We start from the raw sequence: 252,540 nt of genomic DNA, 5'->3' as shown, positions 1-252,540 counted from the left end.
CCTCCTCATCACTATGAGCTGAATAAAGAGCATGAAATCCACTCTTGACTCTGAGTATATTTCAAGAAGGATGGATTTTGGGAGGTTCTTTGTGGACAGGATAAGTTTAAATAGAAAGAAGGAAGTGGGAAAGAGAGGATTTTTTCATATAGGTAGGTAAGAGGAGGTGACTATCTGTCACATACCCAGCTATGGGTTTTTCCTCCATGCATCTGGGTGGAATCTGCTGGAAACAGAACTCTGGCCTGCATAGACCAATTTTTATATTACGTTCATGGGAAGATGAAGACTTCCTCTGTATATCCTGAATTGCTTCTCTTTGGTTAAACAGCTTCTTGCCTTCCTTTTCATTAATATTTTGCAGAAAGCTTATGGCTAACTACAGCAGCTATTTGTGAATGGAAAACCATAAGATAGTCTGATTGGATTTAAAACCACTAAAATTGCTTATGCAAGTCACTCACTGAAAACCCGTTGTTGGAATTCTTGATACACATTACTAGCCCCAGGTCAGGCATGAATTGCAAGTGTTCAAAATGTTTCCACAATACAGAGTTTGACTTAGGGCTATTTAAGTGTCAAGCATTCCATCCAGAACCATTTGCAGACACAAGGGGTGTCTGAATGTCATGTAGGCACTTGCTTTCTACAGCCACCAACAAGTATTCTGCAACAAGGCCTCAGTAATGTACAAAAGAATTATGTTCCAGTATCCAAGGATATACAGTTAGTACTTAAATAAATAGTAAAAAAAAAATATTGAAAGGAAAGTAAAATAAAAGATGAGCAGCTGTTATGGTGGACAAAGAGGATATGAACCAGAGTGCTAATGATTTTTATTCAGAAGTAAGCCCCAGTAAGTTCTTTAGAGTTTATTCTTAGTGTGTGTAATCTTAAACCACTGTTTATTAAAGTATTGTTTATTTAATTATCTGAACACTTCCTAGTGGCACAATTGTAGCCTGTTATCTTCCTACAAACCGTGATCAGACACCATGGTTTATTGTTTGCTTACAAACTTTGGTTTGTTTTAACTATAGTTGACATTAGAATCGTAGAATCTTAGAATTGGAAGGAACCTCAGGGGTCATCTAGTCCAACCCCCTGCTATGCAGGAATCTAAGCTAAAGTGTCCATGGCTGATGGCCATCCAACCTCTGCTTAAAAACCTCCAAGGTAGGCAAGTCCACCACCTCTCATGGGAGTCTGTTCCACTGCTGAACAGCTACTGTCAGAAAGATTTTTCGAATGTTTAATCGGAATCTCCTTGAAGACATTGGTTCAAGTCCTACCTTCCAGAGCAGGAGAAAACAAGCATGCTCCCTCCTCCATATGATAGCCCTTAATATATTTGAAGATGGCTATCGTATCTTCTCTCAGTCTCCTCTTTTCCAGGCTAAACATACCCAGCTCCTTCAAGAGCTCCTCATAAGTCTGTTTCCAGACCCTTGATCATCTTGGTTGCCCTCCTCTGCACACATTCCAGCTTGTCAACATCCTTCTTAAATTGTGGTGCCCAGAATTGGACACAGGATTCCAAGTGTGGTCTGACCAAGGCAGAATAGAGTGAAATTCATTTTGTTAGCTTGCTTGTTCTTCCTCTTCCTTCGGACATAGCAGAAGAAACCTTTTCTTTATTATTTTTAACCTCTCTTGCAAGCCTGAGCTCATTCTGAGCTTTAGCCAGCCTGACTTTCCCCCTGCAACTGTTGGCTACTCATGTATACTCCTCCTTTGTGATTTCCCCTTTCTTCCATTTCTTATACAGTGCTACCTCTGGTTAAGAACCTAATTCGTTCCGGAGGTCCGTTCTTAACCTGAAACTGTTCTTAACCTAAAGCACCACTTTAGCTAAAGGGGCCTCCTGCTGCTGCCGCACCGCCGGAGCACGATTTCTGTTCTCATCCTGAAGCAAAGTTCTTAACCCGAGGTACTATTTTTGGGTTAGCAGAGTCTGTAACCTGAAGCGTCTGTAACCTGAGGTACCACTGTACATGCCCTTCTTTACTCTCAGCTCATCTGTGATCTCCTTATGCAGCCACACTGGTTTTCTCAACTGCCTCCCACATTTCTTTCTTGTTGGTTTGGTCTGCATTTGGGCCTTCAGTATTTCTCCTTTTAGAAACTCCCATCCTTATTGGACTCCCTTCTCATTGAGTATTTCTGACCAGTTCTGACCTTCAGGTTTTAAAAATTGGCCTTCTTAAAGTCCAGAGTGTGTGTCTGACTACACACAGTTTTCCCTTGCCTCTGTATCCTGAAACCCACGTGAACCCGGGTCCCCATTCTTGAACCTGGTTTCGCCACCCTGCTGAAGTCACTCGCCAGGCCACATGGCGTGAGGCAAAAGCGGCTGGGAAACAAAACTGTTTCCAGCCTAAGCTGTTTGCTTTTGAACTTTTCCTGAAGAAGACCTCACTCCAAACGCTGCCTGGCAACAGGCTCTTTTCCTTGCCCCCCTCCTCCAGGAGAAGCCCTCCCTAGCCAGGCAGACAGGTTTGCTTTGCGGCTGCTGGACTGTGAGGTGAGGAAAGTTTAAAGAGACCGCTGTCCACTCTGCCCAGCTCTAAAGGGATAAATAGGAAAGTAGGAACATACCACGGAAAAGGACACAATGACAGTCAAAGGCGCCTTTCTTAAAATTGTTTATGTACAGTGGTACCTCGGGTTAAGTACTTAATTTGTTCCAGAGGTCCGTTCTTAACCTGAAACTGTTCTTAACCTAAAGCACCACTTTAGCTAATGGGGCCTCCTGCTGCCACCACGCCGCCGGAGCACGATTTCTGTTCTCATCCTGAAGCAAAGTTCTTAACCCGAGGTACTATTTCTGGGTTAGCGGAGTCTGTAACCTAAAGCGTATGTAACCCGAGGTACCGCTGTAATGGGATAGCTTCTCAGAGGGACAGAATTAAGACTGCCGTAGTTTATACATTTAAAGCTGCTAAGGTTTCAAAAGTTCACACTTCTGTGGGTAACACTGTGAAATCCTAGAGGGGTAAGAAACAGCTCAATCAACAGTAAAGCCTGACCAATAAAAACAAAGCCTGTTGCTTCAGCTTGCATCTTTAGGGTAATAGTTTTGTTCAGTTACCTAGAGAACAATTAATGCAGTGCCTGGAAGTCTCACTCTCTTGGCTGACCTTGGTAACCTGGGGTGAATATGTGCATTAAGTAGTTGTTTAAGATGTGGTCTTTCAGTACTAGCGGTTCAGAGGTATTCCTTTAAAAATTCGCCATTCAAGCGCACTTCCACAAAGCTATGGCATGCATCATGATGTGCAGTTATCACCCTCCATGGCCAATGACCACACCCAAACCAAAATGATCAAGGCAAGTCCCAGCTTTGAGGAAAGCTGGTGCCATTTTGGACATGTGATTTAAAAAAGGCATCTGAAGGCCTTTTAGGGAAGTTTTTAGTGTTTGATGTTGTATTGTGTTTTTACTATTTTTGTTGGGAGCCGCCCAGAGCGGCTGGGGCAACCCAGTCAGATGGGCAGCATATAAATAAATTATTATTATTATTATTAAGTTTAGAGAAAAGGTGTGTAAGCTGTGAAGCTGCCTATGAGAGGCACATGGCATAGAGAGCTTCCTTAATTGAAAAGCAAACCACCTTCTGGAATGCATTGTGGAGGCAATATGCAGCGGTGGAGCATATGCCCACACTGCCCAGGGTGGGCACGCTCCTAAGGGGGGCGTGGCGCAGAGGGTGCCCTCCCAGGCACGGGATAGCTACTCAGGTGCCTGGAGCGGTGTGCACACCCTGCAGCCAGGGATGGAGCAAGCTGCCCACGGGGGCGGAGTGAGCAGCCCATGGCGGACATTTGGCATACCACCCGCCCGTGACTCCCAAGCTTCCCCCAAGCTGTCAAAACAAAGAGGGAAGGGGAGAATGCCGACGGCAAAGTGGCACAGCTCCCCCCCCCTTACCCCGACAGCTCGGGGTAGGCTTGGGAGTCGCGGGCAGGCGGCACACTGAATGTCACCCCCCTCAGTGAAGGCACCTGGGGCAGTCTGCCCCCCCGCCCGCCCCTTTCCTACACCCCTGGAAATATGTGCATGTCTCCTACAACAATTGTGTCAGCCTAGGAACTGTGTAGCACAGCAATATATGCAAGACAGGTCAGTGCTTTCATCCACAACCACCTCCACCTCTTCTACAAAATTACAGTGGGATCCTCCCACTGCTATTAATCTCCTTGAAAACTCTGAAGAGGAGCAAGTGGGGCAAGGGGGAAATGCCCCACAGGCATAGGGATAAGATATGAATTATTGGAGCTAGCTTTGTTATTGTTCAGAATTACAAGTTGATATTAAAACACATTGCTCGGTATAGTTTAAAACAGAGAAACATTTCTGTCTGTCTAGCCCAGGACTGTTTGAAAGGTATGTTAAAGGATCTGATCTACCAGAAATGGTAGCCCCTGTTCTCTGATGCTAGTTATGTATGTGTGTTTGCTTATTTGGAGCATTTATTCTCCCTCACCCCAGAAAAATCTGTGGATGCCCATGAAACAAGTCATGGCTCGCTTGCCCATGGGATAATGTGTAGTTAATTCATGGTTTGTTAAACAAACTATTGCTTAGTGTTACATGGGAACCCGACTACCAAGTGTGTATAAGGCTTATATAAAATTGCTTTTATATAAAATCAATAACAGACATGAGAACAGAATGTTTTATTTTTAATGATAATGCATTAAACAGAAATATTATTTTGAAGTGTTAAAAATGGGAAGGGAAGGAAAAGCATAATTAGTTTTATCTTTTACATGCAGCTCCACGTTCTTTTGCATTTAGATTGCACACACATGACCACAGTCCAAAAGCCCCTTTAAAATCAGTTGCCATAATAATAATATAATAATAATAATTTATTATTTGTACCCCGCCCATCTGGCTGGGTTTCCCCAGCCACTCTGGGCGGCTTCCAACAGAGATGAAAAATACACTAAAGCATAATTAACTCTGTAGTGGACTGTGATCATTATATTAAGACAACTGGAGTACTCTTAGAATAATTTTTCAATTACAAATTAAAGGATAGCTCCAACATGATATTCTTTTGTTAAGGATTTGGTTCAGTTTTATCCAATTTATTGAAGGGCATTTCCGATCTCAGTATTGCTGACAAAGAACTTCAGATAAGGCACTGAGCTTTAAACCTTCATTCCAACAGAACAGACGTCATCTTGCGTCATGAAATGACCTCAGACTTTCACAGTAGCTGTAGCTATGAGTTGGAGTTATCATTACAAATTCATTTGTGATTGCTATGTCAGCTAATTGCTACAAAGAATGAAGTTAGTCAAGCAGTATAGATTGCGGTTATTCTCACATTTTTGAAATGTGTTCCTCGGCTATTTAAATCTATTCACACAGTAATTTATAATTCTCTTTTCAGGTGTCACAGTTTCCTAGACTAATTTGCTTTTATTGGGGACAAATAGGAGGAAATAATAGAACCAGTGTTCCTGTTGGAATACAAAGGAAATTAACATCAACTCTGACTTCTAATTTGTGTGACAGCCAAAGAGTGCTAAGAAATATTTACTTAGACGATTTCTACCTTATGGGAAAGCCAAGGACTCACAGCAGAAACAAAAACTCTTTAACAGTGGCAGAGATTATGACTCAGTGGTTTAGTCCTGGCTTTTCGTTAGGTTTATCCACAAACGTGTGTCATGAATTCAACATTCATAAGTGCTATTGTCAGTTTTACTCAGAGGTGGTATGGCAGTGCAGAAGGAATTCTCCTCCACCCTTGGATCCTCACAGTGTCATCCGAGAGAGATTTTCTCGGTGGTCTGGGGTCTCTTGCAGTCTGGCTCATCTGTGGATATCAGTGAGCGCACTGTGAAATGTTTGCAAGACATTTTTGAGGATAAAATCTGCCATAATTTGGATGCCCTTTCAGGGTCAGGTCAGCCTGTCGAGTATCACTAAACCTAAATGTCATGAAATGGGGCTTTAAAAGCAGCAAGATGTGAGCGCATAGGGAAACTGCACATGTTGTCGTGCGAATGAAGATCACACCCTGGCTGCACAGGTCTTATTTTTCCGTAGGGAAGTTCCTGACACACATTCAGCTACCAAGGCCCTTGTTCACAGAGCAGGCAGGATCCGAGTGAATTAAGTCGATTTGTGCATATTGCCTCTGTTGTGCTTCCTCATGGTAATTCTATAGTGCAGTGACTTCATCCAGTTTCTCTCCTTGTTCGTTTTGTTATCTGAATTTCCCCTCTTGCACATGCTTCCCTCTCTCCCCCTCCCTCTCCCTTGAAAAGTAAGACGCTTGGAGTCTTGGAGTCTGAAGCTTTGTTGTGTAGTCACTGGCTATTGAGACACTACAGATAGCATCTTTTCAATATCACCAAGTGAGCGATCCTTGCATGCCGTGTTTTGTGAGCATCAAATGAGCTTTAATAAATCTAACGATTAATACAGGGGAGTGGGGAGCCTACAGGAGTCCCCTGTGAGCAGGGTGCAGCAGTGTAGCTAGGGATCACTCTATGTGCCCAATTTTTTTTCTGTATCTGAACAGCACAGTGAGTCTTTTTTCAGCCTATTTCTCAGTTTCCACTGAGTCTATCTCACAGTGGCTTTTGGTTTTTGGGGTTGTTGTTTTTTTAACATACTGATGTTATTAATCTATTTCAATTAGACTGGCCAAATTTAGATAAAGCTCATTTTCTCAGTGGAACCCTGTGTGCACGAAAACCGGGATTAAGGATCACAAACCAACAGAGAATGGGAAAATCCTGGAGAGAGAGAGAGCCGGCAAGCTGCAGTTGGAGGGAAGCCAAGGTCTCAGATAAGAGATGCTTCATTGATTGAGTGAGTGCATTCATACTGATGGAGGAAGGGGGGAGCAGGGGAGCAGCGAGCTCTTGAGAAACAGTATTTTGAACAAGCTCTCAGTCTTGCTATCTAGCGGTGGATATTACAGCCACCACAATGGAGAACAGATTTCACAATCCTGCCCAGTGTCTTTACACTAGTGATATACTGAATGCCACCGGGCCAAACGGAGAGGCTTTGTCAAGGCCTTCTTTTTTGGGAAGTCTGCAAGAACAAGCCTGGAAATGTTCTTCTCCCATAATAGGATGTTGCTGTTGGCAGCACAGCAAAAGTGACAAGGCAGGACTCAGAGTTGCTAATAAAGTGGGGGAAAGTTAAAAAGAAGTGACAAATCAGGATTGGATTGTGGCAGCTCTTAAGCAAACATGGGGGTTTTTTTAGGTACTGTTTTCACACATCCAGATCTCTAACCCATTTACTGGTGTATATATACACACTCACATGTATGATGATAATGATAACAATAATGTCCAAGAATCGGAGGTTGTGCTGGGTACTTGTATCCCATTGTATGATTGCTTTTTTTGCTGCTTTAACATGCATTTTTCTTCACAGTTTAATTAATTGTACTGTTTTATTGTTGTAATTTTATTTTTACTGCTATAATTTGAATTTTTTTAGTTTGGGTTGTAAGCTTTTTTGTTTTGTTTTTGTTTTAGCAAAAGAGGGTGGGATAAAATCATTCAGTAGGGAATTTCATCCACCAGCTCCTATGGTAGTTCCTGCTTGCCATTTGCATTCTGCCTTGCTATGGAAGTCTACTCTCTTTCAGAATGTAAAAACAGATTTGCAGTACCTAATTTCATTTGACAGCTATTGAAAGATGTGCCAGTTTCTATTGGAGATGGCTAACTACTACTGATAGCGCTGGCTTCTTTTTGCTTCTTTTAAGAACAAGGTCCACCCAAGTGCCTGAAACTTGCTCAGCCTCAGCTTTTGGGGTGGGAACTGTCCTGTGCTGGAGAAAACTTTTAACCGGTTTTGAAGCATAGCTTCTTACCATTTTCAGAAAGAACTTGCAGTTCTTTCTTATTTTTAAGAATAACTTTCTCAATGTACTTTTAAATCCCCTTTTGTATACAATGTGTGTGGCTTTCGGCAATGCTGCTCACTAGCGCTTTTTCCCCCCTAAACAAAATGTTTAGGGGTACTCTCATTTTGACTCAAGAAAATTGCCATTTTGTAGTTCAAATCGGGAAAAATAAATACAGTAAATGGACAAAAGTACAAAGATTCACAAAATTTTGGAGTGTGCGTACCTCTGCGTACCCCCCCCCCTGAAAAAAAACACTGCTGGCTTACATACTTGTAAAGATCTGAGCAGAGTAGCTCTTTGCTTTCACTAGGCAGTTTCTAAAATAGGCATGTGGAACCAGTACCAGAAAAAAGGAACAATTGCAACAATTATGTACTGTTTCATTGATTGATTATTAAAACAATTGAAGCTACATTACTCTGTTCGGCGTCTTATTTTATTTATGAGTTTTATAGAGTTTTTAAAGGGCCAAGGAAAGCTTCTAGATGAATCATAACTGACACTCTGAATATTTTTTTCTATTTATTTTACACTGCAATCTAACATCCTTCTGCCAAGGCGATTGGTAGCTTTCCTAAGCAGAGAATCTCCTCTTATGGACACAATAGGACATACGGTATTACCGTATTTTTCGCTCTATAACACGCACCCAACCATAACACGCATGTAGTTTTTAGAGGAGGAAAATCCGTAGGCATGCCACCCGTAGGCAGTGGCGTAGCGTGGGTTGTCAGCACCCGGGGCAAGGCAAGTAATTTGTGCCCCCTAACCCTGGATTTGCGCCCCCTAACCCTACCCCTAACCCTAACCCCCAGATGTTGCGCCCGGTGCGGCCGGCCCCCCCTGCATCCCCCACGCCACGCTACGCCACTGCCCGTAGGCATTCCCTCCATAACACGCACAGACATTTCCCCTTTCTAGGAGGAAAAAAGTGAGTGTTATGGTGCAAAAAATACGGTACTTCCCACAGGCATCTGGTTGGCCACTGTGATGCTGGATTAGAGAGGCCATTGGCCTGATCCAACAGACTCCTTTTACGTTCATACTTTTGTCCCAGACTTCAAAGAATGTGATGTAGATTAATATGTTCTCTGCTCTAGGACTCAGTACAGTAGAAAAATTGTCAGTACTTGCATGGTCTCCATACATTTCACTACATGAACCGCTATGACATGGGTGAAGAACCTGTAGGCTTCTAGATGTGATTGGACTCCATAAGCCCCAGCCAACATGGCCTGTGGTTAGGGATAATGGTAGACTAGCAACATCTGGAGGGCCGCAGCCCCCCAATGTCATATACTGAAACTATAAGATATTGAGCTTTGCTCGAGTTACAGGGGAGCAACTCATTTTTTAGTTGGGTACAGAAGGTATGATTGGCCTCCTAACTCTAGTCAGGAGCCCCACATTGACCTCATCTGGATTTCTCCACTGTGTGTCTCTCTGTGCTGGACTAAAGAGAGCAGTCTGGTCTTCTGCATCACTATCCCAACCCACCTATGTGATGTCCCCTAGGCCGACCTTTAAAGCCCTAAACAGCCTCGGCCCAGTATATCTGAAGGAGCGTCTCCACCCCCATCGTTCAGCCCGGACACTGAGGTCCAGCTCTGAGGGCCTTCTGGCAGTTCCCTCACTGCGAGAAGTGAGGTTACAGGGAACCAGGCAGAGGGCCTTCTTGGTAGGAGCGCCTGCCCTGTGGAATGCCCTCCCATCAGATGTCAAGGAAATAAGCAACTATCTTACTTTTAAAAGACATCTGAAGGCAGCCCTGTTTAGTGAAGTCTTTAATATTTGATGTTTTATCGTGTTTTTAATATTCTGTTGGGAGCTGCCCAGAGTGGCTGGGGAAACCCAGCCAGGTGGGCAGGGTATAAATTATTATTATTATTATTATTATTATTAGGTTGCCTGTCCCTCTCTCCCTTATCCCACCCTATGTACTTGGTTTACTCAGATATTCCCTCTTGTCAGTCAGAGTGTCTTGATACTCACCTACACTTTGCAAGGATCCCAGCTGTCTTAAACTCTGTTTATGCTGGATGACCCTTTTTTGTAGCCAAAGTGGAAAAGCCTCCCTGCTTTAAAACATGCCATATGCTTGGACAGAGGCAAAGCTTCTGCCCTAGAAGTCCTGGCTGATCTCCTTGCTTTGGGGTGATTGCCTCAAGTGCTTCTAGACCATAACATAATAGTAAGTACAAGACCCAGGGCCAGAGAGCTTCCAAGCTGCAAAAGTCCCCAGTGAATGATTTCCCTTCGCTGCTGAATGTTGTGTAGAATAAGAGAAAATGTCATTTCTCTACCTTTTATAATGGCAGGTAGATACACTGGAAAGGAAGAGGAAGGCTGTAGGCCTGAGAGAGTTCCCCCTCGCAAGAGACTCACTGGGGGTAGGCATCTGCTTTAAATGAAGGCTGATTCACAAACTGCTTCTGGCAACGCAATATCCCAAATAGATAGGAAGCTCTTGTTTCCCCTCCTGATAACAGCAAGCTGAACCTAATTTCCCCAGAAAGAGAAATGCTAAGCTTGGATATCAGAGAGCCTGTGCACAACAAAATCCTCACCACTGCAGCGGAGATATGTGGAGCTCAATTATCGCAACTTCTGGATGGGATTTATAGAGGGGCAAAGGTGCATCTCTTACATGACATTGAGAGGTTGATAGACAGATGGAGTTCTAGAACGAAGGAACAGAAGCCTTTCTGGCTACTAGAGAGACCTCAATCCTTCACTACTAGGAAGGGCTTTCTGATTATAAAAAGAGTGTGGGCGCCTCAGGAACAGACCCAAGTGCTGCACCCAGCTGAATAACAAGCCCCTGGAAAAAAAATACAGAAGAATTAGAGATACATGATGCACATGTATTGATGCATGCATTCACATGTGCAAAAATATGTGTATTTGGAAAAGACACATTTTTCAAAAAAGTCTCATTTCTCAAATATTTTGAAATAGCTTTCCGCTAAGCTCTTAGTTGTTTATCCCTAAGGTGCACGTGTAGGGCTTATCTTTTCTCTCCCCCCCCCCCCTCTCTTTCTCTCTCTCTCTCTCTCTCTCTCTCTCTCTCACACACACACACACACACACACACACACACGTTTGTGCTGGTTTGGGGATAGAGTGCTTACATTTATCAATCAGTGAAATGGTGCAGGCAAAATATCCAGCTCCCCATTATTGCATGTTGGAAAAGTTAGACCATCTCAAGTAAAATGTTTTGCTGTACCATACTACCACCTACTGGAACAAGCCATTTCTACAGTGGTGTCTGTCACAATTGTGATGAGCAATGAAACAATTTGTTCACATGTGCCCCTACGCTTAGCATCTTTTTCTGCTTTCAACTCACTTGGCACAACAACTGGCATAATGGCTGTGGTGGCCCTACATGGAATTAATGTTTCTGTTGAGATAACTCCAGCATGTGTTTTGTCAGCAACAATGCTTCCAGGAAAGTGATATGGTAGCAGATGCCCTGTGTACAAGATAAAGCACAAATCAGCTAAGCACAAAGTACATATATTTAAGCCAATATGCAGCCTGATCCTATACAGAATTAGATGCCCCCAAGCCAATTAAAATCAAGAGGCTTAGGCACTCCTAACCCCACATGAGTCTGGTCTGAGTGACTTGTATTGACTCAAATCCAAATACCCTCTCTTAAGTAGTTCTGTGGAGCAGATTAACCAAGGAGAGCTTCCCACCATTTTTGTTTTGTTTTAATGTGTTTGTTTATTGCCTAAAACATTGTAAGTTGCTTTGAGTTACTGTGGCAAAAAAGTGACTAATAATTTTAATAAATAATAACAATTCTGCTTCTACCTTCCTGAAGATTAACCATCTTGCATTACTTTTATGTTGTCCCAGCACTATAAAGTAGTAAAAATTCCTGGATGCTCAAGATTCCTACTGAAAAATTCCCACATGCTGTTGCAGGTTCTGGTTGCCTGACTCTGTGCAAAGCATGCTACTTATATATGTTATGTTGCTTTTCTATATTAAGTGCTGAGCAATGTTTAATATATCACTGTGAATTTGGGGATTCCATTGAAGGAGCCATGCAAGTTTCTTGGTGAGTTAAAGTGCCCTAAGTATTAGTATAAGATACTGTTTCAGAGGGCAAATGGTTGGGCTCCCTCCATCACCTGACTGGTAGTGAGAAGAACAGAGGAAGATTGGTTGTGTGCAAGAGCTGGGCTAGAAGCAGATAGCAGGAAGAAGCCTGAGAGTGGGAGCTATGCCTGATTTCTGCTTGAATCCAATGCTGTGACTTTGGGAGAAGCAAGACTTTCTGGGTTGTTAATGCTGCAAGTCCCTCAATCATAGACTCAGGTTGTATGTATGTGTAAATAAACCATACATCATAAAGACACCACAGCCCCTCATTTCTTTTTTTTTTTTTAATATAATATTTATTCAAATTTTAAAGGTTACACAAAGAAAAAAACATCAAAAAAGACAAAACAGTACATAAAAGCAAGTCCCATCCCAGAAAAAAGATAGGAAATAAAAAGAAAAAGTTAAAAATACATACATTCAAAAAGAAAAAGAAGAAAAAAACCAAATCAAACCTTTACATATTTTTCTTTCTTTAACTTATTTCCTTGACCTCCTCACACCTCCCCTCTTTATTCTAGTTCAAATAGGTATTTCAGCAAATCCTTCATCCTTGTTTTTATCCTAATAATTTATCTTAATATACTGTAATTTTTCATTCTCTCTTTTTCCAATTATCCATCCATTTTTACTTTATTGATCTTATTTCTCATTAAAACTGATATATTTGAACTTATTCTCTTACTACGATCCCCCTAGGGTCATAAAAATTTCATTCCACGATTTTTCCATCTTTCATTAAAAAATTTTTTTTTTAAAAAAATCTCAATATATACACTTTAATTTCCCAGTTTTCTTCCACCATCTCCCCTCCCCGGTCTCAGCCCCTACCAACAGTTCCATCAACCTCCAACAGTCCATCAACCTGGAGATCTTAAGTCCGAGGCTCTTAAATCTTCTTCACATCCCATCTGCCGATCTTGATAATCTTTAGTATTAAAAAGCAGTTCTCGGGGGAGCTCCAACCCAACGATGGTCATATTCCTTCTTAGCAGGTCTGCCAGATTTCCATAATTAAAGGTAGGGCCCATAAAGTAATCCAAACCTTGTTTCACACCACAGCCCCTCATTTCAAGGAAACTGAATCCTGGGCAAGCACCTGGAACCCCTGAAATCTTGAACTGCTTGGAGACTGGGGTGGCGTGCAACAATATTATTACCTAACCACTACGTTCATCTGATGTTGTTCTGATAATCCCATTCAGTAACACTCACACTTGTGCAGATTAGTCATTCAAGAAGGGGAGTAATGGAAGGGTGAAGGCAGGAAACCATGGTACACAAAAATATTTGCTTTCATTTTAACTTTTAATTTAATTGAAGAATACTGTTGCACAGGTGTAAAAAATCAAAGCCAGTAAATTACTACAACTTAAAAAACCATAGAAGTCCATTAACAAATATATATTTGTTGTAATGTTGTCTAGCCATCCCTCTGATCCATTTATTTTCTTCAAGAGTGCACTTCTGCTAGTCAATCAGATGAAGCTCCCGAAGTATTTGAGAATGACAGAGATGTACAGTAATGTCCCTCTGCATCTGGAGACAAAACAAACAGTGTGATGCTTAGGATATATGAACGGAGCTATAGCAAGGTTTCTAGAGACTTAAGGCAAAACACTTGTGCCAGACCTTATTGTTGGCAGTGAATAAACACCACTGAACACTGCAGACACACTCTCTAAAACTGCCAAGTCTCCTATACGATGCTAATAGTATATTCCTGATGCTTCGTTTTCTTAGGCTTAATAGTGTTGTTTAGCTGAGCTTATTCAGCTGTACCTGGTGATGCCAAAACTGGTTTCATACTACAGTTTGTTTGTTTTTCATATTAGGTAGTTCTGTGCAGATCTCACTATAAAGTCTCTTTGCAAGGAAAAAAGAAACAGGGAAAAATCACTTCACTGCAGGAAAACCGATAATATGAATCCACTGTTGTTATTTTATTTATGGGATTTCTACCACTTGATAGTATCTATCAAGAGCCATAAAACCACACAGTGTGATGTAAAACAATAAATCCAGCTTGACAACAGGACCATACTCTAGAAATCATTTCCTTAATACCCATGACTAATGTGAAAAGGGGTCGCATGAAAAGACAGGAAGAACTGAAGTGACAGTTAAGAATTTCTGCAGGAAAGGTAGAAAGGGATTTAGTTAGTTAGTTAAAATATTTTTACCATTTTTAAACTGGAAAAGGGGTCGCATGAAAAGACAGGAAGAACTGAAGTGACAGTTAAGAATTTCTGCAGGAAAGGTAGAAAGGGATTTAGTTAGTTAGTTAAAATATTTTTACCATTTTTAAACTGGAAAAGACTCCCAGTGTGGTTTACAATAATATGATCCCTTGAAATTTAATAAAGAATGTGGGGGATATTGTTTCATTTGTTACTATGTTATGCATTTTTGTGTTTTTATATTGTAAACCACCGTGTGACCCTCGGCTGAAGGGCAGTATAGAAATTTTTATAACAATTCCTTTTTTAGGGGCAGTGATGGATGCAATCCACTCTGATTTTACACTGTTCAGCATGCCTAAACTTATTTTAACCAAACGCCATACCTACTCTGCATAGGATCGACTGGTAAGCTCCTCCAAGGTCACCTTTGTTTTTGAAATGAGATGCTATGCAGAAAATATCACTCTGACTGCATGTGTGATCATCCAATAAAGTGTCCAAGGTGGACAATAAAGTTTCTATTACCCTGGTTTTTCTATTACCCTAATATCCTGTTTTTCAGGCCAAAATAGTTTTTTAAAACTATGTATTTAGTTCTAAAGCTGGCATAGTTGATATTTGAATCAACAATGACAACAATTTCATGGTCTTAAGTAAAGAATGGTTCAGGTTACATCACTATACAAAAGTAAATCCGTGAAGCCCTGATTCCAACAATACTAATGGGAATGTTGTACAGAAATATTTTAATCATATTTTTGTGTATGTGTTTTAATCTAAAACTGATACTAAGAGTGATAACCAATGTTGGTCATGTTCAGATTAGAGCCACTGAAATAAGCTACAGTTGTACCTCTAAAGTCGACTGGAATCCATTCTGGTTGTCCGTTCAACTTCCAAAACGTTCGGAAACCAAGTAGCGGCTTCCAATTGGCTGCAGGAAGCTCCTGCAGCCAATTGGAACCTGCATCAGATGTTCGGGTTCCAAAGAACGTTCGCAAACCGGAACACTCACTTCCGGGTTTGCAGCGTTTGGGAGCCAAAACATTCAACTTGCAAGGCATTCAGGATCCAAGGTACGACTATATTTACTTTCAGTGGATTTACTCTGAGCTAGACAATTCAGAGCAGCCAGAAGTAAGTGTTTGTACTCTTTTCTAATGAAAGTGCATATGAAACAGACCTGAAATCTAGACTGACTCAAATAAATTATTCTGACCCCATTTGAATGCAGTTCTTCCCTCACTGCTAACAGAAAGTACAGCATATTAATTGTCTCCCTGCACATTCACTGGCTCTTGTTCATATTGGATCATTCACCTCATAAAAGAAACATCAGTATTGTATATGATTGAACCTATTATGTATTCCTTGGTGGGTTTTTTCATGGTGGGTTGCAATATGGGTCAATTTAGTCCATGTCATTTCTGAAAATGCACCTTTAAAGCTATGGGGTTTTAAATGTAGATGGACTGCATTTCAATGAAGCACTGGAAGTGACTTACAGCACATCCCTAAGCATTTGTACTCAGATGTGAGCTTCATTGAAATCAATGGGCCTTATTCTTGCTGGGGAATTAAATATATGAATCCCTGTGGACCCGCATGTGTGGGTGAACAACAAAAGAATCCGCTGGGTGCCTAGATTAAAAAAGCACACAGAAAGTCCCAAGAGAGTTTAAAGCACAAAAGCCAAGTAGCAGTGTAGCATTAGGAATATAGGTTGTTTGACCCCTCTTATCTCATTTACAATGCTCCCACTCTTTCTACCTTTCTACAGACCACACACTGCTAAGTAAGTTTTAAATGCTTTACTTACAGATTCAAAGGTCTGGTACATGCATTGCTCCATGCAGTTGCAAGGAGGACACAGGCAAAATATTATTGGGTAGAAAATACAGCTAGTAGTTTCAAACACATGCTCTAAGCTTGAGAGCAAGCTTACACACATCCTCCTTTGTTGGTTACATGGTGCAGAGAGAGAGAGAGAGAGAAGAAGAAGAAGAAGAAGAAGAAGAAGAAGAAGAAGAAGAAGAAGAAGAAGAAAGCCTCACTTCCTCCCTCTCCGGTGGACTGACCTAGCTGAGTCAAGGAACACAGCTCTATTTTCCTAAATCCCTTCATGCAGTAAATAATGCTATGCTTGCCACTAGCTCTATGCTTGCTAGTTATGTTTGACTGCAATTTCCAATAATTCTCTTTGTAAAAGTGTGCTTAGAATTACAGGCTTAAGTACAGTGGTATCTCTGGTTGCGAACGGGATCAATTCCGGAGGCCTGTTCACAACATGAAAAGAAAAGGAGAAAGAAGAACATCAGGAAGAGGAGGAGGAACAAGAAGAAGAGAGAGAGGAATCAGAAGAAGAAGACAACAACAAAGAACAGTAAACTTAGCGCAACTGAGTGGGAACTCTTAGATAAAAGAAATAATGAACCTGAAAGTATTTTCCTGGAATGTCAATGGGATGAACAATTTAAATAAGAGACGAAAAGTTAACCATGTTTTGATTAAACGAAACCTAGATATCATATGCCTGCAAGAAACACATGTAGCAAAAAAGCACAAAAGAATTTTAAGTAATAAAAAACTGGGTCAAGAGTTTATCACGTCAGATTCGAACAAAAAGAGAGGCGTGGTAATATATGTAAAAGAGAAGCATGATCCAAAAGTAATTTTTAAGGAGGATGAGGGAAGAATATTGATTGTACAAATTGGGTTTCAAGGGTGAAAATGGCTGATTGTGGGGATCTATGCACGAAACGATAAGAAAGCTGAATTTTATACAAAGTTGAATGAAATAATGTTAGAGTATTTAGATCAGAAATTGATACTACTGGGAGATTTCAATGGAGTGGTGGTACCGGATTTAGACAGATTAACAAAGAGGCGAAATACATATGAAGGTAAACTGCCGAAGGCCTTCTTTGATACTAAAGGTACTAGGCAGGGATGTCCTTTGTCTCCCTTGCTATTTATTACAGTCCTAGAGGTCTTGAACAAAAGGTTAAGAGAATCATCAGAAGTTAGAGGCATTAAGGTGGGACGAAAAGAATTTAAGTTAAGAGCCTTCGCAGATGACCTAGTCTTAACGTTGGAAGAACCAAGACAAAGTGTGAAAGAGGCAATAAAAAGAATGGAAGAGTTTGGGAAGGTATCAGGGTTTAAACTCAACAAGAACAAGACGAAAATGCTAGCAAAAAATCTGAAGAAAGAAGAGATGGAAGAATTACAAGTAGACTCAGGAATCGCGATAGCTAAAAAAATAAAATATTTAGGAATTTGGATGACAGCAAAAAATATAAACCTGTACAAGGACAACTATGAGGTGGTATGGAAAGAAATTAAGAAAGATATGGACACATGGAGCTGACTTATTTGTCTGCTAATAATTGTCTAATAATTGTCATTATTAGGAAGAATCTCTGTGATAAAAATGAATATATTACCTAGACTGTTATTTTTATTTCAAGCAATACCAGTGCTAAAAGGGATAAGACAATTTAAGGATTGGCAAAAAATTTTAGCGAAATTTGTCTGGCAGGGGAAAAGGCCAAGGATAAAAATGAAGATACTAGTAGATAAGAAAGAAAGAGGAGGTTTTGATTTACCAGACCTGACTTTATATTATGAAGCTTCGTGCTTGGTATGGTTAAAAGATTGGCTGACTTTAGAAAATACTGACCTATTAGATCTAGAGGGCCACGACAATAGATACGGCTGGCATTCGTACCTATGGTACAACAAAGTAAAGGTACATAAAGGTTTTCTAAACCATGTGATCAGGAATTCTTTATATGAAGTATGGGATCGGAATAAAAACCTCCTGGAAAGAAAGACACCGTGGTGGATATCACCAATTGAGGTGCTGACAACAAAAAAAGTAAACATGGAAGGGGAAAGAGTAACATATGAGGATATTACTAGGAAAACAGACCAAGGGATAAAGCTCAAACCATATGACCAAATAGAAAAGATGTTAACAGGGTGGCTGCAATACCACCAGATCAGTGACTTATTAACGGAAGATAAAAAGAGAAATGGGTTCGAAGATAAAAAATCGAAATTCCGAATTGAGTTAATAGACTGTAAAGATAAAATTTTATCAAGAATGTATAGTTTATTACTAGAATGGTATACAAAAGACGAAGAAGTAAAGGAATCAATGATAAAATGGGCAATTGATATTGGGCATAACATTGAATTGGATGCGTGGAAAAGATTATGGAAGGAGGGTTTGAGATTTACAGGATGTATGGCTTTAAAGGAAAACTTGCTAAAAATGATGTATAGATGGCATTTGACGCCAGTAAAATTAGCTAAAATGTTTAGGAAAAAAGAAAGAAAATGTTGGAAATGTAAAAAGGCAGATGGTGACTATTTCCATATGTGGTGGACCTGCGATAAGGTAAAAAAATTTTGGGAATCAATTTATAATGAACTTAAAAAAGTATTTAGATATACTTTCCCCAAAAGACCGGAAGCGTGTCTATTAGGCTTAATAGGAACAGAAATTAAAATAGAAGATCAAAATTTGTTCATGTATGCTACAGCTGCCGCGAGGACCCTTCTGGCCCAAAGATGGAAAGTACAAGATATACCAACTATTCAGGAGTGGCAGGCGAAGTTGACAGAATATGCAGAACTTGCCAAACTGTCAGGGAGGATCCGGGACCAGGGAGATCAAAGATACCAAAATAATTGGAGTAAATTTATTGAATATTTAAAGAAGAATTGTAAAGAGGTCAAGACACTAGCAGGATTGACATAATACCTCCAATGTATAATAGTACTAATATGAGAATGATGTGCGTGATGGAAAGAGGATAAATATACCAGTTGTGGGGAGGGAGGGGGGTCGCGACTCGGCAGAGTCAAAGGGAATGTATGGTGCTATTACAATTTGTTGGAAAAGAATATATAAGGAAAACAATAAAAATTCACTTGGGGGAAAAAAAGAAAAGAGCGCAACCTGAAGTACCGTATCTGCGCATGTGCGCGGTGCGATTTAGCACTTCTGTGCATGCGCAAGCAGCAAAACCCGGAAGTAATCCTTTCCGGTACTTCCAGGTTGCCATGGGACGTAACCTGAAAAAACGTAACATGAAGCAAACGTAACATGAGGTATGACTGTACCTCTCATCCAGCATCAAAAACTTGATAATTATGCAAATAGGATTAAACTGAGGGGAAACTCCCACTAGTATGCAGGAAACAGGAAGCCTGGTAAACACTCAGCGAACATAGTGGTAAAACTAACCCAAGTTGCTAGCAACTTCTGCCCTTCTCTCTTTTTAAAAAGGAAAAAATGTGGGCATTACACATAGGGTGTGGTAGCTTTGCCCATTTATTTTTATTTCTGAAGGGCTACATGAGCACATATGGACATGAGCTGTAGTTCATGCAATAAATACACAATAAAACTTTAGGTTGTGTTTGCTTCTTAGTGAAGAAATATATTGCTTTGCATGGCCACTATCCCATAATGCAGAAGTATTACCAGTAATGTAATAGATGTGTGGCAATACCAGCAATGCTGGAAATACACCCTGAGAGAGCTGAAACTAGATGCAGAAGTAAGCTCAGTTATTCAAAATCCTGCAGAGCTGGTTTGACTAGAGATCATGGTGGAACACATACACCAATTAACAACTGTACTATGATTATTCTGCTTCCAAGTATCTGAAAAGCTATTTTCTGTACATGACTTTTGTACCTTGTTTCCCACAGTAGAAGAGTCAGCTGAGTGGCTGACTAGTAAATGGACTCTGAGCAGGTTTTTTTGTTTTTGTTTTCTTGACCCTGGATTTTTTCCGCTTCTCTGTGGGTGCTTTTGGTTTCTTGGCACATTCTGCCTTCTCAGCACTGCGTATTTTCAGTGCTTCTAAGAAGGCTCTTTGTGTCCATGGGGTTGGAGGGATTCCCAACCAAGGCTGAAATACAAGTAGCAAAATAAGATTTGACTTCGCAAAGCCATATACAGATTCATCTTATCTCTTTCTTTGCAAATAATAATTAAACTAGAGAAAGGCATGTAACTTGGTCATTTTTAATATTTGCTGTCAGTTTTCACATATATTATGTAATGTATACATATATAATAACATCTAATATTGCTGTTTTTAAAATCAGTATCAGTAATATGCACATATTAGCAATGCAGTTCACATTACATGAAAAACAAACTTTCAATTGATTTCTCCTAACCCTCTAAATGCAAAAGGCTGCGCAACATGATACTTGGCATGTCCTATTTGCCCCTAAAGGACTTACTTTAGTAAACATGTTTAGGATTCCAGTAAAAGTCACCAACTGAGCTACTTGCATTTGAATAGCTCAAACTGCACAAGTTGGTGATTTAGGCAGCAATCCTGTGCATGCTTACAAACACAGGATTTACTTCTAAATAAGTGCACATAGCTAAAATGTATTTATAGTGGCTTAAATTATTTGTTGGTAAGTGCCTGTCCTTCTGAGGTCTGTGTCTGCAACCTAGGGAAGCCTCAAAAACACCTCATGGGAATTACTCTTTCATATGAGTGACTGTTTATTCTGCTATTATCATATAATTAATTTTGCTGTAGATATTTCACTGGATCCATTTTAAATAGCATTAGTATTTATTATTTGTTGAGCAGCTGTATTTACTTTTATGTCATTGACATTATCTGTGTTAAATCTGGCTGTATATGATTTGTTAATATGGCAAAACAGCATCTTGAGACACCTATGTGGCTTGAAGCCCAAACTGAACCTCTTTTGACTAATAAGATTTATCTCCAAGTAAATAAATATGGGTTTAGAATTCCAACCTACTGCACTAAACATAGTTACTCAAGAGTAAGGCATGCTGAGGTGAGCTCCAGCTTATGGGTGTTTGCCCGGAAGTAAATTAGTTTGAATTCAAAATAATTACTCCCAAGCCTCAGCCAGTAAAGCGAGATGAGCGCCGCAACCCGAGAGTCGTCTGCGACTGGACTTAACTGTCAGGGGTCATTTACCTTTAAATCTGATTTACGATGCAGGAGTAGCAACCTGCTCCACCGTGGTATCTTTGCAAAAAAAGTCACGCACAGCCTAAATTTCAAATCTGGGGTGCGTGTGTGATGATACATCATTGGATCCCGTGGTGCCCTGCTGCTTTATTGCGATTGTATGTTATGTTTTTAATAGATCTTTTAGATTTTTAATTCTATTAATGTTCAATTGTTTTTAACGATTGTTTTCCCCCTATGTTTTTTGTTGTTGTTGTTGTTTAGTCGTTTAGTCGTGTCCGACTCTTCGTGACCCCATGGACCAGAGCACGCCAGGCACTTCTGTCTTCCACTGCCTTCCACAGTTTGGTCAGGCTCATGTTTGTAGCTTCGAGAACACTGTGCAACCATCTCGTCCTCTGTCGTCCCCTTCTCCTTGTGCCCTCCATCTTTCCCAACATCAGGGTCTTTTCTAGGGAGTCTTCTCTTCTCATGAGGTGGCCAAAGTATTGGAGCCTCAACTTCACGATCTGTCCTTCCAGTGAGCACTCAGGTCTGATTTCCTTAAGAATGGATACGTTTGATCTTCTTGCAGTCCATGGGACTCTCAAGAGTCTCCTCCAGCACCATAATTCAAAAGCATCAATTCTTCGGCGATCAGCCTTCTTGATGGTCCAGCTCTCACTTCCAGACATCACTACTGGGAAAACTATGGCTTTAACTATACGGACCTTTGTTGGCAAGGTGATGTCTCTGCTTTTTAAGATGCTGTCTAGGTTTGCCATCGCCTTTCTCCCAAGGAGCAGGCGTCTTTTAATTTTGTGACTGCTGTCACCATCTGCAGTGATCAAGAAAGTAAAATCTCTCACTGCCTCCCCTTCTATTTGCCAGGAGGTGATGGGACCAGTGGCCATGATCTTTGTTTTTTTGATGTTGAGCTTCAGACCATATTTTGCACTCTCCTCTTTCACCCTCATTAAAAGGTTCTTTAATTCCTCCTCACTTTCTGCCATCAAGGTTGTGTCATCTGCATATCTGAGGTTGTTGATATTTCTTCCGGTGATCTTAATTCCGGCTTGGGATTCATCCAGTCCAGCCTTTCGCATGATGAATTCTGCATGTAAGTTAAATAACCAGGGAGACAATATACAGCCTTGCCGTACTCCTTTCCCAATTTTGAACCAGTCAGTTGTTCCATATCCAGTTCTAACTGTAGCTTCTTGTCCCACATAGAGATTTCTCAGGAGACAGATGAGGTGATCAGGCACTCCCATTTCTTTAAGAACTTGCCATAGTTTGCCGTGGTCGACACAGTCAAAGGCTTTTGCATAGTCAATGAAGCAGAAGTAAATGTCTTTCTGGAACTCTCTAGCTTTCTCCATAATCCAGCGCATGTTTGCAATTTGGTCTCTGGTTCCTCTGCCCAATTGTTCAATTGTTCTGTTTCCTCTGTCCAATTGTTCAATTGTTTTTAACGATTGTTTCTCCCCTATGTTTTTAGGTGTTCTTATTTTATGGGCGAGTTGCCCTGAGTCCCTGTTAGAGTCAAAGGCAGAGGATAAATATAAGAATAATAAGAACACGATTTACTCTACAACGTAAAACGGGAGCCTTCTATCCCTTCGTATCTCTATGATATCCTCGATACTTGTTAGAGAACAAGGGCCCAGCTTCCGTTTTAGACCGGAAAAGCTCACTAGTGCTTAGAGCGGCGCTTTCTCTCACCGAGTCTCTCTGACCCGTCGCTCGTTGGCCTCGCAGGAATCCCAGGGCGGAGCTAGGTACGAAGTGGCACCGGAAGGAGAGGTCGAAAAGCCTCGCTCCTAAGCCGGAAGCCGTCTGCACGTGTTGGCCGGCGCTTCCCCATCCCGGGTTCAGGCATGGAGCTGCTTCACCCGCCACGTGTGTCCGCGCTCTCGGCCTACCGCTCCGCCGTGCAAGTCGGGGACCGGGAGCTGCCGCAGCGCCCGAGGCACGGGCTGTCCGTCTCGCTGAGGCGCCACAAGGCCAAGAAGCGGCTCTCCAAGAGGGCGGTGGCAGCCGAGGACTGCGCGGAGGCACCAGGGGCCGCCAACGGGGATCCGCCCAGGGATGCTAGCCCCGTGCCGGATGCGGCCGTGAAACTTGCGAAGAGACGGAGAATGAATGCGAAGTCCAGGGATGCGGCGGCGGCGGCGTCCTCCAAGCGTGAGCGCGGCCTGGCAAGCGGAGAAAGCCCTGCTCCAGCACCCCATAAGAAGAAGGCGCCTTCCCCCCAGCGTCCTTTTATGGGCTGCCCACTCCAGCGCCTCCTCCAAGAGCTGGGGCAAGTTCAGCATAGCCGGCAGCGAGCCGCCAAACTCTTCGAGTGGCTCATCGCTCCCACTTCGCCTCGTCACTTCTTTGACCGGTACTGGGAGAAGAAACCCCTCTTGCTCCAGAGACACAATCCAGCGTATTACCAGGGCCTCTTCTCTACAGCAGAGTTTGATGCCATCTTGCGTGACAGTGATGTTCGGTTCGGCGTCAACTTGGACGTGACCAGCTACGAAGATGGGCAGAGGGAGACGCACAATCCGGAGGGCAGGGCACTGCCGGCTGTGGTGTGGGATTTCTACAGGAATGGCTGTTCCCTCAGGATGCTAAACCCCCAGGCTTTTTCTTTCACCCTCTGGCAGTTCCTCTCCATCTTGCAGGAGCAGTTCAACAGCATGGTGGGAGCAAACACTTACTTGACCCCTGCTGGTATGCAGGGCTTTGCTCCTCACTATGACGACATTGAAGCCTTTGTGATCCAGCTGGAAGGAAAGAAGCATTGGAGGGTTTACAGCCCGAGGAAAGAGGCGGAGGTGTTGCCTCAGTTTTCGAGTGGCAACTTTAGCCAGGAGGAGATTGGAGAACCCATTCTGGAGACTGTATTAGAAGCTGGAGACCTGCTCTATTTCCCCCGCGGGTTTATCCACCAAGGCGACTGTCTCCCAGATGCACATTCACTCCATATAACAGTATCCTCATACCAGCGAAACTCCTGGGGAGACCTGTTAGAAAAGCTCCTTCCTGCAGCACTGCAGATGGCCATTGAAGAGGATGTGGACTATCGCCGTGGGCTACCCACAGACTACCTGGAATACATGGGAGTCCTGAATTCGGATGTTGTTGATCCTCGCCGAGATGCCTTTATGCAAAAGATCAGAACACTAATAACCAAACTAATAGATTTTGCACCAGTTGATGCTGCTGTGGATCAAAAAGCCAAGGCTTTTCTTCATGACTGCCTCCCGCCAGTGCTGACTGAGAGCGAAAAGGCATTGAGTGTGTATGGACATCCAGCACGGTGGGGAAATGGAAATGTCCAAAATCTTGATGTCCAGTTGAAGAAAAAGACACAGGTACGGCTGCTTCAGTATGGAATTGTCAGATTGTGCAATGAAGGAGATGCCACATTGCTGTATTATACTGCAGAAAATTCAAGGGTGTACCACAAGGAGGAGCTCAAATACTGTGAAATAGAGCCTGAACATACAGATGCTATTGAATTTTTGCTTTCTTCCTACCCAAAGTATGTCAGTGTGGAAGACCTTCCTTGTGCTACGCTGGATGAGAAAATTGCCTTGGCCACAGTCTTATTTGAGAAGGGATTGTTGATTACTAAGAACCCTCTGTTGTCTGTATAACATGTTAAATATGATCAAAATAAATGAGTTGGAAGAATACTCTTCTATTGTACTTACTAGTATATTTAAGATAGCAATCCAAACCTCTGAGAACTTCCTGCTTGGACATTGAAAGCTTTCTGAATAGGAAAAAAAAAATACCTGTTAGTTTAACTACAAACAGATTGATGCTATCTGCCTATTAAAATGCAGAATTGTGTACATAGTACATCTGGTCCAGACTCAGCCAACATGATACCCTCCAGATGTTTCCAAGCACCATCTCCCTTCTGCCCCACCTGGCATAACCAATGCCCAGGGATGATGGGTGTACTCTAGTGACATTTGGATGCCATCAAATTGGCTACCCAGAACAACACTGTTAATTTGTAAGCCAGCTCTTTTTTATTTGTAGATCAAATTAAGGGTGATGAAGACCTTCATTTCAATGAAGTTTGCAGAAGTGTAAATAAGTTTCTTTTCCTTTGGCAAAATAAGATCATCCAATATTTAAATATAATAAATACAATATTTCTAACAGGGATGTTTAAATTGTGTGTTTGATTAGAAATTAAAATATACAGTAACTGTATCTAATACAACTGGTAGCCATAGATCTGTGTGCACACAGAAATATGACTAGGTGACAGTTTAATTACGCAACATTTCTATAAATACATTGAAGCTAATACTACATATTTTACAGGTGCAGGATCCTAAGCTGTTTGAATATGGAACACTTATTTCTGTAAAGCAAAACAAAACGTACCAAGGATAGTGAATGCTTTTTTGTTTTGGTGTAGATAAGCATTTCAACATGACACATAGACACAAAGCTGTCAATTGAAAGCAGTATTTTAACACAATGAGTACATCAACACTGGATTTTTAAAAAAGCTGATCAAAGCAGCCTTAGCAAAATGGACAAATTTCAATTCCTCATACACTTATGTGGACAACTTCGTATCTATAGGACCTACTCCTACAGCTACACTTTACTTTCTGTGAAATGTTATTACCCATCTTTCTTCATAAAGCCCTAGAGCAAGTTGCAGGAACAAAAAAAAAAATGTACAATTTAGTAAATTCTTCCCAAAAATGAGGTTTGCATCCAGACCTGAATTTAAATGCATTGCAGAATACAAGCCTCACCTTTGGCAGGAATCCTTGTATCCATGCCTTGGACTAAAATGAGAATGTTCCTGATTCTTCCTTTGATGTGGAATTGCCCTACATCATATGTCACATGACTTGACAACTGTGTGGACTGCCCCTCCCAAGAGTGGTCTCTGGATGGTGAACCAGTACTGGAATCAGCCTGCCAGCTAGATCCAGTTCCCCACCCCTACTTTAAAGTTTGTGCCGAGCACCCTTTCTGAAAAAAGAAAAAAATAAATACGCAAAAGCAAATGAGCATTCTACCAAACTGCTTTCCCCACCACCCTGATTTACCAGTGAAAATATCTTGAACAACATCAAGGAAGATGTCCCTTATTGAACTGTACGCAAAGACGTCTCCCTTCTCTCGATAGATGCGGTGGGCTTCCTGCCACGTGTTCTTTGTTATCTCCTTAATTTTGAGCACTTTCTCAATTACCAAGTCTTTTTGGCTTAATGTGGCAACCTGCGTCAGAAATAGTTATTTTTGTTAAAATTACGTGCCACTTGTCATGTAAAAACTTGTCCAGGTGGTGCACGATGGAAACAAACCAAATCTAATGTACTAAAAACAAAAATACAACGATCAGTAGCCCAAATATTAAAATTCTGTAGTCTTGGGCATGTAAGACTAAAGGTGAAACTAATGCACCAGCCCTTGTAGAAGGGTAGATCATTTGTCACTAGGTGCTCCATTCAGCAGAACTTAATTCTAGTTGACCAGATCGAAACAATATGCTCTTACCTAAATAGAGACAGAGTGGGGCAGATCTGTATTTGGAGAGTAGGACTGCTAAATGTTTTTCACTTTCATAATTGATGTCTGTGTCTGCTTTCCACAATTCCTTCTGGTTTATATATTGACATACATTGCCTCCACTTCTTTTTCAGGGGCTGGTAGGAGCCAGTTGTGATGTGAAAAAATTAGTAATGGTATGGCTGGGCTTCAGAGAGCCTAGACAGTTGCATTAAGACTGTCCAGAGCCCTGTGTGCCTAACAAGCCAAACCTTAACTCTTCAGTAAGATTCCTAGTTTCCTTAACCTCCAGGATGTAAGACTAGAGCTGAAACTAACACACTAGCCCTCCTAGAAGGGTAGAGGGACAAAAAGGGGCATTACAGCTAATTGCTCTATAAGCTGCTAGATCTAAGAGCAAGAAGCTGCGTGGTCCAGTTTTCACAGAACCATGCCACCTCCAGAATGATGTGGAAGTAAGGGCACTTCCAGATGACCTATTTATTGAGCATTTGTCCTGCTGCACTTGTCCTGCAGCAAGATTAGATAATAATGGCTATTTTAATTAATGTTCATTATGATCTGTGTTTAGGGAGATAAGAGGATGTGTCAAAGCAAGTGGTATCTCACAAGTGCTTTCTCTCAAGTTTAGACTTCCTCCATTGCTTACTGCAAAAAGTCTGATTTTAGGGGGAGGGGAGCAGCCCCCCCCCCAATCAGCTATAATTGAACATCCTTGGACAGGGGGAGTATTCATAATATATTTCTGAATTCTTTACTCCTACAAAAAAAGAATCTAGTTCTTTCTGCTAATTGGAGTTTTCTCCCACCTTATTCTTGATCATCTGAATCGTTTCGTGTTCCTCTTCCTGTTCAAAATTGAAAATCTTCACAGCACGGCTCACTTCCCTAAATTGGAAACAATGGACGGTGTGTTATTTACATGCTTCAGAGATCTCAGATGAAAGCCTGCCAGAGGAAGGAGTTCTGTCAAATCAGTACACTAGCCATCTTCTATTTTCATTTTACTTTTAATTTGTATGCTGCCTTTCTATATTACTATTCATAAAGCAGTTTACAGCAATAAACGATATACCAAAGAACACAGACCTTACCCAGACAGATAATCTGATCCGATACAAAAACATAATAAAACATAATAAATACAATACAGTAACTTCTCTCAGTCTGTATTTACTATGTGCATACAGCTAGCACCTTATTCTGTGAGATATCTGCAACAGTGTAAGTAGATCCTTCTGCCCCTGCAGCAGTGTACAGTGCTCAGGTTGCAAACAATCTGTTCCGGAGGTCCATTCTTAGACCAAAGCGTTCTTAAACCGAGGTGCGCACTTTCCCTAATGAGGCCTCCCGCCGCCAGTGTTCGGCTTCCGGGGCAAAGTCCGCAAACCGGAATGCCTACTTCTGGTTTTGCAGAGTTCGTTGTCCGAAGTGTTTGTTAACAGGACTGTTCGTAGACCGAGGTACCAGTGTATAGCTAGAGAAGGCCTCCGCTATGGGTCCTTTGGGCTTATCTGAAGCTGGTTCATGCTTCCACTTATCTCCATATGTTTGCTGCACCCTCTGAAATCCTTGTGATGCAATACAAGGGGGAGGTGGGTGTAAGAGACACTAAAATCTGTCTTTGCCATGAGTATGAGGCAGGTTGGGGAAGAGATGGGTATTGGTACCACAGACCTGGCGTAGCACTTGGTCCAGACTTGCTGGCAAAGGCCACCAATTGTAACCTTACACTGCATTCTTCTGTACCACCCTGTGATCTGCTTGGCCTGTGCAGCAGTTCATGGGAAAAGGTTATTATGGTAGGTGGTAAAAATGATAAACTACTGAAAAAACAGATGCACCGTATTTTTCCTTCTATAACACACAGATTTTTTTCTCCTAAAAAGGAAGGGGAAATGTCTGTGCGTGTTATTGAGCGAATGTGTGGTCCCTGGAGCCAAATGGCGCGAGGGGAGGCAAAAAAAATCAGGCAAAAATCAAATTGCGCGTCTCCTAGAAGGGAAACCTGAAAAGAGGAAGCGGCTGCTTTCCTGCATTCTGCCTCAGGGTCTTACTGCCCACCCACCTCTATTTCCTTGCTGTGTTTGCTCAAACGGAACAAAGAGCAGGGAAAACCCCTCCCCTCCAGGCAAGCAGAGGGGAAAGCAGAGTGTCATCCGTGCTGCTGAAAACATGCAGGAGGGAGGGAGGGAGGGAGAGAGAGAGAGAGAGAGAGAGAGAGCGCGCGCTAGCTGGCTGGCTTGGGTGGGTAGGTGAGGGAAAACTTTTGCCTTCCTTTCCTCCCTCCCGTTATACCCCTCTCCTGCATTCTTAGCAAGCGGCTTCTCTGCACACCCCTCTCGTGCTCCTTGTCCCTTCTGTGTTTTTCTTTCCCTCCCCACTTAAAATGTGGTTAAAAAGCATGGATCCACATGGATCCTCAGGATCTTTGCATTGGGTCAGCCCAAATTCACCATCAGATCACATAGCATGTCCATGGCTACAGCCTGCCCCCCAAAAATCACGCACCCACTGTTGCCTGGGGCTGCAATGGTGCAAAAACGTGGTTAAAAAGCATGGATCTACATGGATCCTCAGGATCTTTGCATTCGGTCACCCCAAATTCACCATCAGATCACATAGCATGTCCATGGCTACAGCCTGCCCCCCAAAAATCACGCACCCACTGTTGCCTGGGGCTGCAATGGTGCAAAAAGGTGGTTAAAAAGCATGGATCTACATGGATCCTCAGGATCTTTTCATTCGGTCACCCCAAATTCACCATCAGATCACATAGCATGTCCATGGTTACAGCCTGCCCCCCAAAAATCACGCACCCACTGTTGCCTGGGGCTGCAATGGTGCAAAAACGTGGTTACAAAACATGGATCCACATGGATCCTCAGGATCTTTGCATTGGGTCAGCCCAAATTCACCATCAGAGCACATAGCATGTCCATGGCTACAGCCTGCCCCCCCAAAATCACGCACCCACTGTAGCCTGGGGCTGCAATGGTGCAAAAACATGGTTACAAAGCATGGATCCACAGGGATTCTCAGGATTTTTGCATTGGGTCACCCCAAATTCACCATCAGATCACATGTCTGTGGCCACAGCATGAAGCACAAAAATGATACATCCACTGTTTCATTCAGAATGTTTTTTCCCTTGTTTTCCTCCTCTAAAAACGATGTGCGTGTTATGGTCAGGTGCGTGTTATACAGCGAAAAATACGGTAGCTAGCAATTCTGGCTGGTTGAGGCTTGGAAGGAGCACATGACTACGTAGAAGAGGGGAGTGGGGTGAGGAATGGATCAGGTTTAAGTATAGTACTTCTCAGAAGTAATGTTTATGTTTACAGTGAAAGTTTCAGTCCCATCTAAGGCACTTGAAGGCCACAACTCCAGTTCTCAAGTTAATCATGAAAGTAGGCTTTACTGTTTCTTAAAACTCTGTTTGGATACTTTTTAATAGTCTAGACTGTGAGTTTTATCCAGTGCTGTCTGTGCACAAGTGAAACAGACTTCTGCAGCAGAACTTCACATCACACTCCTCCCTGAAGCCTTCCACATGCCCTCAAAATTCTGCACAAGTGGGTTGGGGGTACATCTGATACAAAGTTAGATAGTCATGGGGTGTTTATGAACAAGGTAAAAATCTGCAAGGCCAAATATGCCCTCAAAGCTTATTCTGTTTGTGTTACTTAAGAACAGCTAGAGCTTATTCTGGACTGCTAATTCTGAAGCCAATCTAGTGTTAATCTGAGAGGTGCTCATTTGAATACCTGCAAGGAAAGGAACAGAATTACAAGCAAACTCATGATGGGGTTGCCAGATCATACAGGCCCTGGCCCCCTAGCTACATGTTTGGTGTGTGAGAGTAGGGGACCAACTTATAAGTATATTTCATGTAAGGGGGAAATCCTGACTCACTCAGGGGCCACTCTTAAGTGGAGGAGATCTATACACATAATCCGCTGGCCTTACGCTCACCAAATGGGTGGTGGTGGGAGTGCCCAGTGAGAAACAGAACTTAGTTTCAGGACTTCAGCTTTCTTTCCCCCCTCCCCCAAGCACAAAGTTCATTCCCAGAAACTGTAAATGTGTTCCACAGGAGCATTATCCTGAAGAAGTACAGTGGTACCTCGGGTTAAGTACTTAATTCGTTCCGGAGGTCCGTACTTAACCTGAAACTGTTCTTAACCTGAAGCACCACTTTAGCTAATGGGGCCTCCTGCTGCTGCCGTGCCGCCGGAGCACGATTTCTGTTCTCAACCTGAAGCAAAGTTCTTAACCTGAAGCACTATTTCTGGGTTAGGGGAGTATGTAACCTGAAGCATATGTAACCTGAGGTACCACTGTAAAGGTATTGCACATCTGCCAAGAAGAACCCAGGAGAAGGAAGTGGTTTTCTAAATGCATAAGTTTTTCTCAATTTAGGAAACAAGGGACTTACTCTTTGACCATCTCATTTGGCTCCATAATCATTCTCTCCAGCAAAGTAGCCCGAACTGTTTCATCCTTCATCTTGAGGGTGATGAGACTACGGCAGGCTTCCCTTCGCACCCCAGGATCTTCTTCATAATGAAGGGCCCAGAGGAGAAGTTCTTTCAGGTAAGGACTTGCCTCTCCTATCTGACCCAGAGCTGACAGAAAATAAAAGAGTGTTCATTTCAACATTTATGCCAGGAAGATGAGGCAATGATCCAAGCGCCACCATCACCTAAAGTTCTACATCCTACACTCAGAAACAAAATGTTACCCTTTCTCCCTGAAGTGGAAGGAAGGAATTGCCTTATGGTGGGAATCTCTTTTGTGCTTCAACCTTCCTTGCAGCACAAAATAGATTATACCCAAATCATCTTTTGTAGATGCAGGTATTATTGCTGATCTTACTCATCTTTTTTTGGAAATCAAGCCACTGTTGACTTACTAAGTCAATGCCAGTCCAGGATTGTGCTCCTGGACATACTGTTTTTGGCAAAGTGTTAAATTAGAAAGCAGGATCTCTAACGCTGACTCTTTTAATGTGAAATTTCAGCAGCAGGAAAACGCTTTTGAGGCATGTAAAAAGTTCATTGTATCTGCTCACTAAATAAGTATGCTAGCTGTTGCAGTATCGGATAGGATGTTAAATATGGCTAGTTATTTTTGCACACAAACAGCAGCTGCCTCTGGGGCTGATAATTAAACCTTTCCTCCTTTGCTGCGGTTCTGAGGAAAATCCTTTGCCTGAATGTGTTATTTCAGAGGTGGGAAGCCTTTTTTAATAGCAATCTTCCAGGGGGCACGTACCAGTGTTGGGCAGGACAGAGGCAAAAGTGGGTAGATAAATGAATGTAAATTGCACCTTTATATAGTACACTATTTTCTACAGACACTCTTCTCAATCAAGAGTCACTATCAGAGGTCAAGAACACTTTACAGCCAAGTGAAAACATTCAAGGGGAGTGGGAAGGAAGGCCAGTGCGGGGAGTGGCCTGGGAAGAGACAGTGTGTTTGGGAGCGGTTATGCTCTGGGGAGAGTCCCAAGGATTAGACGGAGAGGCTTGGCAAGCCACATTTGGCTGCTGGGTCCAAGGTTCCCTGTTGCTGCACTATTTGCGTTGAGAGGAAATCCCCAATTGATACTAGCAGGAGGCATTTCCTCCCAGTGCAAATACTAGCTTCAGAGGTGGGATTTCCCTCAGGATCACAACAGGGGAGGAAATGGTTACATTCGCCAACCATGACTTGTTGTGATTCTGATAATCATATCCCTTCCCTTGCAGCTTTAATTTGCAGTTTTTAAAGTGTACATATTCAATGCAAGGTTGCAATTAATGGCATATCCAGCTTGGCCCCAAGGGAGTGTACCAAGAAGTCTCTGGTTGAAATCACTTAGCAGTTATCTCAAGAGGCTTAAGCAGAAGGCTTTGCTCTCAACATCAGACATATGCCTGTAGCATGAGAGATTAAAATATTCACTTATCCTACAGGGCTGTTACAAAGATAACTGGTGACAAACTGGATTTTAGTCTGTGGAAGCTGATACCATAATAATGTGATAGTCCATAAAAGGTCACAGAACTCTTTCCTGTTCTTGCTGCAGCAGAGACAGCTACTTCTCTGGAAACAATATGAGACAATATGAAGTGCTATATGCTTGAATGCTTGAAATATGCTATGTAAATGCTAACGCAGGATTATCACTAGTCTTGGGGCTGCTTCAGTCCTGATGATTAAAACATCCACAAATGAGGATCAGCATTTTTAGTGGAACTTGAACATCCCCATATTTTTTACAGGTTGGTTCTGCACATGAGAAGGAAATGATAGGATCCCAGCCTGTACAATACCTTTGATAGCTAGAGTCTTGATTTTCCAGAGAGGGTCAGTCTGCATTATCTTAAAAAGGCACCTGAGCACCTAAGAACAGCAACAACAAAAAAAGGTATTAGTTGACAGAACCTAGTTTGCATATTGTTTTAAACGGGATGGTTCACACCAAATAAATTACAAGACTGCCCCAATAGGGAATTCCAGACTGTAATATAAAGGCAGCAGGTAGGCACGATGAGGAACCCACCAAGCCAAACATCGCCCATCAGTTGTGTATTGTAACATTTTTGCAGGGCAGACAGGTAGCTCATTCAATTCCATTGTCTTGAAAAAGCCATCTTTCCATTATGTGCAGTATTTTCTTTTCCTGTCCAAGCCTCATAATAAAGAAGGAGAGAAACACAATAGCACATTTCTGCTTTCATTCACCCCATCAGAAGGTGAAGTTTTTAATATTTAATAGGGAATATTTATAGGGAAGTTTTTAATATTTAATGTTTTATTGTGTTTTATCTGCTGGAGCCATGGCAACCCAGTCGGATGGGCGATGTACAAATTATAATCATTATTATTATTCATCACATTCCTTTAACTTTCAATGGTGCTCAGAAGGTCTTGGCAAACTGTGCCTATAATATTTTTAGAAGATAAAGTATGGGAATGAATAAACACAGCTTATATTATTTTATTATTTTTAAGCACAGAAAATACAGACTATGGCGGGGTGGACTTTCAGAGACAGCTAACAGAAAGTCCACAAACCAGATCAAAGCCCCCAAGGAACTTCAGCTGGATTCATTGGCTCTACCAAAAAATACTTTGGGGATGTAGCAGAAATGTTTCCCTGGGACGAAACAGGATTGAGCTGGGATACGGAGCCTGTGGCCCTCCAGATGCTCTTGGAGTAGAACTTCCATCACCTCTGATCATTGGCCATGCTGACTGGGACCGACAGGAGTTGGAGTCTAACAACATCTGGAGGGCCACAGGTTCTCTGTCTCTGGACAAGGGACTTTAATATAGATCTTGGCCCTAGGACCCCTGACCATTAGGTCCAGTCGTGGCCAACTCTGGGGTTGCGGCGCTCATCTCGCTTTATTGGCCGAGGGAGCCAGCGTACAGCTTCCGGGTCATGTGGCCAGCATGACTTAGCCGCTTCTGGCGAACCAGAGCAGTGCACGGAAACGCCGTTTACCTTCCCGCCTGGGTGGTACCTATTTATCTACTTGCACTTTGATGTGTTTTCAAACTGCTAGGTTGGCAGGAGCAGGGACCAAGCAACGGGAGCTCATCCCATCACGGGGATTCAAACCGCCGACCTTCTGATCGGCAAGTCCTAGGCTCTGTGGTTTAACCCACAGCGCAACCCGCGTCCCTGATCCAGCTCAAATTGCATGTAATGAAGTCTACATCAAAAGGAATAAGAACAGTCCGGTTGAATCAAACCAAAGGCCCATCTAGTCCAGCTTCCTGTACTCACAGTGGTCAACCAGATGCCTGTGAGAATCTTGCAAGCATTACCTGAATACAACAGCACTCTCCCCGCTTGCAATTCCCTGCAACTGGTATACAGAGGCACACTGCCTCTGACACATGTATCATGGCTGGCAGCCACTGATAGCCTTATTCTCCATGAATTTCCCTAATCCTCTTGGAAAAGCATCCAAGTTGTCGGCCACCATCTAAGGGGGGTGATTTCATAGTTTGACTATGTGTTGCATGAAGAAGGATCTTGTCTGTCCTGAATCTCCCATTAATTCAGATTTTTTTGGAGGGACCCAGGTTCTAGTATTATAGCAGAGGGAGAATAATTTCTCTTTACCCATTTTCTCCACATCATGCATCCAGGCAGAACCCAGCCTGAAAAAGAATCACAATGTAGATGTTGCATTATACATCCAGATGCGCACCTGCATTTATACCAGATCTACTATGCATATAGAAGGTTGGTTCCCCCCAAATAACCAGTGAGGAAGATATATTGTTCCAGCCCTGGACTAGCGTCTGAAGAATAGTCTCTGAAGAAGCCACCCAGGCTGCATTCAAGAAAGGAGTTTATATTTATCTCCGCATATAGGGCTATTGCCAGTCATTTTGCTGGGACTGGCCCAAGAACATTTGGCACCTGAGGCAAACCACAAAATAGCATCCCCCCAGGTAGAAGGGGTGGGTGAAGATCTACATCAGGAATCAGCGGGAAATAAATGACCACTTTGGGAACAAAGGGTGGGAGAAGAACAGCAGTGCCTCCTATTCACCAAGAGGCTGATGCAAAGGAGGCATGGAGGGGGGTGCTGCCAAGGAGGCAGCAGATCTGGCCTCCAAGGAACAGCACCCCAGCTGTCTCTGCCACTGCAGCAGCATCAGAAGGCGATGCATTGTTTGGAGGCTGAATCTGCTGTCCCTGCAGATCCCGCCACCTGAGGCAGTCACCTCACCTTGCCTCGTGGGTGCACTGGCCCTACATTTTGAACACTCACCATCTCTTCTTTAATCTGAAGTTCTCCAGCTGCCCAGCAGGCTTCTTTTCGAACTGCTACAAAGTCATCAGTGAAACACTTTAGGAAGCCAGGGAGCAGCCTGGCCGTCATGAATTTCAGCCACCCAATCATTGAAAGAGCTTCCACCCTCATCCGGACATCTCCTCTTTTTAGCTTCTCCCTGAGGGCACAAGTGTGTTCTTAATGAACAATGGTTGAACTCAGTTATTAAGTCCTGGGCGTAAAGACTTCATTTGACATGAAGGGCCATTAATTATAACAAGTGTTAATAGAATCAGCAACAGCATAAACCCCTGTGTTCATGAGCTAGATGTGTTTAGCACATGCATAGGCAAACTCGGCCCTTCAGATGTTTTTGGCCTACAACTCCCATGATCCCTAGCTAACAGGACCAGTGGTCAGGGATGATGGGAATTGTAGTCCCAAAACATTTGGAGGGCCGAGTTTGCCTATGCCTAGTTTAGCATAAAAAACTGTAAAGTAATCACTGTGGTGCTGTCCAAATGTTGTTGGGCCCATCAGGACCAGACAGCATGGCCAACGGTTAGGGATGATGGGAGTTCTATCCCACCAACACCTGGAGGGCACCACTGTCACTTCCACGCTGGAGAAATCCTCTTTGGAGGAGGACCTGGAGCTCCCCAAGGCAAATGGAGCAGCAGGTTGTGTCAATTAACAGTCAGACAGAGCCAAACCTTTCATTGGCCACAGCCCTCCAACCTCCTCCTCAGGACACAGGAGGCCCCTGCACAGAATCAGAGGCAGAGGCTGATCAGCCGCTGAGTCTGGGGGAATGTAGGTGCCCACGGGTGCAGGCTCAGTCAGACTGCTGCCCTCCTCAAGAGAAAATGGCTACTTGTGAGTAAGAAGCTCCTCATTAACAAATGAACTCTTTAGGCAGCCTTGATGGCTTGCAGCTGTGCTCTAGGTTCCAAAGTAAACGCACCAGTGTAATCGCACCAGTTGCCTGATTTGAGTCCAGGCCCCAGTGTCTTGACCTTGGACTGATTCTGGATTTTGCCTCTCATGTTGCCCCTGTGCATTGCCTTCAGACAATCAGACCACTTCACATTATGGAGCAGAGGATCAATCAAGCTTTAGTTTTGTGCATTTAAAAGCATAACAACAATGGTTATTAACTTTATCCTATTTTGTCATTACTTAAGGGTGCAAATCCTGTAAATGACTTAGGCCAGCTAAGTGGCCTTAGGAAGCAGTATATATGATGCTCTGCTGGCAGAGATGGAGCTATGTCAATAGAATGATACTTACCCTGAAGGAACTACCTCCAGTACGTTGGCTGAAAACTCTTGCCAGGATATCTGTGGCACTGGGCACAAATGTGACTGTATAGGATTGCTCTGCCCATCAGTGAAGATGATGTTTCTAACATGCATATGGATCTCTATGCGTCTCATTTCAAATGCCATCAGACATTACTGAGGCCCTCTGTTTCCAATGCACTGTCTATCTGCATTTCAGAATCTTGCAGAGGAAATGTTTTGCTAGTGATTGAGATGTCTTACCACGTTGCACGGCTCTCACCTGAGTTGATCATGGACTTCTTTCCCAAGCTCCAAATGCCCCAAAGCCTTGGCAGCTGCCTGGCGTACATCAAACTTCCAATCTGTCCACATGAGCTGGACAATTTTGTTTTTTAGGTCCTACATAGAAGAACTAAGAGTAACTTTAGGCAACAGATAAACTGACACTGAAGAAGACAAAGATGATCATTAAAAAGCATTTATATACAGCTTAATATTTTTAAAAATGCTAAGCAGTATATAACATAAAGACAACAAGCAATGTCATTGAAACAGAATGCAACATAAAACCAGTAAAACAGTAGTATAAGAGTGTCCAGGCATTGGTTTGAAACAGCCACACCCTCTCCTAATTCAGATGTAACAGAAACAGAGCCCCAAATCTCCCCATAACACAACTGGCAGGAGGCTAGTCCATAGTTTCCCAATGCTGCTCTCTGAAAGCAGCGCTGTAGGAGAAGAACTGCTGCAACACAACCTTGCTTCACAAGGCATCATTTTAAAAGAGTACAACTGTTTCTGATGTCTGCATCTCTGCGGGGAGCGATGTAGAAAGCCTGGACACCTGGAAAAGTCTAGGAATCAAGGAAGCTGGCCCCCTTCATTGCTGGGTAGCCCTTTGGGAAGGAATGGATATTTTTTGGCAAGCCTAGGATTTCTGCCAGCAGTAGAAACCTTAACCTGTGCATCCCAAACCCAGTGCTCATATACAGAGCTGTGGTCCTACATAATGCAGGCTTAGATTCCAAGGTAAGTTAATTTAATAAGCTCATAAAAGGAAAGCTTCCCATTCCCTCTGTCTCTCTGAAGACACTGGAACCCTCCAAAAAGCCTACTCTGGAGGGCCAGTGGCCTCCTAAGCAATGCGGGTTGGGATGCAGTGGGCTGCTGGTGGACAAGGGGATCTTCCAAAATCAGACTTAGATCATAAAATAACTTAATAAAATCCACAGAAGGAAAGTTTTGTGATTCCCTCCCTTCTCCTTTTATCCCCAGGATACACCTGAGCCCAAGCCTCTGCTGTTTGGGAGGGCCTCCTGAGTCCCTGGTGAGGCTTTTCAGGGAACACACGGGGCTGGGTAGCGAGGAGGCAACAGGAAACTTTCCTTCCATGAGCTTCCTTCAGCTAATTTAGTTTAGGATTCAAACCAAAGAATTTTCTGTCTATATATTCACATCTCAGTCTTTACACATTGTTTCACTACCAGTGCCATTTAGGAGCAATTTTAAATGAATCAGATTTAATTTTTTTATGCTTAACGGTGGCATAACCACTGCAACAATTCCCCCCCCCCCCCTTAATTACTATGTGTATGTTGGTGCATGCCACAAATGAAGAGATGAGTGAAACATGTTTTTCCCTCACTCTGAACTGCCAAACAATGGAATCTCTAGTAAGCTTGAATCACGTCAGAAGGAATATTTGAATCTGCTAGTGCTTTGGTCATGAAAATTGCTCTAACAATATTCTCTTATGGATGTTATAGTATGTTAGGTTCGTGAGGCATAACTTACTTGGCTGACGCTCCCAGGAATACGTGAAAATGTTTTACAGGCCAAAACCCGATGCTTCCATTGGTAGCTGTTCAATTCGGATGCCAGTAAGCAATGAACCAAGCCCTGGAAGATTAAGCCAATCAGTGGAAAGCCAAAAAGCACTGAAGTATAGAAGAGGGACAGAGGCTTGCCAATATTTTAAGGAGAGGAGTTAGGACCACCGATGACCATTTTTGGAGCTGACTATGAGATAACAATGTGTGATAACTTCAAAGCATGCTGTTTGCTTTGAGGAACTGGTACTAATTGACCTGATTAACTCTACAGCTGAAACTCTTAGTGCGGCTTGTTATGAAACAAATACTAAACCATAGTAACAAATACTAAGCTGTATCAACAAAGCAGACAACAATTTCAGCATTGTAAAACACATACATCCTCAAGGCCTGGGCAAATTAACATGTTATCACCTGGCACTGAGTATAAAACAAATATGGCACCAGCAAACCTCTCTGGAGAAGGAGGCCACAACTGAAAGCCACTGTCTCTGATCATCATCTACCTTTCTTCAGATGATGTGGGGAACTCAGAGCAAGGCCTCGGAGGTTGATCTTAATATCCAGATAATTACAAATACACCATCAGTTCCTGTGCTTTCTTTCATTACAAGGAAAGAGACTGCTGCTGTAACTTCACCACTCAGGGAAAAGGGGTGAGCTATCCCTGTTTGTGATAGTATATAACAAACAGATGTCCTGCTGGAACCATTTTTTTAAATATACATATATACTAATGCTAAATTAGGAATTTTCCATTCAGATTTTAGCCACACACACACACACCCTTTAAAAAGAAAACACAATGTGAAGCCATTGTCCATGGCATTGTGATAATCTGGACTGGAATACTGCAAATAACCAGTCATCTGACTAATCTACTTGGAATCCAGGGAGAAATAATGTCATTGTTCACAAGATTATCATTAATCCCCATGGACAATCTGTTGAGTACAGCAACTGGCCTGGTCACTTATTCACAGACAGAAAGCAAAATAATTTTTGATGTGAACGTTCCCTGTGAGATTCTGTGCAAGGAAGCTGAACCTGCCCCTTGGGCCCAAGCCCACCAAAGTAGAACATCAAGTCTCATGCCTGTCTTTTCTGCAACATGCATGCCTTGTGCTACAAAGAGTGTCCAGTGTCTGTATTCAACAGTGGTGGGCAAGCCTGAGTCAAATAAATATCAGCAGGCCACAATGGTTGTGTGTTTCCAGCTTGTTCTTTCACCTGAGCCTTGATACTTACTGTTTGTCGGCTGAGTCGAGATAATAAAAGACAAGCCTGGTCTTCTGTGGCATCATCCTGCTGCTCAAAAATTTGAGTCAGGATCCTTTTCACTACATGGAAACTTCCATTGCCTTCCATTGCCAGGGCTTGAGCTGCAGTCCAACTGTCTGTACTATTACCTAATAGCAAAAGAATTACTAGTATATAATATGACGCTCTATAAAAAAGAATCTCATTCCAGCTTGGTCTAATGCAGTAGCGGGAAGCCTGGAACATTCCAGATCTTGCTGAACTACAGCTCCCATCATCCCTAGGGGCTGGTCATGCTGACTAGAGCCAGTGGGATTTGGAGTCCAATAAGATCTGAAGGGTCACAGGTTAGCCATCCCGGATCAGATGAAAGAACGCATAAAACTTTTAGTTTAATACACACACCACTTTTAATTATTAGAGTGTTTGCAGTCTAAGAAAGTAATTGGTAAGCACAGCAGGATTGTTGAAAAAGTTACACTGAGGCAGCATGAAGATGACATTTTGTCGCATATCCTCTTTTGATCTTAAAACATCTAGCTAACTATGATTAATAAATACTGTTGTTCTCAGTGGGTCAGGGAGAGCAGCAGGGCTTAATACAGTGCCATAGCCACTGCAGAATCCACAGCCCAGCAACTCTGGGATAGCTCAGTTGATAGAGCATGAGACTCTTCATCTCAGGGTTGTGGGTTTGAGCCCCATGTTGAGCAAAATCTTTCTGCACTGCAGAGGAGAGTGGACTAGGTGATTCTCGTGGTCCCTTGCAATTCTACGATTCTATGATTCTAATTTATGCTAGCCAGGAAGGAAAGTAGTGGGGGAGGGGTGAATGCCCCTTTTGCTGCTACAGTTCCCAGGGTGGCACAGCAAAGAAGACTGGATTGGGCCCACTGCCATCACATATGACAGCAAGGCCAGCTCACTGCATACTGGATCCTTTGCTAGTCCAGCTCCACACCTATTCCCACCTTTGAAAAGGCCATTTTAGGAGGAGGGGCATTCTGCCAGGAACCACTGTGGGGCTGGTGTACTGAGCCTGATTATCCTCTTCCAAAGCAACTACACTATTCCAAACTTATAAATGGTAAGCATAATGCTGGTGGTCAACAAAAGAGGTTCAAAGACTCTCTCAAAGCAAATCTTTTTTTAAAAACGTAGTATAAACACCGACAACTGGGAAACACTGGCCTGTGAGTGCTCTAAGTGAAGAACAGCTTTTACCAAAGGTGTCATGGGTTTTGAAGACGCTTGAACTCAGGATGAAAGGTAGAAATGCGCTAAGAGGAAGGCACATTTGGCAAATCCACACCGTGACCAACTCCCACCCAGAAACCAGTGTCCCCACTGTGGAAGGATGTGTGGGTCCAGAATTGGCCTCCACAGTCACTTACAGACTCACTTTAAAACTGTGTATATGGAAGACAATCTTATTCGGCTACGAGTGATCGCCAAAGAAGAAGAAGGTGTACCGAGACACTCCACAGTGGCCCCATCAAAGGCCAGCAGAGCCAGTCTGGGCTGTGCAGAGGGCCACTTCTGCCTCAACCAAACCCCTTCTAGCCTGGCAGATCAGGGCTTTGGATTGCAGCTTTAGCTGTGACTGACAGTGCAATCTTATACGTGTTTACTCAGAAGTATGCCCCATTGAGTCCCCAGGTACATGCATGTAGATTTACAATCTAACTATAGGTGGAGCCGGGCCCTAGTCTGGCTTCTTTTTGAATATTCTTTGTCAGATAAAATGTATTCATTGGCTTCGGAGATGCTTGATATCCACAAAACAGTTCCTATATGGAAGGAAGAGGAAAGTTATTTTGCTAACCATTTATCAGAGCATCCTTCATGATGGACCGTGCCACTGGATTCCACTCCCCCATGGCGTAGAAGCCCACCGCAGCAGCCATTCTCACATGAGCAGCCTTATCAAACAATGTATTTCTAAGCAAAGGCTGTATTTTCTTTGGTATATCTTCAACTTCTAAATTTTTGCCACCAGTTTCTATCCCTATTACTGAAAGAAAGAGCAGAACATTTGCATATACAGTGGTACCTCAGATTACATACACTTCAGGTTACATACACTTCAGGTTACAGACTCCACTAACCCAGAAATAGTGCTTCAGGTTAAGAACTTTGCTTCAGGATGAGAACAGAAATCACGCTCCGGCGGTGCGGCAGGAGCGGGAGGCCCCATTAGCTAAAGTAGTGCTTCAGGTTAAGAACAGTTTCAGGTTAAGTACAGACCTCTGGAACGAATTAAGTACTTAACCTGAGGTACCACTGTAAACATTTTTGCCTTCCTATGCAGGAACTATGCCAGCTTTTAAAAATAAGATGTTTCTTTTATTGATGGTCATTAAGCACTCATTTTATAAATATGCTCACTATGAAAACAGTACAGTGGTACCGCGGGTAACAGATGTTTCAGGTTACAGACTCTGCTAACCCAGAAATAGTACCTCAGCCAACATAGTTCTGTAACCTGAAGCGTATGTAACCCGAGGTACCACTGTACAGTGGTGCCTCACAAGACGAAATTAATCCGTTCCGCGAGTCTCTTCGTCTAGCGGTTTTTTCGTCTTGCGAAGCAAGCCCATTGACGGCTTAGCGGATTAGTGCTATTAGCGCTATTAGCGGCTTTTAGCGGCTTTTAGCGGCTTATCGGCTTGGCGGATCAGCTGATAAGCGGCTTAGAAAAAGGGGGGAAAGGAAAAAAACCCCGCAGGAACTCGCAAGACATTTTCGTCTTGCGAAGCAAGCCCATAGGGAAATTCGTTTTGCGATGCGCCTCCAAAACAGAAAACCCTTTCGTCTAGTGGGTTTTCCGTCTTGCGAGGCATTCGTCTTGCGGGGCACCACTGTACTAAAAATCCAGGAATCTAAATGGCTAGATTGGTATACATTGTCTGATACTCTTCCTGGTAAAGATGGATCATAAAATCATGCTGATAGCAGTTAACCAGAAATAGCTGGAACTTTTGCCCTTTGGACTTTCTGTCTTTCACATTGTTTGTTCATTCTTTGACTAATCCTTAGCTTCCAAAGTTCGCACAAGTGGAGTGGGTGGAGTGGGGGAAGAGGAAAAAGGAATGGTGACATTCAAAACAGTGCAATATGTTGGCCCAGAATTGGAAAACATTACGCAGAATTGGCCGGATTATCAGGGAAAATACGAAACCAGGACGAACAGAAGTTTTATGAAAGTTGGAGTAAATATTTGGTGTATATAAGAGACAATTGTAAAACCTTAAAGACACTGGCAGGATTAAACTAACTCTAACAGCATATGGCCAACCAGATAAACAAACAGAATACGTGATGTAAGAAAATGTACGATATTTACCGAAGGGGTGGAGGGAAGTCTGAAGCTTGGCAGAGCCAAAGATATATGTGAGATTTATTTGTATAATGAATGTATGTTTAATGAAAATCAATAAAAATGTATTGTTAAAAACAAAACAAAAACAGAAATGGTACCTCGGGTTAAGAACTTTGCTGCAGGATGAGAACAGAAATTGTGCGGTGGTGCGGTGGCGGCAGGAGACCCCATTAGCTAAAGTGGTGCTTCAGGTTAAGAACAGTTTCAGGTTAAGAACGGACCTCCAGAACAAATTAAGTTCTTAACCCGAGGTACCACTGCATGGCACTCTCAAGACCCTGTCCTCTGATGATTTCAGCAAGGTTCTCAAGTATTCATTCCAAAAAAAGCCTTCCCATTCTGACAGAAGAAGGCATAACTGCTGAGGAACATGGGGAAAAACAAATTCTATGATTTGGCCAAGAACCCAAAGTAAAAGACAGTGCTTTTCACCCTACAATGTTGGCACCTAGTCATTCAGACAATATGGTCCAAATATTTGGAGCAGTGTGATTACTTGGTTTCAACTGTACAATCCTAATAGTGCAATCATATACATCTTTACTGGAAAGTAAGTCTCACTGTGTTAAATTAAGCATTCTCCTTAATTTAGAGAGGATGACACCCTAGCTGTTTTGTCTATAAACCAGAGGTACTTGGATCCATGATAGTCTGTATTCCAGTCCTAAACAATTGTGCCACCTTACCAGCCTGCTATACCACAAAAACCACAACAAAAGTTACAACAGTTTCCAGTAGAAGCTGCTTATACCTGACTCATCACTTGCATCGTGGACTTCGTGGGGCCGCTCAAGCACAGCAGTTGCACAGGTAAGTATAGCATTGACCCGATTCTGAATGTGCACATCTGCCAAGTCTCTGATTAACCCTTCTATAGTTGCTGAATGCCATCGTGGACCTGAGCATTGAGAAGAAAAATGTCACACGGCGGCTGTGGCGCAGGAGAAAAAGAAACTGCCTCCTCCCAGGGGGAGGTGAGGACATTCGACAGATCATAATTGGGGGAATAGGTCACATTAAAAAAACTGCATTTGCTTGCATGGAGTTTTCTTTTTAATATATGGCGTAATGTGAAAGTGAGGGTGAATCTTTGATTTTGGCTGGCTTCCCTAGGGCCCGGGGGAGCAAACTTGGATCTTAGAGGAGTGAGCTAAACTAAACAATCACCAAACAATTATTGAAATATACCCCATGGCATTGCTTTTTGATGGAAGATTCACATTTGGAACACTAACTTGGAACACTAATTTGGAACACCATGGGAGACTCATATTTGGAATACTAACTCATTAAAAACTCAAAGATTGCTGCGCCATAAATCCTATCAAAAGAAGGAGAGTTGGCATGTGCTGAGAGAGTTGGGAGAGAGCCCAGAGCCTGAAAGATAAAATGGTGAAATGAAAGATGGGGCCACTGAGAGGACTATGCTGAAAATCAATTGAAGGAAAACAACACAGAATAAACTGCCTCCTGCATGTTAATAGAAAAATGGATTTGTTGGACATGATAAAGAGTCATACATCAGGACTGTGAAGATAAAACAATGGGTTAAGATAGGACTTATTAAACTGGGGGGGAAACAAGAGAGATGAATGCAGGAATAACTGAAAGAGATTTTCTCCAGACATCCAGAAGATGAGAAGTCCCCTTGAAATTTTTTAATTTGGAATGTATAACTACTGGCTTTAATGTTCGTATTATGATGTAGCAAGATTTGATCTGATTTGTTACCAGTTAGAATATTATTAATTGAAAATTAATAAAAAATATTTACGAAAAAGAGGAAGGGAAAATGTCACAATAAAACCCATAGGTGTGAATATCCATTGCAAATATGTGAGTTTGCAAGCTTTTATCAGCTGATCTAACGATACAAGTTAGTTATGTCATCTAATCACTATTGGCCATAGCAATGATAATCAATAGGAAAACAGTCGTTATTTCAATGGCCTATGGGCGATAAAATGCTCACCATATTTCCAAGCAGCCTTCCACTGTTCCAGCATAGTCTTACGGATACAGATTTCCTCAGACGCATCCAGATCAGTCTCTCCGTACAAATATCTTCTCTCTCTCTTAGCTGGTTCAAGGGATTCGGTTTCGCTCCCTTTGGTGAAGTGTTCAATGACAGAGGGAAGCGCTGCCCAATGGATGGCTCCCTTCTGCACCCTATGAACTGAACCAGCAGCGTTTCAGTGGAAATTGGTTAGTAGCAATCCATACTAACCCTTGCCAACAATGACATGAAGGGACACAGAAAGAAAAACTGGAACAGGGTTAAACATTGAGACTATTTCAACCTTGAAAATACTACCACCTCACATGTGGAGATTTGCAGCACTAGCTTATAAAATAATTGAGAAAGATGGCAGTGGTGTGGCTGATGGCCCAACAATAAATTAATTCAGGTAAGTCAAACCAGACCAATCAATTCAGGATTTTTATTATTAGGAAAATTCATTCGCTTTGTGAAATCAATTAAGGTTTTTTTAAAAAAACAGCCAGGCTCTCTTTCAATCCTATTTAGTCTAGAGAAAGTAAAGCAGAAGGAACTAGAGCTTGCCAAAAGTCCTGTTCCTGCAGAGGAGACAGGATCACAACCAGAGGTGGATTTAGGGGAGTGCGGCCAGTTTGGTTGAACTGGGCAAGGAGCCTCAGGGGCACCACAGGAGGCTGTGGAAGGTGAAGGGTGGGGAATGCCGAATTTTGCCATCACACAGGGCGCGTTGAAATTTGAGACCCCAAGGCCCACCTCTGCCATAACTGAGGGGAGGGGAGCTTCCCATTGAAAGGTAGAAGAACGCAGTACAGTGGTGCCCCGCAAGACGAACGCCTCGCAAGACGGAAAACCCGCTAGACGAAAGGGTTTTCCGTTTTGGAGGCGCTTCGCAAAACAAATTTCCCTATGGGCTTGCTTCGCAAGACAAAAATGTCTTGCGAATTCCTGCGGGTTTTTTTCCCTTCTCCCCCCCCCCTTTTCTAAGCCGCTAATCCGCTTATCAGCTGATCCGCTAAGCCGCTAAGCTGCTAAAAGCCGCTAAGCCGCTAATAGCGCTAATCCGCTAAGCCGTCAATGGGCTTGCTTCACAAGACGAAAAAAACGCCCTGTTAGCCGCCCTGAGCCCGGTTTCGGCTGGGCAGGATGGGATATAAATAAAATTTATCATTATTATTATTATTATTATTATTATTATTATTATTATTATTATTATTTCGTCTTGCGAGGCACCACTGTATAAAGATTAACATGGCCCTCCCTGTGTAGGGATGATCGCGGGGTGGGGAGTGGGGTTCGGAGGGAGCACACTCCCCACTCGCAGGCAGCCAGTCTGCCTGCACGCGTGACCTTGGGGTGCAGGGCACACTCCCCCTCACAGACAAGCCACAGCTGTCTGAACATCGTACCTCTGTCTAGCCTTTTGCGGTCTCAGTAGTCTGCAGTGCCCTGTCTGTAACCTTTGTCTCTGAGACCTTTTGTCTCCTTCATCATACACTGTGCAAGGGGAAAATGACACGCTGGAAACAGGTGCCAAAATAACTTTGTACCACCCCATGATCTCGGGATTGGAAGATGTGTAAAGGTCACAGCCCAAAATGTATCTCCTGGTTTGCATTTTTGTGTCAATAAAAGGAGGCTCTACAGAGCTGGCTGGCAGCTTGCTTGCAGCTCACCTGTGCACAGCTCCCCTGCATTTTCAACTTCTGCCTCATGTCCATCACTTCATCCCTGTGTAGAGAGCAGGGGCAGTGATCCATCTCAGAATACACTGAATAGGCAGAGGTGTACCTCCAAAGTCAGGAGAGACTAAGACAGAGCTGAGAGCCACGGCAAGGAATCCTGCATTGCTGTAAGTCTCTTGACATGTCTCTTATCCTAAAGCCCTAGAAGTGATCACTCTGGTATTCTGTGCCTCTTTCTTTGGAATCCCTACAGCTGGATCCTTCGGTGCATCAGTCAATTCTTTGTCCCAGTCTGTACTTGGACCCATGGGATGGAACAAGTATGTCATCACCTCTTACCTGTCTTTTTGGGTGGCATGAAGCTCCAGACCTCTGGAGGTCTTGGGTAGCATTGCTGGAGCTGTTTATAATATTCATAATGATTATCCATTACAATAAGATCCTTCTTGGTCTTTTGATGGACAATTTTGGCTGACCCTAAATACACAGAGAAGACAAAAGAAACCACAACTAGATAGGGATGATCCCGTTCCTGTTGCCCAGAACTTTATGGTGGCATATGAAAGGCAGTGTGGTGTAGGGGTTACAGTAAGAATAGTCAATGTCATGCCCTCCAGATGTTGAGGACTGCAACTCCCATCATCCTTGACCACTGGCTAAGCTGGCTGGACCTCATGGCAAAAGTTGTTGTTGTTGATCTGACGCCCCCTGGTTTCCGGTGTTGTTTGTTGTGTGTCCACGCCTGTCTGTACAAGGGAGGTTGGATGCTGCGTTTGGAGGGGTCGGATTGTTGTTGTTTAGTCGTTTAGCCGTGTCCGACTCTTCGTGACCCCATGGACCAGAGCACGCCAGGCACTCCTGTCTTCCTCTGCCTCCCGCAGTTTGGTCAAACTCATGCTGGTAGCTTCGAGAACACTGTCCAACCATCTCGTCCTCTGTCGTCCCCTTCTCCTTGTGCCCTCCATCTTTCCCAACATCAGGGTCTTTTCTAGGGAGTCTTCTCTTCTCATGAGGTGGCCAAAGTATTGGAGCCTCAGCTTCACGATCTGTCCTTCCAGTGAGCACTCAGGTCTGATTTCCTTAAGAATGGATATGTTTGATCTTCTTGCAGTCCATGGGACTCTCAAGAGTCTCCTCCAGCACCATAATTCAAAAGCATCCATTCTTCGGCGATCAGCCTTCTTTATGGTCCAGCTCTCACTTCCATACATCACTACTGGGAAAACCATGGCTTTAACTATAGGGACCTTTGTTGGCAAGGTGATGGGAAAAGTAGTCCACAACATTTGGAGTGCATCACATTGTACCTCTAGAATAGACTTGGGGGAGTCCTGGGGAGTTCAAATCACAGCACAGACACAAAGCTTACTGGGAGGCCATAGTCTGATCATTATAATTCAGCCTTCCCAAGGTTGCTGAGGTCTTTAAAGGTAGATGAGAATAAAACTGAAATAACGCACAAAACAGGTAAAGGTAAAGGGACCCCTGACCACTAGGTCCAGTCGTGACCGACTCTGGGGTTGCGGCACTCATGTCGCTTTATTGGCCGAGGGAGCCGGTGTACAGCTTCCGGGTCATGTGGCCAGCATGACCAAGCTGCTTCTGGCGAACCAGAGCAGTACACGGAAACGCCGTTTACCTTCCCACCCGAGTGGTACCTATTTATCTACTTGCACTTTGAAGTGCTTTTGAACTGCTAGGTTGGCAGGAGCAAGGACCGAGCAACGGGAACTCACCCTGTCGCGGGGATTCAAACTGACCTTCTGATCGGCAAGTCCTAGGCTCTGTGGTTTAACCCACAGCGCCACCCGTGTCCCTTCTCTTTTTAAAGGGACCCCTGACCATTAGAACGCACAAAATAAGTGCATACAAATAGTTCTCTCCTAATTTTCCTGGACTCAGCTACGTATAATATTTAAAAATGTGACAGAGAGCAACTTAGGATGGGATGGCAGAAAAATGACAGGATATGCACAGGCTACCAAGCATCACCAGAAATGTATTGAGCTGTGATTGTATGAATCCCACAGTTGATCCAATGCAGTTGATCATTGTGCAAGTACCGTAATCTTGGATCCAAATAATGCTTGGATCGTTCATATCTATACAATGCTAAGCAAAAGGAATTATAGTTCTACCTACCAAAATAGAGCTCTTGTTCAAACACGTTCTGGGTAGTGTATGAGTACTTTCCAACCCGGGCGCTCAGCCGTTCTCGAAGTTTAGTACGTGCCAGATGTCTGAGATCCTTCTTTGCTATATCATCCGCAGTTTTGTTTATATCAACTGAATCTTCCACACCACGCCCTCTCATGTGGAAAGATGGCCCCCTGCGAAATGAGAAGCATACTTCCAGCTGAGAGCACTGTACAATTTGCAATTCACTCAGAACAAGAACGCAGGTCATCACACACATATGGAAGCCTACCAGGTAGGGTTGTCAATTCTTGAAGTAAAGAATTTGGGTACCTGGGAAGGTCCCTTGGGCAAAGCCCAGAGGGGGATCACACTGCCATAAAGGCTAGCAGTCTCAAGCAGTGTTTTTTTTCTGGGGGGACGCAGGGGTAAGCATACCGCTCAACATTTTGTGAATCTAAGTTTGGCCTCATTGAGGGGCAGTATTTCAATACGAGTAGGAAAATGAGAGCACCCCTAAACATTTTTTTAGGAAAAAAGCACTGGTCTCAGGCAAGTTTGGGGACAGAATTCAGTGTGACCTGACAGAAAACAGAATTCTGCCCCGCAACGTGCCCAGTGCCCAGTATATGTAAAAGCTGCAAAGAATCCATCTTAAAGGGGGGGGGATCTAGAGTGATGGTGGAGAAACAGCATAGCCTCTTGCTTTTTTGGCACTTGCCCTAAAAACCAAACAATTATTTTTCTGTTTGGTTGCTTGGTTAGCATCCCTGAAGCCCCAGCCTCAGTGAATCACATGCCTTTGCTGTCTGCCAGGGTCTGCAGAAACACCACTCAATACAGGCTCATTTGGCTTGGGGAGCCACAAGTTGTATAGACCCAATATATACAAAAATAACAGCTGTTGCCAAGTTGCTTTAAGCATTTTACACTCATGATCTCAGGAACCTCAGCTTACACCCGCAGCATTGTTGATAATACTACAGTTCTTATTTCCCCCCAGGGAGGGTTACAGCACAGCAAATGTAGTAAATGCTTCGTTTAGAAATTACTGCCCCTTTTATCTGACACTCTTCTTCCTTGAGAGTATAATTCCCATAAGATCTTTTGCAAATAGGACAGAGTTTACTGAATTGTGACCTACTTTACTCTACCTTTGTTTATTAAAAGGAGAACCTGAAGCCAGCAGGTGAACACATTCTTAATCCAACAGGCTTTTGGGAACTGGTTGCTTTTAATGAAAGGGCTGATGCTGTGCTGTATTTATTGATAAATAGATAGTTGTAATTCTATTAATGTTTAATTGTTTCTATGTTTTTGGCTGGTCTTATTTTATCTGTAAGCCGCCTTGAGCCCCTGTCAGGGAAAAAGGTAGGGTACGAAAATATACAATAGTTTTCTAGTGTTATCCTGGCCCTTTGTTTGTTTCTTTTCTATTCCAGGTCATCCTTTTAATGCAGGGGTTCCCCAGCCTTTTTGGAATTCTGAGAAAGTGTTGTGGTACCACAAAACACCAATTTCACAGAAGAAAAACTAGTAATGTTCAGTGCCTCCACCCAAAACAAGCAACACACTCCCCTCAACTAAAATACCCTCCCACAAAAAACACAGTAAAACAAGCAAGCAATGCCCACTCCCCAAAAACAGGCACCTTCCCCAACCAAGAAGGCAACCATCAATTAAAAAATGCATAAAAACATTATGACGCCTTGGTGGATGGTAAGTAGGTTTCTGAGAGCACCATGGTGGTTTTGAACAAAACAGACTGTGCTCAAATAACTGATTCTGTGTTCCCTTTGAAAAAAACTGATACAGGATAATGAAGTCTCCTTCAAGCTCCAAAGATCTCAGAAAGCTGCTCCATAGTAACTCAGAGCAGGGCAACAAATATTTGCAATATCTAGTAGCAATTGAAGGCATTTTTGTTCTGACCAGCTTTCCCAGCTGGATGAGTAACTTTCTGCCATATGTGTCTATTTTGCGTTTTTAAAAACTCATCTGTAAATTTTTAGGCTGTTTTGTAACTGTTTTTATCATACATTGTGTATTTTTACTTAGCTAATTACCCATAGAATGGCCCTCACCGGGGTGTCACAGAAACCCATATTTTGTCCCATCATCCTTCAAATGAGGATCGGAAAGTGAGGGGAAAGAGCAGCTTTTATTGCAAAAATGTGTATAGGGCTAAACCTAAGATCACAATCCCATGAGGCATGTTTCCAAATAATGAGATTAGCATCTAAATGTAACACACCTTGATGCTCCAGTAAAACAGGTATTTATTTGCCTTACCTGTAATAATAAGCAGAGAGAGGTGTCTCCGGTTTCTTCTCTTCATCTATTTGAATTTGAATCTGACCTTTCACTACTGTATCCTCAGCCTGGATCTGATCCAGTAATTCCACATCACTTTCATCAGGAAGCACGTACCTGATGCTTTCCCAGTTATATTTTTGCTTCTTGAAACCCGGTGGCTTACCCTGAACCCAGCCTCCCCAGGTGGGCTGATTATTCACAATGAATTGAGCTGTAGCCTTGTTTAACTTCATCAACATTGTTCCTTCCCACCTCAGGTCCCCATGATCTGGCTCATGGACTGTGGTGCCCTGGGGTCTTGCTTTTGACCTCTTGATTGTCAGGTCTGCTAACATCTCATGAGGTTCTGTCAGGAATGCCTGTGTGTAAGGAGGTTCACAAGAAGGAGGAGGGGGAGGAGGTGGAATAGGTACCAGGAGACTTGGCTCTGAAAGTGTGCTTTCTACCTTGGCTTTCCAAATAAGCTCTTCCATGCAGACAGGAACATCAGCGGTGGTTTCCTTGGGAGGATGCGTGTCTGGCTTCATTTCCAGGGACTGTAATTTCTTCAAAGGTTTGAGCCTACTTGGTCGCCTTTGCTTCTTAACAACAACATTTTCACTTTCTTTTCTCTGAATGACACTGGAAAAATCATACAATCCCCTGGGGTCATAGTCCTTAAAGGACTGAAGCATTGCCCCTCTGTGGTAAACAGCTTCTTTAGAAAAATATAGGTTCTTGGCTGCATTCTGGAGGCATTGTTTCCGGTATTCTGCATAGTGCTCTTCAGCATGACAAACATCTCTCTGGTACATGAAAGGCATTTTTGCCCTCATTGCAGACAGCATTGCCTTGCGAGATGGCAAGCTGTGTCTGTCAACTCTGGCCTTCAGACTAGACTCAAGGGGGAAGGGATTTTTGCTCTTGAAAAAAGTTGGTATTTCCATCCTTTCAAGACTGGTGAGGCTCCTCACTAGTGGCTAACTTTTCATAAATCTTTAGAAGTTAGACTTAACGGCTGTGTAAAGAAACAGACATCCCGCTGTTTTCTGAAGGGACACTCAAGCTTTTCCTAAACCACAGAGAGAAAATAAATAACCCTAACAGATTGTAAAAGACCATTCTTTTAAGATTCAAGCCAGGCTTCCTCAACCTCGGCCCTCCAGATGTTTTTGGCCTACAACTCCCATGATCCCTAGCTAGCAGGACCAGTGGTCAGGGATGATGGTAACTGTAGTCTCAAAACATCTGGAGGGTTGAGGTTGAGGAAGCCTGATTCAAGCAAACACCCAACACCACAATTCTTCCCCAAACAGGCTATCACTGCAGAATGCTGGTATCGTTGAATCTCCATGATTTACCTTTGATGGTGGATGCAATGTGATGTGGAAGGAGGAGGAGATGCTATCATGCATGATTTATTTTATATCTTACCCTTCCTACCAAAGAAACCCAGGGCATCAAACAACAATAAAAAACCTATTTAAACACAATTCTAATACAGATGCAAACTGGGAAAGATCTCATCTGAAAAGGCTTGTTCAAGGCAGACAAAATGAAGCCCATCTGCTGTTCTCTACTTCTGGCTCTTTATAAGCAGAAAGAGAGTAGTGGGAAATTATCATTCACTATGTTATCATATTGCTTCACCAGTCTAGTGTCACCTCTTTGTCACCAAGAATGGGTTAAAACTCATGTCATGTCGGCACTTGGGATCCTAGGAATACTGCTTCAAAAGCCTATTACTCTACAGTACAACCTACAAATCACCCTGTCTGTGTTTAAACCATTGCTCTGCTGAAGCTGCTGGAGTTACAGCAGCATTAGCTTTAAAAAAAAGTCCTAGTCCAAGTAAATGTCATTAGGATGCCGCTGTGAATCTCTGATATTAAACTAAGCATAACTTGCCCTGGTACACAAACAAAAAATATTTTTCTTTCTTCCCAGTGACTATTACACTTGTACAACATGCACTGTGCTGACAATAGTTATCCCTTTCTGCACCAAGAGGTAAGATTTCTATCCTATTATTGTGCACTTGACATTGTCAGTTCTTGTCCACAAATACAGTATTGCTTTTCCTTCACTACCCTAATCCAATCTGAAGTGCTATTAACATTTCTTACTTGCAAATGTTATTGCTGTCAGCTTTGCACCCTGCAGGACTTGTTTCTGCCTGGAATACATGAGCTGGAATAATTTAAGGATCTATGGTTCAAAGAAAACTTGCTCATGATGAGTTATTAGGAATTTTTAACTACATTAAATATTAATTTTATCGATTAAAATTATGCATTTATCCTAGTTTATAACCCTGTTCTTTCCTCTTTTAGTGCTCACTTCCTCTCACAACACTTATGCCACAATGAGGCAGCAATCTATACCTGAGAAGAAACCCCACTAGCCTTAATGGGGCTTACTTCTTAATCATACAGCAAGTCTGTAAATCTTTAAGGTGCCCCAAAATGTTTTTGCTGTCTTCTCTTAAAGTAATATACATGTTTCAGAACATGCCACATTTACTTGAGTCTAATGTGCCATCGAATCTAATGCACACCTCAATTTTCAAAACCTTGAAACCAAAAAATGTATTTGCTGGCCAGTGTAAATGTGCCATCGAATCCAATGCACACCCTTAATTTTCACAATGTAATTTGGCCAGAAAAGGTGAGTGTTAAACTTGAGAAAATACAGTAATATTTATACAATATGCTACGTTAATTCCTGCTACTGTATGGAAATGTTTTCAACAATCATTTTTTTAAATGTTGTGATTACAATCATTAGGAACTTAGGTCTCTACATTAAATTACTACAAGCCACTGTGGGCAGTCACCTTCTTTGTTCTCTGCAATCTTTTGTTAAGTTTAAGTTGGAATATTGTAATATTGTACAAGAATCTTTGTTTTTATGTGAACCACTCCTAACTTCAGCCAATTTCATATCCCTGCTTCTTTGGATTCCAGGGTATTTCTTTTTCTTGTTCTTTATGAAGACTGAAAAGTTTGTACTAACCTTTCAGAATGGCTTTCACAGATCTGCTCTTGTAGGAGCAGGAGCACATCGCAAATACATGCACATTAGAAATCAGATTCTTGTCTCTTCAGACCTCCCTTCTACTTGTGTACAGTTGTTGCCAGGCTACAAATGATGTACTCACATTCTGTCAATTTTGATTTGTTGATTTTAAATAGAGCTGCCAAGCTAAGTCCCCTTTGGCTGTTTGGTATTAAACCTGCTGTTTCACAAGTTGTTGTTGGTTTTTTTAAACATGGAGAGAAACAAAGCTAGTGAAGTAACATTTATTGAACTACCTTAGAGTGCACAAGTTTTCAGCATTCAAGTTAGTCGAAGATCTCCAGAATGCTTCAGGTTGAGTGCATCAAACTGACATTTGTTATACATTACATGAAATAAATACAGAAGGCAAACTTTTGCTCACTGGCATTTGTCTTGGCAATATGTCTGCCTGGCTGTTTACAACATGAATTTCCTGTAACATGAATGTTAACATTTGGAGCTCCCTACTCTTTATTTTTAATTTTTATCACGAGTTGCTGCAGCACTCTGGTTGTGGGGAGCGAGGGGCCATTTTGCTTTTCCTCCGAAACCAGTATTTTGTTAATTTTCAACATATAACAAATATGACAATCAATAGAAAAGCAAGCGAGAGACAGAGAGAGAGATAAGTCTTACATCTGCACCTCTGGGATAAACAACTTTTTCTAAATTTTAAGATATCCATTCAGATTCAGGATCAGGATCTAAATCTGGTAAACCCCACCATGGGCGTAGCCAAGGGAGGCACGGGGTGCAAGCTGCCACTTCCACACACCCCCATCAAGTAAATAAATAGAAATACTTAACTAACTCGGTTATGGCCCCCCTGACATTAACCCTGCCTCACTCGCAATATAAATCCTGGCTACGCCCATGAACCCCATTGAATTAAATGAAGGAGTTAGATGACTCGGTGGATTCGGACTCCACGGTGACCATTTGGCAGAAGGGGGAAAGGCCTTGTGCGAAGGGCGGCCTCCTCCCTCCGCCCCAAACGAATTTCCTTTCCAAACAATTGTTGTGTAATTTGAAACCACGAGACGTAGCGCCGCCGCTTGACTTGCTTGAGGCTGACAGCTCGTTCCGCTGCCATGGCCTCATTTGTGCGCCTGCTCTGGGGACGCAGCCTGGGACTCCGCCTGCGTCCCAGACCCTGCTGCGCCTCTCGCTCCCCCGGCAGCTGCCCAAGCCGAGTCACTCAGAGCGCCGCCTTCACTAGCGCTTCCCTCATGGACGCCCGCATCGACTTCTCCCCCGCCGGCCGGAGCCTCTTCGACGAGCCGCTGGGCATCTCGGTGTCGGGGCTGCGGCCTCAGCAAGAGGTCACGCTCCGGGCGTCGCTGCAGGACGAGACCGGGGAGCTCTTCGAGTCGCTCGCGCTCTACCGGGCGGACGGCAGCGGGCAGCTGGACCTGAGCCGCTCGCCGGCGCTGGAGGGCGGCAGCTTCTCCGGCCTGGAGCCCATGGGGCTGCTGTGGGCGCTGAAGCCGCGCAAGCCCTTCAGGCGGCTGGTGAAGCGCGACGTGCAGCGCCCCTTCAGCCTGGAGCTGGAGGTGCTCGAGGGACACGGAGAGGGCCTCGCGGGAGGCGTCCTCGCCAAGGGCACCCACGAGAGGGGCTTCCTGCGCGCCGGCGTCCAGAGGATCCCCGTGCGGGACGGGCGGGTCCGCGCCACCCTCTTCCTGCCCCCGGGTGAGTGGCGGACCCTGGCCCCGCGCTTGGCCTTCTAGACGCTCCTGCGCTTCGTGTCGTTGACACCCGCACACTTTTTGTGAGCCAACGCCAGCTGCGGCTCCTCCACGTGTTGTTGCATTTCAAAGAACTCGTTAGTTCCAGGCAGAGGAGCTTAGTTTCAGAGAGATCATGGGAGTGGTTGTGGGGAACGACTTCTGGAAGGGCACACACATCCCTGGCTTGGATTTCTCCATCCTGTAGTAAACTGGTTCCTCTTCTTCCTGCTCAGAAAGGGAGAAAGATATGGCACCCAACAAGCAAACAAAAAAACCCACAATTAAGGAAGAGGAGGAAGAGCTGCGGAAGTGTGTTGGCAATAAAAGAAGTCTGGTGGCACCTTAAAAGACTTCACAAATACAGTGACGCTGCAAGGTGTAAAGAGAGAGAATTGATTACACTGGTCAACAACAAATTTGTTGTCTGCGTTTTTTCAGCTGATTTAGGACGAATCTGATGCGCTGAATCAAAAAATCACATTGGTTTTGCTCAGTCAGGTCACGTTTTTGAGTTATGGCCACATGTCATTTTTTTACATTTTTATTCACATGTACGCTTGTGTGGGATCACTGCAGATGGTGACAGCAGCCACGAAATTAAAAGACGCCTGCTTCTTGGGAGAAGGGCAATGACAGGCCTAGACAGCATCTTGAGAAGTAGAGACATCACCTTGCCAACAAAGGTCCGTATAGTTAAAGCTATGGTTTTCCTAGTTGTGATGTATGGAAGTGAGAGCTGGACCATAAAGAAGGCTGATCGCCGAAGAATTGATGCTTTTGAATTATGGTGCTGGAGGAGACTCTTGAGAGTCCCATGGACTGCAAGAAGATCAAACCTCTCCATTCTGAAGGAAATCAGCCCTGAGTGCTCACTGGAAGGACAGATTGTGAAGCTGAGGCTCCAGTACTTTGGCCACCTCATGAGAAGAGAAGACTCCCTGGAGAAGACCCTGATGTTGGGAAAGATGGAGGGCACAAGGAGAAGGGGGCGACAGAGGACGAGATGGTTGGATAGTGTTTTCGAGGTTACCAGCATGAGTCTGACCAAGCTGCGGGGGGCAGTGGAGGACAGGAGTGCCTGGCGTTCTCTGGTCCATGGGGTCACGAAGAGTCGGACACGACTAAACGACTAAACAACAACACGCTTGTGTGGAGCATTTTAGAAGAAGTTGGTGGGGGTAAAATGCCATGTCAAATAATTGTTTCGATTGGAAATGATTATTTTAATGACAAGAAGTATTCAGGTTCGATAGTTCTGGGTGATTATGTCGAAAAGGGATCAGTTTGAAGTCATAAAACCTTGAAATCTTCCATAAATTGGTGCGGCAAAGCATAAAGTTGGGGGATCAAAACCCCTGGCTCACTCGAGTACACTGAAGGAGAACTATGAAGGGGTGAAGTATGTGCTGGAGAAAATTGGTTATGATCAGCATAAGTGGTTTATTTGTGTTGACCTGAAGATGGTGAACTTTTTGTTGGGACAACAGTCTGGCTTCACCAAGTACCCATGTTTTCTGTGCATGTGGGATAGTAGGGACCGTGCTCAGCATTACACGAAAAAGGACTGGCCTGTGCGGGAGGAATTGGTGCCTTGCAAAAAAAAGGAAGGTCATCAATGACCCTCTGGTGGACAGAGACAGAATACTCTTCCCACCACTGCACATCAAGCTCGGCTTAATCAAGCAATTCACCATGGCTCTGGACAAGGATGATGACTGCTTCACTTACTTGTGCCAGGCTTTTCCAGGATTGACCATGGAGAAGTTGAAAGCTGGCATCTTTGATGGTCCTCAGATCCATCAGCTCATCAGAGATCTAGAGTTCGGAAACTCAATGAACGAAGTGGAACTGGAAGCGTGGAAGGCATTTGTTCTGGTAGTGAAGAACTTTTTTGGCAACAATTTACGTGTACTTACCTTTATCAATGTCCACCATTCAGTTTACAGCAATCAATGTTTCTATCAGGTAATCAATATATGTTGCTGGAAAAACATTTTTTTCTCTTAAAAACATATTTAGGATGATATGCGTTGACAAAAATCAGCTGATAATGCCACAAAAATGTAATTGATTTTGTCACAAGATCTGATTTTTTTCAAATCAACATAGCACAAAAACCTGACCTGATGGAGAGAAACGGATGCCATTTCCTGATTCAGCAGTGCAAAAATACCCTAAATCAGTTGTAGAAATCTAGACAACATTCAAAAAGTAAAAAATTGTTGCCCAGTGTTATTTGCCCTACTGTGTCTAATGATGGTGCTAAGCTAGCCCTGTACCTTGCCTATTCCTTTGTATTTCGTAGCAAGCCTTGCTCACTGGAAACGTGGGTTTGTTTCAACAACAACAACTCACTGGCACCTCAGACTCCAAACTCTCTCATTCTCTGCTTTTGATCTGCTAATATGAACAGGTTTGAAAAGTGTATTATGAAGGATCCAGCCATTAAAGTGGGTCATCAACAAGGGTCTTTTCAACCCAAGTGGTCAGAATTAAATTATCTCCAAGGTCCCTTCCAAAACTAAAATTATGTGATTCCATGCTAGGCTTTCTTTTCAATAAGGTGAATTCTAAAGAAGTCTAAAAAAGATAATGCAACTTCGTTCTGTCTTTTATAGGTGATGGTCCCTTTCCTGGAATCATTGATATTTCAGGAACTGGAGGAGGACTTCCAGAATACCGAGCCTGTCTGTTGGCCAATTATGGCTTTGTAACATTAGCATTGGCCTATTATGCTTATGAAGATCTTCCCAGAGATATGAAGGAATTTCATCTGGAGTATTTTGAAGAAGCTCTGAACTATATGCTGAAACATCCAAAGGTAATAATAATAATAATAATAATAATAATAATAATAATAATTTATTATTTGTACCCCGCCCATCTGGCTGGGTCTCCCCAGCCACTCTGGGCGGCTTCCATAAAAACCAAAAATACACTAAAATATCACAGATTAAAAACTTCCCTGAACAGGGCTGCCTTAAGATGTCTTCTGAATGTCAGGTAGTTATTTATTGCTTTGACATCTGATGGGAGGGCGTTCCACAGGGCAGGCGCTACGACCGAGAAGGCCCTCTGCCTGGTTCCCTGTAGCTTTGCTTCTCGCAATGAGGGAACCGCCAGAAGGCCCTCGGCACTGGACCTCAGCGTCCGGGCAGAACGATGGAGGTGGAGACCATATGGTAGGGCCATATGTGGACAGCCTTCACAAAAATAGCAAGCTTCTGAGGGTGCTACATTTGAAACTGGAAAGTCTTGTGTGTAGAACCACACCATACATTTGAAGCACATCTAAGGCTCCAGAACGGATCCTGTTCACATCCTGAGGTACCACTGTATATGCAGAAGTATATATTCCATAGTATTCTTATTCTGAGAGCTGTTGAACTGCTAATTTGAGAGTATTCTCTGAGCTGAACTCTGATCATCACATGCTTACTTGTATTGCACTAATATTTTAAATTCATTATTTGTGCCAAGCTCCTGGAATAAAAAAACACTGAAAGGTTAAAGTCCACAGCAACAGTTTTCTCCATTTTTGACTGCAAAGATTAACCAAAGCAGGCAAGCCTTGGGCAGTCACTGTGATAAATTGTTCAGAAATGTGAAATGGTCCTCAGCTCAGCTTTTTTTCTTTTGCCAAACTAAGGGTGAGCAGCATGAGCTTTTGCCCACAGCTTAGCCATGTGGGGGGGGGGGCACATACTGTATGTATCTTGTTTTCATTTCACCTCTTTCTTTCTTTCTTTCTTTCTTTCTTTCTTTCTTTCTCTTTAGGTTAAAGGTCCAGGAGTTGGACTGCTGGGACACTCAAAAGGTGGTGATCTGTGTATCTCTATGGCCTCTTTCTTAAAGGGTGTCACTGTTACAGTCACTATTAATAGCGCTGTGGCCAATATAGCTGTGCCACTGCACTACAAGGACATCACCATTCCACCTCTTGGTTTCAATATAGAGCGGCTCAAATTAGACAAGTCTGGTGTTGCTGACATTTTGGATGTCATGAACAACCCACTTGAGGGCCCTGATCGCCAAAGTTTTATTCCATTGGAGAAGGCTGAAGGGCGTTTCCTCTTCATCGTAGGCCAAGATGACCACAACTTTAAGAGCGAGTTTTTTGCTGTGGAAGCCTCCAAGCGGCTACAGGCTCATGGAAAAGAAAAACCTGAGATAATTTGCTATCCTGGAGCAGGACATTATATTGAGCCTCCGTATTTTCCTATGTGCGCAGCTTCGATGCATCTCTTGGTGGGCAGACCAGTAATCTGGGGAGGGGAGCCCAGGGCTCATGCCGCAGCACAGGTGGATGCATGGGGTCAGATTCAAACCTTCTTCCGCAAACACCTCGATGGAAAACAAGATGAAGAACACAGCAAGCTGTGAGAATGTTGCTCGGAAGAGGTGTTTTTATCAGATAACGGGTGTGTGGCCGATTGTTTTTTCCCCTGTTCTTATATATAACAATAAATCTGTTTGATATAACAATTCTACAGACAGGGGACTCATTATGTTGACAGAGTGCTTTACAAGCAACATGAGAAAGCTTTTGTATAAGGGACATCTAAGAATCCCCAGCTACAAAAATAAACTACAAATGGTGTGTATTATACAAATCTCTGGTGCAACCACATTTGGAATATTGTGTAGACTTCTGGTCACCTCACCTCATAAAGCAAATGGTAGAGTTGGGAAAGGGCAGCCAAAATGATCAAAGGGATGGAGAAACTCCCATTAGGTTACAACATTTGGATCTTTCGAGTTTAGAGAAAAAAGTGAGTAAGAGGTGAAAGTGGGTAGAGTAAAGTTTTTCTCCTCTCATAATACTAGAACTTGGGGCTATCCAATAAAGCTGAACCTTGGAAGATTTAGGACAAACAGAAGAAAGCACTTGACACAGCACATAGTGAAAGTATGGACTTTGCTCCCACAAGAGGCAGTGATGGCTGCCAACTTGTGGTGGCTTTGAAGAGGATTAGACAGCTTCATGGAGGATAAGGCAACAAACCCCAATGGTTAAATCCTACATTCACAGTCAGAGGCAGCATTCATGCTTTTGAATGCCAGTTGCTGGAAACTGCAGCAGGAGAGAGAGCTCACAACCTGCTTACCGACTTCCCACAGGGATCTGGTTGGCCACTGTAAGAATAGGACACTGGAATAGACGGGTCACTGCCTTGATCCAGCAGGTCTATTTTTATATTATTATGTTCTCCATGAATTAGAAGAAAACATAAATCTCCAGCAAGTCTATAATTAATTCTACCCTTGAGCCTCTGTTAGGATATAAGTTTAAAGTTTGCAGCAGGAAATATTACAAAGTTGGAATTTCACGTGGTGCCACATGCTGTATTTACTAGGCTAACCTGAGTCCAGGAAAACTCAGCCTGTGGCTGCTGTACCTCAGATTACCATGTTTATCACACGAATCTTAGTGAAGGAGAGGTGCTGATTTTCTGTCACGTTCCCCTGCTACTTTGAAACTCATTTCCTGTTAGTGATTGGAAGTGGTAGGAGCAGGGGTGCCGACTTGAAAAAATATTTTTTTGGGGGGGCAAGTAAGCACTGCCTTGCATAATCAATCAGATGATGTGGCGCATGCACATTGTTTGAATGGCAATACCCACCAACTTGGGGGGACAGACCCCTCACATATTTTATTGGGGGGGACTGAAGACCCCTCGGCCCCAGTAGTCCTATGGGTAGGAGGCCTTCTCTCGAGCGTTCAGCTGCTCGCGAGTCAACTGTCTGTACAGTGGTACCTCAGGTTACATACGCTTCAGGTTACATACGCTTCAGGTTACAGACTCCGCTAACCCAGAAATATTACCTCGGGTTAAGAACTTTGCTTCAGGATGAGAAAAGAAATCGTGCTTCAGCGGCGCGGCAGCAGCAGGAGGCCCCATGAGCTAAAGTGGTGCTTCAGGTTAAGAACAGTTTCAGGTTAAGTACGGACCTCCGGAACGAATTAACCTGAGGTACCACTGTACTTTGGCAGCGCCAGACACGCCAGCGACTTACAACTGCTCATTATGAAGCGTGCGGTCCGGGATCGATTGATGCTGCCTTTTGTGCTCCCACGTGGACTTCCAGGCAGAGCAGAAGTTGCAGATTGTGTCTCCTTCTCTCTGCTCCGCTCTCTGTTCGAGCAGCGCGCAGTCTGCAATAGCAAACGGATCGGATTAGTAGCAGCCCATCATGTGGCGACGGGTCACAGCCAAAGCTTGGGACGTCTGCCTGGAGCACTTGGGGGGTGTGAGCCGCTCCTTCGGGAGGACCTCCCTCAAAAGCTGCGGCAGAAGAGGGGTAGCGACAGTCTCGGTTGACCCCGCTGCAGGCTTGGCAGATCAGCCCGCGAAGGTTTCGGTTTGGGGACTCCCGCCCCTGCAGGAAGTGACCCTAAGGGCGCTGGCGGTGAACGAAGAGGGCATCCTCTTTGATTCTTGTGCCCATTACCAGGCGGATGAGCAAGGGCGGGTCGATCTGTCCAAAGACCCCTCCAAGGGAGGAGACTACACGGGCTTGGAGCCCATGGGGCTGTTTTGGAGCCTCTCGCCTGCTGCAATGGAGAACCCCTACCAAAGGCTGGAGCCCAGAAAAGTGAAGGGTCCCATGAAACTGGAGGTGTCAGTGCACCAGGGCTACAGCCAGCCCGGTGCTATCCCTGGACAGGTGCTTGCCAAAAGGAACGTGGAAAGGCGGTTCATTCTTCCCGAAGTGAGAAGGATTAGGGTGAAGGACGGTGCGGTGAGAGGGAGCTTGTTCCTTCCCCCAGGTGAGTTGGGCAGACTTGGCAGTGGGACGGGGCTCAGGCTGCTTATTTGTCCTGAGGGAACCTAGTTAACTCAAAAGTTGACAGTCACCTTGCTTTTGCAGTCCCAGACAGGCAGCAAAACAGGGTAATGCTCAGATCCTTAGTGGGCAGCTATGCAAGGCTGGTGGGCTGTGTTCAGCTTGGTAGGGCACAAATAGGACAGGCCTTCAGTAGAGATGATAATATTCAAATGATAATATTCCAAAACAATAAGGGTTGCAACTAGCACACTTTCCCCAAAGAGTAGCCATCACTCATTTACCAGCAAGTAATTTCAGAAACAAGGGACGCAGGTGGCGCTGTGGGTTAAACCCCAGAGCCTAGGACTTGCCGATCAGAAGGTCGGCGGTTCGAATCCCCGCGACGGGGTGAGCTCCCGTTGCTCGGTCCCTGCTCCTGCCAACCTAGCAGTTCGAAAGCATGTCAAAGTGCAAGTAGATAAATAGGTACCAGTCCGGTGGGAAGGTAAACGGCGTTTCCGTGCGCTGCTCTGGTTCGCCAGAAGCGGCTTAGTCATGCTGGCCACATGACCTGGAAGCTGTACGCTGGCTCCCTTGGCCAATAAAGCGAGATGAGCATCGCAACCCCAGAGTCGGCCACGACTGGACCTAATGATCAGGGGTCCCTTTACCTTTACCTTTAATTTCAAAAACAAATACTTAAGCCAGATTTAAACTTTGGCAATAATCATAGTGTATCTGCACTGAATTCAGCCAGAGCCACCAGTCCACAAATATGAATACTGTACATGTTTGCCATATGGGAAGATTTAATTATAAGATGCATGAGTCTATACATTGGTTTTTAAACAAATGCAAAAACAATAACCTTTTAACACTTGCTCAGCATTACCTCTAATGGTACTTGTTCTATCCATTGACTTTACACATAAGCTTACACATTCAGTATTCAAATATATTACTTAATGTAACCTCTCCACTGAGACAATAGAGCGGTTGGTATAACAAGTTATTGATTTTGGTCATTAACATAGAAAGGGGTCCACATTTCTTGGAAGCTGCCTCTTTTTGTTATGCCTTTACTTGCTCTCCTGCGTCCAGTGAGATGCTCAAATATGGCTGTATCCCAAATATTTCCCCCCATATATTCAGGGGTCTTTCACTGGTTTATCCGTTGTTGAGCTATCACTAATTATGCTGCAGTCAGTAAGAAGGCTACTAATTCTCCGTGTTGCAGGGTGAAGCCCAAGTCTATGTCTAAAGATAGTAGGGCTAAGGCAGGATTTGGAGAAAGGTTGGCTTTTAACTGTGGATATAATGGAGAAGAATTTTTTCCTTCCCTCCTTGTCTGATTGTTCCTCCAGTTTCATAGATAAATCTTCAGTCGTTGTTTGTAAGATTTGCATCTCAGACTGATTGGTTACAGCAACAGATAGGTAGCCGTGTTGGTCTGCCATAGTCAAAACAAAAAAAATTCCTTCCAGTAGCACCTTAAAGACCAACTAAGTTAGTTCTTGGTATGAGCTTTCGTGTGCATGCACACTTCTTCAGATACACACATCTTGGTTACAGCAAGATTGATTACAGCAAGATTGTGAATCTTGGTTACAGCAAGATTGTGTGCATCATTTGCTGTTTTAGAAATATCTGACAGTTGTTTAGATAGCATCTCTAATTTCTGCTCAGAAAGAACTAGGGCTGCTCCCCTGTCCAAGATTGGTGTCTACCTTCTTTTATTAATGTACTCATCTGAGTCTCTGTTCTCCCCCACTGTGGCAGATACTTTCCCGCCTTTTGGTGCCCTCATATTGCCTTTGGTCATACCAGTGTCTGACGCCTCCTCTGAAGCCTCAGACAAGGTTCCTGCTATTTCTTCCTAAAGATCTAACCTCACATATTTGCTTTTTGGTCCCTGTAGTCCCTGGATCATTACCTCGCTGGGGCTGTACAAAAGTTTGTGTTTAGATATTAGTAGGATCCACTCTGCTTAGATTTTGCCCTGAGATGATGGAGACACAGAATTACTTCGCGGTTTAGCTTTCCAGCTAGCCACGCCTCCTGAATTTTACATTTAAAAATAATAATAATACTGACTAACATAATTTAATAATTGTTTACATTGCATGTACCTGGAGGAGTGACTGAATGAGATGAAGGAACTTGTCTTCTTTAATTCATCTGCCTCAGTGATGTCCAAGATACCAGGTGGACTTGGCACCTCAGTGCTGCATGTTAGTTCAATAATTTAAAAAACCTGGCTTGGTGGGGCATACTTACTACTTGCACTTATTTAGTATCAACAATGGGTTATGTCCAACTAAGTTTTCTTCATAGAGTAGACCCATTGAAATTAATGAATAACTTGGTTCCATTAATCTCAATATGTCTACTCTGAGTTGAGGTTAGTTGAACACAACTCAGTGGGCTAGCAACCTTTGACTTAAAACTTACATTCATTTTGTTTATTTATCCCTTCAATTACTGGGGATTTTATAAAATATAAAATAATTAAACAAGTTATTTTTAACACGGTACATTATGTGAACCTACAAGACTGCCTTATACCACATCATATAATTGGCCCATCTAGTAGCTGTGTCAGCATTCACCAACTGTGGCCTTCCAGATGTTTTGGACTACAACTCCTAGCAGCTCCAGCTAGCATAACCATGGTGGTTGGAGCTGATGGGAATTGTAGTCCATAACATCTGGAGGACACCATGGAAATGGCTGCTCTCCAAAGTCTCAAGCAGATGTCTTGCCCAGCACAGCTACCTGAGATCCCTGAAGATGCTGAAGATTGAACCTTGAACACAGTGGTATAAGTAGCTGCCAGAGCTGAATGATCAAGCCCAGATGTGATGTTTTAATGTACCACTGGTGTACAAAAGGAGTTCTTAAATTCTATCGTATGCCTGAGATTTCCCCTAACAACCTGATCCTATGCATGTAAGCTTCAGTGTGCTCAATAGAATTTACTCAGGTAAGTGTCAATAGGACGACGGCCTTAATATCCCTTCTACAGCTGGAGGCCACTAGGGGCACATTGGAAGATGGCTGACAATAGCATCTCTCCGACCCACACAAGGTAATTAAGAGGCTGTGATGGGAGTAAACAGCCTCCCTGCCCCCCCAAGGGAATGGGGGGACTGCCTTTGCCTGCTGTGCCCATATATACCACCCCCGAACTTGAGGGGGTGGGGGCACTAGGCAGAAAGCCCTTGTGTGGATTTCGGCTCTCCTGGACGCTGTCTCTGATTCGCGCCACTAGCTGCTGCAACTTCAAAAGAAACAGGAAGAAGCAAATGCACATATTTCAAGGAAGAATGGGGAGTAAAGACTGCTAATTGAAGGGATCTCTGAGAAAGAAGACGGGTCGGATAAACAGGAATATATCATGAGAAGACACACCAAGGCTCGGTATGTCGGCAATGGGACTGGATGGGGGGGGGGACTTTCCTTTCTTACTTTTATGTGATTAACCAATAATCTCCCCCCACAAGTCAGAAATGCCGCTTAAATGACCTAAGCTGGAAGACTGTGTGGAGATAATTTCTAACCAAAAGCATGTTTTAAGGAGATCTTGGAAAAGTACAAGAGCTTTGGGATGACGCAGTAAAAAACAGCGTCGCCATTTTGGCAAGTTCTGTTGAAAGATTTATGTCTGGGAGGAGGAATGCATTGTTTTCATATTGCGGGCGAGCCTCTTCAGAGGACTAAAAGAAGGCGACAGATCTGTGAAGATTAATGATGGAAAGAGTGCTTTTATTTATGGAAGTGATAATATATGGAAACCATCTCGATATGGTTATTGGACGAACGGAAAAATCCACACAGGAATATAATTTGTGTTTACCTGCTTAAGGAGATTATCAGAAGAGATCACAAAGAAAAAAGAAGAATATATGAAAATAACAAGATGAGATGTGGGAACAGCAAGATAGGACTGGATAGAATTGTGAACATTATTTGGACAGATTTGTGGACACTAATGCAGCAGCAAGAAGATGATTGGAATCCCCTTCGGAACTTGAAATATGGGTACCCCCAACAAAAATTCGGCTTTGTAATTCGGAATTCATGTGATGTGATTTGATTTGATTGGTTGGTTAATAAAAATTATTTTTTTAAAAAAAATCCTTTCTACAGCTTGAGGACCACAGCATTGCCTTTCAGGGGAGCAACAGAGCTGTCCTGACAATTTAGAGGAAAATGCATGATTCTCTGTGTGAGGTACTTGGCATTCGTACCAAAACTGTAATATCCTTTGTTAAAAATCTTTGGGGGTCACTATGTGAATTAGGGTTATCAATGGACTTGTAACTGAATGGAAAACTAAAGATTGTAAGGTAATAAAGGGGAGAAATTGGAAATCAGGGGTTGGGTGAGGGGAAGTCTAGAAGGGATGAATAAGTGAGTAATTTGGATGTTAAATTGTTAAATTATTGAAAATAGAAAATTAAACATAAAAAAGAGAAGAGTCCAATATATACAGGCCTGAACAATACTGGTATGACTACAGTATAATGTCACAATTTTGCTAAAATGAGTGCTGTAATACAGAATACAGATTCTTAACTATCTACTAACCTAGTGGTTGGTATTTGTAGTTTTTAAACACAGACAGGAGGCCACTGAATAAGGAAATAAATACAACATAAAATAGTACTATCATAGGATGAAAATATAATACTGTTATTAAAGAGATAGGGTTATTTTAACACAGAGGTCAAAGAGTGGAAAACGTGCATCACACTGTCCCACCAAATTTAATGGAGCTAATGGGGTATAAGGTAACGGTAAAGGGACCCCTGACCATTAGGTCCAGTCGTGGCTGACTCTGGGGTTGCGGCGCTCATCTCGCTTTATTCGCCGAGGGAGCCGGCGTACAGCTTCCGAGTCATGTGGCCAGCATGACTAAGCCGCTTCTGGCGAGCCAGAGCAGCGCACGGAAACACCGTTTACCTTCCCACAGGAGTGGTATCTATTTATCTACTTGCACTCTGACATGCTTTCAAACTGCTAGGTTGGCAGGAGAAGGGGATTCGAACCGCTGACCTTCTGATCGGCAAGACCTAGACTCTGTGGTTTAACCCACAGCGCCACCAGCGTCCCACTTCTGAGTATACATGTCTAGAATTGCACTGCAAGTCATTCAAAGCATTTTCTCTTCTTCTTTCCTGAAAATGTGGCATCAGTGTTTTGTTGTATTTTGATAATGTAGTTTTAATAGTGTTATTCTTGTTAGCATTTTATGAACATTTCTTTCAATGCTCTGTGCCCCAACAACATTGCTCTCTGCTTTCATTAGGAAATGGCCCCTTTCCAGGAGTGATAGATATGTTTGGTGATGAAGGTGGGTTAATTGAATACCGATCCAGCCTTCTGGCTACTCATGGCTTTGCTGCTCTTTCCCTGCCATATTTTAATTTTGAGGATCTTCCCAAAATCATGGAGGATTTCCACCTTGAATACTTTGAAGAGGCATCTAGGTTTCTGCTGCGCCATCCAAAGGTGAGTATGGCAAGCATTGTTTACCTATACGTACAGCTCCTTGCTCTCCTGCAGTTGAAAGAGTCTGTATGGACGACAGTTTTGAGAAAAAACGGCACTTCATCCCTTGAGGAAATACCAGTGTTTGTTTTTAGATCTTGTACTTGCTAGCTGAAGAAATCATGGGATCAGGTCAGATCAAATCATCTGCCTTTCTGGAAGAAGACTGGTTCTATTGGGATATGCTTTGGAGAAGGGATTTAAAAAACTATGTGCATGAGACGGAATAGATTATGCTCTTATTTTAAGAAATTAACAAATAGTTTTATTGTGAATATATTGTAAACCTAGTTTTCCAAGCTAATAAAATAACATTTTTTTAATGGGTTAGACTATTTGAATTGATGTTTTGGTATCAGCTTTTAGGTTTGATGTGTGTTGTTTTTTCAGAATAAGTTAATAATTTGTCAGGTTTCTCTATATATCAGGGATGCTCCACAACACAGACTTCTAACATGTGTTCTTTCTTCTCTTCCCCTCTACAATTCCCACTCGTGCTGTTTCATTCCTGAAGGTTAAAGGGCCAGGAATTGGTGTTATTGGGACTGGCAAAGGAGCAGAATTGGCATCTTCAATGATGACTTTCTTGCCAGAAGTAGTGGCTGCCGTCTGCATTTCTGGTTGCAGCTCCATCACAGCCACTGCCCTCCATTATGGCGCACTTACTTTGCCTGGGCTTTGCTTTAATATGAGCCGAGTCAGTATTTCAGAGAATGGTGTTTTCGACATTTATGAAGCCTTGGATAACCCAATGGACCCAGCTAATTCATGTAGTCGCATCCCCATAGAAAAAGCAGAAGGGCACTTCCTTTTTGTAGTCGGGGAAGAAGACCGCATTTGGAAGAGTTCTTTATATGCTGAGATAGCCACTAGGTGCCTGTGCCAACACGGGAAGGACAACTTTACACTCTTGAGTTACTCTGGAGCAGGCCATCAAATTAATCCAATATTTACCCCAGTTTGTCTGGTAGCCTTAGACCGTGTTTTAGGGGTGCCTATTCTGGGTGGTGGAGAGAAGAGAGCTCATGCCCATGCCCAAGAACATTCTTGGGGGAAGATTTTGGAGTTTCTGCAGTTCCACTTGAGATGATCACTCAGATAGCTGCACACCGGCAACCGAAATTGTGGGTAAATGTGCCAAAGGGCCTGAGGAGGAAGGAAATACATGAAACATGTTATATGGACCTAGCTGGATTAAATTATTATCTAAACTGATGACAAGGTAAGATTGGACTGATTCAGAGTGGAACAGCCAAAGGTGTATATGATAAAATGTGTTTAGGATGAAGAACTCTAACGATAAAAACATGCAGGTATATGAATTGGTTGAGGGTGTAAATATGAAGCTGTAAACCCTGGCCAGCTCTTAAAAGATCAAAGGCAGCAAACCATAATGAATTTAAAGGTAAACAAACAAACTTGTTCTTCAAAACCAGCAAAAAAAATCTGCCATTTTGAAATCAAATATCCAGAATATGACTACTTTCTGCTATCTTGAAATTTCTGGAATAAGTCTACTGTTAGCAAACACAGCCAATGTTACTACTTGAAGACAAAGCCAAGAGGTCTTTAAAACATGGTCAGAAAAAGACTAGAGTCACACATAGCCTGACCTTCTAAGTTTAAAACGAAAACCATACTTGGCCATAATTTTCTTGGATGCGGTGTGGTATTGCTCTCTCCCTGATATGAAGCATAAAAAATGAGACTAACATAAAGTAATGCAAATGAGGATTGCCATGGGACTGTACACTTCTTGTCTTAAACACCACTTTTTTCTACCTAACCTAATGGATTGGTCCATTAATGTTACTGCTTCATGAACCCCTTTAGTCAATAATGTTTTTATTTTTCTGATGTATTTTTAATTTTGTCCCACTCCATCCTGTGTTGTTTTTTACATTGCATTAAACTATCAGTGAAGTCAGGAGACAAATAATTAGAATCATAGAATCACAGAATTGTAGAGTTGGAAGGGATCCAATGGTCATCTAGTCAAAAGCTCTGCTGTGCAGGAATTACAGCTAATTAGTTTCCTATATTATTACAACAGGCAGAATTCTTTGCACAAAGTATTGGAGATTGCCAACCATAACAAAAATCAAATGATGAGTCAGAAAATCATGGACTTTAGCAATTATGGCTAAACTGACTTTCTTTTTTTAAAAAAAAGGACGGCGACAAAATAAAGTTTTACCAAAATGTGAGAAAATTGTTGATTATACTAAGAGATTGTTTAAAACCAATAAAGACCTATGGTTTTACAATGTATTTATATTTTGGGAAGTGAAATTTTGGAAAAAATATGTATGTCTGTTTTATTGTAAGACTATTACTCAAATTTGGAAATGTGAAGTCAGTTTTCCTTCCTTTGATTCCTTTTTTGAGTAGGAATAGATCAACTATTTCCTTATATTAGTATTATAATTATCAGATTCATGTCTAGAGTTTTGTTGTGCACTTGGTTATGATTAATGTTACTCCTTGTGATGTCACAGATTTAATTATTTTCTTTGATATTATAAATGTACGGAATGGAAGTATTGTGTTAATAAAAGAAAAGAAACATTAAAATGTATGCTAAGTAATGCAAAAATTGTTTTACAACTTTAAAAACATAAGCAAGTCACTTGAGACACTGTCTCATAAATGCAAATTATGGTAATTATAACAATAATAATAGTAACAACAGAGAGAGATCAGACAGCCATTCGTCTGACATGTACACATAAATAATTTGTCTTGATCTTAGTCTGTTGTCTGTAGTTCATTGAGTTTAAAAATACACCGCCTGGGTATTTTTCTTTTATAAAGTATTATGTATTTAAATGTTGCATTTGTAAAATTACCATTTGCAGCATAACCCCTGCATAAATGGGGAATTTCTTGTATATGTACACACATACAGGGTTGCATTCAATTAAGTTCAGTAAGTAAACTCACTAAGTTGGGCATATCCACAGCGGCGTAGCTAGCCGCTTGGGTGCCCGGTGCGGATTGAGCGTCCTGCAGCTGGGGGTGGGGTGAGCTGTGTGGAGCCTCTCCGCCCTCCCCCTCAGTTATAGGGCGGCTGAGGAAGAGGCGGTGAGTGGGCAGACACAATACAAGCCCCATGCTGCCATTTCAAGCAGCGTGGAGCCTGCAGGTGCCGAAGCCACCACATCACTCCCAGGAGAGACGCGTGGCTCGGGCACGCTGCAGACCCTGCGGTAAGTGCCGGCCCCCGTGGTGTGGCGCCCAGTGCCAGACGCGTTCCGTACGTTTCTTGACTGAACTAAGAAGTTTTGTGAGCCCATTTTTTTAAAAAAAAACTCATGTTTTTGTCATCCCCCTCAGTGATAACACCCAGGGTAGCCCACACCCACCGCACACCCCTTCCTCCGCCACTGCACATCCATTGACTTACCCTGAGTAGAACTAACAATAGATGCAACCCACTATTGTTTAATTTAATCAATATATGATATACAGTGGTACCTTGGGTTACATACGTGTGATGGGATGATGAGCTGCTTGAGCGTAAAAGCTTAGTCCCTCAGAGTTTGCTCAGCTTAGCAAGACTCTGTCTTTAGCGGAGCCCTTAAGCGTGGCTCCCTCAATCGCTGGCAGAATCCGACAGTGGGCGTTTACAGAATCTACTCCAGCATAAAAGCCCCTTGACGGAAACGCGTCGTCTGGATTCTCGGCGCGACAGTTTCCGGCGAGGAGTGGGTGTACCTATGGGAGGACCTGAGACTTCTCCGCTGTTATCGCTGGAAGACTCCCTGAGCCATTCCTTCGTTTCTCTCTCTCTCTGATCTCCCACTCTCCCCCTGCTGGTGCCTTCCTCCGCTGCTGAGTCTCTCCTGACTTCTGAGAGACCCTCCACCTCCTGCCTTTCCGATGGCAGTTCCCTGACAATACGCTTCAGGTTACATACGCTTCAGGTTACAGACTCCGCTAACCCAGAAATAGTGCTTCAGGATAAGAACTTTGCTTCAGGATGAGAACAGAAATTGTGCTCCAGCGGCGCAGCAGCAACAGGAGGCCCCATTAGCTAAAGTGGTGCTTCAGGTTAAGAACAGTTTCAGGTTAAGAACGGACCTCCAGAACGAATTAAGTACTTAACCCGAGGTACCACTGTAATGCGGGTGGCGCTGTGGGTAAAACCTCAGTGCCTAGGGCTTGCCGATCGTATGGTCGGCGGTTTGAATCCCCGCGACGGGGTGAGCTCCCGTCTTTCGGTCCCAGCTCCTGCCCACCTAGCAGTTCGAAAGCATGCAGTGCAAGTTGATAAATAGGTACCGCTTTATAGCGGGAAGGTAAATGGCGTTTCTGTGTGCTGCGCTGGTGATGGCTCGCCGGAGCTGCTTCGTCACGCTGGCCACATGACCCGGAAGTGTCTCCGGACAGCGCTGGCCCCTGGCCTCTTAAGTGAGATGGGCGCACAACCCTAGAGTCGGACACGACTGGCCCGTACGGGCAGGGGTACCTTTACCTTTACCCTTACCACTGTAATATATATAAAAGAGTGTATAGCCTTTGTTGTTGGCATCCGTCTGTCTCAGGAGTCAATGGTGTGTACTTTGGGGGTGATGTCAAACCTCTGAAGAATCACAGCGCCTGAAGTGTTTTCCTTCTCCTAGATGGGCTACCTTCCCAGCTTAACAAGCCCCATCTGCCCCTCATTTCCCTCTACAGAATGTGCAGTAACTGCCTTGACCAGTGGACTCACTATTGGTCTCATCTGCTCAATCCACTGAAGCCTGTCTTTGTATGCAAAAGAAGTTTTTAACTCACTGAGGGTTTGAAACCTGTATCTTCTGCCAGAATAAGATTTTACAAATGACTTAACAATACAGTGGTACCTCGTGTTAAGTACTTAATTCATTCCGGAGGTCTGTTCTTAACCTGAAACTGTTCTTAACCTGAAGCACCACTTTAGCTAATGGCGACTCCCGCTGCTGCTACGCTGCTGGAGCACGATTTCTGTTTTCATCCTGAAGCAAAGTTCTTAACCTAAGGTAATATTTCTGTGTTAGCGGAGTCTGTAACCTGAAGCATATGTAACCCAAGGTACCACTGTACAATCTTACATTTATGTGGTACTATATCTAGTAATATCTGCAGCACTTTCCAAAATGTAGTAAACACTGGACAGGATTTAAAAAAAAAATATCTGGAGGATAATGACAACTTTAACCAGTGCTTTTCTTCTAGACAAAGGGGTGCCAGTACTGCGTACCCTTGAGTAACCCCCGAGAGAGAAAAAGCACTGGCTTTAACATAATCCATTCTGAATACTGTAAAGACGTTTCCACTGCTGGCCTGTTAAGTTCATCTGAAGCGCAGCTCTCTGTAAGCAGCTCTCTTGAGCATTAATCAGGGTTGACTGGTTATGTTAGCAATAACAGTTAATATGAACGGATGGTGGTGGTGATGATCTAGCCAATATGAAATAATGGAAGCGATGGGGCCATGACACAGAAGGTGACGACTATTCAAGACAACACTGAAGATTAGTTGGAAACATCAAATATATATATAGTACTGCCACACTTTTCTGCAAGCGACACATGACTGTTGAAGGGTACTTTTTAAAATGCTGCAACGGGAGCCCCCTTTGCCTGGCTGTGGTCAATACCTGCTGCCAACTCTTTTGGCTGTCGGGGAAAGGATCACACCACTTGAGATACGCCCTCGGTTTTCAGAAAAGTTGAATTACAGTACTTTAATCCGACCCCTTGCCAACAAAGGTCCGTATAGTTAAAGCTATGGTTTTCCCAGTAGTGATGTATGGAAGTGAGAGCTGGACCATAAAGAAGGCTGATCACCAAAGAATTGATGCTTTTGAATTATGGTGTTGGAGGAGATTCTTGAGAGCCCCATGGACTGCAAGAAGATCAAACCTCTCCATTCTTAAGGAAATCAGCCCTGAGTGCTCACTGGAAGGACAGATCGTGAAGCCGAGACTTCAATTCTTTGGCCACCTCATGAGAAGAGAAGACTCCCTAGAAAAAGACCCTGATGTTGGGAAAGATGGAGGGCACAAGGAGAAGGGGACGACAGAGGACGAGATGGTTGGACAGTGTTCTCGAAGCTACGAACATGAGTCTGACCAAACTGCGGGAGGCAGAGGAAGACAGGAGTGCCTGGCGTGCTCTGGTCCATGGGGTCACGAAGAGTCGGACACGACTAAACGACTAAACAACAACAACAATCCGACCCCTCCAAACGCAGCATCCAACCTCCCTTGTGGACACACAACAAACAACACCGGAAACCAGGGGGCGTCAGATATGTCTCTTAGCGACCTTTCTACCTCCTCCCCGTTTCTATGGTCCTGTCGAAGAGTTCCGGAATCGAAGCCGTTCTATTTTTTCAGGTGAGTCTCTATGATCCCAACTGTTGACTTCACCCTTCTTCCCAGAGGCGTCCGCCCCGGCCCTCTTCTCCCTCCCGCCTTCCCTGCAGGTGAGCATGCGCACGGGCTTGGCGTGCCATAGCAACCGGAGCGGCAGACGGTAGCAACCAGAATCATAATAATGGTAAGTCGGCTCGAGAGGAGTAGGAAAGGAGGCCGGCGGGGAGTTGCGGGGGGGGGGGGGGGAGGCGACTGGACGCGCGGTAGTTGGGCTGAGGCAAAGAAGGCGGAGGGAACCGCCATGGTTTTGCGCAGGGAAGACCCCGCGGGGACGGACTGGAGGACAACGGGAACAGGCTCTCCCCCCCGTCTCTGTCTGTGTATGGCGGGGAGAGAGCTGCTGGCCGCGGTTTGCGGGAGGAGGAGAAGAGACGGTGGCTGTGGAGGGAGGAGGAACGTGCCCGGCCTGAGGGAACAGAGATTTTGGCTCGGGGGCTGGAGAGAGGAGCCTTTGGGGGATGCCCGAGGGACCTGTGCGTGGTGTGAGACGGGGATGCTCGAGGATGCGCCTTGGAAAGTTCAGGGGAGGGAATGGTTCTTCCAGCATTCGTGCAAATTGAAACAAGGAGGCCGGTGTGTATGTGTGTGTCACGGAGAGACGGTTCTTTCCTTCAGTGTTTTCACCCCCCTAGAGCTTGCTCACAATTGTGTGTCAGGCAAACCAGTTCTAGCCCCTCATCTGCAGCGTGCAATAAGGTTTCGTGAGCCAGCGCTCACTTGGTTCATCTGATGCATGAAGTGGTGGTCTCGACAGAAAATATATATATACAGTATATAGTGAGTATAGAAAGATATACTGCGAGGGTCAAAAGTTTCTTTTTAGTGAGTGCAAGGGATAACTGTTGCGTAACACAGCACAGATTAAGGCGAGTTTTACTTAAGAGTAGACAATGTATTTGAATCGCTATAATCACTCTAAAAAAATCTATATAAATGGTAGCTATTGTTAATAAAAGAACCATAAGCCAACATAGAACCTTTTTCATTTGTCTTTCATTTGGAGATTATCCCTATGGTGATTGAAGCTCATCCTAACACTTAGGGGTTGTTGTTTTTTTATAGGAAGGCTGCTCATTTGAAGAGAGATCAACATAAATTGTTCTTCATCAAGGAGTTGTCTGAGTATCGGAAGTCGCCTTCAGTAGAATGGTAAATAAATACTTTTGAGATTGGCACAAATTGAATCTGCGTTAATGAGCTAAAAGTTGACATTCACGTGAATTTTTAAAAGAATTTTCAGTATGATAAATTCCATGACACAATGCATGTATTGTTTATACTTAAATTTTCTGCTTTGGGCTGTGGAGTTTTTCATTTTACTGTAAAGTAGTTGTGGACAAAAGGTAGATCAGGATCTACTGGAGTATCTCTGAGTAATTTGCTGCAAGGGGCTTCCCCCCCCCCCCCAATTCCCAAGTATCACAACAATAGCAACAACCAAATGACTTATCCCATCTAAATGCTGAAATAAAGGAAAGTAACTAGGTGTGGAAAGACTGTGAACTCAGTTGAGTGTTGATACTGATAACAAATTCCCAGATTCAGAGGCACCCTTGATTCTTACCGTGTGTCTTTTGCACCTGGATCTAGTTGGTAGATTTTAGGATATAAGAAAGAAACAAATTAGATCTGTTACGTCTGTGCTCTGCCTATCTCTGTAAAGCTGTAAAGTATCCCTTTTGGTTGGGTACTCTTTCAGGCAACTAAGAGCCTGAATCTATCTTGGGTTTAAAAATAAAAGCAAAATACCTAAAACTGCATCCAAAGCAAAGCAGAGCCTTTAAAAGCGCCATAAGCCCCTTTCATGCAGCACTGCCCTGCTTAAAGCTTCAATGTAAGAAAAACAATGCTCATGTTTTATAGAGAAGACATGACACACATAGCTGTGCTGATCCTGTCAGTTGGTAGCATTTGAATTTGCTGATTATGTGACAACTGGGACAGAAGGTTTTTTTTTTAAAAAATACTGAACTAATATTTGGTGTTATGTTGCTAATGAGACTTTTCTTTGTTTGGTATAAAAATATCTAAGAATATATGTGACTGAAGATTATAACACAATCCAGATAGCTTTATGTTAATGCTGGTACAGAAATAATTGTACAGTGCTTTTAAAGTCATTTTAAAACCAAAAATGTTTTTTTAAATCTTCATATGGGGGGATTAAATATTTTAGAATTCAGTTTTCTACCCCACCCTTTTTATAATCTTGAGATTCAGCTAATGCTGAACAAAATTTGCAGACTTTAATAGACTAGTGAAATGAATTAACTAATACTGTAATACAGTACTGATGTGAAATGTGTTTAAATGGGAAATACCATTTCATTTACTATGGTACAGCCTGTACAGTTGTACTCATACTTTCCTTCGTGTACCAAAGTTGTTGACAAATTTAAAGTAGTACTTTCCTTCCAGTTTATATCCAAGTTACCAAAGTTTAACCTATTACTTCAAATCCAATAATAAGCAAATGGAATTATCAGGTGCAATTACTGCTACTGTGTCCTTTAAACCTGGTTCTTCCCTTTTTGCTTTGATATAATGAGGAATAGCCAATATTCCCAAATAAGATGAAAATTTGTGTTGTCTTAACACATTCACTTACTTTGATTACATATTAAATCATTCATTGAACTTCCCTCATGCCTTGACAAGGATGTCTTTATAATATAGTACAATATGTCTATGTATTTAAATATAACTGATCAAAGCAAAACAAAATTAACTAGTTGACTTCCTAAATTAATTAAAATGTATTTCCATACTCTTTTTTTGTTAGGCAAAAGCAACAACCATTAAGGAAGCTCTAGCCAGATGGGTAAGTAGATTTGTTGTGCCTATGTAGTTGTGTGGATTTCCTTTGTTAAGAATAAGTTTTTGTCATTTTTCTTGTAATGATGTAGAAATAGCATTTTGCAAGGAATGGAATGGAATACCTCTGTACAAAAGGTTGTATATTTTTAGCTCACTGAAGTTTTGTTTTGTTTTTTAATTTGAGCTGCTATATACTGCTACTACTAATGCTAGTTAATATTTATATAACTTCAGCAATGTGCAGACACTGATGTGTGCACAAACTTTACATAGTCAGTGCTTGAGTGCTTAGTATCTACATTAGATGGGCAAGATGCAGAAGCAGGATAGAAATCAAGATTTCATAGAATTTTAAGGTTGGAAGGGACCCCAAGGGTCATCTAGTCCAACCTTCTGCAGTGCAGGAATCTCAACTGATGCGTTCATGATAGATATCCAACTTCCACTTCAGATACTGGTACCTTTTAATTAAATAACTTTTAAAAGAAATGCCCGAAGTAACTGATATTATGGTTTGAAGTCTTGTTTATTCTGTTACATTTTACTCCAAGAAGACCCATTTATCCTAAATAGAACCCAGTAACCCATGTATGTACAAAATATTTTTTTTAAATGTAATCACGTTGAGATCCCAAGATAAAATCTTGCAGGAAGTTCTTAGAAATATGAAATCATAAATACAACTTTAGGGGAATTTATATCATTGATTTTTTAAAATCATGTTTAAAAATTTTAAACTTTGTAGCTTAACTTTAAATTTTAAAGTAAGTTCATAATGTGCCATGTCATATTAAAACCCATGAAGTTCTGAAGAGATTTGTATTTTTAGTTAATTCTGGGCCAAAATTGTTTATTTTTTGAAATTTCAAGCCCTCAAACTGAAAAACAGGATGAGATAAAATCTGAGATCAGGTATCTTCTTTAATACTGTTTTTAGGAAACTGAAAGCAATATAAAATGGTACAGTAAAAGTCATTGGATCACATGACATGGAATGACCCAACAGAGGAAAAGCTAAGAGTGATAGGTAGGTTTGGGAAAGGTTTTGCTGAAGAAGGAGGAAATGAAAGCTGTTTGATTAATAGGGGCATGCATATCCAAGGATAAGACACAACATGATAAAAAGCATTGAAGAAGGTCAAAGGCAGGATAGAATGAAAGTGCTTGATAGCTTGATAGCTTGATAGTGCTTGCCAGCTTTATTTTTAAAGGATGGTCTCAGCCTACCTAGTTATTATTGGGATCTCAGTATTAAACTCTTCACTTTTGATAAGTTAGTAGAGCATAGTAGAAATGTTTATAAAATTAACCCTCAATTTATTTTCAAATATTATTTTAATAAAAAGGTTACATTATTATACAGTGTTACTACAGCATGCTCCAGAACACCTAAGGTTTATTGTCATACTGTATCATTGTTTGATTTGTCCCTTTTTCTGAAAATGATAGTCTGCAGGGAGCTACATGAGCTGGTGAAGAATAGTGGGGGAGAAGAGAAGGGAGACAAGGGAATGAGATGAGATTTAGTCAAGGGCAGAGAGGTAGAAAGCTTTAAAATCAGGGATTATAAGCTTGTGGTTGGTGTGGGGTGTAAAGGCTGATGTAATTAGGGAAGATATGTTTGCTTCAGTCCCCTACTTAGGTATTTGATGGATCTTCTGCCAGCTCTCCTGCCTTTCTCATACAATTAGCCTTTCAGTCTAATTACCAGGAAGTCATTCCCTTTTTCAAGTAAACAAACAGGACATGTGCAAACACACTTCATAAAGAAAATGTTCTAAATTTGTAGATTTAAATTAATTTTATCAATTATTTCTCTTATTTTCCCTTTTAAATTAACTACTACTAGTTTTTTCACATTTTGTTAGTACAATTTAGCATTTATTCAGTACAGACAGAATAGTAACAATCAGCATTACAACTAGATTTGGAAGATGCTTGATATACACTCATTCACCATTATGCAGGATGCCAGTTAACAATGTAAAGATCTAGTTTTTCCTGATATTAAATGGCTGGTGAGTAGAAAGGGCAGTCAGGAAATGGAGTAGTTTGTTTGTTGTCTTCAAATTACTGTTGTAACGGAACATGACACAAATCAGACATGGGGCACTTGCCTGAACTACCATGAGTATGACCATGTTCTTACATTAAGTGAAGTGCATATTTAAATATCTGAGTCAAAGTTAAAATGATTAGAATAATGTCTTCTCTGATTGGATAGGCAAAAAAATAGACTAGGTGGAATATAGGAGCTCCGGCATTTTGAGAAGAAATGATTACAGTTTTATATTAAGAAAATGTTGCCCCTTCTGTTAAAACTTTTTGTGATACTCCTTTGTAAATTCACAATTTAGTCAGAGGAGTTCTTACAGTCACTGAATACAAGGCCAGGAAGCTTTTCATTCCTATCCAAGTGTAATTTGCTCATGACAACTTGTTTCCGTTGGGGTTCAACCAAGGCCCTGATTGCTCTTGAGTGCAGTACCTTACACAGTAATGAATTAGTAGTGACAATACACACAGCCATATTTTGGACCAGTGATATCCCTAATTCAGTGCAATCAATTTTTCATAGACTGTGTAAAGAAACAGCATTCCAGACTGAGAAAAAAACATTTTACCACATATTCAAGGTTGCATGAACAATTCTCAGTCAACATTAACTATAGCTTTAGTGCAAGTTATTATGCAGCTGAATAGCCACAATAGACTAAATTGAACATTCATAATTATATACTGAATAGGATGTCTTCCTCTATCTGTTTCTCTTTTTAATTAGGAAGAAAAAAATGGTCAGAAGCCGTCGGAGGCCAAAGAAGTGAAACTTTATGCCCAGATTCCCCCTATAGAGAAAATGGATGCATCTCTTTCCACTCTAGTTAGCTGCGAGTACGTTCTGTATATTGGTGGGAGCCACTTTAAGTTATTTCGGCCTTCTTTGCTTCTGCTTTTTTGTTTTAATTTAGTGTTCATTTTTTAAAAGCAATTGTCATATTTCTTGACTTGTTAATTGTTATGTTTGGATGTCACACAAAACTATTATCCCCTCTCTTCCCAGGTGCTTCCTCCTATGTGCCTGGGAAGAGGAGTTTGGAAATTTTACTTTTGCTTTTGGTTAACCACAGCTTGTGTCATTCTAACTACAGTGTTTGCCTAAACATTGTGGTATCTAAACTATGATTAACATTAACAATTGTTAGTTTTTAAATAACTCAGGTTCAGAAATCAGGATTTGATGTTGGCTTGTTTTAAATTAACCATAATTCTTTTTTTAAACCCATATTATTTTAACAAATGGGGACCCAGGTGGCACTGTGGGTTAAACCACAGAGCCTAGGACTTGCTGATCAGAAGGTCGGCAGTTCGAATCCCTGCAACGGGGTGAGCTCCTGTTGCTCGGTCCCAGCTCCTGCCAACCTAGCAGTTTGAAAGCACGTCAAAGTGCAAGTAGATAAATAGGTACCGCTCCAGCGGGAAGGTAAACGGCGTTTCCGTGCACTGCTCTGGTTCGCCAGAAGTGGCTTAGTCATGCTGGCCACATGACCCGGAAGCTGTCTGCAGACAAACGCCGGCTCCCTCGGCCAATAAAGCGAGATGAGCGCCGCAACCCCAGAGTTGGTCACGACTGGACCTAATGGTCAGGGGTCCCTTTACCTTTACCTTTATTTTAACAAATAGTAACAAAAATAAATATTGTTGTGCAGCACAAAATATTATGCAGCATTTAACATCTGTAGCAACTCCCACATTCTTCTCTAACAAGATACGGTACTGACAATATTTGATGGTCACTTTAGTTGCATGACACTAGAAACTGTGGTTAACCAGAACTTGAAGCCAAATTTGAATATCTGGAGGACCATGAGTTCTCCATCTGTAACATAGACAGTAAAAAAAAGCACATATAAAAACATAGGCCAAGATTCCACATCAGCGGAAGCCCTAATCGAGGACTTCTGCTTGCACAATGGTCAATGTTCCCCTTCTCTTTCCCCAGTGCCCCCAGAAATAGGCTTTGTGGGATTCAGGAGAACCCCTTGAACAGAGAATGAGGGTGGGGGGTGTTCTTCCTTCTGGGAAGCCAAAATGTAGCATTCTGAGCAATTGTTATTTGTAAAAAAAAAACCACTACTTTGGTAATTTAAGTGTTCTTCATGTACAATTTCTGGATTTGTCCCCCATTTTAGAAAGCTGTCCTTATCTACAAACTGCATTGAAAAAATTGCCAACTTGAATGGGTTAAGTAAGTAATATGTGATTTTTGAAGCTGCTTCATTATATGTACCTTCACTTATTTCATACTTTGAGTCTGTTCAGATCCTCCTCCTGCTGCAAATTTTTATGAGCACTGGAATTGGGAGCAGGACTCAGCTTTGAGTTCACCACCCACCTTCCTAGAAGGTTCTATCCGTATCAGGATATCTTGAGTATAGTATATATTGTAGGATCAGGGAGATCATATTTTTTTCAAAATAGCATTTGAGCAGACACCAAGTTTACATTTACTGACTGATTTTAAACAATTGATACCATCTTTAAAAAAGAGGAATTTGGCATTAATTTTTCTCATTGACTACAGCAGAAAACAGATAATTTGAAAATCAAGATTTCACTTGAAAATTGATATAAGCAGTAGAGTGTTAGGAAGCATTGAATAATTATGTTTGATAATATTTATTAAAGATTTTCAAATATAACAGAAAAAGAAAAACATCCAAATTTAAAACCTTATTTTCATTGGCATCTTTCCAGGACTTCCCCTCCCCTCCCCCTCTTGTATTCCAGTTCTTTCAAATAGATTCAATAAATTCTTACCCCAAATTTTAAAATTATTATCATTGGCCCAATTTAAAAAAAAATATTTTCCCATCCCCTAAAATCGACCTGTTCCCTTCCACGAGTTCCCCTCTTTAATATGCAATACAGATTAAGATAAACAGAGAGATAAAAAAAAGAATAAAATGTAATTTAACACCCTTTGGATCTTTGGATTCCAAATTTCCCTCCCCCCTTTCCCGGTTGCGTTCCCAATGTCCATCAATGTCTACTGTCATCCTGGAGCTCCCACATCTAAACCACAGTCCTTCACCAGTCCGCTTTGCCGTCTTTTTATTAGTCTTTGCCATCTTTTGGTCATCTTTGGTTTCACATGTCCAATCTTGGAAGGAGTCTATCTTCCAACTTTGTCCAGTTCTTGTTATTCTTATTGTTCTTGTTGTTCTCTCTCCTCCTCTTCCCCCCCCCCCGCTCTCCTGCACAAATGTTCTAATTCCAAAAAGCTTCTAATTCCTCTGCAGAGGCTTTGTTATTCAGGAACAAAACATTACGTCAAGTCCCTTCCATTCTTCAATAGATAAATCTATTGTCTCCTTTAGTGTGTAGACCTCTGTAGACAAAATAGTGTTCCATTTCTGCAGTTTCCCAGGCGATAAAAAGTCCTATTCAAATTTGATGCCAGCAATACTTGTAGTGTCCCACAGCTCCTCTAGAGGGATTATAGTAACTTTCCTTCCCGATCACACCCAACAGTCAAAGTAACTTATTATTCCTTGTTTTAAACAATTTATATCCAATTTGTAACAAATGTGACCAGCAAAGTCCTCGTAACAAAGTTCTCTTTTTGTTCTTCCGCTTTGACAGCTCCTTTGACAGCTGTCAAAACCTCTATTTCTCCTCTCCCGGCGCTCTTACAGATCGCTCCCGGGGTTTCCGGGGGGGGGGGTTGCATTTTAATTCACATTCCACTTTTCTCCTCCAGCCCAGTCTTATAATTTTCCATCGCGAAGTTAATAACTTTATCAAAAAAAAGGTTGCACTCGATCTTAGTTGTCAAATCCTTTGCTTTAGCTCCTCTACAACAGGGGGGAGGCTGACTTCCTTTTTGCACCTCCCCCGCTCGCTCCGAATTTAAATAGAATTTTTCCCCTTTTTTAATCCAAGTTCCAATTACTCACGGGTTATTCTTTTAAAGACCAAATTTTCAATGGAAGAAGTCAGCGCTCTCCGTCGAATGGCATGCGGCTTCGCTCGGCAGGGGAAGCGGAGGACTCACAGCACCACCACCCCCGTCACCCGCTCCACAGCCTTTAAAAAGGCTCCTTCGCGGGTCGGGGGGCGCAAACGGTGCCCGCCAAGTCACCATGCCCATGGGTTTCAGCGCCCATGGTTTTTGAGGGTCCCCGCGTCGCCGGCGCGGTAGAACCCAGCCCCTGCCGAGCAGGCTCCCTCCGGAGCTCGGAGGGAGTCCGCCATTCGGCGATGGCGCCAACCCGGAAGTCCTGAATAATTATGTTTGACTGCTGATTTGATGATGAAAATCTGCATGCCATGATTTGGATTGTGAGTGACTTCCAACCCCCTTTAACACGCATGCATGTGTATGCATGTACACACCAGAGAAGGAAACCACTTCCTTGCTATAGGTCCCACTGAGGAATGTGTGTGGATATCTCAAACACATGGACAGGTATATTCTAGGTTCATGTTATATTTGTAAGCTGCTGCTTTTTTAGTTCTATGAGCAAAATTCATCAACGCTGTTGCATCCGTTTGTATCTGATCACCAAGCACAGGTTAAGACAGTAATATTGCCAGGAGCATTGAGGAAGGGAGACACTATTAAGCAGTTGTTTCCAATATATTCAGTCACCTCATTCATTATGCTTTTTGCTGGGAAAGATGTCCGGCTACTATGGTTGCTTTGGAAAACATCTCACATAGTGATTCTAAACACATGGGTGAGATGCTGGATGTCTATAAGCTCCATCCATATGAATTATTAATAATCCATATGATTATTGTTTTCTTATGATAGGGGAGGGGTGCGGTGAAACTCAGCTCCCTGAATGACCAGACTATAGATGACTGACTGACTCTCTATATGGTTAGAGCAGGATTAAGGAACTTGTGCGACTGCAAATTCTGTTCCAATCCAGTACCCATTAGCCCCATCTAGCATGGGCAGTGGTTAGGGATGATGAGAGTTATAATCCAAAATACCTTCGGATGGCTACAGATTCCTCAGTCCTGGGTTAGAGCATCCATGCAGGATAGTTTCAAACTGTGTCCATTCAGTGAGTGGCTATCTGTTTCCATTCTTTGACTACACACTTTTCCCTTTGACACAGCTGGATCAATAAAAGATAGCTCCTTGGCATTGGCTTGTATGAAGTTTCCACATAACTTAAATAACTAGCACTGTAGAAAAATATCTGCTTTGTTTCCATTGCAGAAAACTTACGGATATTGTCACTGGGAAGAAACAATGTAAAGAATCTGAATGGACTGGTAAGTAACCCTCTTAAGACGACTGCTGCTTATACTACTGCAGAGTAGTTTGCCATATGTTACTGTGCAAGGATATGATGCTAACACTGTTCAAAAATATAGTAGATGCAGGAACATCATCAATACTTGTAGTAACTGTGCAAATTTCCTACCAATAAGGAAAACTCCCCTAGTAACTGTGCAGATAAAGCACCTTTGGCACAGCCTTCTGCCAACACTCCACCCATTCCATTTCCCAGATCATGACCAGTTTTCAGTGATGAGGAACAACAGTTGAATGATCTAGCCCAGTGGTTACATATCGCAGTAGGAATCTGGAGATGTAAATTCAATTTATCCTCTTGATGGATGTTGCCTGTTCTCTGCAAGACTTACTTTTATACTTAATGAGCTGGCTAAGAAACTAGTCATCTAATGTGCAGGTATCTGCAAACAGTTCTGTGTCTTCTTTCATGTCCAGATGTCTGGAATACAATTCTCCTCTGTCTTGATGTCAAGGCTGAAGGTCTTGGTTTCTCTCTGAATTACGATGTTGTCCTCTTGTTGGCTTGTCTCAGCTTGCAGCCTGCTAGTGGGGAAGTAGGGACTCCAGAGGAAAACTTTTATTTCTTTGATGTGCTCTTTCGGGGTTCAGACAACATACATGATAATAGGAAAATGCAGAGCATTCTTTTCTGAAGCAATATCATCTTTCAGGAGGCAGTTGGGGATACTTTAGAGGAGCTGTGGATCTCATACAACCTGATTGAGAAATTGAAAGGGCTCCATGTGATGAAGAAGCTGAAGATTCTCTACATGTCAAATAATCTGGTAAAAGACTGGGGTAAGCCAGAGTTGTTTCTCAATAAATATATTGGTAATTTATAATGAGTTCATAGCAGGTAACTTAGGTTGGTAAACGAGTTGATTCCTAAAGTTGTAAGTATGTGTGTCTATGTGTAGTTATTTTCGACAGTGTATATAGCCTGACTTTCAGAAATTCTATTCCCAAGGTAGTTAACAAATCATATTAAATGATATTAGGGGGTGGGGAATGAAATCATGCATTGATGAAAACAGCAGAACAGTAAAGGCATAAAATCACATATAAAAGAAGTTCAAATTCAGCTAAGATTTTAAAAGACGGGTTGGGGAACAAACTTTGCCTGGTGCTGAAAAGACATACAACTGGGTGGCAGGTGAATTTCCACCAAGGCAGGTAATCACAATGGGAAAGGCCCTTTCTCTGGTAGCCACCCATCTGACCTATGAAGGACTGGGCACCTGAAGAAGAGCCTTCAAGGATGGCCTTAGCATGCAGGCAGGTTTATGTGGGACCTGGCAGTCTGGGTCCCACATCTGCAGTCTTCTGGTCTTGAGAGGAGTCTTCATACAACTCTGAGGTTTCTGTGTTCTTCATAACACAACTTTGTTTCCTTCTGTGGTTGTAGCAGAGTTTCAGAGGCTGGCAGAGTTGCCATTACTGGAGGATCTGGTGTTTGTAGGTAATCCACTGGAAGAGAAATATTCCGCTGATTCGCAGAGTGCCTGGGTTGAGGAAGCAACGAAACGAGTGCCCAAACTCAAGAAACTTGATGGTGAGAGCTGGGTAGGAGCAGGGTGGCATTTAGCAGATGAGAAAAGCAAAGTAGAAGAAGAATCTTTAGTTGCATCAGCCACTAGCCATAGGAATAAAATAAAATAAAATAAAGTGAACTGAAGATAGGTTTGCAAATAGGGTGCCATGGTGTCAAAATGACTAGGTGGAAAATAATCATACCATGGACAAAATTTCCTTATCGTGGCCAAATTATTCTGTCGCTCGATATCATTATTATTTGCTTTACTGAAGCTCAGTGTTAAAAACATGACAATCTTGTGATACTAAGGGTAGTAGACCGGTGGGGTTTAAATTTAGCCAAAGCCAATAATTAAATGTCCTACACCAAGTCTGTAATTCAACAGAGGGGAGATTAGCATCCAAGCACAGTGAAGCATTTGGAACACAGAATGGAACAGAAAAAGAATTGCCTTAGGAGCTTAGATTGAACAGCTTCTGTAGATCCAAAGTGTGCACCTGTCCAAATCTGAGCCACATATAATAACTGTGCTAAGGGTTTAGCTGTAAACACTTCAAGTGCTGATTGTATGTGATTGCCACCTTTTCTATGGAAAAAGCGTGTCAGAATTTTGGCACTTTGAGAAGCTTTTTCCTTTGTATATTTCTAATGTGCTCCCCATGACCCTGTTGACTGAAAATTAAAGCCAAGGTATTTAAAGACTTTTAACTTGTTCAATCAACTGATTACCCATACACCATCTACGGGCCTATAGTTTCTTGAAAACACCATGACTTTAGTTTTCTTGTAATTCACAGCCAGATGTTCTCTTTGGCAGTATCCTGAGAATGCTCTCATCAATCTTTTTAGGTCCACTTTTATGTGAGATAGAAGTATTGCATCATCTGCGTATAATAATATAGAGATGGCTTTTGTGGCCAGTTTAGGGGCATGATACTCTGGGGATGTTAGCCTTTGGACAATATCATTTATATAGAAATTAAACAGTGTGGGAGCTAGGATACAACCATGCTTAACTCCCTTTGTGGCTGGTATGCATCCTGTGAGCTACCCATTTGAAGGGCAATGCAATTTCAGCACAGTGTTTTTATATAGACATTTAATCAAGAACAATAATCTTTTATCTATACTTGAAGAGTTCATCTTACTTGAGAGATTGAATCAAATGCAGCTTTTAAATCAATGAAAGCTGCATATAGCACACCACTTGGTTTCTTAACATACTTATCTATAAAATGGGCTAGTACAAAGCAATGGTCTATAGCGGATCTGCTTTGTCTAAATTGTGCTTGCTCTTCAGCAAGAATAGCTTCATCAGTTAAACAAGCAAAGTATTAACTCATCATTTCCCCATTAAATATATTTTGGTAAAGATTTGAATTCTTTTCTGTCCAGAATTTCTGTATATTGGGTGGTTAATGTAATGGTATCTTAATTTTTTAAGAAAACAGACCCATATATATATTTTCTGTCAGTGCTTTAAAGTATCTATTTTGCTATGTAGCCCAAATTATCCAGTATTCCCTAGAGATTGGCAGTTAATACATCACCTTGAAAAATTATATTGTTCACATATTTCCATTTTCCAATCAGATACAAATATTGGGTTCAGGCAACAAATTGTAGGTGGACTATGGTGTATTGCTCAGACAATAGAAAATGCCTTGGAAAAGGCTTTTCTGGGCTTCTGGAACAATTTGTAGTCAGCCCAGGGAAAGGAGGCAGTTATTAAGCATGCTAGAATCACTGTGTTTTTCTTCCATTAGATGGTGATGGTGGAATTGAAGCTTTCTCACTGGAAACTGTTTCTTGCTTGTATTCTTTCACTTCAGTCCTTTAATATCTGTGCTCCTAGAATACTATGATATTCCACAGGTGAATTGATCAGTCCATTTTCCTAAGTGCTTAATTGCTGGCATGTTATTAAGTCAGGCCTGGGCAGCAGTTTTAGTTAGTTTTATTGTTTGCACTGTTTTTCTCTCAAGTTTTAGTTAAAAACATGTTTAACGGTTCTCCACTCTCATTTTTAGGTATTCCAGTTATTAAGCAAGAAGAAGGGGAAGAAGGGGAAAACCCAGCGTGACTTTTTTCTTGTTCCCTATTAAATTATTGCTGTAGCTCCAGCTCTATACAGTATGTGAAACTTTTGTATAAATATGTCTTTGAAGAAAATCTTGGGCAACATTTTAAATTGGCTTATCTCTGTGTTCTCCTTTCTCACCCAAAGACTTATTTACCAAAACTGGGGATGCCAATTATGTGAAGCATTTGTCTTTTTTCAATTATTTTTACTATGAGCGTTTACTGTTTTGTTTAATTTAAATGTAATTCTTGCAAGTACATTTTTTTGGGGGGTGGACCACAATTCAGTCTTCCTAGTAATGGGCACATTTGTTTAATGTGTTTGTTCAGCAGAGTTTTTAATCATTTTAAAACTGGGGGTGGGGGGAGAAGCAGCATTTTTTATTAGACTATTTATACCATCTGCTTTTTTAAAAAGCAAGCACCTGAAACTTGGTATGCTCTACATGTTTGTCAAAGTGTCTCATCTTTTTCTTCCTATTTGCTATGCTAATTATGGTCATATGGACACTGGTGAGACTCTTACAAAATGAAACTCATGGTATAGATAAAAAAACAAAATTTGTTGCTGCTAGGAGCCCAGTACTTAACATATTGAGCTGTGTTGGTACCTTAATTGTCAATGTTTCTGGAAGCCACTTACTGTTTTTATGTACCGTATTAGTTGGAAGAGTGAAGGCAATATATGTGGTTGTAGATGAACCACTAATTTCCTGACCATCAGTTTGATTTGATTCATGGGCTGAATTTTGCATCCTTTGTTTAAAGACTTGGGCTGCTGGTGTGTTACTGAATGGCAGAATCATTCATCAGTCTGGAATTTTAGTAATGTAAGGAGGGGCAGCAGCTGTTTAAAGAGGCCCAAATCTTGCAGCTTATTTGAAAATAAGCTTCGGTTTCAGGGTTCAATCAATGATGAATGACAGCTGAAGAAATTGTAGGAAGGAAAGAAGGGAAAGGGAATGAGGCTATATGTAGTCTATGTGCTCAAATGCGCTGTATTTTTACATGAAACAAGAAAGCCCTAAACTCCTTTCTTCCCTCACCAATAGATATTTTGTTTATACCATTGGACTTCTAAAGTCAGTCCTAAAAGATTTAAAGGAGAGCAACTGGGTGTTGTAGTTTGTTGTAGGCAGTACAGTAGTTAACCTGAATGCAGAGATTAACCTGTAATGGCATGTTGCAGTCTGTTCTTCCCTTGCTCCAGTTATTCTTACTAAATGATTTTGACTCTGACAATCAGTTTCATTGTCAACTTGTGATATAGGAGCATAAAATGTGGTCCATATTACATCATCATTTTCCACATACTCTAATCCCCAGCCCAATAATATCTATAATTTAGCCTTTGGATATGCAAAATAAAAAATAATCTAGTCTAGTCATAACCATTAACCAATCTAATCTAGTCTTAACCATTAACCAAACTAGATGAACAAAGAAGTTAAGGGAGAAAGGATTTAAAAAATAATAATTTAATAAACTAAATATATATGCTAAGCTGTCATATCAGTATACAATAAATAACACTGATGAACCTGATAAGATGTATGATGCATGTATATAAGAAAATATATCAAATGCCTGAATGTGGTTCAGCCTCAAAGGGTGCTCTTTGAAATCAACCAGTGATTTCAAGCAAAGCCGTACATGCAGGTTATTTTAAAAAGAAGTAAGCAAGTAAAAGGTCTGGTAATATTTGTAGTCCATAAATCACCAGCTGATGTTAAGGAGAAGCCACATTTATACATTCATAAGTACAGGTCCATTCAGTCTGTATATAGAAAAGAGATACGGTCCCATGTTAGATTTGTATGAATGGTAAATTCCAGATAATACTATGGGCTGCAAATTTGTCCCAGAACTAACTTGTTTGTTGGATTAGCTAGAACAGTTATATATTTTAACGGCCACTTTAGCCTTTGGATCATAACAAACTTTAGAACATGGCAGTTGTATACACCTGGTTAATCATATGGTACTCTACCAACTGTCCCAAATCTGTCTGTTTTTTTATTAGGCATTAACCAATTATTATAGTGTCCTCTGCTTTATTAGACAAGATGTCTGATTTTAACCATCCTTTTAAGTGAGAGAATGTTCCTCCAGTTTTGGGCTTGTAAAAGTAATCCCATTTAGATTCTTAATGTAGAACAGAGGGGGCTAACGCTCAATTGGCGAGGGGGCCTGATCCACCCTAAACCAAAATTTGTCTCCTCCCCACCCCCTCCAATGTTGATGGCAAATGCGTGCACATTCAATGGAACCTAGTGCCCTGGTGAAGATTAAAATAGTTTCCTCCCTTATCATCAGATTGATAATTTGATGGGTGGAGAGGGGACAATAACCCCTCCTCCTAAGTTGATCTGCATGGAGGCTGTGTGTGTAGACTGTGTATTATTTGTGTGTATGACAAAGGTTGGGCCACACCTGCTGCTGACTTGTGGCTCCTGAAGTGTTGGCGAAGAGTGGATGCAGCTCTCAGTTAAAATAATAATACTAGAATAGTTAGCCTCACCAATCTAGAATTTGATTAGTGTTGTGATGGAATCATTACTTTTTTACTATTGTTACATTAGTTAGTTCCCCGTAAGGATATTTGGAATAATAATTTGTGGGATTAAAAATAAATAAAAATAAAGTTGCAATATACTATGCCAATAAATAAAACCTTTCCCCCAGAAACACTTTTTTCTATTCTAAGAAGCATAGCATTTTTATTTCCATAGTGTATATTTATATTTCATGCTAATTATTTCTATAAATCTTTGTAAGCAAATAAATTATTTTTTAAAATATGCATATTCACCAGTCAGACTTAATTGGCATCATTTTTCCCACTAGGGACCTCGTTCTAAACTTTTGACTGTACATCAGCTTAGTAACCCAGGCCAGTGGTGGACAAACCAGTTAGTCTTCTGCGAATGGATGGATGAAGTTGATAGCTCCCAGTCTAGCGGATGTTTCTTTAACAGCGTAGAGCAGTGAAGCACTATGTGGGGATAGCATTCTAAGCCCTTGTGCTTGAATAGCTCATTTGCCTACTTGCTGTCCTTGCCGCTGTAGCAATCCAGGATTGGTTCTAACGTAAGGAGAGCCCTGCTGGATTAAACTCATGTAGTAGACCAACAGTCTGTACTCACAGTGGCCAACCTGATGCCTGTGAGAAGCCCACAAACAGGTTCTGCTGGTAAGGAGGCTAATGGGTGTTGCAGAACTGGAGTGGGAGATGCTATTTCTGCACAATGTCATGGGTGCACTCTCAGGATTCAGGGCTGGCAATAAATCCTGCAGGCCTGTTAGAAGCCACTTGTCAGGTAGCCTGTGGCAAAGTAAGAATTTCCTCCAGGTGATCAGGCAGGCTAGTTTTTGTATATTGGAAAGGAGGCTGTTCTCCCCCTCCCCCCCTTGAAATCACCAGTGTGCCCTAGATGACCACGTGAACAGGGTAGTTAGTAAGATTTGTGGACTAGTAACTTTATGGATCTATTTTCAAGGCTAGGAAACTGCAGGATGCTTAAACTTTGTCTGGTGTGGTGTTAGATATGCAGGGAACACGGTAATCTTAGCAGCCAAAATACCCTTTTTCTAAAATAAAATATTTTAGTAAGCAATCCTCTCGGCTACAGAATTCTACATTTTCTGCCATCCTGAAGTTTCACAGTTGTTACTTATATGCACTGTTAAATATGCATAAATATACTCAGGAATGAGACGCAATACATTTTGAATAATGGGTAGTATTTAGATCATATGCTCTTGCTAAAACCAATAGGGTTAATAGCTGTGCTGTCCTTAGATATGATTTTTCTGAAGCCAGTGTTTTGCTTTAAGTTCCTCTGCAAATGTTATTAGAAACAAAATTGTTACAAAGGAATAGTCTTTTGGATAAACCTTTACGCACATCTTGTGGTGTGATGTAAGGTTTTGGTCTAGGAGCGGAACAGATGACCAACAAATAGATCTGCTCTTTAATTAGCAAAATGAGTTTCTTAAGTCTTGGTGCTAAGCTTTCCCAAAGTAACACATTCTTAAACTCCTACTAGCAGCTGGTGTTGTTTCTCACTAGAGATTAGCTGGACGAATTAGTTCTCAGTCCACATATTATTATTGCTCAAGCTCAAGCTACAGTTGTTTATAGAAAAGATGTCCATAGTGCCCAGCTGTCTGCATCTGGTCTGTTAATTTAATACTGTTGCAGTGTACTTTTACATAAAGGATTTAGAAAAAAAGCCAAGGGGGTTTAAGAGAGGAAAAATAGAAATCCAAAACTGTTTACATTATTTTTATATAACTTTTAAGAAAAACATGCCTTTTTTTTACTCATTTGGTCATGGTTGAAATAATGAGCAGAAAAGGTTTTTTCACTCCCATTGATCAGTTTTGTAACTCAGGTTAAAAATCATGGATTATATTGATATTTGTGAAACATCTTTAATAATTCTGAAAAATTAAACAATAATGATGCTAGGACATCCCGTTTTACTTGATTTTAGTTTTGTTCAAGCAGAAAATTTTGATGCATTTCTATGCACATTATTCTTCGTCCTGAATTTGCACTGCTGTGCTCATGCATATATAAACATCATCAATTTGGTGCAATGTGTTGGAAAAGGTGGGATATTGGAGAACCCAAAAGATGGTGTCACAATTAGCTGCTACTTAAAAATTGTCAGGAGTTGGCAAGACATTTGATGATGGCACAAGTTCAGCATGCAATAAGACAGAAAAGACTGACAGTGCAAGATGAGGGGCAGATAAGAGGTTTTTCTTCAGGTCAAGCAAGGTTTCTAAAGAGGTCCAAACTTTTTCTGAGTGGATGTGTGGGAAGTAGTGCATGAAACTGTCTGAGAATACAGCATGTGGTGTAGATGGCAGCAGCTCTTTTAATGTAAGCAGTTATCAGTAGTATCTGTCCCTAGGGAAATCTGTTCCCAAGGTTGCCAGCAAACAGTAGTTGCCTGTCCTTCATCTTGATGTTGAAATTTCTTGTGTGCAAATGTGATTTAAAATTAATCAATGTCGAACACACCAGTTCAGCTTCCTTCAGGAGGAGGGGATAGAGAATTTTAACAGAAGGAATTTTGGGTTTTCTGGTTTTCATTTAAAGGCTAGAAGGTCAATGAAAGGTCACTCTTAAGTTACTTGGGTGCTGTACTTTTCTGAAATTTTCCAAGCGTTTAATATCCTTCATAAGGAAAGCCATTAGGCATAAGCATAGAACTGGCAGAGAAACACTATTGTAGCCATGCCATTTAATATCAGCAGTTTTGCAGAAAAAGCTTTCCCATGCTTCCTGGTTTCCTTAGGGCTGTTCCACATTGCAGAACAAGACAGATAGACCCTCATGTTTCCACAGTGTGTCACTTGTGCCTTTTTTTCTACAGCACTTGAATGGGAGACATATGCATGCAAGCACCCAGAGAATGTGGCCTGGAGCCTCATTTCCCAATTACATGCACTCATCTACTACTTAAACTTTACAAACAACATGGCCAACATGGTGTGGAAATGCAGGACGGGATTCCTATCTTGTTGAATGACTGGAACAGCCCTTACAATTAGTGTCAATAGTGGTCTGCAATCTCATGAAGGTCATAGACTCATTAAAGCTACATCGTCCGGCAGAGGATGGTGGTGGTATTGTCATCTAATAGGCAGAGTTAGGAAAGTAGTCTTAAGATCCTTTCTACATAAGTCCAAGCATCAGGTTGATTTGACATTGCTGTCAAATTATTCCAAGGGAATTAATTTAATATAAGAATCTTTACCGGTTGAAAGAGGTCACATGTTGGTGAGAAATAGCTGCCATTTCTTGTCTTGGTGAATGGATTACTTTATTATTGTGGAACAAATCAAAAGTCAAATTGCCAAAATAGAAATGGGTATTTCTGAAAAAAAATTGCACTTTAAATTTATGCACTGGATTTTGGTGAAAAGCAAAGCAAATGGTTAGCAGGTATGTGGTTGCTCAGAGAAAAGGGCTCTGTGCTACAGCAAAGAATTAAAAGTGCTTCCTTCTTTCATTGCTTGAATTATCTTGCCTTTCCTGTGATTATTTAGCCTATGTTATTGAACATGGATGAAAGGAGCACCCATGTGAAAACCTGTAAGCTATGTTGAATCCCTGACTTCATTGGAAACGGGGGTGGCTTACATTAATCTTATTTAATGGGGGTTTATACAAATATAAAATACAATGGGGGTTTATACAAATACAAATATAAAACATATTGGCATAAACTGGAAAGGGGTTCATTTGCTTCCCAGTCTGTCTAGCTACTGTGTACAATCATTTATGCAAACATGTCAAAGGGCATTTGAAGTTGGCAGCTCTCACTTGTTGACCATTATGGCTCCATTAGAAGACTCTGCTTCTAAAGTAAACTCTATGGAGAGCAATTTCTAAGCACCTACCATGATAATTGGTTTTTATACAGTATAATTATATAGCATGATCATATTATCAAACTTTTTTGTCAAGTTATTTAGATCTGGTTTTAACTGTTTGTGAAACTTGTTTAAAATAGAAATAAATGTTTTATACAAAGGACGATCTTGGCTCTCATTTGTATTAGTGAAACAGTTCAGTAATAACTCTACAGTCAGGGAGCCAGTATAAAGAGAGGTGCATTCCAGAATATCCCTAAAACTGAGTTATTGAGAACTGAAAAGGGAAAACACACATTTTAGCTTCATCTCCTCTTGTAGAAATGATTATAAAAATATCTTCCACATCAGGGGTTGGGAAAGTTTTTGTGGCTTGGGCCGGTTCAAGGTCCCGCAGAGGCCGCAGTGGGCCGGAGTGTGTGCACACGCATGCATGTGCAAATGCTATTTCCGGCGCTCCTTTCAGCGCGGGGGGGGGGGGCGCGCAACTTCCCATTGGCTGCAGGAGCTTCCTGCAGCCAATGGGAAGCCGGCCAGCATTGCGGAAGGCTGTCCCCGCTCTGCTCCGCACCGGTTTAGTGTGGCGCACGGGAGCCGACTGAGTGGGCGGTGGGGGTCCCTGAGCAGGGTTCCATGGGCCGGTTAAACGACCCCCATGGGCTGCTTGTGGCCCATGGACCTTAGGTTGCCGACCCCCGTTCCACATCAACAATATGACTTCATTCCAGTAATAACAGGGAATGCATGCTTCAAAGAATGGCAAAGAGAGATCTCAAGATTTATCTGGAATGGGAAAAGGCCAAGGATACAAAATAAGATACAGTGGTGCCTCGCAAGACGAAATTAATCCGTTCCGTGAGGCTCTTCGTATAGCGGTTTTTTTCGTCTTGCGAAGCAAGCCCATTGACAGCTTAGCGGATTAGCGCTATTAGCGGTTTAGCGGTTTTTAGCGATCAGCTGTTAAGCGGCTTAGCAGATCAGCTGATAAGCGGCTTAACGGCTTAGGAAAAGGGGGGGGGGGAGAAAAAAAACCCTGCAGGAACTCGCAAGACATTTTTGTCTTGCGAAGCAAGCCCATAGGGAAATTCGTTTTGCAAAGCGCCTCCAAAACGGAAAACCCTTTCGTCTAGCGGGTTTTCCGTCTTGCGAGGCATTCGTCTTGCGGGGCACCACTGTACTTACAGATGTGAAAGAAAGAGGCAGGTTCTCACTTCCTGATTTAAAATTGTACTATGAAGCTGCATGCCTAATCTGGATCCGGGATTGGATCAAGTTAGATAAGGAGGAAATAATAGAACTGGAAGGACATGACAACAGGTTTGGATGGCATGCTTATCTATGGTATGGAATGGTGAAAATACATAAATACATAAAAATAAAAATACATAAAAATACATAATCATATAATAAAGAGATCACTGTTCAAAGTGTGGGGAAAAGGTTTATTAGAATCTAAGACACCTTGGTGGCTATCACCTATTGAGGCATTGTCACTTAAAACATTGGGGGGAAAGGGAGAATGGCCAACATATAGAGAATTATTGGTAGAACTGAAAGGAAAACTAAAACTGAAAGAATATGAAGAAATAAAAGAACAACTTCAAAGCTGGTTGCACCATAGACAGCTAAAGGATATTTTTAAAGAGGACAATAAGAGAGGTTTTTCATATTCAGTTTCCAAATTCCAAAAGGAAGTGATAGAAGAAAAGTCTAAATTATTAAAAAAATTATTTAAAAAGGCATATAATATCCTTTTGGAATGGGAAACTAAAGACCGGTAAAGAAGTAACGTCGGTGATGATAAAATGGGCACAAGATATAGGCCACAATATACAATTTGAAGACTGGACAAAACTGGAAAATAAATTTGAAATTTATGGATTGTATATTGCTGAGAGAGAACTATTTGAAGATGATGTATAGATGGTATATATCACTGGTCAAATTAGCAAAAATGTATAAAAATTAAAAGGAGTATTGGAGGTGTGAGACTGAAGGTACGTTTTATCATATGTGGTAGGACTGTAAAAACGTAAAAATATATTGGGAAATGAAATACAATGAATTGAAGAAAATGTTGAAAATAACATTTGTTAAACAACCTGAAGCCTTCCTGTTAGATATTTTAGGTCAAGATCTGCCGAAAGAGAAGAGGACATTATTTATGTATGCTTCTACAGCGGCGAGAATTCTGATAGCAAGAAACTGGAAGACTGGAGAAATTCTAACAAAAGAACAATAGCAAGAGAAACTGATGAATTATGCAGAACTGGCAAAACTGACGGGTAGACTACGAGAAAAGGACAACAGTGACTTTGATGCTCTAGTTATCTCCCGCTTGGAGTACTGCAATGCGCTCTATGTGGGGCTACCTTTGAAGGTAGTTGGAAACTGCAATTAATCCAGAATGTGGCAGCTAGACTGGTGACTGGGAGTGGCTGCCGAGACCATATAACACAGGTCCTGGAAGATCTTCATTGGCTCCCAGTACGATTCCGAGCACAATTCAAAGTGTTGGTGCTGACCTTTAAAGCCCTAAAGGGCCTCGGTCCAGTATATCTGAAGGAGCATCTCCACCCCCATCGTTCAGCCTGGACACTGAGGTCCAGCACCGAGGGCCTTCTGGCGGTTCCCTCATTGCGAGAAGTGAGGTTACAGGGAACCAGGCAGATGGCCTTCTCGGTAGTGGTGCCTGCCCTGTGGAATGTCCTCCCAGCAGATGTCAAGGCAATAAACAACTATTTTACTTTTAAAAGACAACTGAAGGCGGCCCTTTTTAGGGAAGTTTTTAATGTCTGACGCTGTATCGTTTTTAATATTCGGTTAGAAGCTGCCCAGAGTGGGAAACCCAGCCAGATGGGCGGGGTATAAATAAAAAGATATTATTATTATTTGCAGAAACGAAGAAAGAATATCGACTTGATGGCAGGATTTAAATAAACACTCACATCTTTATTGATAGAGGACATTTTAAAATAATGAAGAAATGATATAGTGGATTGTAAGAAACAGCAGTGAGTAATAAGGGAATGGAAACTGAGGGAAGCCCGGGAGGGAAGGGGTGAAGAAGTGTAATATATATGTTATTGATATGAGATGTTTGCAATGATAGAAAGTTAATAAAAATTGATTAAAAACAAAAAACAGTATGACTTCAGTGCCCTGCAAGAAATTACTCAGAATAAATATTGTTGCTCCTATACCCAGGGGAGAAACCTTGCAACATTAAAGACTGTGTCTGTGAAACCTGAAATAAGATTCACCTATAGAGCAGAATAAAGAAAAAGCACCTGAACAAAGGTTCACATAACCCACAGACTGCACATGTATGCTCAAAGCATGTAGTGAGGCAATATTTGACTGCATTATCCATTGCACAGGAAACTTGATTAATGCTGGCAAAGTTGACTGTCATCTGACAGGTGTACAGGTCTAAAAGATCCAGCATGATCACTGCAAACTGCCGTAAAGGTAGCTTATGTGGAGTTTTCAACCTTGCCCTAGACCCTTTTCCAACATATAAGCAGGAAGGGGATCAAACACCACCAATCCTCAAAGGACTGCACTGGCTAACTGTGAGCGACTGGGCCCAACTGAAGGTGTTGTTACTATCATTTGTGGTTGTTTAGTCGTTTAGTCATGTCCAACTCTTCGTGACCCCATGGACCAGAGCACGCCAGGCACTCCTGTCTTCCACTGCCTCCCAGTTTGCTCAAACCCACGCTGGTAGCTTCGAAAACACTATCCAACCATCTCGTCCTCTGTCATCTCCTTCTCCTTGTGCCCTCCATCTTTCCCAACATCAGGGTCTTTTCCAAGGAGTCTTCTCATGAGGTGGCCAAAGTATTGGAGCCTCTGCTTCAGGATCTGTCCTTCCAGTGAGCACTTGGGGCAGATTTCCTTAAGAATGGATAAGTTTGATCTTCTTGCAGTCCATAGGACTCTCAAGAGTCTCCTCCAGCACCAGAATTCAAAAGCATCAACTCTTCAGTGATCAGCCTTCTTTATGGTCCAGCTCTCACTTCCATACATCACTACTGGGAAAACCATGGCTTTAACTATACGGACCTTTGTTGGCAAGGTGATGTCTCTGCTTTTTAAGATGCTGTCTAGATTTGTCATTGCTTTTCTCCCAAGAAGCAGGCGTCTTTTACTATTATATGTTAATCATATGTTACTATCATAGCCCTAAACAAGTCAGGACCCAAGCATTGAGAAAGATTGCCTTTCCCAGTAGCAGCAGACTGATCTACAGGGATTGTGCTTGTGCTTCCTTTGATCATTATGGCCCAGGGGCTTAACCACAAGAGACAGGACATTTCAACTCCTGCACTCTCCCTGTAGAGGTCAAATTGCCCCCATGCTGTCAATTCAGGCAACAGCTTCAGCCCTATTCCAGAAAGTGTATTCTATTTAGCACTTTGGTTCTACTTTTGTTTAATGCTGTACTCTTACTGATAGCTGCCCTGAGCTCTCATGAGAAGAAGGGCAGAATGTAAGAAATGAAAGTTATTTATTTATTATTATTATTATTATTATTATTATTATTATTATTATTATTGACATGAGGACAGACTGAGCCAATAATCATACACAAAAATCAAAACTGCCAGCAGGAAAGCAACACCTACTCCTTGGTGCACACGAATCATATTTAATTATGTCAAAACAAACCAAACGCACCTTAGTAGATGGAGAGGGAAAGCTTACCACCCTCTCTCAGATCATTTAATAATAATAGAAAAAACTTGGGTTACAAAAGTTGCTTTTAAACCTTATTTAATAAAAGGTTTGAAAAGATACAATGGAACATTCAGAAGTAAATAAGTTACATGAGTACATTAAATCACATCAGCAAGACTTCTTAGTGTATTAATGTTTTGTAAAAAAAACAAAAGCACAAAAATAAATTGTCTATCACATCTGTACATAAGAGGTATATAATATTTTTGTATGTACAATATTTTAATATGTAACAGTCTTTTAAAAGGTGCAGTAAATACACAAAAGGCAGTTCCTGCATGTTTGTTAAAATAAAAGCTCTATATTTTTTGATAAAAAGCATTTATACAATAATTACACAAAGACAGACTATTTCTGTACACCACAAAAACTCTAGCATTACGAATTAAAACATAGACTCAGGAAAGCCAATTTGTACCAAATCTGAGCTTCAGAACAACCATAAAACTTGGAAGATGCAAAAAAAGAGGTGGTATTAAAAACAAAAGCCACAATTATATTTTACAAAAATATATATTCACCTCTTTCTCATGATAAGCAGCTGGGCATCTTTATAGGTTCAGCTGTTGATATAAATCCCATATTCCAGAAAGGGGGTGGGTCAGGGCAGAAGAGAAAGAAAATGTAAGCAGCTGGAGATTAGAGCCATAGCCTATCATGCACTACAGCCAGTCGCGCAACCTTCACTCATTTCAACGCAGCTTGGGGCAGGAATTCTGAGCAGCCCCTCTGAAATGAATGAAGTTGCACAGTCACTGTTCTGGGGGGATTTCAGCTGCAGAATAGCGGCATATAAAAGGGATTATAGGAACAGCTGAACCCAATGGATGGGTTTAAGATCTGGGGTTCTTGGGGAGGGGTGCGGGGGGGGAAGAGACATAGCCAAGGAAGCAGAAGCATTTGTGCTGTTTCCCTATCCTCCAAAAATACTGAATTAACTCCTATGAAAGTGCTCACTAGAAGACCATTTGTGTGAACTTGCAGTAGAGGAAGTAAGTGCATGGGCAAGTCTTGGGACACAAGTATTGACTGACAAACAGAAAAAGCCTTTAAAATATACCCTTTGAGATACACTTTTAAGATCCCTTGCTAGCAGGTGGAAAAATGGAAGCAAAGCCAGGTGAATACATATAAACACCCCACCACCTCTTCACTGTCTTAAATGGTTCTCTACACCACTGATTTGCTTGGCTATGCTACCACAAAACATGGGCATGGACTGGCAAGCTGGTGTTTTCCCAGCGACTGAGAGGGCATTAATTTGAAGCTTCAACCATCTTATGTTAATCAGGATATGCAGCATGTTTTCTGAAAATGCCACAAAACCCAGTGGTTCTGACTCCCTAGTAACTGGGCTTAGACTTGCAGCCTTAAGCACACTTATCTGCTCTTCAGTAAGGCTGGCTACTGAGTAGACATGCATATTTTGACTAAAGTGGTATTACAGGAATGCAGTTCAGCCAGGAAACTATTTGCCTGTCCAGTTCCTTTTCAATTAAAAAAGGATGCACAGCAATCAGAAATTAATGTCTGCTGCAGGACCGAGCCAGTTTCCCAAATTCGCTAACTGCCTTGAAAATAACTTTTTAAAGTGCTGTGCTGAATGTGAAACTGCATCATACTGTAGAGCTTCAGCTAATCCTCAAGAGAGCGTCTTCATAAACATCCTCTCTCACAGGATGTTGACTATTACTCAACAGAAAGGAACCAAGTGGGGAGTCTGCCAGATTCTCCACATACCATTGGCAGCTCAATAGCAGGAGTGGTTATCATCAAGAGCCACACATCCAGGTTTGAAGACAGCCATGCACTTGATTGTCTGTGGTGAAGGGAAACAGCTGCAAGGTAACCAGCCATGGAAGTATTTGGAAACAGGAAGATTTCCCATACCCCTTCAGGTCATTAAAAGGAGCCACAAATTATTAACAAAGATGGCTGGGTAAGTGGACTGGTCAAAAATTGTGGGCTACTACATTTTGTGAACTTACTTGTAAGGATTTTCTCATTTATTAGGACCTGACTATAAAATACTTCCATTGACCAGGCTAAGACATAAAACAGAGCTATTGCTAGTTTCTAAAATAATCTCAAACTCCAAATGAAGACCACTGGCCATAAAATAATGTCAATTATAGATGCACTATAATATGGAAAAAATCAAGATAATGGAAGTAGGTATCCAAGGCGAGTAACGGTTGCAATGATTTAAAGATGGCGTTGAGCATTTTGGAACCAAGCACGCTAAATCCAGCATTTATACCACTGATTTCCCACACAGTGTTGAAGCAAATTCATTTTCAGACAGCAGTTAGAAACCTTTTGGGATTTGGGACACACTAGTTAATTTTGGGAGAGCCGTATTTGGGGATCAACTACTTAATTTTTAGTGTGTATTTTGATTTATGGAAGTGGTGCTGTTTAGATCCACCTTAGGCTAGACTGTTACTCAATACTTGAAATCCAGTGTTCTAGAACACAAGAACTTTGTTCTTACCTCAGTTTCATAAAGGAGGGGACAGCATTTGCTAACTCCTCCCACAATTTGCATGTGTGGATCTCTGATCACACTAAAGATGCCTCTGCACATACTTCTCTTGCATACATACATTTTTCAGCAACCTTTCTCAGCCGTGGGCCGGTCCACCGTCCCTCAGACCATGTGGTGGGCCGGACTATATTTTGAGGGGGGAAATGAACGAATTCCTATGCCCCACAAATAACCAAGAGATGCATTTTAAATAAAAGCACACATTCTACTCATGTAAAAACATACTGATTCCCGGACTGTCCGTGGGCCGGATTTAGAAAGCAATTTAGCCGCATCCGGCCCCCGGGCCTTAGGTTGCCTACCCCGGGCCTAAGGCCATCCAAAAACAATGGAATGGGAAATAAAAATCAGAGCTTGCTATGAATTCCCGTTTATTTCAATTGGATTTAGTCATGGCTAATCTACTGGATTATGTCCCATGCCTTTGAAACAGACATGACGCAGAATCCACTCCCATATAGACGTGTTTTCCATTTTGTTACAATAAAAAATAGAACATTAAAAATTTATCTCTTGCAAAGTTTAACAGATGGGGATAATTAACTTTTTTTCCAGACTGACTTGTGATCTTTCTTATTCATATACTATAAATAAGATTTTGAAGTCATATCTGTGGAGCCTCTTCTTTCATAGCTACAAGACAGGACACAAGGAAGTCCGAACTGCTCTGTGCTAGATTGCGCAAATTGTATTTGGGAAGGAAGCAGATCAATGACATGTACATTTCCCCACCCCAAAGAAGAGAGATTTGCTACTTAGATTCACACACACAACCTTTTTCTTTCAAGAAAATGCCCACTGGCTACTTTGTTCACTTCTGTAAGTCTCTCTCAGCATAAAACATTGTTTTAATTTCATTCCCACATTCAAAGCAGACCTTTTTTTAAAAAAATTAAAAATATCAGTTTCTTATCTAGACCTCTTTTTCAGAGCATTAATGCATGGCCAGGGGGCAGATTTCTGTCCAGTTTTCTAGTGAATATCTTAACAAAACTTTTTGCACCTCGGGGCAGGAATAAGTCTTAGGTTAAGTGCAGAAAGAAAAGAAGAGTTGAGACAAGACATTTCTAGAAGATGCTATTAAAAGCTACACACCCCAGAATGAGCCAGGTTTAAAAGGGAGGGGAAATATACTTCTTCACTATGATGTATCACAAATGATTGTGCAATTTTTTATAATCTGAATGCCAAAGGTTCAAATCAAAACAAAGGAAAGGAGTGAAGAAAATAGTCTGATTGCATTGACAAATTTCTGAAACTGCAAAAAAAAAAAAAAAGGAGAGTAATAAGAAAAAACACAAAACTTGGCCCATCTGATTGAAGACTGTTTTTATGATGTGCTGGAAGGACTCCTATAAGAAATCTAGTGAAATTTGCATTATACTAGTTGGAAAATGTTCAGACGGTAATTTTTTATGTGCATGTGAGTTTTTCCATTATGAAGTACTAAACACATTTTAAGTTGCCTTATACAGAATCAAGCCTATTGGTCCATCTAGCACACTACTGTATCCTTTGACTAGCAGCAGTTCTCCAAAATCCTTAGGCAGATGCATTTCTTTGGTCTGCCATCGTAAACTCTTAAATGGAGATACCAGGGGTTAAAGCTGGAAGCTCCTGCTTGCAAAACCATGTGACCATTACCAAGGCCACCATTTTCCAAGTTGGAAGTAAAGGGTATTTGCTCTATCTGTGCATTTTTTAAAAAATATGGGTGACAGCATTAAAATATGCAATCATGAGGCTACACTTTTAATCCAGTAAAAACTACAATATATACGATTCCTCTGGTCATGCAGCTCAGCTCTCAGAATGTCAACAGCAATCTAGCTGAGTTAGATTGAACCTTATTATGCTTTACTCAAATTAACCAATTTCTTCAGAGGGAGGAAGTATTTCAATAATCACTTGTCAATCAGATTGCCACTGGCAATGGGAAATAAGGATTTAAAGGTGAAGTTTATAGCAACCTTTTCTATCACTTCTATGTACACTTCTAGAGAGTTGTGATTTCAGCAGTTTTCAGGAGATCCAGAAAACCACAAAGACACAATCCCATTGTGACACACTCAAAACTTCCGATGCACAATGTTAATAATGCAGTTTACAAAATTCTCAACATCTGAGCTTTCACTTTCCTCACGGTTTTAGAGGGCTAAAAAAAAACTACTTGTGTGGCTTGCATCTGCTAACAGCTAATGAAGATTTACTTCCTCCTCCTCCACAGTTAACAGCCCTTTATTTTAGATCAACATTATTTTAGGAGCAAATAAAACACCAAGTTTGAAAATTGAAACTGGCAAATAAATTAATTCATGTTTGCATAACTAGGAGGTTATAGATCTATGAAGTCAGGAATTTTAGTGCCGAGTCCTAGACCTTCCCGAATATAATTTACAGATATAGTCACTAAAAAGTCATAATCCTCGGGCTACCCAGTGGCCACACATCATAGCTGTCCCTCAGCATAATAATAAATAAACCAGCCCTACTACTGACAGCAACATTTCAGTTTAAGTGTTCTTAAACACTTTCAGTTAAAGTGCTCTATGTATATCTATACCAATTCTTGACAGGGCAACTTTTTGGTGGACAGAAATGCCTTCTGCTTTGCTTCTCTCTCCACTGCAAGACTGAAAACTAGTAGACTTTCACCTCTTGATATGTGGCGATAGCTCTCTACACAGTGTAAGACGACAACTGCAAACGCTGCAGTCAATGATAGCACAGGTGCCAATTAAAGTACAGTGGTACCTCGAGTTGCAAACACCTCAGGTTACAAACTACGCTAACCTGAAAGAGTTACCTCAAGTTGAGAACTTTGCCCCAGGATGAGAACGGAAATTGTGTGCCGGCAGTGCAGCGGCAGCAGCAAGAGGCCCCATTAGCAAAAGTACGCCTCTAGTTAAGAACAGTTTCAGGTTAAGAATGGACCTCTGGAACAAATTACGTTCACAACCAGAGGTACCACTTTTACTAATGTTTTCTTCCAAAGAGAGAGATCCTGGGACACTATCACTGCAAGTCTAGTTTCCCCCCTCCCAATATGCTGGATATCTTGCATTTAAAAAAAAAATATGTATTGGGTCCATGGAGTGCTAGTTGTGCAAGTTCTGAATGAAGGTTCTTCTTTGGTTGGCAAATGATAAGCACAGCGGTGTAGGTTGCAAAATGCTTAGGAATGAATGAATATATCAGTCAAGTGTTCTCATAAGGGTATTTTCAAAGCCTTTTTTGGAAGGAAGGAAGGAAGGAAGGAAGGAAGGAAGGAAGGAAGGAAAACATACAATGCTTATTTTTTTTCTTTCTCTTTTAGTAGCTTTTCTTTTGTGGAGGTATTGAAAAAGGACTGAACAGGTAAATAAACAACATGATCCCCAATCTAATTAAGGCAGCTTCAGGGTGAAATCCAAAGGCTTCCTCTCTGCCACTTTTTGGCAAAAATACCACAGTAGCTGCAATGTATGAATATTTACCTGCCTTACACCAAATCAGAGCATTGGTTCATCTAACTCAATCTCATCTATTCAGATTGTCAGTGGTTCTCTAAGGTTCTCTATCCCCAATCCTATTAACCTGAGCTCCTTTTATCCATAATCCCAGGGACAGAAGCTGTAAGAAAAGCCTGTGTTCTGCACTCAAAGCTATTGACAATTCCAATACTTTAGGTGTCAGCAACAGCCCCTGCCTCCAGTCGCCAGAAGTGTGTGCAAGATATATGGTCAATCCTGCATGGCATTCCTAAATTCAACAGCCAAGGGCGAGGCTGAATTAATGCTAGCAACATATGTGGCTTCCTGTGCTTGAAAAGACAAGTCTTTTACTCTCAAAGGTCCTCCCACAGAGGCTGCTCCCTACCAGATTTTTCTGGACATCTTTTTCCTTTGGAAAATAAATTCTCATAACAAAGGATGGAGGAGGTAAAACATGTATTGGCTGGAGCCCTAACCAGGCAGACGAAAAAAGTTAATGAGTGTGGAACTGCAGGTAAAACTTGGAGGTTGGAAAAGGACGAAACAGTATGGGAACAAGAACTGATGCCCCAGCAGATTTCTCACCCTGATGCCCCACCCTCACCCCGGCACTGCTCTCATGACTCCCAGAGATCCCATGGAAGAGTAATTTGAACTGAAGGAAAGCTGAATTCCATGCCATGATCATTTGTTCAAATCAGTACCGAAACAGTTAATTTATAAATAAAGTGATTCATAAAATTTTGGTTTTCTTTAAAAAGTAGAAACTTCCAAGGTGATGCTTTTCTTTTCTTTTCAAAATCCACCAGTCCGTGTTAGTGAGGCGAGGAAGGAAGTGGAAGCAAGAGGGCTGGGTGTCTGTTCAGATGTGGAGCTACACAGGTGCAGCAAGTGGAAAAGATCTTCCCAGGTTCAAAGGGCCAGCCCAGCTCCAGCAGCCTCCTCCCGTGACCCTCTGCTACACCTCTCCGTCGTCATCTGAGCTGCTGCTGCCACTGCTACTACTGCCACTGCTGCTCCCGCTGTCGCTGCTTTCCGCCTGTTGAGCTTGGCTGCGAGCCGCCGCCTCTGCCGCCGCCGCCTCTGCTTCTTCCTTCTCTCGCTGCTTCTGAGCCGCCGCCTTTTTTTCCTGCTCAGCGTGGCTTTTCATGTGAGCGCTGCGGCTTTTCACCTTGTAGAAGATTCTGGAGGAAAACACATAACAGCGCCGTTACTTACTCTAGCTCACCTTGGTTTCTCTTGTGAATCGGAGAGATTCACCATCCTCCTCAAAAGATGCTAACTTGCCCAGGCAAGGTCACCAGTGAAAACTGCACTGCAGTAAACAAAACTGCTCCCGTGTTCTTCTTAATGTATGCTCAGTGTTGGCCATTGGGAAGGATAAGTGAACTGGGAGGCCTAGATAAAAACTTGAGTCTTCCGTGATTATGTGCTGCAATATCTGTAGCAAACCATATTGTGCTTGTAGCGCAGATTCTGTGAAGTGATTGTGGACTCAACCCTTGTGATTTCCTTTAGCTATGTGTTTGTACTTAGCCAACATACTAACTTAATCTGAGGTACAGGCAGCTGTGGACACAGATTAATGGTGAGTCTAGTCCAGCATTCTGTCTCCAGCAGGGGCTGGTCAGATGCCCCTAAAAGGATAACAAAAAACAGGGCCTGGTGGAGAGAGCTTTCCCATTTGTCCCTGGCACCTGCTGATCAACGAACATGGTTGTTTCCAATCTTAGCTTTATGCTAATAGCCACTATTGATGTATCTTTGTTACAGTAAGCTGTCTTTAAAGAGAAAAAGGCACAACTTAAGACCTAAAACAAACCCTGAATAAGATACACAGTTACCGAAATACAATAAGGGGAGAAATCACTCAAGGTATATCATATCCAATAATAGTACACCCAGTTGCTTCTGTGATTATCCTGGCTTGACTGACATGCCTCCTGTCATTCTGCAAAGCCCGAACTCCATTCCAAGACCAAGCAAAATAAATATATATGTCTGTTGCACTCTCCTTGTTTAATCCTGTCTGCTGAACAGGGCCTGTCTCTTGTCCAGGGCTTCCCAGGAAAGAGGTAAGTGTGTTGGGGGGGGGGGCATATGCATGTGAGTTCTGGTCTGGATCCAAACAACCACATAATTAGCTCCATATGCCCAAGGAAACTTTGGACTTGCATGTAAAAAAATAATAATAAATCTTTTGCACAGCAACTTCCTCCTGCCCACAGTGCTGCATGACAAGCCTGTTCGAACACCAAATGAAGTTTCAAAAGCAATTTATGCAATGGCATAGGCATCTTGAATAATTCCACGGTGCATGTTTAAGACACTGACTCTACCTATAGTAGCTCTTTAACAGTCTAGTCAGCCTAACCCTCCTGTCACCTGGGACCAGTGTACATCATCCCATGACTGGCCTAGGTTTAACAGGCCCACAAAACAGACTATGATCTTATTTGTCTATGAAAGCATTTTCTATGCCACCATATCAAATAGCAAGGTGGCGTACAGTATGAGACATCATTACAGAAATATAAAAAGTCATGAAGGTGACTGACTAATCAAAATTTAATCTTATAAGCAAGGTGAGACATGCCAGCTCCCTCTCATAAAGCATGGCACTTAGTAAGAGTTCTGTTGAACTGTTACGATTTTCACTCTGGTTTTACACCAAACATTGTCTAGATTGTGTGGCTGCCTGTTTTCTAGAAATGAGCTCCATGACGAAAACAGCAAAGGGAACCTAGCTGGGACACAGAAAGGGTCAGGCACCTTTGTATAGCTCTTCCCCACGGGTCAAATGTTTTTTTGAAACATCCAACTGGTCCTTAACTTGATATGAGCAGCTATTTTTTTTAAAAAAGAAAATCTCTTGCTAGCAGATTAACGCACTGAATAGGCTTCAGCTAGATGTTTTACTCATATGCAAATGTGCCTGGAAGTTTACAAGCAAAAAAAAAAGTGAAAGTAACACCATTACTCCAATGTAGGTAGAAATCATCTGCACCTTGTTCCCTATCTCCAGCAATTGTAATTTGATCTTAAAATCACTGATTTCTCTCTTCACAGTTGGTTTGCATCCTTCCATTTCTGATCTTACTTGATGCTCATTTTCTTAGCAAGCTTCAACAAGAGATTTGGCTAACACTTTTTGAAAATCCAAGTATCATGGCTATCTTCTATCCACATCAGGGTTGGGGAACCTCCAGCTGTTGCAGAGTCCCAGCCAGCACAGTCCCTAACCAGGGATAATGAGAACTGCAGTCCAACAACATCTGGAGGGTATCATCCTTAAAATAGACGCAACTGACCCTCAATATTATGTCTACGACATTTTCAGAAACAAGTGCAAGAAGACAGGACTAGGAATGCTAGTGAGCCTTCATCTCTTTTGCATCTGGGGAAGTAACTGGAAAACAGTGTTGACCACCAGCCAACACAATTGTGAATACAATGGACAGTGATCGCCAAAGGAGGATAGTGATTTCACTCTCTTCATTTCATCATTTTAAGTACTAGGTAAGGCTCACAGTTCACTGGGTTTATGCAAACCTGGCAGAGAACAACACTTTCTAGCCCAATGGACCCTGCAGGCAACAAACATTCTCTTTCTTAGTCTACCTCCAGTAGAAACCTACATGTTCAATCCTGAACTAGTATCTGTTGTTACAGGAAAATATGACGTCTACTGAAAGACTCCTCTAAAACACTCCCTGAAGCATCTCATCTCTGCAGGAATCATACCATTCATATTGGCAAAATGTACATAACTTCTGAAATGGACCATGGCATTTTTCTGGCAAGATGCACATGTACACTAAGGAATCTCTACAACTGGAGGAAGCACCTTTCTTTTTTAAAAGAAAAGTTATTTTATTTCAAAAGTTAAGACTGAATGAAAAACTACAATAACATAATTATCGGAGCTATTAAAACACTGATTAACACCGCCTCCACCCAGCAAAATAGGCTACCACTTCTTTAGTTCTACATTTTTTTTACTTCCTCCTGTACAAAAGATACAATAGAACCCTTGTTTTCGTTTCTGAGTTTTCCCACTCTTACCTTCCACATTTTTTACATGGAAATTCCTCCTCTTGGTTCTGGGTTTTGTTGACAGTGTCCTGTTTGGGCTTTGGTTTTCTTTTTCTCTTTTGGGCAGGTGGAGAAGTCTTCCGATATTTAATGGGCGTCTCCTTTGTCCTCCTTGAAGTTCTGCCTCTGGCTTCTGCCGCTCTTGGAGCACCAGGTTCCTGCTGTTTTTCCACGAGGAGACTACCGACCTTCGGAGGAAGGAAAAACTATTGCAAGATGGAACAACTAGGAACCTATGGGAGTGGATGCTGGACAATGGCCAGAGATGAGGATTTTACCAATCAAATCTATATGACGGTGGGATGAATCCAGTGACTAAAGCAAGGGGATTAAATATGTAAATATATAAATTAAACATATTAACAGTTTGGGGTTTTTAAAAACAAATTACAAAATAGAAAGTTTCAAATAATACAGGAAAACATGTTGTAACACAGGATCCCTCTAGATGTCATGGCACAAGTCATTCTACACTTACCTGGTCCTCAGTGTGTAGCGTCTGTGTGGGTTTGGGGTATGCGGTGTTGCTGTTCTTGTCATGAAACTCATATGTGTCTACTTCTTCCTCTTTTATAACCAACCGATCCTCCACTTCCTCGTCCTCTTCGTCAGTGTTTTCATAGTCTTCGTTATACGTTCTGGGAGGAAGAGTTCGCGTAAGCCTATGGGAGCTCTTCATAAGAGTAAAAAAAAAAAAGCAGAGAAGGGAAGCAAGTCAGTTTTTTAAAAGAAAAATCAATGCAAAGGCAGAATCCAGGAAGGGGACCTTAAGAAGTCCAATGGAGACCAGTCAGCACCATTCCAACAGAACCTCCTCAAGTTTTAATGAATGTGTTGGGAAACTGGAAAAGGCTCCTCCTTACACTTGATTTGTATGAAAATACATTCAATTTGTTGATGCTGTATATTTTACTTGTACTACATTGTATTCTTACATGCAATGCTCATTTGAAAGTGGGGTAATACATGAGGCAAAGGATCATTGTGATAAAATGAATAAAAAAAAATTAAAAATTGTCCAGTAGCACCTTAGAGACTAACTAAGTTTGTTTTGGGTATAAGCTTTCGTGTGCATGCACACTTCTTCAGACACACTTCTTCAGATATACACACTTCTTCAGATATTTTGTGTGCATATCTGAAGAAGTGTGTCTGAAGAAGTGTGCATGCGCACGAAAGCTTATACCCAAAACAAACTTAGTTAGTCTCTAAGGTGCTACTGGACAATTTTAAAATTTATTTATTTTGACTGCATCAGACCAACATGGCCACCTACCTGAAGATAAAATGAATGTACAAGTCAGGAGTGCTCATAAATTACATTGTTGGAAACCTTCCTTGCTTCTCTACTGTGCTTTGCTAAGCAGAAGCTTGTGACTGACATGATTTTTGTGGTTATATTTGTTGTTTGCGAAGTTTAATGAAAATAATAAAAATTATGAACAAAAGAACCCAACAGACTACTTGTGTGCTCAGGCTGCATAGTCATCTCGTGCAATTTTACACAAAATGTTATAGCTGTAGGCAACGTAATTTTGTGGGGTGAAGCTGGCATTCCGAACATTACCTTGATATCTACTTCCACTTCATCTTTAACCGCTTTTTCACTGGCTCCATCAACATCCCCAAAGATCAACGCCCCGTTCCGGCCTATTTTTACTTGCTTTTTGTATGTATAATAGAACTCCACACACTGAGCCACAGTCTTTGTTTTAATCTGTAGAATTTATTGAGAGGAAGAGGGGAAGAGACAAGGGAAGAAATGGGAGGAAAATGAAAATAATCATCATCATCAATAAACATGTCTGTCACTCACACTCATACACCTCCACACCTATGTGCTTCAAAGCCACAGGCCACAATGCTAAGACCTCATTCATGTCTATCCTTTCTGAAGGCTGGCATGATCTGACTTTTCCTTTTGTTTCCTGGCTTACAGAGCTTGCTTGCTTGCAACATGGGAGCTGGAATGGGGATAGGTTGCTGCAAGTGAAGGAAGAGATTCATAAATTCTACTGGGCACATGCAATAATAGTGTATCCTGGCTTGCAGTCAATTGTCTGGTGCTTTGCTTGATCAACATCAATCACAGACTTACAGTGCAATTCTAACCATGTCTACTGAGAGGAAAGCCCTGCCAAATAAAACAAGGCTTACTCCCAGATGACGTGAAGATTTCAGACGTAGGTATAAAAGTAAAAATTATGGTTGGTCTTCAACTTAGCTGACTACCACCCTGTATCTACTGATATAGACTTTAATTCTAGCCCATTCCAAAGACTCAGAAAGCTAACAATATGAAGGGGGGATCTAAAGTTGGAACGTGTGAAGAAGAAGAAGAAGAAGAAGAAGAAGAAGAAGAAGAAGAAGAAGAAGAGGAGGAGGAGGAGGAGGAGGAAGAGTAGTTTGGATTTGATCTCCCACTTTATCACTACCCGAAGGAGTCTCAAAGCAACTAACCATCTCCTTTTCCCTTCCTCCCTCACAACAAACACTCCGTGAGGTGAGTGACACTGAGAGACTTCAGAGAAGTGTGACTAGCCCAAGGTCACCCAGCAGCTGCATGTGGAGGAGCGGGGAGGCGAACCCAGTTCACCAGATTATGAGTCTACCGCTCTTAACCACTACACCACACTGGCTCTCACCACTGTGAAGAGGAGGGCAACCAAGATGATCTGGAGATCAAGCCTGATGAGGAATGGTTGAGGGAGTTGGGTAAGAGCTCTTGACAGTGAAATGGACTCCCCTGGGAGGTGGTGGACTCCCCTTCCTTGGAGGTTTTTAAGTAGAGGCTGGATGGCCACCTGCCAGGTATAATCTAGTTGAGATTCCTGCATTGCAAGGAGTTGGACTAGATGACCCTGAGATCCCTCCAAACTCTACAATTCTATAATTCCATGACTATAATTCTTCCAATGTTTCATAATTTTGGAAGAAAAAAATGCGTAAGGGGGAAAAATACCCAAAACTTCAAGTCCCCCAAACATGAATTCCCCCAACCACCTTCCTATCACTGGTCCAGTCCATCTTTCACATAATGCTGTAAAACCTGAGAATTAGATGAATGATATCAGGCAATGTAGATACTGACCAAACTACACCTTCAGCTCCCTTCCTCTTTCAATTTCGCTTATTAATATTTTAAGATGTGTTTTGCAGGTCTCACACTGTTATTGTTGTTGTTTTTTCACAACTGATGCTCCTTCTGTTTCATTTGTAGTTTTTTCCCTCCACAGGTATCATCTTCAGAAAACTACGTTTTGAAGTATGTTGTGACTATATTTTGTTGTTACTGAGATCGGAGCAAAATAAAAATTTATCACACTGCACTATGGATGTGAGAGCATAAAGGCATAAAGGCTACTGAGGAGAGATTATCTGTACACAGAAAAATCTCACTTCCAAAGTGGCAGTGAGATACTCCATTGAATAAACACTACGGAACACAAGTTCCCAGCTAGAGGATGAAGCAATCCCCAAGGTTAATGATCCGGTGACACTTGCATATGTCCTGCAATGGCAGATCAATTATTTTGCAATGCACTCAGGAAGCAACAAGCAACTCACAAGTTTCTGAACCAGGAAGAAGTCTTTCTTGTAGATGGCAATCCCCTTATTGAAGAGCTTTTTCTCTAGTGTGCTCCACTTATCTGATCCTGAAAAGAAAGAGTGGAACACAACTTCATTACATTTTCAAGATTATTTCCAGACATTTAAACATTTTATTGTTAAGGTGTGTGTCTCTTGCATATCTCTGCTACCCTGTCTGGACTGTATTGATGTTATTGCTCTTATGTGAACACCTGTTTTTCTAAAAACTTTTTGTAGGAAAATGTTATGCCAAGCATATTTGAAGCTATACATCGGGGGGGGGGGGAATTCCTAATCTTGTGTTCTTTTTAGCCATCTCTTTAGTATTAAGTAGTCTACCTCTATTAACTAGCCTGCTCACCATGAAATTATTGTGCGTTTATACAGAACCCCCCTTTTTAGTTTACTTTAAACAAATTATACCACTGCACACCCAAAATACTTTAGTGAGTCTCACTACTGGCGTGTCTCAAATGATAGCATACTCCCGCAACAGACAAAGCTGAACCATATACACATAGACTTGAATGCCATCTAACCCTAAACAAACAGAAGGGCTCCTTCCATTCACTAAGGGAACTGGGATCCAATGTAGGGTCCCAATGGAGTAAGGGTTGGGGTGAAATTCTGCACCAATCTCCCCCATGCAGCCTCCTGCACTGCCTCCCATGCTGTTCCCCCAATCGTCTGCCATAAATTTTCAAAGAGCAAAGGCATTGCTGGGGGAAAGTAGAGACTGGTGAAAATCACCTCCCTCTCCTTCTGCTGGCAGAAGCACCCCCATGAATGAAACCTCTTCTCACAGGGTGTTCCTACCAGAATAGAAGAAGAAGAAGAAGAAGAAGAAGAAGAAGAAGAAGAAGAAGAAGAGGAGGAGGAGGAGGAGGAGGAGGAGGAGTTTGGATTTGATATCCCGCTTTATCACTACCCTAAAGGTAAAGGTAAAGGTACCCCTGCCCGTACGGGCCAGTCTTGACAGACTCTGGGGTTGTGCGCCCATCTCACTTAAGAGGCCAGGGGCCAGCGCTGTCCGGAGACACTTCCGGGTCACGTGGCCAGCGTGACATCGCTGCTCTGGCGAGCCAGAGCCGCACACGGAAACACCGTTTACCTTCCCGCTGGTAAGCGGTCCCTATTTATCTACTTGCACCCGGAGGTGCTTTCGAACTGCTAGGTTGGCAGGCGCTGGGACCGAGCAGCGGGAGCGCACCCCGCCGCAGGGATTCGAACCGCCGACCTTTCGATCGGCAAGTCCTAGGCGCTGAGGCTTTAACCCACAGCGCCACCTGCGTCCCCTTATCACTACCCTAGGGAGTCTCAAAGCGGCTAACATTCTCCTTTCCCTTCCTCCCCCACAACAAACACTCTGTGAGGTGAGTGGGGCTGAGAGACTTCAGAGAAGTGTGACTAGCCCAAGGTCACCCGGCAGCTGCATGTGGAGAAGCGGAGACGCGAACCCGGTTCACCAGATTACGAGTCTATCGCTCTTAACCACTACACCACACTGGATCAAACCCATAGTCCAAAACACTTTGATTACTAGAAAAGTGTTTAGTGTTACTTTCTTCTTCATAGTATTACAGAGCAAGTGTGAATGTGAACCCCAAAACACTTTCTCCTTTCATGAAAGGGGAGATATCCAATATTAGTCAGAGTAAATGCACTGAAATCAATGAACTTAAGCCTACGGATTTCAGTGGATTTAGTCTAAGTATGGCTTAGATGTCGCCAAAGGTTTAGAAATGAACGTATTGATGATGACCTTAGAAATAACTTCCATTTTCTAACACAGGAGAAGTAAAGCTTGCAGTAGGAGTTGATTTCTGTCTATGAGTGATAGATAACTTTGACACTAATGAGGCAGACAATACCCATACAATGATTCATTTAAATTGTACCTAGGACTCTTAAGATTTTAGTTGTCCATTTCCTTTATTCCATGTCTTTAGTCATCATTTTCACAAGTTCACACGCACCACATTAGATACAAAAGGGTATTTTTAGCATCTTTTCTAAAAAGCAGCCTATATTGAAATCAGCCACGCGTTGTCATAGATACTCCAGGATCCAGATGAAAGCATTTTGGTTCCACGGGAAAAACAACAAGTACAAAGAAGCAACTGATGATCCGGAATGGTGCTTGGGGATGTTCTACACCATTTGTATCTTCACAGCAAAATGCAGAAAAATAACTTGACAAATAACATAATTCAATTTTGCTCCGTGTCTCCCTGCTGTCCAAATATCTAGCAGGGTGGGTGTTCAAAATGTTTACCATTCTCTCTCTCTCTCACACACACACACACACACACACTTGCACACAGCTTGCATGCTGCTCCTGTCCTTGAACTGCTTCTTCCTTTAGCTTTGCTCTACCAATGACTGTGCAACGAGTACAGACTCTTTGCCGGTGTACACACCCTAACATATAGACTGGCTGCCCTCACTGAAAGGCAATTACATGTTCTCATGAGACTGTAATACAATACCATTGTATTTATGGCATTTCAAATTACGCACGTGATCTATTGCATTGCACACATAAGCCTCTGTTTGACCTTGATTAGTCTTGGTGAGAACAAAACCTTCCTTCCAACTGGCCCTGTCCAACTGATAACCTGATCAATAGCCATTTGCCTCTCCACAGGTTGATTTCAGACACAGGTAACAATTACTTAGAAGAGATAATTGTAAGGGATTCATTCATTCCATTTCCGTCCTAACTCTTGCTGTCTTGTCTGCCCTTGAGTGGGTCATATTTGTGTCATTTATATTCTACTATCCCCCTTATATATCGAAATTTCAGTGCAGCCCACTGGATCCTCAGCGCCACTATCGCAGCAATGATAAGTGTATCCGCCATAGCAAAGATAAGTATTGTATAGTTAATTGTAAGCTGTTAGCCCAGGGTTTGGGCAGCCTGTGTACAATTTTATTCTATCCATTTCACTCTGCCATAAATATCGCATTTGGTGATTCCAGCTGCAAAACCAGTTTTATTCTCAAATGCCATTTTGGTGCCGTTAAGGAAATAAAACGTTTTCTCCTCAAACCTGTAATACGGATTCAGTGGTTCCTGCTAATTACCCAGGTAAGTAATCCCAAGGCAAGCAACAACTCTGAATAAACAATCCTAAAATATCACGCCTCCATGGTTATACGGGTTTGTTTACTGTGCAGTTTGGGATACGTGAAGGTGAGCTTTGCACCGATCTCACTATGCACTGAGGCAAAAGCAGGACAGTTATATCACCACCCAATGTTGCTAATTCCCAAATAGATATTTAAGGCTCTCCCAGTATTAATTAAATTATATTCCATTCTCCCCCCCCCCAATGCATTAACAGTAATTATCAGAGTAAGAAAATGGAGAGTAGAGAAGCAGCTGTCCCCACTGCCTTGCTCCCAAGCATACCTGTGTAGTGATAGTCAGCCAACGTGTGGTTTGCAGGCCACAAAGACCTCCTCAGCAGCAATTTGGTCAGCGCAGCCTGAGGTGTGGGGGAGCACACACACAAAAAGCCTTATCAATGACAGTAAAACCCAAACAAGTGCATTTACATCAAGAAGTCACAACCCTTATTGTTTACTGCAGTGATGTATTTAGAGCCCACCTGAGGTTCAACGTGACCCATGTCTCCTTATTCATCCTTGTAATTAACCTTTTGAAGTAGGTGGCATGGGAGCTGTTAAGTCTTTTTAGCAATAACAAGGATTGGGGACACCTTAAGGGGGCTAACAAATACAGTGGTACCTCGGGTTACATACGTTTCAGGTTACATATGCTTCAGGTTACAGACTCCGCTAACCCAGAAATATTACCTCGGGTTAAGAACTTTGCTTCAGGATGAGAACAGAAATCGTGCTCCGGCGGCATAGCCGCAGCGGGAGGCCCATTAGCTAAAGTGGTGCTTCAGGTTAAGAACAGTTTCAGGTTAAGAACGGACCTCCGGAACGAATTAAGTTCTTAACCCGAGGTACCACTGTACACAGTAACATTTTTTGTGAGCCAAAGCCTGTTTTGTCACATACATCCCTTTTCATTGTTGTTTGGAGTTGTTTTCCTCAACCTGGTGACCTCCAGATGTTTTGGACTACAACTCCCATCAGTCCCAGTCAGCATGACTTTGCCAGTTGAGGCTGATGGGAATTGTAGTCCCAAACCCCTGGAGGGGAAGACTGATTTGGGCTGAAGAGCAGCGTATTCTAAAAAGGACAGCCAGAATAGTTAGCCTGTCTCTCTTTAAAACAGAATTTCAAATAATCCAATCACAATCAAAGGATTACATTTTGTCTTATTTTAAAAAGATCCCTCTTCCGCATGGTTTTAGCACTTCATGCCTACCCACGAAGGTATTTGAGGCATAATTAATTACATTTCTTCGCCTACACAGCAGTGTTACCTCAACTGATAATGGTACCTGTCAGCACGTGTCCAATTACAGAGGAATTCCCACCTAGGGAATGAGTCATCTGAGAGCCCATTAACGCCCGTGTTTAATCAAGTAAACAATACTCCAAAGAAAGGAGATAACTGGAGTCCAAAACCATTCTCAGCCCTCCAAGAAATCAGCTGCTATGACTAGAGCTCAGGCAAAATGATGGGAAGAGATACTATTCAAGTTGTATCTGTACTCTGAAGAGATTTACCAAGAAACCTGTAAGGACTTGTGCTGGTATTACTGAAGCAGTTTCATTACGCAGCAATAGGTGGACTTTAAAATTAAGTCTCCCTAAGGTGGCAGGAGATGCTATTGTACTTATTTAATTCTTAAATTTATATTCACCTTTCCATTGGTAACACTCAACAGAGCCAATTAATAAATAGGAATCTGATCCAATGCTATACAGGGGAAACTCTCCTATTAGATACAGCTTCCAACTGAAGTGAAAAAGTGAAATTTTACTTTAATAATAACAATAATAAAATAAATTCTATTATTATTATTATTATTATTATTATTATTATTATTATTATTTACTACTCATGAAGTTTCCAACACACATAAACACATTTCCTGGGATGGAATGGGAGTGAGGATGGCAGTGAGGACATTGTGGTGTAGGCCCACTGGCATAACTAATCTGCTGCTTCTAGCTGTGCACTTGCACTTTTATATTTGGACCCTTCTTCTCAAACAGCTAAAAAAAGGTTTTCCAACAGAACCAGACATTTGCAGTTCACATGAAGCTGTCTTATACAGTGGTACCTCAGGTTAAGTACTTAATTTGTTCCAGAGGTCCATACTTAACCTGAAACTGTTCTTAACATGAAGTACCACTTTAGCTAATGGGGCCTCCTGCTGCCACTACGCCGCACGATTTCTGTTCTCATCCTGAAGCAAAGTTCTTAACCTGAGGTACTATTTCTGGGTTAGCTGTAACCTGAAGCGTATGCAACCTGAAGCATATGTAACCTGAGGAACCATCTTTGGGTAAGTCTGGGAAATGCTCCTGCCTAAAACCCCAGAGAGCTGCTGCCAGACAGTGTAGACCAGGCACCCCCAAACTCGGCCCTCCAGATGTTTTGGGACTACAACTCCCATCATCCCTAGCTAACAGGACCAGTGGTCAAGGATGATGGGAGTTGTAGGCCCAAAAACATCTGGAGGGCCGAATTTGGGGTGCCTGGTGTAGACAGAAGTGAGCTAGCTAGATCAACCAGTTTCAGGCAGCTTCCTATGTTTTATATACTGAGTACGGCCATTGCTCTCAAGCTCAGAAACATCTGCTCTGACTGGCAGTGTTTCCCAAGGTCTCAAGCAGGAAGCCTTCTCAGATAGACCCGGAGATGCCCGATGTTGATCCCACCCCCTTATGCATGCAAAACAGATGCTCTACCACTTGGCTAAGAGGAAGATGCACCATTAGCAGTGAAACCGGGAGGCATGAGTGAAGAAAGGAAGGAGGCTGCCAAAAGGCACATTCTTCAAAACGCAGGATTCTAACATAGACGCTCCTTGTAGAAGGTGAAAGTGTGCAGAGTGCATAAGTTTGGCAAGTACTTGGCTAGTACTTCCCTCACTGAGACCAATACAAACAGCCTTCCTGCCAAATCCAATTAGACGCACTGACGATTGCTGGAGACTTACCAGAACATTTCCTTTCGTTTCATGTAAGCAGTGAAATGCCAGCTCTTGGTTGGTGCCACCTCCAGGAAATATACTTGAGCAAGCAGCAGTTAGCAGGTTCTCCACTGTCACAGCACAAAACAAGACAAGCGGTAGGTGCAGGTCGGGGAGAGAGAAAAGCAAAAGGTCATCTTATACATCCCTTCACAACAATTTCCTACCTAGATTTCCCTTCATATTTGGCAAGCCTCGACCTTTACAGAGGATCCATGGTCAACAGAAATTAGTGGCTGACCACACAGCAATTTTAAAGACTTAAACCATCATCACAGACAGTAGTTCAGTTTCCAAGCGCCTTACCATTCTCTTGAGTAGACACATCCGTTTCAAGTTCCTCCCATGGCTGCCACACCAGTTCTGCCTTGGTCTTGTCCGAGGCTGCCAGAGATCGATCTCTAAGAGGTGGGATTTCTGCTTGAAACCGGGAGCCCACATTGATCCGTCTATCAAAATAAATGCACATTTAAAAACGGCTCACCCTGCAAGTTCTAATATGATAATTTGCTAAAGTTAAAAGCTTGCCTCCGCAAAACAAGCTGAACTCCAACTGGAGCAACAGGCAGTATGCAATTCCATGGCTGCTGCTTCTTCCAGTTTAAACCAACACTAGGTTTCAGTTTCAAAATACGAGTTTTTTTGTCTTTGTCTTTTGGGCCCCTCACTACTGTATAGGATATCTAGGAGCATGGATGCTAAAAACGGAAAAGCAAGATTGGGAAGCCGCCCACAAGCAGCACAACTGTAAGTTCCTTTACTTACATGTAACAGCATGTGAGAGCCAAAAATGGCAAATTTCTTCGCCTACACTTCACACATTCCATGCATGAATCCTGCTAAATGATAGCCATGGAAGACTCAAAGGTCCAGTCCAAATCTACAAATACAGTCATACCTTGGTTGACAAACGACTTGCGAGCCAAACGTTTTGGCTCCCGAACGCCACAAACCCAGGAAGTGAGTATTCAGGTTTGCAAACGTTCTTTGGAACCTGAACGTCCGGTGCGCTTCCAATTGGCTGCAGGAGCTTCCTGCAGCCAATTGGAAGCCGCACCTTGGTTTCTGAACATTTTGAAAGTCAAACAGACTTCATGGCAAGGGTGGGAGAATCACTACAGCATGGATGGCTAATGGATGACCATCCAGATGTTTGTTCAACTCCAGCTCCCCTCTATCCAGTATGACCAATGGTCAGGGATGGTGGGAGTTTTTGTCCAAGATCTGGAAGGCCACAGGTCAGACTAGAAGTTGCCAATGTGGCAACCTCCAGATGTTGGACTGCAACCCGCATCAACCCTGACTACAGACCACACTGGCTGAGGACAATAGCAACTGCACTCCACACCATCTGAAGGCAACCCCTGGTTTAGCCATCCCCAAGCCTGGAATGTGGGAACTTGAGGTTCAAAATCCTGCTAACCTGCAAAGCTTTCCTTGGAGTCTTCAGCTAATGTCAATATAAGCTACTTCACAAGATTGGTGGGAGCGCAAGATGGCACTCAAAGCGCCTTGAACAAGCATCAGGATACAGATTATATAAACAGACAGAAACTTTTAAACAAACAGAAATATGGTAACGGGGGAAACCGGCTTTATTGTTCTGGTATTGATATATATATATATGCGCGCAGCAGGCCTGAAGCCTGACAGTATGGCTGAATGACATTTACTCACATGTTATGCTGGAAAAGAATGCTTTATAAGGAATGCTGTGAGATGCCAGTTTGTTTTATTTTGAAAGTGGGGCGAATAAATCTGTTAACTTGGAGACTGGCTAAGGTTCAGATTTCAACTGCTGTTGCTGAAGAATTAAACACAAATTGTTCTCTTGCATGTTGCTTATTTAAGCCTTGAAACTATTTTCCCCCCTTCTAATCAAGCACAGGAAGGCCCTGAAATGATCCAAGGGAAGACTCCTGGACTCAAAGACATAGAATCAAATTCTAGTGCTACCTCCCCATAGTTTCGGTGCCACGTCTTGAAAAAGTCACCCACCATCGCAGGCATGTGGAAGAGAGCTCACAGAAGCAACTTCCATTCAGATATCTTTGCAGGTTTAGGAGCTGCACTTGCAGCTTACAGGTCCACATCTGCACTGCACTGCACTGCAATATAAGCATGCTTTGCCCTTAACTTCTGGGGGAATCCCAGCTGCACTGGGCGGCAGAGGTGTGAACCCTTTTCCTGGAAACAACTGGGATTGAGGGCTGTCAGTCAGCTCTCTGCCTGTTTAGCACATGTGATGTCCTGCCAATCTAAGAACTGTGCTTCTCACTGAAACTACCACCGGCTGGAACGCAACACATTCTATAGGCCAAGGGAGATTGTGTCAGTGCAATGAAAGGGAGAGCCTTGTTTCTGCACTCTCTGCCTGCATGTTCCTCGGGCACGAGCACTAAGCTCTGATCATCTCTTGGAGGAGGAGAACTTCTGAGCACAGTGTTTTTATAGCCAGTCTCCTCCTATGCTTCAAGCTCTTCCAAGAGGGCAAAGGAAAGAGAACTTAAGGCAACAGTCCTCTGCACATGAAAAAAGAGTAAAACCCATGGAACTGAATGGGTATTTGTTTGTTTTTTGAGTGAATTTGCACAGAATCAGGCTGCAATCCTAAGAACATGTACCAGGTAGTAAGCCCCCGTTAAACTCAGTGGGACAAACTTCTGCATAGTCTTGTTTAGGACTAAGCTGCAATAATATGTAGGTAATACTCTGTGACCTCCAGGAACCAATTGCTGTTATAAAAAAAAATAATGTAGCAGGAGTTTGTATCCTGTCTGGAAGCTCTCAAACATCATCATTAACCAGTTCCCTGTTTAGGGAAGCTTTTAATGTTTGACAGACTATTGTATTTTAATATTTTGTTGGAAGCTGCCCACAGTGGCTGGGGAAACCCAGCCTGATGGATAGGGTATTAATATTATTATTATTATTAATAATAATAATAATAATAATAATTTAGTATACCAACGTCTGCTATTGAGAGCTACAGAACCTCTGCACACAGAGGTTGGTTAAAGTGCTTAAGCTCCAAATACAGCAAATCCCTATATCCCTGTAACTGGAATGTTGTGTGTTCCCATTAAAACACACGCATAAAATTGTCAACTCATTACAAGTTTCTGAGACCAGATGGTGGAAACAAATTGCTTCTATAAAGACACAGTGTTTGGGGGGTTGTTCTTTTTTTGGCTTGAATTGTCTTGAGTCCAGTAGCTGCTGCCACAGAGAGCAGAGTGAGAACTGAACGACTGAGGAACCACAGGGCTGTAGTAAGAACAAGACTGAAGTCCTCCCACCTTCCAAGCCAAGTATTTCAATTCATGTTGCGGTATGGATGGAGATGTGCGTCAGCAGCTACCTTCTTGAAATGCGTTGCTGCATGCAACTGCATCTGGGATCTAGCTGCTTGGAGGATGAATGCAATATATATATGGCTGCACACTTTTGCAGAATGCTATATATTAACAGCAAGGGAGTCATTAGAATAATGTCAAAGGAAATATGCGGAAAGAGCTTTTAATGTTTCAATGGAGAAAATACTGGATAAATTCATGGAGGCTATCAAAGGCTACCAGCTGTTGACCAGGACTGGTTATAGGCAGGGCTCTGTTTCAGCCAGAAATCGCTGGAACTCAGTTCTGGCACATCTCAGGTGGGTGCCATTGCCATTTTAAGAGAACTACTTTTTTGGAAAATAGCACTGGACCTCAGTGGATGCACTGTGCTTCCCCCCCACCCAACTGAGTACTTACGGTTCAATGCTGACAGGAGTACACTCTCCCATTACTGAAAGGACAGGAGGGGTGACTTCTGCGCTATCTGCAAGTCAAGATGACACAATTAATTCATGGCCCTGCTTCTACTTAAGGATGCTCTGCTATCAGCCTTGCATTTAACAACTGGTGAGGTAGCCATCAGTAACTCAGAACCACATACAGATGAGTGGGTGAGCTAGTAGAGGAGGGGTGGATCACTCCATTTCTCCTTGGCTGGTCTCCTGGGTTTCCACACTTGCTGTATGGAAGGAAAGCACAGAAACTCAGCTGGCTGAAGGGCATGGAGGGCTGATTGCTCTACCCCATCAGACCACTTAGCAACACCCCCTTGCTTTTTTAAGGTAGTCTGCTAGGAGGCAAGTAACTTGTGCTGGCAACAGAAAAAAGGGCTTCTCCCTACTTCACAGTCAGCATGGAAAAGTAGCTTATTAGCAGGCTAGTAAACTTCATGGGCTTATTTATAAGGTCAACTAAATTTTTTTGTTTGAGAAAGTTACATATGGCTATAAGAAGGGTGGGTCTTAATCTTTACCATGAAATCTTTTTGTTATCTAGCATTCTTTCAAATGCAGCAACAATACACTGTACCGATACCATTTTCTAATTTAAGAAGTCATCACGGTGCATGCAGTCCAATCTTCCACAAGCAAACAAAAAAAGCCGAGTCATAATTTATTTCCTCCAGCTGTGATCCTCCTCTCATTCTACCCTCAAAAGGACAATACATGGGAACTTACTGGATCTGAGCAGTGTCCTGTGTGCACTTTTAGGAGTCATAGGAGGTGGAACTGAGTTACCACTAGCAGAGAGGATGGCGTTGAAATAAAGTCCGGAACCCTCTCGCACTGGGCTAAGTATTGGCGGGGGAGTGTAAGGAGGTAGCTCAAAGTTCCTGTCAGAAGGGTGATCTGCCAAGCGCACAGGTGAGCGCAAATGGCTCTGGTAGGGTGTGATATTGGAATAGACAGGAGGAGCAATGAAGGTGCCAGCTTTTGGTGGTATGAAGAGAGGCTCTGGCCTGGGCCGCTGCTTCGGTTTCCGTGCAAAGCCTTCCACTTCTTCTTTTGGAGCAGGGCCTTCATGCTATGAAAAGGAAACAAGTTTTGGTTCACACAGTTCAAAGTACTTCAATCTAACACACACACCCCGACAAACATCAATATCAACCAAATGGAAATAACATGGCTGCTCCACCAGCTCATTCCATTAACTGGTATGTGCTTGTTTTAACTTATATGGGTATTGTTGTTATGTATATAGCACCATCAACTCATGGTGCTTTAAAGCAGGAAAAGGAAGCTCTCTGTCCTGAAATACGTAAGCTCTAATTAGGACTACCACAAAAGTATTGCATTCAATCCAAGAATGACACACCATCAATTAACAACCAGTTGTACTTCTCGGCTTTTGCCAATCCAGAGTGAAATTGAAGTGGGACTGGCAAATCCAATGTTCAAATTTCCACTCAGCCACAACTGGCTGACCTGAGCCAGTTACTTTTTCTTAGCCTAACCTACCTTAAACAAATACAATGGTACCTTGGTTCTTGAACTTAATCCGTTCCGGGAGTCCATTCGACTCCCAAAACTGTTTGAAAACCAAGGCACGACTTCCGATTGGCTGCAGGAGCTTCCTGCACTCAAGTGGAAGCTGTGCTGGACGTTCGGCTTCCGAAAAATGTTTGCAAACCGGAACACTTACTTCCGGGTTTGTGGCGTAAGAGTACCAAGGCGTTCGAGAACCAAGGTACAACTGTAAATTGTAGTTATATCCCCCTTTTCCTCACAAGAGCCCAAAGTGGCATACATGGCTCCTCCCTGCTCTTATTTTATCCTCTCAACAAACTGGAAGGAAACATGCATGTCACCTTGAGCTCCGGGGGGGGGGGGGGGGGAGATAAATGTAATAATAAAATTTGTTGGAGCTGTGAGCATCACAATGTGGCCTTGTAAAGACATTAGACTTGGACGATGTAGCACAGATAAGCCTCTCTCAGAAAACCTTTTCTTCGTGTTAGATTGTATTCTGCCAGTCATTTATGAGGCCAACAAAAGCATAATTTTCCCCATCAAAACCCAAGTAAATAAGACGGGGAAATGCCAGCTGTGACTACTTAGTGACCACACAATGCTTATAGGCACAGTGAAAGTTTTATGCAAGATCACCATGCCCGACATACATTTAGGAAAATCACCTGCATAGGAAGAAACGTAGAAAAAAAGATGTAAGGTCCTCATGTGCAATTATTTCCATTTGCTTTCTATGGTCTCTTCCGACACATAAGCGTTCACAGTCTCTCAAAAAAGATTAATTTCTATACAATTCAAAAATAGTCCACATACTTGACATGATAAAACCTCCTTGAAATCACTCTCACTCAAATGAAAGCTATTCATTCAACCTATCAAATTCCTACCACCAAAGATGACTTGGCTTTCATATCCTTTGCTTCTCCTTTCTATGGTCAAAGCAGCCAGAGAGGTTTCACAATTTTAATACCAGATACAGCCAGAATTGATTTATTTTTTTCTTAACAAGTCTGCTTCACACATTTTCTACAAGGAGAAAATAGCCCCTTTTCCCTGGCACTGTGGAGGGTGCCATTTTGTGGTTCACCTCAGGTGCCAAAAAGTCTTGGGCCAGCCCAATGAGAACCAGGCCGGTGGCAGAGAACAAGAGGGATGACCTGAACCAGTAAGCTGCAGCCTGTTCTGTGGGAAAGGTGCCACAAATAACCAACAAGAAAAGACCCAGTAAGATTCACTTTACTGCCCATGACCACAATCAGGATCCCAAAAACAAACCTACCTGAGTTGGCGCGTCCATGTTCAAATTGCGATTCGACCTCCTCCTGGTGACAATTACGGAAGGTTTGCTTTCAGCGAAGCTTCGGTCGTTTGCCACGAACCGCTGTGGCTTCCCTTCCTCTCCCTTCTCACTACCGATATCATGAGAGTCCAGCCTCCTCACAGGCACAGACACGGGCATGATGAGAGGCACGAGGCTGCTGTCTTCCCGGGCTCTCTTCGGGGCTGGTGAAGAACCGGCAAACTCTACGACACTCCTGGGTGCAGTGACTGCCGCCTCACTCCTGTTCCTTTCTTCTGAAGTTTCTGGCTCCTTAGAACAAAAAGGTCACGTGAGCATTAAGGTATCTGAATAAGCTTACAATAAGCTATGGCCAATAGATTTCTCTGTGGTGCTGCCCCGTATGTGGAACTCCCTGCCTCAAGAGGTTAGGTTACATAAGAGATTTCGATTCTACCCATGTACCTACAGGACCGCCTCTCCTGGTTTGCCCTGCGGAGGACCTTAAGGTCCACAAATGACAACACCTTGGAGGTCCCAAGTCACAAGGTGGTTAGATTGGTCGCAACTAGGGCCAGGGCCTTTTCAGTACTGGCCCCTGTGGGACTTGACATCTTTCCGCAGGGCCTGCAAGACAGCACTGTTCCGCCTGGCCTTTGGTTTGGACTCAGTCTGACCCTTATGTCTCCTTCCCCTTATGGTTTTGATTTATGGGCTACTATTAAAATGAGGCTGCATTTTAAATTATATTTTAAATTTTTTTTTTGTTTTTTGTTTTATTGTAATTTTACCGGTGTTAGCCGCCCTGAGCCCAGCTCTGGCCGGGGAGGGTGGGATATTATTATTATTATTATTATTATTATTATTATTATTATTATTTATTCTATTGCTAATTTTTTTTAAAAAAAATTGGTTTATTGCTGTTTTTGTTGTTGTTGTTTGTTTGCCTTTTTATATGTAAGCCATTTTGAGCAACTCCTTTGGTGGAGCATAAATTTTGAAAACAAACAAACTTGCTATACACTGCTAAACCCTTTGGAATTCAAATGTGATTTACCACACATGCATCCAACTGCTCCCAGGTTAAAAGTGGTACTGCCAGTACAGACAAGTATGGTATTTTTTTGACTTAGGAGAGATGCTGCATGAAAGTCTATGAGTCTGGAACTACAGCAAGGGAAAGCAGTAAATAATGGCAGTATCTTCTACAGAGGACACCAAGGCATGCAATGAAGAAGAAAAAGGAGTCAGCGGTCTCTCTCTTGTATACACAATCCAGGAGTCCAATGCATTTATCCTCCTAGAACTTCAGGTTGATTGTTTTGCATACTCAAACAGATGTTTTTATAAGGCTACTGAGCGTAATCCAAATGTTGTGTGAGCAGACTTCTGGTCACACAATGGGATTCCATCTTCCTGCGTTTCCCTGTGCAGCCAAAATTTGCTCCCAAGTCACCTACCCACCCACCTTCCAGAGCAGATTTTGAGAGTGTGCAAGGGCCTGCAGGGAGGTCAAGTCCTCTTGCATAAGCGGAAGTCTGTTTTGCTTGTGCATGGGCAGCACTAGATACCGTGCCCATTACCAACTATCAGATCTGATTTCCTGTTGGCTTCTTTGGATTCATGCCCTTTTACTAGGGTGAAATATCTCTCCTGATACAATCTTCTTGGTGAAATGGGGCCTATCAGAGGACATGACTGCTCGACTGTATTTGCTCTAAAGGTGAAGGGACCCCTGACCATTAGGCCCAGTCGTGGACGACTATGGGGTTGTGGCGCTCATCCTGCTTTATTGGCCGAGGGAGCCGGTGTACAGCTTCCGGGTCATGTGGCATGACTAAGCCGCTTCTGGCAAACCAGAGCAATGCACGGAAATGCCATTTACCTTCCCACCAGAGCGGTACCTATTTATCTACTTGCACTGTGTGCTTTCGAACTGCTAGGTTGGCAGCAGCAGGGACCGAGCAACGGGAGCTCACCCCGTCATGGGGATTCGAACCACCGACCTTCTGATCAGCAAGCTCTAGGCTCTGTGGTTTAACCCACAGCGCCACCCGCATCCCTGTATTTGCTCTAGCCAGATATTTAAAAACACACACAAACATAACTACATCACTATGCATTCTATAGGTGGTCCATCCGGATAGTGAATATTCTGTGGCAAGAGGGTAGAAGGCAAGCTTGGCTGTATTACTGTTTCAGATTCCTGAGTACTACCAAGTCTCGAACTCCCATGTCCAATTCTAACACACTAGTAATTACACCATCCAGGCCAAGCATCCTATTGCTTCCTCCCAATTCTTTACTAATCTATGGGACTAATTCACAATGACTATTAGCATGGGGAGGGTGCAAGACTACTTTGAATCCACACTTCAAAGTTAACTGATTGTCATATGACAGCTAAAAGTCACATTCAAACCCTCTCAGTTACTGAAGTTATTAGCTGAAATTCCCCACAGGTTTCCAGTTTCAGCAGGCTATACACTTGATGTATTCCCATCTTTAAAAAAATGTAAGTTCAGACATTACAAAAGTTTCTTTTGGAGACTTCCTTAAGTACTGTGGCAGGAGGAGGGGAAAGAGAGAGATAAGTGTTCTGTCACACCGCAATTCCTTCTCTTCATTTTACAGCCTTATCCCATTCCACGGAAGGGAGTGGCAAAGCTAGCCTGACTACTGGGAGACGGAGCTAGCATTTGCTCTCTCTTTATTCAGTTGTCGGAGATGTTTGCTAGAGAGGAAGAGGGAACCAAAAATAAGGCCAAAAGCATAGCACATGCAGACACACACACACACACACACACACACACACACACAGAGAGAGAGAGAGAGAGAGAGAGAGAGAAGGTGCTTTGTGTTTGTTTTCCAAATGATGCAGTTAAGTGCAGAAAGCCTTGTACCTGGCTGTGATGTTAACAATTGGTAAACTTGGTTCCAGGACATTAGAGACGTTAACAGGCAGTATTCAGCTACATTTCACTCAGAGCAGATGTACTGAAATTAATTGTCCTAACTTAAGTCATGTTCATTGATTTCAATGGATTTACTCCAGGTAAAACTTTGTTGAGTACCGCCCAACATCTTCAGAGCAAAATGCAACGAACAGGGTAAGAATTACCTGTTCCCCAGAAACTACACTTGTAAGTCCTATGCTCTTCAAAAGAAGAAGAAGAAGCAATTTGCTGACGACTACTACTACTATTATTATTATTATTTACAAGCTGGGATTATGCTTTCTAAGTGGACAAATGTCTGCTAACATTTTTAAGGTGTTGCATCCCGTGAAGTGAAGCAGTAGTCATGGTGCTAGTCAGGAAATGCCACTTACTTTGAGATTCTGAAGAGAAGCCAACTCCACAGCCTTCTGAGCCAGGGTTAGCAAATTGGCTTCCTGAGAAACACGCCGTCTCCTCCGCGTGCTCTGGATGACGCCGCCTCTGACCCCACCAAAGTCGTTGGCTCTCTGGCCGAGGCCCTCCGTGGCACCCACCGGCTTTTCTGCCTGCCTGGCGTTCTCATACACGCCCGCTTTCTCCGCTTCGGGCTGGGCGCCAGCTGGCATCTCCCCATGCTCCAGCTCCGCTCTGCCAGGTTGCAAATAGATCTCCTTGTTGTGACTGAACGCTTCGGGCTGGTGTCGAAACTGGACTTCTGGGTGCTGCTGCGGTTGCCAGTGATGGGGCAACACACCGCCAGAATACTCCTCAGCTGGCTTGGATGCCAAAGCTTCCTCTGCCGAAGACGCTGGCAGGACACCTTCCTTGGAAAGCCTCCGTGATCTCCTTGGGAGAGGGATCTGGGCCTGGGGAAGGACAGTCTGTGGATTTGGCTCCGTCAGCGCCTTCAGCAGCTCCTGGTTCCGCTCGGTAACCGGGTGGAACTGATGGGAAACCATATGATGCTGAGGAGGCTGGGGTGGCCCTGCCCCATGAGGCTGTGTGACAGATGCAGGTTGCTGCATGCCAAAGCCTTGCACAGCCGCCTGCTGCTGCTGCTGCTGATGGTGCTGCTGCTGCTGCTGCTGCTGCGGCGGATAAAAGTTTTCAAACAGCTGCAACTGTGGAAGAGCTTGTTGCTTCTGCTGGGTGGTAAAGGCTGGGCTGGAAGTAGGAGGAGCTTGCTGAAAGACATGCAACAGTTCAGGGAGACCCTGCTTCTGGCCCTGGTGGCCAAAGGCAAGCTGGAAAGGTTGCAACGGGTGGGTCTGATTCTGCTGCTGCTGCTGCTGTTGTTGCTGCTGCTGCTTCTGCATTTGCTGAAAAGAATTAATCTGGGCTTGCTGCCTGACCAGGGCTTGCTGTTCTAACTGGGCTTTATGAGACATCATCTGTTGCACAGCATCTCCATACAAGTCCAGGTGAGACACCACCACACCTTTCTCCCGGTTCCTCTTCAGGGGATCTTGGTGGCTGAAGAAACCTGGGATGTTGGCATTGGGGTGACCCCCTTTCTGGGCACCCCCATAAACCATCCCGTGATTCCAGCCTCCCGGTTGAGGCTGCCAGCTGGCATCGCTGCGCTCTGTTAACCGGTTCCCCACCAGAGAGTTCTGCCACTTGGCAGCAGCCAGCTGCTGGGGGATCATCCTCGCATCGCCTCTATCCTGATAAAGAGAGTTCAGCAAAGCAGCATTGCCGTGGACGCCCCCGTATACACCTGGCTTGGAAAGCTCCATGCCCTGGGAAGAAGGCACATTCCCCCCATGGTTGAAGTACTGCCCTTCTTTAAGCAACAGCTGCTGCTGCTGCTGCTGCTGCTGCTGCTGTTGTTGTTGCTGCTGCTGCTGCTGCTGCTGCTGCTGAACTTCTTCCTCGTTGAAAAAGGCAATCCGCTTCCCAGTCCTCTTGCTTGAAGACTTTGGATGGGCCTGCAGACTCATGGTTCAGTCTATCCTCCCAAGGATAAGGAAGAGACAAGATATCTCAGATTAACAGCCAACCCATTGCTAGTGCTTGTGCACAAAGGAGAGGGTAAGTATAAAGACAGCAAAAAAGAAATTCTCCTCTCTTCAAGTCTAGTCCGTGCAGAGATGTAAGAGGCAAGTTTCAGCCCTCTTTCTATTCGGCAGCCCGCTTAGCTTCGGCGCCTGGAAAAGAAAAGAAATAAGCAGAAAATTAAACACCTGCAACTCAGGTCAAGGATAGCCAGTTATCTCAACACTGTTGCGTGAAGCTTTCAAAAACTCAGCCAGTCGATCTATCCCCATCAGGGACTTGGAGCCACATTCCCCTTCTTCAAGGGGACTCCAAATCCAAAGCGGACAAGAAGGCAGGACCAGATCTAGAAGTGCTTCCACAAGACAAGGCAATGCCCCTCTGGCCCAAGGATGTGGGACTGCCAACCTCAGACTTGGAGCACTCCACTGCAGAAGCTCCAGTGAGACCAGAGTGCCTGGTTTTGCTGCTCCTGCCTTTAGTTTTCATTGCAAATTAACTTGTGTATGTTGTAGTTTGTTTAGTTTTAGATTATTAATTCTTGGTTTTAAATGTATATGTGTTTTCCCCCAGGACATTTGGGTGAAGGGCAGATTATAAATGGCCATAATAAAAGCAAATTGTGCTGTATTATTAAAACTGCGGTCCCTGGGTTGGGGCCTTGCTTGCCTCTTTGATAATCTAACCCTGGCCTCAATCCCCATTGTTGGAAAAAATAAAAATAGTGTGCAAATCTAAGTGCAGATATATCTGGCTGTTCTGCAGTTCTTTTGTAGACCAGCTGATTTGAGCTCATGGACTAGGAGTCTACAGTTCACGATATGAACACTCTGCAATCCTTCCACTCGCCTAAGGTGGAGGAGCATCATTTTTTTAAAAAATTGTTTAGAAGTCTGACAAATCAACGTACCAAATAAGTGTTCCATAGCGTATCTTAAGCCTGTTCCCATATACTGTAAGCCAGGCACCATCAATCCTGCCCAAATGAAATTACCCTGTTTGAAACTAGAGACAAATGTTTGCTTTGTAGAAAGAAGCACTAGATGCATTCCGTGCCTCTTCTGCAAGCAGAATGTTCTCTTCTCCAGTGACTCAGTAGAGTGCATTGTCGCATTACACAGATAGCCCAACTTCATTTGCTGGCTACTACTAGCAATGAACCTTTCTTGACCCGTACTTAAATAGCATGGTTCAGTTTGCCAAGGCATGTCTAGGTCTGGTATGACCAGAGAACCAGAGGCGAGCTTAACAAGGGATGCTTTTAAAAAGAAAATGTAATAATTGATCTAAATAATATCTTGGGTAGAGACTAAGGTTAAGTATAAATAACTCACCACACAGAAACACTATATAAACGTACAGTACGATAAATATCAGGAGGTTACCAAGGAGCCTTTTTCAGAGCCTGCACAGATGTAGGGGTTTTTTGCACCAAAATCTCCTAGCTCCCAATTAAGATCCTACTTCAGGATGTGATGGAGTGTTCTGCTCCTCCCTCCTGCAACAAACGCTACTGTGCACCCACTGGCAGTTCTTCTGTTCCAAAACAGACCGCCTTGAGCATTGTCAGGCAAATGAGTTTGCAAGGAAGGTTGCTCTAGTCTTACAATCTGCAACGCTAAAGCAGCAGCAGAGTCCCCTGAACATAAAGGAAGGCACTAACAGGTTGGTTCCAGAGCGTCCCTTCAGCAAATGGAAGGACTGCTTCAATCTGTAGAAGGGACTGAGATCGAAAAGAGGATGGAGAAGGAGGTAATTTCCACCATATTCTCCTTCTTCCTGCATGCCCATTGCCCCACCAACTGCTCTGGAGGGTCACCCAAGCAGCTGCAGCAACTTTTCATATGGCACAGGGTGGGAGTGGGGGGAAGAGTTCCAGGAATCTGCAAAGATCACCTCCTCCCTTTCCTTCCAGCAGACGCCTCCCAACAAGGTCAAACAGATTCCTCACTGGCCTTGCAGACAACTTCATTGTCCAGAAAGTGGGAGAAGCAACAAGAGGAACAGCCATTTTAGATCTGGTCCTAACCAATGTTGATGACCTGGTTAGTGGGGTAGAAGTGGAAGGATCATTAGGCGCGAGTGATCATGCTCTTCTGAAGTTTACTATACAGCGGAAAGGAGCAGCCAAGCATACTAGGACTCAATTTCTTGACTTTAAGAAAGCCGACTTCTTAAAACTTAGGGAAGTGCTGGGTGAGATCCCATGGACAGTAATACTAAAAGGAAAGGGAGTTCATGATGGCTGGGAGTTTGTTAAGAGGGAGATAGTAAAAGCACAACTTCAGGCAATACCAATGAGACGGAAACATGGAAGGTGCCTAAAGAAGCCAGGGTGGCTATCTAAAGAACTTTTAACTGAGTTAAGATTAAAAAAGGATGTGTACAAAAAATGGAAAAGGGGGGAAACCACCAAAGAGGAATTCAAACAAATAGCCAGCACGTGTAGACACAAAGTCAGAAAAGCTAAAGCACAGAATGAACTCAGGCTTGCTAGAGAGGTTAAAAGCAACAAAAAAGGCTTTTATGGGTATGTTCGTAGCAAAAGGAAGAACAAAGAAACCGTGGGGTCACTCAGAGGAGAAGATGGTGAAATGCAAACAGGGGACACAGAAAGGGCTGAACTCCTCAATGCCTTCTTTGCCTCAGTCTTCTCCGATAAAGAAAACAATGCCCGACCTGAAGAATTTGGAGCAAATGATTCAGCAGAGGAAACACAGCCCAGAATAACTAAGGAGATAGTACAAGAATACTTGGCTAGTTTAGATGTATTCAAGTCTCCAGGGCCAGATGAACTGCATCCAAGAGTATTAAAAGAACTGGCAGATGTGATCTCAGAACCACTGGGAGTCATCTTTGAGAATTCCTGGAGAACAGGTGAAGTCCCGGCAGACTGGAGGAGGGCAAATGTTGTCCCTATTTTCAAAAAGGGGAAAAGAGAGGACCCAAATAATTACCGCCCAGTCAGTCTGACATCAATACCAGGGAAGATTCTGGAGCAGATCATTAAGCAAACAGTCTCTGAGCACCTAGAAAGGAATGCTGTGATCACCAAGAGTCAGCATGGATTTCTGAAAAATAAGTCATGTCAGACTAACCTGATCTCGTTTTTTGACAGAATTACAAGCCTGGTAGATGAAGGGAACGCAGTGGATGTAGCCTACCTTGATTTCAGCAAGGCATTTGACAAGGTGCCCCATGATATTCTTGTAAAGAAGCTGGTAAATTGCGGTCTTGACTATGCTACCACTCAGTGGATTTGTAACTGGCTGACTGACCGAACCCAAAGGGTGCTCATCAATGGTTCCTCTTCATCCTGGAGAAGAGTGACTAGTGGGGTGCCACAGGGTTCTGTCTTGGGCCCGGTCTTATTCAACATCTTTATCCACGACTTGGATGATGGACTCAAGGGCATCCTGATCAAATTTGCAGATGACACCAAACTGGGAGGGGTGGCTAACACCCCAGAGGACAGGATCACACTTCAAAATGACCTTAACAGATTAGAGAACTGGGCCAAAACAAACAAGATGAATTTTAACAGGGAGAAATGTAAAGTATTGCACTTGGGCAAAAAAAATGAGAGGCACAAATACAAGATGGGTGACACCTGGCTTGAAAGCAGTACATGTGAAAAGGATCTAGGAGTCTTGGTTGACCACAAACTTGACATGAGCCAACAGTGTGACGCAACAGCTAAAAAAGCCAATGCAATTCTGGGCTGCATCAATAGGAGTATAGCATCTAGATCAAGGGAAGTAATAGTGCCACTGTATTCTGCTCTGGTCAGACCTCACCTGGAGTACTGTGTCCAGTTCTGGGCACCACAGTTCAAGAAGGACACTGACAAACTGGAACGTGTCCAGAGGAGAGCAACCAAAATGGTCAAAGGCCTGGAAACGATGCCTTATGAGGAATGGCTAAGGGAGCTGGGCATGTTTAGCCTGGAGAAGAGGAGGTTAAGGGGTGATATGATAGCCATGTTCAAATATATAAAAGGATGTCACATAGAGGAGGGAGAAAGGTTGTTTTCTGCTGCTCCAGAGAAGTGGACACGGAGCAATGGTTCCAAACTACAAGAAAGAAGATTCCACCTAAACATTAGGAAGAACTTCCTGACAGTAAGAGCTGTTTGACAGTGGAATTTGCTGCCAAGGAATGTGGTGGAGTCTCCTTCTTTGGAGGTCTTTAAGCAGAGGCTTGACAACCATATGTCAGGAGTGCTGATGGTGTTTCCTGCTTGGCAGGGGGTTGGACTCGATGGCCCTTGTGGTCTCTTCCAACTCTATGATTCTATGATAACAAGGGGGGCTCAACTCGCAGGGATTCTGAATCCAACCCAGCATGCTTTACACACAAGGGCTGATGAGATATCCAGCTGACAGATATCCAGTGAATGATCCACTGCTATGAACTATGTCTCTGAGAGCAGAAGATGATGCAGCCAGAAGCTTCTGCAGGGATGGTCAAACTGCACTTGGGAACAGAGCTCTCTAGAAAGCAAGGCCACATCTGCTCACTTTTTTTCAAAGGGGCTTTCATAGAAATTCGATGCTGTCATTTCTGCTCAGGAATTTCCCAGTTTAACTGCTTCCCATTCCACGGGAAGCTGCTTAAAAGCATCCTATATTTTCTTAAGTAACCTTTCAGCATCGAGCAATATACAGTAAATAGGAGGAAGGTGAAGGAAAGTACCTAAGTGCAGACAGAAAAAAGGATCAGTTCCTTTATTTGCTCCCCAAAATATCACAACCAGAAATGCCAAACAGAGTTTTGTCACAGACACAGTTTGCCGTACCCTCAAACCACCGAAAAACTCAAGTGCCAACTGCAGCGTACAAAAACTGTTGTAAAATTGGGCAAAGATATAATGAAACAATATTCACAATTTTAAAAGTTTAAAAAAAGCTCTCTGATGGATTGTGATGTTACAAAGTCAAGGCAATTAAAAAGAGCGTGATGAATCATACCAGGAAGCTTACCAGCTAAGACACAAGAATACTAAATACCATTGCTAGATAACATAAACAAGCAGCTTGCTTCATAAAGAACAGAGAAAATAGGGATAGAAAAATTATTTTCTGTGGGATAGCAATACATTCTGGTGCCAGGTGGGTTTGACTTCCAAAGACTGATAATAAAGCAGAGGTATTAGTCAATCAGCTATTTCCCGCCTTATGAATTGTCTCCACTCTCATAGCAATAACTGACACTTAGCCAAACATCTTGCACGCACATTAAGATTAATTAAGATTAAAGCCAACCCTAGTCACCAATGACTTGTCACCAATTAACAACCTGGATTTTAACATTATTTCCAACACCTGCAGGGCCACATGAGGAAACGGAAATATCACCCTTCCCTTTTCTGCAGTACAAGTGAAGTAACATATAAAAAGTATCCCTATCTGAAGGCAAATAAAATAACTGGTTGCGCAGAGAGGAGACTAGATAATGCTCTTGGAAAAGCTGAAATCAACATTAGCTAGGAAACCACCTGAGAACATAGTAATGATTCAGAATTCTACACCTAACACATCTCAATACAGAACTCATAGTTGACATCAGCTCCTCCAATAATACATCCTGAGGATTCGGAGAGACACAGAAACTACTGGGAAACAATGCAAATGTCAGTATCTGGCACACAACTGCAATGTCAGTATCTGGCATTTATTATGTGGCAAAAGTTTATCGTACTGCAATTTGTTTTATCTGATCAGCAGATCCCCAATGTGGACTGTTGGCTGACTTGTATTTATCTGCACTTGCAAATACGTCAGCAGAAGTTATTTGTCCATATATATTTTCAGGAGTTCACCTAGCCACACACACGTAGCCATTTGTGTGCATCAGTGGAGAGTAAGAACCATTAGCCCTTCACCCCGACTTCCCTGCCTGGTTAACTGGCTGGTGTGGAGAGTCTTGCTCCTCAAAAGTGTGTATTTGCTTAGTGTGTATTCACAGGCCTGCATTCAACTCCACCAGCGCCTCTCTGCACAATTAATTTACTTTTACGTATTTGAAAAATAATGTGCATTTCTGTCTTAAACTCCTGTTGGCAGAGCCTTGTCAAAGACGTAAGTAAAGGTAAAGGTACCCCTGCCCGTACGGGCCAGTCTTGACAGACTCTGGGGTTGTGCGCCCATCTCACTTAAGAGGCCAGGGGCCAGCGCTGTCCGGAGACACTTCGGGGTCACGTGGCCAGCGTGACATCGCTGCTCTGGCCAGAGCCAGAGCCAGAGCCGCACACGGAAACGCCGTTTACCTTCCCGCTGGTAAGCGGTCCCTATTTATCTACTTGCACCCGGAGGTGCTTTCGAACTGCTAGGTTGGCAGGCGCTGGGACCGAGCAGCAGGAGCGCACCCCGCCGCAGGGATTCGAACCGCCCGACCTTTCGATCGGCAAGCCCTAGGCGCTGAGGCTTTAACCCACAGCGCCACCTGCGTCCCTTGTCAAAGACGTAAGACAGCTTAAAAGGTAGAGATGTGAAGAAGGGAAAGTAGCATGCAAATAGGGTTGTTAAAAAGAAGGGGGGATGTGGCAAGCACTGGGGGGGGGGGCTGTTCTGCAACTTTTACCTTCTAGGCCGACTCTACTTCCTTGCATGTGGATCATGGGCCTGCATTTTACTGACTCATTTCCTCATCCATTCACGCTTACTGTTCTCTCTCCCTCCCTCTCCACACCGGCTGCCAGCAGTGGAATCCTGCAATCCAGCATTACAGAGCCAGGGCGTTCCTTCAACAAGTATAAAATGCTCTCAGCTCATTTTTCCACTCCCCTCCAGACAGCACAAAAATATCTCCGGGAGAGAAACGGGATCCCGAGAGATGGAAAAAATTCTGCTTTTAAAAATGCAACTGATACACAACCTACTTATGTTTATGAAACCCTAGCAGGAGAAAGAACCACAAGAGAACAATTCTTCTTTTACAGGACTTAAAACAAATGCCACTGGGACTCATGTAAGAGGCCTGCGAAAGGTTCTATCCTTCCGTACATGCCCCTTTCACTTCTTGCTTTTCGTGGCGTTGCTAAAAGCAGTAAACAAGGCTGCATGTGACGCTGGAGCAGAAAGCAACATGCTGGCAATAACTGATTGCAAAACAAAGCAGGAGTTTGATTTCTCAGAAGAGTGGCAAGCCAACCCCGCAGTATCATAGAAAAATTAGGCATAATCATTAGTCATCTGCAAACTCATCTTCTGTTTCCTCCACCAAGTATATTGACCTCAGACTCTGCACTCCATTAATTCCCTCACTTGAACATTTCAATACAAAATCCATCCTCCTTGCAGTGACCTGGAATTACTCCCCCCCCCCCCGCCCCCTAGGGCAAGCAATGGAATATGTTTTGGTGCTTCATGTTCTCCTCTCCTGTCCTCAGGAGACAGCTTTGTTTTTTATGATGACAGAATTCAGTTTCTTAGAATTACAGCTTTGGCCAAACCAGAAACTTTGTGGTCAATCATCCAGCCTTAAAGCTTAGCCAAGTCTCCTAGAAATCAGTCTTCCATTTTCATTTAGCCTCTACTAAGGACTCAGTTATCCTCTTTGAAGTCTGGGCAACTCCTGATGACATCACTGCCATCATTAGACCAAGTTATTATTTTTTTTAAAGTATTTAACACAAGAGTCATGATGTTGTCAAAAGAGTAAGCAATCTTAGGTCAGCCAATGATATCATACATTACTGAAATGCTCACTCTCTCCCTGAGGTACTTTAAGTTTCATATAAAATTTTTTTGCAAGATTTGTGAGTGGAGTGGGGATACCAGGGGTGAAGGTTCGTTTGTGTACACACAATTACACTCATACGCAAGCCAGAACAACAGTTTGGGTCATATAAGAAAACGTTAAGGAAATTGGTTGGGAAAATATATTCTGGGAGGGGTGGAATCCTTTCTTTCCTCCAAGTAGCCAGAATGATAGCATTCATTTTGTTCCTCAAATAAATAGGTTGAGCATTATGGATGGAGGACAATTTATTAATCTCAAGAGGTAGCAACTCATGTTAATGTGATTGCCTCCTTTGGACATAAAGGACTAATAAGAGTTCATGTGGGTCAGGAGTGTTTTACTTTGGATCAAAGTTCAATTCATGCTCTGTGCTCAATGCCCGCACTTGCATGTCGCACTAAACCAGTTTAGTATGACCTGAATGAGCGGCAATGAGCCTTGGGCTCACCCACTCCTTCCTACTCGCTTACTCCTCCTCCCACATTGTCAAGGAATAATTCAGAAGATAACACTTTTGAAGAAGCACATATTGCTATTCCTTCCAGACATGGAACTGTGGTTAATCTTTTCTATGGTTAGTTTAAACAAGCCAGCTTCAGTAACTTTAGTCTGAAGTTGGCTTGTTTGAAGCCAATCATAGTCCAGGCAACACAACAAACTGTGGTTAAACACAACTGTAAGCTTTTGATCATCCCCTTGCAAAAGAGGAGAAAGAAAGTGGGGAGCGTGGGAGACCAGGGCTCACTGTGACTCATTCATATCTTTGCAAACTGTGAAGGCCTTAAAGAAATTATTGTTTCCCCAGTTGTAAAATAGATTCCACCAATCTACAGAACTCTGATATCTCATCAACTGTGTCCTCATATCTGCACATTAAAAATAATACTTTTGTAAGTGTGTTCCAAATTTCCAGTCCAACTTGATGCCTTCATTCTGGTTCATATAAAAAATAATAATAATTTTAATTTGTGCTGCCATGTTTTCAGCCTTTTCAAAAATGGAGGGTTTTTTTTAAAGAACACTTTGCACTATGGCACCGGAGCAACAGATGTTCAAAGCAAAAAATCCCCCTAGGGTTGCGCAAGTCCTTCAGAAGTAAATCAAAACCAGCTCTTTGGAAACAAACTTTTATAACTAATCTACAAAGAACAAATTACTTCTTGCCCACATTATTTTTAAAAAAATTGGTAGAAAATGATATCTGCCTCATTTTAGGCCAAGGAAATTGTGGCATCTCTCCAAGGTAGTTCCCTGGGTGACAACCCCCCCCCCCAACCAAAAACCTAGTATAAGAGCTTCAAAAGCACAAACCAAAGGGTTCCTGATGCAACATCTTTTTAGAAAATACAGTAAAATTTAAACAGGAACGTAAAAAAAATAATGTGACCACCATCTCTAAACATCTTTAGAAGTTCAATGAGCTACTGTAACATAGCCACAGACAGCCAAGTGGATGCAAATGCTGGATCAGACAGGATAGATCTGGCTTCAAATAATTCACGAAGCTCACCAGGTCACCCTATACAACCATCTTCCTAACATACCTCTTAAATTTGCTGTATACTCTTCTGATTGTCTTATTCCTGACTGTTGTTTTATGGCCTGGACTGTGGTATCTCATGCTGTGGATAGTGCTTTAATTGGCTGGCTGAATATTTTATGGACTGTTCTCAGAGTGGAGGGAAGGAATTTGATGGTTTGATGGTTGTTGCATTGTTGACATTTTTTAATTTTTGCAAACTGCCTCAGACAGGCATTGCCCAGAAAGACAGCCTAGAAATATTTTACACAGATAAAAATAAATACACCATCCTTAGCTCCTTGGAAGAAGGGTAGGATTACAACATATTAAATAAAAGAATGAGCTGCAAATCAGGAAGTTCCTGGTTCACCTCTCATCAGATATGTACTGGGTGGAATTAGGCAAGCCACTGCCACCCAACCTTAATCTGTCATATCGGGAAAATCCTGACCTGCCTCAATGGGTTGCTGTTAAGGATTTATTGAGATACATGCAGATGAATTGCTTTCCTACAGAGTTCAATGGGCTTAGTCACAAGAAAAACTGTAGTCCTGTACACAAGCTAGCCAGTTTTTGCAACTGTGATCATGAACCACATGGCAAGAACAAAGTGCTCCTCACCTGACACAACTGCTGTGACCTGAAGGAGCTTCTCTCACACAAGTTTATTTGTTCCCTCAGGTCACCTGGGCAGGCACTGCTACATGCCCTACCTACCAAAACACAAAGTGAAGTCTTTTCAGAAGTGGCCCCTATGGTGTGAAATAGTCTCTGCAATAAGCCCACCAGACACCTTCATTTCCAGTCTTCAGCTTAGACCTCTGCCTGAGTAGCTTATTTACTTGTGGCTTGCTGCTATATTATTATTATTATTATTATTATTTTAAAGCATACCCCACTTTCCCCCACACCTGGGTCTAAAAGCGGTTCACAAACAAGCAAGAATTCAATATACAAAACTTCAAACATTTATTAAAATATACAAGAACAAAACATTTACGATGTATAGGCCTCCTGAAATAAAGCCACTTTAAGCTGCCATCTGAAACTTAGCCTGCCTGATTTCCTAATTTTCATCAGAATCTGTGTGAGAAGTTGACAATTTCAACAGCATTCCCTTCACATTAATTGCCTTGTACAATACTTCTTTAAAGATCTTTAAAAGATTGTTCTGAAAAATTAACTATTCCTCTTCCTTTCAAATATCACTTTCTATTTAGCCGGCATATCTGTTCTACTTCAAATGCCAAGTTCATGACCTCACATCTAGTAACATTAAACTCCCATTTGCCTACCCATCTGTTGAGAGCCTCGTGCACGAGTTCTGCCTTCTACTCAATGGCATCTGCTATCTCACTTATATCTGGAATCACAAGCAGGCACATAGTTATGCAGACCTTTGCAGTGCAATTCTAGGCACATTTCCATAGTGTTCAACTGAGCTAACTCACAGGAAACTGAACTGCACTGCAGCCCTTAAACCGGGTTCTTTGCTAAGGAACAGGGCCTCTTCCTTTAAGAACACTTTATCAAAAGCAGTGTGCTAGATTAAGGCTGCAATCCTGTATCCACTTATCTGGAGCAAGACCCTTTAAAACTCAACGTGGCTTAATTCTGGGTGGACGCAGACAGGAACGTGCTGCAAGTATCATGCATTGCTGCTCCATCTATCTCAACACTTTGACGCTGAATAAAACTCTCTAGGCAAGATCACAGGAGACTGTCTCTGTTTTCAGCTCTCCCCGTCCCCAAAAGACTGTGGTAGCATCTGAAATAGCATCTGAAATCAGTCGAGCAGGTAAAGGGTCACTCACTTACTTGTGGCCTAGTAAGAACCACTGCCAGGCAGCATTCATGAGCTAGAGAAGCGTCTGCTTTTGATTTTCAGAGCAACGATGTGCCCTAAACAGTATGCGCGGTTAGGGAGGATAATAAAAAGTAATCCCTGGGATAATAACCTTTGTGACTTATTTACAAGACTGTAATAAAATTCACATGCAGCTATTAGTTTTGCCTTCAAGTTCCGTTTTGTTTTTGTTTGTTAGATAATCTACATCAGGATTTGGTTAAAATACCTGTACCGCTTTAACCTGAGCAATGTTGCTCTATCGACCATTCCAATGAATGGATTCTTCCCAGGAGGTTGTCTTCTCCCAAGAGATTCCACTCTTTTGACTTCCAGTTTTAGAGACCACTCTCTTTTATCTGTTTCCTCTTCAAGAAGCTAGTGCCTTTACATCCAATCCCTTTTCCTACACCTGCTTAGGCAGCTGGCTATTTCCAGATCACTTCCACCAACTTTTCTGGGCCTTAAAAACTATTCTAAGATCCGTTTTAGCTTCAGTATGTTGTTTTAAATTCAAGGTTCACACAGCAATGCCAGCAGCCCACAGTGCCACGTTCACACATCAACAATAAGCCAGACTTATTGTGAATGAGAAGCATGCTCCCCAATGACTCTTGCTTTGTTGCTTCCCCGGGAAGAGCTGGATAAACAAACCAGAAAGCTGCAATTAAGCTGGACTTCCTGTTACATGTGCAAGTTACAATCACTTGTCAGTCTTGAACCATGTCTCATCGTTGGCTTGCAGATTATGGCTTGCTACAGAGCAACAAACTACAAACCCCAGTTTGGACAAAATGGTTGGTTTATCCCAGTTGTACCAGGGGAGGAGCAAAGCAAGAGTGATGGGGCAGAGCATTCATAGTAAAGCACATTAAGACCAAAAACCTGGCTTCTTGTTGTATCTGACCAGTACCGGGTATATTGCTGGATAGGGGCCATAGTTTGTCAGGCAAGTACAGTCATACCTTGGTTGTCAGTCAGTATAGCATGAAACTCTTAATTTCAGGGTCATGGTTTCAAGCGCCACATTGGGCAAAACATTCTTGCATTGCAGGTGGTTGGACTAGATTACCCTTGTGGTCCTTTCAAACTCTACAACTCTACAATTCTATGATAACCCTGGCATGTCTAGTTCAAACGATTTCAGAAATCAGGAATAAGCAAGATCTCTGCCTCAGGGACTCTGAAGAACTGCTGCCAAACAGTATACAGATGGTTCAATAATGGCCTGATCAAGGACAAGGCAGATTCATGTACTAGCAGGTTCAAAAGTTGGAAGAAAAAACCCCCACAGTTACTAATAGTTAAGAATTTAGGTGCAGTCCTGCTGGATCAGACCAAAAACCAATCTAGCCCAGCACCCTGGACTAACCAGAAGCCTGTGGAAGATCTGCAGGCAAGACAACAGATCAACAACCTGCCTCCATTGTTATTCCACAGAAAGTGGTATTCAAAGGTATGGCACCTCTGATCCTGGAGGTATAACAAAGCCATCGTGCCCAGAAGCCATGGATAGACACATTTATTTGGTGGCGGGGAGATAAATCTAATTTTCTTTTAAAGCCATCTAAGTTGATGGTCATCACTACATTATGCGGCATTTCATTGTTTTAACTATGCATTGTGATAAACTAGTATTTCTTTTTCTCAATCCTGAACCTTCCACCATTTGGCTTTATTGGATGGCCCTGGGTTCCAGAATTATGTTGAGAGGCAGTACAAAAAAAAGCAGCACTTTCCTGAGTCTGGGATCTGCATATAATCTGAAGGCACATGAGGCTACCACCTTCCTGAAGCTAAGCAGTTCAGGGCCTGATTTGTGTCTGGATGGGTAACTCCTTGAAAAGCACATGTGTACAGCCTTGGGTTCCATGATGTCAGAAAGGTGGGCTATAAAATATAAGAAAATGAAATAAACGGAACAAATAACAAACACACACAGTTATGTACACCTCTTTATAGATAATTATCTCATATTTATATGCACTATAAGGCATCCTGATCAAATTTGCAGATGACACCAAACTGGGAGGGGTGGCTAACACCCCAGAGGACAGGATCACACTTCAAAACGACCTTGACAGATTAGAGAACTGGGCCAAAACAAACAAGATGAATTTTAATAGGGAGAAATGTAAAGTATTGCACTTGGGCAAAAAAAATGAGAGGCACAAATACAAGATGGGTGACACCTGGCTTGAGAGCAGTACATGTGAAAGGGATCTAGGAGTCTTGGTTGACCACAAACTTGACATGAGCCAACAGTGTGACGCGGCAGCTAAAAAAGCCAATGCAATTCTGGGCTGCATCAATAGGAGTATAGCATCTAGATCAAGGGAAGTAATAGTGCCACTGTATTCTGCTCTGGTCAGACCTAGAAGGACACTGACAAAGTGGAATGCGTCCAGAGGAGGGCAACCAAAATGGTCAAAGGCCTGGAAACGATGCCTTATGAGGAACGGCTAAGGGAGCTGGGCATGTTTAGCCTGGAGAAGAGGAGGTTAAGGGGTGATATGATAGCCATGTTCAAATATATAAAAGGATGTCACATAGAGGAGGGAGAAAGGTTGTTTTCTGCTGCTCCAGAGAAGCGGACACGGAGCAATGGTTCCAAACTACAAGAAAAAAGATTCCACCTAAACATTAGGAAGAACTTCCTGACAGTAAGAGCTGTTCAACAGTGGAATTTGCTGCCGAGGAGTGTGGTGGAGTCTCCTTCTTTGGAGGTCTTTAAGCAGAGGCTTGACAACCATATATGTCAGGAGTGCTCTGATGGTGTTTCCTGCTCGGCAGGGGGTTGGACTCGATGGCCCTTGTGGTCTCTTCCAACTCTATGATTCTATGATTCTATGATTCTATGCACTAACATTTCCCATATTGTAGGGTTGCCATAGGTCTGGAATTTCCTGGACACAGCCAGGAAACACTGTTCAGATTTTGCTGAATTTCCTTAAAAATAGCTTTACAATTGTTTTTTGAGGTTTTGAAAAAAAAAGCAGCTCGGTAACTTTTGTGTCTGGATTTTCACTTTTTGAAATATGGCAACCCTACCATACTGTATAAGGGACGCAGGTGGCGCTGTGGGTTAAAGCCTCAGCGCCTAGGGCTTGCCGATCGAAAGGTTGGCGGTTCGAATCCCTGCGGCGGGGTGCGCTCCCGCTGCTCGGTCCCAGCGCCTGCCAACCTAGCAGTTCGAAAGCACCTCCGGGTGCAAGTAGATAAATAGGGACCGCTTACCAGCGGGAAGGTAAACGGCGTTTCCGAGTGCGGCTCTGGCTCTGGCTCTGGCCAGAGCAGCGATGTCACGCTGGCCACGTGACCCGGAAGTGTCTCCGGACAGCGCTGGCCCCTGGCCTCTTAAGTGAGATGGGCGCACAACCCCAGTGTCTGTCAAGACTGGCCCGTACGGGCAGGGGTACCTTTACCTTTACCTTTACCATACTGTATATCTTTCTCAAAGTACCCTTATTTAATGCACAATGTGGGAGCTTGCTATGTGGAGTCAGTTTTTCTATCTGCCCTAAGGTACCACCCAAGCCTTGAAAAATAACGAAGAAAAATGGATCCCTTGTCTTGGCTATTTATTTTTTGCCTAGATCATTCTGTTATCTGCCTGATCAACCAAGATCCATAGGTGCCAAAGAGGAAATGCAGCACCCTAATCTGAACTACTCATTCAAGGTACTACAAGAAAAATACAGTTTAAGAAAAATATTGTGGCCTGATCTAAAGATCTGAAGAACTGAGACAGAAACCAATAAAAGATTCTTATGGAGTACCCCACAAGCTCCCATTTAACTATGAAAGCATTTCTACAGGTGGCACCATGTAAAAGGCATCTACCTGAACTTCTAAGCCAAATTGTAGGGGAAATAAAAAAAAGTCAAGTTCACCTATGTCTGAATATGCTGCATATTTTACCTTCTAGCTTCCTTCTTGTCTCAAACATAACTAATTTAGCAGCATAAAACCTATCGGTGTGATCTAGATTTGGTACGTGGCGTTAACAAAATGGCCTTAGGAAAGGTCAGACGCAAGGAGGTTGCCATCCTTGTCTTGTTGAGGTTCATGAACACCATGAAGCTGCCATCGATAGCGACAGATACTGCTGAGAGCCAGGCAAGCCAGTTAAGGTAAGCAGTGCTCACGCATGTATGGTTTAATTATAACTTGGCCAAAATCAGTGCATACCCCTCTCGTCTCTAAAGCCAGCCTCCAGCCACATGGTCACATCAACCCAATTAATGAAAATCACCCAAATCAAGCTTTGTGAATAGCAGGCACAATTAACATTCCTGCAGGCTGCCTTGCAAACCAGCCTTTTCCCTCCCACTCACCACCCACTGCTCCCTGAAGTGGGAAATGACAGCAGAACAGCCCTCCTACACACTGGTGGTTTGAGTGAGGAATAAAAACTGCCTTCTGTGTGGCAAGAGTCCCCCAAAGAAAAAATCCAGCATTTCTGCAGAAAAGGGGTAGGGGAACCAAACAGGAAGAGGAGAGAGGGGAAAGAAGAAATAATATTTAATCACGAAGGAGGAAAGAAAATGGTTTCTAAAGAGAGAGTGATAAGCAGTTCCACCATACCAGCAGTGTCCCTCTATCTTCCCATAAGCAGTAAAGCATTTAGAAAGTCTTAAGATGCAAAGGGAACTGAGGAAGGAAATGCACCCACTGAGCACGTAGGAAAGTGGGTCAGAAGCCACCCCCATTGTAAGGGACTAGAGCAATCTGCAGCCCCTCCAAGCCCTGATCTGGTTTTTCCTGCCATGCACTGTGTCAGGGAAAGAAGCACAGGGCTGTGGAGATAGGCATCAGTACAGGCTACACGAGCCTTCACCCACCTGGGGCCTTCCAGATGTTTGGGAGATGGTAATCCAAAACATCTGGAAGGCCCCAGGCTGGCGAAGGCTATGCTGCACAACAGCTAGACCTACAGGCACTCCTGTCCTTATTCAGAAGTGACACAAACCCTGATGGCTTGTGCCACTTGTGGAAGCGTGCATAGGCTGCCCAGTTTGTGGACAGAGAAGCTAAGGTCAAATATTCAGTGGCTTTGCACAGCAATTAATGCTTGCTTTTAGAAAAAAATTGCTAAATATTTGGGTTTAGAATTTGTGAAGGCTGGCAAGCCTCATTACAGAACTGATGCACCACCTAAACCTTCAGGCAATCACTGCTAGCTGAACTAATCTATTTGTGCTCTGGCTTCTGGGCCTAGGCAGGCCTTAGTTTCACACATTCTCTCTCCTATTTCCCTTTCAGCGAGGACAGAATGAACTCGTGAGCCACTCGTTTTCCTTGTCTCGGTCACCCTGGGTGCCTTGAGTGGGATTTCCCCGTATCGAAAGCCCCCAAACAGTATTGTTACTACACCACACCGACTTTTACAAGTATGACAAACTTGGATCGAACTGTGCTGCCACAAGACTTGTTTACCCCAGTGTTACAAAACCAGATTGCTCTTTAGTTGTTTCAGCAAATGTCACAGGCTTTAGAAAGAAGAGTGTAACCGCTCCACCCGCAGTATCATCTACTCTTCTGGTCTCTTAACACAAAACGTATGGGCTTCGCCTTTATTTATTCTTCACTTCAACAGCACCGCTGCCATTCCTTTCAACTGCTTTAATATCCTCCAGCAACTGGCATGTTAAGAGACATATTACAGTGGTATCAGAGGGTCAAAGGAGCAACATATGTGACTCAGAGGGTGGCTTTCAGCCAAGTACTTTACACAGAAGGGCCCTGTGCTTTTAAAGTGACATGTCAGTGCAAACTTTGGTCTCCTGCTTCCCCATTTCCTTGTAATAACTGCTTGCAAACCTTGGTGCAACTGTTGGTTGTTTATTGCAAACTTGGCCTGCAGCTCTTATTTGTTTCTACTGGAAGAACTGCTAATGGACAGTGTTCTTCAACAATAGACAATAGAAGACCCTGCAAGAAAAACAACACTGGAGTGTGTGTGTTTTTAAGGTGTCATTGCAGAGAGGGGGAGGGAGTACTTATTACAATGTCTAGGTGCTGTTTTGGAGTTTGGAAAGATATTTTGGGAATGGCCATGATAAAAAAAATTAATCCTGATAAATCTCACCATTAATCCCTACTTAATAACCAAATCAAACTCTGTTTATGTTGCATGAACAGGAAGGTGGTGAAACTTCTCAAACCGGCAGCCGCAAAGAGAGTTTGTTAGGGTGTGTAGCAAAGAAAGCGGCATGCAGAATACAATGGAAAAGGGAAACTGCACACACCTGGAATACGGCAGGTAGGCTGGAGATGAGGCCTCCTACAGAAAGGGGAAGCAGCACCGCAGATTTTATTTCAGCAGAACTCAATTTGTTGCATTTGTTTTGTCTAACTACTTGATGGTTTAGAAATCGCTCTGACAAATGAAACAGGGCTCACTTTAGCTTAAGTATTGCTTACTGTTGTGAGAAATACTAGTAATTTGAGCTGGCTGGTGCATGGTCCAGCAGGACCTAGAGAAGGTAATCTATACAATCATGACACAAAAGTACACATTTGTTCCTTTTGGAAACAAGTTAGTTGCTAACGATTAACGGAGCTGTTAACTAGGCTATTTCTGGCTCTTCTCTTTGGAACTGCCAAGAAGGTAGTTGCTACCAACAGAAAGCAGTGTTTACGTCAGCCATGCAGGAACTGCAGCCGGCCCTGGAGTTGGAACAACTAAACATGGAGTTGGCCAGAAGTTCTCCTCATTCTTGTATTCCCAGAGCCAAGACAATGCTCTTGCTGCTTGCACCAAGAACAAAATAAACTGGCATAAACAAGCTAAACTATGGAAACTAGGGACAATTCTCAAACTTAAATTTGCTTTGTTTCTGCATGGCGGTGGTGGGGAGGGAAAGGCAGGGGAATGCAGCCTTTGCAGGAATGCAGGAGAGTATTTGCACGGCAAAGGTAATCTTTGCTCCCTCTTGGACTTTCCACTTCAGAACAAATCAGTATCTAGGCCAAGAGTGAGAAGCAAGGCAGCTTTTACACTTTACGGTAGATCAGAATGTGAAGGCTATGCAGAATCGCTACTGACACGGGGCCCCTAAAAGGGGTAACAAAGCTGTAACAGGAGGTGAAAAGGGGGTCAGAGATCCGAATCTGGGGTTTGGGGTAGGGTTGATCAGCAGCTTTGCTCATTTGCACATGCTTTGCATGCATAAGGTCCCAGGTTCAATCCCTGGCACTTGCAGATAGGACAAAAAACAGAAGTAAACTCTAGTTATTGCCTGTCCACACAGACAATGCCGGGCCAGATGGATCACTGCTCTGGTTCAGTATCAGACAAATTCTTACGTTTCTGTCTCCTCCACTGAAACCAGGAGTTGTGGTGAATAAAATCAGAAAGACACAAGTCAGGACTGCCATCATCTGAATCTTAACCCTGCCAATATGTTTCATGTTATTAATATTCTGAATAAGAAAAAATGATATAGGATAAATGTATCTGGTCACTTTAATTAAAGAAGCAGTTTAGGGTTGATTCAGCCAAACCCTCTTATAGACATATATGCCTCTCTGGATACATCAGCCACGAAATCCAAAACTGTTTGTTTGTTTTTTTAATACATGGCTACTGATTTAAATTCACAGGGGACCTGAAACTGAAAGGAGGCTTGGTAATGAGAAGCTTGGAACTTATTGCAGAGATTTGACTTCCTCAGAGAAGACACAGTTCACACCATTACTTGCACCAAAGAAAGGAAAAGAAATGGCTAAATTCTTCCGATGGCTCACTGCCATCCTACATCTCATTGTCAAGCTATATTCTCAAACGCAGAGGTTCTGCAAGCTCAGCTTCTGCCCCTTATAACTCAACATGATGACAAAAGCTTGCGCATTTCCAGCGCTACAACTCTGATCCACAAGTTCTGTGTTGCAAGCTGGAGGTAGGCAGAAGATGAGGAAGATGTTTCAACACTTCAGGAAGTGACAGCTGCAACTGCAGCCAAGGTTCCCGTGCCATTTTTCTGGGTTGTTGTTGTTGTTGTTTTATCCAGAGAAGTAAGTTTTCAGCCTTGCTCTTGACCAAATCAAAACAAACCTACAGCATCTCACTTGACGCCAGGAGTGATTGCCTACCGGGAGACTATTATTACCAATAACTTAAACTCTCATCAAGATGCACAGAAGAGAAAGTCTCACAAGTGGATACTGTATATTTCAAACCCTAAAACACCTTGTAGACTGCATACCTTGGTAAAAATCCGGACATAAAGTATGTATACCAGATACAATGTATTACATCTAATAAATACAGTATTTCCTTGGTAATCCAGAGTCCAACTAGTCACATTCTGCACACACTGGCATTTTGGAAACTTTTCCAAGGATAGGAAAGCCCTATATGGATTTCACTCTAGTAGTCAGGAGTCAAAATGACACTGTAAATGGAGCAATTTTCACAAAGATACTGTTATCTGCCATATCAAGGTGGGGGGAAATGCTTCTGGCCACAGCTGTCACATGGCAATCAACAGTAGCCCAAAGCCACACATCTCCAACAAATGAAGGAGCCGAAAGCTTGGCTTTTAACATCTTCCAGCTGCTTCTCCTATTACCGCAGCTTCTTTGGATTCAACTCCAAGTCAGTTCACTTTCATCCAAGCACTTAATAGCCACAGATTTAGCAGAGAGCAGTTCCTAAGAACTGGCCACCTCATACAAACCAAGAGAGGTAAATTAATACAGAAGGTATCGTCCACCCAAACTAAGCAGTTTTGACTTCCACCATTTTCAATGAAAAAGGACATACACAGATCTCAGAGAAAAAAGCAGGACCTAAAAGTGGTTCGGCTGGATTGTAACTATAATATGCTTTATTAAAAATGAAATCTTGATGCACCTTAAAGACTAATAAATTTATAGTGTTCAACTTCCATGGACTGGAATCCACTTCATCAGAAGCATTTAGTATCGCTCTAAATTGGCATGTATATTAGGAGTGAAGAAATGTGAAGAGTAGGGAAATGAAATGCCAAAATTTTAATACAGTATAAGGTTTTGTGAATGGTAAAAGGTAAAGGACCCCTGACAGTTAAGTCCAGTTGCAGATGACTCTGGGGTTGCAGCTCTCATCTCGCTTTACAGGCCAAGGGAGCTGGTGTTCGTCCGCAGACAGTTTTCCCGGGTCATGTGGCCAGCATGACTAAGCCACTTCTGGCGCAACAGAACACCAAAACCAGAGCAGCACAGGGAAACGCCGTTTACCTTCCTGCCAGAGCAGTACCTATTTATCTACTTGCACTTTTTGGCATGCTTTCCAACTGCTAGGTTGGCAGGAGCTGGGACTGAGCAACGGGAGCTCACCCTGTCGCGGGGATTCGAACCGCCGACCTTCTGATCAGCAAGCTCAAGAGGCTCAGTGGTTTAGACCACAGCGCCACCCGCGTTCCTTTTGTGAATGGTAGCAGAACATTATTTTACATATGCTTAAGCTATAATGTACCTGCCACACTCTGTATTAGTTCTCCTCTGCAAAGTGTCAGTGTGGGGTCTTGCTGAACACTCTACCAAAAGCACCACTGATCAGTAACAATTGTAAACCCCCCTTCAGTGCAGCCCCTGACCAACATAATGGCATCAGGTGTACGACAGGTGGGCATGGCAAGGCTGAGACAACCTCAAGGGTCAAATATTCTAATGTACCTTATTAGGTCCACACACCAGAGCTTCCCCAGCACTGTCATAATAAATGTCTTCGTCTTTAAGGTGCCCAAGACTTTCTTGTTATTATTGAGGCAATAAACTTACACAGCTACCCCTCTGAAAAACGTTGCATTAGGAGTCAGCTGCAAAAGCACTACATCCAAATGTTAAGTACTTCACTTTTGCAACCCAAAAGTGTTTAAGACAAAGCAAAATTATCCCCATCTTCATAAAATAAGAGGAATAAAGTGCATTGGAAGGATAAACCCATGGTTATATAATGATGTAGTGGCAGGGATATGTTATATAATCTAAGAATAGCACTCATATGAATCCTAACTGATAAAGGTCAAAGAGAGGGTAAACACCTACTTTCTAGTTACCTATATAAATTTCCCCCTTTTACTTTAGGCATTAACTACCTGTTCTAACAGGCCGTGCAATGACAGAACAATACAAAGGGTTTGTAATTTGTACTTTATAGATCTGTCCTTCAACGTTCTACTTGGCCCCATGCAAGTGACCAAATTTTACAATGTTTATCTGCATGGCCGCTAGGCCCCGGAATAGGGTAAATGGTTTTGAAAGTTGCCAGCATCATAAAAATCTGAAAATTAAGTTTCCACACTGAAAGCTCGATGAGTGCATTCTTGTTCAGAGCCTTCATTGAATGCAGTTTTGTTGTTGTTGTTAATTTCTAGTCTTTGTTATTTTTAACTATTGGCATCAATTACAGCTCCTATGTACTCAAGGCGAACAGCCAGGCCACAGTGCTACAGGTGAGCACTCCCACCTCTGTACCTGATTCACAGTTCCACCAATGCCCAACAATTGTGGCCTACAGAAATTATTCTTATCCCGGAATGGATTTTCCCCTCATGAGAAACTAGGAACATTCACACCACATTCCTGACCATTTTGAGATTATATACTAAGAGCTGTCTTCATGAGATCTATTGCAGGGAATCCAAATATGATCAAGGTTAAGAAATAATTTATTTAATTTTTAAAAGTCACTTGTTAAATAATACTTTAATGTGTTTTTACATTTCAGTTATAATAAGTATTTTTTTATGGTTCCATTTTAAACAAAGCCAACACAAATGTTAAATTCAAATCTTATCATTCGGCTTATGCTCCTTTAATCAAACAGATTTGCAGTTTGCTTTTATATGGAAAAAATTAAAAATAATGGTGAAAAATAACTGATTTTCAAGCCAGGAATTGTAAATGTAATGAAACAATTCATGCATTACAGTAGTACCTCCGGTTGCGGACGGGATCCGTTCCGGAGGTCCGGTTGGATCCCGAGGTTTCCACAACCTGAGAACCGCACATGGCAAAACCCGGGTTTCGCATCCTGAAGTTTACGTAACCAGAGGTACTACTGTATATCAATTATTACAGCAAATTATTAGTATTTAGGACACCAAGCAGTGCAAACATTTACTTTCCATCTTATGGAGAAACACTGTTTTGTCCAATCATTACCGGCCTTTCCTTGCAACATTACCCACAATTCTGCACACGTAACTTTGCACTGGCTTGTGACTTCTCTTCAGTCTTGCATCCTTGCAACTGTACAGACACTTGAACAAAAATCTAATAATTTCACAGTGATCCCTCCCCCTCCTTATCTCTAAACAGAAAAAAATGTGCAGCACAAAAGACATGTGGGTTGCATGACCAGACATTTCGGATGATGCTCGTATAAACTGGAAGTATAAAACTCTTTACCAAGTTGCAAACCAATATGCTTTCATTGGTACAGTAAACCAATTAGTATGCATTCTTGGGCAGGAAATGCACAAATTAGAAAAACCACACACTTTGATTTAAATCCACAACGAAATGCAAGAACAAGGTTAGAGAATACGGCAGGGCTAGACCTAAAAGTCATGCAGACATGTAGAGAGCAACTGTCACCAAAAAAAGAACCCAGGACAGCACATTCAGACAGATCCTGGAAGTGTACAGGGAGAAGAGACAGAGTGCAAATCAATTCCACCGACTCCAAATTTATAGAGATGTAAGACTTGTGTTAACAGCCCACTATCCTCCTTCATCAAAAGTTACCCTAATGTCTCAGCATCTGGAGACTTCTGGCCATAGAAAGGTTCCCACAATTAGTGCCAAAGCACTCTACCAGTACATACATAGTTGCATGCCTTCTGCTATTCAGGCCCCTTCCCATCATCCACATAATAAGGCATCCTGTCATCAAGTTCATTCTTTAGTAACCCAAAGCCTCAAGCCAGCGTAGTTTGCATAATTTCTGAAGACAAAGGAACAGACTAAAAAGTAATTGCAATCACACCCATGGAGGGATAAAGTATCTCTTTCTCAATCCCAACAAGTTCAATATAAACGGTTCAGCAACTTACTAAGCGTGCAAGAAGTAAATGGTTCACCTCAGTCTGCCCAGGACTACTGTACTGAACACAGCCTTCATCAACTTGGCCCCTCCAGGTGCTACAGACTACAACTCTGTGCTGGCTGGGAACAATGGGAATTGTAGTCTAAACTATCTGGAAGCACCATGTTGGCAAAGGTTGAATTAACTTATACTAAGCTTGGAGACACGTTTAAGATTTTAGCAAAGCCACTAGTAGTCTTTTAAACAGATTTCTGCATTTGATTACATTGCCCTGGCAGTCCCAACAAGGTGATAAAAGTTCTTAAGAACAGTGCGCACATATCCTAAGCCTAGACAAGAGTTAATGTACTTGAAGGCCATTCTTCAGGCATATCCTTGGCTTCCTAGTGTTCCTATTTCTGGAAAATAAGGGGTGTTGACTTATTTCTTTAATGTAGTGTTCCAAATTTATACCTTCAAGAAACCCTTACATTTCCACTGCAACATGTGTACAAAGGATCCTCTGCAATTTTGGCATGGAGTGTGGCCCAATCATTTGGGCTAACCCATCACAGAGGAAGTCAAACCATGTGTAGTTCCTGTATTGCTTCAGCCTAAACTCTGCTATTTACAGCAGCCTGGAAGCAATCAATGAACTTATCTGTGATTCTGAAGTCGGCCCTAGGCAAAAGCAAACTTTATCGACACATCTGCACACATGAGAGACATTGCACAGTAACAGGCAATACAACCACTGGGCAAGGCATGAAACCCAAAGCTTAAAAAAAAGGGGGTGCATTTAATTCTGTGTATCAGAAGACAATACATCTCCTGTATAAACAGGCAGATTCTCTTGAGATAAGACCATCTAAATGAGTCTTTACACAAATGTCCCCAAGAAACATACTTTTGCTGAAAGCTGCCCATCTCAGAGCTAAAACACAATTACTAGAACTTGTAGGCTTCCAATTAAACTGCATGTTGGAAGATGCAGGACAGATTTTATTATTTTGAAGTGCTTGTTCACACAGTGCATATCAAGAACTACTAGCCAGGATAGTTATGTTCCACCTCCGCTGTCAGAGGCATTATGCCTCTGAATACCAGTTGCTGGGAACTGAAGATGGGCAGAGTTGCTTGGGGGTTTCCCACAGGCACCTGGCTGGCCACCATGAGAACAGAATGCTGCACTAAATAGGCAATTGGCCTGATCCAGCAGGCTCCTCTTATGTAGGATGCAGCACTTGTCAGGCACAAGGACCTATTATGCTCCTCTAGTTAATAGCAAAGCTCTCTCATTGATTTCTACAGGAACTAGAACAGCTTCGATGATGTCACCTGCCAGAACTATGGCCATACGCCCTGGCAAGTCACCACGACTGTGATTACACATATCTTTCAACATTGCTGCCACTTTTGCTAGAGCGGCTGGTGGATTGCAGGATGAGATCACAGTTCTGGGACCCAGGAGTCACCTGGACTTTAAACCACCACCTTGACTCCCTTCACATCCCTTATCTCATTCTCTAAAAATTTATGAGCACACTGGGACTTAGCTGCCCGTAGGAGCACATTCTACAGGTTTGCTAGCCATATGGGCTGAAACAAGTGGGGAATTTAGGAACTAAACCACCGTGTATTAAAAAAGAGTATCTCATTCTGCAACGCCAATGCTTGCAAAAAGCATGAGATGCAGGAACCACCTTACACAAGCACAACTTTTATGCTTCCGGACGGGAATGAACGGCTGCTCTGAAACTCGCAGCCCCCCCCCCTTCCCCAAACTAGTAAATAAAGACTTGCGGCCCATCTCTGCACGCGCGGGGCGGTGCACGTTGCTCTTAACAAAATGGAAAATCTGCACGAGAGTGTTCCAAGATTTTGGCTTGTGTGTGTTTGGGGGAGGGGGGAAGTTGGCATTGCAATTCCTCGTTAAAATAACTGTGGTAACCAGGGGTAGGAAAGGGGAAATCGGAGTGGAGGGGGGGAAAGATAAGGCAATCTTGCACGACTTCCACCCTCAGACACAAAGCATAGCTTAAATTCCACTTCGGGATTTACCCATTAATCAGGAGCAAAGGATTAGGGTGAATTATATGCGGCGGCGACCGGGAGGGTGGGGAGTGCATGGAGGCAACGTCGTTTTGAAAGCGCGACGTCTTTGGTCAGAAAAATGTCCATCTCATGACCAGGAGAGAGAGCGAGCAAAGGCCACCCAAATCACCTCTTTCCACTTCTTGCTCCCGTTTAGAAGCTGCTCCCATCTGACAAAGGGAACGTTTTGCAAAACACACACACACGAGAGGGAGAGGGAGAGAGCACTCCGCCTGCGTCTCATTTCCCGGTTCTGAAGGGAGGAAACCTCCTTTCCGCGGCCGCCCCTGAGCAGCGCCGAACTGCGTAGCTGCACAAACAAGAGTGAGGCAAAACGCAGGGCTCGCAGGAGGCAGACAGGCAGGCTTTAAAGAAAACAGGAAAGGCAAGCCAAAAAAGTTCCCCCCAAAGCCCTCGATTCGCCCTCCCCACTCTAACTCTTCCATCCACTCCTTGCAACATTTATATTGCAACAAATCTAAATATATATTCCACGGCTGCAAGCACACAAGCACCCTTTCTTCCCCACACGCTGCGGCTTCTTTTGGTTTCCAGCACCAGCTCCGCGCTGCAAAGAACAAGCGGAAGAAAAGCAGAGGCCCTGCTCCGGACCGTGCAGACGTCCCCCCTCTCGCTTTCAAACTTACCTCCTTGTTCTCAAGCGCCAAATAAAAGCCAGGCGAGTTCCCATCGCTCTTCTTCGCTCCAGTGCTTCTCTGCTGACGGTTTAAGTGCCAAATCCCAAAAGCAACAAGCGACTGAGGAGGAACAGACCTTCCCGCTACCCCCCCCCCCCGGCAAGGCTCTCTTGGAAAGAATGCAGGAAGTTTCCTTGCAAAGATCCCGTGCACAAGTTGTCAGCCTGCTCGGTTTGCTCGCTCTCTGCGCACAAAGTCCTGCAGTATTTGCTCGCGGCCGCCCGGGATGTGGAGAGCCCCGGTTTGCTGTTGCTGCCCTCTCCGCCGCCAACCGCACGTTGCAGTGTCAGGATTGCAAGTCTCTGAGTCACAGGATTTGAGATCACAGCTTGGGGAGCAGAGCGGTGGGGAGGGGGGAGGAGGAGGAGGAGGGAAGAGAAGCTCCTTAGCTACGAAGGAGGCAGCAACTGCAGCAGCAGCAGCAGCAGCCACAGCAGAGAGCGCTGGCTTCCCACCCACCCGTCTCCCCGCCTCCTTCTGAGAACCAAGAGATTGCACAACTCTCAGGAAAGGAAATTAGGAGCAGCCACCTCCTGCAAAACACATATGCCCTGCTGCAACAGAAGTAAAACCAGCTCTTCCACTTCATCAGCACAACTGCCTCCTGCTCAGGCTCCGGCAGCAGGCCTAAGCCACGCCCATTTCCTGTGGCCATATAAGGCAAATAAAGTTGCTGTTTTTAATGTATAATATAATAACCACCCCATGTAACTCAACACTTTCGTTCGTGCGTGCGTGCCCGTCTGTGGCTATGAGATGGAGAGAGTGGGCCCGTCCGTCCAAAAGGTTCGGTTGCCAGGAAAATCCAGTTGCTCTGGCACGCATCTCGATGCAGCTACAAGGTCAGGGGGAAAGAGGCTGATCACGTTACTGGAAACGCTGTTTTGCCAGGAATAGTGCTGACTTTTTCCCGTTTGGAGGGACGTTTACTTTTGCTCCTTGCTTTTATAGGCTAAGCCCGTAAATCAGGCTTGTGCGTGATTTTTGCATGGGGGGGGGAGAGACACATCAAAACAAAAGCCCCAATTAAAGCGCTGGAAACTCACATTTGGGCGCAGGAAATGGAACGGGGCGCGGGGGGGGGGGGGCGAAAAAGGTCTAGGAGGGCCACCAATATGATTAGAAGCGCAAATTTCCCGTCTGCATCCTGAAGGGGGTGCAGGCCGATCCTAGGCAAGCACGTGCCACTTCGTTCACGGGGGGGGGGATTAAGCCCAAGTAAATCTGCGCAGGATTCCCCACCCCCGACGTTATTGCATGGGAATAAAATCCCACGAAATGGCTTGCGCCCGATCCAGATTAAAAAGGCGTATAGGATTGGGCTGTCAGGACTTGCACAACGAGGCACTCACGTTTTGCACGCGCGCCCCTACTTGCACCAGCTACTCTAGGAAGTGCCACGACATTTCCTGCCGTTTGCACAAATGCAAACCAAAAACAAAATGCAGACGGGAAGGTGGGGGTGGGAGTTGTCATCAAAAATGTGGGAAGCAGGAAGGGTGAGCAGCCCAGAGTAAAACACATCGTTGGATTCGAGTATCGAGAGGCCTCTGAGTTGCTTTGCTGTGACTCATCGCTTGTTCTTGTGCAACAGCTCCAGCTCCTTTATGTATGTGAAAGAAGGCTATTGATAAGCCCTCCCTTGGAGAGTTGTGAGTTCCGCAACTGTGTGGCCGCCTTCCTCTGGCGCCTCCCACTAAGTAATCTGCATCTCCTCCACCGCCGCCACCGCATTTTCAGTTTTTACTGTATTTGCATCTTGCACAGCGCGCGGGATATCCATGCAACAGCAGCCTCCGTTTACTACTACAGCAGGAAAGAAACGTGCATTGCAAATGAGTGCAAGAGGAAGGAACAGTGCTGTGGCAGAACAGGAAGGAATCGAAGCCCTGGTAGCGTGCTGGTTTCTGCAGCAGAAAAGGAAAAAGAAGAAGAAGAGGAACAGCAGCCTCATAACAGCTGGGCAAGAGTTCTGTCATGTACCATCTTGCAGAGGCATTCACCACATTCCTCTTGCCTGGAAGAGCCAAATGGGACAGCCCAACACTTGCTAGACAGATGCCTCTAGTCAGGAGGAGATTTGGAAAATTCAAATCATCCAGCTACAAGCAGTCGTGCAAAGTAGCAGAGTTTAGGCAGGCCTAGGACTTGCCGATGAGAAGGTCGGCGGTTCGAATCCCCACGACGGGGTGAGCTCCCGTTGCTCGGTCCCTGCTTCTGCCAACCTAGCAGTTCAAAAGCATGTCAAAGTGCAAGTAGATAAAATAGGTACCGCTCCGGCGGGAAGGTAAACGGCATTTCCGTGCGCTGCTCTGGTTCACCAGAAGCGGCTTAGTCATGCTGGCCACATGACCCGGAAGCTGTACGCCGGCTCACTCGGCTAATAAAGCAAGATAACCCGCAACCCCAGAGTCAGCCACAACTGGATCTAATGGTCAGGGGTCCCTTTACCTTTAAGTGTGAATTTGCCACAAGGCAACATACAGTATAAGGAGATACCAGAACACAATAAGAAGCTGCTTGATCAGGCCAAAAGGACCATCCATTCCAGCACTCTTATGGTCAACCAGATACCCATGCGAAGCAACTGGTATTCATAGACCTACTATCTCTGATAGAGGAGGTAGAACAACAGCCTGTCTCTAGGGTGGCCAACAGATAGACCGCAATCCACCAGTGGATCATTGATCAATTTCTGATGGATTGCACAGTGTCTGTTGATAAGTTGGAGTCTTGGAAAGAATTTTGATTGGATATAGAAAAAAAATACTTTTTTATTATTTAAACTTTTATTGAACTTCTTCAAGTAATACTTTTTGCTTTCCCTGACCACCACCACCCTGCTTACAGATAGATAAGCCTGCCAACTGAGGATAACCATTCATGCATCTGATACAGTGGCCTCTATTGGCCTTATGCCATACAAAAATTGCTTAAGTAAATAAATGACTTACACTGCCATCACAATTCAAAACACACAAATGCAGTAGGAAAAAAACACTCCACTAATTTATAAGCAGCAGCAATGACGTTTCAAAGCACAGCATATGATATTTTTTATATATATAAATAATTTTTATTAACCGACCAATTAAATCAAATCAAATCACATCACATAAATTCCAAATTATAAAGCCGAATTTTAAATTTTTGTTGGGGGTTCCCATATTTCAAGTTCCGAAGGGGATCCAATCATCTTCTTGTTGCTGCATTAATGTCCACAAATCTGTCCAAATAATGTACATAATTCTATCCAGTCCTATCTTGCTGTTTCCCACATCTCATCTTGTTATTTTCATATATTTTTCCTTTTTCTTTGTGACCTCTTCTGATAATCTCCTTAAGCAGGTAAAAACAAGTTGTAATCCTGTGTGAATTTTTCCGTTCGTCCAATAGCCATATCGAGATGGCACAGCATATGATAATTAACCAAAACAGACTGTAATAAAAAATGTCTGTTAACTTCTGTCCCCTAGGAAGGGAGTTCCAAAGATTAAGAGAAATCGCCAAAAAGTCCCTGTCTCTTTAATATGCCACAAGACTGTTATTTCTGTATAGCACACTAATGTAATTATCCCTCTAGAAGTCATTTAGCACAAATGCATACTCAGGGTTGCCGAACACAGTTCAATTATGCCGTAAGTGTTTAAAGATCCTGTATCTGCACCCTTGCTATGTAAATTGAAAACACCTCGGTGGACTGGGTATTCAAGTACCAAAAGAAAAAGGGGGGAAAGCAGGCTGCATACAAGACTGAAGTCAGCCTACGGTACAGGGATGAAAAATCTGTGCCTATCCAGACATTGTGGAACTCAACTCCCACCAGTCCCAGCTACCAAAGCCAATGGTCAGGGATGGTGGGAGTTGTAGTCCAACAACATCTGGAGGGCAACCCATTCTCCAGCCCTGCTGTATAGCCCAGTCCTGTCTTCTCTGACAGATGCTTCCTAGATAGAGGATCTTCCCAATCCTGTAATCTGAGTTCCTCTAACTGGTGATACTGGAGGCTGAACATGGCACGAGGTACGACACAGACAAAGCATGTGCTATACTCCCATCACTCTTTTCTTGTTGTACACACCATGTTTGCTTCTGGTAGCAACCCATGAGTTCACTGGTTCTTCATTAGACTTGCACATCCTCTGCCTTAATGTAATCCACTGTCTAGTAGTAGTAGTAGTAGTAGTAGTAGTAGTAATACTGCATAGGTTTCAGATCTCAGAGTAAGGAATTTGTATATAAAAGCCTTTGATCGACTAGACTCTGGCTTCAAACACCCCATACTGTACATTGAAAGCACACATCCCCAAATAATCTGGGAACTGTTGTTTATTAAGGGTGCTGGGAGTTGTAGCTCTGTGAAGGGTAAACAACAGTTCCCAGGATTCTTGCAGGGTGTGTGCTTTCAATGTATGGTGTGTGTGTTATGCAGCCTCTGCAGCCACTGCTTATAACCTCCCACAAAGTGAAATCAAAGAGCCTAGTGGCTCACATTCCAAACCAATGGAAAAACCCCAGGTTCCTGGAAAGGATGCCAAGGGTTTTCTGCTCTGTGCACATCTGGGATCAAGTGTTCAGTGTCAAATGAAAATATGAGACCCACAGCATGATTTGACATTAATTCAAAGGGACTCTGAATGTTGTTAAAGACAATATGCATTTGGTGAAAACAGCAACACTGACAAATTGCCAGCTATGATGTCTCCAGCTCTACCATAATTCACTGTATCACTTGTGTTCCCGTGGGCTCTTTTATTCAGTATGCAAAAGTGTCAAGTTTCAACACGTGCAAACAGGATCCACAGAAAAGGCCTGTGAAACCACCACCAGCCTTCTAAAGATACAATTAAGAGTAATTATAAGTCCTTTCTCTAGATAAAGCTCACATTTGCATGTAGGCTTTGTTCTTCTCATTGTTTCAGTGCAGGCTTTATCATCAAAATATCCTCACGTTTTGGATAAGTGATATGGGGTAAGTGAGATATCACTGCAGTTCCCACTTAAAGCAGTGTTTCAGATACATTTGTGGAAGGCCTCATTACACCGTAATCCTATTTATACACTCAGAAGTAAGGCTTAAATGGGGCTTACTCCCAGGCATCCTCAGAGTGTATAAGCAGATTCGACATTTTTCACTGTGCAATTTTTAAAATCTTGAAATGAAGAGAGACATACTTTTGAGAGAGCACATGGCTATTTCTTTAGAAGATGCACAATATATGCATCACCCTCCTAACACCACATACACAGAGAGAGAACAAGCACACTCTCTTTGTAACATCCTCTCATTTATTTTATCAGTAATTCCATATAACAACACTTTAATGCCATACCCTCCAACATTTCTCCAAAGAAAACAGGGGCATCCAAAATGTTCCAAGGGTGATTTGGAGTTCTGAGTGGTGGGCAGTTAAGCACATACACCTCGCCATTTCTCCACTCAAAATCACTCAACCTACCTGTTCTGGAGAAAACTAGAAAGGGCTGTCAGGGGGACTTTGTTACATGCATCTTGTGATCTCTGTACAACCCCACATTCAGGCTCCATGTCTGCATATAGCCATCTTCTAGGCCTGCAAAGAAATCACTAGATGTTTGCTGCTCTGAGGGTCATCTTCTGACTCAGGTCTTTTTGGACCTTTGTGATAGTGGCAGCTCAGGGGAGCAGGATATGCATTAAACATTCAGGATACTGGAGAGATTACTGTGTATCTTTCCTTGCCAACCAATTCAAGGAGAGTAGTGACAATATATGTACAATAAATCTCTCTATGAGGAGGGGAAAAGAAAGGAAGAGGCACTGTAACATTTTGCTGCTCAGTGCTATCACTTTCAGCTATGCCGTAATTCAAATCTTTGGCTCTAGGCACAGAGTGCAAAGCATGCAGTCCTGAGCCAGAAGAACATCAACGACATGGATATTTCTCCTTTTTTGTGGGGTTATATGTTGTTGATGCTTTCCAGAAAGCTCTCACACAAATTTATCTTCAGCTTTTCATGACTATCAAAACTTCTTGAAACAAGAGCTCAAATGGTTTAACTTCAGCAAAAGCTTGCTGCAAGTGATAGCAGATTTGCAGCCCAGTTAGATATACTTTTACTCAGAATTTCCCAGTTAAAGCAAGATACATCCCCAAAGAAGCCTGAGTAGGACTTCACCATTATCATTGGTGCCAAGAGACTACCACTCCATATTCACCAAACATTAATCAGTTTGTTGTAGTGACAACAATGTTCATTTTCTATTTCCATGCAATTAAATGTTTGTTTGTTTGGCAACAAACCCATGGACCTCTGCAATAGTTTTCAGGAATTACCCACTTCTGCTTTGTTCATGCTGTCACCCTTTAATTATTTTGTGTTCATCACATGAAAATTTAAAGCAACTCATGGTGACTTTCCCACACAATACTTCTTGTGTAGGGTACTCCTCATAAAGCACCATCACTGAATAGCAACACATTAAAGCCAAAAATTGTCTGGTTAGTTCAAATAAATTAACCATAGCACTTTTGTCTTGGGTGTTCACTGTGGTTTGTCAGATCACAATGCTATGATGACAGGAGAAGCTACATCTGGCAGAATTGTCTTTTCTGTTAAATTCTGAAAGGTAAATAAACACTTTCCTGACAGCACAGATACAATAGCAGAGTATTCTACGTTGAGGCCAAGAATATCCTGAATAGCAAAAATCTAAAGCTCCAGGATTTTGATAAAAGAGAGGCAGTGACATTTCAGTTGTCAAAGCCTTCACGCTGTGCCTGACTTGATAAAGTTTCATTGAAATATCTGCATTAAAAAGTCACTTTGGAGTAGGTCACTATGTCCTGCCAATTTATTAGCTCCCCAAAATAGACATGTTGAGTAACTAACCATGCCACTAGACTTTCAGATCCCTTCTGTTTAAGCAACAACATATGACTGGAAAGTGACTTCAATTATACTAAGCCTGCAGGCATGGCCAAACTTGGCCCTCCAGCTGTTTTGGGACTACAGTTCCCATCATCCCTGACCACTGGTCCTGTTAGCTAGGGATGATGGGAGTTGTAGTCCCAAAACAGCTGGAGGGCCAAGTTTGGCCATGCCTGTTCCACAACACTCTTAAGACCCCTAAAAAGGTGTGTCACGTAATGTCCAAGTTGCTCCTATATAAAAAATTCAAATATTGATTTTTCCCTCCCCGCTCTTTAAAGACTTAGAATACATCATATTACAGTGGTACCTCTGGATGTGAATGGGATCCATTCCGGAGCCCCATTCGCATCCTCAGTAGAACATAACACGCGTCTGTGCATGCGCAGATTGTGTTTTGCTGCTTCCACGTGATGTCATTTTGAGCATCTGCGCATGCACGAGTGGCGAAACCCGGAAGTAATACGTTCCAATACTTCTGGGTCGCTGCAGAGCATAACCTGAAAACACTCAACCGGAAGCATATTTAACCCGAGGTATGACTGTAGTTTGTTAATACAGTTGTACCTTTGTTGACAAACAGAATCCGTTCCGGAAGTCCGTTCAACTTCCGAAAACATTCAACAACCAAGGAGCTTCCTGTACTCAACTGGAAGCCACGGAAGCCACGTCAGACGTTCAGCTTCCAGAGAACATTCACAAACTGGAACACTCACTTCCGGGTTTGCGGCATTCGGGAGCCAAAATGTTTGAGTCGCAAGGCCAAGGTACAACTGTATTGCTATTAATGACTTGGCCATGAAACCTGCAGCCTAGAAAGCAGGTGATCCTCTGACCGGGTTAAAGCTAAGCTGATCAGTGCCTGAATCGCAGGGCCACATAAGCTGCTCAGTGGCTTCAGATGTTATAGAGAAAAGCTGCCAGCACAGTCTCCTCTCACAATTATTAAGAGGTAACATCTACATGATAAACAAATGCGTTGTGAGTGAGTTTCACAACAGTTTATTTAAAAAAAAAAAATAGAGTGGAGAAGGTGGCAAGACAAAGGCAATTTTTATTTATTCTACAGCCACTTGTCTGCTCTTAATTATCCACAGTAGCTTTCCTCTCCACAGAGGTCCAGCTACATGTTTGCAAGGACACAAACCCCATAGGAAAGCTTGTGGGAAGAGTGAAGAGAATTTAGACAGGAATATGGTAATAGGTGGAGAAAGAATTAATTGATGCTTCTCTGCTGCAACTTCTCTTATCCTTCAGTTCTCTTTTTCTTTCTTTCTTACTTGGGCTCTCTTACACAGATTTACATCTAATGCGCATGGAGCCCTTTCACGTAGCATTGTTTGCTTAGAAAATCCAAAGAGGCTCCTGTACAGGAAATATTATAGAATGCAGCCTATTCTCCTCTCCTACCCAAGATACATTTTGAACATTATCCTCCATCATCAGCAGACAATGGAGGAAGAGACTGTTTGTAATATCTGAAGCTGCTAAAAGGAGGGATAGGATGCAAATGTAGAACTGCAAAGTCTTCCAGTTTTTATTAATGTCAAATATTTATCAAGAATGAGCAAGAAGACCACTGAGTCTCTCTCCAAATCACATTACAATTTTGCTTTTCTGTATTTTCTTGTATAAAACTTAGTTATTTTAACACTTCTCCTCCTCAGTTGTTTTAACACCTAGGAAAAGAAACAAGTGCAACAGCTTGAGGACTTTTATACGTAAGATAAAACATGAATGCAAAATGCCCAGTCGATATATAATCAGCATACATTAGTCTTAAGATTTGGACATTGTGTACTTAACAACTCTAATGCACTCTGTCATACAGGAGAAAAACTGTAGCTCAGTAACAGAGCGTCTGCTTTGCACACAGAAGCTCCCAGGATCAACACCCAGCATCTTCAGGCATGGCCTTGAGAGATCCTGCCTGAAACCCTGCAGAGCTGCTGCCAGTCAGTGCAGGCAGTATTGAGCTAAATGGACCAATGGTCCAACTCAGTGAAAGGCAGATTCCAACAGAGGGTATACCACTAAGTTGTCCTTGGCGTAAACCCATTCAAACTAATAGATCCAAATTAGTTGTGTTTATTAATTTCAGCAGGTCTACTCTAAGCTGAAAAATGATCTATATTCTATAAGAAGAGCCTGCTGGATCAGGGCCAACAGCACATCTAGTCCAGCATCCTGTTCTTGCAGTGGCTGAACAGCTGCCTCTGGCAAACCCCCAGCAGAACCCAATCTGAAGAGCACTCTCCCTTCATGTGGTTTCTAGCAACTGATATTCAGAAACACAACGATAAGGTGATTATTTTACAAGGCAGTGGTAAGATAAAGGAGACTATGGGTTGTGGCACTCATCTCACTTTCAGGCCAAGGGAGCTGGCGTTTGTCCACAGACAGCTTTCTGCATCATGTGGCCAGCATGACTGAACCGCTCTGGCACAACAGGACAACATGGAAACTCCATTTATCTTCCTGCCACAGCAGTACCTATTTATCTACTTGCACTGGTGTGCTTTCGAACTGCTAGGTAGGCAGGAGCTTGGACAGAGCAACGGGAACTCACCCTGTCACAGGGATTCAAACCTCTGACCTTCTAATCAGCAAGCCCAAGAGGCTCAGTGGTTTAGACCACAGCGCCACCCACATCCCTGTTGGTTTCTGCTCTCTTCACTGTGCAGCGAAATGCTTGTCACAAGACAATGTTTACATTCCAGTCAGAGTTACTGTTGGAGTTTCTCACGGGAAAGGGAGACTGGATGTGACGTACACTGGTTTCCTGTTTTTCACTGTTCTCACAGTGTTTTCTCTCCCGTGCTTTAGAGGAGAGAGGATGCTTTTTCTGCTCCGGCAGAGGCAAGATGTTTTTCTGTAATCTACCAGCTTTGAGATGTAAATAAAGCAATATAGAGTATGTGCACGTATTCCTCATCATTCCGCTGTGCATGGGACACTGCAAATTCAACATTTTTGGTTATCGGCCCAGAAAGACGCAGTCATCTGAATGCCGGCAAAAGGATCGGAATGCAGAGGGACGGATCGGACGCTATCTCTGCGCGTCAAGATGATTGATGAGGTATGTGCTACTGCTCCGGGCAGCCTGCCAGCTTCTATTTAATGGCTTTATGGCTGGACTTTGAACTTTTATGGCCATTTGCCGGGCACAGGCGAAGGCTCAAAGGAACAGCTCCTATGCTGGAGAAATCGAAAGTAACTTTTAAAAGTGCTTTTGGAATAAAGCAGCTGCAGAAAACAGTGACACAGTTTGATTTGAGGCAGCAGAGGGAAAGCACTTTTGAACTTGCCTTTGGAATGAGGCTTGAAGCAGCAGAGACGCAGCTTGTATAAAGCAGCTTGATTTAAAGCAGCAGAAATGATGCAGAAGGCTAATGCCAGAGTCATGATGGCCCTTCAGGATGCTTGTGGGATTCTTAAGCTCAATAAGAAGAACTATGCGGACTGGGTTCTCTATGCAGAGGCTATTCTGCGGAAAGAGGGTCTGTTTGAAGTTATTACAGATACCCCCCCAGCTCCAATTACAGATGCATGGGAAGCTAAAGATTCCAAAGCAAGGGGAACTCTTACATTGATAGTATCCCCAGAAGAGCTCTGTCTATTGCGTGATAAGACCTCAGCCAGAGAAATTTGGGACGCTTTGAGAGAGGCTCACTTGAGGACAGAAGCTGGATCTACCATGTTTTACTTTAACAAGCTGCATAATATGGCTCTTGCTGAAGGTGGAGATGTGCGTACACATCTGATGGAGATGCAGAATCTGAGACATGAGCTGCAACAGAGAGGACTCAACTTTCCAGAGGCTGTGTATTCCTTCATGATACTACAATCTTTGGGTTCAGGTTGGGAGTCTGTTGCGACTCAGATTGCTGTACAGCCTACCGCTCAGCTGACAGTGGATTATGTTACTGCCGTGATTCTGAATGAAGCAGATCGCCGGGGTGCTGGCTGCATGGGAAAGGGGGAGTCTTCACAGACGTCATCCCAGAGTGCAGTGGAACCACCAGATGGCGCCAAAGCTTTGAAGGCAGTGAAATGCTACTCGTGTGGACGTCTAGGCCATATGAAGAGGGAATGCAAATATCCCAGGGCCAAGACAGAGCAGCGCAGCGAAAGCTCATCGCGTGGAAAAGGCCGAGGCAAAAGCAGAGGTCCAGTGTTCAGGACAACGCAGCCCAAAGCAATGGTCTCACGCTTCACTCCAAAAGTTGCAGAGGTCCAGAAGACGTCTAGATCTTTCTTCGTTGTTGATTCGGCTGCAACCCACCACATGTGCAATGATAAGCGACTGTTCGTGTCTTTTACACCGCAGGAAGGTGCGATTCACCAGGCGGATGACCACACAATCCCCAGTAAAGGCTACGGAACTGTTGCTCTTCACAGTTTGGACTTATCGATACAGAATGTACTTTATGTGCCAGATGCCAAACATAATCTGCTCAGCGTTGGACAGCTGAATGAGCGGAAAATTGACGTTTCCTTTAAGAACAAAAGGTGCATCATCACAAAGAAAAATGATTATGTATTGTATGCTGAATATGTTGATCGTTTATATGTTTTGTATTATGATGATGTTGTGCAGGATGACACTTGTTGCATTGCAGGTTCTAACAAAAGTTTGCATGCAGAATGTATTCACGATTTTCATCGAAAATTTGGTCATTTGCATTTTGAGGCAGTATCTAAAATGCCTGCCTTGGTTGAAGGTATGACTATTAAACCCTGCAGGTACCACATGAAGTGCAAGGCATGCGCAGCAAACAAGGTGAAAATGGCTGCGAAAGGTAAGGTGTCTAGTAGGCAAGCTACAGAACCATACCAAATTGTTCATGCTGATTTGGTTGGACCACTAGCGCCCTCTTTGGGTGGAAATAGGTACTTCATGGTTCTCATTGATGCATTTTCCAGGTATATTTATGTGTACAATCTCAAGCAGAAATCAGAGGCTTTTCCTAGGTTCAAGGAATTCTGTGCTTTGTTGGAAAATGTGCATGGTAAGAAGATAAAAATTCTTTTCACTGATCGCGGGGGAGAATTCACTTCTCAGCAGTTTGAAGCTTTTCTGTCTGAGAAAGGAATTCAACACGATTTGTCTAGTCCTCGCTCGCCATGGCAGAATGGACTTGCGGAAAGAGCAAATCAGACATTGCTTCAAGGGTTAAAAACCTTGCTACATGATGCAAATCTTCCAGAGAGTTATTGGGCCGAAGCTCTCTCATGTTTCACTTACAGTTATAATCGCAAGTTATCTTCAGCGATTGGTTGTACCCCCTACGAGAAGATGTTTGGCAAGAAGCCATACATCAAACACATGAAAATTTTTGGTTCTGACGTGTGGGTTCACTCACCACAAAACTCCAAGTTAGACAAGCGTGGTTTGCATGGTATCTTTCTAGGTTATGAGAAAGGTTCTTACAGAATAAGGATGACTGACTCTAAGACCATTAAGCTCACAAGAAGTGTTGAGTACAATGCCAAGTGGGGGGAGAATGTGGGAATTTTCCAATGTTATCCTGATGACAGTGATGAGACTGAGGATAGTCAAAAGCAACCACAGCAACCCACACCCACTGATGAAGGTTCTGATTCTGAGTCTGAAACTGAATCAGGTGATTCAGAGGATTTCAAGAGTGCGAAAGCCTCTATGTGACCCTCTGAAAGCTCTGATCAAGAATTGGAAGAACCGTTGTTCACAATAGGTCACTTTTCTCCCAAGAAGGAAGAGGAGAGTGTTGAAGACTTAAGGCTAATTCGCAGGTCACAGAGAGCCACAAAAGGCAGACCTCCAAAGAGATTTGCTGATGAGTTTGCCAAGATAGCAGTAACAGCTGTTAAAAGCTCCAAGAAGGTATTTGAACCTTCAAGTTTCCAAGAAATCCAGGGTTTAGATTCAAAGGAAGCTGAGCCATGGTTAAATGCCATGAAGGCTGAGCTTGATTCCTTGGAAAGGAACAAAACATGGGAACTTGTTCCAATAGTTCCAGGAATGAAACTGCTTGGAAGCAAATCGGTCTTCAAAGCGAAGACTGATCAAAATGGCAAGATAGTCAGACACAAAGCCAGGTTGGTAGCCAGAGGTTTTGCACAGGTACCAGGTGAAGACTATCACGAGACCTACTCACCCACAGTGAGGTATGAGAGCATTAGGCTTATGCTCAAGCTAGCTGCAGAGGAGAATCTACACATTAGTCACCACGATGTAAATACAGCTTTTCTGTACGGATCTCTAGGTGAATCACTTTATATGCTTCCACTTGATGGCGTACAGGTAAAACAGGGATTTGTTTGTGCTCTGAAAAAGTCCCTTTATGGTCTCAAACAAAGTGCACGGTGTTGGCACACAAAACTCACTGAAGTATTGTTTTCTCTAGGTTTTCAGCAAGGGAAAGCTGATCCATGTGTATTTGTCAAAGAGGAGGGGCAAAAGAAACTGTATTGTTTGTTTTATGTTGATGATTTATTATTCTTTTGGAAAGATGTCACAATGTACAATAACGCCCTAGCTCAACTGAAAGAACACTTTGACATGAAAGATCTTGGTGAGGTAAACAACTACCTATCTCTTGAAATAGAGAGAGATCAAGATGGTAACATTCTAGTACACCAGTCACGGAAAATTGCTGATGTGTTAAGCAAACTAAACCTGATGGATGCTAACCCTGTAGACACACCGATGACAACAGGTTATCAGATAGATGACACTGAAGAAGCATTTTCTGACACTACACTGTACAGAAGTGTGCTAGGTAAGCTAAACTTCATTGCCAGATGTTCAAGACCAGACATTGCTGTTAGCTGTAATTTGCTAAGCAGACAAGTCAACAATCCTACTGTTAAGGATTGGAAAGCTCTGAAACGCGTAGCGCGGTATTTGAAAGGCACTATGCATTACAGACTGAGATTTAACAATCAGAAGTCTGGTGGTCTTGAGATATTTGCAGATGCAAGTTTTGGAAGTGACACTACAGACAGGAAAAGCACGTCTGGAGTTTGCTATATGTACAATCAGGGTCTATTTGATTGGTCATGCAAGAAGCAAACAACAGTTAGCTTAAGTACTTGTGAAGCTGAGCTGAATGCACTGTCTTATTCACTCAAAGATTGTGAATGGTTGTTACAATTGTGCAAAGACATGAAAATTCCTGTCAAATGTCCAATCCAGGTTTACCAGGACAACAAAGCATGTTTGGCTTTGCTGAATTCTGAAGGTTGTAAGCAAAGCACGAAGCACTTGCAATTGAAGTTGCAACATGCTAGGGAACGTATTCAGAAGGGACTCGTAACGGTGTCCTATATGCCAGGTAATGAAATTCCTGCTGATGTATTGTCCAAGATTGTATCAAGGGATCAACACTGTACCTATGTGCAGAAGTTGGGTTTGTACTGATATTGTACGAACACGCTGCCCAGTGATGTTCACAGAAAGGGGGAGGATGTTGGTTTCTGCTCTCTTCACTGTGCAGCGAAATGCTTGTCACAAGACAATGTTTACATTCCAGTCAGAGTTACTGTTGGAGTTTCTCACGGGAAAGGGAGACTGGATGTGACGTACACTGGTTTCCTGTTTTTCACTGTTCTCACAGTGTTTTCTCTCCCGTGCTTTAGAGGAGAGAGGATGCTTTTTCTGCTCCGGCATAGGCAAGATGTTTTTCTGTAATCTACCAGCTTTGAGATGTAAATAAAGCAATATAGAGTATGTGCACGTATTCCTCATCATTCCGCTGTGCACGGGACACTGCAAATTCAACAATCCCAAGGTAGTGGTAACCTATGATGGCACTGGAGCGACAGTGATGTAAAATGTCTTTTCCATGTTGCTGTCAGCACCAGTGGGTATGTTTTAACTAAAAGTATCAAGCACACCATATAAGACAATAGCCCTTCCCCTCCCTGCATGGGTGCTATCTAGCATCCAGGGCCAGGCCATACAAGATGCTTTGATTCCTAGAATTAGGCATCTCCTCATATGGGCAGCTGGACAGTCTGAAGCTCTTGATGAGAGGGAATCTTAATGAGTGCTCTAGAGAGAGGATGACGGAGGACCTCCTCCCCACGCTTCGGGTGTTGCTGTTGCCGCCACTCACACAGCTGCTTCTGTGCACAATTGAAAGCCAACCATTAAAACCCTGAAAGATTTGAGACTGTGGAAGCTAATGTAAACACCTGTTTCCATATGAACCTTTCCTGCACACTTAGGTCATTGGGAGAGAGGCCTCTGCTTCAAGTGCCTTAGGCAGCCAAACTCAAGAGGCTTATTAACCTCTTTCTTCCAGGGGCAACCCGCTCTGTCCAGTACTTTTTTATTCCCTCAGCTTTTAGTTACCGTATTTTTCACCCTATAGGACGCACTTTTCCCCCTCCAAAAATGAAGGGGAAATCTGGGTGCGTCCTATGGGGCGAATGCAGGCTTTCGCTGAAGCTTGGAGAGCGAGAGGGGTCGGTGCGCACCGACCCCTCTCGCTCTCCAGGCTTCAGGAACACATCCGCAGCCTAAGCAGCCCTGCAGGAGGTCCCACAGGGCTGTCTAGGCTGCGGATAGCAGCCTGCTTCCTGGAGCGTCGGGCGCCCTGAAAGCAGAGCGCCCGGTGCTTCGGGAACACATCCGCAGCCTAGGCAGCCCTGCGGGAGGTCTCGCAGGGATGTCTAGGCTGCGGATAGCAGCCTGCCGCCCGGTGTGAGGGGCGCCCTGAAGCAGAGCGCCCCGCCTGCCGGACAGACATTGGCCAGCCCCACAAGCTTGGGGGACAGCAAGGAGACGCAGCACCACCATCCCGCTGTTCCTCAACCTGGTTCGGTTTCCCCGACCTGGTTTTTTTTGGGGGGGGGGAATAAAGGGGGGGGGAAATTCCTTTATTTACCCCAAAAAAACCAAGGTGCGTCCTATGGGACGGAGCGTCCTATGGGACGAAAAATATGGTAGTGTTAATACTGCTGACTAATGGGCTATAATTCTTGGCTTGTTTTGAATAGCTGGATAGAAGCCAACTACAGGTGCAGGGTATACATTGAACTAAATAAAGACGACACCAAAACATTCCTTGTTCTTTCTGTTTTAAGTTTAGTTACATGGGGATTTTAACACTCAAATTAGTTAACGCCCCATAGTAGAAGCATATGTACCAATCTGAGCTGGAATTTGAAATGTACACCTCCGCACAGGTATTTTTCCTGTTCTCTTCCAACTCCGTTAGGCCACAGATGTTTATATTGGTTCTAGCCATGATACAGAACTAAGTCACACAAGTTGCACAAGTGGAATTATTTGAGAAACGGAACAGTAGGCTCCCTGAAGGAAGTACCTGAACCTGCCAAGAAGGCAGACAGCAAGACATGCAATTCTGGGGAATATCTGCCTGGAAAATAAAAGCCCAAGGGTTTCTGAAGCAATCTAGTTGCCAGAACAAATAACACATCTGTATCACTGTTGCTAAAATTCCATAATTCAATTGCACTGCACTGCACTGCACTGCAGATGTTCAACCAACCTGCTTCAGTGTCTAGATTTTGTGGGTGTGGGGATCAACTATGTGCTGAGAGCCAGTGTGGTGTAGTGGTTAAGAGCGGTGGACTCGTAATCTGGTGAACCGGGTTCGATTCCCCGCTCCTCCACTTGCAGCTGCTGGGTGATCTTGGGCCAGTCACACTTCTTTGAAGTCTCTCAGCCCCACTCACCTCACAGAGTGTTTGTTGTGGGGGAGGAAGGGAAAGGAGAATGTTAGCCGCTTTGAGACTCCTTAATGGGAGTGAAAGGTGGGATATCAAATCCAAACTCCTCCTCTTCTTCTTCTTCTTCTTCTTCTTCTTCTTCTTCTTCTTCTTCTTCTGATTATTACATGTACTTGCACCTTAGTCCCAGGCAGTGCAAAAATGTAGCTCTATGTTCTGATGCAGAATTTATTTATTTAAGACCTATTCATGCCTCCTTCCCCAAACAGCATTAATTTACACCCACATTAAATACAGCAAGATTCACACTGCCCCCTCAGTGGGGTTTAATATTACTGTTCTTTCTCCGTGCTTCTTATGCAAATAAAAGAAAACAGTGACTATTCCATAATTTCTTGCACTGAGCAATTGGCAAACTACATGTAACATATATACACATAACAAAACCTTGATTTCCTTTTTTAAAAAGCCTTGGCAGAGGCGGATTTAGGGGAGTGCAACTGATGGACCCACAATGGGCACCGAGCCAAGAGGGCGCTGCAACAATTATTTGGATGGAAGGCAAGGGGCAGAGGGGCACCGAATGTTGGAGTCCCCCAGGATGCCACTGAAATTTGAAGGCCCGAAGTCCACCACTGGCCTTGGGAGGCTTTGATTTTGTACAGAAGGATGGCAAACAGACACCTGGCTGGAGTTGATGGGACTTGTAGCTGAAAACACCTTGAGGGCACCAAATTGGCCAAAGCTGCTCTAAAGAGTCCAGGGAGCCTTCCCAAGCTGTCCTCAAAAAAGTCCTCTGCGGTATGCCAGGCTGAGAAATAATGACTGCCCATTACATTGCCAACCCCAGACTTCTTATCTGAATCATGCCGCCACCCCCACAAATAAAGCAACCCCCAAAGTTGCTGTAATTACAGCTCCTGAAAGGGGGGTGGGCTGCAATCTACCAGGAGCAATATTTTCATGTATCTGTGGCTGCTTTCACGTGGTGGTTTATTCTATTTCCCTAACTGTTAATTTTTGCATTATATTTCAGCTTTCACATGACTTAAAAAGTCACTTCTGGAAAATTAATTCAATATATTGTGTGTTTAGTGCTGATTTCTGTGCCATTTGATGCCAGGGGAAAATCTGTTTGCAGCCCCCTTAACTCGGAAAATTGTGGGAGTAAAGTGATTAAAATTGTGGCAGTATACCAGCATACAGTTCTTTCTTGTTATTTTCATGGAAGAATCATGGGGTGAAAAAAGTACGTATGTGAAGGAGGGGGGGTTAGTGATGTTGTCCAATACTGTTTGTTGTTGTGTCACACTGTGCCCACTGGTCTGGTTTAAATTTAGTTTAACATGCTGGGATATTGATCAGAAATCCACAGCTACAATAAAGGGTCTGAAAGCCACATCTTATGAGGAACAGCTGCAGGAATTGGGTATGCTTAGCCTGGAGACTGAAAAGAGATGTGATAGCCATCTTCAAATATCTTAAGGGCCGTCACATGGAGGATGGAGCTTGTTTTCTCCTGCTCCAGAGGCTAGGACCCAAACCAATGGATTCAAGTTACAAGAAAGGAGATTCCAGCTAAGCATCAGGAAGATCTTTCTGTCAGTAAGAGCTGTTTGACAGTGGAACAAACTCCCACAAGAGGTGGTGGACTCTCCTTCCTTGGAGAGTTCCTTTAAGAAGAGGTTGGATGGCCATGTGTCATACACAGTATGGTCTAGTTGAAATTCCTGCATTGCAGAGGGTTGGACAATGACTTTGGGGTCCCTTCCAACTCTACAATTCTATCATTCTATCATTCTAATGCATTATCTCCTAAATCTGTGTAAAATATCAACTTGTGTTATTTGTACAGGCCTGCAGATTGGGAGGGTTATTATGGTACTATTCCTTGGATTTGAGAGTCAAAATATAAGACATAATAGATTTAAGATATAATATATCTTATAAGATATATAGATTTAAAGCTGTTTAAAATTCATTTTAAATATATGGCTAAATACTATCTCACCTTGATAACTGGCATTTTAAAACACATCAAAGCATGCTGGCCCTTTGTTTATTAGCAAATATGAGTGGGTCAGCATGTGCCAATATTAACAAGTGTTTGGGTCATTGCCTTCAGCCTCAACTGCATCTGTTTCGTAATGCCTTCAAACAGACGCAGCATGTAGTAAAGCAATTTCCAAACTCACTTTGGAACAACAACAACAACAACAACAACGTACTGCTGTTACAACTGCTGTGCAACTGAAGACCCAGATAAGAAGTTTAAATGCTCTCCAATTACCGTATATTGACTAGATAGCCCCCCCCCCAATATAAATCAACATTATTTATTTAAGACTGATCCAACTATACCATACTCTATTCTAGGAATGGCAAATGTTACTAAAATTCATAATGATTTATAAGAGTATTGACAATCTAATGGCCTGTGGACAGAATTGGTTACACTAATTTTGCCAGGGATGGATGAAATGTTTTCCATTTACTTCGATCTCCGATGTGCTCCAAAAGGTAGGCTAAAGGATAAGTAAGCTGAAAGTGAGCCAGGAATCCATCGAGATGAGGAGCTCCTGACTCACCTCTTTAGCATTTTGAGAAATGTCATGATCCTGTACTTCATGTAATTGTATATGGTAGCCATAAAGCAGTACTGTAACAGGAAACCCATACCTGTGTACCAGGAGTGTCCCCCTCTTATACAACAACACAAACGGCCCATCAGAATCCTACGCCATGTCCTAAATACATCAGGGGAAACCAACATTTTTGGGCCACATTTGCAAACCCAAGCAACTGTCATGGACGTCGTTTCACACCACAACTATCTTGGCGACCCCTGAGTTACATCTTTACAGCTGGCTTCAGTGGAAACAAAGAGAAACAAGGCCTGACCCATAACAATTCACCGTAATATAGCAGCTTAAAAACTGGACAAATTTTGTACATAATATACACCCATTAGATCCAACCTCAACGGCTCCCACTCCTCCAACATCACACCAGCCATGTACATTTGGTGCTGGTTCCCCACCAGGCAGTTGCACCCAAGTAGTGTCACAATGCATGTGTGTGGTGTGTGAGCAAGAAAGAGAGGGGGAGAGGGAGAGGGAGAGGGAGAAGGAAGGAAGGAAGGAAGGAAGGAAGGAAGGAAGGAAGGAAGGAAGGGTACTTGGGAAGCAGGCTTTGCAGGCCTCCCTACTTAAAAGTTTCTCACAGTTCATCCCCAAGGACAAGCAACCCACGTGTCTACAGCTTTCAGCATGTTGGCAGCAGCAATTGAGTAAGGGTTGGCATCAACCCTTTGAGCTCAGCCCTGGAGCAGTGGGGGCGCCAGCATTTTTGTTGAGCACTGCCTCGCACCAGTGACTTGTGGATGAGCCAAAACAGGCAGTCAGCAAAAGGGTGTGTCTGAAGCTTCCTGTTACAGAATGGCAAGCTCCAAAAAAATATGAAAACAAGTCCTAAGATGCATTTGAACACAGGTTATTATCCCATTTAACCACCACGTCCCTGCTTTTGACATGGAGAGATCTGAAGGCAAGGAGCACCAAGCAGGGAAACCTGATCTTCACACTGCACTACAGCATAGCTGTCAATTTTCCCTTTTCTTGCGAGGAATCCTATTCAGAATAAGGGAATTTCCTTTTAAAAAAGGAAAACATTGACAGCTATGTACTACAGTGGTACCTCAGGTTACAAACACCTCAGGTTACAAACACTTCAGGCTACAGACCCCGCTAACCTGGAAGTAGTATCTCGGGTTAAGAACTTTACCTCAGGATGAGAACAGAAATTGCCTGCCGGCGGCAGCAGGAGGTCCCATTAGCTAAAGTGGTACCTCAGGTTAAGAACGTTTTCAGGTTAAGAACGGACCTCCGGAATGAATTAAGTTCATAACCAGAGGTACCACTGTATGGAAGAATGGAAGAATTAATTGAAGTTTGAGCCTGGGCTCCTTTGGTTTAAACCTCCAGGAATGCAGACCTTCCCCGCTACACCCTCAAAGGCAGATTGTCTATGTGTCTTGGTTTTAAAGTTATTTATGTAAAAATAAATCCAATAGACTCATACAGGGGAACTTAAAAGATTTAAGATCAGCATACAAATACCCAGTTCACCTAGATAACTAATTCATTATTTTTAAAAGAAAAAAATAGTTTCTAGTCCATGCTTGTGAAACCAGAGGAAATACTGGAAATATGTGGCCTGCATGTTAAGCCCTCAAATGCATCTGAAACACAATAACTGTAACTGTATCTGACTCTCTTGGGTGGAGAGGGGGCACTCCCAGTTATATAGCATTACTCAGCAAACACTGCACTCCCAGTCTAGTTTAGGAAGCCTGGCAAAATTTACAACACAGGAGTCAAGAACATTTAGGGCACTGGTTAACTTCGTAACTTTTTTTTAAGGAGGTACCTTTGCACTTAAGCTCTTATGAAAATGGTCCCCTCCATCCAACCTGAGGATCTTTTCTGTAACACCCGGAAATGTTAGTGGCTGGCAGTAATCACACAAAGTTCATGGAAACCTTCTATATTTCCAACAGCAAAGGTGTGCAGATTACTTGTTCAGTGGGTCAGCCATGTTAGCTCTGAATATGTTACCTGTAGTTTCATTAAGATGTCCAAAAGTCCTGCTCCTGGAGTGAAATTTTATTCCAGCGTGTTTCACAATCAACATGTTTTGCAATTCTTGGACACACCTGTCCTTTCAAAGTCCCACCAGGGCTGGAGCAACTCAAGGTCTCAGAATTCAACAGGCACTGTACTCCTCTTCAAAATGAAAAGATGCAAACCATGGGACAACAGTTCAGGTGTACCCCCTCCCCCAGTTTTCCCAATAGAAGTTTCTAATCCTTCATTTGATTGTTTCTGGGCTGGGGAAGATCCCTGAATTGGAGACTATTGTCCTCCCCACTCCCAGCACACATCAGGATACAGAGCGGGAACAGAATCATTCGCTTTCAGATCAACAACGTAACTTGAGCCATTCCTGCCTCTCTGCCTTGAAACCTTTGTTCATTCAGTGTGGTGTAGTGGTTAGAGTGTTCAGCTAGGACCTAGGAGACCAGGGTTCAAATCCCCACTTAGCCATGAAGCTCATTGGGTGACCTTGGGCCAGGCACCGCCTCTTAGCTAACCTACCTCACAGGGTTGTTGTGAGGATATATAGTAATGGGAACGGGGGGAGGGGGGACGACGACTCTGTATGTCACTGTGAGTTCCTTAGCAAAGGTGAATCCAATCAGTGGCGTAGCGTGGGTTGTCAGCACCCGGGGCAAGGCAAGTAATTTCCGCCCCCTAACCCCTGGATTTTAGCACTCGAGTGCGAGCGCGCCCCCCCAGATGTTGCGGCCGCCCCCCTGCACCCCCCACACTACGCCACTGGGGCTGGGGGCGAGCGAAGGAGCCAAGGACCCCCCCCCTTAAGGCTCAGCAGGAATTTATTAAATTTATTATTTGCGGAGCCCCCGCGGGCCGAGGCAGCCGAAGCCCCCTCCCCTCGGGCGCCTCCCTGCCCCCTCCTCTCCTTGGGCTGTAGGTGGAGCCCGCGCTCCGAGGCGCTCCAGATCCGGGCTTGGCGAGCGCCTCTCCTCCCCCCGGCCTGGTCCGGGGGCTTCCAGCCGCGCTCCGTCCTCGCCCGACCCCCCCCCCCCCCGCGGCTGAGACTTGCGCTGAGAGCCGGAGCCAGCGGCACCCCCTTCCGCCGGGAGACCCTCGCCTGCCCACCGGCTTCCTCTCGGAGGGTTTTGCGGAGGCCCCTCGGAGCTCTCCTCCCTCCCAGTCGGCAGAAGCAGCCGCCGCCTGTGCTGGGCCGAGGGGATGGCGTCGGCGTCGGGGTGCGGAGGCTGCTCGTGCCCGGCCAGGCGTTGGTGGCGGTGGCGGCGCTGCTGCAGCGGCTGCTCCTCCTGCAAGCAGTGAGTGGAGCGCAGCCGCAGCGGCGGCGGCGGGGGGCGCGCGCACGCTAGGGCGCAAGGCTGGCGGTGGCGGCAGGGAGCCCGGCGGAGGAAGGAACTTGTCCCTTCCCTCTGGACTCGCGCCCCCCCAGATGTTGCGCCCGGTGCGGCCGGCACCCCTGGCACCCCCCACGCTACGCCACTGAATCCAATACAGGGGCCAGCAACCTTTTTCAGCCGTGGGCCGGTCCACCGTCCCTCAGACCATGTGGTGGGCCGGACTATATATATTTTTTTGGGGGGGGAATGAATGAATTCCTATGCCCCACAAATAACCCAGAGATGCATTTTAAATAAAATGACACATTCTACTCATGTAAAAACATGCTGTTTCCCGGACCATCTGCGGGCCGGATTGAGAAGGCCGGATTGAGAAGGCGAGCCTTAGGTTGCATACCCCCCCATCCAAAACATAAAGAGGGGCACAGCCACCAGTTCTTGAACTCATTCCTCTAGCTCTCCTTTTAATAGCACTGTGATTTGCAGCAATTAGCAGGCAATCATTAAAAAGAAAAGAGAGAAAGAGAAAGGCTATGCAAGGGTTTTCCTAGAGAGCTTGAAACCTTTACTGGAGTCAGTGCTGCCATGCTTGGCAAATATACTAAACTACATGAAGAAGCCCAAAGTGTCGCCACACCACTACAACCCCAATTGAAATGTGTGGCGGTGACATGATCAAAAGGAGGGTTCTCTGCATAGCAATTTGCTCCCTTGATTAGCAGCTCAGCACCCAGAAGCAGCTGCCACATGTTGCAAAGCAAAGCATCCTCTGTGAAGCAGCTCTGTGGTGCTGGTCTGAATCCACTCTCAGGGCGCCTTTCACACTTTAGGTCTGCCGAATGCACCAAAAGTTAGTGTGGTCAAAAATAAATCGGTTAAAGGGTTAAATGTGCATGCAGCACATTTCAAATGTTAAGAAACAAAAACCACACACGAATTTCAACAACTTTCATAACAGTCCTGGAAGGTAGACCTGCATCTTGGAAAAATGGCTTGCCTATGGCCAAGTAATTAGTATGTGGTGAAGACAGCATTAAAACCCAGGACTTGCCAGATGCTGCTTAAGAGTCATAGAATTGTAAAGTTGGAAGGGACCCCAAGGGTCATCTAGTCCAACCCAACCTCTCTATTAGGACTCTCCAGGCTACCGCCACCTACCCAGCCACCCATTACTAGCTGTTTTCCACTCTCGTTGGGTATTTTTGCCTGTCTAGAATGTGTTGTTGAACTAAAAAAAAAAAAAGTCTCTTGCTTCCAATTGCTCTACTCAGTTTTGCTTGTGGCCCCTCCCAGCACTGCCATGCAGCCTCCAGAAGGTTGCTTAGAAGGGAATGTAGCCCTAGGCAAGTTTCCCTACCCCTGGCCTATGCAAACAAAAACTACAGCCACAATATTAACACATGCTTTACCATATTACAATTCACCGTTCCTCCATGCAGCAAAGCAAGCCCTTCTCAAAGTTCCTATTTTATTTACCAAGGCTATGCCAGTTTCACAGAGGGTAGCAGTGGAGCAGAGCAGATAATCATTTTTAATCTTCACTATGCAATCTCTTTGAGCACTCTGCTTTCAAAGCTTCCTGAAATGTTAAGATTTTCTTCCTGGACTGTGTTGTCTTTTTTCCTCTAGGGCTTTTATAGGCATATAATTTTCTTGCACCATTCTTTCTCTTCTCCTTTCCTTTTTTGTAAGTGCAAGTACAACCTTAAATGCACATCTTCCACCTATTATTGGGAAGACTCCAAGGAGGATCATATACTTGAGGTCAAGCAAGAACTTGGCAACTACCTAAGGAGCAATTTATCAGTTCTTTATTTGAAGCACAAATCTGCCCCCCCCAGTAGAGACAGAGTTTTGCACAATCCTCTTCATGTACTCTTATGCAATCACCCCCAGAATATTAAAAGATACGTGTCAGCTATGCTTGTGAGATCCTCATGGTTTTTATATGATGCAACCAGATAAAACTTTTGATCAGACTCCACGTAATACCCAGAAACCATATCTGCAATAAAGTGCTGAGTGCACTTTGATTGCAGGCACTCATACACCAGCAGCAATTTCTATTTTCAAAAGTGAGAGGCATACGAATCAGCTGGTGCATCAGTTGATCTATAATGTAGATCCGAAACATACAGTGACTAAGTTTCTGTTGCACATTCTGTCTTGCATTGACAGTATACTGTGGAGCTCACTGAAAGATACCCAGATGCACTGTAAAGGTAGCAGTTGCAATAACAAGAACTTAGAAGCGACTTCCCACGACACAGAGGTAAACAGTCATGTGTCTCTGAACAGCTTGTTCAGATTGCACAATTATCCTTTTTGTTTTGCTTTCTTTGCTTTTCTTTCCCCAACACCAACACCTCTTTGCAGAAAACACGGGAAATTGCCTTATATTGAATCAAGCCATTAGTCCACTGTACTGTGTGGCTCATCAGTATTTCAGATTGGAGTCTCTTCTAGCTGTACAGTACCTGGAAATGCCAGGGATTTTGCATTGAAAGCAGATGCCCTTCCACTAAGAAACAGCAGTTCCCTTCATCTGTCTCAAACCTCAGTAAAACTTTTGTTTTATCCATGCTGATAATACGTATCAATAATACATATAATACAATAATACGTGTACAATATCACAGCAAGCAAGAGCTCAGGGCAGAAGTCAACAGAACCAAAAAGCAAATAATAAATAATAATAATAAATTTTATTTATATCCCGCCCTCCCCAGCCGAAGCTGGGCTCAGGGTGGCTAACAACAATCAAATAATCAAACAATCAAATAATCCAACATTCTAAAAATATTTCATTATAAAAATTAATTAAAATCAAGTTGATGGCAACCATTAAGCAAAATTCTGTGCGGGTTGTCAGAGGAGGGAGTCAGGCTGCGCCCTGACCAAAGGCCTGGTGGAACAACTCTGTCTTGCAGGCCCTGCGGAAAGATGTCAGGTCCCACAGGGCCCTAGTCTCTTGTGACAGAGCGTTCCACCAGATTGGAGCCGCAGCCGAGAAGGCCCTGGCTCTAGTTGAGGCCAGCCTAACCTCTCTGAGGCCTGGGACCTTCAGGATGTTTTTATTTGCAGACCGTAGGTTTCTCTGTGGGGCATACCAGGAGAGGCGGTCCCATAGGTACGAGGGTCCTAGGCCGTATAGGGCTTTAAAGGTTAAAACCAGCACCTTAAACCTGATCCTGTACTCCACCGGGAGCCAGTGCAACTGGTATAGTACCGGATGAATGTGATCTCGCAGCGAAGACCCCATAAGGAGTCTTGCTGCGGCATTCTGCACCCGCTGGAGTTTCTGGGTCAGTCTCAAGGGCAGCCCCACGTAGAGCGAGTTACAATAATCCAGTCTGGAGGTGACCGTCGCGTGGATCACAGTGGCTAGGTCAGGGCAAGAGAGATAAGGGGCCAACTGCTTAGCTTGGCGGAGATGAAAAAATGCCGCCTTTGTTATAGCTGTAATCTGCGCCTCCATAGAGAGGGAGGTATCGAAGATTACACCCAAACTCTTAACGGACGGTGCTGGCACTAATTGCACCCCGGCAAGAGATGGGAGTTGCCCCCTCAATCCCATATCGTCCCGTCCCAGCCACAGGACCTCTGTCTTCGAAGGATTTAACTTCAACCGGCTCCCACGTAACCATCCAGCCACAGCTTCCAGACATCTGGTCAGTGTGTCTGCGGCCGAGTCAGGATGGCCATCCATCAACAGATAGAGTTGGGTGTCATCGGCATACTGATGGCAACCCAGCCCAAAACTCCGGACAAGCTGGGCGAGGGGGCGCATAAAGATGTTGAAAAGCATCGGGGAGAGTATCGCACCCTGAGGCACTCCACACACCAAGGAGTGGCGCGATGACAATTCCCCCCCAAGCGCCACCCTCTGTCCCCGACCAGAGAGCAAAAAGCAAAAAACATGTCCAATGTGCAGCCTGCAAGCCTAATACATCCAAAATAAACCTTCATCCAGGCTTATCATAAGACTTGGATTGTGCAAGGCACAGTCACATATGCAAGTGGGTGTTTGGACAGCTTTGTCGACAAACTGCCAAAGTACCCGTCCTTTACCGTTACTGCATGATTAACAGCACACAACATCTGCCAGAAGTGCCGTGCAACAAGCTTTTGTCCTAAAGGTGTCTTTCTGTTTTGTTTTGTTTTACATAAAAAAACCAGACCACGGCGGGTGGGGGAAGCTCGTTTAAATCCCAAAAGATCCTTTGCAGCCTGATGAGACGTCATCATTTGTTGCAAGGAGGCGGGCGAGGCTGCTTCTGTTTCCTCAGCACAGGCTCGTCCCATATTTGGAAGAGCCACTTCGACTCTCTCTCTCTCTCTCTCCCACCCCCCACCCCCGCCCCCGGTGCGAAGTCAGCAGCAAGGGTTCGTCCAACAGGACTCTTTTGTCTGCGGAATAAACTTGAGCCACTAGCGCGGGAGTAAACAAACGAGCAAAAGTGCAAAACGTGGATTGTTGTTGTTTTTTAAATGCACGGGCGGATTTGATCCGAGACGAAATACTACTCGCTAAAAGCCTCTTTTGCAGAGCAAAGGGAGACGCTCGCAGGTTCCGGAGAGGAGAAGCGACAGAACCGAGTTAGTCCGAAGAGGGTGGACTTCAGATCCTCCCCCCAACTCCACACACACAATCACACACACACACAAAGTTCAGTCGGCTGCTGCTGCAGCTGCTGTCACTTTTGCCCGAGCAACGCCAAGCCGTTTTCTCCGCCATCCCAGAAAAACTCCGGATCTCCATTCTGTCTGCTCCACTTCACATCTACCCGAGCCAAACCCAATAATCCACTTGCATCTCTCTCTCTCTCTCTCTCTCTCTTTTGGAAGTGGGAGGCGGAGCGGGTTGGAAGTAGCAAGAAAACGAGGAGATCTCCTGCTACACCACCCAGACTATATTAATCCAGGCACCAAAGGACAAGGAAACAAACAACCAGCGTCCAAACCGAGCGCGAAAGTTTTGCTCACCTTCAGTTGCAGAGCATCGCTGCAACAAGTCCCGTCCTGAGTCAAGTCCGGGGCAGAGGAATCCACTGCCAACAAGAAGCCCAAGAAGAAACGGGGGCGGCGGCGGGGGGGGGGAATCCCGCAGGCAACCAAACCCCAACTTTTGAGAGCCTTTCGCTAGGATTCTGGGAAGGCGTCACTTCCTAGCGCGGTAAGTTGCCGAGGGGTGGATGCCAGGACAGGCCCTTTAAAAGGCAGCTCCTCCCTCTGCTTGCTTCACCCGCCCTGTGCAGCCTCAGCCACAGAGAGGGCTGCTGCTGCTGCTGCGGCTGCTGCTCCCCTCCTCCAAGTATCGTCTGAGACTCAGGACCCCTTTAGGCTTCAGGGCGAGGGGCTTGTTTCGAACCCACGACATGTTAAAACGAAACGCAGCTTCAGATTCCTATTGCACGCATTTGTAAAAAGTAAAGGGAGAGAATGGAGAAAGCCCTGGGGTTTCAGCCAAATGCCCCCTGGAAAAGCTCGCAAGAGCATGGTGGAAACAGGAATCCTGTTGATGGCTTTTGGGGGAGGGGTCCTGGTACTGTCATCACCTTCCAATAGACGTTCCGCTGTGGTTCTGTCATCCCCATTGGCCTGCCTAGGGCCATAGCCTTTAAGAACTAGGAAGGATAGTTGGTGTGGATTGCGGTTAATATTGTGTGTGCATTGCTTCTCAAATGTGCAATCCCTTGGCAGAGCAAAGCCCTCCCCAGCCTCCACTGAGGCTCTCCACTCTGCAGGAAGGTAGGAGGGGAAAGCCAGCATCTCTCTCCTGCAACCCAGTTTCCCCAGTTCAGCATCCCACTCATTTCTCCTTCCTCTGCCGGAGCCAGCCAATCCAGCCCCAGTCTCAACAGCACTGCGGGGCTCATGACTGCTGCCTCCTATAACAGCAATTTTTTTAAAATGCAGCTGTTTTGTGCAAGGGCAGGTAAAGGTAAAGGGACCCCTGACCATTAGGTCCAGTCGTGACCAACTCTGGGGCTGCAGCGCTCATCTCACTTTATTGGCCGAGGGAGCCGGCATACAGCTTCCGGGTCATGTGGCCAGCATGACTAAGCCGCTTCTGGCGAACCAGAGCAGTGTGTGGAAACGCCGTTTACCTTTCCGCCGGAGCGGTACCTATTTATCTACTTGCACTTTGACGTGCTTTCGAACTACTAGGTGGGTGGAAGCAGGGACCGAGCAACGGGAGCTCAACCCGTTGTGGGGAGTCAAACTGCCAACCTTCTGATCAGCAAGTCCTAGGCTCTGTGATTTAACCCACAGTGCCACCCTTGTGCAAGGACAGTTCTGCACAAAAGAGTGGCTGTTGCTTTTCTTTTAAGCACTATGCACAATGTCCCTTTAGCAGCAACCAGTGGAAAGGGCAGGCTGCATCCTTTTCTTTGGACTGATGGAGACAAAGTGGAAGTAGGGATGTGGCAACAGATGGCACCCAGTAAAATCTTACCGTGCATGTAAAAAAAGCCAACCTGCATAATGAACATTAGTGCACCCACAGTCAAGTAATATGCAATTTTATTGGCTCCTTCCTTTTACTGGATTATCTGTGGGATGGGGAAATCTGCATTTAGTGGGCAGAAATGTGGGGTGCCTCTTGGATGACGATGACATTGTGTGGATACTGAAAGAAAAAGAAAGGATGGGGAGCAGCTTCAAATCCACATTAAACTTCAGTGTATGAATGACCTCCAACTCTAACCCTGTCTTGGAAGTCCCAATTACCGTACTTAATATACACTTATGGTAAGGAACTTGGTGAAATAACCTCAGCATAGCTATACTTAAACTAACACATATATTTTTGTTTATTGTTAAGAGAAACTGAATACCTTCTTTCCTACTACAAATCATGTTACCAGCATTTATTCTTGCACAGCTCCCTTGCAGACAGTCTCTCCATGCTTTACATTTCCCCCTTTAAACCCAACATCAGATTTTTCTTTTCTTTTCATTGCAGCAGCTGTTGTTGCCAGGCTGTCCTCCCTGTTGCTATGATTTGCAAGGCTTGTGTATTTTCCAGTTCATGATTGTCTTGGATGAACATTGTTCATTCCACACGTACACCCCACATTCAAGTAATACCTTCCATTTTTAAAATAAACAAGAATAGTTTAACAAACAAAAAGCAGTTTCTGGAAACACAGAATAGTCTGTTCTGGGAGTTAGCATTTGTATCCTCACATAACCTCTCTAAAATGTGGGGATGGAGCAGACTGAAAATTAAAGTGCTGTACAATTTGATAATGTCACAGCTGTTAAAACTATTTGAGAAAGACACAGGTGAGGCTGAGAATCCGAGAACAGGTCAGCACCACTCCTTTCTGCAACTTTATACTCTGCTGGTGGTACCAACTCCTTTGTTTTTAATTCAGGGAAATAACCCTGCTGAAGGCAATGGTGCAGATGGGAAATTTTAGACTGTGACCTTAATAGTCTTACACTCTTACACACACACATACACACAAAGCCCCTGCTATAATGGTCAAGTGTTGTTGTTTTTTTAAATGATAGTTTTCATTTATATACATTACAACAATTATTTAACCATAATTTATATTTTCAACTTTGACTCCTTTCCTCCTCTTTCTGCGGTTCCTTACATTTGTTTTCATCTTTTCCTGCATACTTCAACTTGCCTTAACTTATTCTTTTAATCATCTATCCACACACACACACACACACACACACACAAAACTGCAGGTTTTTACAATAAAATGTGTAAAATGTCTCGATCTGTTTAGAAATTGTTTGTAAATACTCAATAAACCATTTCCATTCCTTTCTAAAAAGTTTGTTGTCTTTATTTCTTATTCTTCTGGTGAGTTTTGCCATTTCTGCATACACCATTAGTTTCTGTATCCATTCTTTGTTTCTCTTCATCCTTTCACTTTGGGGCAAATACATAATGGTCAAGTGTTTTAGCTGAGTTGTGAAGCACACAATTAACATACCACTTCTCCTGCTATTCCATGCTTTGAAACTGCTTCCGTATTCCTGATATGTAAGAGGATGAAAACAAACCACTATTTACCAGCTATGATTTTTATTTTAAATCACTATCATGATTAAAGGGATAAAGTGGAGTTTGCTTCTGCTGTCCTGATACTAAACACGACCAATCTGCAACTATGGACTGTGTGTGCCATGTCCAGCCAATTTCTGACCAAGACTGGATTAAGGTGGTTGGCAACTCTGATGCAATTCCCAAAATAAGGCCTCCTTCTTCCCCAAAAAAGTAACACAAAATAAGTATCGTTGTATCATGGAGCTAGAAGGGACCCTGAGGATCATCTAGTCCAACCCCCTGCAATGCGGGAATATGCAGCTGTCCCATATGGGAACTGCAACCTTGGCTTTATCAGCACCATGCTCTAACCAACTGAGCTCTCCACTGGGCATCTAAAGACTAACAAATTTATTATCACATAAGCCCTTCCAACCCTGCAATTTCTGATTCTGTGGCTGCGAAAAATATTCTGAGCTTCTAGCGTTTCAAAGCCACAGCACCACCCCAAATTAATATTATGAATTCTGTGTTGGTAATGATACAGTGGAAGCAGAGAGAAAAATGCATGCAGCAGTTGGAGCAAAAAAATAAAAATCCAGGCCTATTAATGTCGTTTAGTCGTTTAGTCGTGTCCGACTCTTCGTGACCCCATGGACCAGAGCACACCAGGCACTCCTGTCTTCCACTGCCTCCTGCAGTTTGGTCAGACTCATGTTTGTAGCTTCGAGAACACCGTCCAACCATCTTGTCCTCTGTTGTCCCCTTATCCTTGTGCCCTCAATCTTTCCCAACATCAAGGTCTTTTCCAGGGAGTCTTCTCTTCTCATGAGGTGGCCAAAGTACTGGAGCCTCAGCTTCACGATCTGTCCTTCCAGTGAGCACTCAGGGCTGATTTCCTTCAGAATGGATACGTTTGATCTTCTTGCAGTCCATGGGACTCTAAGAGTCTCCTCCAGCACCATAATTCAAAAGCATAAATTATTCAGCAATCAGCCTTCTTTATGGTCCAGTGCCTATTCATACATCAAATTAATACAGTGAGCATGGATTCAAAGTACTGTATACCGAGTGTTGTTGGTCTCAACGACACCCTCCTATTACACGTCCCAGAGCTCAAAGTTCCCGGGTCAGAAGACCTGTCATTCAAACAGCCTGCACCTCTCCTCTTCCCCCATTATAGGCATGCCGATTTGGGAGTCAAATCCCACCCTGATACATGGAGCTTACTCTCAAATAAGCTTACATAGCACTGCAGTTTTAAAAGCAGAACAACAAACACGAAAGTGCCTCTGCTCCAAAGCAACGCAAGGCTGCATTTTCGACTGCTCTTTATCCATGGAGCAACCATACCTAAGTGGGAAGGCTTGCCCTTTTTAAGTGGGCCCGCGGTTCCCTGCATTACCCTTTTAAGAGGCAGGCTAGGCACATGCTGGGAAGGTCTCCTCCGGAGGGCTAGTTGCCCTTCGCGCGATTTCTTGGCGATCCGGATCGCAAAGGACTGACTCGGGCCTGCGTGCATTTCCGACAAGGTGATCGGCCGGTTTCTGCCTCGGGGGGAGAAACGGGAGGAGGAGGAGGAACCCAGCCCCCTTGCAAAGGGCTTTTCCTTTTCTCCTCTCCAGCAAGAAGCATTTGCATTGCAGGGACTAGCAGTTACTAGCTTCTTAGGGGAACGGCCGTAGCTCAGCAGTAAAATGTTTGCTTTGCATGCAAAAGGTCCAAGGTTCATTGCCAGGCAGGCGGGAGCCCCGTCTGAAAGCCCGGGATTCGCTGCTAGTCGAGGTACACAATACTCAGCTAGCATGGTGGACCAGTGTTCCGACTCGGTGCAAGGCACCTTCTGAAGCTGCCTATGGGACAAACTTTAAATAAGTTTCCTTGCAAAACTAATGAGTCCCTCGCCTCGCCTTCTGTGCAGCCTGTACACAGCCCACGCCCACCTCCTGACCACCGAAGCAGCTTTCCTGTCTCTTTTTAGCAGCTGCATGACAAGAGCTGCACGGCAGGCGGAAGTTCAGCAGGTGAAGTTTTCCCCTCCCTTGCACGGTGGTGTGGTGACTGAACAGTTTCCTTGCTAAACTTTCCTTTGTGCGGCTATTAAGTTAGCAGGAGCCAGCAAGAAATGAAATGAAAACTTAGATGTGAGCTGCCGCCTCTGGTGCGGTTGACACTTTGAAAAGTGTTACCAATTCTTGTGTAGGTGGTGATCGGCGGGGACGAGGGGAGGCATATAGAAATCAAAGGTTGTTTTGTCTGCAAAATCATAGAATCATAGAACTGGAAGCGACCATCCAGCCCTCTGCAATGCAGGAATCTTTTGGGGTTCAAACTCACAGTCCTGAGATTGAGTCACTTGCTCTACCAACTGATCCATCATAGATTCTCTTTCTGTTGTTGTTCTTGCACATATAAGTCAGGAAAGTAGATTATAGGTTTTGGTGGGACCTGTCCTAATATTGGGACGCGGGTGGCGCTGTGGGCTAAACCACAGAGCCTAGGACTTGCTGATCAGAAGGTTGGCAGTTCGAATCCCCGCAACGGGGTGAGTTCCCGTTGCTCTGCCCCAGCTTCTGCCAACCTAGCAGTTCGAAAGTGCACGGTGCAAGTAGATAAATAGGTACCGCTCTGGCGGGAAGGTAAACGGTGTTTCCGTGTGCTGCTCTGGTTCACCAGAAACAGCTTAGTCATGCTGACCACATGACCCGGAAGCTGTATGCCGGCTCCCTTGGCCAATAAATTGAGATGAGCTCCACAACCCCAGAGTCGGCTACGACTGGACTTAATGGTCAGGGGTCCCTTTTATCCTAATATTATATAGGAACTTGACTCAAAGATGAAAAGAGAATGCCCCTCCCTGGCCCTGCTTCATGTTTTCCTTGAGATGTCCCCCTGGCCAGAATGTGGTTTGATCTCTGCCTCTTGCATGGGTAGAGACGGCTGTGTGGGGTGTATAGAAATTAGCCTGCTGAACTAAGGACAAAAAGCTTTGTGCTGCCCACATTTGCTTCTGACCCTGCTATCACTGGCATGTGGCCCCTGGAAGGGTCACCAGAGGAGAATGCGGCCCTTGGGCGGAAAAAGATATTCACCCACCCAAGTAATATCTGATGGTTATATGTCACCAGATAGCATTTTCCAGCTGTGTTATCTGCAAAGCCTGTAGAGCAAAGGACATTCACCTACAGCTTTTCTTACTAATTACAGTATTATTATTATTCATTCAATTTATATCCTACCTTTCCTCTCGTAGGAGCTCACCGTGGCAAACAGATTTGCAGTTTAAAACTGAAAGAAAACAAAAGTGTTCTAAAACAGTTTGAACATTCTAAAGATGATTACTGTTAGAAACATCTAAAAGCAGTCCCAGTTGAGAACATTATTCCACCCAGTGACCTCAGGGTTGCCAGGAACAGTTTACTTTCTTTTTTTCTTTTAATGCCTGGGTCTGCAGCAATTCAGAATGTAGTTCCGTTAACATGTCTGCAAGGTCAAGGACCAACCAGAATGTCACAAAATTGTGGCAAGCTTTGAATCCTCCAGATCTCTTCATAAGGCAAGATGGGGTGTGGGGGAGAGAACCTAAAACAAGAAATGTGAGATTTAGGCTGGCTGTTGTAGCTTGTAGATTTGGATCCAAGACAGTCACTCCCTAAAGTTTAACTATCATGATGCATACCTAGGATTCAGGGATAAAAAAATAATGGCTGATCCCCATCTCTGGCTTGTAAACCACATGCAAGGGTTCTCCTATAGCTTTTTTAAAAATGGTGTGTGCATCTTTGCTTCCCCTTTTTCCTTTGCACTTTTAAAAATTGTTATTATTGAATAAAACAAAGCATGACTAATTACAAACAACTGGACCCCCACCCCGTCACTTTTCATAATATATACATTCAGGCTTGTTGTTTTTTTGTTTTACTGGGGTGCCAGTACTCAAGTGATGTGGGTGCCAGCACAAAATGGCTGCCCTGTGGAGCAAAACAAGAGTTTGTATACCTTTGTATACATTAGTCATAATAACAAGTAATAATCCAGCATGTTTTCTGAGTCTATGCACTACTAGGATTTGGAGGCACGGATAAATAAACTACCCTTCCCTTATGTAAGCTAAAGGAAGTGCGTGAAATTACAAGCTGAAGCTCTTTTCAAGGGCTGCCTCTTGTGCCCTGGGCACTCAGGGAAAGTTCAGAAAATCACAGCGTTTTTCTCGGCATGCACATCCCTTTTGCTTATGGAAGTTTTCCATAAGCTATAGTTTTCTATTTGGTCAGAAATTGGAAACAATGATTAACAGCTTTGAAAACAACCCAGGATATTAATTCACAATTTATTCATTTGAAGTTGGTTTAATATCATGGCTTGCTCCAGAATTGCTAACCATTGTTTCCCAGTTCAGACAAAATGGGAAAGTATAGACTTTGTTTGCTTGGCAGGAACATGTGGGTAGTGTGTACAGTGGTACCTCGGGTTAAGAACTTAATTCGTTCTGGAGGTCCGTTCTTAACCTGAAACTGTTCTTAACCTGAAGCATCACTTTAGCTAATAGGGCCTCCCGCTGCCACCGCACCGCCGGAACACGATTTCTGTTCTTTTTTTTTTTATATAAATATTTATTGAGATTTTTTTTAAAATACAAAATGCAAAAATGATAAACAATATAACATGTATCATAACACATTTTTCAAAACTTCTTTGGACTCCCTCACATCTCCCACTCCCACTTACATCATTATAAATTTTTTCCAGCAATTTATCATCTTATTTAAATTCTTAAATCTTGTTCAGTTAGTTTAATCTAATCTCCAAAAGTTTTATGTTTCCCTCAATCTCACTTATCGTCAAATTCAAATCTAATTCAATGGTAGGCAATTATTTATGATCTAGCATCCTTCTTAGCATTCGACCAAATTACAATACTTTTGTAAATAAATCTTGAATTTCTTCCAGTCTTCTTCAACCCTCTTTTCTCCCAGGTCTCGAATTCTACCAGTCATTTCGGCCAGTTGCATATAGTACATCAGCTGCATCTGCCACTCTTCCAGTGTGGGTAGATCTTGAGTTTTCCAGCTCTTAGCGATAAGTATCCTTGCTGCCGTTGTTGCATACATAAAAAATATTCGGTCCTTCTTTAACACCTTCTGGCCGACAATGCCCAGAAGGAAGGCCTCTGGTTTCTTAGTGAAGGTATACTTAAATACCTTTTTCAACTCATTATATATCATTTCCCAGAAGGCCTTCACTCTAGGGCAAGTCCACCAGAGGTGAAAGAATGTTCCTTCATATTCTTTACACTTCCAACATTTATTATCAGACAAATGGTATATTTTGGCAAGTTTAACTGGGGTCATGTACCATCTATATATCATTTTCATTACATTTTCCTTCAAAGCATTACATGCAGTGAAGTTCAGCCCGGTGGTCCACAACCTTTCCCAGTCCTCAAACATAATATTATGCCCAATATCCTGAGCCCACTTTATCATAACCGATTTAACCATTTCGTCTTGTGTATTCCATTTCAGCAGCAAGTTATACATTCTTGATAATACCTTAGTTTTTGGTTCTAACAATTCTGTTTCCAACTTCGATTTCTCCACCTGGAACCCTATCTTTTTGTCATTCTTAAAAACTTCTTTAATCTGAGCGTAATGTAACCAGTCTCGCACTTTATCCTTCATTTTCTCCAAACTCTGCAATTTCCAATTGTCTCCGTCTTTTTCTAATATTTCCCAATATTTTGGCCATTTGGCCTCCATATTGGGTCTTTTTCGGGCCTTAGCTTCCAGAGGTGAAAGCCACCTCGGAGTTTTGTTTTCCAATAAGTCTTTGTATTTTGTCCAGACATTAAAAACTGCTTTCCTGACAATATGGTTCTTGAAGACCTTATTGATCTTAACCTTATCGTACCATAGATATGCATGCCAACCAAAAGCATTGTTAAACCCTTCCAAATCCAATACGTCAGTGTCTTCGAGAAGTAGCCAGTCTTTTAGCCAGCAAAAGGCTGCGGCTTCATAGTACAACTTTAGGTCCGGCAGGGCAAAGCCCCCTCTTTCTTTCGCATCAGTTAGTATCTTAAACTTAATTCTGGGCTTTTTGCCCTGCCAGACAAATTTAGATATATCTCTCTGCCACCTCCGGAAACACTCTGTCTTATCCACAATCTGCAATGTTTGAAACAAAAACAACATCTTTGGCAATACATTCATCTTAACAGCAGCAATTCGGCCTAACAAAGAAAGCTTCAATTTTGTCCAACTATCCAAATCTCTCTTAATTTCAAACCAACATTTTTCATAGTTATCCTTAAATAGACTCAGATTTTTTGCTGTTATGTTTACCCCTAGGTACTTTACTTTTTTAACCACAGTTAGTTCTGTTTCTCTCTGAAACTGTTCCGACTCTGCATCTGTCAGGTTTTTCCCCAACACCTTAGTTTTCTGTTTATTTAGTTTAAATCCCGCCACCCGACCAAAATCTTGGATCAGTTGTAATACTCTTTTTGTACTAGATTCTGGCTCCTGCAGGGTCAGAACTAGGTCATCTGCAAAAGCTTTAAGTTTATATTGTTTCGCTCCGACCTGAATCCCTTCCACCAACCGGTCCCCTCTAATCATATTCAAGAGCACCTCCAGAACTGATATAAATAACAAAGGGTAAATCGGGCAGCCTTGTCGTGTTCCTTTTTCAATTTTAAACTCTTCAGTAACCACATTGTTTACTATCAATTTAGCCTTTTGTTCTGAATATATTGCATCAATCCCATTCTCAAAACCCCGACCCACTCCCATTTCTTTTAAATTTCCCTTCATAAATTTCCAAGAGATATTATCAAAGGCCTTCTCCGCATCTATAAAGATTAGCACTGCTTTTGTATTTATATCAGTTTGCAAAAGTTCCAAAATGTCAATAATGTTCCTTGTATTGGCAAACATGTGTCTACCTGGGAGAAAGCCTGCCTGGTCTTTATGAATTACTTCGTTTAAAACTTTTTTAAGTCTACTTGCCAAAACATCTGCAAATATTTTGTAATCCACATTTAAAAGGGAGATGGGACGGTAGTTCTTAAGTTGTGTCTTTTCAGCTTCCGATTTTGGTATCAATGTGATGAAAGCTTCCTTCCACGATTCCGGCGCCCTCCTCCCCTCCATAATTTCATTGCTAACCTCCATCAGTGGTTGTATCAAATGGTCTTTTAATATTTTATAATACTTGGAGGTTAGCCCGTCTGGCCCTGGAGATTTGCCCAGTTTCATGTTTTGAATGGCTTGTTCAATTTCTTGACATGTTATTTTACTGTTCAGGAGAGATCTATTTTCTTGTGACAACTTTTTAAGTCCATTTTTCTCCAAAAATTGTTTAATCTCAACCTCATTCTGCGGCCCTTGGGTATATAATTTTTTGAAGTATTTCCGGAAACACTTTCTAATCTCCGTGGGGTTCTGAATGTTTCTTCCTTCAATTTCCAAATTTGTAACTGTATTCAATTTTTGTCTCTTCTTCAACTGCCAAGCTAGCAGTTTCCCACATTTGTTTGCCGATTCAAAGGTTTTTTGTTTCATTAATTTAATCTTCCACTCTATTTCCTGATTTATCAGTTTCGAATATTGTGCTTGATAGAGTTTGATTTCTCTCAAGATCGGCAGGGACTTCGGGTTTGATCTTAGCTTCTTCTCTAATTCTTTTATTTTCTCCAAAATCTTATCTTTTCTGTTGTTTTGTGTCCTCTTCCTTGCAGCATTCTGTTGTATCAAGAACCCCCTCATCACAGCTTTACTTGCATCCCAAATAATTCTTTTTTCCACCGTAGTGTTCATATTTATCTCAAAATAGTCCTTCAATGCTTTCTGGGCCTTCTTAATAATCTCCTGATCTCTGAACAAATTGTCATTCATCTTCCATCTAAAGGAGCCAGTTGGTAATAGTATCATATCCATTTTCAGTGCATTATGGTCGGAGCAGGTTTTTGGGCAGATTTCCACCTTTCTGACCTTGGGTGCCAGACCTCTAGTTATCCATATTTGGTCGATTCTTGTCCAAGTCAGCTGAGCTTCAGAGAAGAATGTTCCTTCTTTTCCCAAGGGGTTCTTCGTTCTCCAGATATCAATCCAGTCCATATTGTCAGTCAGTTCAAAAAAGGTCTTTGGTAGTCTGCCATCTTTTGTAACATTCTGGCTTTGTGACTTATCCATGTTGGTTGATACGACCCCGTTCATGTCTCCCATCATGATGATGTTGTCATAATCCAGATATTCCAGCATAGTCTCATGCAACTTCTTGAAAAATTCCGACTTCCCTTCATTTGGTGCATAAATTCCTAATATCAAAATCTTTTCTCCTTGATGTTGTATTTCGATTGCCAAAATTCTTCCATGTTCATCTTTAAATAAGAATTTAGGTGACAGGCTCTCTTTTGCATATATCACCACGCCTCTCTTCTTTACTTTGTCTGAAGATATAAATTCCTGACCAAGTCTTTTGTTTATTAGTACTTTCCTGTGGAGCCTAGTCACATGTGTTTCTTGTAAGCAAATAATGTCCAGTTGTTCCTTTTTCAATATATGAAAAATTTTCCTTCTTTTTTCCGGAATGTTACAGCCATTTATATTCCAACTCAAAAGTTGCAGAGACATCCTGGGTAAGTCTGGTTATTTTTCTAGGGGTGGTACCTTGTTCGCTGGGTCTTCAGGATCCGAGGGTGCAGGCACCCCTGGTACTGCAGGCCCCGAGGGTAATTCCAGTCCTTTTTGGAGGTCCTCTCCGTGCGCAGTCAGAAATTTGTCTCTATCTTCCAGTGATCTGATTTTAATCTTCTTCCCTCTAAAAGTAAAAGATAATCCTTGAGGAAAATCCCACCTGAAGATAATTGTGTTGCTCCTTAACAATCTTGCTAGTTCCAAGTAGTCAGATCTAAGGTCCAACAGTTGTTTAGGAATATCCTTGAAAATTTCAATTCTTTTGTCCAGAATATCCAGTGACTTTCCGTAATGTAAACCCAAAATCTTGTCCCTTTCCTCCTTTGATCTCAGTATTATTAAACAGTCTCTGGGCTTCTCTCTCTTTATGAGTCTTCCAAGTCTGAAGGCTGATATGATTTTAAAATCTTTTTCCTCTAAGTTCCAAAACTTGGAAAATTCTTTAGTCAGGAACTCAGCTAGGTTGCCTTCTTCCACCTCTGGTACCGACCTTATCCTTAAATTGGTCTGTCTATTCTGTAGTTCTATCATAGAAAGATAGGTCTGATGTTCACCTACTTGTTTGCTGAGTGGTCTTACCTCTTTCTCTAAATTTCCCAATCTTTGGCTGGTATCTTCAGCCAATTTCCGATTTTCACCTGCAGTCTCCTTCAGTTCTCCAATTGCTTGCACATTCTGTGCAACTTGTCCAGTTAGTCTATTTAAACATTCAGTATTATGATCAATTTTAGCTGTTTGCTGATCAACTTTTTTATCCAAAGATTCCAGTTTTTCAAGAATTTTCTCTAAAGTAGAACTAATTTCTCCTGAGGCCATCTCTTCCGATTGAAATTCCTCAGTTTCTGCCCGTGGCAGAGAAGCAGCTTCTTTCTCAGAAGTCAGAGTAGGCAAAGTAAGCACAGTAGGCACAGATGATCTGCGTGCCTGGGAGACTGCGGTTAGAGTTGTTTGTCTGGTTCTCGGTCCCTTTTTTCTTGTGCCACTCATTCCAGAGTTATCTAAAATTCAAGGTCAAGCTGAGTTGTTCCCATGAGAAAGCAACAGCCCAGATGGTAATAGTCAAGCAGGAGGCCGGGAAAAGGAAAGTAAAACAATGTCACTGCTATTAATCCCAAATCCTCTAGGGGGAGCTTAAAATGTCTTTAGGGAAGAAGACAATTCCAATAAAAATAATATAATCCCATTTAATGTCCGGGAACCTTCAGTAAGGTAACTTTTAGCAGAGTTAGTATTTAAAAAGTCACAGTATTTCAGACAGTGCTTGCTGGTATTCCAAAAGATGCTTCAAAGTAGCCAGTTCAAACTCCCTCAGATTGTTTCAAAGTTTAAGTTCAAAAGTATCCAACCCTGCAAGCTGACTGCTCCATTGCTCAGGCAGTTCCAGCACCTGGGTTTCTTACTTAAATTGTAATCCAAATAGAAGAAAGGTATCACAGTCCAAATAAAAGTCATATAATCAGTTACTTAAAGTCCTTATTCTGCTTAAAAATAATTTCCACGGGTGTCCAGATCAGTTAGATTAAAAGTTCACTCTTTGCCTCCACTCCTCCGGCTCTTTGCTTAAAGATTCAATGACAGCGGAAGACGGACTTCCTATTTTTCGTCACTCCGCTTTCAGCCAAATTGAGTACTTTAAGTACTTTAAGTCCCAAAACTTTGTAAAGTCCATTTACTCACGGGTTGTTGTTTTCCGAATCTGTAGTTTAGGAAGAAAGGTCAGCGCTCACCGGCAGCAGCAACGCGGCTTCACTCCGCCGATTGCGGAACGATCCACAGCGCCGCAACCCCCTCCGCGATCCGGAGCCCCTTACGGGGTTCCTTCAACGTTTTGGGGGCTGCTCCTGGCGCCCGCCGGATCCCAAGACCACAGGCTTCTGCTGCCTGTGGTTTTCCAGAATGGGTCCCCGCTTCGCCGCAGCGGGAGACCCTTTTTCGGTGGAGCTTCCCTTCCCCAGCTAGGAAAGGGCAGCCATTGCCGTTCGCGCCGCCTCCGGAAGTCCACGATTTCTGTTCTTATCCTGAAGCAAAGTTCTTAACCCGAGGTACTATTTCTGGGTTAGTGGAGTCTGTAACCAGAAGCGTATGTAACCTGAAGCGTATGTAACCCGAGGTACCACTGTATCTCAACATTAAGCTAAGATCTGATCAAACACTGTCTTACTCTGTAGGACATTCATGAAGATGAGAGGATTTCCCCTCTGTGATCCTTGAATTCCATCCCTGTATTTTTTAATCCCACTCCCATGTTGCATTATAATTATTTTGTCCACCTCCTGCTCTGAAATAAGTGTGCATCTGTTGTAATGTGATGACTGAATGCTCAATGGAATAAAATGTCAGCTTTAAAAATGCATTCAAAAACATATGAAGACCTTCTATAAATAGTGTAATTATTTGCTAATGCTGTCCACAAAGTAAAATCTCAGTTTGCCTTGATAATTCACCATTCTTCTTTCAATATCAGCAGAGTTTGTCTTTTGCATTTGATTCTAAAGTGTACTTAAGTGTAATGTACATACTACCTGTTGCTCAGTCCAGCATATCTTAATGTGCAACTGTTATTAGAATTGTGAAAACTGCTATTACAAATGGGCAGGTGTTTCAACATAATGTACGACTGCCATATATCTTGATTTTCCAGGATGTGTTCTGGAATTTGCCCCTGGAAATGGCATCCTGGATCATTTCTGAAATCGGGCCAATGTCCGGTGGTAAAATTGAGCCAAAAATGTCCCAAATATGCCCCCAAAAGCTCAACAACTCTGTCCTGATTTTCACTTCTGGAGATATGGCAACCCTAAGTCTGGTTTTTACTTTTATAAATATGGCAGCCCTAACATAATGGGTAGTGTGTATGCCATGGTGTTCTAATTTTAGCATTATGTATCTGCAAAAATAGAGCTTGCATAATCCAAAGGTGAGTGCCCAATCTTTACATAACAACATATTACTTTCAAAGGTTATGTGGTCTAAACGCTTCATGACACTTTGTATCACTAATGTGATATTTGACTTCACAGTCACCTCTACTCCTCTTTCAAGCAGCTAAGGACTGCAAACATTTGGAAGGATGTACATGTTGTGCAGCTATACAGACATTCCAATTTAAAAACTGAAGATTTCAGCAGCGCCATTGTTTCCCCAAAATGACAGGTCTTCTAATAAATATAATAAAATAGCATGAATGTCATGGGAATTAGGGTGGGTGTGATCTTTCTTCTACCAGGAACATGATTGCTAGTTAAACCCATCCAGATCCATAATTTAACAGCAAGAAGACGTTTACCTTCTTCAATTCAGCATAGTTCACAGGAAAGGATTGTGCTGTTAATGGTGCAGTATCTCTGATGATGATAAAACCATGCCATTAGTAAGAGTTTGTAGGTACAGTTCCTCAATCGTATTTATGTTGTTATGGTTAGTTATGTTAATGGTTTATTATTATTATTATTATTATTATTATGGATTTACTTGTAATTAAGTCAGGTGCTGTGGGTTAAACCACAGAGACTAGGACTTGCCGAGCAGAAGGTTGGCAGTTCGAATCCCCGCAACGGGGTGAGCTCCTGTTGCTCGGTCCCAGCTCCTGCCCACCTAGCAGTTCAAAAGTGCAAGTAGATAAATAGGTACCACTCTGGCGGGAAGGTAAATGGCGTTTCTGTGTGCTGCTCTGGTTCGCCAGAAGTGGCTTAGTCGTGCTGGCCACATGACCCAGAAGCTGTACGCCGGCTCCCTTGGCCAATAAAGCAAGATGAGCGCTGCAACCCCAGAGTCGGCCATGACTGGACCTAATGGTCAGGGGTCCCTTTACCTTTTAAGTCTGTTTAGGACTGCGGCTTTTGTACTTGAAGATCCACTAACCAACATGGGCTCTTCTCTGGTGTTGATGCTGGAAAATGCATTGCCCTTGGCAGAAGCTTTGACTTAATACCCATTGATATCCAGCTGCATAGAAAAACCAGGTTGCAAATGCTTTTCAGCGGCTGAGCCTTGGGTTCCTGCCCATTGCCAGAACAGTTTCTGAAGCATATTAAGACAAAGTGCTAGTGTTTATATTAAAGTTATTTTTAAAATGGCTTTTGTTTGCATGGTTCTTGCATATTTTAGCAAGCCTAGCTCTTTCCCACTTTGTTCTTTACACCATGCTTTTGCAATCTGTTCTTCACCTTCTGTGCCTGCTAACATTGTTTCCCATCAACATACTTGCAAGTCCTAGAGGCCGAGAAGAAAGCACAGCACTTTGCTGGATTTTCGTACCTAAAACTCGGATAGACGCTTAGTTGTTTGTATTTTCTGTGTCTGTGGGAAGCCAATTAATGTCCAAAGTGATAAATCTAATCCCTCTCTTTGACTTCTTGCGTTGGCTTGGTTAACCCACAACTCTAAGCCATGGTTTGTCTAGCCCAAGTGTGGTTTGTTTGATCATCCAAAACCTGCCCAACAGACTCACCATGGCTTATTTTCTGTCTACAAACTATGATATGAAGCTGTGCCTTATTTTTGGATTATGAACCTTAGCATGATTGGATGATGATGTGGTGTTTTATCTGCACTCAACAGTCTTGTTTAACTAAATGCTTGCCAAGTTACAAAAGCACAAGGCAAGGGCAGCTGGAAAACAAAACAAGCCTTGGTGGAACAAGCCATAGCTTGTTTGCTTCTCTGTGAGACAACTCATGATTTGCTGAGGAGACCATGGTTAAAAGAAACCATGGTCTAGTGTTATGTGTGAACACAACCAAAGTCCTCTCGTTTATTACCCTAAAACAGAAGTCTTGTAACCTTATCTGTGTTGAATATCTTTTGCTTTGCAGTGAAACCTACTTCCACCTGTGCAGGATTTTGGCAAGAGGACTGATGATTATACAAAGAGTTGTGTTGAGCTCACGCCCTGGTATGTTTCTACTTGTCGGAGAACGATAATGAGTTTGGTGCGCTTGCATAATGTGGAAGCCAGGCAGGAAAAATGCAACTACCAGCCAGATTTCTGCAGAAAGCTTTTGACAGTCGTGCTAAAAAGCCTGTGGTGAAACCTTTTAACGGCTTATGTAAAATCTTCAGAGAGGCATTCACAGCAGGCATTCTTTTTATACCAGAAGTGTTTTTGAAAATTACCTTTGCTGTTGTTGTAAGAATGCAACAGTGTAAGCAATAGGCTTACTAAGAATAGTATCATCCTACAAAGCGTGGTGTGAACTTAAGCCCATATGTTGTAAGTAGCAAGAGCTGCACATGCATTAGTGATTCATACCAATAGCAATAGGGAACAATTTAGTACCAGTAACTAGGGGTGGGAAAGAAATCCAGTTCAGTCCACCTTTAAAGGCAAACCTGCTTAATTAATGCTTTCTGAAAGGATATGTAAACTGAAACCACCGTCATCCTCTGAAATCTGCAGGTCTCCAAATTGTACAATTCACATGCACAAAAACACGTACAAAAGTGCACATACTAGGGTAAAGCACGCATAAAAATACACATATCCATCAAAATAACATGCAAAATGCATGGTAGGAAAACTTGATTTGTAAAAATATGTATAATAGGCTAAACCTGCATATAAAAATGTGTAAATTAGTATAAATTATCACTAAAATGCTAATGAATTTTCATGAGGACTTTCAAAACAAAAATCATAAGCTGATTTCAAAATGTGGAGAACTGAATATTGGAAAATGGGGAGGAAGAGAATGATTGTACACCACCTTGAGATCCTTGGAAGATAAAACATGTTTATAAATCTAATAAATAAATAAAATGAAATAAAAATGAAAAATTAAAAGTTAAGATTTGAAAAATGATAGAGAATCTGAAATTGGTAAATTGGCCTATCCCTACGAAGAAGTAATTGATGAATGGCATCTAAGATGGCTGCATATATACTTCTAGCCAGTTGTTCATTTCTATTTCCTCTCAGTTTTATTAAGCAGCTGGACATCCTTGCTCTTAAGTTTTCATTATCTTTCCCCAACTTTTTCCATTTATGTCGCTGGCATGTTGGAAAGATACGTTTAAGTAGTCCCCAAGCTCCCAAAATCCTGTATCTAATTCAGATAAGTCCCAGAGTTTTTTTCAGAGCTTGTTATCATTTATGGTATTTATTTATTTATTTTAAAAAAATTCTATAACACTGTTCATTTAAAGAAAAGAAAAAATCAGAGGGCTTTACAACAATTACACATAAAACCATATATGATTAAAAACCATGCACGAAAATCAGGAATCGGCTAACTATTGAGGAAATAAAAAAATTCCTTCCAGTAGCACCTTAAAGACCAACTAAGTTAGTTCTTGGTATGAGCTTTCGTGTGCATGCACACTTCTTCAGAAGAAGTGGAAATATTGAGGAAATAGGCATTCTTAATTGCCTGCACAAGTCTGACGGAATAGAAAAGTTTGCAGTGGGCGATTTGAAAGCTGAAACAGACGGTACCTGCTGAAACTCATGTAATCATAGTCAGAATATCATTGAGCTAAATATGCTTTGTCAGGCCTGGAGTCAGCAGACAGCAATGGCAGGCGGGTGCTGGGGGCCCAGGAGGGCCGACTACAGCTGATGCTGGCTCAGATGGATCTTCATTGTCATTTATTTATTTTTTTAAGTAGGCCTCAATGCTGAGAGGAAAACACAGGTGGCTACAGTTACCATGTTTCTTTTCCCAGTGCCTCAAGGCCCAGAGAAATTTTGTGGGGGAATAAAGATAGCAGTGACTGCAGCTATCTGGGCTGGTGCAGTACTTCTGCACAGTGGATTGTGGGTAAAGCTAAGAGGAGTACTTGGCAGCTGTGGTGCACTTTTGGGGCACCTCCTGCTCCTCTAATCCAGGGGTCCCCAAACTAAGGCCCGCGGGTCGGATAAGGCCTGAGGGACTCATTTATCCAGCCCACAGCAACCGCCGCCGCCGCTGCCCGCTCTTACCAGCGCTGCGCTGTGCGGCTGCCCACTTCCAGGTCGGAGGAGCACTGGAAATAACTTGTGTGCATGCACAAGTGTTATTTGCGCATGCACAGGCATTATTTCTGGTGCACATCCGGGTCGGAGGAGGCCCGTGCACATGCACACAAGCTATTTCTGGTGCTCCTCTGACCTGGAAGTGCGCCGGAAATAGCGTGGGTGCACGTGTATGGGCACGCGCTCCCCTGCCCTCTGGCCCGATTGGTGCTGGAGACACCGGCCCGAGGCGCGGTAAGTTTGCTGACCCCTGCTCTAATCCTTCTCACTGCTCACCCAGTCAGCTCTCTGGTACTGCCAGGAGAGGGGTACTTGGAGAGGACCTCAGAGGGCTCAGGGCCCCCTCAAATCTGTTCCTGGCATATGTATCACACTCATTTCACAAGTTTTAGAAATAATAGAGGACTGCCTGAAGGAAGCAAGCAGGGCAGGCAGGAATAGCGGCAAGATGGAGAAATATACTAGGAGGAAGGGAAGTCACAGGGTTGAAACATAAGGAGGCAGGGAGGAACTGATAGGGAGATGCCTGGGGGAGGAGTTCACAGGATGAGGCAATAAAGTTTACTGGAGTTCAGTTATTGGTTTGTTTTGAGTCATCTGAGCTCAGGTGTAGATTTAAAACCCTGATTTAGCTGCTCCAGCAGCCCTCCTCAGCTGTTCTGACAACTGCCTAAACCAGGGGTCTGCAACCCGCGGCTCCGGAGCCGCATGTGGCTCTTTTACACCTTTGCCACGGCTCCGGGGCGGATACTAGCGAGGGGAGGAGGCGCATTGTGCGCCCCGACACTCCCCACTGTGGCGGGCGCTGTACTGGCTGTGACATCGCATGGGGCAGGTGCGTGCGTTAGTCACGCACCGTCCCGACATCACCTTCCCGCCCGCCCGCTACATTGTAAGGGGCATGTACACTGGTCACTGCATTGAAAGGGGGCATATACGCTGGTCACTGTTTTGAAGGGGAGTGAAGAACACACACACACAAAAAGGTAACTTGTTAATTTAACGTTTATTTCTATGAGGAGGAGTAATTCTGAGGGGTCAAACAGAAATAATAAAAAAGTGACAAAAAAGTTATTTTTATAATGACGAGTTTTGCGGCTCCCAGTTTTTTTTTCTTTGGAAACGGGTCCAAGTGGCTCTTTTTGGCTTAAAGGTTGCAGACCCCTGGCCTAAACCAATATGTGAGGGACAGGGAACAAGCTTACTGGGCTTTTCCCTCATTCCCATCCTGCCCCATGCATGGAAAGGTGCCTGCTTGCTGTCTGAAGTTAGAAATATAATCCTGCTTTCCCCTGGTGCTTACCCAGTTGCTGGAACGCTTGAGGAGGGTGAGCATCTGGCCAAGAGAGAAATTTTGCCATTCAGCTTGTAACCTAACCCATTCTAGGTGTCAATGGAGAGCCCGTTGCAGGAAACTTTTGTATGGAGGAAGCTACCCTACCCGATAAAATTGCCGAGGGTCAAGTCAAAGTTCGTACACTTTATCTGTCTGTTGACCCTTATATGGTAAGTATGTGTGGCAGGTGGTTATGTGATAAGCATGCAATAAAATTTGGAGCTCACAGAAGCTCAGTTTGCCAGCTGTAGCATTTAATGTGATCAAAATTATTCATATCTCGGTCCAATATTGGCTTATGTACAGTTTCGATTTGGGGGTCTTTTGGCCAGCGTAGATAGCTATGAACTGAGGTCCTGAGCATGCATGTGCAAGATATGTATACACATACTTGTCTTTTTTCCTTGTTGTGGCCCGTATAAATTGCCTGAATGTTTAAGACAGTTAGGTGATCACAGTAGTCAGGACTGAAAGTAACATAACATAGGGTTCCCATATCTCTAAAAGTGAAAATCTGGACACAAAAGCTTGGCAAAGTTGTTGAGATTTTTTTTTTTTTGGTAAAATCTTAAAAAAAAAATTTTGAGCTATTCTTAAGGAAATTCACCAAAATCTACACTTCTGTCATGGGTTACCATACGTCTGGACACCATATATCCAGACCCTAACATAACTGCTCTGTGTGTGTGTGTGTGTGTGTGTGAGAGAGAGAGAGAGAGAGAGAGAGAGGAATATCAGGATCTTACTCTGCTTCTGTCATGAGAATGTGGACATCCCATAGTGTTACATGTATGAGCCAACCATGTGATCTCCCAAGTGTTGTTCATAGCTAGATAGCTTTTCTTTGAAGCCTGCTTGAGTGCTTCCAGTTCTCTTAAGATTCCTTCACTGCTCTACATCACAAATATAGAATTACCGGTTTACCTCAGAACAGGGCCCAGAACAAGGGTGAGTGGGGAGGCATGGGTTCAGAGAAGTAGCTGTGTTTAGGCTATTGCGGGGCTAGGGAACATGCTCCCCTTCAGATGTTGTTGGACTCCAGCTCCTGTCAACCCAGGGCTGTTGTCCAGGTTGGCTGGGGCTGATGGGAGCTGGAAGTCCAAGCAACATCTTAAGAACCACAGGTTCTATACCCCTGGCTTATTGCAACAAAAAGCAGGGGAAGTATTGTGGCATAAGGGCTTCTGAGCCTGCTGTTTTCAATTGGGGGGGGGAAGCTCCTATTAGTGCCAGTGTAGCCTCTTTGTTCCTCGCCTTCAATCAGGATGTGGTGGTTGCAAAGTTCCTGCCCCTCAATTGTCCTCACTCTGTGCTGTCTATTTATTTTCATTTTAGAAAGGTCTATACAAGAACTAAAGATGTGACCAATATTGTGTCTAGTTTGGCCCTTAGTAACCTTATTCCATAATATTCTGAGTAAGGGAACAGGGAATATTTCACAAGCTCACAGGTTCTAATTTGTTTACCGACAAAAGCTGGTAAAGGAAGGTCATTAATAAATGGTAAGGATTGTCTGCTCTAGAACTACCGACATTCCAGTCTAGGAGGATAGGAATCTGCCTTATACGGAACCAGGCCATTGTTCTGTCTGGCTCCGCACTGTGTGCACTGGCTGGCAGGAGCTCGCTAAGGTTTCAGACTGGGGATGTTCCCAGTCCTACCTGGGGATTCTTGAGACTTTCTCCATGCCAAGTTGACAGATGCTGTACCATAGAACTATGGACCTTCCCTTATTCTGTTACAAGTGAGAGTCTGAGCACAAGGTTGCTAGATGTACAGATGTTGTAGATAGATACTCAGGGTACAATAGTGCCAATTACTGTATTTTTTGCACCATAACTCTCACTTTTTTCCTCCTAGAAAGTAAGGGGAAATGTCTGTACGGGTGGCGGGGGGGATCTCCTGCAGTCGTGAGCAGAGGATCCATGGTTCCCCTTCCTTCCCTCCTCTGTGGCTCGCTTTGAAACAGCAAAGCGGGAGAAGAGCCACTGAGTGGGGAGGAGAGAGGGACAGAGAACCTGCTTCTTTAAAGGAGCAAAGTGGGAGAGGAGAGGAGCCTTCTCCCCCTCTTCTTCATTATTAGCAGCATCCTTCTCCACCCACCCCATGTGTGCTCCTTCTCCCCTTAAACCCCTCTTCTTCATTATTAGCAGCATCCTTCTCCACCCACCCCATGTGTGCTCCTTCTCCCCTTAAACCCCTCTTCTGCATTATTAGCAGCATCCTTCTTCACCCACCCCACGTGTGTTCCTTCTCCCCTTAAACCCCTCTTCTGCATTATTAGCACCATCCTTCTCCACATACCCCACACGTGCTCCTTGTCCCTTGAGTACTTTTCCTTCCCTTCCCACTTAAAACGTGGTTACAAAGCATGGATCCACATGGATCCTCAGGATTTTTGCATTGGGCTACTCCAAACTCACTGTCAGATCACATGTCTGTGGCCACAGCATGAACCACAAAAATCATACATCCACTGTTTCGTTTAGAATATTTTTTTTCTTGTTTTCCTCCTCTAAAAACTACGTGCGTGTTATGGTCGGGTGCGTGTTATAGAGCGAAAAATACGGTATTTTCCTACTCAGTGAATAAAACGATTGGTTTTTTTCCTCTTGGTTTTAGCTGTTCTTACTTTTTCCGGAAGTCCCTGTCAGGGAAGAAGGCAGCAAATAAATAAATAGATGATAATCAGTATTAAAAATTGAGATATGAAAGCTAGGAGCTAAATGACACTTTAATCCTAGGTTATGGGTGCAACAAGGGAATGTCTAGGCGTGCTTTTTTATAACCAGAATACAAAGCTGAAAGTGAATGAACTGCAGCTAAAATCTTATGTTCATTTTTCACATGGTCTGATCCTCATCTGAAGACTGCAAAAAACAAAGCCATGCTTCCCCTGCCCGCTCACCCTAATATTCTTAAGAGGGTCTCTTCTCCAGTCTTCAGAGAGTGGCTGGAAGTGGGGAGGCAGAAAAAGGTCCTCCTTTCCTTCCACTCTGCAGTTTTAATCTGAAATTTTAGGCACAGTATTGCACCCAGAGCTCAGAAACTGCTCGTGCTAATTAAATTCCCTGTCACAAAACGCGCTTAGAACAATGGGAGTTTTGAACGCTGATGAAAATAATAATAGCATAGCCCTTTATTCAAGCGGAACTGAATAGGATTTCCTTCAGTGTTACTGTGCATTGCCATGCTGTTAATACAGGAAAAATTAAAAGACCCTGTTGTGAGGAGGAATGGATAAAGATAGAAGCAAAAAGCTCCAAAGATAAGACAGGGTTTTAGTTGTTGGTAATGTTAAGAGATGTTCAGAATAACTATACATGGTTGTATTTTAAAGGATTATCTCATGGCAAACATTTTGTCTTTCAGCGATGTCGTATGAATGAAAACTCTGGTTCTGAGTACCTCCAGTCCTGGAAGTTGTCCGAAGTCACTGATGGCGGGGGAATTGGTTTGGTGGAGGAAAGCAAAGATGCCCGTTTTGCTGCAGGAGACTTTGTAACTTCCTTCAACTGGCCCTGGCAGACGAAGGCCATTCTAGATGGGAAGCAGCTTGAGAAGGTAGAGTTCTTGCATAGAGGAAAGGCAGCTGATTGTTCCATTTAATTCAGGGGGTGAGGGTGCTATAACACTGGGGCCTATGCCTTTTAAACAACTTGTCTCTGTTCAGATTGATCCACAGCTTGTAGACGGTCATCTTTCCCATTTTCTGGGTGCAGCTGGCTTGACTGGGCTGACATCTTTGCTAGGCATAAGGGAGAAAGGACATGTGTCTCCAGGTGCCAATCAAACTATGGTGGTCAGTGGGGCTGCTGGCGCCTGTGGTTCATTGGCTGGGCAGGTAAGCTGGTTTAAGACTAGTATTTGCATCTTAAGAGGAGATTTTTGCTTTTTCGCATATTTTGAGGTAAAGTGTATTAGCTGCAGATGTAATTGTGTTCGTGTTATGCCAGTGATGTGGGAGCCACCAGATGAGAAACCATGGACCATGTAGTGGGGATGCTGAGGCTCCTTCCCATGCCAATGTCCACCCTCGGGAAATGGAGTTGGTACTGGTGTGCGGAAGAGCTACAGTAGGGCTCCTCCTTGTGGTTCCAGACTTCTCACGTTACCCCAGTGGTGAAGGATGGAATAGTGCTGTAGTGACTCCAACGTCACAACAACAACAACAACAACAACAAACAAGCATAAGATTTGGATCAACCAACATATACAAATCTCCTTCATCTCCTCAACACCCCTCTGAAAACCACTTATAATCAATCACTCACCAGAAGCTGGCTGAGCTTTCACCTTGGTGGGGATAGCAGGTGAAATCGAGGGCGCCTTTGATTAAATCAGTTTTGCGTAGAGGGGGCCAAGGCTGAGAAGCATTGGCCCAGGAGAGATGGCCAGGGATGTGTGTAAGGCCACAGACTCATGATATAGTTGGCATTTCATAGACCTGCTGGCTGTATGAACCAGCACCTCCAAGTGGACACATTTGGTGGTGTGATTTTTGTGATTGTAGCAGCTTTTTTTCAAGCAAATCACTGTGGCTGTGAGTCTGCTGCACGAGATACAGGCCTGTCCACATTTCATAATTAGTTAGCTGTTAATCCACTCCCCCGTTCCACATTTGAATTAGATTGAAGTAGTCTACAGCAACTTTGGTCTTTTCTATTCATACCACATGGCCCTTTCTGTTGTGCTTCTCCCCTCTTCTGATTTGTTGATTCTATTATGCTGATTAAGTTCCAAGAGGGCATGCCCACAGACACATGCACGTGTTGTTGTTGTTTTAAAAAAACTTTCCTCACCCAAGAAGCACATAAAAGCACAAAGTCAGGCAATTGTCCATTTGCTTCTGCAGTTTTTCTGATTTTGTGGATACCTGAGGGATCAACAGGTGGAGGAAATCCTCCGTGCATAGGAAATAGTTGCAAGCAGTGCCAGAAGAGATATGAAACCATTGAGGAAGTAGTGGACATGGTAAAAGGAGTAGCAGAAAGTGACATCATTCATCGATCATCGATCCACTCATTCATCCCAAAGCACCAAAACAAATTATCTGCAATCCCAAGTGGAGTGAATTGGAACCAATTTTGTGGATAATCTCTTATGCACTGACTTCAGACCCTCACTCTTGTGATTCCACTGTACCCTGGTTATTTTGTTACAGATTTCTTTTTGAAATAATCATCATGATGCATGACAAATTGTTGCATAGTGCTAGAAGTTGATGAACTGCGGTGATTGTGGTTTTGATGCTTCCAAAGATAGGTTCCCTGGAGGGCTGTTCCAGAGTGGTTGGTATCTGTGGCACCGACGAAAAATGCTCCATTCTGGTGTCAGAAATGGGGTTTGATGCGGCTATCAACTATAAGAAAGAGGATGTGGCACAACGGCTGCACGAGCTCTGCCCAGCGGGAGTGGATGTGTACTTTGACAATGTTGGTGGAGACATCAGTGATACAGTGATCAGTCAAGTGAGTGTGCGTGTTACCCATTTTGTGCCTTCCCATTAATTACTCCGGACTTCATGCAAACTGGTAGAATTTTACTGTAAATCTGCCTGACCGATGAAAGACAAGATTATCACGATAACTTTGGCCAGGTATGCTGCTAGGAGTTTTGCGAGGCTTCTCATGCATTAGGCATTTAAAGAGGTTAAAAGTACATAGACAGGGGCAGGTAGTGCATATACAAGCCTCTGCCCATGATCTCCCCCCCCACACACATGTGCTCAACGCAGACTTTTGCATGCTGACTTAAATGGCTTAAAGGAGGTTTTTGCATCTGTTTAGCTGAATGCAGGTGGGAGCGAGCAGCTGAGTACACTTGCCCCAGGCGTTGGAGGGTTAAGTTGGTTGGGGGCCCCCACTGGGGATGGCTGCTTTTTTGTTTGTGTTTATAACTTTATTCCAACAAGATTCCTCCCCTGGGCCTCAGACAAGCTCCGCACAGGCCTGGCTGAATGTGCCTAGAAGTCTCCCAAGTGACTGGGAGCCCTGCTCCATCTGGATTCCCAATCACACAACAGCTTCTAAGGATCTTTGGTTGAGTGCAACTAGAAGTCCCTTTAGACCTTCACACTCAGCATGCAAAGGCCTGAGAGGAGCTCCCACCTGTGCAGACATTGAAGGTGGAACTTCTGTGTGCCTCCCTTTCCCTCTACAAACTTTTAAGCCTTGCCTGTTCAGGCAAATGTCCAAAGACAGCTACAGGGCCACAACATATAAAGAGTTTTAAAAAGAACAGTTGCGCTGGGAGTTTAGTGGTTCTGGGGCAGGGAAGGAGATATTTCCAGTTATTGCACTGGCTTGTACTTTGGTCTCTGGAGATTACACAGTTCGCCTCACCCCACTGTGCAGTTTCCACTAGACTTTTTTTTCTAAATGGACGCTGCAATCCTATGCACGCTTACTTGTGAGTTCCATTCAGGGCAATGTGACTTAGGTGTAAGTAAAAGGATTGCACTGTAAAAGTGGCCAAGAGCCTTTCTGAATCTTCCGTTTTAAATTTATTTTTTGTTGAATTAATTGGAGGCTGTGTGCTGCCCTTCTGTTCAGCTGTGCACACCTGAATGAAGCAGCCATAGATCTAGAGCACATTCCATCTTTAAGAGTTAAACTAGCTCCCTGCTCCGGAGTCAATTCAGAATGCCAGTACTGACATCCACAGTGCAACCCTTTGTATGTCTCCTCAGAAGTGATCCCCATTAAGTTCAATGTGATTGACTCCCATGTAGGTGCATATAGGATTGCAAACTTGAAGCTTTACAAAAGTATAGCTATCAGAAGGAGCAATTCCTTTCATATGTACATTTTTAAATGCTCAACCGGGCTCTAGACCCCAGGTGCCACTGCCATCCAAGGTAAGACATGGAGCAAAAAGAGTGTTGTAAGAACTCTTTACCTTCGAGCCTGACTTGGCCACCCTTGCTGTGGACTTCTAGACAGGTTGTTATCATTTGAGACAACCTTCTCACCTGCCAAATGTGGTCTGTGGGAGGTGAGAGAGATGATAATCTGGCCTGCCATCCTGATCCAGTTCCTTGCTCCTGGTGTAAAGTGTTCTTGTGACACATTTCAGCTGGATGGGAGAAAGCTTTCTCTATTTCACTGCTATTGTTCATGTTGCTTGGCATGGTGACAAGTTAAATTTGTTCCCCTGTAATGCACCATTGACTGAGATGGAGGGTATGTTGACATATATTTACTCTTGTTTTTCATATAAAAGAGTACATGAAAAGACTATATTTCTGGTTGTTGTAGCAGCATGTAGGCCAGATGAACTGAATGTTCTTCAGCTCTGATTCATAGTGCATAGTAAACACACACTGTATCTTTGGGCTGTTCTCTTAATTGGCATGGGTAAACCAATTAACAACATTTAAACATTTTAACAGTTGCCATTTAGCAAGTTTTTTTTCAGACTGCATACTGGGGTCTCTCAGAAGCCAGTTGAATATGAGAATATTGGTAGTGGCAAACACATTTCTCCACCAGACAGTTCTGGTTTGCTGGTGGGGGGAGTGCGGGCTGCCCCACCTTTGTTGTGCAAAGTTGCCCCTCCAGATAGCAACAATTCAGTAACACTTGGGAAGCATTGCAGAACAACTATTTAAGTAGAATGGTGTATGGACGGACCAGTATAAACTACCATCAATGCACTGCTATTGTGTCAACATACACCCACAAAAAGGCCCGCCAGTCTGAAGGGCATGTCTTTATTGAGCATTATTTCTTATTTGTTAATGGGACAGTTATATGACAATGAGCATTCATCCTCGTTGCATGCATAATGTTTACAGTCATAAAGGTAAAGGTAAAGGTACCCCTGCCCGTACGGGCCAGTCTTGCCAGACTCTGGGGTTGGTGCGCCCATCTCACTCAAGAGGCCAGGGGCCAGCGCTGTCCGGAGACACTTCCGGGTCACGTGGCCAGCGCGACATCGCTGCTCTGGCAAGCCAGAGCCGCACACGGAAACGCCGTTTACCTTCCCGCTAGTAAGCGGTCCCTATTTATCTACTTGCACCCGGGGGTGCTTTCGAACTGCTAGGTTGGCAGGCGCTGGGACCAAACGACGGGAGCGCACCCCGCCGCAGGGATTCGAACCACCGACCTTTCGATCAGCAAGCCCTAGGCACTGAGGCTTTTACCCACAGCGCCACCTGCGTCCTGTTTACAGTCATGTCTTCCCATTAATTATTTGTTCATCTTTTACTTTTCAGTGCATTTCCCTGTCACTTTCCTAATTGCAAACAGTTGCTGTTTTAAAGTGGATTTGCTGTGCCACTGCAATTTAGGGTTCACCTACAGTGGTGCCTCGGGTTAAGAACTTAATTCGTTCCGGAGGTCCATTCTTAACCTGAAACTGTTCTTAACCTGAAGCACCACTTTAGCTAATGGGGCCTCCCGCTGCTGCCGTGCCGTTGGAGCACGATTTCTGTTCTCATCCTGAAGCAAAGTTCTTAACCCGAGGTACTATTTCTGGGTTAGCGGAGTCTGTAACCTGAAGCGTCTATAACCTGAAGCGTATGTAACCCGAGGTACCACTGTATACTGTTGTTTAATGTAAATAGTAGGCCCCTGTACCTCCATTAATTCTCCTTCGCCCATATGATGTTTTCTTCTAAATCACGACCTTCCCATACATTCCGCTCCTTCAATGTGGATCTTCTCATACCCTCTCCTTTTCAGCATATATCTGGTATAAGAAAATCCAGATTGAGGAAGGAGAAAGTGTAGGAAGGTGATGATTTGGAGGAAAACATCGTATGGAAAAGGGAGAATTAATGGAGGTCCAGGAATCTTACTATCCACATTAAACACAGTATGGATTACCCAATTTTAATCAACTTTAATTGTGCAAATTTGGACTTCTGATATGTGTTTGAATTCCTCCCACGAAATAGTGACAGTCTGTAGGAGGCACCTTTAGAGCTCCATGATACTTCCACTTCCTTGTCCTTTTATCACAGTAGCTGAGATGTCACCCTTTTCTGTTTCCACCAACTGCTGCTCGCAGAATCTGGGGCAGATCTTATTCCTTGAAGGAAATCAAGCACTCAACAATGCAGCCCTAGATCCCTCCTCGAGGAACAGAGCAATGGAAACAGAATGTACGGTACTTTATGTCTGCTTACAGCTTAGTCTTTATGGCAAGGCAGTAAAGTACTCTCATTTTGTCTCCAACAGATGACTCCAAATAGCCATATCATTTTATGTGGCCAGATCTCCCAGTACAACAAGGATGTACCTTACCCCCCTCCTCTGCCTCCTGCAATAGAAGAAATAAGGAAAGTGCGAAATATCACAAGGTATTTCTCCTTCGTTGGCCTAGCCACCTTCTGGGCTGAACACATTATTATTAATTATCATTATCATTTATTAAATTTCTATACCTCTCTGTATCTGAGGATCATAAGGAAGTTTACAATATCAAAACACAAAAATACACAACCCAGTAACAAACAAGAGCAACAACCCCACAGTTTAAAAGGCCATATTAATTTTTGTCCTAAGGACAGACTTACTAGATCTTTGCATTGCAGTACCTTTATGGAAAGTTGTCCCCTAAAAGTTTATTTGAAAATAGAGATCAATCAGATATTTACTGAAACCAATATCCATGTTGCTTACCATCAGTGAGGAAGCCACTTGACAGAAAACAAGCTGGGAAGAAAAGCTTCCATTCACTCTTGAGGGAAATCCGCCTAGTGCTTGAAGCACATGGACAAATGTGCAGCTAATAAACTGCTCATTGGATAAATGTATGTGAAGTAGGGAAATGTTTTCTTTTGCAATATTGCTTAATATTGTCAGATGTTTGGTAGGCTGAGGATGCACACTTACTTGGGAATAATCCCCACTGAACTCAGTGATACTTTCTTTGGAACAGGCTTGCCTAGGGTTTCCCTGTCACTTTCCTAATTGCAAACAATTGCTGTTTTAAAGTGGAATTGTTGTGCCACGGCAATTTAGGGTTCATCTATACTGTTGTTTCTGCAAAAGATGGATATGTTGGGCTAGAAAATCTAATTACTGCTTTAAATTGGTAACTGCTGTAGTAATCCCCTCTTGCATGCAGAATTAAATCTAAAACGAGCCTTCTGGAATGTTTTCAGCTAACATCACTACCTAATGAATGAAACACCCATTCTCCTGTTTCATAGGGAAAGATTTCTAGTTCTGAACTATGTGGAGAAATTTGCACCTAGTATTATACAGCTCTGCCAATGGATCAAAGAGGGAAAACTGAAGGTATGACACAGATCTGAAGGTAATTGCATATGGGTTGCAGCTTTGGCTTTTAATCATGAAAACCAGCTTTTCTCATTTGTCCTGGTCATTGTATAGTGCCTCGAATATCCTATTTCATCCAATGAGCATAGAAGCTTTTTTAGAGAAACAAAAAATTAATATTCTAGACTGCTTTCAGCTTCCAAAATGAGAGCTCAAAAGGAACAATATGGAGTGGCTTGCAAAGCATTGGGGTTCAAAGCTTGGTAACCCTGCAAATGGGGTTTTGAAAGGTTGGTGGGGCAACCCCCCTGTCAATCGTGTAACTGGCAAGCGGATTGGCTGGCTGGGTTGGGGCTGGCTGAAGATCTGACCCCCCAGAGCAAAAAAGGTTCCTCATCTTTGACTCTAGTGAATTAGATGAGGTAAAACTAACTTCTTTTGATATTTTTATTATTATTCCCCAGTGAGTTGAAAACTGTTTGCTTTTAGGAAACAAAACCAGAGTAGAAAACAAACACCTTATACTTTCTTATTTTCTACTTTTACAGGCTAAAGAGACTGTAGTAAAAGGCTTAGAAAACATTGGAGGTAAGGTATTATTTGTTCTTCACAGTCACCTGTCCTTAAGTACCGGGCAGGGATGAACTATAGTCTAGTGGGAGAGCAGGTAGACAGCCCCAGGCTTTCCAGCTCCAGTTGAAAAGATCTGGTAACATGTGTTGTAAAGCATGTTCTTCAACCTTTCCCCACCCCCAACCCTACAGAGGATATTGGACTACATATCCCATCATTCCTGGCCATTGGGTAAACTGGCAAGTGAGGATTGGAGTTGGCTGCATGAGGGCCCCTATCAGCAGTGCTATTTTTCTAGAAATTAAAGTGCTAGAACTCACCATGAACATCTCCCTCACTCTCTTAGAATGTGGCGGAACTGAGTTCCTGTGAGTGCCCCCTTAAAAAAACAGCCCTGAGTGTAGGCATTATAAATATGGCTTCCTATGAACAATAAAGCTATGGGATGCTAACTTTATCCCTTACACAGTTTAGGAGTTTGATTTAAACTGAATTTACTTCAGTTTAAAAGCATTTGACTATAAATCTATACAGGAATAAAATCTATTAACTGTGTTAAATAGTTGGGCAGCAAAAGTCTCAGGTAGCCATTGTTCCTTTTTAACAATGCATTACTGCTTAACCTTACAAAAATTGTCAGAAGAAAAATCATTTTACAGGCACAAAACTGATCTTTGCATTATGATTTGTTTTGGTATTAAAGAAACCAAGTACATTTAAGTCCAGTAAGAAATGATTCTTTTTTTTTAAAGGAACAATGTTCTTTTACTAATTATTTTTGTTTTATTGTAGCTGCTTTCCAGTCTATGATGAGCGGGGGCAACATTGGGAAACAAATAGTGCTTGTTTCTGAGTAAATAAGTCATCGTACTGTTTCCTGAGTGTCAACTATGAAGAAAAAGCATCTTTTATTTGCAAAAGTTTGGCATGAAAATCTCCTTGGATAGGTTCTCCCGTTGCATAACCAGAAACAGATTTCTAGTTTCGTATTCTCATTTAATAGCTGACATTCTTATCTCAACTGTTGTGACACTAACAGAAGGCAAGTCCAAGTTTTGATTCCAGGTCCCCTTATCTGATGTTCCATGTGTATTTCTGTACACATTGCCTTAAGACAGGAATTTTGTAAAAGTAAGAATATTATCTGTGCTGCCCTTGAATCTCAAGTGTCTGAATACTACTATTTAGCAATAATTGTGCCACACTGTTATAGTATACCTCGGTTGCTACTAGATGTGAGAGGACAAAGATAAATGCTTCTGATACTAAAGCTGTTAAAGCTGTTTTTTAAAAAAAGTTCTAATGGCTTCTTGATTAATGTGATCAAGTGTCCTTCTAGGTACAGTAACCTGATTCCTTCAGTTCTTCATAACCTTGCCCAAACTAGAGTATACATATCATTTATTGTATGCAACAAAAGAAATCAAATTTTGTAAGAACAAGCCACAGCACAAATTTTATTATCACATTGTATGTATTGGGGTTAAAGATAGAGGAAAGTGTGTGGCTAGGAGCATAAGAGTTGTGTAGTATTATAGCTAATGCAATGAATTTGGGGGGTGCCTGGTTTGAATCTTGAACTGTCATGATCTTGCTAGGTAAGCATAGGTAAGCTCAGCTTCACCTGTCCCCATCTACAATGTGAAGGATAATAATACTGACTTAGCTTACAGGTTTGTTGTAAGACTAATGAGATTTTATATATGAAATGCTTTGAACACACAAGAGCTACACAAATGTTAATTACCAGCACGGCAATTAAGGTATATGTTCATCTACTTGCTCAGTGATGAAATTCTGAAGGAGCTGATTAATGGGATAGGAGAGCTGGGGGGGGGGGGGAATTCACATCTGACAATCAATGCTCCCCTTTGGTTTCAGATAGTACATAGGTAGATGAGTCTAAAAAGTCCAGGACACAATTTTCACAACTCTCTTGCGTCTATGGTGGCTCATTTACCAGAAGAAATGTATTTAGCATTAAGTCTGGAAGTGTATACCTGATTCCGCCAGATGTGAAATATGTTGACATTATTTTCAGCTCTCCTATCCCACTAGATCTGTTACAGCATTATTGGAGTACACTACTACGTAACCCTAAATTCATGCATCTGAATGAATGACACCATTTCTGAACTGGAATTGGTAGCTGGTACATGATGACTCTGTGCCTGATCATACCGAAGGAAGCCCATGTTTTTCCTGTGAGATAGATCTCTCTTATATTCAAAAGAAAACTGGCAAACAGAAGCCATTACTTTCAACTCCAAGAATGGGTTTAATACGCCTTAGGATGCGGGTGGCGCTGTGGTCTAAACCACAGAGCCTAGGGCTTGTCGATCAGAAGGTTGGCAGTTCAAATCCCCGCGACAGGGTGAGCTCCCGTTGTTCAGTCCCTGCTCCTGCCAACCTAGCAGTTCGAAAGCACGTCAAAGTGCAAGTAGATAAATAGGTACTGCTCCAGCGGGAAGGTAAACGGCATTTCCGTGCGCTGCTCTGGTTTTGCCAGAAGTGGCTTAGTCATGCTGGCCACATGACCTGGAAGCTGTCTACAGACAAACACCGGCTCCCTCCGCCTATAGAGCGAGATGAGCATGCAACCCCAGAGTCATCCTAATGGTCAGGGGTACCTTTACCTTTACCTTTACCTTTAGGTTCTTTCTATGGGTATTAATACTGTGCCAAAGTATATATAAATGTAACAGGAATACAGCTGTGCAGTTTAGTCTCTACTATGGGGCTCATCTTTCGGTGGGATAGGACTTACCTTTCTTGGTGTATTCCTGGATGAGCTTGTTAGGAATTTTTATTGTGGTTTTAAATTTTCTGCTTTTCAACGTTGTCTTGCATTGTTTTGGGACTTTTTTTGGTAGAAATCAACTAACATAATAAATTGTAATAAAATAACTGTTGATATCATCTTCGAAAACAAGACAACTTTCAGAGGTTGCCCACTTGGTGGGGGGGGGGGGCAGTAGGCAGAATGGGAATTTTGAGAATGTGCTGTAGGGGCATAGCACAAAATGGCTGCCACATGCAAAAAGACAAGGGGGGGAAGTCAGTGTCCCCATATGGTGAAGGCATTCCTCCCCCACCAACGGGAAAGAGCTACTTACCTTAGCTGCTGCCACACCTGTGTACCTCTCCTCTGTTCAGAACATATGGCGGATGGGTGTCTACTCTTGGCATCCAGTGGAATATGGAAACATTTAAGGGAGAGGCTGAGCCACTACAAACAAACTCAGTAAGAAGAGCAAACAGCCTTTTTGTGCATTGTGGATTTTTGAAAGGATTCTTACTCTTGAGGCCTTTTGCAGGAACACCAGTGCCCAATACTATAGTAGTGGCAGCCTAAACAACCATTTGAGTAATAGGGGAAGAACTAAATAACACACATTGATATTTGCTTATAGCGAGGGGAGCCTGACTCAAACCAGCCAAGCCTCCCCTGCAGCTTTATCTCCTGCTTTGATCGGGTGATAAAAACTCTGTCTGTTCTGTAGTGTGATCTTTAAAGAGCAGACAAAGTGCTTTATCTTCTGCTCAGGAGATAAAACATCCCTCTGACTGCCTCATAAGAGTGGATTTTGATGGAGCAGTCAAGACTGATATTATATTTCTAATCTCAGCAGAGAGCTAAGAGATAAAAGGCAGCATTTCCCCCCTAACCTCATTCCAGAGCTATGGGAGGGGAGCTGTCATTTACTCTTAAAGAGAAAGCAAGGGAGGGGCAGAACGGTGGTGCTTAGCACTGCGACTGGAGGTGACACGTGTCTGAATGCTCTGTTTTATTTTGAGAAAGATGCTTTATAAAGGGCAACCAGAGGGATGTTTTGCATAGACTGATCTGTACAAAATAAAAGGTGCAATTTCCAGCTACTCTTACCCCACTCCTGGAGGGCTGGAAATGTGCCAAAAGAACATATGTATGAGTGTTTATATATGAATTGAGACTGCATGTCTAGTGTGCTGTATGTACATGTGTGGAGAGCAGGGGTGTATGAAGTTTGCATTATTTCAAAATTGCGTACGAAATACCACTTAATTCACGATTTCATGTACTCCTCAAAGTGAGCATGCATTAAGATTCCGTCAGTGTTCACAGGATTAATCCCCCCCCCCCCCAATATAGCAACTCCCAGGGCTTTTTAACTTCAATAGGAAGCTGCTTGAAGAGGTCATTCAGTGATTTGGTTTGAAGGGTCACTAGCATGCAGATGACCTCTAACTCTAGTTTTCATTCTCAGCTTGTTAAAGTGACGTAGCAGAAGTGCAAAATCAGTGATGAGCTGGATCAGGGCCAACACACAAACTTAGTGTTAGCAAGACAGAGGTGCTACGGATAAGTGATGCATTTGCTCAGGGAAGTGGAGTTCAGTCTATTCTAGATGGCGACATGCTGTCCTTAAAGAATCAGGTTGTGTCTAGATCTGGCTTTGTCACTAAATATCCAAATAAAAGCTGTGGCAGCATGAAGAAATTGTTCATATTGTTGCACGTTCTAGGAGCTCACCGAGAAGTTCGTGTTTCCTTTTGGAATGAGGCACAGCAGAGACTGTGGTGTCTTTATGATATATGGTTTATTTACAACCTGAGCCTATGATGGAGGGGTTCACAGCATGAACACCCCAAGAGGGCTTTACTTCCCCATAGCAGCAGCCTTGGATTAAAACAGAAATCAAATATCCCTCTGACTATCTCGCTTCCCAGCCTGAAGCTTTGCTTCTAGACTCTAGCTCGCATCTTCCTTTCTTTTTTAAAAAAATAAAAAATCATTTAAAATTTCAGTGGGGAAGTAAAAGTGCAGAAGGTGAAGAAAACCAAACCAAAACAAAAACAAAAAAGTGCTTTAGACTGTGGTCAATACAATATATGGGTATATAAGTAATATGATTGTTCTGGCCAAATCCATAACAGTGTGTGCTTCCAGAGCACCTTATATAAACACAGGTATTATGCACCAGATATAAACGAAAAGTAGAAGCAATTGTATTCCATTACAATATTCCATTTGAGAACTTCATTCAACATGAAGGTGACAGCAATTCAAAACAAAATTACAAATGTAATAAGGAAACAGCTCCTGGGAAAGACATTACGGATCCCTTTACAGCTTTGTGTAACTGATCACCCTATTATGCCGCAGTTCGGAAATAAATTAGGGGCAGCTCCAAGCCTCCACATTCAGTTGTCCAGGCTGCAGAGATAGCATCTACACAGACCTGCAGTTCACAGCTTCACCACTTAACAATTCAAGTGAAAAGAAATAGAGTGGAAAATCAAGCAAATGAGACAGAAGACCTTTGAATCGGCTGATAAATGTGGTAAACTGCTGGCTTGGCAAATAAAAAAGAGACAAAAATTGAATACGGTTACAAATTTAGAAGTGGATGGAAAGAACATTTATAAACCAACAGAAATTAGGGATTGCTTCCAGAAATATTTTAAACAATTGTATAAACAAGGTCCTCAGAGAGATATAGATATAGAACAGTTTTTGGAGAAAAATGGACTGAAAAAGATTTCTCAGGAAAGTAAAAGGATCTTGAATCAGAAAATAATAGAGCAAGAAATAGAAGGTGCCATTCAAAATATAGCATTGGGCAAATCTCCAGGACCGGATGGATTGACTTCTAAATACTATAAGATTTTGAAAGAGTGGTTAATACAACCTTTGAAAGAAGTATGTAACGAATTTTTTTTTTTAATAATATTTATTAAAAATTTTCCAGAATAAAAAGGAAAGATAGCAAGAAAGAAAGAAAAAACAGATATGATTTACACTTGGTTTCAGTGGCATCTTTCCCGGACCTCCCCCCCCTCCCCCTCTTGTATTCCATTTCCCTTAAATTGATTCCACAGATTCTTACCCCAAATTTTAAAACCTTATTTGTAATTTTAAATAACCCATTTATTCCAAATTAATTTATCTTATTTATCTTAATGAACCATTTCTCCTTATATTTTATATAATTCCCTAAGATCGACCCCATTTCCCTTCCACGAATTCCCCTATTTTCAAACAACAAACATGAAAAAAGAAAAGAAAGAAATAATATATAATTTTACAGCCTTTGGATTCCAAATCTCCCCCCCCCCCATTCCCCGGTTCCAATCCCCGAAGTTCATCCATTGTCTACTGCCAGCCTGGTGTATCCACGTCTATATCTCAACTCCACTTTGCCGTCTTTTGATAGCTTTTAATTTCAGAAAGTCCAATCTCGAAAGAACTCTCAGAAAAAGTCATTGTTCTTCCATCCAGACCTCTATGTTTAAGAGTCTAACTTAAATTCTATTTCTTGGTCCTTTTAAAGTCTGGATGTTCCAAATACTCCGGCTTCAAATTTGATCCAGCTCTTATTCCTCAGGTTGCTTTTTCCTGTTCTGCTGCAGAAACCTTCTAATTCAGAAACTTCTTGTTCTCCACAGAGGCTTTTGTTATTCAGGAACATAACTTGCGTCAAGTCCCTTCCTTTCTTCAATAGATAAATCCATTGTCTCCTTTAGTATAGAAACCTCTGTAGACAAAATAATGCTTCGTTTTTGCAGCTTTCCCAAGAGATAACAGATCCTGCTCAAATTCATAGTATTTTTCCACTTGCTGCTACTGTTGCAATGTCCCAGCCTCCCTCTAGAGGGAATATGGTAACTTAATTTCTTTCAAAATCAGACCCAAAAGTCAAATAACTTGTTGCCTTTATTTCCAATAATTTATGTCCAAATTGTAACAAATCTAACCAGCAAAGCCATCGTAACAAAGTTCTCTTTTATTTTCCTGCTTTGACAGCTACTTTGACAGCTGTCAAAGTTTCTGTGTCTCTTCACCAGTCTCTCATAGCGGATCGTTCCCGGTTCCCGGGGGGGGGGGTTGCACTTTAGTTCCCACAAATCAGTCTTCTCCTCCAGCACAATTATTGTAATTTCCCTTCGTGAAGTTAAAATTTTTTTTCAGGTAAACAAGTTCATCTCTCGATCTTAGTTGTCAAATCCTTGCGTTGAGCCATCTGCAACGGGGGGGGGCAGACTTCCTTTTTGCACTCCCCCCGCTCGCTCCAAATTCAAAGATCAAATTTCCCTTTTAAGTCCAATCAATTTACTCACGGGTTGTTCCTTTTAGTCCAAATCCGAAATTTTCAAAGAAGAAGTCGTTGCTCTCTGCCGAATGGCATGCGGCTTCGCTGGGCAGGGGAAGCCTTGGACTCACAGCACCACACCCCCCCGTCACCCGCTCTGCAGCCTTTAAAAAGGCTCCTTCGTGGGTCGGGGGGGCGCAAACGGTGCCCGCCGAGTCACCAAGTCCATGGGCATCTCCGCCCATGGTTTTTGAGGGTCCCCGCGTCGCCGGCACGGCAGGACCCGACCCCTACCCTGCCGACTCCCTCCGGAGCTCGGAGGGAGTCCGCCATTCGGCGATGGCGCCGACCCGGAAGTGTATGTAACGAAATTTTGGAGGGAAAGAAGGCACCAGATACGTGGAAAGAGGCTTTCATCACACTTATACCGAAGACTGAGACAGAAAAGACTCAACTTAAAAACTACCGCCCAATCTCCTTATTAAATGTGGATTATAAAATTTTTGCTGACATTTTAGCGAAAAGGTTGAAAGTAGTTTTGATGGAGGAGATACATAGGGACCAAGCAGGCTTTCTCCCGAGAAGACATTTATCAGATAATGTAAGGAACATAGTTGATATTTTGGAAAAATTGGAAGTGAACATTAATACTAAAGCTGTTCTGATATTTGTGGACGCTGAGAAAGCTTTTGATAATATTTCGTGGAGTTTTATGATAAAGAATCTTCGGGGGATGGGGGTAGGTCAAGGGTTTGAAAATGGTATAAGTGCGATATATTCTGAACAAAAAGCAAAACTAATTGTAAACAATGTGGTTACAGAAGAACTTCCTATAGAAAAAGGGACACGTCAGGGGTGCCCAATCTCTCCATTATTTTTTATATCGGTCCTAGAGGTTTTGCTGAACATGATTAGAAAGGACCAGTTGGTTAAAGGAATACAGGTCGGAGCTAAACAATATAAGTTGAGAGCATTTGCAGATGACTTAGTACTTACATTGCAAGAGCCTGAATCTAGTACCAAAAGAGTATTAGAATTAATTCAAGAGTTTGGTCAAGTAGCAGGATTTAAACTAAACAAGTTTAAAACGAAGGTTTTGGAGAAAAATCTAACAGTATTGGAGAAAGAAAAGTTTCAGAATGAGACAGGGTTAACTGTGGTTAAGAAAGTGAAATATTTGGGGATAAATATGACATCTAAAAATTTGAACTTATTTAAAGATAATTACGAGAAAACCTGGATGGAAGTAAAAAAGACTTAGAAATTTGGTCAAATATGAAGTTTTCCTTGTTGGGTCGAATTTCAGTTATAAAAATGAATGTATTGCCTAGAATGTTGTTTTTGTTCCAAACATTGCAAATAGTGGATAAGATGGACTGTTTCAAGAAATGGCAGAAAGATATTTCTAAATTTGTCTGGCAGGGCAAGAAGCCTAGAATAAAATTTAAGATATTAACTGATGTGAAAGAAAGGGGCGGATTTGCCCTGCCAGACCTTAAACTGTACTATGAATCAGCAGCTTTCTGCTGGTTGAAAGAATGGCTACTTCTGGAGAATACTGACATTTTGGATTTAGAAGGTTTTGACAATTTTTTTGGATGGCATGCATATCTGTGGTACGACAAGGTAAAAGTTCACAAGGGTTTTAAAAATCATATTGTCAGGAAAGCATTATATAATGTCTGGATTAGATATAAAGATTTGCTGGAAAGTAAAACTCCAAGGTGGTTGTCGCCAATGGAGGCAAAAGCTGTTAAAAAACTAAATATGGAGGTCAATTGGCCGAGATATTGGGAAATTTTGGAGCAAGAGGGAGACAGATTGAAATTGCAAAGTTTTGACAAGTTAAAAGGGAAAGTGAGAGACTGGCTTCATTACTATCAGATAATGGAAGTCTTTAAATTAGACAGGAAAGTTGGCTTCCAGGTGGAAAAATCAAAAATAGAAACTGAATTGTTAGAGCCCAGTACTAAGAATTTGTCAAGAATGTATAATTTGCTGTTGAAATAGAACACACAAGATGAAATGGTTAAATCTGCAATGATTAAATGGGCGCAGGACATTGGTCATGACATTATGTTTGCCGACTGGGAAAAGTTATGGACCACCGGGATGAAATTTATGGCATGTAATGCCTTGAGAGAAAATATTATGAAAATGATTTATAGCTGGTACATGACCCCAGTCAAACTTGCAAAAATCTATCATTTGCCCGAGAATAAATGTTGGAAGTGTAAAGAAACAGAAGGAACATTCTTTCACCTTTGGTGGACGTGCCCAAGGATTAAGGCTTTCTGGGAACTGATCTATAATGAACTGAAAAAAGTACTTAAGTACACTTTCCCTAAGAAACCAGAGGCCTTTCTCCTGGGCATGGTCGGCCAATTGGTGTTAAAGAAGGATAGAACCTTTTTTATGTATGCTACAACAGCAGCAAGAATACTCATCGCAAAGTACTGGAAGACACAAGACCTACCCACCGTGGAAGAGTGGCAGACGAAAGTGATTGACTATATGGGATTGGCAGAGATGACGAGCAGAATCCGAGACCAGGGAAGAGCAACGGCGGAAGAAGATTGGACAAAATTTAAAGATTATTTAAAGAAATATTCAAAAATTAGTGAATGCCAGATTGATGCTGAATGAGAAAAATAGGGGTTAACAGCAATAATGGTTAAGTTAAAGAAAATGAGTGTTATTATAATTAAGTTGAAAGTAAGGGAGGGATTTGTTAATTAATTAATTCGACACGAGAATGCAGAAAGGGGAGGTATGAGGAAGTCGGGAGAGTAAGGAATATGAAATTAAGAGTGTGAAATTATACATGTTGTATGTTTTTTTTCTATTGTTATGTTTTGTGTGTTATGATAAAAAGCTGTGGAAAATTTAATAAAAATTATTATAAATAAAAAAAAAATCAAGTGAAATGTTCCTTCAGTTGCCCGAAAAGCAGCCTGTTAAGAACTTTGTGCATTCTTCATTTCAACAATAAAGCTTCTCAGCATAGAAGACTGCAATGTCCAGGTTCTGTAGACCAGAAAGAGGGTTAGGCCCACAGTCCACAGTCTCAGTGGAGATAAGAAGAAAGCCACAGTTCCATATGTCTTCAACAGGAAATAGCAGGAATAGACCTGCCACAAAAACAGGAGTGCCATGCTGAGGTGGATGGGCCACTGTTTGGCATGACGCAGATAGTAGCCAAAGCCGTATCCTTGGCAACGCAGCAATAGACACCAACATGTATATGCCATCAATGGTAAGTTAAAGAATGCCACCTGCCAAGACAAAATAGATATAGGTCCATAGAATCATTCAGCTGGAAGGGACCCCAAGAGCCGTCTAGTTCAATCCCCTGCAATGCAAGAATCTCAACACATGGCCCCCCATCCCATTTGAAACCATTCAGGACTCTGTTTAGTTGTCTCTAGACAATACCACCATCATTTTGCCTTGCATTTTGTGCAATTCTGTGATCCCCCACACAGGACAGCTGAGTGGTTGCTTTCCTGCAGAATGCAGCAGTTCCATCAAGAAGGGATGCAAAGACATTTTGAAAAACATTTAAAGAGATTGTTGCCTTGTATCCTTACAATACTCCCTTTTCCAGGAAAAGGCAGATCAGGCTACAGTTGTACATGCCTAGTTTGCATCCAGGCTGGATGATGATGATGATGATAACAATAATGGATTGCTGCAATGTGCTTTACATGAGGCTGCCCTTAAAGAAATGTTTGGAAACTTCAGCTGGGATCCAATTCATGGAGCATGTTACTTTGATGTTTGCAAGCTACACTGGCTTCCTATTAGTTTCCAGGAACAACTCTGACTATGATAATAACACATAAAATGCCCTAGTCTATTAGATTTATTGCTTAAAACATAGCATATTCATTTCCCCCTCAAAACAAATATTTAGGTTGACCACCTTTCTTTCAAATGAGATGTTTCAAAAAACATCAAACAAGAGGCTATTTGTTAACCAGTTTTCTAAGAATCCTACCTGCATAATTCCAACAAGGAAAGTTGTACTGCCTTCAAAGAAATGGCCATCAACAATTACTCCAAAGGAAAAGCAGGCGCCCAGATATCCATCTATAATATCACCAATAAACCAGGGCCCTATAGAGAAGAAAAATGCATTACACTGAAGGAGACAAGAACAACTTGTAATCTAGCCTACCTAGCCCCCAAATCTCTGTCTCAAGGAAAAAAATTTTTGTCCAATATCCGTTAAAACAAGTCATGACAACAAAAACAAATAGCTAGGTAAGGTATTGGTGTAAATAATGCAATTGATAAGCAGTGACATATTGTTAGAGGTTAGATTTTGTTAGATTTATAATTTAGGCAGAAAATAGAGTCCTTGATTTTATTGCATTGCATGATGTGGGTGAGCTTCCTTGAACTGCACAAGGAAAGGTGGGAGATGAGTATTTTTTCAGACATTTCCTAAGTGCGACTGTGATCAAGTAGCTAGAAAGCTGGACTTGGATCTAGGAAAACTGGGTTGTGCCCCACCTCTGTCATAGACTGTAGGCAAGTCACTCAAGAGTGGCCGAATCTGTAAACAACTTTGCGAAATTAGAAGTGCTAAATCTTAAAACAGTACACTGTAGCAATAAGGGCTGAAATGTGCACATTTTTAAAAGCACTGCTCAACTTGCACTGCATTGTTTAATTTCTAAGAACTAGCATTGTTTTGGGCAGCACTGATAGCACAAGGACTTGCTGGGTGCCTCTCAGCAGCATTACTCAGTTATCTTGGGGTTGTTATTCAATGCCTCTTACAAAAACCTGTAGCTTGCCAAATATGAAAACATTCCTATGTGATGCCTAACAAATTATCTCCTGAAATTTACAAGTTATTTGTGATCACTATTCAGGCAAGCTACAGATGTTTTACCCTACAGATGTTTTCTGCCCCACGTTAAGAGTTGAATTATAAATTTTACAGAATGCAAATGCATGGTTTTTTAAAAAACAAGCCGTTATTTAGTTAAACAAGCTGTTATTTAGTTAATTGAGGATTTTGAGCTAGAAGCTCTATTGGCATGCCCATGAACTCGCTGTGCCTGTTTGTACCTTACCCAGAAGAGTATAGAAGCTCAACAGGAGAAATGAGTGGTAGAAAAAGTTTATTTTGCTCAAGATGTGAAGAGAAAAAGAAGCCCCCATTGCTCTGCCCAGAGGTCCTAAAAAGAAAAGAAAAAACTTTTAACTTGAAGTCCCCTACTTTTAAAAACAGAAATACAGTAACTTTTTACAAAGTGATACATTTACAGCACCATCAAAGGACAGATTCATTCACTGAAATCAATGGGATGTGGTGCGAGAAAACTTCCCGGTGGATTGCACCCAAAATCCATCCAAGATGTATGGACACGTATTCCTGAAGTCTTTGAGACGTTTGACATTTTCAAACCAAACCACAATTTAGCTGTTCATTGGTATCTATCTTTTGAAGAATAGAATACTCAGCCTACAGAGGTTATTAGATTCTTTTTAAAGGGGCAGGGGTAGAATCAATCTGAAAATCACACTGGTGCATTGGCTTTATTTTAAGTACCGGTGCTTAAAGAAAAAGAAAAAAGGTAAGGAAGGATCAAAATTGTGTTCAAGAAAAAGTATTTCTCTTACTTTTAAGTGTAGGCTTTCCTAGATACCGGAAAATAACCAACAAGGCAATTTGAACTACAACCATTAGTACAAACACTACTCGAACCTGAAAAAGAAAGAATACAATTTTTAAAATATATATTTAGTAAGCCAAACACAGCCCCCACAATATTGATCTCTCATAATGTGGTGGGAGAATAAAATTTATTTACCACCATTTGGGAATCACTGAAGGCAACAGACCAAAAAAATACTAAAGGATCAAGAGGGATCTCCTGATCACACGCACCCACAGCAAAAGTCAAATCCAGCATGGTGATGTTTTCCATGAATTTTAATCTTTTCTTTTAAAATAGTGCCACAAGGACTCTGGAAAGGATGCAAAACTTTTCTTACCCAAAATGCTTTGGGATGCATTAAGGCTCCCGTGTATTTTGTACCCTTTTATTTTCTACATTCTTTTAGCTGATTTTGTTACCTTTTTTTTTTTATTGTCGGCTGTTGCAAACTGCCAAAAAAAGCAGTTGCTGGCGAAGTGTGTTAAAGAAACTTCTGTCCACACATAACTTACTCACTCTTTCCCCCTCTGGAATACTCACCAATACATAGAGGTCAGTAAGAAGCACCCAAGATGCCAGAAGGTTAAATGTGAGGGAGAGGTTTTCCTCCATAGCAAACGTATGAAGCCGAGTGGCGTTCCTATTACTGGCATCCTAAATATGGGAACACAGAGAAATGAACAAGACTTTCAAATGTGCAATAGCAAAACAACTCAACATCTTTATTAGTGAAAAGCCCATCATTCTGTGGTGTGGTGTGGTGTGTGTGTAAACATGCACATGTGAATGGGAGGGCAGGTATGCATATTGCAGGGAACCTGGGATCACAGCCAGTGATGGTTTGGGCATCCCATGTTGTGGGCAGTGGACAGATTTCACCTTCACTGCAAAGTATTCCCAAGCACAGTTATTTTATTTTTTTGCCAGATATGGCGATCGTTGTAGAAGAAAGTTGAAAGGAGTCTATATGAAGCAGGGATGACACCAGCGTTCTTGAGCAAGTACCAACGCCCAAGGATTCAAGAGTGCCCACCATTGCCAACATTGGCACCTATTAATAGCATCCCATTATTTTAGGACTGGTACTGAGAGGGGCACTGGGCCACATGGCTGAAGTGGCCACCATCTTACCTCAGCCAGAATGCCTCTGGGTCTGGCCACAAAAGCAATATCACTCGACAGTGCTGCATTTGGCTCTGAGCGTAGGAGCCAATTCCTAAGGGCCGAGGTTCTTTTGCCCCCCCCCTAAAATATTTGAGGGGGCTGCCCCCCCCCCGTTGATGGGCATTGCCATTTAAATGGTCACGTGTCTTGTGATTGATTATGTGGGGTGGGGTTTACCTGCCCCCCCCGTATTTTATTGCACACTGCCTTGATATTTTATGGTTCTGCATTTATTTTTAAAATAAATAAATAAACGAGCCTAATCTCCAGATCATAAGAATTACCTCTTGCATAAAAGGACTCTAAACAGCTCACGACCCTAACCGATAATTAGTAAGATCATTGGGCTGGGCCCAGGGGTTCTTCAAACTTAACAATAGCATTATGGGGGACGTCTAAATCCACTTCCAACCTCTGCGACATTAGACATAACCCTGCTTCTATTTGCATAGCCTCACCTTCCATTTCTTTGGTTACACTACCAGGGAGAGTCATAAATACTGGGAAAGCAAGCATAAAATACACAAAAGCTGTAATGGGATGAGGGGGCTGCTCGTGCGTAAGCGTTTAAGCCCTCAAAGCTTTGCAATCAGTTTCTAAACTCTCCCAGTCCGCGTAGCCATGGGTGCATGGCTACCTCAATCGCTGGCAGAATCCGTCAGTGGGCGCTTCCGGAATTTACGCCAACATAAGAGTTCCTTGACGGAAACTCTCCTTCTGGATTCTCTGCGTGACAGTTTCCTGCGCGGAGTAGGCGTCCCCAGCGGAGGTCCTGAGCCCTCCCCGCTGTTCTCACTGGAAGTATCCTGGAGCCATCCCTCCGACTGAGTTTCTGCAGGGACTCTCCCTCTCCCCCTGCTGGTTCCTTCCTCAGCATCCGAGGGTCTCCTAGCCTCCTTGAGCCCTTCCACCACCTGACTCTCCGATGGCAGTTCCCTGACATCCACCTCCCCTCCAGGACCCCCCTCACCCCCCGTTTCCCCCTCTTCTCTGGGTGGTGAGGCTGGGAACCCCCTGAAAGAATCCTCTTCATCTTCGGATGACTCGAAAACCGCCCTCCACCTACTACTGTCCCTTCTTCCCAAATACTCTTCCCCATCTGATTCTTCTTCCTCTTCCTGTCCGGATTCTGGGAACCCCTCGAACTCCTCTCCCTCGTCAGTGGTGCCGAAGTGTTCCTCCCAGAACCTAGCCAAGGGCTGAGGCTTCCTTGGGAACCGGCGATGAAACATTCCTACTAAAACCTCATCCTTGACCGTTTCTGCCGGTACCCAGGTATTTTCGGACTCCGGTTCCCCTTCCCATGCCACTAAGTACTCCACCTGTTTGCCCTTCCACCGAGAGTCAAGTATTTCTGCTACCTGACTGCTGCGCTCCCTCTCTTCTACTTGCAGTGCCGCGGGAACCTCCCCTTCACGTCCCCAAAATTCCCGCCCCTCCCGGTATGGAGATAGTAATGATCTGTGGAATACTGGATGCAGTTTCATGTTGTCTGGCAGCCTGAGTCTAAAGGCCACCGGATTAACCTGTTGTATAACCTCGAATGGTCCCAGTCGTTTCGGCCTCAATTTCTTGCATCCGCCCTTGAATGGTAACCCTTGTGTTGACAACCACACCCGGTCCCCTACCCTTATGGTCTCTCCTTCCCTTCTGCTCCTATCTGCCTGCTTCTTGTATTCTTCCTTGGCCCTATCCAAATTCATTTTGAGCTGCTGATGTATTGCTTCCATTTCTTCCACGAAATGTTTCGCTGCCGGCACGCTCCATCTTTCCCCTCCTTCCCCTGGAAAGGCCCTGGGGTGACACCCATAATTGGCCATAAATGGACTCATGCCTGTGGACACATTTTCCGCGTTATTGTAGGCGAATTCGGCCAGGGCTAATTTCTCTACCCAATCATTCTCTCTGTCATTTACATAACACCTCAGATATTGTTGCAGAATACTGTTTGCCCTTTCCGCCTGCCCATTAGTTTCTGGGTGTCTGGCGGTCGAGAAATTGACCTCCACGTGCAGTAAGCTCATGAGCTTCCTCAAGAACCTGGACGTAAATTGTTTCCCTCTGTCAGAGACCACCCTCAAGGGGGCGCCATGCAACCTAAAAATGTGTTTTACAAACAACCTGGCGGTTTCTTCTGCCGTTACCGCATGTGAGCAAGCTATAAAGTGGCACATCTTGGTTAACAGGTCTACCACTACCATTACCGCAGTTTTCCCCTTGGATTTTGGTAAATCCGTCATAAAATCTATGGAAACTGCCTCCCATGGCCACTCGGGTGTGGGTAATGGTTCCAGCAACTCCGCTGGTGCCGCCCCCTCCCCCTTTGCTCGCTGGCAGCAGTCGCACCCCCTTACATACTCTCGTACATCTTCCCTCACCTTGGGCCACCAGAACTGCCTGGTGACTAACCACATGGTCTTGTGCTGCCCAAAGTGCCCCGCAGTGGGGCTGTCGTGTAGTTGTTTGAGTACTCTACCCCTCAATTCCCCTTCTGGTATGTACAAGGCCCCCTTGTAATACAACGCCCCGTTCCTTTCTTCAAACCCCCCGGTGTTCTCCCCAGCTCTCCTGAGCCCTCTGAGCTTATCTTGGGCGTATTCATCGTTCTCTGTCCCTTCTACCAGTTCTCTTTGCCCCACCAATGCCGCCCCACACACCCAGTGGTCCCCTGGGATGACATGTCTTTCTTCGGGCGCTCCCTCCCCCTCCATATACTCTGGCTTTCGAGAGAGAGCGTCCGCTCTTACGTTCTCTGGCCCCGGTACGTAGCGAATCTCAAAATGGAACTTGGAAAATTCCTGTGCCCATCGCACTAGTCTCTGGTTCAGGACTCGGGCCGTTCTCCAATATTCCAGGTTCTTGTGGTCCGTGCACACCTGGACCTTGTGCTGCGCTCCTATTAGCAGGTGCCGCCATCGTCGAAACGCTTCATAAATGGCAAGCAGTTCCCTGTCGTACACGGTGTAGTTCCTTTCAGATTTATTCAACTTCCGCGAGAAGAAGGCACACGGTCTCCAGTCCGACGCATCCTTTCCCGGTTGGAGCAGAACCGCCCCTACCGCTTGATCTGATGCATCCGTTTCCACCCTCATTGGTTTCTGTAGATTCACGTGCAAGAGCTGTTCTTCTGAAGCGAACGCTTTCTTTAGCTGTTCAAACGCTCGCTGCACCTCTTCCGTCCATGCGAATTTCTTCTTACTACTGAGACAGTCGGTGATGGGCGCCGTTAAGTGGGCAAAGTTCTTGATGAACTTCCGATAGAACCAGTTACAGATAGGTAGCCGTGTTGGTCTGCCATAGTCAAAACAAAAAAAAAATTCCTTCCAGTAGCACCTTAAAGACCAACTAAGTCAGTTCTTGGTATGAGCTTTCGTGTGCATGCACACTTCTTCAGATACACACCGTCGGGTATGGAACTGGCACTTCTCCAGTTTTACCCACAGCTGGTTTGCTTGCAGCCTGCTTAGGACCTCCCAGACATCTCGGACATGCTGCTCGTCCTCTGAGTAGACCAACACATCGTCTAAGAAGGCCACACAGTTCTTATAGAGCAAAGGTCCCAGGACGTGATGCATGAAGGATTGGAAGCATGCTGAGCCCCCCTGTAATCCGAAGGGCATAACAAGATACTCAAAGGCCCCCAAGGGGATGAACATGGTGGTCTTCCATTCATCCCCCTTCCTCACCCGTATCAGGTTATACGCCCCCCTCAGGTCCAGCTTGGTAAAAATCTTTCCCTTCCTCACCCTGGTCAGAATGTCGTCAATCCTGGGCATGGGAAAGGCCACTGGTTCTGACACCGAATTCACGGCCCGGAAGTCCACGACCAGCCTGGGTTTATTAGAGTCTTTTTTGTCCACAAAAAACACTGGGCTGCCCCCCACCGCTCTTGACTCCCTGATGAAACCTCGTTTCAGGTTCTTGTCTATGAACTCCCTTAACTCCTGCATCTCCCTGTCCGACATGGCGTACAGTTTGCCCACTGGTAGCTGGGCTCCTGGGAGTAGGTTGATTTGACAGTCAAAGGGTCTATGCGGGGGCAGTCTATCTGCTTCCTTCTCGCTGAAGACGTCACTCAGGTCGGCATATTGTCGTGGTATTTCTCCCTCTTTCCCCACCGCCATCCCTGCAAGACTTGCCCTAGCCAACCCCTGAATTTCTCTTCCCTTGCAGTGCTCTAAGCAATGAGCTGATCCGAAAGAGACTGTCCGCTGGTGCCATCCCACTAGCGGGTCATGTAGCGCCAGCTCATTCCCAATATGATGGGAGGCCCCGCCAGGGTGGCTACATGAAATGCAATGACTTCCGTGTGCCTTCCCACCCTCATTGTCATGGGGACCGTCTGTTGGTTTACTTCCCCTCCCAGAAGTTCCCTCCCATCAATCGTTGTCACCTGCAAGGAACGACTTAAGGGCAGCGTCTGTATCTGGTGCTCTGACGCAAACTCCTTACTCATGAAATTGCAGGAGCTGCCTGAGTCTAATAGGGCTTTTATCGTGAGTGGATGTCCATTGGGTAGCTCTAGCAGCACCTCTACGACAAGAGCCGCTCTAGGGGGTTCCGGCTTGGGCACGTTCACTGATCCTTGGCCTGGCTGCTGTGCCCTGTCGCTGGCAGCCAGGCGTTGGCTTTTACCTGCTCCTTAACCCCCTCCTCCTCACTCCCAACAGCCCCCACCATTCCTTGCCATCCCTTCCTTTGCGGGCAGACCCTGGCAAAATGTCCTGGCTGTTGACAGAGGAAACATTTTTTGGCGCTCTTCCCCTCCTTCTTCCGCCCTTCGTTGACATTTGAAGTTCCACGCACGCACGCCCCCAATCTCCATCGGTTCCACTGGCGGGGAAGGTTGCTCCGGCATCTCAGGAATGCGGAAATCATTCCAACGCTCTCTTCTCCCTTCCCGCTTCTCCAGAGCCCTCGCCTCCTGGCGCGCTCTAATCGCAAGCGCCGATTTGGTCAGCTGATCCATGGACTCTGGACGGGGCGCGCGGGAAAGTTCATCTTTCACCGCTGGGGCTAGGCCTTCTTCAAACAACATTTGTATCGGGTCCGAAGATAGGTCCCACCCCAATTTATGTATAAGCATGGTAAACTGTGTCCAATACTCTCGGACGGATTGATTTCCCTGTTTGCACGCCATTAACTGTCTGCGTACCACGCCCTGTTCAATCTGGCTGGAAAACATCAAGTCCATCGCGATAAAGAATTTCCTCAAGTCTTTTAAGGCGTCATTGTTCGATGCCATCAGGGGCCTCACCCATTCTCTAGCCCCCCCTCAAGGTGCCCAATCACAAAAGCCACTCTCGATTCCTCATCGGAAAAGTCATCGAACTGCAGGTTCAGTGCATACTGCATCTCTGTCTTAAAGGTTTGGTAGTTTCTTGGGTCACCCCCAAATTTCTGTACCAACCCCGGTACCTTCCTTGCGATAGGGGTGGGTTTCCCCTGTGCATCCTGAGCCCTCCTTTCCTCGAGCCGCGCCGTTAGCAGTGCCAGCTGGTGCTCCAAAGCTCTGTTTCTCTCCTCCAGAGTTGGTCCTGCTCCAGCTCCTCCCGCTCCGTTTGGGTTGCTCATGATGCCTCTCCTTCGCACAAGCAGCGTCAATGACTGACGGATTTCTGTAATGGGATGAGGGGGCTGCTCGTGCGTAAGCGTTTAAGCCCTCAAAGCTTTGCAATCAGTTTCTAAACTCTCCCAGTCCGCGTAGCCATGGGTGCATGGCTACCTCAATCGCTGGCAGAATCCATCAGTGGGCGCTTCCGGAATTTACGCCAACATAAGAGTTCCTTGACGGAAACTCTCCTTCTGGATTCTCTGCATGACAGTTTCCTGCGCGGAGTAGGCGTCCCCAGCGGAGGTCCTGAGCCCTCCCCGCTGTTCTCACTGGAAGTATCCTGGAGCCATTCCTCCGACTGAGTTTCTGCAGGAACTCTCCCTCTCCCCCTGCTGGTTCCTTCCTCAGCATCCGAGGGTCTCCTAGCCTCCTTGAGCCCTTCCACCACCTGACTCTCCGATGGCAGTTCCCTGACAAAAGCCATTATATATTCTTGCTCTCTGTCATCCAGAATAACTCTGTAGTATTTATACTGCTTTCATTTTAATGAGGATGAGAAATAATAATTTGCCCGGCATCAATCAATAAGTAATCATGGATGAACAGGGATTGACCTTGCTCTTCCAAGCAAAAACTTGCTCTTAAATACATTTTTTCCCCAGTAGTTTGAATGCTATAAAATGTATGATACATTTATAAGCATCAGCAGAGAACTCACCTGAACTGCCACTTCTATCTGATGAAACCCTTCACTGTAGTTTTGAGGGGCCCATTTCAGTACATAGAGAGGTCCAGACACATGAACAGCATTCCCCAGATGAATGCCATCAATGCTGACCTTGACAAACTTGATAGGAGAAGGAGAGAATGCCAAAATTCTAAGTAAAAGAAATAAACCAGTATATCATGGAACTTGTTAAGATATAGCACTTGTAAGTGTAAAATAAAAATGACCATGTACTGTATAAATCAGGCATCTCCAACCTGCGGCCCTCCACATGTTTTGGCCTACAATTCCCATGATCCCTAGCTAACAGGACCAGTGGTCAGGGATGATGGGAATTGTAGTCCAAAACATCTGGAGGGCTGAAGGTTGGGGATCCTGGAATAAATGATTCCTCAGTTAAGGCATACTATAGTGGGTGAGGCAGAAATTACTGGATTGACTTTGCTGTTCTACTTTGCTGTAGAACGGGATGTTCCTTTTAAAAATTATTGCTAACGTAAGAGATTGTTAACCCATTTAACAGCACACACAATGTGGCCTGTTGAACATCTTTTACAATGCATTCAAAATTGACAGCATTTGCCGTGTTAATGTCTGTTTGGTCACATTTGCGCAAGAATATTTTTTTTTAAAAAAAGTTTAGAAGTAGCAAAGATACATCAGATTACCGGATGTGGGTGGAGTGAAGGATTCTCTGCAGCGGTTCATGAGCAGCACTACTATAAAGGAATGATTTGGGATTGGTGATAAGAACCACAGGCCATTCTTCAAACTTCAGGTCAGCAAAGCTGAAGAGATCGTGATCAAAGGCAAGGATCCTGTACCTGATGTTCAGCAATCAAAACAGTACACTTTTGGTTAACAAATAACATCCTAAGGACAGAAGATTTATACTGCCTGGTGATACGTTTTACTGATTTTTCCTCTGCTTCCACTTAATCCATTTTTGATGCACAGCTGATACCTTGCACTAGTCAGAATTTCTTCATCTAGAATTGTCAAACATGCAAAAAAGTGATAACAATATAGAGCAGTGTGACAACTCTAAACACAAAGTACTGCTTTTGTCACAGCTGCTTGGATGCAACTGTGAGATGGGTGAGGAAAAACAAGTTGAGTTTGAATCCTGGCAATATGAAGGTACTGCGGCCTCCCTGAATTGCTTTCCCATACCCCTGCACTAACAATGCCTGGTTCTCCTTCACCCACATTTGAATCGTCATCCATTTTTATCACCATCATCCCAGTGGAGAGATTCATTCTGAACCAGCTAAAATGACATTGGCACTGATTTTACATTGCTATAAGAACAGTACTATAAAAAAGGCCAAAGCACAAATTTTCTTACTTCCTGTTATCTTTCCAGTCTCCCAGTTCCAGCTCTAGCGTTCCGTGACGATGGCGAGTATATAGAGCTGGCATCAGACCACCCAGGGTATGGAAATGCCCACATAAATATGCTGTGGCAGAGCTAGCAGAAGAAACATAAATGATTATTGTCGATTTTGGAGAAGAAATACTAACTTGTAGCCAATTAATAACAACAGCAGCTGAAAAACATTAATACATTTGCACCAGAAAGGAAAAGAAATATTACCGCATTGCCGTTCGTATTCCTGGGGATGTAGAGACAATTGCTGAGGTGGGATAATGGCCAAACCAAATGGAATGGTTACTGCCCCTACTTTCTACAGCCAGTGAAGACAGTTCTTGCATTTTATTCTGAAATGAAAGAGCAACTACAAGAGCTTTAGCCGCATGTTGTTGTTGTTGTTGTTGTTGTTGTTGTTGTTATTATTATTATTATTATTATTATTATTATTAATTTATTTATACCCCGCCCATCTGGCAGGGTTTCCCCAGACACTCTGCTGGCTACCAGGTCTTAAACATAATGCAAACATAATGAGGGTACCGGGGATATAAGTCTTTGCTCCCTGCTGTGGTCCCAATCTGGCCCACCACACCTACAATTGGCTTTACCAAAATATTGATCCTTTCTTGGCAATGTAAGAAAGGATCAAAGGGTCAAAGCTCCTCTACTGCCTTGCCTCATGACAGGATCCAATCCAGATCAGGTTCCTATAGCCCATGGGCATAGCCAGGATTCTTGTTGGGGGGCAGGACCTTTGTTAGGGGGGCAGAACCAATGTGATTGGTCAGTTTGTTAAATATTTCTATTGTTTTACTTGATCGCGGGTGGGGATCTGCTTCTCTGCCTATGCACACGCTAGTGCCTGTTATTTTCATGGGGGGTGGGGAGAAGTGCCACTGGAAACTCTCAGAATGCCTCCCCTAGCACCGACTTCCACCACAATATTCTTCATATAAAGCAAAACTATGATTTAAGCGTAACAGTTTGTGCAGGCAAATGGAAATAATTGACAATGAGCATTCCAGTCTGCAGCCGAAATGTAAAAAAAAAGAGGAAAAATATATGAAAACTATCATTACCAGATCCAGTAGATTAATATGGGTATGTGTTTTGCTATCAGATTACTGCAAAACACTGTGGATTTCAGTCTTGGCCTGCAAGGGGTCACATTTGGTACACGTTGTCATTTTTCCCAAGTCACTCTGTCCATCAGCTGTATCACCAGTGAGTGGGGTGAACAGGGTTAAATCCTGCATTGGCAGCCAAAGCAGCAGGATTTAATCTCTACTGATCGGTGGGAGTTAAATCCTGCTCTGTTTAAGCAGCCCAGCTTTCCAAACCTGCATTGAATCCCCTGCCAAACAACAGGAAAATAACGCCTGTTGCTAGCAACACCTTGCAAGGTGTCTGAAGCCATGACATTGCACAATGCCATTGCAACACCCATGCCACTGATAGGACTGATGGCCCCATCTACCTGTCACATTTTGCCTGCATGCCTAATCTTGATAAGGATGTGGCTCATGGGGCAAAACAGTTCCCTATTCCTGCCTTAAGGCAACACTTGTCCATGAATGTTAGTAGCCTGAGATGCGGGTGTTTCCTTACTGGAGCCCAACTGTTAGAACAGGGGTGGGGAACTAGATCTGGCCAGTGGGAGGGATCTTTAATTCCTACAACCCCAATCAGCACTTACTGCAACCTTGTTTTAAATCGGGGTAGGCAACCTAGGTCCCGGGGGCCGGATGCGGCCTCATTGCCTTCTCAATCCTGCCCGCAGATGGTCCGGGAATCAGCATGTTTTTACATGAGTAGAATGTGTGCTTTTATTTAAAATGCATCTCTGGGTTATTTGTGGGGCCTGCCTGGTGTTTTTACATGAGTAGAATGTGTGCTTTTATTTAAAATGCGTCTCTGGGTTATTTGTGGGGCCTGCCTGGTGGTTTTACATGAGTAGAATGTGTGCTTTTATTTAAAATGCGTCTCTGGGTTATTTGTGGGACATAGAATTTGTTCATTATTTTTTTCTAAAATGTAGTCCGGCCCACCACATGGTCTGAGGGGCGGTGGACCAGCCCATGGCTGAAAAAGGTTGCTGACGCCTGTTTTAAATGCATGCTGATTGACGCAGGCCCTGCACCTTCAAAGGGGCTTGCTGTAACTGCCTATCAAGCCTGTTTGGGAAAGGAAAGATGCTCTGTTTGGAGGAAATTGAATCTTCCTGCAAACTGAGAACAACAAGCCCCCTTGAGAGTTATCAACAAGGAGTTTCCTAACATGGCTGATCCCAGAGGGGAGCCCCACCTGAAAAGAAACAATCTGGAGCTAATTTTAATTTGTAGCTGTGTCCATACCTGTGCTACCCCTCACATCACATATGATGCCAAGGGCAGGGCAGATGGATGTCATTTGTGTGTAACACAGCCTTATGGGCCAAACTGGGATACGTGCCAGGACTAATTAGGCCTGTGGGTTAGAGTTTCTTCTTCTCTGTGTTGGAAGATTGCTTTGCGAAAGAGAAAAAGGGTGTTTATTTATTTTCTTCAGGTTTGCCATCAGTATATGTTCTCTGAGCCAGTTGCAGAATAAAGTATAAGATACTTATATTATTTAATTTATGAATCAAAATGGCTAAAATAAAAGGTGATATTAAAATGTTGCATATGAACATTCCTTTTTAGCAAAGAAAAAGCAACAATAAAATAATAAAAACATCTAGCAGTTTATATTATAAAATGAAACATTTTTAAGGCGGTGTTTTTCTTTTAAACACACAAACACAAGTTGAATAAAAAGATCTTCAGCTGCCACTGCAAAGTTCATAAATAAGGTACCAGGTGAGTTTGCCTCCACCTGTGCTCAATCTGCATATTTGTGAATGAATTCAAATACAGTGAAATGCTGAAAGTCACCACTGATCCCTCCTTCCAAAAGAAATGAAATCCAAGTAAGCACTGTACTCCTGGAACTTCTTGCCATATAGGGAAATACTGCACACCTGAATAAATATTATATACATCTCAAGGGGATGAAAAGAGGAGGAAATCAAAACAGTAACAGACAGTGTCGTAAGACACAATTACTCCTCTATTGCTCTAAAGCAGTGTTTCTCAAAGTGGGCAGTACCACTCCTGGGGGGGGGGTTTACTTAGGGGGGCTTTAAGAGGCAAGGGGGGGGACTGGAAGTGCAAATCAGATTTTGAAATGATGGTAACACTGGATCAAGTTCATAAATTTGGTTGGATTACTAAACTAAAGAGTTTCAATTGGATTTCGAATAAATGTGCAATAAATTGTTGCTGTTTTGAATTTTATTGTGTTATTATCTTCCTTAGTGGGTCATGCAAACGGCTATTCTGAATAATGCTTTTTATAGGAGTAGGGAAGGGGGCACTGGGGATGGGTTCATGAAATCACACAGGCCCAAGAAAGTTTGAGAGCTACTGCTCTAAAGGCTTCCCGCAGACTTTGGACTTCAGACAGGTGTAACACACAGGCTTAGGATTTTATTAGCCAGAGAAGAAAGACAAGCTAAGGCTGCAGTGCATGGTGTTTTACATTACCGCTTTCAATATCCCAAAGAAATTGTAGGGTCTCTTGGGGCCTGGATTGAGAGTCGCATCCACACAGATGAAAGAATATTTGCCAAAAGGTGTGCTGTGGATGTAATGGAAGGAGCCGTCCTTTTTCCAAGCAGAATATTTCCTACCAAAATGAGATGGGAATACTGTAGTCAGAAAAATCTGGAAGAAAGAGAAATGTAAAAAGGAATAAATGCACACATTGCCTAGTGCTCAACTAAGCTTTACTCAGAGTAGACCCACTGAAATTAATGGACCTAGTTTAGTCCTATTCATTACTTTCAATGGGTCTACTCTGAGTAAAGCTTAGTTGACTACTGCCCAGTAAGACTAAGGGAGGGAGAAACAAAACTGCATTTGACTCAGTTCATCACCTATGCCATCTTTTAACACAGAAAGCTACAAAATAGTGGCTAGGAAAGAGAGAATCTAAGGGCAAAAACAGAGGAATAGAGCTGCACAGAAATCCTAACAGCGGCAGCAGGGAAGGAGGAACAACACAGGCAAGCCAGAGACTGGGGCAGATGACTACTTCCTAAATAATTATTTTCTAGGCTACTTTAATGAAGTCATTCTTCCTAACACTTATATACCTTGTTTAAACAGAATCTCTCTGTCCCACACACAATCGACTCTCCTTCTGGATTCCTGAATGCAGTATTGTGTCACAGCGCTGTCAGACAAGAAGGTCCAGAGGGAGGAATCAACTCTTCATTGTCAAAAGCACTCTTACAAGTTAGGGAAAGGTATGTCCATCAGTCCTATGTGTCTCAGCTACTTCTGAGAGTGCATCTGATGAGGCAGATACTCCCAACCTTGGCTTACGTATCTCCCTATGCAAGCTGCACTCAAGCAGGTGCAGACTCCGCCTGTGTTTCACCTTCTGCTCCTCCCTCTTCAATCTTCTTTTGGTCCTGGGAGACAGTGGAGCAGGAGAGATGAGGGCAGGAGGAGGAGGTGTGGAAACCCTTGACTCTACACCGGACTGACCTATCTCTCCCTCCTCTTGCATCCGTTCCTTTACTCTCCAGTCCTGCAGCTTCTCCTGCCTCTGACTCTGGTCTCCTGGCTGTTACAGGTTCACCTATTTCACTGATACCTTCTTCCAAGTCAGTCTCCAATCCCCCTTCTCCCACTCATCAGAATCCAGTCACCACACTTCAGAGTCCAGCCAGTCTCTGACATCATGGTACACTGACATACCTGTAGTAGTTCCGGACATTCTCCAGACCTGGAATGTTGAATGTATCTGCAATGAAAGTGGCAAACAACATTTCAAAACAAATTTAGAATTGAGCAAGAGACTGCGAAAAAAAATAAGTCCAGGTTAAGACAAGCCCAGTGTAGTATGAATCTTGAGATTGCAGCAGGATATCCAGGGAGCTATCAAAGCTTTAATTTCAGTTTGACCAGGACAGCAAGATTTGCTCTACAATGCATATGCTGAGACAGCCTTTATTTTGGAATAATAATTATAAATAATGGGGCACTGGATAATGCCTAAATTGCTATAGAACAAAACCAAAAACTAATTGATTTCATTTATTTTATAATTATATTTTATCCAGCTTTCCAGTCAAAGAGGCATGCAATTAAAGTACACATAAAGATACAATTATACTAACATGACATGGGAGTTTGTATTGCCATCTCTGGGAGTTTGTATTGCCATCTCTGCCGTCTCTGGGAGTTGCTGACACTGTCCAGATTCCAGATTCTATTTTTTCAGAAAAAACGGGCCAAAGAACTGCAGAAGAACATGGGGGCTGGCCAATGCCAAAGATGAGAGACTACAAATGGACCCACAGAAATATTCCAGAAAGACGTTTTTCAGGACTGACGACAAACAAGTCTTACTGGCATATATATGATTGGTAAATATGATAAACATGATTTCTAAAAAAGAATAATACTTCTATGATAAGTTTTTGATAACTGCCACTCAAGACAATGTTTGACCATATTCAGAAGAATTGTTCAAGGCCACTGCCGATGGAGGAGAACAAAATTGGGGACTAAAATTGGTGGCTACTCTTCCAGTTGAGATGACGATTCTACTGCATTAAGACTTCCTGGAGCAAAAAGAATGAGTAACCCGCATCTTCCTACCGTCCTTCATATGTGAAGAATAAATGGGAAACCCACCTCTAGAGTCTCACATCTTTCTTACCATGATTCCCTTTTATATCTATCCATTTGGTTTTTTCCATGACTTTAGATCTTTTTAAGATTGTCTGGTAAGTTTGCCATTCCACCTCAAACTGATCAGACCCAAGTTTATCTTTTGTTTTGCCATCAGTCAAATCACCTGTTAATGAAAGAAGAGAGACACAGAACATTAAACATATAAAAACATCACAGATAAACAAAAGTACTGTTATTAAATAGGTCATCTAAGGTCGTGCTATGTAAGTAAGCTGTGCTCAATTTAAAATTGTTCCCATTAATTCTGTATGGTGAGCGGCATAATTTTGCCTCTCCAGTCTCCCTGGGACAAAATCTAAGCAGACTGGATCCTACTGGCATCTAAATAAAAAGTTTTATACGGCAAGGTTAGTTCTTCAGGAAGAAATAGAGCTCTGTCTGAGGTTTCAGAGGATGCATGGCCAAAAGCAAAATGAAGGTCCCCAAAGGCAGGAAAGTATCTACCACAATGGAGGAGGACAGAGACTTGGAGGAATACTGGCCTTGGACTGGGGAACAGCTCTAGCTCCACTTGAGCAGAACTTTGATATGCTATGTGACCAACTGTCAGATATTCCTAAAACAGCAAATGATGTGCACAGTCTTGCTCTAACCAACCTGTCTGAGATCCAGCTCTTACAAATGACTGAAGATTTAGCTATAAAGCTGGAGGAACAAACGGACAGGGATAGGAGGTGTGGAAATTGTCCTACTACAAGGCCTACTGGAGAACCAGGAAGTGTGTGGGGGGGGGGAGGGACATGGTTCATTTCATTACTGACTGGATACTCTCCCTGAATTTAAACATACCACTGTCCCCCAATGACATAGTTGTGTATGGAAAAACCAGGAGGCCGAAATATGGAACACAGTCAGGTGTGCCTTATATTCTGGAGTTGCTAGTGTCTGCAGTAGCAGGCACACCCCCTGCATATCACAGGTCACTTTTGCACCACTGCCCAGGGAATGAAAGGTTCCATTTTACTTAAGGGACATAAAAATGAATCGGCTTGAATTAAAAACTGAACGTAATGGTTTACGAGGGAAAATGCCCAGAGACGGTGGAGCCAGCAGAACAGAAATAAATCAGCTGCCATCCCAAATATGCCTATGAGTGTACTTTATTTTTAACTTTACTGGCAGCCATGGGGGAAAGAATGGCTGCTCTTGGAAGTTGGATCAAAACTGACCATCAGCCCAAGAGCAGACAGTCAAAGTAAAAATTAGGACTTTCTGGGAGGAGTCTAAGACATCCTTCACAGACCTCCCACACATGGCAAAGGCAGTACCATTCTAATTACTGTCTTTTCACTAGTACATAATCTTTATAATTCTGAAGTTAGCAAGGATGGTAAGAAAATAACCTTTATCTCTAGAACTCTTCCTGTAGGTCCTATGCTATCCAGTAATTACAGGAAGCTACTAGCCAAGATTTCAAGGGCAGTGCCATTGCTACCTTTAGAAACAATCTGTCCTGACCTTGCATTCTCATTATTCAAATGTTTGTGTTTTTTTTCATCATCCTGCTGCCTGGCCAAAGCAATTTTCAGGATAGGGTTATACATATATAATTATATGCAAACAAAACCCAACATTGTTTTTAGTTTGCTCCTCTTAGTATCCAGATTAAGGTTGCAACCCTAACCCCACCTATCTGGGCGTAAGCCACATTTATTTTAATAGGATTGTCTTCTGAATAAACGTGGTTAGGATTGCACTGGTAAAACTGTTGAGGGAGGACAGAAATGGATACCAATGAAATGGTTCTAACCTAAACACACATGATGGGGTGGAACATAAATAGAATAACAAACAAAGAATGAAACAGCGTAATGATTTAAAACAGGAAGTCCTGGGTCATACTTCTAAATATGCATAGGGAGGGAGCCAGCCTTGTCTTTGTAGGGGTTCTCAAGAAGGTGTCACAACAGAGGAAACACTGGTTTATATTATTATTATTATTATTATTATTATTATTATTATTAATATTATTATTATTATTATTATTATTGGAGTCTAAATATATAAAGAAGGTTGATCCCCGAAGAATTGATGCCTTTGAATTATGGTGCTGGAGGAGACTCTTGAGAGTCCCATGGACTGCAAGAAGATCAAACCTCTCCATTCTTAAGGAAATCAGCCCTGAGTGCTCACTGGAAGGACAGATCATGAAGCTGAGGCTCCAGTACATGAGAAGAGAAGACTCCCTGGAAAAGACCCTGATGTTGGGAAAGATGGAGGGCACAAGGAGAAGGGGACGATAGAGGATGAGACGGTTGGATAGTGTTCTCGAAGCTACAAACATGAGTCTGACCAAACTGCGGGAGGCAGTGGAAGATAGGAGTGCCTGGCGTGCTCTGGTCCATGGGGTCACGAAGAGTCGGACACGACTAAACAACAACAACAAATATATGTAATGAAGGCGCCAGGCAAGCCTCCCTGGGGAGAGCATTCCACAAATGGGGAGCCACCACACAAAAGGCCCTCTCTTGTGTTGCCATCCTCCTGACTGCTCATGGAGGCGGCACACAAAGAAGGACCTCAGATGATGATCACAGGGTCTTGGTTGGTTCATATGGGGAGGTATTGGAGTCCTGAGCCGTCTCAGGCTTTATAGGTCAAAACCAGCACTTTGAGTTGAACCTGGAAACTAATTGGCAGTCAGTGCTGTCAGGCTAGGATCAGTGCTATATGCTCAAACTGTCTTGTCCCAGTGAGCGGCCTGGCTGCCAAATTCTGCAGCAGCTGAAGTTTCCAAGCCATCACCAGACGCAGCCGTTTGTATAACACTTTGAAGTAGTCTAACCTAACAGTTACCAGAAGTTAGGCTATCCCTGTCCAGAGGTGCAGCTGGGCCACCAGCCAAAGCTGATGAAGGGCAATCTACCCTGCTGAGGCCATCTGAGCCTCAAGTGACATCAAAGGATCCAGGAGTACCCCCAAGCTACGTACCTGCTCCTTCAGAGGGAGTGTAACCCCATCAAGAGCAGGCAACCTCCCAGCCATCTGGTCTAGGGAACCACCCACTAACAGTGCCTCAGTCTTGTCTGGATTGAGCTTCAGTTTGTTGGCTCTGATCCAGGCCACGCCTGCAGATGTAAAGGAGAAGTAGAGCTGTCGGACTTCCGGGTTAGCGCGATCGGCTAATGGTGGATTCCCTCCGAGCTCCGGAGGGAATCGGCTCTGCTGCGGACGGGTCTTACCGCGACGGCGACGCAGGGACCCTCAGAAACCGCAGGCGCGGAAGCCTGCGGACCTGGTGACTCGGCGGGCACCTCAAGCGCCCCCCCGACCCACGAAGAGCCTTTTTAAAGGCTGCGGAGAGGGTACGGAGAGTGGCGTGGTGCTGTGAGTAGACCGCTACAGCAGTGGAGCGAAGCCGCGAGCCATGGCCGGAGAGCGCTGACTTTTTCCCCTGAAATCTGGACTTGAAACAACCCGTGAGTAGAATGGAATTTGGACTTTAAAACTTTTACCTTTGAATTCGGTACAATCGGGGGATGTGTTAAAGGGAAGTCCGCACCCCCTCAATCTACAAAAGATTTAAAGCAAGGATCGGAGAACTAAGGTGGAGAGATCTCTTTTTTTTCGAGTTAAAAGATATTAATTCCATGAATTTTGACAGAAGAAGATTTGTGCTGGAGAGTAAGAGTTGAACTTTAGAAGCTTTTGTCTAACCCCCCCCCCTCGACCCGGGAGTGCCCTGTGTGTGAACTGGAGGAAAAGGAATAAGGAGTTTGACAGCTGTCAAAGGAGCTGTCAAACGGGCAGTTAAACTTAAAAATCTTATTGTTTAACATCTCTCTGGACTGAATTTGCTACATTTGAATTAAAGTGCATGGGAACAAAGCAGTTATTAATAACAAACTAATAGATTGTTGGGAAAGGACTATTAAGTGACCAGAATCCCCCTAGGGGAAACTTTGAAACATTAAATGGCTACAGATGGAAAATTACAGGCAGAGATGGAAAGAATGTTTACAGGCAGAGATAGAAAGAATGTTTTTTCTCGTGGGAATACTGCAAGAGCAGAGCATGGCTATGAACAAACAACTTATAACCTTGAACTCTGAAACAAGCAACTCTGCTGAATACATAAAGGACTTAACTGAAATAAAATTTGCAGCTGAGCCAGAGGAGACATTTTTGGAGCTGGAGGAGAGGGAAGAAGGAGTTAAGAAATTACATGAGAGTACTAATTTGAAGCCTACATTGTCAGAACATAAAGAAGATGATCTTGGGATTACCAATCTGCGAAAGATGCGAAAGAGGAAAGAGGAAACCCCTGGGACACTTGGAATACTGGAACTTAAAAGAAATAAGAAATATGATTGGGGCTTCCTCTTTGAGCATGGGAGATTATTTGATCTTTTGCAGCAGCTGTTACCAAGTATCTCGGATGGAAGAAAATTTGATGAGACTGTGCCAGAGCTCCTTCGGGACCCGAGGACCAACAAAGAGGGCTACCAACAAAACCGGCAGAGAGAGACTGACAGAGATTTAAAGGCCTCTGATGTGAGGAATCCAGGCTAAGAACTGTTTTTGTGAACATTTATTTGGGAAGGGACAGAAACCGGGGTAGGGAGGGAGGGGAGAACAGAATTTTAAAATTTTTATGACTCTTGTGTTTGGCTATTATGTTTTACATTTAATATAAAAAGGGGGAAGTTCATGGAAGGGAATTTGGGTCGACCTTAGAAAAGGATTTATATTTATAAGAAAATTGGATAATTAAAATTTGGCCAAGTAATAAGAATTAATTTTAAAAATAATAATAATAATATGTTAAAGATGGGAGATAAGAACCTGCTGAGCTAATTATTGGAACTGGGATGTATGAAGGGGGGTGGGGGGAAGTCAGGGAGTGGGGTTAAGAAAATAAGGTTATGAAATTATACATGCTTTGTTTTTATTTTCTTTTGTGTGTGTGTTGTTAAAATGTGAAAACCTAATAAAAATTATTTTTTTAAAAAAAAGAGAGAGAAGTAGAGCTGTGTGTCATCAGCATATTCCCGATAATCCCACTCAGTGGTTTCATGTAGATGTTAAACAGCCTAGGGGATAAAACTGAACTCTGAGGAATCCCACACTGAAGGCTGCACTGCAAAGTGGTGCCACCTACCCCTAACTCCAGAAGGATACCATGGTCAATGATATTAAAAGCCACTGACAGGTTGAGAAGAATCAACAGGGGCACGTTTCCCCTGTCTTTTTCTCTAAAGCAGCCGTACATACTACTTCCAAAGACTGCTGACTCATAAAAGGGCCTCTGAGGTAAAAAAAGTAGTAGTAGTATAAGTGGGAAGACCTGGTCGTCTTTATCAACGACTTGGATGATGGACTCAAGGGCATCCTGATCAAATTTGCAGATGACACCAAACTGGGAGGAGTGGCTAACACCCCAGAGGACAGGATCACACTTCAAAACGACCTTGACAGATTAGAGAACTGGGCCAAAACAAACAAGATGAATTTTAACAGGGAGAAATGTAAAGTATTGCACTTGGGGGGAAAAAATGAGAGGCACAAATACAAGATGGGTGATACCTGGCTTGAGAGCAGTACATGTGAAAAGGATCTAGGAGTCTTGGTTGACCACAAACTTGACATGAGCCAACAGTGTGACACGGCAGCTAAAAAAGCCAATGCAATTCTGGGCTGCATCAATAGGAGTATAGCATCTAGATCAAGGGAAGTAATAGTGCCACTGTATTATGCTCTGGTCAGACCTCACCTGGAGTACTGTGTCCAGTTCTGGGCACCACAGTTCAAGAAGGACACTGACAAACTGGAATGTGTCCAGAGGAGGGCAACCAAAATGGTCAAAGGCCTGGAAACGATGCCTTATGAGGAACGGCTAAGGGAGCTGGGCATGTTTAGCCTGGAGAAGAGGAGGTTAAGGGGTGACATGATAGCCATGTTCAAATATATAAAAGGATGTCACATAGAGGAGGGAGAAAGGTTGTTTTCTGCTGCTCCAGAGAAGCGGACACGGAGCAATGGATCCAAACTACAAGAAAAAAGATTCCACCTAAACATTAGGAAGAACTTCCTGACAGTAAGAGCTGTTCGACAGTGGAATTTGCTGCCAAGGAGTGTGGTGGAGTCTCCTTCTTTCCAGGTCTTTAAGCAGAGGCTTGACAACCATATGTCAGGAGTGCTCTGGTGGTGTTTCCTGCTTGGCAGGGGGTTGGACTCGATGGCCCTTGTGGTCTCTTCCAACTCTATGATTCTATGATTCTATTCTATGGTGCTCCCAAACAAACTGAAGCTGAATTCTTACAAGATTAAAGCAATCATATGATGGAACTGGGAAAGTAATGGAGGATGGAGGAGCACAGGAATTGTTATTCTCATATGAGGAAAAGCTACAACATTCGGGGCTTTTCAGTTTGGAGAAAAGGTGAGTAAGAGAATTGTATAAAATTATGAATGGTGTAAGTTTTTCTCCCTCTCATGGGCATTCAATGTTGGAAGAATCAGGACGGACAAAAGAAAGTACTTCTTCACACAATGCATAGTTATACAGTACTATGCAATCCACTATCACAAGAGGCAGTGATGGCCACCAACCTGATGGCTTCAAAAGTGTGTTAGGAAGTAGCTTTCTGAGGCGGTATGCTTCTGAATACCAGATGCTGGAAACCACATTTGGGAGGAATGCTGTGGTTTTCCCGCCTGTGGTTTTCCCATAGGCATCTGATTGCTCACTATAAAAACAGGATGCTGGACTAGATAGGCCACTGGTCCAATCCAACAGCCTCTTATTAGGTTACAACTCCCCTGCTCCACTCTTCAGCCCTGTGCTTACACTTCCCTAGTCACACATCTGATGACAATGCTACCACTTTTTACTTCAGATCCAGACCAGCCACCAACATTCATGACCTTAGAAACCCAAACCTCAAGTACTATAATGCATTCTACAAAGTAATTAGAGTGGGAGGTGAGGGATGAGGAGACGATGTCTCACCTGTTGCTAAAGTAAGGACAGGTTGAATGACAGGAACCGTTTCCGCACAGAACTTTTCAAAATCAGAAGCTCGTTCAGGACTCTGAAACTTACTGATGTGTAGATCTGATACCTACAAGGCGGGGAAAAAAGGAGGCTGGCAAAATGCTTACAGAATAGCATATTTAGGAAATTGTGTATAGAAACAGTTCCAAATATTGCCTACACTGAACAAGAGTTAAAACACTGACAGCTTAATTTCACAACGAGCACTTTTGGATTTTTTTTATTCATATCAATTAGCTATGTAAATTATCAACAGCCTTTTACAGTTTTTATTTCCAGCAAAACTGGCTGTACTAGCACCATGTGAACATATAACAGAGGTTCACCTGACATATCCTCACCAGAGCAAGATCTACCCATGCAACATACCTATCTAACAGCATACTATTGCAAACATAGGACTTCTCCACACTTCTGTTTGTCCTGCCGCTGTTCCCAGGGGAAACCTGCAGTTTATTACTGAATCAGAACAAATGGCAATCAGGTTTTCTACTTATTGCCATTTGTTCTGATTTAGCACTAAAGAACAGGTTTTCTGGGGGAAAGTAGTGGGGCAAAGGGAAAACTGCTCAGACCTGTGTTTTCTAAGCATGGGACAACATGGATGTAGCCAGGGGGTTCAGGGAGGGCAACTGCCCCCCATCAGGTAAATAAATAGAAATACTTAACTGGCTGTGTTGCAGATATTTTGGTTCTCCCCCCCTCAACATAAAGCCTGCCCCTCCTAAAATAAATCCTGGCTATGTCCATATGGGACAAGCAGAAGTGTGGACAAACCCACAAGTCAGACCCTTCAATGCATTAATGCCAGTTTCTGATCTCACTTATCAGAACTTGGCAAGGCTTGTGCCTGTTACAAAGCATATCCATGCCAAGGCAAATCTAACCCCTCTGCGCATTAATGTAGTTTCTTGATCTCAGTTATCAGAATACAGTAACTATTTGCCATTCATTAGTGGTCTCACAGCAACAGCCTGCATTACCCCCCCCATCCAATACACCAGTTTATTTGTGCCTTTAACCCCTCCGATTCTGAAAAGAGGAAAACAATAGGTGAAAAACACAGTGCGACCGTTGGATAGTTATCATCTATAACAGTTATGATCATGATTTGCCTTAAGAATTAAACCCCAAGCGCTGCTGCGGTTTCCCCGCAGGGCACCCTTCTCACGGGGCGCTGGGGCCGCGTGTCTGTCTCCCCGGACAAAACAAAATAAAAAAAATTCCTTCCAGTAGCACCTTAAAGACCAACTAAGTTAGTTCTTGGTATGAGCTTTCGTGTGCATGCACACTTCTTCGGATACCTGAAGTATCTGAAGAAGTGTGGTATCTGAAGAAGTGTGCATGCACACGAAAGCTCATACCAAGAACAAACTTAGTTGGTCTTTAAGTTGCTACTGGAAGGAATTTTTTTATTTTGTTTTGACTATGGCAGACCAACACGGCTACCTATCTGTAACTGTCTCCCCGGAGTTCACGAAAGGGTCCCGAGGCGGCTCCGCCTCGGCTCGACTCGCCTGAATTATCCAGAAGAGGTTGTTGGCCTCGGATCCGGGCGCCGGCTGTGAGGAGAAGGAGCGAGGCTGGCGCCGCAACTGCTCGTGCCCCGAAGGGCTGTGCCAGCCCACCAGCACCGCAGCGAGGGCGGCCGCCAAGAGCCCGGCAGCTAAGCGCAGCATTTCCCACCAGCTCGCTGTCATGCACGCGAGCGCAAACCTCCGCCGGTCCCTGATGAGACGAAGCGCGGCGGGAAAAGCCGTCCGCTTCCGCCTCGGCCCACCCACTTGAAGGGTAGGGCGGCCGCCCACCCGCCCCGCCGTGTTCGCTTAGGCCCTCCCTTCCTCGGCTCCATTGGAGAACCGCCTCCGCCGTCAGAGCTCACGAGGTGAAGCAACAAGCGCCCGGCCGGGCCGTGCAGAAGCTGCTTAGGCTGCAAGCCGCGGTGGAGCGGTCCAAAGGGCTGCGTGCGGCATGGATGGATGGGCGCGCCTTCTTTCCCAAGCCAAGTGGCGGGAGCTGCTCTCCCGTACGTGACATCAGGGCTCAGCCCTAGCTTGGGGGAACTGCAGCTGCTGCTGCTTTTGCAGGAACATACAGCAGGGGCTTTTGCAGCAACATACAGCGAGGATTTGGGGAGGGGGCAGGACACCCACCTGCCAACATCCTGTGCAAATTCAGAATGAAATGCCTCAGCAACAGTTGTTTAAAATTACTTCCTTTTGAGCCTCAGTGCTCAGACAAATCTGTCAAAATCTTTCTACAATTTCCTTTAGTTAAATATTTGTATTTATTTACTTGATTTAGGGTTTGGCTTAGTCATGCTGGGCACATGATGAGCACAGCAACCCAAGAGTCATTCGAGACTGGACTTAACTGTCAGGGGTCCCTTTACCTTACTTGATTTAGGGTTAGGCAGCTGCTAAGCCCATGAGCAGTAGCATACCGCTGAAAAGCAAGGGGAAAAAACACATTTTCTGTTGTAGAAACGGTTTGCTCGCTTTTTTATTATCTCGCTGTACACTGCTTTGATGGCTTCAGGCTGTGAATCAGTTTAAATTAAAGGAATAGCAGTAAATGTCGCAAGAGGAGAAGGCTTGAGGATATGGTGCCAAAGCAGCTGGAATCTGGAAAGCTTCTTGAAGGATGCCTGGTATTTTAATTTGAATAGCAGACCTCATCACAAATTAGTTTTGAAATCTCTGTGAGCTTCAAGACCAGGGAGGTGGGTGAAGTTCTCATTGCCCCTAGATTGTAGCTGGTAACTT

General features: G+C 43.2%; 7 protein-coding genes across 13 annotated transcripts; 4 read left to right on the top strand and 3 right to left on the bottom strand.

Moving 5' to 3' along the window:
• Window positions 1-13,305: 13,305 nt before the first annotated feature.
• On the bottom strand, window positions 13,306-54,488 carry HEATR4 (HEAT repeat containing 4). 4 transcript variants are annotated; one of them, XM_079989976.1, is made up of 19 exons: window positions 54,388-54,480; window positions 53,499-53,580; window positions 51,370-52,444; window positions 49,084-49,271; window positions 47,281-47,418; window positions 45,233-45,436; window positions 44,012-44,158; window positions 41,704-41,892; window positions 39,867-40,027; window positions 38,581-38,685; window positions 37,067-37,185; window positions 35,501-35,681; window positions 33,038-33,107; window positions 31,156-31,345; window positions 27,527-27,605; window positions 26,255-26,426; window positions 24,881-24,942; window positions 19,913-20,129; window positions 13,306-13,555 (listed from the first exon to the last, which is right to left on the bottom strand). In XM_079989976.1, the coding sequence occupies exons 3-18, from the start codon at window positions 52,317-52,319 to the stop codon at window positions 19,935-19,937; spliced, it is 3,150 nt and encodes a 1,049-aa protein (XP_079846102.1). In that variant the 5' UTR covers window positions 52,320-52,444; window positions 53,499-53,580; window positions 54,388-54,480; the 3' UTR covers window positions 13,306-13,555; window positions 19,913-19,934. The 4 variants fall into 4 exon arrangements, with proteins under 4 accessions (XP_079846102.1, XP_079846104.1, XP_079846103.1 ...); XM_079989978.1 differs by having other exon boundaries at window positions 53,499-53,562; window positions 54,388-54,479; XM_079989977.1 differs by lacking the exon at window positions 53,499-53,580 and having other exon boundaries at window positions 54,388-54,488.
• On the top strand, window positions 22,921-24,862 carry RIOX1 (ribosomal oxygenase 1). The gene has a single exon (XM_079990173.1). The coding sequence runs from the start codon at window positions 23,051-23,053 to the stop codon at window positions 24,821-24,823; it is 1,773 nt and encodes a 590-aa protein (XP_079846299.1). The 5' UTR covers window positions 22,921-23,050; the 3' UTR covers window positions 24,824-24,862.
• A 756-nt stretch (window positions 54,489-55,244) lies between the features above and the next one.
• Window positions 55,245-60,647, top strand: LOC307223906 (acyl-coenzyme A thioesterase 1-like). Its single transcript, XM_079990308.1, has 3 exons — window positions 55,245-56,124; window positions 58,781-58,983; window positions 59,940-60,647. The coding sequence occupies exons 1-3, from the start codon at window positions 55,524-55,526 to the stop codon at window positions 60,543-60,545; spliced, it is 1,410 nt and encodes a 469-aa protein (XP_079846434.1). The 5' UTR covers window positions 55,245-55,523; the 3' UTR covers window positions 60,546-60,647.
• A 1,615-nt stretch (window positions 60,648-62,262) lies between these two features.
• On the top strand, window positions 62,263-88,746 carry DNAL1 (dynein axonemal light chain 1). 2 transcript variants are annotated; one of them, XM_079990433.1, is made up of 10 exons: window positions 62,263-62,934; window positions 68,245-68,447; window positions 69,001-69,453; window positions 77,672-77,710; window positions 80,489-80,598; window positions 81,897-81,952; window positions 84,941-84,996; window positions 85,693-85,819; window positions 86,427-86,573; window positions 88,586-88,746. In XM_079990433.1, exons 1-10 carry the CDS (start codon window positions 62,358-62,360, stop codon window positions 88,636-88,638), a joined length of 1,821 nt encoding a protein of 606 aa, XP_079846559.1. In that variant the 5' UTR covers window positions 62,263-62,357; the 3' UTR covers window positions 88,639-88,746. The 2 variants fall into 2 exon arrangements, with proteins under 2 accessions (XP_079846559.1, XP_079846558.1); XM_079990432.1 differs by lacking the exons at window positions 62,263-62,934; window positions 68,245-68,447; window positions 69,001-69,453 and adding exons at window positions 74,855-75,013; window positions 75,952-76,038.
• An 11,046-nt stretch (window positions 88,747-99,792) lies between these two features.
• Window positions 99,793-184,791, bottom strand: MIDEAS (mitotic deacetylase associated SANT domain protein). 2 transcript variants are annotated; one of them, XM_079989902.1, is made up of 13 exons: window positions 184,602-184,791; window positions 129,524-131,281; window positions 126,193-126,504; window positions 124,122-124,467; window positions 123,361-123,427; window positions 119,912-120,054; window positions 119,573-119,676; window positions 116,896-116,971; window positions 113,457-113,545; window positions 111,457-111,606; window positions 110,368-110,562; window positions 109,860-110,077; window positions 99,793-106,978 (listed from the first exon to the last, which is right to left on the bottom strand). In XM_079989902.1, exons 2-13 carry the CDS (start codon window positions 131,072-131,074, stop codon window positions 106,753-106,755), a joined length of 3,477 nt encoding a protein of 1,158 aa, XP_079846028.1. In that variant the 5' UTR covers window positions 131,075-131,281; window positions 184,602-184,791; the 3' UTR covers window positions 99,793-106,752. The 2 variants fall into 2 exon arrangements, with proteins under 2 accessions (XP_079846028.1, XP_079846027.1); XM_079989901.1 differs by lacking the exon at window positions 184,602-184,791 and adding an exon at window positions 157,001-157,502.
• A 4,266-nt stretch (window positions 184,792-189,057) lies between these two features.
• On the top strand, window positions 189,058-220,175 carry PTGR2 (prostaglandin reductase 2). 2 transcript variants are annotated; one of them, XM_079990977.1, is made up of 10 exons: window positions 189,058-189,164; window positions 201,146-201,225; window positions 204,671-204,789; window positions 207,992-208,183; window positions 208,293-208,463; window positions 209,881-210,090; window positions 213,805-213,926; window positions 214,782-214,869; window positions 215,400-215,439; window positions 216,217-220,175. In XM_079990977.1, exons 2-10 carry the CDS (start codon window positions 201,189-201,191, stop codon window positions 216,279-216,281), a joined length of 1,044 nt encoding a protein of 347 aa, XP_079847103.1. In that variant the 5' UTR covers window positions 189,058-189,164; window positions 201,146-201,188; the 3' UTR covers window positions 216,282-220,175. The 2 variants fall into 2 exon arrangements, with proteins under 2 accessions (XP_079847103.1, XP_079847104.1); XM_079990978.1 differs by lacking the exon at window positions 208,293-208,463.
• Window positions 220,176-225,388: 5,213 nt separating this feature from the next.
• Window positions 225,389-251,782, bottom strand: TMEM62 (transmembrane protein 62). Its single transcript, XM_079990961.1, has 14 exons — window positions 251,293-251,782; window positions 249,731-249,842; window positions 242,744-242,881; window positions 241,777-241,822; window positions 240,556-240,697; window positions 237,215-237,339; window positions 236,966-237,088; window positions 236,286-236,441; window positions 235,609-235,768; window positions 228,713-228,826; window positions 228,135-228,219; window positions 227,585-227,689; window positions 226,498-226,616; window positions 225,389-225,772 (listed from the first exon to the last, which is right to left on the bottom strand). The coding sequence occupies exons 1-14, from the start codon at window positions 251,473-251,475 to the stop codon at window positions 225,455-225,457; spliced, it is 1,926 nt and encodes a 641-aa protein (XP_079847087.1). The 5' UTR covers window positions 251,476-251,782; the 3' UTR covers window positions 225,389-225,454.
• Window positions 251,783-252,540: the final 758 nt, after the last annotated feature.

The sequence above is a fragment of the Podarcis cretensis genome (assembly GCF_951804945.1).
Source record: "Podarcis cretensis genome assembly, chromosome: 1".
Taxonomy (NCBI): domain Eukaryota; kingdom Metazoa; phylum Chordata; class Lepidosauria; order Squamata; family Lacertidae; genus Podarcis; species Podarcis cretensis.
The sequence above is the reverse complement of the archived record's forward strand: the minus strand, read 5'-3'. Positions and strand labels throughout refer to the sequence as shown.

Bases quoted from the DNA above. Each gene is read 5' to 3' on its own strand.
- DNAL1 (XM_079990433.1), top strand. From the start codon at position 62,358: ATGTGGCGACGGGTCACAGCCAAAGCTTGGGACGTCTGCCTGGAGCAC. The intron at 85,820-86,426 runs GTAAGCCAGAGT...CTGTGGTTGTAG, and splicing joins TAATCTGGTAAAAGACTGGG to CAGAGTTTCAGAGGCTGGCA. The intron at 86,574-88,585 runs GTGAGAGCTGGG...TCTCATTTTTAG, and splicing joins CAAACTCAAGAAACTTGATG to GTATTCCAGTTATTAAGCAA.
- MIDEAS (XM_079989902.1), bottom strand. From the start codon at position 131,074: ATGAGTCTGCAGGCCCATCCAAAGTCTTCAAGCAAGAGGACTGGGAAG. The intron at 123,428-124,121 runs GTAAGTTCCCAT...CTTGACTTGCAG, and splicing joins CAGGACACTGCTCAGATCCA to ATAGCGCAGAAGTCACCCCT. The intron at 110,078-110,367 runs GTAAGTGTAGAA...CTTCCTCCGAAG, and splicing joins CGCTACACACTGAGGACCAG to GTCGGTAGTCTCCTCGTGGA.
- TMEM62 (XM_079990961.1), bottom strand. From the start codon at position 251,475: ATGACAGCGAGCTGGTGGGAAATGCTGCGCTTAGCTGCCGGGCTCTTG. The intron at 236,442-236,965 runs GTAAGAAAATTT...GCTGAACATCAG, and splicing joins GACTGGAAAGATAACAGGAA to GTACAGGATCCTTGCCTTTG. The intron at 226,617-227,584 runs GTAAGGTACAAA...TCTTCTCTATAG, and splicing joins GAGCTTCTATACTCTTCTGG to GGCCCTGGTTTATTGGTGAT.
- LOC307223906 (XM_079990308.1), top strand. From the start codon at position 55,524: ATGGCCTCATTTGTGCGCCTGCTCTGGGGACGCAGCCTGGGACTCCGC. The intron at 56,125-58,780 runs GTGAGTGGCGGA...TGTCTTTTATAG, and splicing joins CACCCTCTTCCTGCCCCCGG to GTGATGGTCCCTTTCCTGGA. The intron at 58,984-59,939 runs GTAATAATAATA...CTTTCTCTTTAG, and splicing joins ATATGCTGAAACATCCAAAG to GTTAAAGGTCCAGGAGTTGG.
- HEATR4 (XM_079989977.1), bottom strand. From the start codon at position 52,319: ATGGAAATACCAACTTTTTTCAAGAGCAAAAATCCCTTCCCCCTTGAG. The intron at 49,272-51,369 runs GTAAGGCAAATA...CTCATTTCGCAG, and splicing joins CTCTCTGCTTATTATTACAG to GGGGCCATCTTTCCACATGA. The intron at 38,686-39,866 runs GTAAGTATCAAG...TTAATCTTCCAG, and splicing joins CTCGACTCAGCCGACAAACA to GGCTTGGTTCATTGCTTACT.
- PTGR2 (XM_079990977.1), top strand. From the start codon at position 201,189: ATGATTATACAAAGAGTTGTGTTGAGCTCACGCCCTG. The intron at 201,226-204,670 runs GTATGTTTCTAC...AACCCATTCTAG, and splicing joins TGTGTTGAGCTCACGCCCTG to GTGTCAATGGAGAGCCCGTT. The intron at 213,927-214,781 runs GTATTTCTCCTT...CCTGTTTCATAG, and splicing joins AAAGTGCGAAATATCACAAG to GGAAAGATTTCTAGTTCTGA.
- RIOX1 (XM_079990173.1), top strand. From the start codon at position 23,051: ATGGAGCTGCTTCACCCGCCACGTGTGTCCGCGCTCTCGGCCTACCGC.